Source organism: Euleptes europaea, chromosome 8 (assembly GCF_029931775.1).
Source record: "Euleptes europaea isolate rEulEur1 chromosome 8, rEulEur1.hap1, whole genome shotgun sequence".
Classification (NCBI taxonomy): domain Eukaryota; kingdom Metazoa; phylum Chordata; class Lepidosauria; order Squamata; family Sphaerodactylidae; genus Euleptes; species Euleptes europaea.
In genome coordinates, this window is record NC_079319.1 from 47,155,117 (window position 1) to 47,383,216 (window position 228,100).

Below are 228,100 nucleotides of genomic sequence, written 5' to 3' on the forward strand. Positions count from 1 at the left end.
CAGCTCTTCTCCAATATTTTGGTGACTAATATGTCTTGAATACAAACTATCAGCATAACCCACTACTAGATACAATACTGAGTATTAAAAGATGCAGTATCCCTTTAAAATCTCTTCATCCCTCTAGCAGTCCCACAAATACTTTTAGGGTGACTTATCTGAAAACAAAGAGTTGATTACTGAAGTACTTTAAAATGCATCAAGTTGTAAACATATATAAAAGAATAGTTAACCACATGTGATTTTTTGTTTTGTTTTGTTTGCTGTTTTGGATCTACACTGAGTTTGAATCAAATGACATCATTGCTAAGAACATGCTGTTTACTTAATATGGTCCATATATGTATATATGATGAGTATCACCATTCAGGACAAAATGTATAGGTGAGGTTTGGGAAAGATAAATGGATTAATACATTATAAGAGCTGAAGTTATTATCCTTTCCCCATCCCCGAACTTTTCAAATCATGCAAATTACAATCTGATATAGGTAATCCTGTGTGTATGTGTTAAGTGCCGTCAAGTCGCTTCCGACTCATGGCGACCCTATGAATGAAAGTCCTCCAAAATGTCCATATCTTTGACATTACTAGAGGTAATCCTCTACAGTTGGCTTAACTGAAATCTCCCCCAGTATAAAAGCCTGCTACAACACAGCCAAGCTCCCAATATCAGGTTGTCAAACAGTTTCATTCCTTCTTGCTGCCTGTAAATCAACCATGGATGGCAATTGTTATTACAGCTACTGAATGGCAGTAGCCATAATAGTCCACTAGTGATAGCAGAAGGCCATTCTTTCTGCTCAACCTCTTTATCACTGGCAAGGTTCTCCTGCATTCTTGCACTGTTTCATGCAAAGAAATCTGGAGATAATGAAACTGGTAATTCTTTCAAGGTTATCTTTTATAAATGGGGGAAATAATGTGCTGCCCTCGGTGCTCATAAATAGAAGCAAAAACGCAATTTTACATTTGAACGCAGCAAGGAAGCTTGAAAGTTTTTAACCTTTGGGGCACATTTCTAAAGGGGGTTCTTCATTCCAGGGAGCGTCATGCAAGAAGAAATGATGCAATCTAAACAAAGCTTCCCTAGAAACATCTTGTATCCAGATACAAAACGGCCTGAAATATTCCAGTTGTTCCTCCATTCGTCCGGTTTCACTCTCCCATGTTAAAGAGGGATACTGCATCTCCTGCCTCAGATTCCTACCGAACAACTAAACAAGCGACACACAATTTTGATGGGCCTATGCAGTCATCATGGCAGAAGGCCCCACAGCCTTTGCACACTATCATGGCTTTCAGCCTACAAGAGCATTTCAGTTCCAGCTCATCAGCACTGCTGCTGTCAGCAAATTTCTGAACAGGAATCGGAGTGTTCTGAACAGAGAGGCTGGAGGCTGTGTTTGAACCGCTTCCTAAAATTCCAATTGATTTTTCAATTGCAGAGGCTGCCCTTTTGAAGCTTGTGCTACCAAAGTGTATAGTAGGATAATTTCCACAGAGCTGTTGCTGCTGCTGCTGCTGCTGCTGCTGAGTCTGTATTTTCTGAGCAGTTAATTGGGGGAAAGGCTTCTGGGGCTCAGAAAGTAAATAAGACGGGAAGTCGGCATTTTTCAACGCAAAGGCTTTCAACTGTTCTTTTACTTCATTCTGATCATAAGAAGCTTGTTTAATGCCCAGCTCACAGCTGCTGCTTAGACCCTCCTCAAAAGAAATGGGTTCAGTTTTTATATTGCTACAGACGCCTGCCGGCTGAGGCCAACTAAGTCTTTTAGTGGTTTCCATAGAAACTGTCAGTTGTTTGTGATCAGATGGAGCTTCTGCATTGGGGAGAGGAGGGGGTGGAGGAGGGGGTGGGGGTGGAGGAGGGGGAGGAGGGGGTGGTAGAGGCGGAGGGGGGTGTACTAATGATTTATTCTGCAGAGTCTGTGAGGCACTAGAAATGTCATCACCTTCCTTAATTTGAATGTTAGGGGAAAAAACACTCCCCAGCCTCAGCTGGTGAGCTGTGGAAACACTGACCTCTCCCAACCCCTTCTGGTCTAGGTGCCGGCTAAAAGCAAAGGCCCCGCAGCCAGACGGTGCTTTGAGAGTTGTCTGCATCAAAGCTGCTGTGGGAACTGGCCCTCTTGCAGCCACGGGCAGTTGGTAGAAGTGCTGTCTGTGTGAGGTGCTGGCTTCTGCAGGAAAGCTGCCATTTTTGTCCACATGGAACAAGTTCGGTTGGAAACTGCAGGAGGGCAAGGGCCTCTTCGGCTGCTTTATCTCTGGGCTGTGTGCGATTCTGCTTTGAATGGCGTGCTTGTTTGGCCACTCTTGCTTAAACAGTGGACCGTGCCCAAGTTGGTTCATGCTGGAACTGATCACACAAGGACCCACTTTAACCTCTGTCTCCATCGAGGGCTTCCCAGGCTCACATTTAACTTCCCCCACTGTCCTGGCCATTCTCTTTTTAGGATGGTTTTCACGCTTTCTGATTTGCAGTGGGGCTAAACTGACTGCTGTAAAACTTCTGCCATCTGTGTTTGGAGAACTGGAAGGATTTTCAACCACATTTCTCTCAGACGTTACTGGTTTACATACTGAGGTAGTTTGCAAAGGCAAGGGAAGCCTGTTAATTTCTAGCTTGGCTCCTAACCTGGGCTGTGGCAACACTTTCTCCAGTGGCAGGTTGCCTTGCAGTAACTGTGTCACCAGAGGATTGTTGGCTTCTACTGATGACAAACGACAGCTAGAACTGCCAGCACTTGTAACTCTTTTCAGTGTTTCTGTTGTCAACGACAAAGAGTTCTCCATGGAATCTGCAACTGCTATCTTGGAGCTTTGGGAAGTTTGTGCACTTGTGGCTATTTCTGCTGCTTGAAGAGGCATTTCAGGTCTTGCAAAATCTTCAGTGTCCATCCTAAAGCATTTGTCAGATTCATTCACTTCCGAATTAATAGGCAAGGCCATGCTGGTCACAACGTTCCTCGAATGCATCTCATTTAGATGCACAAAACCTGAAAGCTCGGCTTTGACATTTTTTAAGCAGTTCTGCTCGGGGTATTCCTTATGCTTATTTGGCTTAAGATGGCTAATCAAAGACTGGTCAGTATTCATTGCCTCCTCATCATTCCAGCAGATTCTGCTAGTACTATAAGAGTTGGCACAGACAGGATCTGCTTCACTTTTGAAAGCCAAAGGACCTCGTAATTGTTCAGAAAAACCTTGGCTGGGAGGAACAGCCTCAAGGCGTTTATCTGGAGGAGCTAGAGGCACTTCTCGAAGACTTGTACACGATGCTTGCAAATGTTTGCCTTCTTGCTTTGCGGCAACAGTGCTAAAACCAGAGCTGTGGTCCAGATTTTCATTCGTAAGAAGCTCTGGCCTGCTGATTACTGACACTTGAGGACATGCTATATTTTGTAAGGCAGTTTCTGTCCTAATAGACCGGCTGTGCATATCTGTGTTGATTTCTGAGTTTTCAACAGAAGTACCCAGGGACAAATTTGAGTTCATTGTTGTTGTTGTGTGGTCAACAATGACTTTACAAGGGATAGATCTGTTCATGGGTGCTTGTGCATAATTTACTGAGGATTTACCAGACATATCTATTCGACTTCTCATTCCAGAATTTCTGTCCGCAGCCTCAGTGCTCATCTTAGCAGAGTTCTCGTAAGAACTTACTGCCATCATGTTACCAGCAAATACTGAAATGGAAGTCCTGCCACCAGAATCTGCTGCCGGAAGTGCTTCACTGCAGTGTAAAGTTGCCCTAACAGAGGTGCTGCTTGATAAAGAACTTGGCTCACTGCATCCTGTCATAGCTATCTTATCAGAAGAATATCTATTTGTTGATCCCACTGGAGGAATAAGAACAGAGTTGCCGCCCAGATGATTTGGCACATTATTTGCAATGGATGAAGTTGGCACAGTGGTATACTGGCTGGAAATGACAATGTTTGCATTGCTGCTTGCTATTGGCAATCTTTTTTCATTCATGGAATTTGACAGAACTGTACTATCTCCTGCAGCTGGCACAGCGGGGCTCTCAACACATTTTGGCATGATGGTAATGCATGGAGTGTCAGTTCCTTGGATGGATTTCAGCATGTTTATATTGCAAGCCTTTGTGTCTGTGCTTTCAATGGACATTAAAACAGAGGACTTTTCAGCAGAACCTGCAAAAGGAAGTTCCTTAATTGCTCCCGGCATAGCAGCACCACACATAGGAATGGGGACTGAGGTTTTATTGTACAGCACTGACACACTGTTACTTTCTGCAGAGGTAGATGAAATAATTTTCTCACACAAATGAGACATAGCTATATTTTCATCAGAACTGTGTTCAGAGACGTCAGTACTAGTTTCTGATACAGTACTGGCATTAAGTGACTGCTGCAATAAAGTGGTAGTTTCACGGAGGTGAGCAGACTTGTTGCTAGGAGACTTGCAGTTAGGATTAACTATAATTACGCCAGTGGAACCTTCAATCTTTGTTTCAGGGGAGGCAGAGATCTCTAAGACTGATGGACCTTCCTTTGAGGCATGTTGAGACTTTGCTTCTTTATTACTCTGAAGCAAGTGGGCTCTAGCTTGGTGCTTTGCAAATAACTTGGCCTTGGTCTGTTCCTTGATGTGTGCCAACGTTCTCGTCTTCCCACCTTCGCAGGGGCTCCCTAAACCTCCAGAGACGATGCTTGCAGCAGCTGCAACCGCTGCAGCAGCTGCTGCCTCCCTCTGGGCTCTAGCTTGCTGGGCTCTTGCTTTGATATCTGCAAGTGTTCTCGCCCCAGTGTTCCTCCCGCTAGAAACTGATGTGCTTGGAGAAGCACGAGGTTCTGGTTTGGAAATGGGCTGGCTCTTGATAATAAAAGGCGGACCAATTTTTGAAAGCTGGATCTGAAAAGAGAAAAGTGACTCTCAGTAAAGAATTATACGCAACGAATTTCTCTAATATCTCGTGAAAGATTTCACAGCATGAGTGGAACATTTTACCAACTTTTACGGGGGGGGGGAAGCTGAATATTATGTACCCTTTAATAACTATTGTCCATCATGAGCCCATTGTGTCCTTTATGCAACGTATAAAATACATAAAAGCTCCTGGGAGGTTCACTAACTCACTGCCCTTTGGGAATAATTACACCTTCTATCACTCACTTCTGAACCAAGCAAAAGTCACTGGAGTTTGTTTTATATCTGCAGTCAAATGCTATGATATTGCAGAGTTGTTTATCCATGCATGTGAGCTGCAAACTTTGCTCCTTATTCATGGCCACTGAGTGTGTACTGTTTTGAGGGTGGGTTTGGGTTTCTTTTTCTTTTTTTTTGCCTTTCCAAAAATAATGCAGCTTAGAAATTAGTAACAGGAATGTCATCAAAGGGTGTTAAACTTTTAACATCCTTTAATATGCAGTGGAAACAATTGGCTTGTTTTCACGAACAGATCTCTAAGAATGGCAGGGAGGAAATTCTTGTAAGAGCATTCTTCACAAGTTTTACGTTTCTGTTTCTGAGAAAAATATGCAGCTTCCTTTTAAAATATTGCTGGTATACTAAGATGGCTATAATCTTGTTGGTAATTTACAATTATACAAACATCATTCTCCCTACACTATCAGCTGGTAGTTATTGTTTAACTAGAACTAACAGAAGAAAAGCTTCACTATTTGGAAGTATCTGTTTGAGTTACTTCATAATAAGCTGATTAATATTTGGGTGTCAATATATATATCATTATTTTACCATCATTTTACCTTAAGAGGTGGGACTCTGGGCTCTTCTCTAGGTGGCTGCTCTTTCTCAGATGAATTTGTTGACGCATTACGATGAGATTGCTCATCTTCAATTCTAGCCCGCTTCTCTTTGCAGATTCCAAAACTATGGTGTTCAGCAGTCTTCCTCTTCGGGATCTCCAGGTCTCTACTTTCACTTTTTACTTCAGGTGACTTTGTGAGTTCTGAGGACTTTGAATAGGAACCTTCAAACCGACCCTGTGCTGCCCCTTGAAGTTTATGAGACTTACTTCTGCCCACTTCTGAGAACATCAATTTTTCTGATGAGGTATATAGTTTATCATGTAGTTTAGATGGAAGAGATTCAGTATTTTTGCACCCTGCCACTTCTGTTAGAACAGAAACTTCCAGCTGAGAGATTGTACCCTTCTTTTCAGATTTCTGTTGAGCACCATGGTTTCTAATTTTTATCACCTCTGAAGAAGAATGTTCTGAAACAGAAGAAATAAAGGTTTTTTCTATTTCAGTATGTGGTCTACACTGTTGATTAGTAAAGTCTCTATGAGATTGGGATTCTTCTACTGTTGAAGCTTCAGGTAAGCCAGCTTTCACAGTTTCAGGTTCACCATGGAGCTGTTTTTGCTGTGAAGCAACACTCTCCTCTTGAGAAGCATTAGGAATGGCAGAAGCTTCTTCTTTCAATGGTGACAGAGATTCTTCAGACAAACATGGAGATTTTCTTTGCTGCAGAATAAATCTTTCACTCACTGGGGAACTGGAAAGTGGAGATGTTTCTGAAGGTAGTGGTAAACTGCTGGAATGAGATGTTTCAGAAGCTAACAGAGAAGACACTGAAGAGGTTTCAGATGTTAAAGGCAAATCAGACATTGGTGATGTTTCCGATGGTAAAGGTAAATTAGAAACTGGTGATGCTTCTGAAGTCAAAGGCAAATTTGACATATTAGATGATTCTGATGTTACAGGTGAGGTTGGCATTGGAGATATTTCAGATATTAAAGATGCATGCAGGCTGTCATTCATAGGTTTTTGCTGACTATCATTTTCAGTGTTTTCAGTGCAAGATACATCAGATGAGCAAGCTGTTTCAAGAGATACTGGAGTACAAGTCTCCTCTGAAGTAGACTGGGTATCACCTCCAGGAGATGCAATACTAACACATGGTTCTTCTGGGCTTTCAGAGGAAAATGAAGTTTCAGAAATACAAGCATTCTCAGATGACTGCTCTTCAGGGTCACTCTGCAGCTCCATATGAACAGCAACACTTCCACCAGTGAACAAGGAACCATTGAGGACAGGGGAATATTTTCCATGAAGACTTAGATCTTTTGCAGATTCCATGTCCTTTTCTTCCATATTACTGAGAGAATTTGAAGATGAAGCAGATTGTGAAGGTGATAAACTGTTTTCCAACTGATCAGTCATGACTGCCATTTCTTCTTGGCAATACTGTAATTTCTCCTCTACCTTAACTTCATCATGAGCTAACGCACCTACTTCATCATTCATTACAACACAAGATTCAGAGTTCTCTGTAAGTGATAAAGTTTCTGTTTCTTCATTTGAGCCCACTGGACTAACTGGTAGTTCAGTATTCACATGTCCTGCTTTATGGTTCTCCTCTTGACACTCACAGATACTTGTCTCAACCTCCTCAGCAATCTCCTCTTGAATAACAGACTCTTCAGGAATCAAAATGTCTTCTGCTTCTGTTAGTACATCTTTGGCTGGAATATGTTCCATGTGGCAAAGGGACTGACAGAAACCTGTCTCTGCCAATGGTGGTAGCTGATTGTTTTTCTCTTCATGATCATCAAAAGCTGACTCTTTTGAAGGACCAGGTAGATCTGAAGATCCAAAGAGTGAATTATCTTCATCTTCATTACTGTTCTGTGTAGATGTAAGCTTCATAGATTCTTCTATTGACATTCCAAGCCTAAACAGAAATTACATATGATTAAACTATGAAGTCATCATAAACTCTTCAAATAACCACTTACATTTCAGAAATTTCACTGCATGCGGAAAAAGTATGAGTTTTGGATGAAGCTGAAGAACTAAAGCTGGATAAAGCAGATATAGAATACTATCATCTACAAATAGTGCATTTTTCTTCTTAACTTATACTCCACACTATTTATACCAACTCAAAAGTTTACAATGGTTGTAATCCAAAGGAGATACCTGCAAATACATAAAATTTTACACCAAGCTGATGTTTTCATAGCTGATACTGGGGTGGGGGTGGGGGGTTGATGCAATTGGCTTCAGACAACTGAAGGTAAAAGTGTAGTTACTGTTACTTCTATGATGCCACAGCAAATGTGACATAAATGAGGATGACTCAAAAGCCTGCAGAAATGTATTTATCTGAAGCTTATCATGTTTCAATTTTCTAGCGCTTCCTACAGCAAACTGACAAAAATCTACTGCTGGCATATCATGATCTGCTTACCTCATTCATATCTCCACGACCACAATAGATGCATTAAAATGTCACATAGAGCATGTGTTTAAATTTGCAACTATGAGAGACAGATGACCTGATAGCTTATAAAACATTTTTGGAAAGATTTAAATGTCACATGATATATTAAACCAAGAAAGAGACACAATAAGGCTGCAATCCTGAAGGAGGGGCAAAGATCCTTAGGAGCTGGTGCGACCTTGCGCTGGAATAAAGGTCTCTTTAACCTGAAATAAGGGCCACTTATGCCATTCTGGGGGCAAACATGCCAGTGTCAGGGAGCTGCCCTCCTCCACCAGCGCAGCCATGCTAGCAGGGAATTCCTGGAAGGGAAAGCCCATGCTGGTGTGGGGGGGGGGCACCTTTAGGCAGCTTCCTAACCCCTTTCGCCCCAGGAACGCTCCCTTGCGCTGCGTTGTTGCTACACCACCTTTTTTGGGTGGTGTAGCTTCGCTGTTTTCAATGGGGGCATTTTCCTTCTTTTATATTTTAAATTCCTTTTATTTTATTTTCGGCAGCCAGAAAGCCTCTGGGAAGGCGGCGTGGCTGCACTGCTCCTGGCCGCTGCCTAACTCCCCCCCCCCAACTGCTCCCCCTTTACAATCAACATCAGTCCTTTCCCCTGGAGTGATCATTGCATAGCTACATGGCAGCTGGTGAGGGTTGTACAAGCTAAAAAACAAGCCTTGGCAAACCGGACAGCATCTTTGGCCCTTACAATGCTAATTCTATCTTTAAAACAGTGGGTTTGTTCCAAACAGCTTTTCTGCTGGTGAAAAAGAGAGTAGGGACCACCCATCCACCCCAAAAAGCTTTCGTTGGAAGAATGTGGGATTTGAGTGGACAAATGCCATGTGGGAAAAGGGATGTAGAAAGAAGGAAAATCTGTTGAGACTGAATGAAAAAGCTGGCTGGATCCAACCTAGTACCTCAAAATTATACAATAATGGTCACTGACACTCTTATGTTAAATATGAGAAGCAAGGCAAAGCAGCCATTTTGGAATCCTCCAGATAAGAATATAGGAATGATCAACAACATTACATGATCAACTTGGATCTTCAGATTTCTATACACTGAGATGGGAGACTCTTAAATAATCCAAGCTGAGGACACAAATTATGAGCTTTACCAATACAAAATATTGAATGTATATTCCCTGTTATACAACAGTTAATATTTAAATTCCATACAACTCAGAAATACCTACAACTTTAATTTTAATTTGTGAAATTAATAACAATAATTTCTTTTCCTGGCGAAACGTCAGGAAAGAAAATACCAAGTCCATGGTCACACAGCCCAGATAACCTACAAGAACCAATAGCAATAATGTTTTTGCTTGCAATATTCCCCAATTAAATTGGTTTGTAAAAAGTTTTAATCCACTAAACATGTTTGTCAAAGTAAAAATTTACAGGTCAGTTCTTCAAATAGTGAAATCACTCAATCAACCTAAGAAAGTATCTGAGAAAATGCTACAAAGCTTCTACATTTCACACGTTCCCTTATTTATTCTATTTCCACTCAGAAAGTCTTAGACCAGTCAAGCCTTTCCCGTGTGGAGCTGAAAATAATTTCAGCCATTTTAGATGTGTTCCTACTTGTGCATTCACCATAAAAATAAAACTAGAACATACCTGACTTCTTCACACAAGTGAAGCTCTATGTCTTAGGGCCAAACTACACTGAACTGCAGCAGATTACAATACTTAAACGCAATCTGCAGCAAACGTGGTAAAGTGCAGCAGTAAATTCAAGAATGAGAGCACAAAAGGGTGCCTGGTGAGAAGAACAGAACCCTTTCCCTTCACCACTCACCGCCCCCCCCAAAGCCTGTTCCTCAAGGTCATCTTTGCTCTAACCAGGATCCCATACAAAAATTAGCCCAGCTGAAAGAAAAGAAGCTGGAGGAGAAGAAGCTGCAGATGAGAGAAGGGTTCAATTGCCTCACCCAACTGCCCTTTTTGTGCTTTAAATTGTATCAACCCATCACTCCCTGTACATGTGATCAAGAAAGACCCACATTTAAGGAAAGTGCTGACATGCTTCTATGTTTTATCCACTATCAGTAATACCAGAGCTGCTGCTAGTACTGTAAATTATCTGCAATTACCTCTCTCCCTCCACATTTATCACCAACAGCTTACCTAGAAACATAGAAATGACACTTTCCTGCCCATAAATTTACCGTTTAGATAAGACAGACAGGACAAAGGCTTGATAAACGAGTAGTGAGGATGGAAGCAGGCTATTGCTAGCATTACAGAAAGCACACAAAAATAGGCTATAGTGGTCTAAGGAAGCTTTACCAAGTGTGGAGCATTAAGGCAAAGAACAAGCAGAGGCAGAATGTAAGAGTGGAGCAAACAACCAAGAAGGCCAATGACAGATGGGGGAAAAAACAAAAAACAAAAACTTCTACCATATCTATACAGCCTTTTTAAAATCACAGTATAACTCAATGTGAAAGACAAAATTATATGGCCAATATGGATGATCTGACACCTAAAGATATTTAGAAAACATCACTATAGCACTTTATGATTTCAGATGCTGCTATCGGATCTGAAAAAATAATGTTGTTGTCCGTCATGATAGTAAATGATATTAATTGTTCTTATTAGATTTTGTAGGGATGTGTTATTAGAACCAGGATATTTGCACTTTATGGACTAGATCGATGATATGAGATAAATCTTTCAGAAATAGTACATAAAAGCTCTTTATTGAAATCTGAGAAGATTCTTGTAAATTTATAAATCTATTTTTATCTTTCCTCCAAGTAGCTCAAGGTGCTGTAGATGGGTTTCTTCTCTATTTTATCTTTATGCATGTATTATTAAGCAAATAAGCTGTTGAATAATGTTGACATTGTATTTGAACTATTTGTATAATAAAAGCATTAAAAAGAAAAAGAAAATTATATGTTAATTTACATCTGAGGCTCATTCTTTTATTAAAATACTAAATTTTACTTTGATACTTACTTTTCGCCATAAAATCTTTCAAAGAACTTCTCTTTCCAGGGTTCTGTTTTCTTTTCCTTTTCAACCTCTTGTCTGATGCGCAACTGCATTTCAGGAGTAAATTCTCCTAAAAGATACAAGCAGTAGAATATTGAATACAGATCCCAAAGGATTCATCTACCGATCTAACCCATCAACTGTTTCAGTTGCAATTATGGTGGGAGTATATACAGAAGCACTACTGAAACAAACAGAGGTGGTGCAAAAATAATTACTAGGATGTTTGTGCCCTAAGATACACTCATTGGCCAAGTTCCAAAGATTCTAGCACACCCATCCAAGTATTCCCAAATATTTAAAGCATCTTCTACAATTTACTCTTCAGGTCTTTGTGCTGTACCAACAGCCCATTCTTGAGTTAGGGGGCTGAAAGTGTTGTGGAGGTGGTGTGACCCTGCCACCAGTGTAAGTGGCCTCTTATCGTGGAAGAAGAGGCACTAACGCATGCCGCTCCTCCAACGCTGCAGTCTCTCCAGGACCTAAATGAAGAGAAATGTGGTGCTAGCATGGGGGTGTGTGCTCCCGGGGCGTTCCTGGGGGTAGAGCTTATGGTAGTCAGCTTCCAAAGCCCCTCCAGCCTCGGAACGCCCCTTCCAGCAACACTGCTGCTGCGCCAGATTTTTCCTGGCCCAGCATTGCTGTTTTCAGTGGGGCTTTTCTCCCATTTTTGGGTTTTTTGGAAGGGGTTTTTAAGCCTTGCAGTGGCCGGGAAACCTCTTTGGAGGTGCTGCGGCGGCGCCTTGGCCATGCCATCCCCAGCTGCTGAAAGGCTCAGGAATGAGCTGCAAGTGAGGTTCCAAAAGTAACACAACTTTCAAAAGCAGCTTTCCAGGTCTATGGAGGACTGCAATAGGAAGGCATTCTTCATTCTCAGAATTTCCCCATGCGGCCTGTTAGATGTCATGTTTATATTCATTCACATATTGTATCATTCTTTATCTTACACGTTCAGTGGCTTAAAAGTTATTTTAATGCAAAAATTATCTGAGTAAAAACATAAAAAAGATTTCATTTGTAGCCTTTTCTTTGGAATTTCCTATGTATATATTTGTGGAATGGGTAAGTCACATGCATTTATGCTTCTGCAGTTGACATGGATGAAAATGCTTGTTCATATTTTAAATACAACTGTTCAAACAAACTCTCACTACTGGGTATATGTGTTGAGTATCTGAAGATAAATGTGAGTATGTAATTTGTAGACCCTATCACTTTATTTTCTCTTTTACAAAAAGTACTTGGAAGTGTGTGTATTTTTGGTCGTGACACAAGAAGACATCTCTTCCAGAAAAAAAATCACATCAGCATTTGGTAAATTTAATAACAAGTAGAAAATTACCTTCTGCCAGTCGTTGTTTCCACCCTTGTGCTGCATATGCAAAGAATTCATTATTTAGAGCGGAACTACTGAGGCGCAAAACTCCATCACTTCCCATCTAGAAAATAAGCCGGTGGTAGTAGAAGAAACTGTCAGAAATTGCTTCAGCTAACAGTACATAAGAATAGAGGTCCAATTATGTGAAATGGGTAAGGAAAGGAAGTGGGAATAATAAAGGGTATAATCTCCTAATATTTAGATAGTATTTTTCATTGTAGTCATCATATTAAATGCAAGTAGCCTAATCCAGAATCCATTTACCTACGTTATTTATGATAACCAAATTCGAATTCACTGTATGTGATCTAGCACCTCTTTAACATTAGAAGCCAGTAAAAAAGGAAACTGGAAGTGAGATAAAAATCACAGGCACGTAATGTCAAAAGCATTAGGAATCTTTAAATGGTATCTAATAAAAGTATGTCTCATCCTTTATACAAGATGCAGCAGTTTCCATGAAAGTATTTCAACAACCAGCATTAGAACACTAATTCATAAATGTTATATAAAGTTGAGAAATCTTAAATAAGAAACACTAAAATGAAAGAAATTAACACAAATTGTCACTTGGGATGGAAATTCCAGGCCAGAAAAACAGTTTAACACTAGGAGCATATTATTTTTCTACTACATCCCACGACCAATATTCTGGTGATCTTGAGATGCAAAAAGAAATTAAAGAGACAGCTAAATTGTAACGGGATCACTTTATAAATCTGGATCCTGGCAAAGAAATACAGTATGTGATGATGGCTTACAGCAGTCAATCACTGAGCCAACAAGAAGAAAAGTGACTCCTTATTTACTATTAAGAAGTGCCCAGGATACTGGTATAAGCAATATTAAGTAATGCCTGCTTCTTCCTTTTTTGGTCTACCACCTATTTGGCTGGTTTCAACCTGATTTTTTGTATTACACTGAGCAGGAATGGAGAACAACTCCATCATGAAGGCTAGCGTCCAAAGAATGAGAAGAGCAGTAAGAACTCCAGCTGAGAGAAAGCATGAAATGCTACTGAATACAGTATTCCTTTTATGGGAAAAGCTAAAATATGATTGTGCCAATTTTACAAGAAATGCAAATCAGGTTGATTCCTTCCCATTTTCCAACCATGCTCACAAAAACAGTAAAAAAACCACTCTCCCAAAATTTGTGCTGGGAGGAAAACAATAAATTACAGGGAGGTATCTGAAATGTGCTTAGTCTACAAGATTTCTATATGGGCTCAAAAGCTTCTCAGGTCAAATAAACTAGAATGCTGATAACCTTTGTTTTTAGATAGAGCAGAGAACACCTTTTTTTTTTTTAACCTGAGATGAAAAGTATAAGACCAGAAAAACTTAAAATTTTTGGTATTTACTTTAGTGTTCCATGGCCATGAAGATAGCACAATTAACCACTAAAGCTAAATTAGTATTTGGAAAATCATGCCAATAAAGCACTTTTTAAATACACTATTAATTTTTATGGTCTTCCAAGAACCGCTGTCCAACAGAGACAATACTTTAATGAGCCAGAACAGCAAATGTTTTTTGAAAGGTTAGTTTTTTTATTTTGTTTGGGTATTGAATTCTAGTTTTGTCTGATTAAGCACAATAAAGATGTTAATTCCAAAACATGAGCAATTATTTTATGGAAGTATTAACACCAGAAGCATTAAAGTAATTATTTTTAATTTTATTTAAAGAGAAAAGAAACATTTGTCATAGCCCAGTGGCGATTTTCATAAGTCATGAAAATGTCTTATGAAAAAGTTACTAGAACAGAACAGCATTCAATCAGTTAAGTTCCTACTGATGCCTAATTTAACTCCTTTTGTTTCTAGAGAGCATCAAACATCAGTATGTTAATAAAATGTGGCAACATTCTATATACATTCTACTAAAGTCTGAATGCTCCTCAGGAGAAAAAAAATCACATTATTTTTATAGGTGTTCATGATCTCCAACATGGCTGATATATTAAGAAGCACTCAACCATCCAAATCCATTATTCCTTGGCAGGCACGCGCACGCCCCTTCTTCAATACTACTTTTTTTCTCCTACACTGCTTTTGCTCAGGCTCTCTATATAATTGATATGTAGAAGACATATTCTAAAATAATGATTTTATTAATGTAAGTAGAGATTCTACTATTAACTTAGGCAGTAATAAATTCTACATGGTTTCATTATGCTATTTCACAATAGAAAAGTTTTAGTTTCAACATACCAAAGACATAACTCAGCAACTTGCAATACATCTTATAACATGGATTCTCTAATAAAAAGTACTGAATTTATGTTGCAGATGTACTTAAAAAAAAAACACAGAGTAGGAGGTCAATGGGATTCTAGTCATCTACAGCTAAAGAAATGCTGTGAACTCTCCATGTCATACCAAAGTATGGCTACTACAAAATATGACATTTGATCCAGTATACTTTCATTGTCTGTGAGAAACTTGTAAACCAAAAAATAAAGAAAAGATCTGGGGGAGCTTTGCCACAATTTTTCTACTATTAAGTAAATATATATTCAACAGTCTATGCTACTGCCTGCCTGTCATTTCATTCTGGGGATTTAAAATAATGTAAACATTGTAAAAATGGTAGAATTTTTTTTTTAAAAAGTGTTCCTGGCAGTTGCTTCTCTTTCTTAAATTGACTTTGGATTTAGTCTGTCAGACAACAATCCTATGTTTTGAAAATTCAATGAGGTGTGTTTAACAGGCTTCTTACTTAGTATAACTAATAGTGGTCACAAATATAAATAATGGTATTGAGCCTTCTTAAAGACTAACAACATTTTACTCCAGTATAAGCTTTCATGAACTAAAGCCCACTTCTTTGGATAGAGTGACACCCCTAAATGAATTTGAATTCCTATTGAATCATAACACCAAATCTTAGTAAAACCTAGGACTTTCCACCGTGCCACTTCACTACAAAGTTCAAAAGTGTACAATCAACCCCAGTAGGTTCAAAAAGAGAAGATGAGGTAATTACCAAGGTGGCGATTCCTCCAATGTTTAAATCAAGAGCAGCAGACTTTAAACTTGGAACATTTGGAAATGATTAAAAACAATGCACTTGTGCCTGATAACGTTAAGCTTAAGTCGACTTGTGCCACTAGGCACCTGATCATTTGATTGTTGCACACTGGCTCAGATTGCTGACATTCAGGGCATGAGCTGATTGAAAGATAAATGAGGATAAGCAAACATATATCAAGCTGCCTTAATATTGCATAGAGCTACCGTATATAGCTATTGCACAGAACTATTGCATACAGTCTACTACTGTCTATTCTGACTGGTGGGTCTCAAGCAGAATTTCTTCCCAGCTGTGCTATTTCAGATCCTTTTAACTGGAAATGCTAGTGACTGAATTTGGGACCTTCTGCATGCAACATAATGTGCTGTTAACAAGCTATGCCCTTGGAAAAGCAGTTTGATGATGACAACTTGTAGCAACTAGGGCTGCAATGACACATCGTTGGATATTGTGCTTTTGTTGTTTTATAGAAATAATTTGCCTCCTGAATTGTCTTGTCTGTACAGGAAAATCCAGTTGTGAATGATTGCTGTTATGCAACAGTAGTGCAGCATACAACAGTGTATGGATGCAGCACACATGTAATGGAAGCTCATACACAGAGGCTGACTAAACACACCTCAAGGTGTTGGAGTTTAGAGAGAAAGTAATTAGATAACTTTATGAATAAACTGCAGATAAGTGCAAATACCCTTCCCATGAGAAACAAAAGATATAGACAGTCACAAACTAGAGATCCACCAGTTTTGTAAAAAAGCAGTGTGCTGGGTGAAAGAGGCAGAGGAGGAAGCTGCAGTATCACAAGTACAGAAAATGTCCCCTTGTGTATTTTGGATTGCAGCCAACATCTTAAATAATTTTACATTACACTGTGGCAACTGAATGATTTATAACATTAGACATAAAAATTAACTCTGGATATTAGCTAGGCATAAAAGCACTTAAGAGGTTGCTGCTCCATTTTTTGTTTCTAATGGAAGGTTGACTGCTTCTTGAAAAGAGTTAGGGATAGAAAATGTATCTTAGTTACTCATATTGATTTGCAGTCATGTAGTAGATCAAGCGCTGTCAGAAACCCTGTCACTTGCATATTGCATAAGGGAACATGCTATGGCACAACAGAAAGAAGCAACTTCAGTTAAAAAGTAATTTTTTTAACTTCAGTTAAAAAATAGCTTATCCTACACTCTTTCCTAAAATAAGATTTCAAACGCTCTGCTTTACCACTAGAGGCTCCCAGACAGATTATACCCACTGACATTTCTACTGACATTTCCACTTGGAAAAGTTTTGTACTCTGTGGGTAGGGGAAGTTATAAGATTCTACCTGAAGGAAGATGGCCTACTGGCATGGAATGGACTTCACCAATCAACGTTGTGGAAGAATGTGATGGCAGAAACGTGGTAGATTCGCCAGGATGACTTTAAACTGACACCGCAAAGGGAAGGAGATAGCCAGCACAGGAATTTCAATGAAGGAGAGAAAACAGCAGAGGCCCACCTGGGAAGGTCAGGGCCAACGGAGCCAAAGGTGCGGGGCTTCAGATGCCTATGTACCAATGGCCAAAGCTTGGGCAATAAGAAGGAAGAGCTTGAGCTTCTAATGCAGACAGAGAGATATCATTTAGTAGGCGTTACAGAGACTTGGTGGGATGATTCCCATGACTGGAATATAGTAGTGGATGGATATGAGTTGTTCAAGAAAAACCAAAAGGGTGAAAGAGGAGGCAGAGTGGTGCTGTATTTGAGGAGAGGGTTTGCTTGTCAGGACATACTGGAGGAGGTGGGTGATGGCCCAGTGGAAGGTATCTGGGTGAGGATAAGGGAAGGAAGGACAAACAGTACTGAGGTGGAGTCTGCTACAGACCACCTGACCAGGGTGAGGAGGTGCGTGCTGCCCTCCTTGAACAGCATGACAGTATATTCAAGCAACATGACCTTGTAGTTATGGGTGACTTCAACTTCCCTGATGTGTGCTGGGAGGCAAACTCTGCTAAGCATCCAGAGTCATGCAACCTCCTGACCTGCATGGCCAACAACTTCTTTTTTTAAACGGTGTAGGAAGCCACGAGGGGCTTGCCCATACTCAAATTAATATTAACCAACAGGCAAGAATTGATAGATGGGGTAAAGGTGGTGGGGACCTTAGGGAGAAGTGACCATGTCCTCCTAGAATTCCTTTTGCTGTGGTAGACCAAGGAAGTTCATAGCCAGATGTGCATGTTAGATTTTAGAAGGGCAGACTTTAATGGATTCAGAAGCATGATGAGAGTCATTCCATGGGTGAGAGAATGCTGGAAGGGAAAGGAACAAGTGAAGGGTGGGCTCTCCTAAAACAAGAGCTCTTGCAAGCTCAAGCCATCACTGTTCCAACAAGACAGAAATACATCAGGGGAATCAAGAAGCCAATGTGGATGAACAGAGAACTCCATAATGAGCTAAGGCAGAATAAGGAAATGTTCAAGTAATGGAGGGAAGGACACACCTATAAGAACAGTATCTGAGGGTTGCTAGGCACTGTAGGTCAGCCATCAGAGAGGCCAAAGCTCAGAGTGAGCTGAGGCTGGCCAGGCAGGCTTGCTACAAGAAAAGCTTTTTCAGATATATGAGGAGCAAACACAAGGTAAAAGAGGCAATAGGCCCACTGTTGGGTGAAAATGGAGCTGCTCTGACAGGAGATAGAGAGAAAGCAGAAAGGCTCAATGCCTATTTTGACTCAGATTTTTCCCTGATGAAGAGAACAGGCTCATCTAGAAATGGTAGTAGGCAAGGCACAGCAACTGGGCTGCTGGTTGACATGGACAGAGAAGTTGTTGAGAAACACCTGATTACATTGGATGAGTACAAATCCCCCAGGCCAGATGGTGTGCACCCAAGAATGCTCAAAGAACTTTCTAGAGAGCTTGCAGAGCCTTTGTTTATCATCTTTAAGACCTCCTGGAGGATGGGAGAAGTGCCACAAGTCTGGAAGGGGGTGAATGTTATCCCAATCTTCAAAAAAGGGAGGAGGGATGACCCAGGAAACTACAGCTCAGTCAGTCTGATCTCTGTCCCAGGGAAGATGCTACAGCATATTTTAAAGGGGTCAATCTGCAAGCATCTGAAAGACAAGTTGGTGATCCAGGGAAGTCAACACTGATTTGTGTCCAACAGGTCCTGCCAGACCAACCTTGTTTCCTTCTTTGATTGAGTGATGAGCTTACTGGATCGTGGGAACACCGTTGATGTTTACCTGGATTTCAGTAAAGCTTCTGACAGGTTCCCATGATGCTCTGATGGTTAAACTGGGGGACTGTGGACTGGACTCTAGGATAGCTAGGTGAATAGGGAACTGGTTGGAGAACCACACCCCAAAATAATTGTCAATGGCATTTCATCTGATTGGAGGAAGGGGTCCAGTGGGGTACCACAGGGCTAGGTTCTGGGCCAGGTACTTTTCAATATTTTAATAAATGATCTGGATGTGGGGGTGGAGGGACTACTCATTAAATTTTCAGAGGACCCCAAATTGGGAGGAGTAGCAAACACACCAGAAAATAGAGAGAGAATTCAATGAGATCTGAACACACTGGAAAAGTGGGCAGACATGAACCAGATGCAATCCAGCAAGGATAAGTGTAAAGTTCTACATTTGGGTAACAAAAAAGAGAAGCACACATACTGGATAGTGGATACGCTTCTGGGTAGCAGTGTGTGTGAACAAGATCTTGGGGTATGGCTGGACTGTAAGCTAAATATGAACGGTCAGTGTGATGCAGTGGCAAAAAAGGCTAATGCGGTCTAGGGGTGTATTAACAGAGGCATAATACCCTAATTGCAAGACATCATAGTCCTGCTGTACACCACATTGGTCAGGCTGCACCTGGAGTACTGTGGACAGGATCGAGCGGGTGCAGAGAAGAGCAACAAGGATGATCAGTGGCCTGGAGACCAAGCCTTATGAGGAAAGGCTGAGGGACTTGGGAATGTTTGGTCTGCAGAAAGGAGGACATGATTGCTCTCTTTAAGTATTTAAAAGACTGTCACTTAGAGGAGGGAAGGGAGCTGTTCCTGTTGGCAGCAGAGGATAGGATTCACAATAATGTGTTTAAATTATGGGTGGAGGTGTACCGGCTGGATATTAAGAAAACATTTTTTTACAGTAAGAGTAGCTCAACAGTGGAATTGGCTGTCTAGGTAGGTGGTAAGCTCCCCCTCACTGACAGTCTTCAAGCAGCGGCTAGACAAGCACTTGTCAAGGATGCTTTAGGATGATCCTGCATTGAGCATGGGGTTGGAATAGATGGCCTCTATGGACCCTTCCAACTCTATGATTTTATGATGTGTTTCAATGATTTATCACCTCTCTCACCCTTCCACCTGCAGAAAACAGAACCTAGATAAAAACCCAATCACTTTGCCACTTTTATCTAAATGTTGTAATTTTAAAATAATTTGCAGAATTTTGATTATTGTTTTGATGATTTTTTATAGAATTGTTTTATCCAACTTTGTAATTCCAACATCATCTACTCTGCTTCAAGATCCTGAAGAGAAAGCAAAGGCAGAGTATAACTATTTGAAATAAATCAATTCCTTGAAATACATGTAAAAAGCATAGTACCCTAGATCAGTCAGGATAGGGAACCTCCTTAGATCCTGCTAGTGAGGGTGATGGTTCACCCAAATCAACATGCAGCAAGGCTCTATTGGCATGGGGCAGGACCTAGAGAGGAAATAATGAACGCTCAAGTGGGTTATGGTGGGTACAGAAAATTTCCCATTCAACTAGTCGTGGTATACTGTAACCTTCTCCTATAGAGCTTGTTCAGCAGCTACTTTATCTAGATGAGCCTTTCATTTCAGGGGAACACACCACACTTCCATTCATTGGGTTGAAACTAGCACATTTCCAGAATGGAGAGAGAAGTGTCATCAGGTTGTTACTTGGCATTTCATGATTCTGTAGCTTTCTAGTCATGGTAGTTCCCAAATAATACACAGCAGTAAACTAGGATAGGGTTCAGTTGTATACACCTATCCTTTTAAAAAGCTCACTGACCCCTCGCTTTAAAAAAAATACCCTAGAAAATATGCATTTTAATTATTTCTGTGGGGCATAACTTCCTAAAAGTCTGGAACAGAGCCTGAAAGAGCAGGGAATCTGAACCCAGAGGAATGTTGTGCATTTCATACAAGACAAAGAAGTAAAAAGACCTCAAAGAAGAATCACAAGACAATATCTTTATATCTAATACTGAGCATAGCCCAAGAGAGCAGATTAAAAAAAAAAAGACAATAGGGCTATGTACAGATGGGGGTACTTTTCTAAAAAGCAAGGGCAGCCTCCAGGTTTGCAGAAAACACTAACAAGTAAAAAATAAATAGGGTGATTTAAGACCCAGAGGGGTAAAGAAAAAAGAGACCTTACAACATTAAAGCATCTCAGCTGCCATTCTAAGGGTTGCAGAACAATCCCAATAAACAATGCTGTAGCATGCAGCAGTAGCTGCTGCTGTTGCTGCTGTCACCAAGGAGGAGCGGTCTGGCAGTGGGGTAGGAAAGAGAGAGAAAGGAGGTAGAGGCTGCAGTGGTTGCAGCAAGGGAGAGGAGGAGGAAGTTAGTGGTGAGAAAGGAGTTGACAGTAGGGGTGTGCATTCAGCTGAAGTGGAACCTCAAAAAACCCTGAAAACCGGGAAACCCCAACGAAAAATACCTTGGCAGCAATTGAAGCAGCCTGAAAAAGCAGATCCCAAATAATGCCAAATTTCTTCTGAGTCCTGGCTGGCTGAATCCTTGCCCCCGTCTGCTGACTCGAAGGTCCACGCGGAATTCGGAGGCGGCAGGCAGCGGGGATCTGACGTAGATTACTGCTGCTTAACACCTCCAAAGTCCACGTGGACTTCGGAGATGGCAGGTGGTGCAGAACTCTGCAGCACGTATTTTGTGCGTTCTGGTTTAATAAATCCCCAAAATTCAATTAGTCAAAAAAGCTAAATCCCTTATATTCGGCTTTTGGATATTTTTTGAAAAATTCTGGGTTTCTTAAACCCAAACCTGAAAAAAAGATGCACAGCCCTGGTTGGTAGCAGAAATAGCAACTAGGGGGGAGGGGGGAGAAGAGTTAGAAATAGAGAAAGAGGCAGCAGTTGGAGAAAGAAGAGGCAGAGGTGGTGATTAGGGAGAGAGGAAGTGGGAGCCATCAAGGGAATGGGATTTCCCTACCAACAGGAGGTATTTACAAGTCCTTCACCACTGGACACATGATGGTGCGGTGTCTGGGCCTGATGTGCTTTCCATCATCTGGCTAGTGGTGGCAATAGGTCTGGACTGCAAAATGTGCAGGATATGCTTTCTGCTCCAAGCTTCCCTCCCCCAACCACCATAGGCCACCAGATTAGGAATCTGGGCTTGGACTCTGTTTATACTGCCTCCCAAATCAGTCTTACATCCCACCAAATTGGTTCTGCCAACTTTAATATGACAAGGAGGAAAGGATTTGTGAGCTCTACTTTATTGTTTTCCTGTCCTCTAAGGTAAATGTAGAATTGCTGAAAACTTTAATCGTAACTTTTACTGCATGAAGACTAGATACAAATTGGCTAAGAAATCCCACATTATTACTCTCCAGCAGTTGCTAAATAATTTGTACAAAGCTGCCAGTCCAGCTCTGTGTGAATGTGCAACAACTAATGGCCCCTGAAGGGATATGTAACCATTCTCTAGAACAAAAGATGCATCCCACCAGCTCAGTCAAGCCTGGGTAAGAGTCAAAATACATGAGCAGATGTACCTCTAGATGCATATCTGCTTCTGCACATGGATCTCCCTTCATGGATCTAGGAAGAAATTTGTACCAATTGTAACAAATGATCAAGGGAAAATAGCTCAGTATTCTGTCAAATGAAAATTGATGGAAACAAATGAAAGAGCCATGGCTTAAAAGATTTCCCTCTTATCTTCCTTGTCAATTTCAGGTGTGCTTAAATAAACCAATTAACTAGAATACCTTCATCCATAGACCTAATTGATTTCCTGATAGTAGTCCTAATTTTAGTTTCAGGAGTTACATTGAGAAGACATGGATTTATATAATATGATTCTGTGATTACTCGATACAGTCTGTTAAGCTATTATGACCTCTGTAAGAAAATGAGTGTGGACAAACCATTAATTTACAAGTGTTTACAATTCTGGTGTTACTCAATTAGGATTCTGAAAAAAAAATTCCTCCAGTTTAGGAAACCTGACTGCATTTGAAGAAATATTATTGCTGGACACTTAAAATACAAGAGATTATTAATGTATGTAAGATATTTTAAATAACATGGCTCCACAAGTAGAATGGGATTAGCAAAACTAGGAGTCCGAGATTGAACTTGTGGAATGAGATGCCCTGGGCAATTTGATGCATCTCACTGTGAAGGAATGTGTTGTGTATGTGTCAAGTGCCATCAAGTTGCTTCTGACTTATGGTGACCCTATGAATTAATGTCCTCCAAAACATCCTATTGTTAACAGCCTTGCTCAGATCGTGCAAACTGAGGGCCGTGGCTTCCTTGACTGAGTCAATCCATCTCATGCTGGTTCTTCCTCTTCTCCTGTTGCCTTTATTGTCTTTGACTCTTGTCTTCTCATAATGTGGCCAAAATACGATAGCCTCAGTTCAGTAATTTTACCTTCCAGGGAGAGTTCAGGCTTGATTAGATCTAGAATCCAGTTATTTATAGAATCATAGAGTTGGAAGGGACCACCAGGGTCATCTAGTCCAACCCCCTGCATAATGTAGGAAATTCACAACTACCTCCCCCACACACCCCCAGTGACCCCTACTCCATGCCCAGAAGATGCCGAAGATGCCCTCCCTCTCATGATCTGTCTAAGGTCATAGAATCAGCATTGCTGACAGACTATCATCTAGCCTCTGCTTAAAAACCTCCAGGGAAGGAGCACTTACCACCTCCCAAGGAAGTCTGTCCCACTGAGGAACCGCTCTAACTGTCAGAAAATTCTTCCTACTGGCTAGACGGAAACTCTTTTGATTTAATTTCAGCCTGTTGGTTCTGGTTCGACCTTCTGGGGCAACAGAAAACAACTCAGCACCATCCTCCGTATGACAACCCTTCAAGTACTTGAAGATGGTTATCATATCCCCTCTCAGTCTTCTCTTCTTCAGGTTAAACATACCCAGCTGCTTCAACCTTTCCTCATAGGACAGGAGTGGGGAACCTTTTTCCTGCCAAGGGCCATTTGCACATTTATAACATCATTTGGGGGCCATACCAGGTGCAGATCTCCCGTGGAGGGGGGGAGGCTAGGGTTGCCAGGTCTCCGGCCACCACCTGGAGGTTGGCAACCCCAGGGGAGGCCATGCAGAGAAGGCCTGGAGGGCGCCCTCGCTCCTCCCCCCTCCCAGGCGGGAGGGCAGCCAGCAGTGGGCCTGAGCAAACGAGGCACCGGGGAGGGGGGTGCAGCCCGCAGTCGATCAGCAAGGGAGGGAGGAAGGAAAACAGAAGAGAGGGAGAGAGGGAGAAAGAAATGGAAAGAGGGGGAGAAAGAAAAGGACAGAGGGAGACAGACAAAGAGACAGAGAGGGAGAGAGAAAAGCCTTCTCCCACCCGCACACACACACACACACACACACACACCTGCCGGCCCCACGCGACCTGGCCCCAGGCTCCATGCCATCCCACCCCCAGAGTCCACAAAAGGCCCCCCAAAGCCTGATCGGCTCCTGCGCGCATGCTGTGCCGCCGGGAGCCGCGGGCCTCTTTTCCCCCCCTCCCTCTAGCTGCTCAACAGCTGACAGGCAGCAAGAGGGGCTTACAGTGTGCCCCGGCGTTCCTGCACACTGCAGCTATAGGGGCTGCCTTGGGGGAAGCGTCCCTCCCCCTCCTCTCGCCGACCAACAGCAGTCAGTCTGTGAGAGGAGGTCCAAAGGGCTCCGCAGCGCCCCTGCAAGCCGTGGCCCCAGGAACACCCTCAGGGAGGGCTGCCCTGTGCCACACCTCTGTGGCGAGTCCCCAGAGCTCCCGAGGGCCACAAAAAATGTCCTCGGGGGCTGCATATGGCCCCCGGGCCTGAGGTTCCCCATCCCTGACATAGGACTTGGTCTCAAGACCCCTCACCATCTTTGTTGCCTTCCTCTGGACACGTTCCAGCTTGTCTACATCTTTCTTAAATTGTGGTTTCCAAAACTGAACACAATACTCTAGGTGAGGTCTAACCAGAGCAGAGTAAAGCAATACTATCACTTTGCATGATCTGGACACTATAATGCAGCCCAAGATCGCATTTGCCTTTTTCGCTACCACATCACGCTGCTGACTCATGTTCAGTGTTTGGTCTACTAAGACCCCAAGATCGTTTTCACACTCACTACTGCTAAGACAAGTCTCCCCCATCCTATAATTATGCATTTGATTTTTCCTGCCTAAATGAAGAACTTTACATTTATCTCTGTTGAAATGCATTTTATTGGTTTTAACCCAATTCTCCAGCCTGTCAAGATCATCCTGTATCCTGGCTCTGTCATCTACCATATTTGCTACCCCTCCCAATTTAGTATCATCTGCAAATTTAATAAGCATCCCCTCTATTCCTTCATCCAAATCATTTATAAAAATATTGAACAACACAGGGCCCAGGACAGATCCCTGAGGCACTCCACTAGTCACTCCTCTCCAAGTGGATGAAGAACTATTAAAGAGCACTCTTTGGGTTCTATCTGTCAACCAATTACTGATCCACCTAACAGTTGTTTTTTTGGTGGTTCACGGTATCCACAAAACTCTCCTCCAATACCACATTTCAAAGGAATCCACTTTCTTCCTGTCAGCTTTCTTCATTGTCCAACTTTCACACCCATACATAGCACTGGGGACTACTATGCCATGAATTACCTTGATTTAATTTAAGAATTCATAAGTATTGCCTTTTGGATCAGACCAAAGGTCAGTTTAGTCCAGTACAGTGTCTCCAACAATGGCCAGTCAGATTGCCATGATAAACTTGGTGGAAATATTTGTGCTATATTTATTCCTTGAAACTGGTGGTGGAGTTGTACAAACACCCTTTAAATGTTACAGCAATGACATAAAAGCTGCTTTCCCCTCAGTTCATCCCTTAGAGCTTCTGTAATATTTGAAAGCCCACCACCATACAGTCAGGACTAATTGCATGAGTCCTTAGTGCAACTGAGCAGGGCAAGCTTGTTAGCTGCCACATGTGCTAGGTGAGTACATAAAAGTCGGTGCCTACACTTAATAATTCAGGTGGGTTGTAGAGCTTCCCAAAGCTTGGTCCGATAAATTCAGAGACTGCAGAGCTCCTTTACTCTCAGACCTTGGGAGCTTCCGTGAGTTGTGCTCTGTGTGCCAGCTTAGAGACTGCATAGTTCCTTGAAACTTTCAAAATCAGCCTGTGTAGGTTTTTATGCCACTATGTGTGAATTTTAACTAGTGCCCACAACTTGGATGAATGGCAGAGAAAAGCTTTGGATTTTTGTGTGACTTGTTTCAATAAAGTTCTCTCTAATAAAACAATCCTTCACATCAAAATCCTGATTATATAGTATGGACCTGAGTAACTTTTAAATCATAAATCAGCACAGCACCATATAATTACCCCCCGCCAATAAAAGCATCTCAACAGCTGCTGCTATGAGTTGGATCTAACCACCTCTCCCTTCCTGCAGCAGTCCCCTGCACTTAACAAAAGGCTGCCCCCCCCCAGAGAACCACTGGGAACACCTCTGAGTATGACAGGGGCTCTGCAGAGGAGGAGAAATGGTGAATATTGCCCCAACTGCCCATGGAAGTGCCCTTGTGCTTACAGAAATAGACCATAAAGAGCACCACAGCAAAACAGAGTTGACAATCTGTGCACACATTTTCACTGTAAATGTCTCTAATTCCCCCCTCCCTTTTTTTTAACAGTTTCCTTCTGTACTATTACCCAATTTAACATCTTCTGGCAATGAATTCTGTAAGTTAGCTATGCACAATCTTCTTTTAAAAGCCCTTGTGTCAGTGACTCACAACATTATGAATCAAGTTAGACTGTAGAACAGAATCATAATTAGTAAAGAATTATTATAGAATTATTGTACATTTTAACATACCTGTCTATCCACTTCTGGAAGCAGAAGCAGGAGGTATTGTTGGAAATGCTGAGGTAAGGAAAGAAAGGTGTGTTTGTTTATTAAAGCCCTCAGGTTAGTGTTCACAAGAATAGATCCTGGTGTTTCTATGTCAATATCCTCGGCTTTGGTCCATTTCAAATGTCCTGGATTAAACAAATCAAACAAATTCAACTTCACCACAAACACCAGAGCAACTCTTCTTCCCAACCCGCATAGCATAGTACGCTTCGATACAATGGGAAAGAACAGTCTTTTCCAAAAATGTTCCTCAATATATCTAATTTCTCCTTGCATATTTGACAACCTCAATCTTCCTACCATTGCTATAGAAGTAATATGGTTGGTTTTCATTCAAACAAGAAACAGCTAAGTACAATGAGTATGTCTGTTTCAACTCTTACATTATCATGAGGCTATTATTTTTTAAACATCAGCTGCCAAACAAATTTTAGTGGAAATAAAATAAATTATGGTTACACTGAACTGCATTTTTCTAATTGCATTCAAGCAATTAGTGCATTATATAATGCAAACATGTTTCTAGTTTGGCCTTAAGGAATCAAACCCATAACAAATTCTAATTGTCAACTTATTAATTCCTTTAAAAAAAAAAAACAGCGTTGTCTGCATTCATTGTTGACCAAGCAATATGTATTTTAGACAACTCCCTCATTCATCTTACCTACATTGCCTGTACTGAAAATACCTATGAAATGATATAGCTACATTGATATAGCTACATTGGGCTGATTTGATATGGGCTGAAGCAGTACAAATTTCCATCCTCTCATTTCACGTATTATAGCAAAGATGAAAATATGTCATATATGCGTGTGTGAGTGTAAAGTACCGTCAAGTCGCAGCCGACTTATGGCAACCCCTGTTTGGGGTTTTCATGGCAAGAGACGAACAGAGGTGGTTTGCCAGTGCCTTCCTCTGCACAGCATCCCTGGACTTCCTTGGTGGTCTCCCATCCAAATACTAACCAGGGCTGACCCTGCTTAGCTTCTGAGATCTGACGAGATCAGGCTAGCCTGGCCTCTGCCATTTTTTTCAGTCTTATTTGAATCACTGTTTCTTGCATATTCCTCAGGTTCAAAAACTGATCTTTGCTGACATGATTCCTGTTTATGTAACTCTAATGGTGAGGAGCTTCAAGGAAAAAAAGATCTTTACTAGGGCAATCTCATACAAGCTGATTTCTATCCTCAAAATACATTTTGAGTGCAATCCTGAAGGGCCCCCCCGAATTGGCATAGGAGTCGGTGTGACACCACACTGCCGTAAGTGCCCATTTATCCTGGGATAAGGAGCACTTATGCTGGTACAGGGGGCATTCATGCCAGCGCCAGTAAGCCACACTGCTATGTGGGGCTCCGCCACTGGTGCAGCCACATCAGGAGTGAAACCCTGGAAGTGGGAGCTCACGCTAGCATGGGGGGGGGGCGTTCCAGGGGGCAGAGCTTCCTTTAGGCAGCATCCTAATCCCTTTTGCCCCAGGAATGCCCCCTCGAGTTGCAGCACTGCTACGCCACCTTTTTTGGTGGCGTAGCCTCACTGTTTTCTGTGGGGGCATTATCCCCATTTTACATTTTAAATTGTTTCATTTTTTCCTCTGTGGAGGCACCGCGGCTGTGCCGCTCCTGGTCACCGTACATCCACCCCCTCTCCAGGAATGGGCTGCCCGTAAAGTAAGCAAATTTGCAAACGTTTATCAATGATGGCTTATTTTGCCATAATCTGTTTTGGTTCTGTCACTGAGAGAGGGAATGAGCGTGCATGGCATGAAGACAGACCCTCAGCCACTAAAAATCCAATTTAGAACTCTCTCAGGGCTCTAAGGTTTCACCAAGTCTTAACCACACACTTTCGAGCCTGCCATTATGGCTAATAAATTTGCTTCTTTCTAAAGGAAAGCTAAAATTCTCTATAAGCTGGACCCCGCACTTGTGCTGAAAACATATATCTCTTCCAAAAGTGCACTAATTCTACAACAAGTATCAGAAGAAACCAATTTTTTTTCCTATTTAAAAAGCAGGTTCATTGCTTCCACATATGCACACAACTCTCACAAGGAATTGGCTTTGAACAAAAATTCTTCTGTGCATCCTTAATACTAGCCCTGTTGTTCCAGAATAACTTCTCAAGCATACAAGAGGGTGTTCTTTCACTAAAGGTGCACTAGAAGCCCACTTACAATGAGACACTGGCTTGGGGATTAAGGACCATGCCATAGACTTACTGCATGCACATGGAGGCTTGTGTGGGCATGCATTGTTTACAGTATAATTTCCTTGGAGAACCTTTCAAAGCAGCATTCTATGAGTCACAAGGAATTGGTATCAGAATGGAAAATGGAAGCAAAACCGTGGTGAGTATGGAAGTTTGCCAGGGCACATGGGCCTCTTTGGATTCAAGCTTTAAGCAATGCATACTACCACCATATGAAGCAGAATAGTATTAAGTAACTTGTAGCACACAGACATACATCCCATTATTTCTTGATCTGTCAGGAGAGAGTTATGTTTAATATAGCACAACTATGGAAGATTCTGTCAAACAGCATAGGATGCTGCCAGTAAGAAAAAAAAATTAATCAGACAATTCCTTAGTGACATTAGTTAGAGGAAAGATATTCAGAATACTACAAACAGCATTCATAATGAAGATAGATCTCCGAAGTCAATTATTCTAGATTTTTTTAATGCATCTGAATATTTCTAAAAACCAGCTTAACAAAATATATACAGTTTTTCTGATTAGATTTTACCAAGCTGCTGGAAAGTCAACCAGTTGATTTTGTTAAAAGAATACCATGTGACATTTATAGCCTTCTCAATCTGAAAACGTTCAAAGATTTTGATGAAAGAAAAATTAGTATTTTATAGACAGGGAAATTAGCGAATTCATGCAAGCACACATAAACAATACTTATAGATATTGTAAAGAATATCTAGCCCATAAAAGCTTCTTTTGTATATTTCCCATTTTTCATAAGGAAGAACCTTGTGGTTTCTCAAATATAATTTCTTGTTACCTTTTGAAACAGCTGTTAATATGATAAAAAAACCTCCACCACATCTTCTGAAAAATCTTCATTAGAAGGTTTTTAAGTGATAAATACAAGTTTTGATAAAAATTAAATTCATATTACTATTAGGACTGCAAACAAGTAAACAATCCAAAATGGAAAAATGGAAAGATGTGGTACAATTGAATATCTTTATTTTAAAAGATTGTTTTTATTTAGAGACCTCCCTGAGACATCCAGTTCAAAACAAGATTACTTCAGCTAAACAGTAAATCAGCCATTTCCCAAATATTGATTAAGGGTTATAAAGACCTTTGTTGCAGAATGATGATCCAATGTTATCAGGATGAACATATGGCACTTTAATGAATTATAGTTTAAGAATATTTGACCCCAGGTTTAATTACCTAGCAAAACATCTGTATCTTAGGAAAAAGCAGGATGTCTTTAGTGTATAATTAAGAACTGACTTGCAAAAAAAGAAGATATCAGTGCCAGAAACTGAGTTTTTTTTAAAAAAGAAGATAAATAATATGGAGAGCTTGTTGTTAACTTCCCTAAGATGGAATACTCCGTTAATGGATCACTATTGAAGTAAAAAGGGTACAGTGGACTGTTGAATATAATCATTTACTCTGAGATTAAGAAACTAGCCTGATCTTGCCAGATCTCAGAAGCTGAGCAGGGTTGACCCTGGCAAATATTTGGATGGGAGACATCCGAGGAAAACCAGGATTGTGATGCAGAGGCAGGCAATGGCAAACAACCTCTGGATGTCTCTTGCCTTGAATACCCCACCAGGGGTCGCCATAAGTCAGATGTGACTTGACGGCAAAAAAATATGGTTATCACATTTCAAAAGAGTACATACCGAACTTCTTTTTGCAACAAATTAAAATAAATTAATAGGTCCAGAATGTGGACAGAAATGCATTACTTCTTAAGAGAGCAGAGAAACATTTTCCACCACAGAGCAGAAAATCTTGCTTTTCCAATGGTTTACTGAGACATGTTGTCTTCAAGGAAAAGTATTTGCATCTAAATAAGCAAAAAGAGCAGGGGGGAAATCCAACATGGTGTTTAGAACAACCAGCACAGAATAATGTATTGTTTTAGAAACTAGTGTTAAAAGTGGAGCCGCATGTCTTTATATGGAATAAAAAGGGAAACCAACATAAGGAAACAGATGCAGTACACCAAAAGATATATGTAACAATGTTATTCTGTTTAGGGATAACATAACAGGAGGTAAAAAATATCCCCCTGTTAAAAGAAGATGAAGGAAGAAACAGCTGGCTGCAAAATGGCCAATTTAGGACAGATTGAGTCTATCAGAAAGAAAAGGTCAACTGCAGAAAGGCATGCTGGGGGAAAGGTCCCAATAAGAGGGCACTCCTGCAGAGTTCAGAGGGATGAGGAAACAGCCAAGAAAGGCAAGCCTGCGCTAGAAATATCCAAACATCAGAGAGACAACATCAAACTTTCTACAGTGAGTGTACAGTACATATATTTTCTATAACCTAGAGTAATGAAGTGACAAATAAGACATTTTAGAGACCTACTCACCTAAACCAGATTTTTTTAATCTCTTTAAGTGCTGGCTCATTTGTTTTCCAGTTGGAGATTTTTGCCCATGTTTCATTTCTTTATCAGAACTGTCTGCTTCACCATTTTTAGATTCAGACCCTTTAAAAAACAAACATTATACTGAAGTGCTTCCCCACTTGGGAAAAACAAAACAAAGCTAGTATTTAAGGGGGGGGGGACTGAGAATGACATCTTCATCTGCTACTCTATTTAAAGGTAATGTTTTCTGCTTGACAATTTGATTCCCTGTCACTAGAAGCAATGAAGCAAAAGCTCATAAATCCATTAAGTGGCAAGAACAAGTTTCTTGAATGTAGCAGTCAATAAAGATGTTTGCTAATCCAATATAAATAATCCTCTTCCCTGGTAGCTGAGGGACACCTTTAAAAATAATAATGCTGCCATTAGAAGGGGGACAAAGAAGTAAACGGAAGAAGGAAAAATCCGCCCTTTGTAAAGTTAATTTTCTCCCATGTCGGGGAAAAAATCTACAATAAAAACTGACACATATCTCTGTATGATCCATTCACAATGAAGCATGTAACAGCCAAAACTAAAGGTCAGGGTTGCACTGTGATGATTAGAAGGGTGCCAGAACACAAATTCTTACAAAAAGAAAACTAGCATTGCAAGACCGAACTAAGAGAGAGTAATTCATACTCTCAAAGGTGCAGCGATGATCATTTATTTTGCCCCTTGATGGGACCACATGCCAGTATGGAGATCTTCCATTAAGAATTAGCATCCAAAAATATTTTTTGTTATTTTAAAACATCTATTTATATTTTATTACATTGTTTCCCTTCCTTTTAATATAACATTCCTCCTCCATTGAATTAGTGGAATTGGTACAGAAATATAACAAAAATCTACCAGATGGGTATATAAATCATAATCTTTACCCGTCCTACATTTTGCATTATAGCTCTTGCCCAGAGGGAGGGCTCTGTGACTAGAAATTGGTGTCGCAGACAGACCTTTAGCTATTTACCTGAAGGTGAATCCGACTGCTCATCAGACACCTTTAATGGTGTCAAAACAACACGAGGAACAGTCTTGTTTACCATCATTGAGACTCCATTTCTTCTTTTCTGCTGCTGTCTCAAAGCCTACAAAGAACAACAAAACAGAAAAAATGTAACATAAAATGCTGCTTACAAGTGAATTACATGAAACACTCCCTTCTCATTCAATTGAACCTCTTAAGATAACATTATTTATCTAGCTGCAAGTTTGCCAGGCTTCATACTTCCTCTATTTTATGCTATATTCTTAAACATTATATTTATATGAAAAACAGGCTTTTGGCTTTAAAGATAAGGAAGAAGCACCTTTAAATCATTTTCCAGAACAATTTCGACAACAAAGAAGCATACATAACTGTTTTTCTGTACCTTAGCAGCAGAAACATGAGAACCCATAGAATTTGAGACTAAGACTTCCAAGAAAAACAAAATAAAATGTTTCAAACCCAGACTAAAAATGTGTGTCTGTACATCTCTTGCAGGTGCATCTTCTCCCGTATACAGCTCAGTCAATCAAGTTAACACAGTGTCATCAGTATGTACAGCATGTAAGGGCTACAGTATTGATGCACTCACTCAGCCGTGAGTAGTGCTGCACAAAATCACTGCACATGGCAGGAATCATTTATTTCTGCGAAGGGAATCAGTCCTAATCTTGGGAAACCTCGCAGCACTTGGCTTCTGTCTGCTTGACTTTGGGCATTAACCTTCAGAACACGAACATGATGGTGTTCTGGCAAATCTGGGGGAAAATGATACAAGAATATATAACTGCGAGGGGTGAGTGTGTATGTGTGTGTGTGTGTGTTTTATAACCAGATCAGCTACGGGGATGATAAAGAAATACAAAATGTGAACTGAAACTGTGAATAGTTGCCAGGATATTTTTATACAGTAAGCGAGCCCAGACTGGAAGGTCAGGAAATGTATTAATGCGAAAATATGCCCGTTACAGAATTTACAAGTGTAGATATTCAAGCTGAACAAGTCACAACAAATCAGACCGCTGCTGATCATCTGGTACCTGCTTGTAATCTTCATTTTACACTCTCATCATCTTTGATGAGTGTGGGTTTAAGAAAAAAAATTACATTCCACCAATGGAGCTCATGCCTGGTACGAATTAGTATCCTTTGTCTGCTTACAAGCACTAATGACTAATGATTTGTGAGGTTAATTTTGTAATTGCGATACAGCTGTAGCCTATTTAGTTGACAATGCTTTGCGCATAACACTTCAAAAGCCAAAAGAATTAGGAACAATTACTTCTCATTCCTTTGAATAATACTTTACAACACAAATTCAGCCACAATAAAACAGTTAGATATTTAAATGCAGTCTTATCAGGTGCACAATATTTGAGACTGTCCCTGATTAAATATTTTAACTGATGGCTTTTTAACAGCAATTTACAAGTATCTGAATTTTGTCATTACTTCTATATAGAGGGCTTTTTTGAGTATACTGAAATAACGGAATAGTTTCTCTTAAACACTAAGCAACTTTGTCATTCAATAAATAAATTTACCACCTATCACTGCAAAGTAAGGCTTATTTTATTTTATTTTTCTTCATCAGTTTGGAAGCCTGGAATATATTACATTTCCTTTACAATGACATATCAGAGTTAAAATGGCTTCAGATATCAGTGTTCAAATCCCCACAGTATTGTGGCAGATCCAGATTTAAAAGACATACTGACATTGATTTCAGTTGAGCACTGTCAGCTTCAGTTGCCTGTGGTTATTATTGCTAGGAGGAGAAGCATAGTGGTTTCACCCTGAAATGCAAAATATCTGCTAGCCTGAGATACAAACTGGGAAAAAATCTTTAAGTTTCTTTTTCATTCAGTCTGGCAGAAGGAAAGGGAGAAGACACATCTATTCTGTCCCTCTTCAGTTTCAGCTTCTTCGATTAATCAGGGAGCCAACTTCATCTCCAGTTGAACCTTAAGTGGATTAATTGAGCTAAGCCTTAGATCAAAGCCTTAACAAACACCAATTCACATTATCTGGAACTCAAACATGAGATATATTTCGCATTTGCCCCATAGGGGTTAATAGAAATGTAGCATTTAATCAAACAAACAAACAATCAGTGGTGACAACCTGTTTCACAGGTTTCATACATTAAATTCTTCATAATATTTACTTTAGTACATAAAAATGCATCATGAAGTGATAATTCACCTTATATGTTGACAGGTAGCAAATAAGGAGGTTAACTAAGCTCCCGCTGGGATGCTATATATAGTTGATGCTGTGCGCTAGGCTAGGAAGGTCATAAGTTGCACAGGGTCTGACTAGATTGAATGCCAAAGAAAAAGAGGCAAGGTCCTATTATGGCAACCTAAGTGGATAAACCCCAAATGTATATGGCAGGAATCAATAGACATATTTCACAATGAAGGAAAAAATACAGTGAAGTCCCTCAAGAATGCAAGTGGTGCTATTTACCTTATTCATTACCAGCTCCTTATGCTATTACCGGTAAGGAATTATACACAAAAATAAAACCAGTTTTCCTCCCACCCACCACAGGTCCTTATATTACCAACTCAAATCAGGAAACAAACTATACCAACCCAGACACAAAGGAGTGACAAAGAGAACTTTCCAATCCACCTTCAGCAATACAAAATGCAATCCTGTCATCTGTATTTGAGAAATAGGTACTTCAGCTTAATGTGATTTTTATATAAGACATCACATACATATCAAATAAATATTTATATATACTTTAACTCAACACATAAATGATATAATAAGAACATTTAAATCTCTATCAATGGCACATTTAATTGTAGGGTTGGATCCAGCCGGCTTCTTCACTCAGTTCCAACTTAACGCCCAATCACACATGCGTTTTGCCCATGAAGGTCCCATGATCCCCAGCATAATATTTTTGGTAATCAAAGGGGACCCTTTCCTTCTTTTTAACTAGCAGAAAAGCTGGTTAGATACAACCCATAGTATGCAGCAACTGACTGTGTTTGAAATATATGGACTGGGATGATAAGGTCTATAAATATCAAGTCTATACACTGAATGTCCAGTTATCAAAATTACGTACGGCATAGATCAGAACATCTACACATTTTCCATTGAAAAGTCTGCCTTACAGAAGAATGACATGTTATCCTCATATAATCAAGTTTAAACAAATATCTGTTTCATCTTTGCCATCATCAATTCATTCCACATCCAGGGACTCAGCCAACAGCATTAATTCAAGTCTGAAAATCATTAATTCCCATTCCTCCCTTAAAATTTTGTACAACATGTTTCACACAGCAAAGGATCAAAGTGCTAAGCATAAAAGCTGAATATGTCTGCAAGGCTACAATCATTTTATTTAACACAAGTAATAAAACATGCTGACCTACAAAATTACTAAATCTGTATTCTTAAATACATTTCATAAGCTCCTTTCCCATATAAAAAGCCCATATACCATGTACAGAAGGTGATGTGGTTTTATCTAATTAGACTCAGGGGTCATGTTAGTATTTTATATACAAAACAAAAAGAAAATTTGGGAAATGTAGCACACTCCAAGTAGGGCAACACTGAATGTCAACCCAAGGGAGTGTGCAGCTGCTGTGAAAAAGGCAGATTCCATGCTGGCCATAATTAGACAAGCAATAGAGAATAAAACTGCTGCTATCTTACTGCCTTTGTACAAATCTATGGTGAGACCACACTTGGAATACTGAGTACAGTTCTGGTGACCACACCTAAAAAAGGATATTGCAGAGCTTGAGAAGGTGCAGAAAAGAGCAACCAAAATGATCAAGGGGCTAGAGCAACTGCTCTATGAGGAGAGGTTAAAACGCTTAGCGCTGTTTAGCTTAGAAAGAAGGTGGTTAAGGGGAGACATGATAGAGGTCTATAAAATTATGCATGGTGTGGAGAGAGTGGACAGGGAGCAGCTTTTCTCCCTCTCTCATAATACTAGAAAGCGGGGTCATCTGCTGAAGCTGGAGGGTGAGAGATTCAAAACAGATAAAAGGGAGTATTTCTTCACACGACGCATAGTTAAATTGTGGAACTCTCTGCCCCAGGATGTGGTGATGGCTGCCAACTTTAAGGCTTTAAGAGGGAAGTGGACATGTTCATGGAGGAGAGGGGTATTCATGGTTATTAGTCAAAATGGATACTAGCCATGATGCATATCTATTATCTCCAGGATCAGAGGAGCATGTCCATTATATTAGGTGCTGTGGATCACAGGCAGAATAATGTTGCAGTCGTCTTGTTTGAGGGCTTCTTAGAGGCACCTGCCTGGCCACTGTGTGAACAGACTGCTGGCCTTGATGGACCCTGGTCTGATTCAGCATGGCTTTTCTTATGTTCTTATGTTCCCATTGCTGTTTCATTCATAAATCTGCCAGTCTTTGACAATCAGGGTATCACTACTAATTTATACCCTCACCTTCCTAGCTTTCCTCAGTTGATACAAAAGCTCTCAGCCTGCTCACATTACCTTTGTGGTGAAGGAGCCACTTACTGCACTGCCCTCTCCTGCACCATACCAGAATCCCTGAACCAAATGGGAGAAGGAGCTTCTGTAGTTCTTCCCATACTAGCATCACCTGTCCTGGAGATTGGGGCAACACTGGGTGGGGGGAGCAGCATGATGGGCTAATGTATGGACTGCATTGGAATACTTCTATACTGCCTACTAACAAATGGTCCAAAAGTTTACTGCCCCTACTGACCTGCCCCCCCATTACAATACAAATTATTATTATTATCAACAATTGTCTGTTCTGTTAACATCCACTGAACACAACTATGATGGAATGTACAAACATCCAAAGCTTAAGCTGCACTCCCCTCCCCAGCAAAAAGCGTGATCACAACTACAAGTGCCTTATAAAATCACTTGTTGGTTGAAAGCAAAACACATGCATACCGCTAAGACATGCTTCAAACGCCATGCTTGCTTTTATATCACTGAAACCAGAAAGGTAAAATATATCAACTAGTTCTGTGTGTGTGTGTGTGTGTGTGTGCTTTTAAAGGACAGACATTATCTCTCAAAAACGATTTTAGCATTACGCTGTTAATATGGTCAATTGAAAAGTGTCCTGTGGGGAAATATTATCTCCTTTCCACCACAGCACAAAAGCAAACAAGCTAACTAAGAAGCAGATTATATCCTACTGCTTTTAATGGCACTGCTGTTTGTTATTTCAACAGTAAGACAAGTTTAGAATAAAAGCAGATTTTTTTCTGAAACCTGTGTCAACAAGAAGTGGTTCAAAACACCATGATACCAATATCCAGTTTCTCTTCAAGCAATGTATGTCTTGCATCAGCATTCAGTAAACTTGTCAGATACCATACATTCTGGTAAAGAGGAAAGGGTGAACAGCATTTGCTATAGGCATCTTACTAAGATTTCAGTTCTGTACCTGTCTACATATAATAAATTCATTTGCCTTTTGAGAATGCATAGATTCAAGCAGATATCATACCAAACTATGTCTTCCCCTGGCCAACAAAAACCATGTATTCAACTTCCAAACATACAGACAAAGCCTTGGATTAGAACTGCTTATAGTCTTCTCGCATTTTCCTTGTTCTTGGCAACATCTGGTGATGGAGCAATGGTGTATTAATTCATATGTCACTACAAACCATGTTTAACACAACCATACCTTTCAAATCCACTTCAGACCTAAGTTTCTGATTCTGGTTTCCTGGCTGACAGAAGCCCTTGTTCAGATATTCAGATATTACATCAGTGACTGATCTGAATCAGTCAACAATGCCTAACCTCCTTCACTGGACCAGTACTCACTCTCTCTCTCTCTTTCCAGAGTTTCAATAAATTTGGGTCCAACTTTTTAAGCCTTCTGATATCACAATCATACCCATAAGAACATAAGAAGACCCTTGCTGGACCAATAGTCCACCTTGTCTCCTGCCCACCCTTTCCACTGGAGTCGTCTATGAATGCTGAAATTGTAGCTCCCATAGGTTACTAGAATTCCAGAAACACCATGAGTACCAAAGCAAAGAGCTGCAGTGGAACAGGGAAACTGACAAAAATTGACCTCCCCCCTGTATCACAAGCAGAAGTATCTTGCACAAGCAGAAAGGGTAGTTTAGATATAAACCAGTGTATTTATAATTTTTGTGACAGTCAAGGAAACATTTTTAACTATGAATCTGCATGAGAAACAACAGGGAAGTAAATGCCAGCAGCACACACTATGGTTCTCCTGATGAGAGTCTGCCGCTCTTAATCACTGCACCACAATGGCTCCTTTCTGTCAAAAATCAGTTTTGTTTTCTGTGAAACACAAAAGACCTATGCACAAGAAGCACCATAATGCCACCAATAATAAATAAGATACTTACAAAACACAACTGTGGAATAATAATAGTTAGGAATTTCTGTTTTTGCAACTGTAAAGCTTTTAGGGAAGACACTCAGCTACTGATCCCCAGAAGGTCATTCTTAAATCATTATGATTGCTCTAGAATTTCATTTTGTTCCCTTGATTAAACATTGGATAGAGAGGTTTATTATAGTAAGAGAAAGAATTTGTGGGCTCCCCAGTTAAAAAAAAATTCTATTAGTTTTACTCAAGCGTTTCAGGGCTACAGTAAGACATCAGCAAGTCCTGGAACTGAACCATTATTTGTTTATTGTGGGGGCCCATTCCTCCCCTTTTGGCTCTCCTGTTTGGCCTCAAGGGACTCAGCTCTGGTCTAGCACTTGCCCACAGATGCCAAACACCCTACTGAAGAGTGTTTCTCTCTTCATGGACCATGTCAAGCAAATTGAAATCTAGTTCTCGCCACTTCAAACTTGTCTCCCTTGAGTTGCTTTCTGAGCCCTGAGTGAGGTCATTGAGCCTCTGCCTGGAGAGACTACAGAACCTGGGACCATGATTACTTTAAAGACTAGAGATGCTTCTACCTTCTCTGAAGGCTTGGGGTCCCAGACTCACCTAGGCCCCATCTGCGGGCCTGTGGGGGTGAAGAGATGGTTTTCTGGGGCCGGCGGCATGGCAGATTAATGGCTGGGGAGGCCTCTGTGCCTGCACGGGCGTCCCCCGGCCTCCTTTCCTGGACTGGCCAATTAGGTTCAGCCTGGCATGGCCAGGGGCAGGATCCCGGACGTCACAGAGGAAGTTTTCCTTCTGGTCCACTGGGCAGGGTTATTACAGGTCCCTGATGCACTGCCAGGCTCAGTTGGTCTCATGGCTTTGCCCATCCAGTTACAGAATTCAAGGAGTTGCGTCAGGGTTTTTTTGTGTAATCTGTAGCTTTTTACTTTCTTTCTCTGTCACAACTTTGTTGAGAGGTATCAGCATGGGGCCGGATCCATTTTGGGGGCGGGGGAGGAGAGGTAGCCTGCATGCCCATTCATCCCCATCTCGGGGCTGTCAAGGCGCCCTCACTTTCAAGTGGCAGGGGAGACCACACAGTGTCCTGTGCCCATGTGGAATCTTGCACTGTGCTATCCCATAGAATCCCCCCTCCAGCAGGTGGGCAGGCATGGGGGTACATTGGCTGGCAGGCGGGTCAGCCAATGCCAGGATTCATTGCTCCACTGTGCCAAGGCTGCTGCAATCAATAAAGTTGTGGCCATTTTCAGTCCAGAAGGTTGTCCGTTGTCATTGCATGTACTTGGTAGGTGGTTGCCTCACCATCTCCTTTCCCCTTCAACCAACAGCTTCACTATTGGCAGCACAGTCTTCCTTTGCCTCTACTGTACCTCTGTCATGCTGCTGTTATGCATTGCTGGTATTGCTGTGTTCTCTTCTTGGGAAAAAGTATAAAGAGAGCCACTGCCAGTATAAAGGAAGCTTGCTGTAGCATCTGTCACTCTTTTTCCTCTCATCATCAACCTTCACTCTTTCAGTTTCAGCCCCTTTCTTAGAAGAGTCAAAACACAGGAACTGCCACAGCTCAAAATATTGTCGAAGGCTTTCACGGTCAGAGTTCATTGGTTCTTGTACGTTATCCGGGCTGTGTAACCGTGGTCTTGGAATTTTCTTTCCTGACGTTTCGCCAGCAACTGTGGCAGGCATCTTCAGAGTAGTAACACTGAAGGACAGTGTCTCTCAGTGTCCAGTGTGTAGGAAGATAGTCAGAAAGCGGTTTCTAAACCATCTTAATAATATCCATCCAAACATTCAGTTTACCATGGAAAAGGAAATTGAGGGTAAACCCCCATTTCTTGATACCCTTGTCATCCGTAAAACAAACTCTCAGTTAGGTCACAAGGTCTACCGGAAACCAACTCACACAGATCGCTACTTACACAAAAACTCCAACCACCACCCCCGACAGAAAAGAGGAATAATCAAAAAATTAATGGACCGTGCAAGACGGATCTGTGAACCACAGTTTCTCAAGGAAGAAACTAATCATCTAAATCACGCACTGCTAGCAAACGGCTATTCCAAGAATGAAATCAGAAGGGCCATTAAACCAAACAAAAATCAGAAAACTCAGGAAAAACAGTCTCCCATAGGAAAGGTATTCTTGCCATTTATTAAAGGAGTCACTGATAGGATGGAGAAACTTTTGAAAAAACAGTGTTTAAACCCACCAAGAAAATACAACAAATGCTACGATCAGCAAAAGACAAAAGAGACCCCCTCACCTCTGCAGGAGTATATCGTATACCTTGCAGCTGTGGAGAAGTTTACATCGGGACCACAAAACGCAGCATACAAACAAGGATAAAAGAACATGAAAGATACTGCAGACTTGGCCAACCTGAGAAATCAGAAGTGGCTGAACATGGACTGACACAAACAGGACACAGGGTCTTATTCCAAGACACTGAAAGACTGGACAATTCTACCAACTATTTTGTCAGATTGCACAGAGAAGCCATTGAAATTCATAAACATCAGCACAACTTTAACAGAAAAGAAGAGAGTTTAAGAATGAATAAGGCTTGGCTTCCGGTCCTAAAAACCTCCAGACTAACAAATACTATAGTCAACAATAGCCATGGAGATTAGCTTTGGACTTCACACATTAACAGGTCACTTCAGGATGCAATGGTTCCAGATTAACATACCACACCGTCATTAGCACATTATCTTGATACTTACAGGACAATGATTAGCACATTAGTTTTGCAGGACAATGACTCAGCTCAAACCCAACCCCTTTCTGACTATATCTTCCTACACACTGGACACTGAGAGACACTGTCCTTCAGTGTTACTACTCTGAAGATGCCTGCCACAGTTGCTGGCGAAACGTCAGGAAAGAAAATTCCAAGACCACGGTTACACAGCCCGGATAACCTACAAGAACCAATGCCACAGCTCACTCTGGCACTCCATCAGGCTGACTGGACGGAGCAGGTGCCAAGTGGGCTCAGCACACTAAATAGAATGGATATACGTATTTGCAGTCCACTCTTCTCCTAAGGAAAAGCCCCGTGGCGCAGAGTGGTAAGCTGCAGTACTGCAGTCCAAGCTTTGCTCACGACCTGAGTTCGATCCCGATGGAAGTCGGTTTCAGGTAGCCTGCTCAAGGTTGACTCAGCCTTCCATCCTTCCGAGGTCGGTAAAATGAGTACATAGCTTACTGGGGGTAAAGGGAAGATGACTGGGGAAGGCACTGGCAAACCACTCTGTAAACAAAGTCTGCCAAATAAACGTCGGGATGTGAAGTCATCCCATGGGTCAGGAATGACCCGGTGCTTGCACAGGGGACCTTTAGCTTTACCTATCTTCCTAAGGAGGAAGGGAAGGCAGCATGGTGGAGCCCAGTCTCATCAGATCTTGGAAGCTAAGCGGGGTCAGCACTGGTTAGTATTTGGATGGGAGACCCCTAAGGAAGTCCAGGGTAGCTATTCAGAGGAAGGCACTGGCAGACCACCTCTGTTAGTCTCTTGCCTTGAAAACCCCATAAGGGGTAGCCATAAGTCAGCTGCGACTTGACAGCACTTCACACACATCCTTCTAAAGGAGCTCAGGGTGATCGCTTTGTATGCTATCCTATGCTGTCCTTATAGCAATTTTGTGAATTAGGCTGATCTGAGGGAGACCAACTGTCTGAAGCCAATCAGTGAGCTTCACATATGGGCAGGGAATTAAACCTAGGAAAACTGATCCTGAGAAAATACAACTATTACATAAATAGTTGTTTGTGAAGGGAGCTACAATTAGAGAAGTCTAACAAGTCTTAATCACCTTGGCCCCCATTTCCAATGCTCCTCCCTGTAAAAAGTAAGCTAAATGTGAATAGTGCAAATTACTGACACTATCTGAATTATTTTTTAAATCCTACACAGCAAAAAAATAAAATAAAAGGTAAAGCCAAAATAAAATACAGCCAAGTTCATATTGCCCCAGGCGGTCTACAGTGTATGCAGTTTATTCCCAGAACATGTTAAAGGTTCAGCTTCTGTTATTGCAGAGCAAATCCAGTAAGTTAATATCAGGTGGTGTGTCACATACGATTGCTTAACATCTCTGTGTATTCAGAGGCACTGTAGGCTATTTGTAGTAGAATGGAAGCACATTATATGTCCATAAAAGCAATAGAAAGTCTGAAGAGTGGATATGCAGTAGGAGAACTAACTCCCAACAGCAATTTTCTGAACAAAAATTGCTGCTTAAAGTTCATTCACCTATCAGATAGGATTTACAGTTTCATATTAAATCAAATCCAGCTGCCTACATCTGCTAGTAATGAATACCTGGAGCAAAAGAGAAAAAGAGTGGGGGAAGGGGGAACATCCTTAGGGCAAAGCACAACACATCAACTTAAATGTTCAATGTTGTGTGCATGGAAGAAAAAAAAAACCTCTTTGTTATGATTTGCAATAATAGTATTTTCAGACAACTGTAATCATTTTTAAAATGAAACAACTTTCCATTGATTTCCTTGCCATATGTACTAATCCTAATGCAAGTATTGCAGTTCCTTCCTGGATTTGTATGTTAACAAGGTATCCATAATTGCATTTATGGATTTCTCCCTCAGTTGATTCTGTTCATTTTGTCTTGCTGTTATCAAGCCTAATGCATCCTACCATACCCTTATGCTGTGCCACTTTATCTCTACGATCCCACTATAATACCATTCAACCATTTGCTCTCCTAACATGATAATTCTCAAACAGAGATGCTGGCTCAGATTATTCAAAGGTTCGATTATTATCAGAGGCTGAATCTCCTGAGCTAGCCAGGAGACTAACCGTGCAAGCTTAAGCAGAATTGAGTCTTAATGAGAAAGGCACGCTATAAATGCAGCTAATAAATAAATAATTAAAAAATAAAAAAAGAATTTAAAAAAGAATTATACCCCTCTAAATCAACAGGTTTAGAAAGGTGTAAATTTGCTTAGGACTGCACTGTTATTTATCAAAAAGCATGTCTGACTCACCCCCTCCCCCATCTCCACCAAGCAGCTAGAGCAGCTAATCCCCCTTTCCCTTTTACCCTCTTCCTCAGGCCAGGCAACCCAAAAACGATGCCCGAACTCCTATGAAAGAAATGACTCTTTCAAGAGTTTGAGAATCACTACAGGGCATGTGCAGCTTGCCAAGCTGTTTTTTAAACCAGACTCGCGGGAGTGAGGAGGCAAGGAAAATTAGCCGCTCTGGCTCTCAGGCCGAGGGAGAGTGGCATGGTGGTGGTGGCCAGCTGGCCTCAGCCCTGCAGCTTGTGAAACGCTCTGTGCCCTAGCCTGGCAAAGTGGTCAGGGTTTACACAGTACCATATTACATCAGAGACCTGCATCCTAGCATCCCAAGCCACAGTGAGATGTTCTGCCCCAGCTGGGATTTGGGAGGTGAAAATAAGACAAGTTTCATGGCTTGGTTGTTTTGTATATCGTCACTGCAAAGTTTTCATGCTGCCCATTTCCATTGGTCATGTTAACATATAAATTCAACAAGAAAGAAACAAAAGGAACCCAAAATACTGATTCCCCCCCCCCCAATTTGCATAAGGCAGAATAAAAACTGAAATGGGGATTTTGAAGTCAGGACAGCGAGGCTGCAAAATTTGGCAGCATCCTTTATGCTAGAGAGCAAGTATTTAACAGCTCAGGTAGGGGTAAAATGACATCAAGATAGTTGCACTAGTTCAATTACATGACCTTAAGATCTGTCCACTCATTCCCACGTACAATATGTCAACATAAGAAATCCACATAATTTCCAGACCAATATTAGCTTACTTGTTTAAGTGCCTTTTTGGTGTGCTGCTGAAAGGAAGACACTAGCTTGCTTTGCATTGGTGCATTCGTAAGGCTTGAGTCCCGAATGGAAGACACTTCTTCAGGTGCTTGCTTTGTACAAACTAGGAATACAGAAATAAAGCACTGAGAATACAGAAAATTCATTCTGAAAACATTAACATAATTTCACTTAAAATGTCACAGAATTAGCAGAACAGGGATGATTCTCTGGGCTGACCTGCAATGTAAGAAAGCAGTTACGTTGCAGAGAAGGTGGAATATCTGCAAGATTACTATGGAGAACATGAGCAAGAAAATAAGAAGGAACAATCAACTGTCAAGTAATCACAGCATGCTCTACTGCTTCCTCAGGGGAAACTCCAGAGATCTGCCTAAAATTTGCCTGATCTTTTACTGTTCCTAGTAGAATTACAGGCCTCAATCTACAAAAAGCATCTGCATGGCCACTGGCAATGATATCACACAACACTCAGTTTCATCAAGATGTAAATTTTCAATTGTGTGCTAACACAGGCTAAATTCAGTGAATGCCTTGATACATACAAAGAAACATCTGTGAAATGTCTTTTACTATAATTTGAGAATGCACTCTCCTTTCTACAATCGGGTTAACAACTAGACTGAATGCAATGTAAAAGAAAACTATCAATATAGGAAGCAAAATCTGAAATATTTTAAAATTTAATAGAATCAGAATTCCATAAAATTTAACACCTTTAAGAGATTGCGCAACCTGGCTGGGTAGTGGTAGTGCTCAACTAGAGAGGGAAAAAACACAAACTAAATTCTACCCAACAATGAAGTTCTTTTAAAAAAGACAATCAGTGTAAAACTAAATATTTTTTATAAAGGTAAAGGTCCCCTGTGCAAGCACCGGGTCATTCCTGACCCATGGGGTGACGTAACATCCAGATGTTTTCTAGGCAGACTTTGTTTACAGGGTGGTTTGCCAGTGCCTTCCCCAGTTTTTACATATTGTGAAAAAGAATCAAGTCTCAGAAGCAGGTGTCCCTGTACCTAGCTATCTAATAAGGAACAACATTTACATATTGCTGTAAGATCATGATGGGTAGCCATGTTGGTATGTCAATATCAGTAGAAAAGAGCAAGAGTCCAGTAGCACCTTAAAGACTGACAAAATTTCTGGCAGGGTATGAGCTATCTGAAGAAGGGAGCTGTGGCTCATGAAAGCTCATACCCTGCCAGAAATTTTGTTAGCCTTTAAGGTGCTACTGGACTCTTGCTCCTTTCTACTGATACTGCTTTAAGTATTCAGTGTGCTTCACATACACTATAGGAGAAACACCCAACCTGAAAGGAGGCCAGTATTGTTATCATGATACGACAGCTGCAGAAAGGCAAACAACACTAACAGCGCATTCCTGACTTCTGGGGACGAAAGTCCTCAGGAAGCCAGGAAGGGGCTGTACCGGTGTTGGGGCCCCCCACACCAGCGTCCAGGCAACTTACGCCACCATAAGTGGCCCCAACGATGGCGGGGAGGCCTGGACGCCAGTCTCCTGGTGCTGCCATGGCAGTGCCATCCCAGGACGCGGATGGGGCCTTCCGCCAGTATCCCACCAGCGTAAAGGCCCGCACCAGGGGGGCATTCCAGTGTCCAGAGGGCATTCCCGGGGTGTTCCAGGGGGTGGGGCTGTCTGTAGGCAGCCTCCTGTCCCCTTTTGCCCTGGATACGGCATCGGGGAGAAGAGCGAGGCTCCGCCTGCTTTTTAGCAGGCGCAGCCACGCTATTCTCAATGGGGCGTAAAGGATTTCTTTGAGCTTTCGGCGGCCCTAGAATGGCTTCGGAGACGCCGCAGCCGCGCCTCCTTCCCACCGTCCCTGGCTGGTGAAAGCTCAGGAATGGGCTGTAAGAGAAAGATGCTCACTTAAGGCAGCTCAGGGCCAAACCAAAAGTTATTAAGATCTTCCTTGTGTTTTCAAAAAGCTAATTTGCAGATCCAGGTGACTGCCTTGAAGACAGTGAAGAGCCAAAGGGGTTGTTTTTGCAGAGAACTCTTGCCCTGTGCCCTGCACGCCCCCAGGAAAAAAAAAATCTCTGTGAATTTAATTTTGGCATTGGCATCCACCAACATTCTGGATTTTCCATTGTTCCCTTGAGATTTTTCCCAGATCTGTTTTGATACCAAAGGCAGATTTGGGAAAGTGCTGAAGGGAAGGTATGGATTTCCTCTGCTGCCCGCCATTTCCCCCCACCCTGTCACTGGTAGACCTTTTTTCTTCTTTAAAAAGTTGGTGTGTGTGTGTGTTAAGTGCCATCAAGTCGTTTCCGACTCATGGCGACCCTATGAATCAATGTCCTCCAAAAAAGTTGGTAGTCAATTGCTATAATATTGCTATAGTGATATTCTCACTACTGATAATTTTAAACAAAAGGAGTAACAAGTCCACTGGGCTTTAGGCCACTTCATGATGCATTTGGCTTCTTGGCATTTAGAACATGCCATGACTGCAAGAACCGCAAGACAAGAAGGCTCAGTGCTGTGAGGATAATTGTAGCAACCCAAAACAGCCCTATGACAATTCAAAGCAAATTAAAGTGAATTTTATAAAGTGCAATAGTGAAAAAATATATACACAAAAATATGTACAAAATAGAAGTACAACAAGATACAAAATTTACAAAATGCAATCCAATAAATATATTATTCTTCAAGGGATATCACAAATCCTCAAGCAACAAATAAGTTAAATATATAACCCATAGGGGCATCCAAGTCTATTGATTATTCCAAATATTGGAGCAGAGCCACAGGAAAAGGATGTCAGACGTGTCGTTTAGATCGGGACCACGATTCGCATATGGCTTCTTCAGCGACCTGTATCACAAAGGCTTAATCTTACTATTCCTAGGATTAATTTGGATATCCCTTGAAGAATAATATATTTATTGGATTGCATTTTTTTGTATCTTGTTGTACTTCTATTTTGTACATATTTTTGTGTATATATTTTTTCATTATTGCACTTTATAAAATTCACTTTAATTTGCTTTGAATTGTCATAGTGCTGTTTTGGATGACTGCAAGAACAGCAAGAGTTACATTCCAAACAGCAAGAATAAAAAGAACAAACAAAATGCTATGACTTATTTATTTTGCAAACTACAAGGCATCTGCAATAATGATTTGAACACGATGACCAACAACAGCTCTCATGACCTTACAGAAGCTATTTCCATGATATGGGTACTCAGTATTCTCTGAAATGCATAGAATGACTTCACGTATTTCCTATGCAGTAAAAGCAGCTATCATCAGAAAAACACAACACATGTAACCATTATCTGGGACCAGTTACCGTGGTCCCCCGTTTCTTAGGTCAGCAAGTAATTTCTTAGGAGAAAGGCAGACCGAAGCTGTGAAGTCACCCCAAAACTGTTAAGAATATCTTGACACACCCATTATAGTTCTCCGCATCTTGATGCAGCCCAATGGTGCAACCGAATCATTTTTAAAAATAGTTTTAGAGCAGTAGCCCAGTTACATCTGTACATGGTCACCCATGGATGGGCTTCAATCACATGCTTTAACAGGTGAATTCTTTTTTTGGTGCTTGATAAAGCAAGATAGAATGAATTCTTTGAACATCCTTCACTTTAAAAATATCCAAAATTTGCACTTGTAAGACAAAATTCCCTGAGACACATAAAGCTCTACCTATGGGCTTTTCCATGCTGAGTTTTTGATGCAGCTTGACTTCTTAATTGCACTGGGTTTTCCCCTCCCTTACAGACAGTAATGTTTGCTGGCCATTGCACTCCCTGTTTTTCTTCAAGTTTTCCCCATTTTTTTAAAACCACTTTTAAGGTGGTCAGGAAAAACCAGGGGGGAAACTCGAAAAAGAAATGGGACAGCAACACCTGCCAAATGATCCTGTCTGTAAAGGAGGGGGAAATCTAATGCAGTTAAGAAACTGAGCTGAATCAAAAACTAGCTGTGAAAAACCCTCTGCAAGAGCTGCTCAACAGACTTTTTCACGTGTTCAGTGAATGCAGGGGGGAGAGGCTGGGATCACACCTGTTGTCTGTGCAAGAGGTTGGATCACCCTGCCCATTTGTCCTCTTCTTTGAGAAAGAAAAGTATGTTATATGCAGTAGTATTCACCACTGCACCACCAAGAATTCCATGCTAGTTGATTTGTTGCCTGAACAAAGAGAAATAATAATATACTAAATACCTGGAAGAAAAAAGAATACTTAATAAATATTTTAAATAACTTTCTCGTGTGTGTATACTATTTCATGTGATATTTCTATTAATAATATTTTACAGTGGAAGAAGCCAATGTGTGGCTGAAAGAAAGAGGTTCCCAAACTTTTTCGGGCCACCGTCCCCTTGGGTTCATCCCAAATGCCCCTCCTTCCCTATAAAAATCATAATTCAGAATAGCAGTTTGCACAACCCACTAAGGAAGATAATAACAATAACATTCAAAACGGTAGCAATTAATTGTATTTATTCAAAATCCAATTAAACCTTTTTAATTTGTTCAACAAAATTGATAAACTTGATCCAGTGACACCGGCTTTTCAAAGTCTGATAGTCATTTAGCAAGAATCCTAGATACCTCATTTAGTAACTACTTCACTGTTCGGTAAATCCTTAATGCGACAGGATGGGCTTGATGAAGTGATACCAGTTCCCCAATGACTGTTTTAAAGTCACTAAACAGGAGTCTTAAATCATCCCATTAGTAATCTGGAGTCCATTTATTTGTTTGCAGAGAAGCTGGATGATCACACTAAAACCATGTTCCGCCCACCAAATATGCTGGAAATGTAACAAGGAGCTTCTTAACCGCTGTCCTTAGTGTCAGATAGTGATCAGAAATTTCCTTCTGTAACCAAAACTCTTGGTACGATTTCACACTTTGGCTTCAGCTCAATGTCATTTTGTAGCTCAATTAGTTCTTCCTCTACTACCCCTACTTCCTCAGCATCTGAAAATGGACTAATCACTCAATCTGGAATTTCCATCAAAAGAAGATCCTCAAATCATTCAGACATAACTTCATGCAGCATATCCAAATGGTAATAAAAAACTTGCAGATCATCATCCTGCATCCAACCTTTCTTTTCTAGATCAGGCAGGTTCGGAAATTGGTATAGTTCGCAACAGCCTATATTGCTTTGAATAGAGTTAACTTTGAAATAAACAGAGATGACAGATTTGGCCTTAATAAGATTGACCTCATTTCCTTGCAGCTGCAAACTCGTTTCATTGAACTCTGCAAACAGTTCTGATAAATAAGCAATGTCATGCCTGATCTCTTTGAGTTCATCACTAAGCAAAGCATTAGTGTCTTCAAAAAAACTCCACAACAGTGCCAAAAAGGTTGTAAAAGCATCTCACACAGTTGCCTTTTGATAGCCAACGAACTTCAGTATGAAGTAGCAAATGTTAAAAATCTTCATCATTCTCAATATGGAGCTCCCAGAATAGTTGATCACTGGGAGTATATGTTTTAATTTTATTCACTGTAGTAATGACAGTGTGTAATGACTTGTGCAGGCGATGACAGGTTTTTTGCAACCAGATGTTGGCGATGAATGACACAGTGAATAGTTAAGACATTTGGCACTGCTTTTTTCAAGTAACACACCCATGGTACAGGCCAGTCATTGATGGTGCTCCATTAGTTGCACAAGCAAGCATGTTAGTAAGCAGAATCTCCTTATTTTTGAAGAACTGCTCAACAGTTCTCCCCTTTAGTATCTGTTCTCAGTTGCCTCACAAATAACAACTCTTGAGCTAAACTTTCAGTTTTCATAAAGCACACATAAGCGAGAAGCAAAGATTCATTGCCTGGCTAAGTTGACTCATCCAGCCATAATGCAAATGCTGTTGTCCTTGGTATGCTGCACAATATATCTTCCACATTTTCAGCCATTTCATCTATGCATCTTTGCACTGAATTGTTGCTGAGAGGCATCATCTCTCAGGACTTACCAGCAAAAACTTTAAAAAATGATAAAGGGGCAAAAACACATGTGGTGACAACTGTTTCTCAAAACGCAGTGTGCTGGTCTGAAGAGCTCTGGGGGTGTATTTACTAAAAATTCTGATAGTTTCCACTAAATTTCAGCACTATTCAGAGGTAAAAACTTGGTGTGCCATTTGCCAGCATGGTGCCATAACCTGGTCAACTGAAAATAACTGAACAATACGGTTGATGTGGCCCACCTCCAACGCCCCCCTGACACCCCATTGCCTTTTAGCACCCTCCTAGGTAATCCCACCACCTCCTAGGGGGCAGTCCCCCCACTCTGGGGACCACTGCTGTAAGATTTATAGGTTAAAAAAAAGAAACTACAATTAAAAATACACAGGAATGTACGAAAGCAAAAAATGTTGTAATCTTTCTCTGTTATATAAACTCAACCAAGCTTATTTCACATGCTTAAAAAAGTCTGCGTGTGTGTGTGTGTGTGTGTGTGTATATATATATATATATATATATATATATATATATATATATATATATATATATAAACCATAGGAGTAAAATTGATGCATTAGTATCAAATTAAAATGCAAATATTGTATGACATATAGAACAAGTTTTGACCTCTCCCTTTCCTTTCCTCCTCTAAAAATAAACATACTATAGTATACTTGTTTGTCACATCAAACTAGCAGGACTGGTTTTAAATAAGAAGATTTAAAAAGGCATTTTCCTTTGTTATTGTAGTAATTGTTGTACAGGAGAAAATTGGTTTAAAAATAAAAATTTAACAAATTAACAAATATCAATTTAATATTGCTTTTATACACTAACACCTGTTTCCTTTCTCAAGCAGAAAACATGTACTCAATAATTCCTGAGTTACTGGATTTTATGAAACACACCCTTAGGAACAGAAATGCACATATAAATATCTGATAGATAGATGGCAGAGATCTATACATGTCTTGACATAAGCAGTCATGCGCTGGCAACACACATATATCAAGGAAATACCTCAATCACTCTGATATCTTCGATGTAACTTAGAAAATCAGAACAGATGGTGTTTGTGTGTGTGTGTGTGTGTTTACCAGCCAGTCAGTTTGGCTCTTTCAAAAAAAGGGGGACACACAATAATCAGAGAGTTAAACTGTAACACAGATTTACGCACCTGGGACCAACAAAGAATTTAAATAAATTATGTAGCTATTTTGTGCAGCTACTAAACATTATAATTAACAACATTCAAATGCCCCTTTGGGGAAAATAATATGGATATATCTTTAGGATGACATGCTAACATTTCAAAGAAACCAAAGCTGCAGAAAATACTTAGTAGAAGAAAAAAGAACAGCGGGTTTTACAAATTGGCAAATTACTGCAGAGTTTATTTAAACCATCACTTAGTTTGAGAGGAAAACCCATAAACACACTTTCAACTCAGAAGATGTTTAATGGTTCAATAATTTTGAAGGCAGAGGATGGAGGGCTGCTGGGCACGAAGGCAATGCTAATGTTGTCCCTTGGGCACATACTAACATGAGAAAGTGTATATCAGCAGTTGTTGGTAGAATTATATACCATCATTTATAATACTGGGAATTACTCAGAAGTTTAACAAATAAGACAAGCTCTCATAGGTTAGACCAGTGGTTCCCAAACTGTGCTCCACAAAGCACTTGGTGCTCCATGAAGAGATTGGAAAGAAATATACTACTGTCATTTAGTTTAGTATATAGGCGCTAGGTGAAAATTAGTGCTCCGTGACGAATTTCTCTCCTGAAAAGTTTTCCATTACTCAAAAAGTCTGGGAACTGCTGGGTTAGACCAATAGTCCTGCAGCCCAACATCCTGATTCTACAATGGCTAACCAGATGCCTTCCAAAAGCCTACAAGAACAAACCCGCCCCTTGTTGCCTTCCATAGTAATTAGCATCCAAAGGTACAGTCCCTTTAGGGTTGCCAACCTCCAGGTGGGGCCTGGAGATCTCCTGCTATTACAATTGATCTCCAGATAACCAAGATTAGTTCCCCTGGAGAAAATGCCTGCTTTGAAGGGTAGACTCTACGGCATTATACCCTAATGAGGTCCCTTCCCTCCCCAAACACTGCCTTCCCCAGGCTCTACCCCCCAAATCTCCAGGTATTTCCCAATCCAGAGCTGGCAACTCTAACTGCCTCTGAACATGGAGGTTCCCTTTTATCTGTCACGGATAATAACCGCTGATAGACCTTTCCTATATGAATGTGTCTAATCCTTTTTAAAGCCATCTAATTTAATTAGTTAACCAAATACTGTGTAAAGAAAGAGGCCAGCGATAGATGACAACCTGCAGCTGCCCTCAACCATAGGCCTGGTGGAATAACTCTGTCTTGCAGGCCCAATGGAACTATTTGAGGTCCCGCAGGGCGCTGATGTTATTAGTGAGGGAATTCCATCAAGCAGGAGCCAGGACTGAAAAAGCCCTGGCCCTTGTCAAGGACAACCGCACTCTCCTAGGGCCAGAGACCACCAGTAGATTGGAATTAGCAGAATATGGTGTTCTATGGGGGGGTATACCAGGAGAGCCAGTCCCGAAGGCACAAGAGTCCCAGACCGTGTAAGGCTTTAAAGGTCAAGACCAGAACCTTAAACATGATCCCGTATTCTAGCTGGAGCCAGTGCAGCTGGCGAAGCACTGGTTGAATTTGCTCCCACAGCAAGGTCCCTGTAAGGAGCCTTGCTGCAGCATTTTGCACCAATTGGAGCTTCTGACCCAAGGGCAGCCCTACGTAGAGCAAGTTACAGTAATCCAGCCTAGAGGTGACTATTGCATGGATCACCATGGTTAGGTCAGGGAAGGAGAGATAAGGCACCAGTTGCGGGGCATGGCAGAGATGGACAAAGGCCACCTTGACCACATCTGTGACCTGAGCCTCCATTGATAAGGAGGCATCAAGGATTACACCCAGACTCTTGACAGTGGGCACAGGTGTTAATGGCACGGCATCAAGAGCCTGGAGCCAGCACTCCATCCCCAAGCCGCCCCGACAGAGCCAAAGGATTCATTGGATTCATTGGATTCAGTTTCAGCCGGCTTTTCCTCAAACATTCCTGACACGGCATCCAGGCACCTGGCCAGTGTGTACAGGGCGGAGTCTGGACGGCCGCCCATTAACAGATAGAGCTGGGTGTCACCATGTACTGGTGACAACCCAGCTCGAAATTCCTGACAAGCTGGGCAAGGGGGCGCATAAAGATGTTAAACAACATAGGTGAGAGGACTGCATCCTGTGGCACCCCACACACCAAAGGGTGTCACTCTGATACCTCCTCCCTAAGCACCACCTTCAGTGGCTTCTTACTCTATGGAACATTGCCTAGATTTATAAAAAAATAAAGTCTAGTCTGTTACAGATTTTGTCATAAACCTAGAGCCAATTTTTACTGGACACAATGATATGTAGAGCTAATAACTTCTGAAGAATGGCAGCTACTATAATTTCTGAAGTACTGAATACAAATATGCCCCAGAACCAGATATTTTCTATTTAAAGTATGTGTTAAAATACCTACAAAATACCAACAATTAACGCTGAATGTGAATACAGCAGCCCGATCAGTATTTGCATGACACTGGAAATCACAGACTTCTCCTACAAAGCAGGAACAGTTAATTAAGACCAGGGATCTTCTGAGTTGAGAGTAGAATTAATAGCTTATCAAAAATGTAAGAATATGAGGAAACTGAATGCAAATTGGTTTCATCTGAGGTAATATATAATTAATGATTTTTCTACATCTTCTAATAGTTTTATTTAAGAGTATTTTGATACACGTTCATACCCAGTTAACATTTAATTGTTATTTCCTTTTATATTTTATACTCATAATATGTATATTTGGTACTTATCATTTTGTACGAGTTATAAATACTAGTATACAAATGCAGAAAAACATGAGCATGAGAAACAATAGCAGCCCAGCAATTAAGGGGAAATGGGTGTCAGGCAGAAAAATGAGACCACACCATGTGTGGGTATAACAGGTTACAATTCTTTTTATTGGCTACTGCTGCGATGGTTTGCCTTGGCATAGTGGAATGGATCCAAAGCACTGAACGGCCCACCTGCCACCCGATTTCATAACCCCCACCCCTCAGCCCGTCTGCTGAGGGGAGAACCTGGGATGGCAGTGATATGGGAAGACCTGGGTGCAAGCCATTGCATGATCCCCCTGCCACCTGGGGGCAAGGCGAGACCAGCAGCCCCCGAGCTGGGCATGCCTCCTTAACCCATGCCCCCAAGGGCCCCTTAATGGGGCCTACACTCGGGATGATGGGCACGCAGGCCCAGTCTTCCCCCGAAAAGATCCATCCCAGTGCCAAAACCACCTAATGAGTTCTGCCAATAGTGAATTAAGGAAATCCAGCAGTTGTGACAAGAGCAATAAATAGCAGAGACCCCTCCTCTATATGCTCCCCTCGGTCTCCCTTCCCACTTAGTTTGCACAGGGTCTATTATTCTTGGTAGTCAGCTCTGCTGGGAGCTTAGGGCACCATCTTATTATTTGTATTTTATGGATTTTAATCTATTTTAATTGTTTCTTTTTAAAATGTATATTTGTCTTGTTGTTACCCACCCCGAGTCCTGCTGTAGTGGGAAGAGGCAGAATATAGATCTAAAATATAAATAAATATAAAACTTAACCATACAGAAGATAATCCAGAAAAAAAAAAACATGCAACCTAAATAAAGGTGGGTTGCGTAGGAAAGCTGCTGCCGAGAACATGGCCCGGGCCTGGGGTGGGCTTAACTAGAGCAGGTGGACCTGAGTGAAAATTAGCCACTTCAGGTACGCCTGCTCAGCCCACCCCAGGACCTCCCCGCTGCCCTTGGGCAGCTGGACGAAGCAGCACTTTGACACAAGCCTCGTGAGCACCAGGAAGCACCGGCCAAAGATGTGGGGCGCAAATGGGGGCCACCTGTAAGTCAGAGACCTTTTCTTATCCATCATGCAAACTGAAACAGTACAAACTAGTACAGAAGTCATTTATCCATTTTGCAATCCAAAATGTTGTCATCAATAATATAGCCAGCATGATTTCCCCCAGAATCTGCATGTTGGATACAATAAGCAATAAATGCTGCAAACAAAGAAATTTCCACCAATTTTTGTTATAAAATGAGCCTAGATAGATTGCACTCTATTAGAAAAAAGAATCCCCCCCAAGGAATTATAACCAAGACTTCACAAATGCTATCACCAGCAGTATGTGTGTGTGTACATACATATGGGTGTGTTTGTGTGTGTGTATGCCAAGAAATCTGTAACTTCTAATAGAGGGGGAGGGTTTCCTACGACTCTATGACATGGGGGAGGAGAGAAATTGAGCCAAGCCTTAGAGAAGTACATCAATCTGTAGAGGCTCAGTGTAGCAGGAACTACTTAGAGTTGGGGGGGGGTTGTCCTTACAACTGCATTAGGTCTTAGAAGGTTTACCAACCTCAAAGTGGGGCCTTGAGTTCTCCTGGAATTATAATTGATCTCCAGGCTACAGAGATCAGTTCCTCGGCAGGCAATAGCAACTTTGCAGAGCAAACTCTATTGTATACCATAGAGTCTAGGAAAAACAAAAGTCCAAGAATGTTATCACATCCCTGCTGAGATCCCTTCCTTCCCTAAATTCTGCACTCTCCAGGCATTACCTCAAATCTCCAGGAATTCCCCAAACTGGAGTTGCATACAAGTCTTGGAAGTATGTGCAATGAACAATGGCATCACAGTGAACATAATGTCTATTTTCCATGGTGGTCAGTCATTGGCAAGCAGAAAGTGTGACCTGCTACAAACACCAGCCAAACTCTATTGAGCTTTTATTATAATTAAGTATTTTGATTTATTACAGACATGTGGATTGCTGGCATTTTAACTACTTAAAATTATGTAGCACAATGAACTTTGGCTAGTTTGGGTGGATAAATACTATCTGCATATCAAAATTAAAAGGTTTAGAAATATGATCCATATACCATTGAAGGCAACGTTAAAACTCGCATCGATCTAGACTGGGTTCACTGATTTCCTTCTGTACAAATTTTGCATTTAAGAATGTGTTATTTTGAACTGCCTACCTTTACTACAGCTATCTTATCTAGAATAGTGAACATCATAGCAAAGTCCCTTTCCCTCTAGGTTCCAGACAGAATATTTGACTAATGGAGATGAAGAGAGAAGCCCAAAATCACTGTTTAGTATCTCATTATTTTTAAATCCTTTAATAAAATTAGTCAAGGACTGAATCAATTTTTTTACACATCTTAGACATTATCAACTTACTCACGCATCATTCTATTCAGCTTTCTAATATGACAAGTGCAACAGTCATATGTAATTGTCACGGAATATAACACAGAATGTAACAGATCCAGTAGGACTAAAATTAAAACAGCTACCTCCATTTTCTTCTCCAGTGCTATTGTTTGTTTCAGCCATTTCAGTGCCATCCAACTCGGATTCACAACCTAAATCCAATGTTCCATCCGCTGGGCATGCAGAGTCTTCCTTCTGTGTACAGCAAAAAAGAAGATAAAGAAGAAAGAAATCTTGCTGCTTTTCAAAAACTAATTAGCTAGGGAAAGAATTAAAATGCACTTCCTGACCATCTGAGAAATCAGAAGGTGCTGTTCTGCCAACTCAGAATACATACTCCTCTAGAAAGGCAGCTCATTTCACGTGTCTGCATGCAGAACCAAACTTCTGTAGAAATTTCAGCTACATAGCTGAACGTAATGGCTATAACAAAAAGTGCCCCTATCCTTTCATGTTCTTCTTTTTCTAGTCCTCTTTTCCTAGATTCTAATCCCCACAACACCGAAGTTCACAGCATTGTGGATATTTAGATTCAAGATAGTTTTTTTTTCAAAAACACTAAACATACTAACATCTCATCAATTATTCTTGGCAAATAAATAAAAAAGCTGCCTCTGAAATTTATTAGCTGGTAACGAGAGAGACCATATTTTTAGTTTTCAAGAAAAGCACCATCTATTTCGCGGTGATTGGTTCATCTCTATACACATTACTATGAGTTACAGAATTTACAATTTTAAATTAAAATTGGGAAGCAAATCTGCTCCATAAAACATGTTACCCGTTTTTTGGGTCCTTGTCTCACTTCACTCTTTCACACACCAGTTATCATGTAACGGCATATGATTAAGGGTCTCAAAAAGGAATTCTATTCATCTATCACAGCATGTCAATCTTTGAACAGTGGCTCTATCGTTTCAATTCCTTACAAAACTTTGGATTGTAATATGTATCACAAAAGCCCTTCATATACAACTTTCACAAATATTCTTTGGTTAAATGCTATGCACTAACACAACACATCTCAAAACATCAGCAATCCTCTTGAGGTTGCTGCTTTAAAATCACAGCACTCTATTAGCTCTAAAAAGATACCATTTTCATCTAGTAAAGCACTTTAAAACAACAAACCCTAAGGTCAGGAATAGGTAGAGTTTTGGCGTAACAAAAATTCAATGTTTATGTTCACTGTAAATCTAAACACAGTTAACAAAGATTTTCAGATCATTTCCTCATTCAAGCTTCCTATCTAATTTGTTTATCTTTATGTTTCGTAAAGGTTTACATAAACTCTCTTCAGAACTTTCTATACTTACACTTGTAAAAATCTAACTTACTTTGAGCGCATAGAGTCCTGCCTTGCCAGGGATTTTGAAGAATGTCCCATCACCTACACGAGTGTTAGTGTGAAGCATTGCATTCAGACAAGCCAATGGAGAAGTTCCGCTGAAAAATATAAATGAAAAACAAAATAAAGCAGACTGAAATTGAGGGTTTCTTGTAACACTCTTCCCTCCTTTTTAATTTTTTAAAACTTGTGCTTCTTTAAAAAAAACACAAACATTACAATAACAGGCTGGTTGAAACTTAATCATATGCATCTGTCCCTTCGGCTTCAGGCAAAAAGTCCGCAAATTATAATTATGCAATTTTCACACAGTAAACAACTCTACATTTTAAAAGAACCACAGTCCAAACATTTATGTGAAATTACTTTGCAAATAACACCATGAAGCCTCATTTTTAGAATGTTACAGACAATGTGGCTGTTGCACATGAATGATCAAAACAGTACTAAGTTCAAGGGCAGCTGCATCCCATAGGATGAAAAAGCAACAAAAGAATAATAAAGACCCAGGAAAAACATGCCAAAAATTGTAAGGGTTAGCTACGAATAAATATGAGCATCATTTTGTAGTCATAAAAACATTTTGTAGTCATAAAAATGGCAGAAAGTTAACAGAATTCGAGATTTAAAATGTAGCATTGTACAGTGGATTTGGGTCGGTCTGGACACATACCACCACCCCACCACCCACACACTCAGATAAAGAGATAAATTGTTAGATAATTTAGTGGAAGGAGAGAGATTGTATTGCAGCCCTCCATCTTTGTCCATCATTACTGTAGTCACTCCTGTTTAATTAATGATGGCATTAAACAGTGGCACCATCTTACAACTTTTTGTTTTCCCATAGGCTCTAATTAAGCAATGCTGATATTGACAGATAATGAATATAGCTAAATCAAAATATTTTCATTCAGTAAACAGGAGTTTCTTCCACAGGTCATTTACTTATTCTGAATCATTCTTACAGATTAATAATGTGAATATCTTAGTCAGATGATCATCAGAATTAAAACTGTTTCACCTAGATAAGCAATAACACTGTATAAATTATGCGCAAAAATGAGCGAGTTTATGAAACAACACTGAATGACTTCATATTTTTTGAGTTTCATACTTACTGCTTCTACAAAGTTAAATCTATTTGTTAATAAAATGTAGTTCAGAAAGCACGCAAACTACCTTGCTATTATATGCCATGGAAGCCATTCTAATGGATATTTATTGTGACCCAAAGCTTGTTCACTTACCTATCAAACTATACCATGTCCTTGGCCTTTCTTGAAAAGAACTCAGTGTGGCATACATGGAATATCAATTTTAGTATCACAACAACCCCGTGAGGTAAGTTAGGCTGAACAATTACAACTGTCTCAAACTCTGAGAACATAAGAGCATAAAAAAGGCCATGCTGGATCAGACCAAGGTCCATCAAGTCCAGCAGTCTGTTCACACAGTGGCCAACCAGGTGCCTCTAGGAAGCCCACAAGCAAGACAACTGCAGCAGCATTATCCTGCCTGTGTTCCAAAGCACCTGATATAATTAGGCATGCTCCTCTGATCCTGGAGAGAATAGGTGTGCATCATGACTAGAATCCATTTTTACTAGTAGCCATGAATACCCCTCTCCTCCATGAACTTGTCCACTCCCCTCTTAAAGCCTTCCAAGTTGGCAGCCATCACCACATCCTGGGGCAGGGAGTTCCACAATTTAACTACGCGTTGTGTGAAAAAATACTTCCTTTTATCTGTTTTGAATCTCTCACCCTCCAGCTTCATGGATTAGTGGAGATCTGAGCCAGGAAGTCTCCTCCATGCATATGTTTCTTACACTTATTATTACCATTTCTTTTTATTGCCTTTCATAACGCACATCTCAGCTGTACATTTAGTTTTCTTTATAATCACACTCAGTCTCCATTACAGACCATAGCACTCCTCATATAAAATAATAAATGAGACACCTTAATCCATGCAGAAATTTGCCTTTTAAAAAGCTTAAGAGAATTTCTGACTTCCAATAAACCATTAGCATGGTTATCAAAGTAGATTATAAATGCAGTTTAGTTAATCAAACAATAACTGTTAAAATGCCTTGTCGTTGTTCAGTGGTTATGAAGATGGAGTTAGCACATGCAGCCTTCTCTAGAAATGTTCTTTATAGAATTAATATCCAGCATGCAATTACATGTAACATTAAGCTGACCAACACAGATATTCTCTAGTTATAATTTGTCCAGTGGAGTTAGTAGGAACGAAGTCGGATTCTTGAACATTAACATAACACTTTCAGAATGCAACTGAAATGAAATAAAATGTACAATTTTATCACCACAGTACTCTTAAAGATTTTTGTTTCCACTCAATTATTTTGGCTTCTTCTGAAGATCCATCCAGAAGCTCTATGCACACAATTACCATGATCCACAAGACCACAATGCACCCACTTTCACTCTTCACAGTTCTTTTGCTTCAATAATGCTGTCCCCTTTCCATTCAAATCATCAAGCTGCTTTTCCACACAGAGGCCCTCACCTGACTTTAAAAAGCAGTTTGTCAAAATCAACAGCTGTGGCAAATGGCTGCTGAAGCCAGAATTGGGATATAAAACTGGAATGGTGCCCCCTCCCGTTATTGGATTACAATGAACATTTATAACTGAAGTGATATGTACAGGTCAAGCAAAATAATGAAACATGTGCCTCAATTCACTTTGTTCCTGGGGCAGCAAAAATGGGAAACCAGTATGATAGAACTGTGAATGGAAAGGAAAACTTGTAAAACCTTTAGCAACATACACTCAAGTTTGTCTGGATAAAACTTCAGTGTTTCCTGGGATACATGGGATAAGTTATTAATAGAAGTGGGAAATGGCAGGAAAAATTGATCTGACCGAAACAACTAAAAGTAGCCTTTCAGAAGTTGTGTAAAAGCATACGTAACAAAAATCCAAAGATCCCCAGCAACAGTATGAAAGACAATACCATAAGCATCCTTCAGTGGCTTGTTTTCATAAACAGGGAATCTTGCCAGTTTATTCAGGCTTATAATAAATTTGTAGCCAGGATCTTTCAGCTTCTGTACAAGTCATAGACATTGTAAGACAATGAAGAAAGCTGACAGGAAGACAGCTGATTCCTTTGAACCATGGTGCTGGAGGAGAGTTTTACAGACACCATAAAAAAAAAACACCCACACACCAAGTGGATTCGAGATCAAATTATGACTGAACTCTCCCTAAAAGCTAAAATGACTTAACTGAGGCTATCATACTTTGGTCACATTATGAGAAGACAAGAGTCACTGGAAAAGACAGTAATGCTAGGAAAAGTTGAAGGCAGCAGGAAAAGAGGAAGACCCAACATGGGATGGATTGACTCAAAAAAGGAAGCCATGGCCCTCAGTCTGCAAGACATGAGCAAGGCTGTTAACGACAGGATGTTTCGGAGTTCATTCATTTATAGGGTTGCCATGAGTTGGAAGTAACTTGATGGCACTTAACACTTAGCTCCAATTAATTTTGCCCATCAAATATTATCTATTTCTAGGAACAATTCAAAGAGCTGGTTCTTACTTTTAAGACCTTAACAGCTTGGAACAGGATATCTGAAGGACTGTCTCTTCCATACTGTCCAGCCTGCCAGTTAAAAACTGCCTCCCAAGTCCTGTTCTCTGGGCTCTCATCTTCAGAGGTGAGGTAGGTGGCAATTAGAAAGACAGAAGAGACAGGGCATTTTCAGTGGTGGCACCTCACCTGGTGCCTACCATACTGTCTTTTGGCACTAGACCTAAGCATTTCTTTCTATCCAGACTTTCAGCCAAGGGATTTTATATTTTCAACTGTTTTATGTACTGCTTCTGATCTGAGTTTTGCTTTAAGGAACTTTTTCCTGTTTTTATGCCCCTTATTTTTAACAGCTTATTTTTGCCCTGACCTGGATGGCCCAGGCTAGCCTGATCTCCTCAGATCTCAGAAGCTAAGCAGGGTCAGCCCTGGTTAGTATTTGGGTGGGAGACCACCAAGGAATACCAGATTTGCTGTGCAGAGGAAGGCACTGGCAAACCACCTCTGTTAGTCTCTTGCCATGAAAACCCCAAAAAGGGGTCGCCATAAGTCGGCTGCGACTTGACGGCACTTTACACACACATCTTATTTTTGCCCTTACCTGAATGACCCAGGCTAGCCTGATCTCGTCAGATCTCAGAAGCTAAGCAGGGTCAGCCCTGATTAGTATTTGGATGGGAGACCACCAAGGAAGTGCAGGGTTGTTATACAGAGGAAGGCACTGGCAAACCACCTCTGTTAGTCTCTTGCCCTGAAAACCCCATAAGGGGTTGCCATGAGTTGGCTGCGACTTGACTGCACTTTACACACACACACATCTTATTTTTATACTGATTTTAATGGTAGTGTTTTTACTTGTAAACTGCCTTGAGCAGGATTCTGGAGAGGCAGCATAAACATTCCCTAATATTTCTATCACTGCCTGTAAGGAAAGAAATTCTGAGGTAAGGCAAGCCTTTACATATCTATGATCTACTGTACCTGCCTCAACTTTGGACTGCCCATTTGATTAGCTAAATACATCTATTTGATTATTAAGAACAACTAATAAACTATCTCTGGTTTAGGAATTATGGGATTAAATGGATTTGGGGAACCATCCAGATGAATTTGAGAAGCATAACCTCATTCACGTGCTATGTTTTACTATGCTGAACAGTATACAGCATAGTTAGAGTCAAGTCCAGCAACATCTTAGAGACTAACAAGATTTTCAGGGTGTAAGCTTTCAAGAGTCAAAGCTACCTTCATCAGATACAAGTTGGAATGGAGATCTCTGGGTCCTTATATTTCAGTCAGAAGGCGGGAGGAGTGTGTCCCACTTACGAGGCAGAGGCAGGTCTGAGTCCACCACTTCAACCCACAGCCCTGGCAACAGATAGGCAGAGTGGTCTATCCCAGAGTACAAAGTCCAGAACACAGTCCAAGGTCAGGCTAAAAATTCCCACTCATGAGTAGACAGTACAGTCAGAAGAGAATCTAATAAGCAGAGTTCCAGTCCAAGGTCAGGCAACAGGTTTTCGGATTCAGAGGCAAAGTTCCAAGGCAGAATTGTCCACTAGCATGCAGACACATTGATCCCACACTGACCTTGGTCTAAGCACAAGTAGCCAGTTTCCCTTCCAGTTGCAGCTGGGTCCAGTCATTAGGATCAGTGATCATAGCTGAAACATCCTTCCTCCTCCTGAGGACCAACAAAGCTTGGATGCTGTAAAGACTCATCACTGTAGTCCTGTGCTTCTACAAGGGAAGAGCGGCTTTGAGCTGCCAGAAATGCACTCCTGCACCTGCTCAAGGCTTCTGGCCTGGCTCATCGCCTTCTCTTTTCCTGAGGTCCTGGGTGGGGGGGGGTGCTGTGGTGGGTCTACCCATACTGATGCCTCCAGTCTTGAGGGCTCTTCTGGCTCAGGAGCAGGTGGTTGTACTAGTGAAGGGTCTTTTCTGGGAGGTGTTCTGCTTCACAGGGGGCTACCTTACAAGGAGTGTCTGCCAGTGTGGGTCTCAGGGCAAGTCATCCTCAGATTATGGCGCATCCTCCCATGCTGATTCAGGACTGCTCACAACAGGGTGTTGCAAAGAAGGAACTCAGGATGCAGAGGTACAATGCACACTGTATTCAGCTTGATTAGAGCAGAGGGGAAATGCTTGGGGGCAGAAAATTAGCATCTGTAGTGAGATAAGAATCCTAGGTCCCTATTCAGCCCGGGGGGGGGGTGTCCATTGTTCTGAACTTGTAAATGAACTCAAGTTCATTGTTCTGAACTTGTAAATGAACTAAAGTTCAGCAATCTTGAGTTGTAATCTCCCTTTGAAGGTTCTCTGTTTGAGGATTGACACTCTTAAATCAGCAATGGAATGTCCTGGAAGATTAAAATGTTTTCCCACTGGTTTTTGAGTGCTGTGGATGGGAGCTGAGGAAACACTGTTCCAGGTGAGCCAAGAATATGTTATCATATTGTGGTGCCATGCGGGTGCCCATGGCTATGCCACTGGTCTGAATAAATAAATCCTTACCAAATCTAAAGTAGTTGCAGGTGAGGACAAACTGGCACAGCTTGGCAGCAAGGTTGCCCATGGTGTTGTCAGAGATGCCCCTTTTTGGGAATTCAGATCGGGGACCTGAGGTCATTGGGGATGGAAGCTGCTCTAATGTTGGTTTTGAGCCATTTGAATTGACTGGATTTCCTGTGCTCTCATGATAGAGTACATAGAGTTTGTTCCTCTTATTATTTAGGTTTGTCATATCCAAGAGCATTTCCTGAATATTTAAAATATTTAACAGTTCCACGATATAGAAGACTGTTTATGTTAGCCTGATTAAGAAGAGTTGGTTTTTATACCCGTATTTTCTCTACTTTTAAGGAGTCTCAAACTAGCTTACAATCGCCTTCCCTTCCTCTCCCCACAACAGACACCTTGTGAGGTAGGTGAGGCTGATAAGAGTTCAGAAAGAACTGTGACTAGCCCAAGGTCACCCAGCAGGCTTCATGTGGAGGAGTGGGGAATCAAACCCGGTCCTCCAGATTAGAGTCTGCTGCTTATGTGGAGGAGTGGGGAAACAAACCTGGTTCACCAGATTAGAGTCCGCCGCTCATGTGGAGGAGTGGGGAATCAAACCCGGTTATCCAGATTAGAGACCTCTGCTCTTCAACACTATACCACGCAATACCTTCTCAGGTAAGGACAGCCGCTATAAGAAGCTTCCTTACTTGAATAGATTAAGTGTCAGTTGGGGACAAACTGATACACTGGAGCATTGTCTTTTGCAATGTGTGTTTCAATTCAATATAAGAGAATTATGGATTCTGCCACTCCTTCAAGGGAGGGCAAATATAACTACTGAAGAGAAACTGAGAGTGCTCCTTGAGGGCACTGAACACTAGGGCACTTGGGCTGATGCAAAGTCCCGTCCTCCCACCACAAGTTATAGCAAGATATAATATAATAATATGAATAAATGAGTCTGAGTCTGGAGTCGGGCTATTAGGATTGTTTTTAACTATCAGTGTGATACCGCTCAAGGCCATTGGGTCAAATGAGTAGTTTCATTTAAATAAGTTGTCAGAGATGGTATTCCCAATAGCTTGTAGTCCATCTTTGTGGGGAATGATGTACAGAATCTCAACATCCTTGGTGACCAAAACAGTGTTTCCTGAAAGACTGTTAACAGATTTTATTTTTCTCAGGAAGTCTATGATGTCTTGCACATAACTGGCGGTACTGATGGCACAGAGTCTGAGAATAGAGTCCAAGTATCTTGACACCCCTACAGTGATGGTGCCTATGCCTGATACAACAGGACATCCTGGGTTGCCAGACTCATGTATTTTGGGCAGAAGATAGAAAATGCCTGGTTGAGGTTACTGTGGTGTGTCCATATAGATCTGCTCCTGTACATATGTGTGTAGGTACTGGAGAGTTGTCTTTCAGCTTCCTGGATGTAGTCTGATTTGTTCATGATCACAACTGCTCCTCCTTCGTCAGCTTCTTCTTCTCCATCCCAACTCATATCTCACAAAGGGAGCTTTGACTCTTGAAATCTTATAGCCCCAAAATCTTGTTGGTCTCTAAGGTGCTACTGGACACAAATCTAGCTGTTCTACTACGGAACAACATGGCTACCCTCTGGCACTATGTAAACAGCACAGACTGCATATAGAATATAAATAAAGAGCTCTTATCTTATTTAAGAGAAAGAGTCTGTTCCTTGGCCATGGACTAAGTACACATAATGCCACAGCGTCATTCCTCTTTTACTAGGATTTTGTGGGTTTTTTTAAATCATTTTGAATATTTATTTTAAAAATACCCACCCTGCTTTAAAACCCCAAAAGATTCTCCAAATCAAATTACAAAAATACTTACAATAAAAATTATGCTGTGAATATCTCTCCGGAACAGAAACATGGTTTCCATGTGGTTCCTGGATCACTGCTGGCAGCAGTTTCTATAGAGGATGACTGAGGCAAAGGAGCAGCGCTCAGCAGCTAGAATTCACTCAGCCTTTGACAGAAGTCCATTATTTTGTCATCAAGTCCACACCACATACTTACTGAAAATACTATTGGTTTGATCGAAGCTTGCAAGAACAAAAAGGCTTTGGACAAGCATATCTTCCCACCTTTTGTCTCCCCCAGCAGCTCCACTTGTTCCGAAGAAACCTCTCCTAAGAGTGAACTCATCAGTAGATATTTCTGCTGCTATAGCTAGTACAGAAAACTGTTAAAGGCAAACGACTTATTTACATACCAGATTTCAAACGTGGCAGTATTACAGAAAAAAATATTCTTTATAATATTTCATAAAGCCACAGTCATGACACTCCAAAACATAAAATGGCCCAGTAATATATTTTGGGATTTCCACCAACACAACATCTTAACCTAGAAAATTCACTATCAGTTGTTAGAACAAACAAAAAGCATCCATGAAATTATGAAATTCATTAATACAAACTTACTTTCTACAATGAAGAACAGTTGCCAGAACCCCACCAGATGCAAAACATGGAAGAAAACAAAAACAAGAACCAGTTAGGCAATATTAATAGTTCACAATATCCTCCTGGTTTTAAATACAACTAGTTAATTACATTTTCCCCTTCAATCTCATTTTAATTTTGAATAATCTTCATTTTAAGTGGTCTGTGTATTTCATGTTTCTCCTAACAAATGCATAAGCCTTCATTACTTCCAGTTTCCCTTCACACTCGCTCCATGTGAAAGCCTCCAAAATCGTGTGCCTTTGAGCACCCTCTGCTGGAGTTGATTAATACAATCAAAATGAACAAGGCAGGAATTAGGCTACTAGAACCCAGTTCACTGTAGTAAAGAATTGGAGGCGACTGAAGGAGACATGATCAGGACAAACACAACTTAGGTTAATGAGTTAGAAACAATGAAAATATTGAAATATATCTAACTTTATAGTTGCTCTAGGATTTAATTACAGTATTGTTTTTTACCCTCATAGGCACTTTCCAACATCTAATAGGCACTTTCCAACATCTTAAAACATCTTGTTTTAAAATTATCAGCAAATTAAAGTCCTGTGCTTAACTACACAGCTGATACAGTTTCAGAGAAATCAGAGCTCTTCTACACAGTACAAACCATACTTCAGAAGATTACTTGCAAGATTAAGAGGCCATAAACATACGGCTAAACTGTAGTTTCTGATCCACTGAATGATGGTGCCCTTTTACCACTGTTCATAATAAAGATATCAAATAGCTCAATACTACATAATATCTTTCAACATCCGGCAGGATTTTATTTTAAATTAACCAAACAGATGGTGCCTGCAATAAACAAATATATACACTAACTCTATTTTTCAAATATATATACTGCTCAATTGGCCCTGGACATCCCCTATCAGTTCACAATAAGTACTAAAATATCTTAATGCTTTTATTTTGAAAGACATATATGAATAGATCTGCTTTTTCCCCAGTAGTTACTTATACTGTTTCTTTTAGTCCACAGCAGTCCATGAAAGTTTGGTAATCTCTATGGTCAATGTTCCAAAAATAGAGGGCGGCCTTTAATCTTCACAAAGGTGCTGTAACAAGAACACATCTAACAAGGAATAAATTATTTTTGAGAACACATTAAAACAAGCATGGAAATTGGAGCACACCTGAGAAGATAAACTGTATATTTGGGAAGATTAAAGATCATCCTCCACTGAGGAAAAAAGCAGAACTGTTTGCATATGTCTTTCAATAACTACATTTGTCAGACTGCTTCTCCAACCTGCTAAAATCCTTTCAAGAATCCTTTCTTGCCTCTTTAATACCACCCAAGATGAAAATGACTGTTCCTAGGCAACAATTAGAAATTATTCCCTTTACTGCCGTTTCTAATGCTAAAGCTTTAATTACACAACTGATTGTTTTAGTAGGACCTTACAATACCAAAACTTACGATACTGCACTCTTACCGCAGCAGAGCCATTTGCGCGAACTCCTTTTGTTCATATTACAGGTTAAAAAAGGCACAGTCATCATTATTTATGGTAGGTGGGTAACAGCTTTTGTCTGGCATAAGCAGCTTTCTATAATAAGCGCCAGTAGAGTGCACTGTCAGAGGAGATAATTTTTAACACATAAAATTATGGCGCACGTTAAGCAATGTATCTTCACTTTATTTTAACTCTTTTTTTTCCCTTTTCTCAGAAGGCAGTAATTAACGTGGAGGCAGTCTGCGCTACCACTCATTAGATTGCAATACTCACTTCTGGCAAGAAAGGGAATGAAGCTGGTCACCCAAATCAGAGTCACTGGGTTCTACTCCTCGTCTTTGTACCTGGGACTCAGGCCCAGTTCACATATGCTATGGGAGGTGGTGGCAGTGAGCAGGCTGAGACCTGGGTGGTAGAGTGGAATGTATCACTTCCCTGAATGTGGAGGGTCACACTTTGGAATGTTCCGTTACGTTGAAAAGACCCTGTCAAATAGAAACTTAGCACAGCAAGCAAAGAGAGCAAGTTAAAAAAAAAAAAAAACTTTCCCTATTGAGCTCATTTTCTATTTTCATGGAATTTTTATATGAAGGAACATTTCAATCTGGAATCCTTTACCTGCAATCTCAAGTGGTACCATCCATTACACTACTCATTCTCCTACATGTTTGAACCAGGCCCAACTCATAACCCTTTCTGCCTCACACAGGTCTTTGCCAAAGCCCCCAAAAGATCTTACGTCCCTGCCTTCTGACCACAGCCAGGTTCCCCGATGAATCTGCAGCAGTGTTCCCTGCACCTCTTTTGCTTGTTCTAACTAACTTAACCAGATGATAACATGGCAAAAGCAACTTCCAGAGCTCAGCAGCCTTCTAGTATTTCAACTACAGCCTCTCTGAGAAAACTATGTTCAGAAGAGGGAGATGTATGTTCTGCCCACCTCACTACCCAACAGTGTCCCTACCTGAGCTACTGGAGATGGTCTCAAGCCTGGTGTTGAGATCCCTGAGATTCTTATTTGAGTAGTATGTTTTATGTGAACTTCTTGTTCAAGATGTAATGGTTAGGTAGCAAAGGCCTCAGTACTTCCCCTGTCGTAAACTGACCATTACCTGGTGAAGTTAAGATTTCTGAGAAATTGGGGTACAGGGGTGAGAGATCCTTTAAGAGGATCTGGCTACAGAGGGTGATGGGTCCTAAGGGCCTTCATGATGTTTCTTGCCAATATGGCTAACACTCTAGTTGAAATCCAAATTGTTCTCTGGAGCTTGGAAGATAATTAAAGTGTTTGATGCAATCATCCCTTGTTTATTGATTTATTTAAGTAATTGGTATGCCACTGTAGATTTTAAAAGCCCTAGAAAACAAATACCTCCAGCCTTCCAATAGATGCAGGACTATTACCTTAGTGTTAACAGGCCAGGCAGCTGACAAACTAAGGTTACCTTATCTCTGGCCCAGCTTTCACTATGCTGGGTGTGCAAATGGTGCTCTAGCAGTGCTCTGCTTGCAGTCCTTTCCTTTCCCTTTCTTTCACCCAGTTCCACTGGCCTCATTCCCCGCTGTGAGTGCATCCTGGTGCTTGTGAGCCATCAAGCTTGAAATAAGATCTATCCCTGAATGATTTCCTATCTATGGAAGTACTAGACACTAGGTGTCAAGAGTCTGTTCTCCCACATCTAGATTCGAGTCCAGTAGTACCTTCCAGACCAACAAGATTTTGAGGAGATAAACCTTTGAGAGTCAAAGTTCCTTTCATCACTATCCTCCTGTTGGCTCTCATATAGTCATAGCAGAACCACCAACCCCCTTAGGATTATGCAGTTTGTGTGAGAGTCAGGCCTTCACCAGACCTCCATCTGGGGCACATGTTTTACATTCAGGCACATCATCAGCGCCAAAGGGTGTGGGGAACAAGAACTCTTTCTGATTGGCTTTCCACCAATGCCAATTTATGGCTCCATCCGGAGCTGCCAAGGTGGCAAACAATAATCATAAACAAAAGGTAATATTTAAATATTAAAACTTCAACAAGCTAAAACATCATCAAAAATCATCCACAGGCTACAATATTGGAGGACAAGGCACCCTCCAATAATCAGTCAAGGCCTTCTGGGACAGAAATGTCTTTTTCTCCAAGCAGCGTACAGTGTCAGCGCTGGCCTCACCTCTTCCATGAGCACGGACTGGAGATGACAAATCTATTGTCTGATGCCATTAATGTTTATGTTACTGTTATTGCTGTTTATCATCTTTCACATTGTTCTGTTTGATTTTCTTAGGCGTCTTTTTTCTTGTTGCTATTTTATTATTAATGCTTTTTTATTTTTTGGGTGGTGTTTTTATTATGTGGCCATTTCTCTTCTCTACTGAAACAGCCTAGGATACTGATGAGCTGTGCCAGGGCAAGCGGTGGTGATCTGTAGACATCCAAGACTTGCCCGTTTACTGTTTTCAAAACCAACAGCAAATACTTCCATGCTAAAATATAAGGAATAAGATTGATCTAGTTTTTCTCCTTCTGCTATATTACAGATTCAGTTCAGCAACCCATGAGAAAACAGCTGTTCTTTTCTGCCTTACATTACACATTTCATTGCCAGCCTTTGTTAGGAAATACAAAGCATTTTTTAAATCCAAAGTGTTTACAGTATGAATACATAGAGAATCTCTGCTGCTCCCACAGTTGCGTTTTAGAGTCAGTAAAAACTTGGGGTTTAAAAAAAATTGAGTACAAAAAGCTGAAGTTGTTTCAAAGGATGGTTGAGTCCAAGTTTTATCCCAAGCCCCTGTTTACACAAGTACAAAACTGGGGTGAGGGGACCACCTACTTGCCTCACTATTCACTAAACTCTGAACAACTGATGGAATTTTAATTTAAATAAATGGTTAATATTTTAACATTTTGTGATGATTGTTTTAATATGTTGAAAATTACTCTGAAAGTCAGGAAAAGTGGAATAAAACTATTTTAAATAAATAAACAATTGCCGCTTTCCTGTTATCTCAGACTCACCTGCTTGTTAGCCATGATGAAGGAGGCATTTCCCAGGGAACCAAGGGGGAAGGTTCCCTGGACTCTTCGAAGTTAATAACTCCCACAACTAGAGTGGTGGCAGTGGTTACCAAACCCAACCCATTCTAAGGTTAATGGGGCCAGGCAGAAAGAAGTAAGGGTGAGTGAGGGGCTGCAAGTTTAAGAAGAAGAAAAAGAAGAACAGCTGGTTTTTATATACCAATTTTCTCTACCTTTTAAGAAGAATCAAACCAGCTTACAATTTCCTTCCCTTGCTCTCTTCACAACTAGGGTTGCCAGGTCCCTCTTCGCCACCGGCAGGAGATTTTTGGGGCGGAGCTTGAGGAGGGTGGGGTTTGGGGAGGGACTTCAATGCCATAGAGTTCTATTGCCAAAGCCACCATTTTTCTCCAGGTGATTTCATCTCTATCAGCTGGAGATCAGTTGAATTAGCAGGAGATCTCCTGCTACTACCTGGCAGTTGGCAACCCTATTCACAACAGACACCTTGTGAGGTAGGTGAGGCTGAGAGATCTCAGAGAGAACTGTGACTAGCCCAAGGTCACCCAGCTGGCTTCATGTGGAGGAGTGGGGAAACAAATCCAGTTTTCCAGATTAGAGTCTGCTACTCTAACCTAAGGAATCAAACCCGGTTCTCCAGATTAGAGTCCACTGCTCTTAACCACTACATCACTCTGGCTCCCATGGAGGGACTGGATATACCACTCTGGCTCCCATGACTGCTGACCCATGGAGGGACCCTCAATTAATCCTACTACTCTAACCAGGCCCGTTGACGCACTAGAAACTTACCTCGCAAATCACACGCATCCAATACACAAGAATCCAGACTGCCTTTAAATTCCTGTTCCCACCGCGCCTCCTTTCCCCGCTGCATTTGAAAATCCCCAGACCGGCAAGCTTCCAGGCATGCCCAGTTGGCGCTCCAAGCAAGGACGGCGATTGGTTCAGCTTTAGTAAGGGAGGCGGGGGGAGTGCAGGGGTTGGCTGGCAGCAGGATTGAGGACGCATTGCATGTTCCCACTTTAAGGCACCGAGTGTGGAGGACGTTTTATTTTTTGAACTCGCCTTATCAGCGGATCCTCTTACCGCGGAGAAACTGCGCTCTGGAGACGTCCTGGGAATCCTTCGGGTGAGATGAAGTGGGAACATGCAAGGAAACCCCGCAGAAATCAGAGCTGCAAATGGTAAGTGCGGACACGGCCCAGATTCTGTTACCTTGGTTCAAAAACGTCTTTAATGATCCATTTAGAAAACAGTGTCAGATGCAGTGGGAGAGGGCAAGCAGGAAAGTTCAGTACTTGATGGAAAATGTAGTCTGAAACCAACACATTATAATTTGAGTTATATATGTATATTTAGGATGGAATGGATTATTGTTTTTAAGACACAAGGGACAATTTCAACCCACACTAAAGCAGTTATATGAAGAAGTTATATGAGTGGAATCAAGTACCCAAATAAGAAAGGATAAAACTCCTAGACAGTTTTATTCATAATAATGTATTAGGTGTTTTATTTATAATAATGTATTAGGTTTTGCATTTGAGTATAACTCATTTTCTAAACTTATTATTACTTTAGTCTGAAACCTGAATAAATTTTTAATAAGTATGACAAGCTGAAGTGTTTTAATGTCAATTTTATGTTTAACATGGAGATATCTACACACTACAGTTTGAAATTGCTCTGTACTCTTGTTTTGGATAACATCCTGTATAGAATTAAGAAAAATTGTTCTCAGCAAGTTTCTGCAATGCTTTTGCATTCCAGAATAAGCAAAGAGAGACTAAAGCAATTTGATCTCACAGCAAGAAAGAAAGCCAGCTGTAAAAATCCATGGAATAATATGAATATCCCCACTAGCAAGCATTAAATGAAACAAAAAGTTGCATTTAAAGTGTCTCATTTGCACTCAGAATTGCAGCTACATATGATCTATATTAAAATCTGTTCACTGAGGAAATTTGCCCCCCTGTTATTTCAACAGAGTGGTGTTTCAACAGTGAAACTCATAAGAGATTAACAATAAAACTACATTTTATTCCTTTTACAGAGCAATCCTAAATTGGGGCAGGCCCGGGGATAGCGCAGCCACGCTGCTTCCTGGGCGGTTTGCTGCCTTGGTGCAGCAAGCCGAAAATGTTATTTTGCCCCAAACCCCATGAAACTGCTCCATTGCATTTCATGGGGTTACGCCTCCCTTTTTGCAGATACAAGTTCGCACCAGGAAGGAGGAGGAGAGTTGGTTCTTATACTGCGCTTTTCTCTACCTTTAAGGACTGTCAAAGCAGCTTACAATCACCTTCCCTTCCCCTCCCCACAAAAGACACAAAAGTAGGTGAGGCCGAGAGAGTTCTGAGAGAACTGTGACTGGCCCAAGGTCACCCAGCAGGCTTCATGTGTAGGACTGGGGAAACAAACCTGGTTCACCAGATTAGAGTCAGTTGCTCATGTAAAGGAGATCAGAGTCTGCCACTCTTGATCACTATACCATACTGGCTCTCAAGGGAGGTTCCTTGGGCAAAAGGCCTCAGGGATCTGACTAAAGTCAGTCCTGCCCATGGGAATGCCCCCTTTGGCACTGGTATGAGTCCTTGTGCCGGGGAAACACTGCTGCGGCGGCTGCACCAGTGTCCATGTGTGGCACTGCCGTGCGGCTCCCCAACACCAGATAAGTGACCCTGCACCGATGTTAGTGTCAATTTAGCCAGTGCAAGTAGCACTAATGCCAGCACAGAGGTCATGCCAGCTTCAAACCCCTTTTAGCACCCCCCTTCAGGATTGCTCTGCCCGTGTTGATTTTACTCCCAAATTCCACAAAACACACGTACACACACACACAAAGTATCTTAAATGATAGGCACTGTATATTGGTTTTATAGTTGCCTGATGTATCATTAAAAACCAAACTATACTGAAAGTTCCATTTAACTAATTAAGTTGGTTAAAGTCAACTTGATAAAGTTTTCCCATTTGCCACGAAACAAATACAGGGTTTCTTACTAAAGCTCACAGCAGTCCAAACTGCGTAGCTTCTCTCTAGTACTCCTCCCTGCACATTTTGCCAGCCTGACTCCCACAACAAAGCATGCTCTTGTCCCAGGGGTGATCAAAACTGGCCTGTGAACTTTTTACACATTCTTACACTAACACCTGGGAATGATCATGTGCCAACCCAATGAATGCTACCCACTGTGCAAGAAGAAAAGCAGCACACACACACTCTAATGTAGCTGTATTCATGATATCTCTGGGGCACACATACATAATCCAAGCAAGCCACTAAATTATGAACATGCACCTACACCAGCTTCCTATCTGCCATCCTGAAAGCCACCCACAGCACAGATGCAAAACTACTTGAAATATTATAACTTAAGAAGAAGAAGAAGAGAAGAGGGGAAGGAGGAATTGTTTTTTTAATACCCCGCTCATCTCTACCGAAAGGAGTTTCAAACAAGCTTTCAATCGCTTTCCCTTCCTCTCCCCATAACAGACACCTTGTGAGGTAGATACAGCTGACAGAGTTCTGAGATAACTGTGACTAGCCCAAGGGCACCCAGCAGGCTGCATGTGGGGAATCTAATCTGGTCCATCGCTCACGTGGAGGAGCGGGAAATCAAACCCGGTTCTCCAGAGTTTGCCACTGTTAACCACTATACCACGCTGGTTTATCTTTATCAATGCAATCCTATGAGGCTACTCAGTTAGAGAAATATTGGTAATGTAAGCAAGATAAATTTGATGTTTTGTAAACACTGAATCATCCTTGCAAAGAATATATCAAATTTCAAGTGACTCTGCCTCAGGACATACAGGAGAAACTCAGTACTGGGTCAGGATTGGGGGAGGGGGTGCTTTAGGCAAGACACGCTTGGTGAATCTCCTTAATTTGTAAGTGGCATGCAGGGAGGGTAGGCTAGCACATACCTCCAGTTACAACTACCATAACTAGCAGGTTGGCCCAAGCCTTTACTTCAGGGTTCCCCAGTGTTGTGCTTGGGGGTACCATCTGGCCCACCAACAACTTTTCTGGTGCCTGGCAAGTGTTTTTAGAAAGTGCTCGGGGCCAGGTGGGGCTTTTGCCCAAATCAAGAAACAAGGTGGCATGAAAACAAGTACAGAAGCTTGTTTCAATCTATGGAAATCTTCAGTTCTGTACAATCCACGGAAATAAAAATTAAAGATAAACAGGTGAGGTTCCTGATCTTTCAGAAACAATCCAGAATGGCATGGATAATGGACTGTCCAGAGTGGCACGGATGCCGGTGCAGGGCGATTTACACTGGCGCTGGAGAGCGGTGCAGCAGCGCAAACACCATGCACCAAAGCTGCCTTTCTGGCAATGTTTTTCTGGTGTGAAAATTCACACTGGTGTCTGGGGGGCATTCCCGGGGGTGGAGGTGCCTTTAGGCAGTTTCCACAGCCCTTTTTCTCAGGGAATGTGCCATTTTGCAGGCATAAGTTTACTCCTGCAAAATCCCAGGCGTAGCCCCATGAAATTCTATGGGCAAGTTTCATGGGGCTAGGGGGGGAAACGATTGTATTTCCCCTCTATGCAGCTACAAGACACTCAGGAGGAGGCACAGTTATGCTGTCCCCAGGTGCCTCATACCGTATATACTTGAGTATAAGCCAAGTTTTTTAGCCATGATTTTTGGCTTAAAAAACTCACCTCGGCTTATACTCGGGTCAATACGGTAATTCGCCTGCCGGGCCCTCTCCCAGCACGCTCCCGCCGGCCAGCTGATGGGCGGGCTGTCCCGCCTTCTCCCCCCCACCCCACTCGATCGCACCTTCTGCACGGCAGTGGTGGTGGTTTCTCCCACCCCACCCCACCCAATTGCGCCTTTTGCGAGATCGCGCCTTCTGCGCAGCAGCGGTTTTTTCACCCCCCACCCCACCCTGCCTTCTGCTGGGCGGTGACGATTTCTTCCCCCCTCCCCCACCCCCCCACCTCACCCGGGCCGGTCCTCCCGCTTGCCAGCTGACCCTGCGGGGCCTCCTGCGCGCAGGGACGGGGCCGCCACCGCCATTGATGACACAGTACTAAAGAGATCACAGCTATTTTAAAGTTGAACTTAGTTTCCTGATTTGCTATTAATACTGGGATCTGTCAGGCTAGAGGCAGAAACTATTTTTTTCCGAAAGTGATGGAAGAAGTTTAAGGGAGCTTGGTTGTGTGTACACAAATCCACTGTCATCTGTTGTAAACAAGTGCTGCAAGTTTCGGAATTGTTTCTATATAATGCTGGCTGTATGCAAACAAGGCTGCTTTCCAGTTCAAATAACACTGTTTTTATTACACTGCTAACGTTCAACATTTAACTGTTACTTTCTCCCTGCTTTCTCAACTAGCACCAACTGCTATACATTATCATTACCGTTAGGTTAAAATGAATATATTTATTGTTAAATTAATGAATACACCTAATAATACAAAATATATTCTATGTTTTTTAAAACTGTAAAGTAAGTTTCAACCAGATTTTAAAAAAACATTGCACATATTTCATATTCCCAAAATTTGGTTTTCCCCCTAAAAATGATTTTTGTTCTTCTGTGGCTTCAGAAGTTCCCAACATTTTACATCTCTGGGGTAGTTACCCTTTTATAGGGAAAGGTGCACCACAGATGTTGCTCTCTGACCAACTGACCCTGGAATAATTACAGGTATGTGTCCTGATTTTCATTGCAGTTGCATTGGCATCTCTTATCCTGCTTGTATACAGTAAGGATATTCAAACACCCACCAGTTCCGCTCATGTTTTGTTTGTTGGTCATCAGCAGGGAGCCAATTTTTTCATCAGACCTTTTGAGAGCAGTTTGAGCCTGATCACCTAATTACTTCTTGATAGATGCTACAGCACAGAGAAGTGCGCATTCTCATAGTTAAAATGGAACTCTTAGTTTCCCCCTCCTTTGTAACCTGTCCTCGCAGCTCACTGGGCAACAGTCAATCACATAAACAAACAGTGAGCAAATCAATCAAACAGTGATTATAAACTCAATATATTTTTTAAAAGCCTTAATGTTTGGTGTTCATTTAAGTGCCTGTTATCCTCAATATTATTTCACACGGGCATTTTCACCCCACCTTATGGAGTTGCCAAGTGCCAGGTGGTGGCAAGCAAACCCCCACCAATCCACCTGGCTGCCCGCCAACCAGCTGAGGGTCAGCGGGCAATGCATGCACGCGTGCCTGCCCGCCGTCCCACTTCACTTCCGGTTTACACCCGGAAGTGCCACATCACAGTGAGCCTTTTACCACTCAAACTCCCAGTTTGAGTAGTAAAAGGCTCATTGCAATGAGACACTTCCTGATGTAAACGCATTGCAAAGGGCCTTTAACCATTCGAACTGTTAAGTTTGAGTGGTAAATGGCTCCTTGCGATGCGTTTATACCCAGAAGTGACACATCGCAATGGGCCCATTACCACTCAGGTGGTAAAAGGCCCCTTACGATGTGGCACTTCCGGGTGTAAACTGGAAGTGATGTGATCGCATTGGCGCAGCCACGCGCGTGATCTTTGCCTCACCTCCACCCCAAAAACCTCCCGCCAAAGGAGAGGGGGGACCTGGCAACCCTACAGCCTTTTGGGGGTTGTAGTATCCTTGTGTCGTTTAACTATCTGATCCAACCATTCATGACCCAGAGGTGAAATCGATTTCACCTATGAGACAGGAGGGGGGAAATGTCTGCTTCAATTCAAGCTAGCTATGTGTGTGTTAAGGTAGTAGGGGAAATGGATGAAACTGCTCGGACTCCCGTGGCTCCTACAATGGTTGTGCTTTGGTTACTGAGTGGTGCCGTTGGGCGAGTAATTACAGAATGCTGGGCTCCAGTATCGACCATAAAATCAACGGGTTGGCCCCCCACCATCATTTTGACCATAGGCTCCTGGGGACCTAAGGGAATGGAGCCCGGTCGGCTTCATTCTTGATACAGGGGAACCAGTTCATCAGGTGGGGGGGAAAACTTCGTACTCATGAAGGGCCAGCTGTCCAGCGTATTCGTCTGCCTCTTCCCTCTTGTATCTTCCCTCTCGTACGCGCCCTGCTGGCCCCCCCTTCCCCTGCTCCTCGCTTGGGGAAACCGGCTACATGACAGACGATTGGGACACTCATTTTTCCAATGCCCCTGCTCCCTACAGTAAGCGCACTGATCCATCCCAAGCCGTGCTGGCCCGGCACGGGAAAGCGGCCGGCATCCGCGCCCTCCTCTTCCATGGAGGGGAGCCTTCCATCAGCTCAGTTGCATTTTTCCCCGCAAAGCCCTCTAACTTCTGAAGTTTCCTCTTTATATCGGGGTATGCCTGGGTAACAAAAGCAGTGTTGACCATGCACTGATTGTTAGCTGCCTCTGGGTCAAAAGGGGTGTACAGTCAATAGGCTTTCCACAGACTTTCATAAAAAACAGCCGGACTTTCATTTTTCGTTTGGATAACTTTTCCCACCTTACTAATATTAGTTGCCTTCTGGGCTCCTGCCCACAATCCCACTAAAAGGGCATTCCCCCGTATTGTCTGCGGTCATTTGGATCCCACCTTGGGTCTTCCTCTGGGAACGCTCGCTCTGCCCACTGCCTCGGGTTTGCCTGTAAGGCCAGTGCTTGTCCCTCTAGATGAGTAAGGGCTGCTGTAGTCACCCTCCGGCGCTCCTCTGTATTTAACAATGTCAAGAGGAGCTGCCTACAGTCTGGCCAGGTTGGATCGTGAGTGGCAAAGATGGACTGAAATAAATCAACCATGGCCTGCAGCTTCTCAGTATAGGACGGTGTATGGGCTTTCCAATTTAACAGGTCAGTTGTAGTAAACGGAGTGTAAACAAACACTGGGTTTCCTTGCTGTACCTTCCCCCCCGTAATGTCATAAAACATGGGGCTGGCCAAGGTACGGAGGGGCATAATGGCTGCCCTGGTGTTGGTTGAGGTCGGGAAAACCTGACTTGGAGTCTAGACATCTGGGAGTTCAGGTCCTGAGCCGCATGATATGGGACTAATGGAAGACAGTTCAGGGCTGACGGCAGACTGTTCAGAGCTGACTTTAGACACCTCACTATTCTTACTGACCAGAATCTGTGGGGTGATTGGACTGGGAAGATTACTGCCAGGGGGTGAGGTGAGCTCGAGCACATCCAGAGTCCCCACGCTGGTAAGACTTTTGCTGCCTTGGGGAGTGATGCTTCCATGCTCATCCGGGGTCCATAAAGGGCTGGTGTCACGGGTAGGGCTGGTGCGACGTCGGGGGCTTGGACTGGCGGCACGGGCAGGACTGTTGTGGCGTCGGGGGGCGTGCAATTGCCGCCTGGAGGTAGGGGCAGCAGAGGCAATGGTGGGTAGCGAGGATTGTATGACGGTGGGACTTGCTCTTCCTCTGGTTGGTTTTGGAGGATTGGAGGGGAAGTCGGCTTTTTACTCAGGCGAGACAGTGGTCACAGAACCATAATGCGGCATTGATTCTCATGAGCCCGAAGAGCAGATTTTGGCAATTTTCTTGTAACAAAGCCACTCCACCCATCAATATAAGGGAACTGATCCGGATGGAGGAGCCCTTCTTTGGTAATTTCCTGATAGACCCGCTGGACCAGAGTCCGGTCGAAGCTACCTTCAGGGGGCCAGCCAACCTCGTATTCAACCCAATCCAGTTCACAGAGAATGCGGAGGGTCTTCAGGTTGCATTCGGGATAATTCTGATAGACTTTTGAGAAATTGCGTAACACCCACTCCAGTGGGGTGTCACTGTGGGAAACGTTTCCACCCATGAGTCTCCCAAAATGTATACCAGTGTATGCAAAGTGTTCCACAACAGTCTCACACACAAGCAAGGCTTTGTTCACGACCAAATCGTGGTCTCCCAGTTTGGAAATGCGCAAACGCTGCCCGGGATGTTAAGTCTGAAGACCACCCCTCCAATCAAACACAAAATCACTCACGCAATTTTCAAGCACACTAACACGCTTCCCCCCCTTTTCCTGACAGACCTGAGGTCCCGGGTTTTCGGCCAAACCTGATGGCTTTACTCGGGCAGGACCTGGAAGTGGATCAGACTTCCCTTCCCCTGATTGCAGAGGGTACCCTGCTATCAGAAGTTAGAGGGCTTTGCGGGGGGAAATGCAACTGAGCTGATGGAAGTGGCCACCAAAGTTTATATGAATAGAGATGTGGAAGACCGCCGTGAACAAAATGAAAAAGAATGCAGACCTTTTAGCTGTGGCATTGGGCACCCCCCGGGAGGCTCCCCTCCATGGAAGAGGAGGGCGCGGACGCCAGCCGCTTTCCCGTGCCGGGCCAGCATGGCTCGGGATGGATCAGTGCGCTTACTGTAGGGAGCAGGGACATTGGGGAAATGAGTGCCCCAATCGTCTGTCACGTAGCCGGTTTCCCCAAGTGAGGAGCAGGAAAACTGGGGTTCGTGGGGGGGAGAGAGACCTGAGACCGTTATCAAGAAAAACAGTTTTATTCGCAGCTGCAAGCAAAAATCACTGAGCCCCGATTGTACTGGGGAAAAGACATTTATCCCAAATCCATGCTCTGACGGGGCACGTCAGCATTCAGTGCTTATCTGGTTGTTTTGCATAGTCTGGAGCCTAAGAGCTCAGCGGTTCCATCCAGTTCCCGTTATCATTCACCATGACTTTCCATGACTTTTTCCCTACTACCTTAACACACACATAGCTAGCTTGTATTGAAGCAGACATTTTCCCCCTCCTGTCTCACCTACTGCACTGATGCAAAAGTTGCTTGCAAGGCAGAAGACAATGAAATTCAGCCACCACAGGTACTGCACAGCCATTAAACTCAGCTCTTCAAATCGGTGGACAGGCAAACAGATCCAAGGATTGCCTCACTGGTAATAACAGCTAACAAGCATGGCCTGTTCATCTTGCTAATCTGTTTCCCATGAAATCTGCAGTATCCCTAGTTTACAAAGACTTTACCTGAGTAAAGTGATCAAGTGTACCTGCCTTCTTGTTCATTCACGTTGGTTCAGGCATCTGCAGCTCCTTTGCAGGCAACCTCTGACTCTGACTAGCCTTATGGCCTCTTTTCTGAGTAAATGGGTGACAGAAAGCAAGAGCTCCTGAATGGCAAGTCACTACTCAAGAGCTGCAGGAGTCTTTGATTCGAAGCAGTTGGTGACTACTGCTTTCTATGCCAATAATGTGGCTACCATCATGCCTCTTGACTTTTAGCCCAGCCAGCACCATCGTCTTGGTTAAGCAGAGGGCCCTGACTGTGGGCTCAGTCAGTAGAGCCAGACCTCAAAAAGGTAAATGAAAGATAGATTAATGATGTCTGAAAATTTACGGACTAACTCAGAAAATTACTAGGCCAGAATTATGTATGAATAATGACAGCCATTTATTGTAACACAAAGTAGTTTTCCCAATACAAAAGTGAAAGTATCATTTCCGTCATTCACACAGGGGCATAAAAAGCTCACAGTGCTGGGCTGAGCATACATGCAATTGATTTATTTGATTATTCAAGGGCTCAATCCAAGTAGGCAATTTTTTGGGCTGAAGTGCAAAAAAAAAGGAACAAGGTTTGCTGGCAAGATGTTGGTTTGCTGGCAAAGATAAGTGGGGGAACAGACAAGGGTTGTACCAACATTACCACTATGAATTCAGAGCTTGCCCTGGTCACCCTTGGTCACCTACACAGATACTTCATATTCATCCCAGACACCCATATAGGTGGTTATTTATATGACTGTTATACATCATTGGCTACCACATTGCCCATCACCCTTCCAGCAGTCTATCTGAAGTTGTGATCTAGTTCAAACTGGACTTGGAGAATTTCTACTGCAGCCTCCACTTGACCCTATATGAGAGACTTAACTAATTAACATGGCAAGACTTTCTACAAAGAAAGGCAACGGGAAGAGTTCTGAAGACTTCTTGCTGCTCTGGATATCAAGGAACAGCTGAAACAGATAAAAAGTCTGACACCAGAAATAAATCAAGGATTAAGCCTATTAGGCCCAGCATGTCTGTTCATCCTTAGTGACATAGCAAATTCTCTCCTTCCTTTATTGAACATATGCTTCTTCATAAGTTTTTACATGGATGATGTCATCACACAATGGCTTTAAATTGCTGAATTTTGTCACATATATTCATCCATATGATACAAGGAACCAACATCATAGTTTTTTCATCTGATGACAGACCTTAAGTCCTTGTTCATATGTCCATTAGTGGTGCCCAGAAGCTAAAAAATGGGAATTGCACAGGAGCACAAGACAATGAGGAAACTGTTCGTGTAAAGTGGCTTCCAATAAAATTAAACCACCAGTATGGTTCTTTCACAGCATAGTGTATGTTTTTCCCAGAGGCACTGCACCAGCTGTTTCACCTTAATCTCTTGTAGTGTGTACAACTGGTATACATGATCCTTCTGTATGCCTTCTTTCTTGCATCCATAAGATTTTATAGTATCCAATCCATCTGGAATTATATGGAAGCCCAAATGGGAAGCAGAAAGAATAGCCTAGAAGTCTGAATGGCATCCGAATTTTTCACACTTGGAGCTCTCTTTTTACACCTCCCCAAATAACTATTTGTATATCATATTCAAACAGTAACCACTAACACCTATTATCAAATGATAAATATATAAAATAGGTCTTAAATAAAAAACATATTTTGAGAGCCAATTTTTTTTAACATTTTCACAAGCACAGTTACACAGTTCTCTGCCTTTTGAGGAAGCTCGTTTTGCCAAATGTGGAAGAGCTGGTTTCTTAGCCACAAGATCAAGCCACTATAGTACAGTGGTGCTTCATTACTGTTTTTGCAGCAGCCCCCAAATGATAATGCTTAGGTCCTCCTTGTTTGATGTCCATCAGTCTTTTGGGCTCACTGTTGCATGGGGGTCAGCATAATCCAGCTCTGGCCTGCTCTAGGAGGACAGGAGCTGGGAAAGCTGCCAAGTGCATACGTACAGCCAGGCTCTCACATTGTGGGTATGTGATAAACGGTGATCCAAGACATGGGACTGGATCCAGACTAAATTTTCCAATTACAGAATGGATCTTTCTTGCCTCCCTCCCCACCCCCACTGAAGCCCATGATTTCCACAAAATGCTGCTCTTAGGGAATAGGGGACCCTATGGAACAACGTCAGGGGGCTTTGCAATGGGACGGATGGTGGAAATGGCCATTTAAGTCTGGATTCAGCCCACAGTTTGTAGCATGGCAGCTATATAAATTGCTTTGGACTGGGACCCTACAAAAGGTTTTTGAGAAACCCTGCAACAGACACCATATTTTGCTGATCTGAATGCTTTCAATACAAATTAACAAATGCTGTGCTATTGAAAGACAATTCATACATGCAATCTGTGATTGCAGTCATTTCATACAGTGTTAAATGAAAGAGCTTTCCATGCCATTGAGATTATTTCATCTAAGCCATTATAAAAATTGTGATGGTTCTGCAAGCATGTGGCTTAAAAAAAGACAAAAACTCCTGCAACAGTATGGAAAGCCACTTCACATTAATGGTTTGCCCCGTGGAGTTTCTTTTATGCAGTTGCATTTTCAGGCAACTACCATGCTGCAAAGTGCGTGGGTGAATTGGGCCTCACTGGCATGGTACTCGGCCACTTGAAGTAAGGAATTAAGACCACAGTAGCATACCACACAGAGGGGATGGGCTCAAAGTATAGCTTACTAACTAGACCCAAAAATTCTGTGTAACTGTCAAAGAACAAAGAATTACTTCTGCATGTTTGTCCCTTGTGTGTGTGTGTGTGTGTTAAGTGTCATCAAGTCGCTTCCGACTCATGGCGACCCTATGAATGTTTGTCCCTTATGTACAGCCAAAAATAGCATTCTACACACCTAACAATCTGCTAGGTACACCGACCCATCTTTCTTTCATCTCTGATCTCACCATTAACTTTGGAGGCACCCAAAACATTCACTGTAAAGCACAGTAAAAAAAAAACTTGTGTCAGGCAAGTCCCTGGAGAGGTGGCATAGAAATTTTCCAAATAAATAAATAAATGATACAGGTTTAAAAATCAACCAAACCTCTCCTCTGAACCTGGAATGGAATCTCATCTCTGAATTTGCCATGCATATCAAATGCCTCCGTAATGCAGTGTGAAGTCAAAGATGAGACCTTCTCTTCCTGTTTATCTTCTGTACAGGCAAGAGAATTCAGGACAGAAGACAGGATTGTTGGTAGGCAAAAAAATAATTCCTGGCAGTTGAAGCCAGATAAAATGTATAGATCCATTTATGACCCCCCCCCAAAAAAAAGCTAAGGAAATATTACATAGCCTCTGTGAAAGGAAATGTTTTCATGCATATTAAAAACACAATGGAAGTAAACTATAGTCCGTGGTGGGGTTTCACCTGCTATCAGTCACCAAGGGATACCGACATGTCCACGGAGATGTGGTTAATAAAAGATACCATTTTCCTGCATGTTAATCCTATACTGAAAATTAACAGAATACTCCAAAATGGCTAACGTTAGTGGTAAGTAGGTCCCATTGAAAGGAATGGTGTTTGTAAAGCTCCTTCCACACTGGCCCCACCCTCCCACCTTCTGCTGTGTCGGCCTTTGCAAGGAGAAGCTCCTCCAGGCCTCAGAATAGGACAGAGAGGAAGTGGCAGCGCCTTTAAGCTCTTCCCTTCTTGGACAGTTTTCTCCCTTCCAGCAGAAAGCCTCGTTCACAATTTTCCTCTGCAGCTTGTCCCTGGAGCTTCCCTTATGAAGGGTGCCTGCCCCACTCCCCCTTTTCCCAGGGTCTAAACCCAGCCCTGCTTGTCAGGCTCTGGCACCTGTTCTGGCCAGTCTGAGACTATGGGTGGAACCCACGGGTGGGCTTCCTGGCTGCTGCTGGCTCCTTAATCCACCCTACCCTGGCTTCTTCCTTCCCTCTTATGGTTGAGGGCTTGTCTCCACTCTAGCTTGTCCTAGCCCAGCCCTGTCTACCTTAGAAGTTGTTTTTCTTCACAAGTATAGAAAAGGGAATTCTCCAGGTGACATTTTTGCAACTGTTAGCTGCAACAGGAAATATGTTTATTTTAAATAATGTATCCTGAATAATATAGATCTAATATGTCTTCATTTTCCAATCACGATTATGTTCACTTTACATATAGATTTTATTTCCAAAAAGTGCCTAGTCTTATGGTCTTTTTATTTTTTAATTTTCTCCCTGCTGCACTTCGTATTTGGGTTAGGGAAAAGAATCAGTCATTTGAGACAAAGCAGAAACAATTTGTGGACCATAAAATCTACATGTTCTTCCCACCGTTTTATTTTCAGTGGCAACAATGTTGCTTCTAACATCTAAACCACTGAGACAATCTCCTCCTCCTAAAAATAACTATAGTGAATAATGCTCATCCTCAATGCAAACTGGAAAGTTCTATTAAAGAAGGATGATTGACAGAAATGCACGAATGCATGAATGAAGGTTTGAGTGTGCACACCACACACACAACCCATGTTAAAATCAGTTCTTCAAAGATGAAGGCCTTCAAACTAGTACAATATTCTTCAATCTATTACTTGATGATAATCATTTTTTTTAATCATTTCAGCCAGTAACAACATCTGCCAGCATGTCAGCCAGGCATTAGTTAAGGCATTTTTCCTTACATAGAGCTTATACAGAGAGCTATGGCTGGCATGTAGATAACATGCAACCGTGAAGCTCTGGATAATCTTATCTAAATGTCCAATATAAACAACCCTGAAAACCAAAAGCAGACACCAGGTATGCTATATAATAAAGGCCAAGCAATTGATTCCACTCCTCCAACAGAGACTTCCTGGACCCCATCCAATAAAAAGGAGAGGAACCAATGGAGTGCCATACCCATCACCCCATTACGAGTCACAATATTTAAGGCTAAAAAAAATCTACCGTTATCAAAAGATGATACACTTTTATCCGCTTGAAATCAAAGATCATCTACCAAAGCGATTAAAGCCAACTCCATCCTAGGGCTGAAACCAGCGTGAAATGGGTTAAGGGGAAAAGATTCATTCAGGTATTCCTGGAGATCGCTCTGCCACATCTCAATCAAGCACTTTATCCAGAAATGGCAGAATTCACACTGATCTATAATTGGTCAGGTTATTCCTAAACAAGGAAGGCTTCCCCCCACAATAATGATCTCACTATCACCCCTTTTGCAGGTTTAGAAAAGCATGCCCTCTAAAAAAGATGGTCTTTATAATCCTAGCAAGAGGTGTTCTAATCATGTCCTGGCAAGGTTCCAATAGCCAGGAAGGGCAAGTGTCTATCCTACAGGTGGTAACCTTCAGAGCTCCAAGAATCCTGTCTACTTCAGTCAGGGAGATCAATCTGAAACTACCCATACAATACAATGTTGATAATATTTACTGATGCTCTGTAGCATATTTATTCTGTTTTGAGACATCTTGATTAACTCCTGGGCTGCTCTTCACTATTTTTTTGTTAAATGTGGTCTCTATTGTGTGGCTAACAGTGCACTCCTAACGAGAGTTATACACTTCTAAGTAAACTGAAGGCAACTGACTCATGGATATTCCTTCCTGATGGGAGGAATTTAGACTTAATGACTGAGGCATAAATTATTGCCTTGTGTATCTTTTTGACTGCATATGATTATGCTGTGTGTTGTTTTCTTTTTTCCCCTTTTATATTGTTGATATAAATTAAAATAAAGTTGTTGTTTTTTAAAAAGAGTTGTGCTCCTGTGTCCATTTCCAAATGAAACTACAGTTGCTTATAAACTAATTTATCTGTGTCTTCATAGAGAACTTATCTCCTCTTCTAAAATGTACAGTGTTACGTTCATTTGTTCAGTGCCGTACAGGATATTCTTATCTTCCTACTGTTCACTGTGACTGTGCTAGTCCTGCTTTCACCAAGAAGACCTTATCCAATAAATGTACTTCTTTGAGCTATTTTGTCTCTCGTTGCTTCTTCAGTTAAAACATAAATTTTCTTTCTATTGCCTTCAGAATTATATTGTAACACTATCTATTTTTGCCATTTGGTAGTAAAGAAGGTACTGAACTTTACAAATACACCTGTGTACAACACATACTACGCTGTTATACAATTCATGCAGGAGTAAACAGTTTTTCATTTCTAACTTGTCAGTGGGAGTTCATGCTTTTCCAACACATTGATTTTTATCTTTTATATTGTTACAGTGCAAAACGGACCCTTTATGGTAGCTGCAGTGCTTCATTTTGTTTTTTTTCAACAAAGTTAAAAAAGGTTTCCACTCCCTCCCACCCATTCCAGTTATTTTAATTTGCCTCTCTACCCAGCCTCGCCTCCACAATATAATTTCAATAACCCAATCATCTATTGAAACAAACATGGTGGCCTGATCAAGAGAAGCTGTTTTTATAACATGAATAATTAGAGTAATAATAAATGAAGCCAGATGACCATTCTAGTTTCTAATTGCAAATGAAAAAAAGAAACAGCAACATATTTCTTATTTGGGAAAAGAGTAGGAAACAATTGAAATGACTGCTGCATGATACCTCAAATTCTTGTCTGCGTATTTATGCCACTCAGAACCCACTGTAACATTTATTTGCTGAAGTTTCCTTTCCCCAACTTTGGGACTCACACCAAGGACTGCATTTTTAAGGCTCCAGGAGCAAAATTTGATCTCCCCTTTCTCATAAAGCTATTGGGATTGCTTGCATGCCCAGTACCCTTTAAGGACTCATTTAGTACAATTTATTACACATGCCTATCTAGTGTACATAGTTACATGCTGTTGATGACTCTGAACTCCATTTACAGCTTTCTTTAAAAATGCTATTATATGACAAGTAAATGCAATACATTCTCGTTCACTGCAAGTTTCTTATGTGTGTGTGTGTACGGAGGGTCATTGAAGATTACTGCCCAGGCAGTTACTGTCCTCCTCTAACTTTCCTTTTGTCTTTAGGAAGGATGTTAAACAGGTGGTCATTGTAGCTTCCAATGGCCCACACATTGTCCATTTTATGATTCTCAAACAGAATCAACTGAAGTGTCAAAGATACATCTTTGCCCTTAGTTGGCAGGACTAGATGTATATAAGTCAACTAATGTCAGGCAGATATAGTGTAATAATTAAGAGGAGGCACTCACTGTCACCCACAGGGTCACCCATAGTGGATGCAATTCAAGTTTTCCCAAGGCCATACAGCTCCTTGGGAACTTTTTGAACCAACTTCTGCTTCCAGAAATCCAGGTACCAGCAGATTGACAGGAGTGCCTCTACAAATGTCATCTGATGGAAAGGTGTTGATCTTCTGACTTGGACCTGGCCATAATTATTTTTTATGTTGTCATAAAATTATACTGCTGAGAGATGTTCTGTACTAGGCTTTCAGAGCTTTTACTGTTGTCCAAGAGCCTTTCTTCCAACTTGCAACAGTAATTGTTATCAGAAATATATTTCAGAAATATATTGATCTCCACTAACATGAGGAAACAAACTAACTTCAGTAAAATTAGAGTTACTTATTGTCCTTTTGGAAGTCACCTATCTTCTACCAAATAAAATTAAGTTTCTATCTAAACAGTTGCTCTTTGTAGGGTTGCCAGCCAGTGGGAGTTTGGGTGTATGTGGAGCAGGGACATGGTGTTATGTTGGTACAATGGTGTTACGACAGTTCTGGGGAAACTCCAAACTGCTCTAGTAATCGCTGGAAACTCCATGGTGAAACCACATCGTTTCCAGTGATTCCCAGAACAGTTACATTATTTCTAGGTCTTCCCTGGAAATTATATAATACCATCACACCAATGGCTATTTTGTAATTTATTTTTCTTCTACTGGCCAACAGAACATGGCGGGCAGTGGTGGTTACCAGTGGAAGGTCTCCTGCCATAGTGGGACACCTGGTAACCATAGCTCTTTGTAATGTTAGCCAGGTGGGATCCCAGGCCTACAACCTGTGATCTCTAATAGCGTATCCATAGTGAACAGCAAACCAATCACAAATTATATTTTCCCTCAATAAAGTTTAATTTAAAGGTAAATATCATATAACTACTGACCTTGTTTCTTTCAGCCCTTCTTTCTGAATCACTTCCAATATTTGCTTTGCAGTCATTGGCGAGTTGGGGTGTTTTTCCAGTGCCTAAAAAGATGGTAAAAAGTAATTATTTCATACATTTATCTGTTGTATTGTCTCACAATTTTCACAATACTTTGAAAATGGTGGGAAGCTGTAATGTCAAGGCTGGGGTCTTCTATCAACCTCAAAAACAAGCAACGATAGCTGGTATCAGAATTAAATTGATAATCACGGGAATCAACCTACTGAAATACACAGGAAGATTCTTAGGTAGCAGAGAACTACAAGTATGAAACCTGTCAAGATTATCCATGCAAGAAGCCATTTCTTTAGGGATGAGGGACAATGATGTGGCAACCTATTTGAACATTTCTGAGGTCACCAACACTGCATTTGCAGGAAAATCTTCCATCTGCAGCAGAGGGGCTACTCTCAGACACAGTGTGATAAGAATCTTTAAAATTTGGAAACCTAACATGAAAAATCAAAGGCACTGTAATATATTTCAGAAATATACTTTCCAGTTCAGCTCAGTTTTCTATTCCTTTGCCTTTCATGAAGAAGTCAGAAAATTAATATTACATAATTCAGTTTAACTAATGTAGTGGCTTCTACTTGCTTTGTTTCCCTTCGCAGTCAGCAACTCCTCCATCTTAAACACATTACCAGTCCTGGGAATTTAATCAACCAAACAGAGGCAGCAGCAGCAGTGTTCATTGCCTCTAAGCATATACAACTTGAGTAAACAATCCTAAGCAAGTCTAATCAGAATCCTACTCAGGTCTATTCAACGGGGCTTACTCCCAGGAAAACATTCTTAGGATTGCTCTCTTAACACTATTATAGCATGCACATCCATACAGGAAATAGGAAATCAGCTCTATATTCCTACTCAATCACTCATAACTTGCTCTCCTACTGTCATGACAACACCTATGGTGAACCTGAACAGTTTTCCATCAGGAGCTAGAGATGCTCCACCAAAATTACTCAATAAAAGTAAGTGGGGGGAAAAGATATCTTTAATTAGTTTCACTGTTGCTTGCCAACTGTTTTAGTGGGTTCCTGAAATACTGCTGATTCACTGCCATTATGTTCCACAAATTCTCTATGACCCCCTAGTACAACAAATGCTTTAAAGGAAGCATGCCTAATGTGTCCAGCTCCTGAAAGCATATCTTGTTGCACCATGTTGCCTGGCAAGGCTACAAATATAATTCCCTGGTGGTAGCAGTGTCTGAAGATCAGGGTATACATGAACTCCAGATATGAAAGCTTACTTCTGCTGAAGTCATTGGTTTAAAAAAAAAAACCAACTTCATATTGACTGCAGCAACATGACAATTTGGCACAAACCCTCCTCTCTCCATAACATTCAATTTAGCAATTTAAGGCTGTTATTATTTATGGCTCAACTTCTACCCATCCCCTTTCCAACTCATAACATACCAGTCCACAGCCCAGGATAGCATTCCATTACAGAGCAGACCTTTATTCATTGTTAATCGAATGAGAGGGGGAAATCCACATATTAAGGATGAACATAAAGCTCTCTGAGCCAAACTGAACTCGAAAGAAACACTTTTTCAAGTGAAATTCAATCCCTGAATGATTAATTGCATGCACATGGAAAATGGGTCAGGACCTTAATAAAATTTAAAAATGGTAGAGCTTTATCAAAATGGTAAGAGAAAGATGAAATGAGCGATAAGGCAAGAAGGAAGAAACTCAACTGAACTGGAAATATTCCAGAAGCTAAACTGAGTAAAAAATGTAAACAGGGCAGTAAAGGAAACTATACTGTACTGCACAAGACTATGAGGGATATTGGGGACACTCGAAGTTGGGGTTACTCACTGTGGAGGACTCCCTGTTTCTCTTCCCGAGTACGGGCCCTCAGCACACCTGGGCAGCTCCTCCCTGAAATTGAGAGAATTTGGGTAGCCCTGTCCCCTTCTCTATGACATCATGGCCTATTCTAGAGAGGAAGTGGAAGTGTCAGGTGTTACAGCACAAGCTGGATGGAAAGGGAGAGACAATTTCACATCAATCTTCACCTTGGAAAAGAGAGAAGGATAGAAGCTGAGCTGAACTGGTGGGAAAACAAGGGGCAGACATATGGATGGGCACAGAATATCATCGTTACAAATACACAGAACAGACAAAATGAAGCTGACAAAGCAATGTGTGGAACACGGTGATTTTAAATCAAGCCCACAAGTCAGCACTGGGACTAGGAAACAAACAGAACAGGACACAATGGTATTTCAGGAGGGTGATTATGAGAGGAAGGCGGAAAATGAAGGTGCAAATAGTATTTATTTATTTATTTATTTATTTGACTTATATCCTGCTCTCTATTCCAGCCAAAGCTGGGCTCGGAGCGGCTAACATCAAGTCAAACACAATACAAATCATACAGTATATAAATTAAATTCCAGTATAAAATACTAACAATAAAATTCCGATGGTAAAATCCAGTTGGTGCCTATTATTTGGCCCACAGCAAAGCCTGGGGAGAATCAATCAGGGTCCCCAATTAAAACTCAGCGTGATGGAAGCAAGAAGAAGGAAAAGGGGAAGGGAGGCAGCTCTACTAGATACCGTTGATGCCCTCAATTGTAGCCCTGGCAGAACATCTCAGTCTTACAGGCCTTGCAGAACTGAGCCAGATCCCGCAGGGCCCTGGTTTCACTAGAAAGAGAGAGTTCCACCAGGACGGGGCCAGAGCCTAAAAAGCCCTGGCATGAGTCTAGGACAGTTGGGTACGCCAGTAGTTTATTTGCCGAGTGTGGTGCTCTCTTGGAGGCATACCAGGAGAGATGGTCCTGCAGATATGATGGTCCCAGATGGTCAAAAACAGCACCTTGAACCTGACCTGGTACTCCATCTGGAGCCAGTGCAGTTCTCAGAGCACTGGCTAAATATGCGCTCTTAGCGGGGTACCTGTAAGGACCCAGGCTGCTGCTGCATTTTATACCAGTTAGAGTTCTGGATCAGCCTCGAGGGCAGCCCTATGCAGAACGAATTACAGTAATCTAGCCTGGATGTGACTGTCACATGGATCACTGTGGCTAGGTCAGGGCAGGAAAGGTAGGGCACCCACTGCCAAACCCAGTGGAGATGGTAAAAAGTCACCTTGGCCGTGGCCGTGACCTGAGCCTCCATTGATAAGGGGGCATCAAGGATCACACCCAGACCCCTGATGGCGGGCACGTGTGCCCATTGTGTCAATGGCTTTGGTTGATGAATATACTAGTGACGAGCTTCAAATACCTTGCTGAATTCAAAATTTCATTCATCAGCTCTCCAGAATAATTTATCACCAAAACGGAATTGCTTTTCCACAGCAAGAAGTAAATATTTCTTCATTCCAAACACTTTTTATATCAGGAGCCCAGCATATACTTTGAAAAGAACAAAGGCTTATTTTGACAGAGTACATTAAATGAGGGATTTTCCCCCCCATGGGCAAGGAAGTCTCTACAGCTTAATTTGTTGCTTACAAGAGAAAAGTAAAACACATGATAAATGCTTCCGTAAAATTTAAAAGGGGGCTAAAGCAGTAATCATAATACAGTACAATCTTGGCAGGGGCTTGGTATATGACCTACTAAAAGGCAAAAATATTCTATCTTCCTATCTCCTACCTTCCTCCTAAGAATGGAAGATAAGCTAACATATGGCTCATTAACATAGGGAACAATCAGTCAAATAACAAAGTAAACGTTAAATTACTAAAACTGATGAAAGCAAAAAAAAAAAAACTGAATCAATAGCACTGTATTCTCTAGAGGCTCCATCTTGAGACTGGAGATGCAAAGGAAATTATGGCAATGGTTCCAAACAACAAGGCATATACGTATCATAGCAAATATAAATCTTCTTGTCATCCTTAAAGGGCACAGGAAAAAACAAAGATATATATTTCCCTTAAGGGAGTGGAAATGGCAGCTTTGAGTGAATTCATGGTTGTGCCCTATGCATCCTACATTACAATATTATATTAAGAGGCCCTGAAACTGCAGGCATCCCTGCCAAAAGACTAACTAGGCTTCAGAGCATTTTATGAAGCCACTTAGCAGGCAAAGGGGACAGTGATGACCAGATATAAAGGATTTTTATATTTGTATTTCAGCCACATGCAGACATGGAACTGCTGCCTTGCACTAAAACTTTGTATTTACATTGTAATTTGCTTCATCATTTGAATTTTTCGCTCATTTTCTCCTGACAGCATTAGTGCAGGAAACAATTAGAAGAATATCACAAATATCCAAATATTTAAACACCTCTTACAAAAGGCAGAAATATCAAGATACTAAAGAAACACCCGCTAACACTAGGCACAAATCATTAACAGATCTTACATTGCTTCTATAAGATACTAAGGCAAAAGGTATTGCCTCTTTGGCAGAAGTTACTACCACAAGGCCATTCTAGACTTCTGGGAAATGGAGTAGTGGTCTCAAAAGTATATTGGGCCCAACCTGCTCAGGACTTTAGAGGTTTAAATGTGGCACTCTGATTTGCACTCAAAATGCTATAGAAAGTACCCAAGCTTTCTAAAGCAACATACTCCTCACTATACAACTGTGTTCTGCTTTATCTGAAACTTTTTCTGATACCTGCTAAGCTCCCCATGCACACAGACAGAGACCTCCCTTTTACCCTCCCTCAACTCAGAGGTCAGAGGTCTGGAGTAAAATATTCTGCTTGATATCAAACTGGGGTTCCTGGAAGTGGCAGAGACACCCCTGAGCGCACCAGGCAAGGAGTAACCCACCTGCCTGAATACTCTACAGAGCTATTAATCATGACCCTATTCAGACTCCAGAGTTGGTCCTCAACCCTTTTCGACAACAATTAATGAGTAAGGGAGTAGAACAAAAAGAAAGTCTCTCGATCTTCAGGAAATTCCCCACCCCTCACATATTGCACTCTTCCACCTCACCCTACCCATTATGCACTTGGACACATGAACACATGAAACTGCATTATACTGAATCAGAACACTGGTCTATCACAGTCAGTATTGTCTACTCAGACTGGCAGTGGCTCTCCGGGGTCTCAGGCAAAGGCCTTTCACATCACCTACTGCCTGGTCTTTTCAACTGGTGATGCCAGGGATTGAACCTGGGACCGTCTGCATCCCAAGCAGACGCTCTACCACTGAGCCACATATTTTACATTTTAGTCTCAGAAACCATTATTCGGAAATCCCCAAATTTCCACACCTTCACTCAACCTTGCCCAAGAACCACCACCACCTTTCCCAGCTAATGAGTATAAAATCCCCTTCCAGACCCCACCCCATGCTTTTGTTGCCAGTCTTGAATCCAAACTGCTGTCCCAACTACACATTGGACTTTGCTTTGAACATTCACCCCCACGCCTGTTTTTCATCAACCTCTCCTAAACCGGACCCTTGCCCATCTTTTCTCTTCAGAATCAGGCTGAGATGCTTTCTTTTCCCCCTAAAGCACCACTGGTTTGCCTAACTGCTAGCCAGCCCACTTTTTTCAGGATTTCCCTCCAAAAACAACAGCTCATAGGCAGATAGGATTATGAAAAGGTTTTGCATTTGTTTATTGCACTGCCTTATTTTAGTGTTCTTTCCTTTCTACTTTTCCAGTCTCTATCTCGTTAGGTGAATAAACGTGCTTATTTAAGAGCTATTTTCTCCCTCTTTATTTTGGTGCACTGCCCCGATTTGGGACCCCAGAACCCCAAGTTAATTGTCCTGGTGATGTGTGCAAGGTCTTACACATATAAAGGACACTTTGCACATTATAGCCCCTGCACAGGTACGTATTGGGGTAACACTTTAAATGCAGACATGCAAGTGCACAGTTGTCATCAAATCATGGAGCATCAAATGCATGAACGATGGGGGCTCAATGCGCAACTGAAAGAAAGTGTCGCTTGCTACTTATCAAATTGTGTCTATGAGAATTATGTCCAGATGCTACCACTGTATGAAGGTTTTGTAGCATTAGGGGATCCAGGAGTACTCTGATGCTAACATGAATGAGCAGGGAAGGCTGAGCCCTGGCACTATCTGACGAACACATCCTATGTAGTTCACAGAATAAAACATCATTATCTCTGAACTGCCAAATAAAAGGCAAATTTGTATTCAAGAACAGCTTTCTTGCAATAGTTCTAAAGGGCACACATATATACACAGTAGCTTTTTCTCTGTGTATACAAGAGAAGAGGATTCAATCCTTTTACCAGTTACATTTTATCCTACCCTTCCCCCAAGGAGCTCAGATTGGAGTACATGGTCTTTTCCTCCCCGTTTTATCAATTCAATAATTCTTAAAACAGGTTACACTGAGAATTACTGTCTCAAGGTTAGCTAGAGAGAGCAGAATGGGGATTTTGGCCATTCTTCCTCTGTAATTTGAATGAGAACATGCTATTTACACTTGTGTTCTACCAGTTTACCAAACAAAAGGTAAACGGACAAATCTGTTATTTCCTCAATCACTGTTCAAACAACCCTAGAAATATCTAGGAGGAGATCTGGATTTCTAATCTGTTTCTTTAAAAATTTATAATTTATTGGAATCTCTTATTTTTTTAATATATCAGTGCAATGGTGTTTCCAGCGCAACATGCTCTGTCCTTGTTATACATTTTAAACCAAGCGATAATTGTACCCCATTAATTTCCAGAATCTTCCAATTACACTTGCATTGTTAGCGTATATGCACCACTATGAACAATTTCTCCTCAGTATTCTCTAATATCTGAATTCCTAATGATAATTCTAACCTTCACATCAGATAGTCCAGGCACTATGTAATCCAAACATCACAACCCCATCTGTGTTACACTGATATACAGTGCAATCCTAAGGGGGGAGGCTGAATGCACTCAGGAAGCAGACTGACCTTTATGCTGGCATCTCTCTAAGTTACGCTGGTGTAAGAGCCAGTTACACCAGTGCAGGCCCCAGCACTATTCCGCCACTCTCGGGTACCACACAGCCCCACAACGGCCACCTGTTGGCGCAACTAAGGTGCAGTCTCCTGAGCAAGTGTGGTTGTGGGACGTTCTGGGGGTGTGGCTGAAGTTAGTCAGCTCCCAAACCCTTTCAGCCTGGGAACACCCCGACAGAGGTGCAAAGTTGCACCAACAAAAAACATGGCGCAACCCATAGGCACCAATTGGAAGCAAAAATCAAATGCCTCCCACTGCTGCAGCCATGCCCATAAGATCTGAAGCAGCTCACAATGCCAACTATAAGTGTGACTAATCAACTCTCTCCTCTGTGCCGGCCAAGCCCCCTCCTAAGATTTCAATCGCGGCCCCTAATCCCTATAAAAACCCCAGCCAGGACACTCCACAACTCATGAGGTAGAGCACATGGCACAGGACTCTGACAGGTCCCTGCCACGCAGACTTAGAGAATGCCGAGGCACTTTGGTGGCAGGAAAAGCACAGAAAGGGCACTTAGCATAACTGGGCAAGCGCCCCATGCTAAAACTCAAAGGGGAGAGTAAAGTCCACACTCTATAGCTGACTTCTCCCACTTCAGAACCCTAACAGGTACCCAATGTCCACAGGCAAGACGCATAGGGGTGGCCCGCACTGACAGATAAGCAGGGGTCTGTTTCCCAAGCCTGCTTCCCCATCCCCCTTTTTCGTGGCTAGGATCCATTCCAGCAGCACTGTAGTCAAGTGAGGGCAACAGGAGCTGCGCCCTCTCAGCACTATGGCCCCTCACACACACAAATGGGATTGGTGCATGGGGAGTGTCCCAGGAGAGCTGTTGGGGCAGGAGCCCAAGTGCTGGGCTCCATGCTGGACTTAAAGTTCATTCATTTGCCAGTCTCCCCCTTGGAGAGGGTGTTCTTTTTAAGGGGAGCCCTTCCATTCTAAGTGGAGCGAGTTGCCACACAACCCTTGAACTCATTCTCGAGCAGAGTCCCGAGCAACAGCTGCCATAGGGGATGGATCATTAGGATTCGCTGACCACTTCAACACAGGACAGGTGAGTGTGGTTTGGGTGGCACCAGCCTCTGCTGGGAGTGTTGCAGTGAAGTTCCGCCCCAAGGGCCACAAAGTGAAGTCTCTGCTGGGCTGTGATGGACATGGCTCCACCCACCAAGGCACTCTTGGCCCCTCTTTGTCACTGCACGTGTCTCTGTTTTGTTGTTCTGCAGGTGAAGATCCAACAGGGTGAAAACTGGCCTAGGCCCATACTTCCCACCCACCCCATTCTGCTCAGGTAACTGGCCCAGCCTGCCTTCAGAAGTGTTGTTCTCAGCCTGCTGCTCCATCACACTCGCCACCCCAGGAGAGGTCAGCTTTCCTTAGGCTTCCCCGGAGATGGTCTCTGGAGTCACCAATCCCTTCCCCCACTAGTCATGCAAATAAAGTGTTGTTGCCCACCACAACTGTGTCTCTGCCTGTGTGAAGGTTGTGTGTGGTTGGAGGGGTTGTTTACCGAAGTACAGGTACCAAAATTCCAGCCAAGCAGCTAGAATCCCCCAAATTTCAGGTTGATTGGACCAATGGGTCCAAATCTGACAGCCCCTGAACAGGTTGCCCCAACCTGTTCTAAACCATTATGGAGGGCACAATGGGTCTGGAGAGTGGCAACCTATCAATGTGTGGGGTTATGGGCATCAGGGCTGGAGCGGGCAGAAACAGTTTGGCTCAGGACTCAGTTGTGGCAATGCATCTTCTCCGACAGGAGGGGCTTTGGGAACTGGAAAAAAAAATCTGCAATGTGGCTTCACCCTTATTACAGTGTCTCTGTAGTAAGCCAGTGTGGTATAGCAGTTAAAAGGGGTGGTTTGGAGCGGTGGACTCTCATCTGGAGAACCGGGTTTCATCACTCCTGCACATGAATGGCAGATGCTAATCAGGTGAACCAGGTTGGTTTCCCCACTTCGGCACATGAAGCCAGCTGAGTGACCTTGGGCTCGTCATAGCTCTCTTAGAACTCTCTCAGCCCCACCTACCTCACAGGGTGTTTGCTGTGGGGAGGGGAAGGGAAGGTGAATGTAATCCAGTTTGATTCTTCCTTAAGTGGTAGAGAAAGTCGGCATATAAAAAAACCATCTCTTCTTCTCTTCCCTTTTGCACGGGGGTCAAACGGGTGGACCATGTGTTGTTATTTTTAAGTAGGGCTTTCTTTTAAGTAGGGGGCTCCTCTGTCGGCCTCCAGGAGTGCCTACTGCCAAACGTTTGGCGGGGGGGGGTCTCAGCCTATGGTGGCCTGGAAGGGCCGAATGGTTCCCAGTAACCTCAGGGCCATTTTGGTATGCTAATCAAGGGGAAGAACAATAATAAGCCACCGAGTTTGGGCTAAATAGGGAAAAGGGGGGGGGAGAACAGCGCCGTGGCTATTCCGTGAGTAAGGCTCCCTGCTATCTACATCTGGGAAAATGACAACCATAACAAAAACCGTGGTTGCTGCCAGGTGGACTACCTGGTTCCAGGCAGCTGCTGTTTAACCCAGGGCCCTCAGAGCTAGGAGTGCCCACCCTTCAAGAGGTGGGAGCCCGGGATTGCACCATAGAGATGTGCGGTTCCTTCCACGACACCAGTCCTTCATTAGAGTGGCTGGACGCTCTGAAAAAAATCTGGTTCTTTTGCCAGCAGAAACAAATCCACATAAGGATGCAGCAGAATATTTGCTGTTTTTGGAATGTGAAAATTTTTAGCTCTCAGGTCACTGTCACCCCCTTCCCCTTTTCAGGGGAACAAAACAAAGTTTAAAAGTAGACAACCCCCCCCTACTCTCTAGGGAGTCTTAGGGGGCTCCTCTGTCGGCCTCCAGGAGTGCCTACTGCCAAACGGCAATCCCCTATCTCCAACTATTTTGTGGCTCAGGGTGACCGATGCTTCCACAGTTGTACGTGGCTGCATTGGTCAGTGCCACAACTTGTGGCTGTTTCCCACCCCCATGGCCTTGGTCAGGTACCCACAGCCAGGCTGTATGGGTGCCAAGAGTCATCAATGGCAGAGGAGCTCAGAAAGCTGCCCTCCCTGCATCTGGGGACTCTCACCCATTCTCATGAATGTTCAGGTGTGCTAGTGGGCGATGGGAATGGTGCTTTGAGTTGGTGAAGTACCTCAAGGAGAAGTGTGAGCAGAAGGGGTCCCGGCTAATCTCGTGGCTCACTAATCATTCCTCTCCAAGGGCGCCAGAGGGGCGAGCCCCCCAAAAGATGGACTGGGTAGCATGGCAGTTCCTGCATCAGTTGTGTTCCGGTACCTCTTCGCACTCAATGTGCCCTCTAACATCTTGCCTCACCATTGCCTCCTCTCTGACTGTATTGTCCTGCCCCCTAACTCAGAGACCCTCTGACACCCCCTCACGAGGGAAGGCAACAGCCATTGGCAGATGGCAATGAAGTGGAGCACAGCACAGATGGTGAAGAGCTTGATGACTGGCAGAGGCTGCAAGGCCTTCTGCCCCCCCCCCCCGTATGATGGAGGCAACAGAACTGCATGTTCAGCTGGCCAAATGCCCGCTTGATGACTATGCATGTCTAGTGGTGGGCTTGGTCGTAAGCTACGTGGTCTTATGGGTTGTCTTTGGAATACCATGTCAGCAAATAAGGAAGAGGTATCCACAGTCACCTGGCATGGCATCAGGACTGCGGGGCCCTGCCCACCCCCTGTCCCAGACTACTGACCTAGCAGCCATCCTTTTCCCTCTGGCCATGTGGCCAACAGATAGTTGAGGCCTGATGATGCAACGATCCGTGCATCATGGATGCTGCTTGGAAACTTGACTATAAGGTCTGTGAAAATGCTTTAGTGATTGCAGGTTGCCTGGATGTTGCAGCTGTAGAAGCAATGGTGGTTGTAGTACACCTGCAGCTCCTCCTGGGAGGGCAATAAGGGCAATGTGGGTGCAGTCCACTGCTAGCCCCCGTTGGAGCCAGAGAGACGGAAGAGCTCAAAGGCGAAAGTAATTAGCACCTCCTCCGAAGCAGAAGAAGCCGATTCCAGCCAACCGCGGTTGAAGCAACCTCTATGCGTCTTAATGTAACCTTGCCCTTATGCTAAGCCCTTCCTACAACAACGGACTGAAGGGGGGGCGATGTTTTTAGATTGTTCTTTTTCTTTTTCCAAGACACCTTCAGCGATCTACCAGTGGTCTATCTCACTGTTTTCTTTTTGCTATGACTTTTAAGGTGCAAAGTTTTTTTCCTTTTACCATCTGGCAGTTTCTGCCCAAGGTTTTTTTTTCTCTTTGTACCCGTTTGCCTTATAAATCAATATATATATTATTTATCTGATTACAGTTTCATAGTTTAGTAATGTATTTCGAGTTTAGAAAAAGTGGTGTTTTATTTATGTATTGAAGATTGAACCTGATGCATTGACCCATTCAATGTAACTGCCTTGAAAAGATGCTTGCAAATTCAACAATGCATATCTCTCGCTAGAGTGTACCAAATTCCATAGATGGTCACCCTTTTTAATCTAAGATTTTAGTTTAGTTCCTATGGTTTCCAAGAAAACCCTTTGGCTTGTGCATCCCCGGCTTTGGCATCTTCAATCAAGACTTCAAGCAACACGTGTAGTGTGTGTTGCCATTTCAGACAGTGTCTTCAAGGCGACAAGGGGGGGGAATTGTAACCATACGGACTGCCAATCTCCCGGACTGATCATGGCATCCGCAAGCAATCTACGTGTGCGCACTGTTCTAGCCGTGCGCCTACCCTAAATGTTACAGGGAAGGCTAGTGCGCACACCAGTGAAACTGACACGACTGCTCCTGTGTGCTCTGAGCAGCCGGCAGCTAGGAAGCAGAGGCAAGGGCAACCTCCAGTGAACCTGAGAGACTACATGTTCCTGTTTGTCCCTGTTCCAGCTGCCGCCATTACGTAGAAAGCAGACAGCCACGTAGTCAGTGCCAATACCTCCGCTCCCATTGCAACATCAGCAGCGTAATGGGCAATCAGCAGCGATCCTGATATCAGCGATGAGTCGTTCCTCCAGCTATGCAGCAGCGATCCCCAGACATTAGCAGAGATCGCGCCTATTGTTCAAGAACGTTAAGCACTTCAGCAAGGATCTCCCGATTCCTCCCGGGTTGTGCAAGCCATTGGAATTAGAATAGATTTCTAAATTCTCACTACCCCACCCCAGCAGCCGAAGATTAATCCTTTTGTCACCTGGGAACCTAGGAGGGGTAATCCCATTACCCAGCCCCCGGAAAAACAGTATATCTGGGGTGCCCACTGCCCATAATGTTACCTTAGGTCTTTCCTGGCATACTTGCCGTTACTCTGTTGGTCTGGTTTTGCGCAGCTTGACCACGCTCCCTTCCGCCTCGCTGACCAAGTCTATGGGAACCCCTTGCCCCCGCCTTTGCTCTTATTTTTTGCTATCTTAGTCTACGGGAACTTGGACAACTCATCTGGAAAAGGAAGTATTTCCCAATCAACGATCTCCTGCCATGTTGGCATCAGTCCTTATTCTACCTTTTATTTCTTAGAATCTCTGTATGTTTGTGTTGCACCATTGAATGAAAGAAACTACAAACTCTCTTAATTCGGAATCCCTTGTCTGTCTTTATTCTTAAGGTCACAGTTAATGGGCTCTGGTATAGTTGGCTGAAATCTTGCTATATAAATATTAAAGTTACCGATCTGCTTAGCTAATTCCCCATTCAAAGAGCATTTCGGGTAACACCACAGCACCCACTATGTTTTTGATGCCTGCGACTGCCACAAACCCTGAACACATGGTACCAGCTCCATCTCTTCTGTGGGGAAGGGCACGTGTTCCGGCAGGTGGCCCGGCATACCATCCAGGACGCTGTGCAGGCAGTGTCTCACCAAGGACTGAGACACCTCCAGGACCACTGCCACAACCTCTTGGAAAGATCTGGTGGCCAGGTAACTGAGGGAGAGCAGGACTGTCTGTAGGAAAGGGATGGCACAGGGGGTGGGAGCTTGACCCTGGAGAACTGGCCTGAGCTCCTCACACAGGGCTTGGATGGCCACCCTGTTCAGGTAGAAGCAATCCAGGCAGGTGCTGTCTGACAGCTGCAGTGTACTGGTATATGCCCGGTATCGCCAAGTGCACCTCCTTCTCCACCATCACAGTGCCTCCCAGTTCAATGTCCCCAAAGGAGTTTGGGCCTCTATGGCCCAGCCTCCTACCATGGGCTCACCCTTTTACCTACCTCCACAGATGACTCCCCTGTCTGTGTGGCCTCCTCCTGATGCCTAGTGGCCATTGTGGGAGCAGAGAGAGGTGGGGTGGGACCAGGGGTTCTTTGGCTTCCCACGGTGCCTCACCCAGCCTCCATATTCCCGTGTGTGGGTGGAATGGCCATGCCAACATCCGACAGTGGTGATGGCCACTGGTAGCCTAACTGCACCAAGACTGAGAAGGCACTGCTGAATAGGTTGTGGGTGGATCATGCAAATGTAGCCATAGTGACCCCTGGGACCAGCTTGGCCACTGCTTGTCGCTATGCCTTCTGGTACATAGCAGTGGAGAAGGTCTCTGCCCTGGCACTCGGCACCTGGATGGACCTGTTGACTCTGAAGCACTGGAACAATTTGTTCGGCCTGGCTCGGAAATGCATGTGTGCCCTCATGGCCCTGGATGTCCCTTACCAGGAGGCAGGTGGAAAAGAGCCTTCCTGGACCTCAGGCGCTCATGCAGGCAGTCAGACCACCCATGGTAGTGGGCAGCCACAGCATTGAGGTGTTTTGCAGTAAGTGTTGTGCGGTTGAGTCCTGCCACTCCCTTGCCCCTGTAGCAGAGCAACTCTCCCTGCCACCCCAACCTCCCCCACCCCCTACCATTTGCTATGACCCACCCCCCTGCAGGTGACTCACAAAATGGGGGGCGCTATTACGGGGCCATCAAGGGAGGTACCCAAGGGGGCTGGCAGAACAGCCAGAGCCCTGGGCAATCAGATTCAGATTAATTAATACGGCTAATGCCATTAAAGCATACATATCAGTTGCAGGATAAAATTGAAAAAAGAGAAGAAATTGAAAAAAAGAGAGAAGGTCCTGGACAATCAGGAAGTGCCCCCAAGGATCAGGGATGAGAAGGCCTCTGCCAACATGACCACCCCATCTCTCCCAGTGGGGCGCTCATCCAAGACCTGGGACCTGATGACCCAGGCCTCCATCCCCTTATGCCAAGCCAGGAGGAGATGGAGTTCAGTGACAGGGAGGAGGGCCAAAGTGCCCAGACTGGGAGGTGACAGAGGTGAGGTGACTGTGAGCCCTGGGGTCGCCCCAGAGCAGAATGCTACAGATGTCCTCATAGGCTGAGCCTGCACTCCCTGACCCCCCACCTGAGGGCGCGTTTCCCTGATGTTTGTAGCTGATGTCATGGACCATATCCGTGCCCTGATCCCGAGACGAGTGTAGTAGCTGGGTCAGTCTTCCTGCAGACACTGGACATCACGGAGTCTCCGGGGCCAGCAGCTGAGGGTGAGTCCATGCAGTGGGTGGACTCGATGGTTTTGGATGGCAGCAGAGTGGAAATGGCAGGCAGTGGGGAGGGTAGAAGTGGGAGAGGCAGCCAGCAGCCACCAGAGTTGGGTGGTGCAGTCGCTGGTGCCCCTGGCGATGCAGGGGACTCTGGCCCCTTGCCTTGCCCCCGGGCCCGCAGCCAGTTCAGCCCATCCTCCCACCCTCTCTTCCATGTGTGCAGTGATCAAGTGAGAGAGGCTGGAGACCCGCCGTGAGTGACAGGAAGCCTTCTCCAGGATCACCAGTGCATGGAAGGGCTGGCAGTGTCTCTGATGGTGGCTGCCGGACACCTGAAAGGGCTGCTTGCTGTTACAAGGAACGTCAGGGAGGGGCATGTGCACATCGAGAGGCTGCTGGGGGACCTGTTGGTGGTGCTATGTGCCCCCACATGATACCTCTCCCCGGCAGCCCCACTCCTGTTCCACTGACAGAAGGGGTGGCCTGGGAGTGCTCTCAGCAGCAAGGGTGGCTCGTTGGGAGGTGAAGCCATTGGTGACTGCAGGACACCCAGGACCGCACAGACTGTCCTCAACCTCTCCTTGTGACCCTTCCAAGGTGAGGGCACCCTTTGCATGTTGTGGGCTGAGAGTCTGCTTGGGGTCTCTTTGGGAGGGGGACTACTGAGGCCCCTTCCCAGGCCACACTCCTTCCTGGCTCTGGGCTGTAATGAACGCTATGCTCAGGACCCCATGCCTGCTGGTTCTGCCTGCCCTGTCCATCACGGCCCATCTGCCACAACACAACACCTGGATCGGATGCTATGGCACAGTTGCTGGGGATGCTGACGTGGTACTGCTCAGTTTTACCCAGTTACAGTCTCTTTTTCCTGCCGGCTGCTGTATAACCAAACCCTTTTATGGCACAGACTAGCGTTGCCACAGTTACACAATGGCCTGCTGGCAGCGCTCAGGATTGCTCTGTCTGTTATGTAACTGTGTTATGGTGATACAGTCTCTTGCTACAAGAGCTAAGCCTCGGAACAATTAATAAATTCTAATTACCACAAGCAGACTGGGGGACTATACTCCACACTCTAAGCCTCAAGTAATAATTCCACACAATTTGGAATGGGACTGTAAATATATTTGTGATATAGGTATACATGTAAGAGTATACAATGGACTGCACAATTCTAAATAGGGTTCTGGTGGTGGAAAATGCCGTCAAGTCACAGCTGATTTACGGCAACTCCACAGGGTTTTCAAGGTACGAGATGTTCAGAGGTGGTTTGCCATCACCTGCCTCTGCATAGCAACCCTAGTACTCCTTGGAAGTTTCTCATCCAAGTACTATCCAGGGCCGACCCTGCTTAAACAGCGCTACACCTTCCTAAACTTACTGACAGAATTTGGAAGGGTGTAATTCTGTTTAGGGTTGCACTGTTAATTACTGCCTTCACCATCTCATTCTAAATTCTGCTGTTACTGTACTAAATTAGCATCCATTGCAATATTCCCATCTGTGCACAATAATTTCCCACCTACAAGCATTTAGCATTTCAAGCTGAAAACACTACTTTAAACAGTGCTAACATCATCCCAGCACTTTATAATTCTAGCTGCTTTTGTACAATGGACTACTGTACTGAAAAGCAATGCCTCTACAAACAATGGCTGAAAAACATTTCCAAACTTAGGATTTGCACTGACTTCATATGCTAAGTTTGGAAATGTTTCGCAGCCACTCTCAGCTTTTACAAAACAAGTGCCCTAAACTAGAACATTCTCCCCTTTAAGAAGAATTAAACCATTATTGGAAAGTAAGATTTGTGCCTGCGTGCTTGTGTAGAAATACGAAACACACACAGGGGAAGAGTCTTATTTATAAGAAACAATCCTGTTTTTCAACAATGGTGAGAAAGACAGGCAGAAAACATCAGTGAGGGGGAGCAATCAAAATATGCTTTTTTGCTGAAACTAATTTCTCTTTCTATTGAAATGAACAGGTTTGTGTGCACATCTAACCATATAAAGGAGGAGGAAGAGGAAGAAGAAGAGTTGGTTTTTGTATGCCAACTTTCTCTACCACTTAAGGGAGACTCAAACCAGCTTACAATCACCTTCTCTTCCCCACAACTGACACACTGTGAGGTAGGCAGGGCTGAGAGTGTGTGACTACGTTCATCCAGCTGGCTTCATGTGGAAGAGTGAGGAACCAAATCCAGTTCACCAGATTAGCCTCAACCGCTCATGTGGATGAGTGGGGAATCAAACCCGGTTCTCCAGATCAGAGTCCACCGCTCCAAACCACCGCTCTTAACCACTACACCATACTGGTCTTTCCATTCCATTGCCCCTTGATCCCTAACTAATTCATAGTCCACAAAAGGGGCCCCCAGTATCTTGGAGAACGGCCTCCCCAATCCATACCTCACCCACAGAATTGCCACTAAGGCACAGTGGACATGGGCCATGGAGGTGATGGTGACTGCCAAATTGGCTAAGGTTAGTACAGCTAGGAGAACAGTCGCCCTTTTGATACCCCCTCCCAATTCTGAAGGTATCTTCAGTTCAGCCAGTTCCCTCAAAATCCCCAGGTGACTCCATGCTGATTTTGCTCTGTCCTATACCAAGGGCTCCTTAGCGAATGATCCATTCAGCCACTACATCCGCCTAATCCAATACACATCATGTGTTCATGTGTGTGTAGCCAGTATCACTGTCCATTGTGGATTTGTCACAACATTATTCATTGGGTGACATGCCATGCAAAAGAGCCCAAAACAGTCTCCCATGCCCTCCCCCCATTGCTGTGTTCCCTATTGTGGGTGCCAAAGTAAAACAATTTATTTAAATGCCTATGTATGCATGTGCCATCAAGTCACAACCGATTTACGGAAGCCTCAGCAAGGGATTTTCAAAGCAAGTAAGAAGCAGAGGTGGTTTGCCATTGCCTTCCTTTGCAGAGTCTTACTTGGTGGTTTTCCATCTGAGTACCAACCCTGCTTAGCTTCTGAGATCCAACTATGTCATGCCACCTTCCCTCCTATTTTAATGATTACCTTCAAAATATTACATTGTGATCCCATGCATGTTTACTCCATAGTCATTTCTACCAAGTTTCATTTGGGTTACTTCCAAATAAGCATGTGTAGCATTGGCAGCCTAAATTACTCATAGTTAACTTAAATGCATATAGAAAAAATATAACATTCTACTTGGCAGGCTGAAAACCTTGGGCATAGCTAAAAGTAGACTGTTTGGATCCCAGACATTTATTTGAAACTGTCCCACTGTTTCAATGCAACTTGCCTGCTAATAAGTGTGCCTAGTACCACAGCTTTAATATTTCAAATGGGAAAACCAACAGGTGCAAGAATTTAAAACATTCCCTCCTATAAAATGACATCAAATGAAGTCTTACAGCAGGTTCTCTTCTTGAAATCTCTTTTCTGGATTTTTCATTTAATTCATAAACAAGACATGTTCTGTGCTGATAGGTCTTGATAGCAGACAGTGAAGCAAGAAGTACTTTGAACACCTCAGATGACACTCCTATCTGTATCACCATTTTCTGGCTATACAAAAGCATAATTTACATTAGAAAAGAGTGAAGAGAAGGGAAACTGAATCACAGAAAAAGATTTTAGCTTCTTGCCTTCCAGTACCAACCCAAAATGTGTTTCATTTGCCATTCCCATCTTCATTAGTTAGTATATTTGGGACCATGATCAGAAAACAGGAGCATCTGCTTATAAAGAAATTAAAATGCCCGCTTGTAGTTTTAGAAAGGACACTGCTCCATTTTGTAATGCCAACTCCCTCCAATATTTTATTACTTCAGATTTTTCTCTTTAAAATATACCGTGATTCTTAAAGCAGGTGTAGAAGCATTCCTAATGTAAACCTGATGTTCCAAAGTTCCTGGGCTCTCAGGGCACATGATAGCCCCCATTCCCCCCTCTTCCCTTTTTCTTCTTCCATGCATTCTCTCAGTACTCAAGGCTTGATGGGGATGGGTTTCTTCCTTGGTCAGCCCCCACCATAATCGCTACTGCCTCTGTCTTCTAGCAACTTCCTACATGAACGAATCCTTCCGTGTGTACGTGGACCTGGTTATGAAAAGCTGTGCAAATTGTGTTACACAAGACTACAGTCCTACTTGTGTTGCCCTATAAGACACAGCAGGAAAAGTTGAGGGCAGCAGGGAAAGAGGAAGACCCAACAAGAGATGGACTGACTCAATAAAGGAAGCCACAGCCTTCAATTTGCAAGATCTGAGCAAGGCTGTCAAAGACAGGACATTTTGGAGGACTTTCATTCATAGGTTCGCCATGAGTCGGAAGCGACTTGACGGCACTTAACACACACACACACACACACACACACACACACACAAGACACATGGGTTTTGTTTCCAGCCAGACATGCTGAGCACAGTTGTTTATGCTTTCACTCGTCTTAGAAACCCTGCCTTCTGAGATTTTGGTATTGAAGATCCACTGTTTTCTCCACATGTTCACCTACAGGATCCCACTGGATCCCCTGCCCTCAAGGCACAACAAGCGTTGAGCTGCTGATCATTAAGTAACAGAACTATGACATTATACCATCAGGCAATTATTTTTGTTTGCCGACGCAGAGCAAATCCACTACTTAAAATGCTCAGAAACTAAATATGACAGGTGAGGGTTTTGAACTAGAGGCATGAACTGCAAGAATGCTCCACACACATGGATGCTTTTCAAGCTGTCAGTGGTATTTTGCTACATTTGTTAAATGTGTAATGGTTAGTGTCATAACAAAGATCAGCCATCATGTTATGACATTTATCTTTATAAATGAGGAGAGGCAGGGCATCTGCAAGTTATTCCATTGCTTGCTATAAGATGATTAATGTCATAGGAGATAAATCAGTATCTACTGTACATGAAATAGGATATAGTGTTTAAAAGCAGGGACATTGTATTTAAATGGCATATGTTAGAGCCAATGTATGGTAATAATCTAGGTACAGCTGTGAGCTACTCATAAAATTTCTCAAGCAGGATTAAAAATATTATATTCTAATACAAAAATGAAGGCATACTCATTTTGTTTCATCAGCGAAGTTCAGCTTTTTCTACCTATCCATTTCTCCTAACCTTTTTAAAATAGTTAAATGAAGATCATCAGGATACATCATCATTATCGTTGAACTCATATAGTGATTTGCAACACTGTCTTCTCTGGTAAGTTCTTTCTACCAGGACAAGCTCTTGATGTGGCGCATAAAACACAGGCAAAAACCCCTGGGGAAGTCCCACATGGCCAGATCCCAAGATATATTGTGGGTGAAAACAAATGCTTAACGAGTCAGCAATTAGTCGATTAATGTGCAATGCAACCTCACTGCTGGATATTATTCCAGGGTTGCAAGCAAATATGTATGATGGATGGAGATGTGATATATTCCTTATTCTCTGGTGGTGGAAAGTGCCGTTAAGTCACAGCTGACTTATGGCAACCCTGTAGGGTTTTCAAAGCAAGAAACCTTCAGAAGTGGTTTGCCATTGCCTCCCTCCACGTGACCTGAGAGAGTTCTGAGAGAACTGTGACTGGCCCAAGGTCACCCAGCAGGCTTCATGTGGAGGAGTGGAGAATTGAACCTGGATCTCGAGTTTAGAGTCCTCCACTCTCAACCACTACACACGCTGGCTCTCCCTTATTCTTTATACAGAAGGAAACCCTGTCTGACTGAGAAGTCTTTTTGGTCAAACACACCTTTCCTTGGGATATTAGACTAAATGGATACCCCACTGAAAAATATTTCTCAAGAAGTAGTCCTTTCCATGAGCACATTGTTATTGCTCTCTGGCTTTCAAAAACCTTTATGATGGCATTCGTAAAGGTAAAGGCCCTCTTCCTTTGATAACATTAGTATATATCCCACACCATCAGATTATTCACACAGTCTGGAACTGCAAAGTGCCCAAAGAGTGATGATGCCCACAGTATATCCTATAACAATGTATTGTACTGCACATCCAAGTATTCCCATACAGAAACTTGTACTTGTACCTCACTAATAAGACACAGTTTCCCCATGACTGGTCTGGAAAGAATTCTCATTCTGCTCCCTTGACTATCAGAGCTTTTATGGTTGAAAGCCCTATGCACAATGTCCATTAGGGGTGCCCATGAACTCCCAGCCAGCCCCGCCTCCAGTCCTTCAGCATGGCAGAGCTCTGCTGTCCAGTCAAAGCTAAATGCAGGTAAGTAAGGGAAGGGGGAGAGGGGGGAGCCCTGCGGGGGGGGGGGAATCCATGCTGCACTGCTTCTCCAGAGTTCAGAGAATCAGCACAGCATGGATTGCTTTCAGATTCTCCCCTGGCCTTCTCTGGATCCTGGAGAAGGCTGGTAGGCCAGATCTGAAAGATTCAAGGATTTTTTGCCAGCATTTTTCGGGTTCATATTTATTAAGTTGAAAATTTTAGAACAATCTGGGTTTTCCGTTTTTTGCAAAAATTCCCGGGTTTGATAAACCCAAAACGAAAAATACTGGGAAAAAAATTTGGGCACACCCCTAGCGTCCATAGTGTTGACAGGCATCCTGTCCTGGTCCCTTCCATTCTCAGAACTACTCTTGGACTGGAAGAAACAAGGCAGCAGTATGAAAGCTACATAAATAAGTTGTTTCATTTAAACTAGTAGCTGTTAGGGACCACTCTCCATAGTTGTTCCTGCAGTCCTAGTACCACCTGCAAGGAAGACTTAAAATGTTTTAGGTACTCTCTGTGTGGCCTAGTCAGAACCACATTCGTAACCAGAACAGCCTTCAACCAGAACAGCCAGATAACTACTAAATACTACCTCACCAAACAATCCAATAATATTAAATATAACCATTTAAAAAAATATATAACTATAAATAACCAAATACATTTTCAGTTCAACAAAACTAAATTCCACTGATTTATTTGTTGTGCGCATTTATTTCTTAGCATGTCTTAGAGGTAAGCCCCAGAAACCAAAACTAGAAGAAGAGCCACAAGTAGCTCTTGAGCCACAGAGGGAGTACCACTGTTCTAGCACATCTCACGGTAGCTTTGTTAGTGTGCTGAAGTCAAAAATAAGAAATAGTCTTGTGGTACTATAAAGACTAAAGAATCTTTAACATTTCATGAACTACCCGATACAACTGACAAGGTAGGCCACAAGACTCATTTGTTATTTTAGCTCTAACAACTACCTCTTTTTTTTAAAAAAAGTTTATTTTTCAACATATTAAAAAACATACAACAACGAACAACAAAAGGCATACATACCACACAACATAACAATTCTGCCTGTCAATACATCTCTAGGACAAGTTACTGTTTATGAATAACTGGAATAGGTTTATAGTCTTTCTAACCTAAACAAAGATAGGACATTTTGGAGGACTTTCATTCATAGGGTCGCCATGAGTCGGAAGCGACTTGACGGCACTTAACACACACACACACACACAACCTAAACAGTTATAAAACTATTAGATGCTTACACAACATAATACTGATTGGTTAAAACTGCATTGACTTGCTATATATTTACCTATATATTTGCTGATATCAAAAGTTAGCTTATATGGAATTTGAAAAGCAGATTTAAAGATGAGATGCTTGCATATATCATAACCTTATATAGTTGTCATCTAACAACTACCTCTTGAGGGAGCTCAGTCGGACCTGCAAGTTTTCTTCAGAAAAGAGCTTATTTTCCAGTCACAGAGCTACCTAATCTGTACTAAAATGGCTCTTAGTGGACAATGGGCATAAAAACTTCCAGTTTAGACTCTTGTGTTAAAAAAAAAAAAAAAAAACAGCATTAGGCCTTGTACTCAAGTCACCATCTTGTGGTGAGCACCGTCTCTACTCTTGCATTATGCCTTGCTCTTCTTCCTCCTTACTACTTACCATGGTTCCACTCCACTTTAAGTCTCCCTCATACTTCACACCTAATCCTGACTCTCACTAATGATGCCTTTACTTGCTCCTTGCTGTTCCACATTTCATCGCAAACCTAGTACTTGAATGCCATGAGCTTCACTGCAAACATGTGCCCTTACTGATCAGACATCATGCAAAGATAGGGCAGCTCATGCCCAACCTCGGCACAATAATCTGAGTTAAATGACATTGGCCAGGGGGGAGAAAAGAAAAGTAGGATAGGAAAATAGAACAAGGAGGGTGCAGAAATCAACTCTTGAGATGTGGTTTACATGACTGGCTTACTACTACCCTGAACAGACCTAGACATATTTATGTCAGAAAATGATGGCAACAAGAACATATACTCATTTAAGTAATGAATGCCAGGTTTCATTCACTAACACCTGAGGCAAACAGCCTCTGAGAAATGAGGATTCTCTCTGCAACAAAGTTCTCCTTGAGGGAGGTACAGAAACAAATTACCACTGTCTCAGACATTAAAGCACTATTTTAATAATAAAATTATATTCCACATTAGTACAATAATATATTTCCCTTATAAATAGTTGAGATATATATTCACTTAATTTGTCATTGAAACATGAGAGGTACATAAACCTTCTGGTGTATCAAATATCAACAGTGTAACTGGCCTCAGTGGGCCTATGTTTTTTTTACCCACTAAGAGCCAAACTAAATGTGACGGAAAACTCATCACCGCCACAAGTTCACAGTCACCATTTTGAAGTGATTTTAAAGTACTGTGAGTGCCCAATATAGATCTGGTCTGCAATGTAGAGAACTCATGTAGCATTTGGGTGTTGTTGTTTTTAAAGCAGATGGTTTTTAAATTGAAATCCACTTCATTCTTGTTACATAGATATAACATAAATATGACAAAGAAACATAAATATGACAAAGAAACAATCTTGAACAGCAAAACAAATGCAATACTTCATATGCTTACTAGAGGTGGGACCCTCTAGTGGCCATACCACATGCTCCCCTTACAGGCCAATCTGTCAAGAGTCATCATGAGCTCCCAGACAAACCCTCTGCAGCTCCTCCAACTACCAAACCCCAATTATATGCAAGCAAACTACATTACATTTCTGGCTCCATCAGCCCCCAAGAAGACCAGGGCCCTTGGAATTTTATCCCCATACCCCCCCTCCAAGGCGTGCATATAGGTAACATCTGTGCAATCCATATGAATACCCAATCATGCTGAGGTAAAGTTTGCATGTTTCCTCCATCATCATTTTCTTAAGGGGAGGAAGTATAACATGAGCAGAGTCTGGGCATGATCCATCCCTTTTGTGAAGCATCCAGCTTACATTAGATGCTAGCTTTATAGTAAAGTGAATACAAGAACTGGGATGTTAAGGAAGGGCATCTTCCAATTCACTCCCCACCAGAAATACAAGGCGGAAAATGTTTCCAGCGCTTCATTTTTCAATGCCCACTCCTGCCCTTGGACAAACGCTGGCCCCCTGGATTGCCATGGACCTGGGTGACCAATAGGGGGCTGAGAGATGTCTAGAATGATGCTGGCAGGGAACTCATACCAAATCTGATAGATTATGCTTTAGAGTCCATTGGAGGACCAAGAAGGGCAATGACGGCAGCAAAGAAATGTTACTACTCTGCTACCATAGCATCAGCTAGTTCACAACCATCCCAGTTGTTTAAGGTCACTCAGCACCATCTGATGCCAAAATACGAGCCTTTATTTTCCCAGGAAGAGACAATTAGCTGTGTTAGTCAAGTCTTTTGCTGATAAAATATCAAGAATGCTTTGATCTGAATATCAGTTGTAACACAGGCACTCCAGAAGATAAACCTAATAAACCATCTGGTCTATTTATGGACCATTTTGACCTAGTTACACCGTGAGGAATGTTAACAAGACCCTGGGATTGGTGAAGGCCACTACTTCTACTCTGGATCCCTGCCCATCCTGGTTGCTAAATTTATGTAAAGACTGCATCAACAAACCCCATAGTATTCATTATAAATCACTAACTTTGCGCACCTTCCATCAACCACTCAAAGAGGTAGTCAAAAAGGGCAAGAGTCCAGTAGCACCTTAAAGACTAACAAAAATATTTTCTGGTAGGGTATGAGCTTTCGTGAGCCACAGCTCAAAGAGGTAGTTATCTTTCCACTACTTAAAAAAACATCCCTAAAGAAAAATTATGTGGCCAATTGTCGCCCACTCTCTAATCTGTCCTTTGTGGGGAATGTAACTGAGAATGCAGTAGCCAACCAACTCCAGGTCTTCTTGGATAACTCATCTGCTCTAGATCCTTTTCAGTCTGGCTTCAGGCCAGGCTAAGGGACAGAGATGGCTTTGCTAGCTTTAATTGAGTGTAGACATCTGAGTGTAGACATAGGTCACACCTCTTTGTTGCTCTTATTGGACCTACCTGCAGCCTTTAATACAGTAGATCATACTATCTTGTTGAGGTGCTTGGAGGTAGAAGTAGGCATCAAGGGATGTGTGTTGCACTGGTTCAAATCGTTCCTCACATTTGGGACACAAAGGGTTGCTATTGCAAACCAGTTATCATCAGTGTGCGACCTAACCTGTGGAGTTTCACCAAGTGCAATTCTATCCCCCATGCTTTTCAATCTCTATGTAAAGCCCTTAGAACAAATCATTCATAGCTTTGGGGTTTGGGGCTCAACTTTATATATCCTTATCCAAATCTCCTGGTGCTGTGGTAGAGGTCCTAAATTGCTGCTTGGCTGCTGCGGCAAATTGGCTAAGAGTGAAAAAATTGAAACTAAACCCTGAAGACAGAGGTAATGCTGGCTGTGAAGGCAGAGATCATGAAGGACACTGTTCTCCCTACTTTTGATGGAATTCAGCTGACCCTTGCTCACTCAGTTAAGAGCCTTTGGGTTATGCTGGACCCAACATTATTGCTGGAGAAACAAGTTAATGCAGCCTAGCCTGTAAAATGGCCCCCTACCTTGATACGGCTTATTTGGCCACCTGCATCCATGACAGTAACATCGAGACTACACTATTGTTACATACTATACATTGGTCTCCTCTCAAAATCAACCGGGAAACTCCAGTTGGTGCAGAATGTCATGGCCCAGCTATTATCAGGAGCTAGATGGAACATGCGTACTACTCCCATTCTGCAGTCATTCCACTGGATGCCCATCAGTTACCAGGCTCAATTTATAGCATTGACTATCACACACAAAACCCTTAATGGCCTTGGTCCCTTATACCTGTGAGATTGCCTCTTCCCCTATGCTTTGCTCATCTGAGCAGGGGTTTCTGCGGGTGCCAATCTGCAAATGGGCAAAATCCACAGCTGCCTATATGCGTGCTTTCTTCATTGTGATCCACACATAATGGAAAACCCTGCCTGACGCTGTCAGGAGGGCTTCTACTTTCCACTTATTTATTTGTTAGATTTATATCCCACTTTCTCACAATAAGATCCTCTTATTTCTTGTGATTTATCATTTATATTTCTTTTGGGATAAGAACAGTATACAGGTCGAGGCTTTCAGTATGGCTCACTCCAAACATGCTGTAATTGGCCTTATATTGCCAGGATGCAAACCCCTCCCCCTTTAATGTAGAAGTCCAGAGCTTCTCTCACAACTGAGATTTGAGAACCTCTGTTGTGAAATAGGTAAACCTATAGCACTTCAGCTAATTCATACAGAAAGAATAGCCAAAGATACCATTATTTTCTGGAATTCATATGCTCTTAGTTAGTACACATATAAATTACAAAATTAAATTCACCTTTTATTTATTTGTCAGGTTTAAGATAAAACTCTGAAAGACACCACCAGAAAATGTTCATAATTATAAAATAGGAATGGCTGTGTCTCTTTAACTGCACTTTGCAAAATAAAATAATAATAGAATATGTGCCACCATGACAGACAAAAAACAAATCCAAAACCCTAAGGCAAAAAATAAAAAAATAGATTTTCAAAGCAGCCTTGATTACAGATCAAAGGGGAAAGCCATCAAACTCTCCTAAAGAAGCAGTACTTCTGCATGTCTAAAAGAATTAACTCAGAATAAATATGGAAGTAATAGAAGGTCTATGTTAAACCAACAACAAAGAAGTCCTTAGTGTAGTAAAACAAAGTCAAATCAAATCCCCGTTTTATAACAGCATGAAACTTCTTTCACAATAAAATGCTATTTATAGTAGCAAGAGTCAATACTTGAGATAAAAGTCAAAGGAATTAAAGTCAAAGCTCTAGATGTACATAAATTACGATCCTCATTTTTCCTTTCGTTTGTGGCCTTCAAATAAGAAGGCACAGCATGAAATATTCCCTTTATGCTATATGTTTTAGTTCAACTATATTATCTCAGCAAAACAGAAAAGAGATGAAATTGCATTTGAACAGTTGGAACAGTTATGTTATTTAATCTGCACATGTATCAGGTAATATAAGACAGAGAAAGAATACACAACAATTAACAGCATTTTTAACTGGTTAGAAACCATGGTGCAGACTTTCAAATTATAAGTTATTTTGATTAGGTAGAGGCAGCAACAAATTCTATTTTACATTGAAGAGAATAGAGTTTATGAGCCACTAATGGAAATACTAGTGCTAATGTGTACATGAAGATTTGGCTACAGCAGCAAACTGGATAGTAGTAAACAAATTGGATCTCAAGGTGTTCGGCAGAGGGCAGACTCACACCAGCACACACCCTTTCACTATTTACACACTTCTAGTACTGAAGTAGCAATGACTTCCCTGAGCATTGTAGAAATAAACATGTTGTTCTTGCCTGTCCTCCCCTCTCTTCATTCCCTCCTCCCCCTTTTCCCTTCTCTTCCTGATCACTGCCCGAATTAGAGAAAGGTTATGAAAGTTCCTATAATTTATATTTAGTTGATCAATATATTTTATATTATTTTTGGCATTATCTTAATTATTTCTAAGCAATCTCATTTCAATTCCAGCAGTTTTATAAAATAGCAATAAAGTATATTTTAAAAGAAATGTTTCTAAAAGATTTCCATGGACCAGCAGTCGCTTGCAAGCAGAGACGACAAATCCATGCCCAGTCAGTCTCTTTACCTTTAAATTGTCTCAGGTACCATGACAGGATATATTTGCTATATCTTCCATCCTGCTGATCCACTGCCTTGCTCACTGATCTCCCCTGCCTGATGGGGCCAGCAGGACTCCAGAGGAGCCCACAGCAGACAAGGAGGTGAGTAGGCAGTGGAAACGGTTAGGGAAAGGAACAGTAGATTCAGCATCTTCCATCCTGTCTTGCTGTCTTGGAGCATTAAAAATATCTGCACTATCTCCAGGCAAGAACTGGACAACTGTTCACAAGCTAGGAGTTCAATGCCACATGACACATGTAGGTCTGTGTATTGAAGATACCCAATAGCTATCAACATCTGTATTTTTCAAGCTTAAATGTACCTACTACTACAGACTGGACTAAAAGGCATCTATTAAGGAGGCCATTGAGCTTATTAGGAATAGGAGCTTAGTACAAGAATATTTTATTTTCAGCTACCAGATACATATTGTAAGTGGAAATTGTATGGCTGTGGAAGTCTGAAAATTACCTCATATAGTTCAAATGAATTAGGCAAGTTCTGTGGAGCTCAACAGAACAAGAAAATTTGCAGAGGACTGCATCTTTATGATGAATTTGGAATATCTTGGAATATCAAATTTGGCATATCAAATTCAGAATATCTTTCAAGCATATTTTTAATGGATGGGCCACGCAATTCCTATCAATGATGGCATTATTTTCATAGACATCCCCTTGAAATAGAAGCCTGCCCTTCCAGCCAATTTTATGTTTACAAAGGCCAGGGTCAATGCAAGATTTTGTTCTTTCAGACAATTGGAATGATGTCTCAAACTCTTGGAGACGACCATGAACATATTGGAGAAGGTTTGATAACCTGAAGGGAGGAGCTGTGCTGTGGCACATGTACAGGACAATGAGAAGTGGACCACATGCGGTTTAATAAGAACTGTTCTGTTAAGAGTGTCCTAACTCTGCCCTTGGTTACCACACAGAATTTTATTACAGCTGCCACCGTTCAAGTGGTTACTTTTGTTACTGCAGATTAAGGAAATCCACAGGGTAACATGTCCAACTGCCTTGTATGCAACAAGAAAAAGAAACGGAATAGAAAAGGGAAAGAATTCCCTCCAAAATATCCCTCATTATTTCACAAGGTACAAAAAAGATATATTTAAGATTAATTACAGCCAAAAAATCCTGTTCATTGTCTGTAGGAAATATAGTACTGACATAAAGCAAATCATTACCGTATATACTCGGGTATAAGCCAACCCGAGTATAAGCCGACCCCCCAAATTAGAGGCCAGAAAAGGGAATTTCTTATTGACCCGCGTATAAGCCAAGGGGCAATAAGAAATTTCCTTTACCCGCAATGCGGCCGCCATTTTAGAGCGCAGGGCCCCTGCCCCAGGTCGCCCTCCCGCCGCCTCCCAGGCCCTCCCAACCCACCCTGACCCCAGTCCCATCCAAGGGGGGAGGGGGAAAAGACCCTGAACCCACTCCTTACCTGGAGAGGCGGCGAAGCGGCGGCGGCGCGTCCTTCCTGGGCTGGCAGGAGGCCCCTCCAGGCCGCTGCCGGCCGGAGGAAGGCGCCCAGGCGCGTGGGCGGTAGCGGCGCGACGGGCAGGGGCCTCCCATGGCCCCTCCCGGCGGGAGAAAATGGGGGCGGGGGCCGGGGGGGCAGGGCAGCTTCCCTGCGGCTGCAGAGAGGCTGCCCAGGGCCCCTCCCGGCCGGGGGAAATGGCGGCGGGGGCCGGAGGGGGGGGCCAAGGCAGCCTCTCTGCGGCTGCAGAGAGGCTGCCCAGGGCCCCTCCCAGCGGGAGAAAATGGCGGCGGGGGCCGGGGGGGGGCAGGGCAGCTTCCCTGCGGCTGCAGAGAGGCTGCCCAGGGCCCCTCCCGGCGGGAGAAAATGGCGGTGGCTCGGCAGCAGAGGTAAGTTCCCCCCTCCCTCCTCCCTCCTCCCCCCTTCTACCGTATTGACCCGTGTATAAGCCGAGGCCGGCTTTTTCAGCCCTTTTTTTGGGCTGAAAAACTCGGCTTATACACGAGTATATACGGTAGATTAAAATTTGGCCTAAGAGCAATATTTAATATAGAAAGGCTCATATTACACAGGGAGACAAGGAGTTCATTTTTCTTTACTTACATCCTTTTCAGCACATCAGGCAAGAAATGCCCTGGTATACCATTGGTTGACAGATTTTCAAACATCTAACTAGTGAACATTTGCTTACTGCAAATGCGTAATCAGAAACATTTGCCAGTGGCATCTCCTTTGTATACAATTGCAGCTCTCAATTGATGCCCCGGACTTGTACCTGTTTACAATCTCTCCCACTGAACTCATGCAAAGTGTTGGGCAGTCCTGTTTCCAAGTAAGCCTCACACATTAGTATCCTTACCAGTAGGGTTGCCAACCTCCAGGTGGTAGGTGGAGGTCTCCCACTATTACAACTGATCTCCAGGCGACAGAGATCAGTTCAGCTGGAGAAAATGGCCACTCTGGAAGGTAGACTCCGCATATATATCCATAATTTCTCTCTCCATTCTTTAATTGAAGGTTTATTTGTTTGCTTCCATTTTTTAGCAATTGTAGTCCTTGCAGCTGCAAAACTGACATATGACTCTGTCAGCTTTATCCAATTCTTTTTTTGGAATGCCCAATAAGCAAAAGGCGGGATCTCTCTTAATTTTTATTTTAATCAAATTGTTAGTCTCATTCAAAACTAATTGCCAAAATCTCCTAATTTTTTTACAATACCACCAGCTATGCATAAATGTGCCTATATCAGTACCACATTTCCAGCAAAAAGCTTTATCGTCTTTTTTCATTTTACTTAATAATGCTGGAGTTATGTACCATCTATAAAACATTTTATATAAGTTTTCTCTTATTTCATTCGAGATTGTAAACCTAAATTCATTTTTCCATAATTTTTCCCAAATCTCCAACTCTATATTATATCCTAAGTCTCTCATCCATTTCAACATAACTGGTTTGACCCTTTCCTGTTCTAGTTTCAGTTCTATAAGTACTTTATAAATCCTTCCTATCAAACCTTTATTACCCTTTAATAAAATTATCTCAAATTTAGTTTTAGATCGGTTAAATCCCAATCTATTATCCTTAACAAAAATATCTTTTAATTTATAATACATAAACCAATCTTTTATCTGTAGTTCTTCATGTGTTTTCAATACCCATATCCCATCTCTGTAATCTATCATTTCTCTATAAATATTACAGTCCAAATTTAAATGTGCACCTCTTCTAATAAATGCTTCTATAGGATTTAACCACCCAGGCGTTTTACTTTCTAAAGCATCTTTATATTTATTCCATATCTGTAATAAATTTTTCCTTATAATATGAAAATTGAATTCTTTATTCACCTTCTGTTTTTCATACCATAAATAAGCATGCCACCCGAATCTTAGCTTATGTCCTTCTAATTCTAATAACTTTGGATTCTCTAAGAGGATCCAATTTTTGATCCAGGTAAAGCAGGCCGAATGATAGTACATTTTTAAATCTGGTAAACCCAAACCTCCCGTTTCCTTCAGTTCTATTAAATTATTATATGCTATCCTGTGTTTTTCTTTACCCCAAAGAAATCTCATAACATCTTTTTTCCAATCTTCAAATATGTGTGCACCGATCACTATTGGTAAATTTTGGAACAAAAAAAAGCATTTTGGGTAATAACATCATTTTAATTACTGATATTCTACCCCATAATGATAGGGGTACTTTTTCCCAATTTATCAAATCTTTTTTTATTTGTTGCCATTGGTTTACATAATTATCCTGAAATAGATTGAGATTATTATTCGATATCCATATACCCAAATATTTGACTTTATTTTCAATGTTGAGTCCCGTCTTTTTAATTAATATTTGTTGCTGTACAAGAGTCATATTTTTCACTAAGATTTTTGTTTTAGCTTTATTAATTTTAAAACCTGAAAGCTTTCCATAAACCTCCAAAATTTTATTCCATCTATCAAACTGTTCAATCGGATCAGTCAGAAAACATAATAAATCATCAGCATATGCTTTAAGTTTATAATGATTTCTCCCTATTCGTACCCCTATTACATCATTAGACTTTCTTAAATTATTCAATAATATCTCTAAAACTAAAATAAAGAGTAAAGGGGAAAGAGGACAGCCCTGTCTCGTTCCCCTTTGAATTTCAATCTTTGGTGATAATAGTCCATTTACAATCAAATTAGCTGTTTGTTGTGTATATATACCTTTTATAGCAGTTTTAAAACTCTCACCAAAATCCATAAACTCCAATACCTTAATCATAAACTGCCAATTAACATTATCAAAAGCTTTTTCAGCATCCAAAAACATCAAGGCTATTGGTGTTGTATCTTGTTCCGGATATTCTAAAAGATCTATTACCACCCTTACATTCTGACTAATCAACCTCCCGGGTAAAAATCCAGCCTGATCATCATATATTAATTGATTCAGTACTTTTTTTAACCTATTAGCTAAAATTGCTACATATAATTTATAGTCAATGTTTAATAATGAAATCGGTCTATAATTTTTAACTTCCAAAATATCAGAGTTAACCTTTGGTATTAATGCTATGTTTGCTTGTTTCCATGTTTGAGGGATAATACCTTTTGTCATGCCTGTATTCATCACTTTCAAAAGATAAGGAATTAATTGCTCTTTAAATGTTTTATAATAATATGCTGTAAAACCATCTGGTCCAGGGGACTTATTGAGTTTACTTTTGTTTATTACTTGTTCCAGTTCCTCCTTAGATATTGGGGAATCTAAGAATTCTTTATTTTCCTTTGTTATTTTCCCCCAAACCGATTTAGTAAGATAGGCTTCCATCTCTATCTCAGAGACTAAATTTTTTTTATATAAATCTGTATAAAATTTCACAAACGTATCAACTATCTCCTCTTTAATTCTTGTTATCTTACCATTCCTTCTAATCTGGGTTATTGGTATTTTTTTTCCTTTTTGTTTAAGTTGCCAAGCTAGCATTTTACTCGGTTTATTCGCATGTTCAAAAAATCTTTGTTTGTTATATATAACTTTTCTTTCAATCTCTTCAGCAATTAAAAATTCATATTGTTGTTGCCAATTTCTAATCTTATTTTGTTGTTCCTGTTTAGCCCCTTTATCCTGCAATCTAGATAAATATCGTTCCGCCTGTTTTATTTCATCTAATATACTTTTTTTCCTTTTCTCCCTTTTCCTATAGTATCTTGTATTTTATTGAATCAGATATCCCCTAATTACTGCCTTACTGGCATCCCAAACTATATCTTCACTGGTACCTTTATTTATATTTTCTTTAAAATAATTGGATATTTCCACTTTCAATTTATTAACTATTTTATTATTTTTTTAAAAAAATCATTAATTCTCCAGGGCTTGTAACCTCTATTTTCCATTTTAATTTTAACTAAAACCGCATTGTGGTCTGATAACACCCTAGGCAAAATCTCTGAATTCTCTGATTTCTCTACCAGACCCTTTGACATCCATATCATATCTATCCTGGAATACGTAAGATGTCTCTGTGAAAAAAAAGTATATCCCTTCTTGTTACCATGTGTCAACCTCCAGACATCAAACATATCCCACTGATCTATAAGGGCATCAAAATTCCCTGGTAATTTTCCTTCATTAGCTGCTTTTTTCTTTTTCCCTGATCTATCAATCTTAGGTACCTTAACTCCATTAAAATCCCCCATCCAAATCATTTTTTCAGTAGCATGTTCAGCTAATAGTAATGCTAATTTTTCATTAAAAAAACCTTTGATTTATGTTAGGTGCATATATTCCCACAAGCAATATTCTTTGAAAACCAAACATTACTTCCAGCATCAAAACTCTTCCCTCTATGTCTTGATAAATAACTTTTGGTTGCAATGAAACAGGTATATACATAGCTATTCCATTGGTTTTCTTAGTATCATTACATGCTGTAAATAGGGTATTCAACCTTGTTTGTTCCAACCTAAATGCATCCTTTGGGAGTATATGTGTTTCCTGTAAACAAATAATGTTAGCATTAGTTTTTTGTAGATGATGAAATATTTTCCTCCTTTTGTTGGGAGAATTCAATCCATTCACATTCCAAGATAAAACCTGTAACATATCAAATTTCAATTAGATCCCATATATTTCCACAATCAATTTCAACATGCTTGCCACCTACTAATGCCACCCCCCTACCCCCCCTGTTTCTATTCAGCCTTCTGTATCTTCAGTTGAAGAGTCCTCTGGTGTTGCTGGGATGTCTCCACCTCCAGAAGCCTCAGATGCCTTTTCTTCCTCTGTGGATTCTCTGGTTGGAACTTGTTTAGCTGATTTGGAAGGTTTAACCAGATCAGTGTCATATCTTCTCAAAAACTGGTCTGCCTTATCGACTTCTGTAAGCTTGAACCTTTTAGCCTTGAAAATAAAAGACAGACCCTGCGGATATTCCCATCTAAATTGTATTCCACTGAGTCTTAAGCGTTGAGCAATCTCCATAAAATCCTTCCTTTTCCTCAGCAATCTTGCAGGTATTTCTTTCATCAGTCTCAAAGGCTCATCCCCAATCTTCAATGGTGTCTTGTAGTGAGTATTAAGTATTAAGTCTCTGTGACTTCTAGAAAACAATTGGAGCAGGCAATCCCTCGGTACTTTATTCCTTGTTGCATATGCTGAGTTTATTCTATACGCTGTCACTATCATCCCTGCGATAACTTCTTCAGATTCTTGTAAGAAATCCATCAAAAGAACTGTCAGGTATCCACGTAGGTCCCGATCCTCAATTTTCTCTCTCAGACCATGTATACGTAGGGAAGATTCCTTTATCTTAAGCTCAACCATCGCCAATTGATCATTTTGCCCCTCCTCTCTGTCAACTGCGGATGCTAATGACATCTCCAAGGTATCCACCTTCTTCTTGATTTCTTTAGTCTCCTGTGTATTTTTTTTGAGCTTGGTTTCAACCCTATCTTGTCTGACAGCCAGAGATGAAATTGTATCCTGCAAGGCAGCTATTGCAGCTGAATTCTGAGATGTGGTAACTGTATTCTGGGATAGTTCCTGCTTCATTTCTGTAACATCCTGATGAGTCTTGGTTAACAATTCAAACACAGAGTTCAAAGTCACTTCAGGTTTAGCATCAGGTTTGGTTTTTAAAGGCATCTTGGTACTAATAGATGTTGTTGCTATTGGAGAAGTTGTCTGTTTAGGTATTTGGGCTATTTGAGTTACAGAGGACTGTCTAAGAGGAGGATGTACCACCAACTTTGTATCCTTAAGTATATCTTTGGTATGCTTCTCAGCCATTGATAGGCTAGAAAAAAAAACAGCTGGCACTTGTAATCCAAAGGAGAGTGGGGGGGGGCAGAGATTTCTTTTTAAATCATTGTAAAACTCATTCAGATGGAAAGAATCAGTTAGGAGAAACAATCACTATGACCACTGAGATATTTTATGCCATGTCACTTAATTATTCTCTAACTTCTTCCCTTTGAGTCAAAGATCTTGGTTTGCAAAAAACTTTTTCTTTTGAGTGCGTCACTCAACTGGCAAAAAGCCAAAAGACAGAAAAACAGAGCGTAACTGAATTATAGATAGTTCAGAGTTGTCTCTTAACAAAAAAAAAATACTGCCACACACCCCAAATTAGTGCTCCTGAAATCAATAGCCTTTATTTATAATCCAGCTTAAAAGAAAAAAAAATCGGGTCCCACCTCGCTCTCTCCTGCCGTCTCTTGAAGATGGTGCCGGCTCTTCAGTGAAGTCTGCCAGAGCAACCGCCGCCGATTTCTCGGCGGCTATTGCTCCCATGGCAGTTCCACCACCGGCACCCGAGTCTGCATCCCCTCTTCCACCGAGGGGTGCCACTTGCCGGTTCTTAACGGGGCTGTTTGTATGCCTCGAGGCAGCAAACGGCAGGAGCGCGGCTTCGCGCTTGCAACTGGGGGGGTCGCCCGACCCGGAAGCCCAATCGCCAGTTGTGATGAGGCAACGGATTTATCAACAGGCTGTTGGTTGTTCTCAACCCATTTATGCTTGTTTCTTATGACAAGACTAGGTACAGCAAAGGATCAAAAGCAGGCTTTCCAATAAACCTCTATCAGACAGTAGTCGGCTTTTGATCTCCTGCCAGGGGAATGTTGATGGGACACAGTGATGTTTCAGGGGGGGGGAATCAGTAGCCAATTCCCAGTTTATCACAAGAATTAGAAGGGACTCCAGTTCTAATCTCCCACAGCAGGATACTTAATTGTGTCCATGTTGGGCAACATCCTGCTCCCAGGCTTCATCCCGCTCAATGGAGCAGCGGGGGGAAAGGGGGGATGAAAATACTGATGTCAAGACATCACTTCCAGGCAAATACCCAGAAGTGATGTTGTAATGCCCACACCGCTCCCTGTCCCCAAGTTTCACCTTTCCCAAATGTTCCTATAGGTTTTCAGCACAGGACTGCCACCCTTAGTCCAAGCCCTGTTGGGGCATAGCAAAGTTTGTGTGGGGTAAAAGCATCTGACGCCCACCTGTTGGTAAATTTAGATATATGCAATACCTAATTTCCAATCAAATTTTAATTTATATTACTGACTTAACAAAATAAAATGCATCATTTATAACTTAGCGTTAAAAGCTGTACTATGTTTCATATTTAAGGGACTGTAAAGTACGAAGTTTTCTATAAGAAAAATTGCAAATATACCCAAGTATTTAAAGAGAGTTGCAAATTGCTGTACCCTATGCTACCTTCCTTCAGGTTTCTTTGTCTCAGTCTTACCATGTTCTATTCCTTTTATCTCTATTGCATCTGAGACCCCTGTATCATAATTTTCCCTATCTTCCTGAGATCTCTTATTAGCCACTTATGCTGCGCAGTTTAAAGTCCAGCCAAACTAACAACCTTACATTCCCTCGTGGAAGTTGGATTGCAAGATGTTCAGCTACCTCATGAACAGGACATTCTTAAACATTATACCCACTTAGCTAGCATCAGACAATTCACCATTCCGCAAGGTAGGGAAACCGAGAAGCTAGAAGGCTAAACGGAAAGTACAGAGTAGGCAATGGACTAAGAAAAGCCTGAAAAAAATACAGATGTACACAACAACTTCCAATTCAAGGCATGGATGCTTATGCTGGAGTTTTTGGAGCTGCACTGCTACGGTTTGCCCTGAACTGGAAGGTTCAGGCTAATCCAATCTTGTCAGATTTGGGAAACTAAGCAGGGTTGGCCCTGGTTAGTACTTGGATGGGAGTCCAAGGTTGCTACGCAAAGGCAGGCAACGGCAAGGCAGCTCTGCACGTCTTTCTGTCGGGGGTTTCTATTGGTTTTTTCTTTTGCCTTGAAAACTTTATGGGGTCGCCATAAGTCAGCTGCCACTTGACGGCACTTTCTACCACCACCACCGCTACATTATGCATATTAATGCCAGAAGGTAAAATTGACTTTGATAAGAAATTGCCATCCTGATCCTAAATTGCTTTACCAGCATATTTACCTATAACACAGTTTGAATTATTGCTATAGTGCTGATATAATAGCATGTTTTAGTTATTTCTTAATAAAAATCTTTCAGCCTCTGCTAATGAGTTGACCGCACATCTGATCTGTTTGTAGATGAAAGTAAGTCCTTGTGGTGTTAACCAAGCGTATTTTATTCCATTTTTCCTCAATATCATTTTGAAATCTTTATAAGCATTTCTCTTTGCGACCAAGTGGCTAGGTATATCTTTTAGCAGTATTAATGATAATCCATCTACCGAAAGAGGACTATCATATTGGATTTGCATGATTGTATTCTTCATTCTGAGATCATAAAAGGCAATCACAATTTCTCTAGGTGTTGATTTCTGCATTTTTGGTGACAAGGGAGCTCTGTATATTTTGTCTATTGCATAGTTTAATTTTTGTTCATTTAAATCAGCGGTTCTCAACCTGTGGGTCGTGACCCCTTTGGGGGTCGAATGACCCTTTCACAGGAATCGCCTAAGACCATCGGAAAACTCCCTCAGACCCCGCGCAGGGCTCTTCCCCCTCCCACCCCCCCTTCTCAGGCTCCCCAGACGAGGAAAGGGAGGAAGCCGCCTCAGTCAGCAACTCGCTCTCTCACTCTTTCCCCCTCCTGCCCCACCAGGCCCGAAACCCACCTCGCCATTGGCCACGCTGTGTCACGTGAGGCCAACGTTCCTTCCCCCCTTCCCTCCCTCTCGTCCCCTCCCGTGCAGTTGGCGGGAGCCGCGGTGGCTTCTTCCTCCCGCAGCGTGGGGGACGGGAGGCTGCTCTGCGCCGGGGACGCCAGGGATGAGTTTCACCCCCTGAGGCAGCTCAGAAGGGCAAATTGGAGCCCTCAGGTGTTTCCTCCCCCTCCCCAGGGCCTCTTGTCTGAGGGGGAGCCGTTGCGAGTTCCGTAAGAGAGGCTTAGGTCGGGCTCAGCTTTTGTGCTTGGTTTCTGCCTTCTCTTCCCTGCCGCAGTTTCTGCATTGAAAACTGCCTTTGGGGGGGTGGGGGGCGATGGCAGCATTCACAAAAGGGGATGTTGCAACCCCTCAGGACATTCTGTTCAAAGTCTCGGTACTTCAGGAAGGAAGAGCAAAACATGGCTCAGTGGTAGAGCATCTGCTTGGCATGCAGAAGGTCCCAGGTTCAATCCACGGCATCTTCAGTTAAAGCAGTGGTTTCCAAACCTTTTGCATCATGGAGCACTTTTCACGAGAGAAATTAGTCATTAATTTTCACCTAGCAATGACAGCAGCATTTTCTTTCCAGTCTCTTCACGGAGCACTAGGAGATGTTTCGCGGAGCACCAAGTGCTCCATGGAGCACAGTTAGGAAACAGCTGAGTTAAAGGATCAGAATTTCGGTGATGTGAAAGGCCTTGACCTAAGACCCTGGACAGCCACTTCCAGTCTGAGTGGACAATACTGAGGATCTGATTCAGTAGAAGGCAGCTTTGTGCGTTTGCAAAACTTCCAAGGAGATAGATCGGGATGGGTCTTAGTCTGTCTGCAGCAGTAGAAAAGAGCAAGAAAGCACCTTAAAGACTAACATATATTTCTGGCAGGGTATATGGGCTTTCATGAGTCACAGCTCACCTTCTTCACGGCTCACTCCTTCCAAGGGCAGGGAGATTTTGATTGTGAACGAATTGGAGTTGGGTGTTTCTTTCCTACTGGTGTATTTTGTTTTTATTTACTGTATTGGCTTCTCCAATGATCCCAGGCGGAGCATATGGTTCCCCTGAATTGCTGAATGTTCATGAGCACAATTAGCTGCCTTACACAAACCTAACGTAACATCTAAAATGTCTCCCTATGTGATGAAAATACATCCTGCATATCAGATATTTACATTACGATTCATAACAGTAGCAAAATTACAGGTATGAAGTAGCAACGAAAATAATTTTATGGTTGGGGGTCACCACAACATGAGGAACTGTATTAAAGGGTCGCGGCATTAGGAAGGTTGAGAACCACTGATTTAAATGGAAAATATCAGCAAGTGATTTATCATAGTCTCTCTAGTATCTCCATATTTTTCCGCGAGATTGCGTATTCGTAGATTGGATTCTCTCGATTTCATATCCAAAAGTGCAATCTGGTCCTTCAGAATCTCTCCTTGTGTTTGTAATTCTCCAATTTGTTTCTCATTATCCTTAGTTTCCATGCAAATTTCCTTTTGTTCCTCCTCCACTTTTATTATGGTAATTTCCATCTTTTTCATGTCTATTTTTAATACCTTCACTTGGTCTTTAATTGTCTTAATCTCGTTCAAAAGGTTGTCAAGTTTCTGGTCAATTAGTTGGGTCATTTGCTTTGTTTGTTGTTGAATTTGTTTATTGAGTGTTTCAGTGTGCTGCATCAACATTTCCTCCAGTCTTTTGTAATCCATGGTTCCCTGTGGAGCTTGTTGTATAGGCAGGCAGTATTGGTGTAACACAAACCATCAAGTTTCAGGAGTCCTCTAGTTAGGCCTTTAAAGACATCCAGTTCTTCCCACAAAGTCTACTCGTTCTCACAGTAAAACGTGGCTGGAAGACTCTAAAACGAAAGTGTTTCAAATCGGAAATAGAACTTCGTCCCTCCCCCTTCCAACTCGGAATCTTCAGTTGCTGCGTACAATGTCACTCAAATCGACTGTTGTTATGTCTACCCACGAAAAAGATTTATAATTCCTCAGTCTGGCTGGTGATTTTTCTTATTTTTATCAAATTATCTCATGGTCTTGGGTGGGAGGGGTGCGGGTTTGTAGCTAGTTGAAAAAGCTCCTCAGTCTTTTTTATTATTATTGATAAGCAAGCAAAAGGAGTTCTGGGCACTTACAGGTCTTGGATGTCGGGGTCTCTGTTGTTAAAATGGTTCAATAGCTGGTGTTTGGTAGAGGAGATCTGATCCTAGACCCATCAGAGGCGCTCACGGCGGTGGTTTCTTCTTCAGCCGGGCGGGACAACCGTCCAAACCCCCCCCCCCCGGGTTTCGTTCCCGGGGGAAGGTTTGGGAGTCAAAACCGCACTCTTCGGCAGCAGGAATTTCCTGCTCCACGTTCCACCTTTTAGGAACGTGGTCGGGGCACTGAAAGTGTCCCGTTTTCAGAGCGTCTCCAGGTTCTCTCAAGAGCTCTTGAGAGAAGTTGTGATCAGATCAGCCATCTTGCCGGAAGTTCTCATAATAGCATGTTTTAGTTGGGCTGTACATCTAGCGCTATGCTAGCACATCACAAACACTCAGCTAGAGCCTTGGGACAGAATGGCCAGAGTTATAAAATTAACATATTTAAGTATGTTATGTATAAACTGAAAGAAAACATCCAAAGTGATGCAAACCAAGGGTCCTTAAAGGATCCCTGAACATTCCCAGCCCCCTCAGCGGAATCTTTTTTTTAAAAAAAAACATATCTAGGTTTTCAAAAATATACACATTATGCAAGATGAAGAAGAACTGATTTAAAGACAGATCTTGTCTGCTGTATTCAGAGTTTGCAAGATCTGGTTTTGTATATATATAAAAAAGAAAACAGTGATTTGTTTAAATGTGCTTGTTTCTGGACACACAGAGAGGCCTTTGAAATTGAGAGCTGGGACCTGAAAACTCTTGGGATCTTTTTCATAAATACTGGTATATAACATTTTGGATTTTTTTGGATTTTTCAACTCCATACTGAGCTCAGACTCCAGTTAGATATAAAAACGTGCCAGCACTTGATGTCATAGCTATATAGGAAAACATCAGAGCAAATGAGGCTAGAACTTCCTTTCTTTAAAAAATGACCTTGTGGGGACTGATGTGCAATCTTGCATGGGTCAGAATTGCACTTTCCCCCAGCATATGTTCTTGTACAAGTCCTATAGTTAGCATCACAGCTTTGGTACACATGAAGTCTGACTTGATTTTACAAAAAGATGTAAGACTAAATCTATTTTTATCTGCAAAACACTAACCTGTCATATCAGTGAGTATAGAAAGAATAAAAGGAAAATATCTATTAGTCAATGGGAGCAAGAAAGATTAGCAGGCCACACACAGAAGAATTAGATTACTGTTCAATAGTTGCCCAATTTGAGCTACAGATCTTGTAGGAAAATGCTGTATGGTGTTTAAACATTTAACAGTGTATACGTGACAATATTAACCACTTTTTTTTTTCATTTTGCAGTACCTCAACACCTTTTAGCATATAAAGTGCCCTTGTTGGAAGAACTAGAAAAAAATGAACAGAGCTGCTACATTCAAAAATCCTTTAAATCTGTATATTAATCTGCCCTATCTGCGGCAGATTAAGTGTGCAGTAATTCAGTGTTCATGCAATTTTGTAGCACAAGCATTGATCAAGCTATCACAGGAGTCGTTGCTTGAGAACATATCAATCTCTACTGTTTGCTTGTCACTGGAACAGCAATTGATTCAATAAGGCCTCAAATAAATTATTGATGAACCCCAAGAGAGCAGATAACAAACCACCAGATGCCTACATTTTATGGACTTATAATATCCTAGATCAAATCCCAAAACTACAAAATCAGAGACAATGAAAGTACGGTACATGGGGGGGGGGGTAAGAGAGGGGTTTCATTTATTCCACTTACTTCATTTGTACCCTGCCTTTCTCCCCAGGGTGGGCTCAAAGCCACTTACATTATCCCCCTCTCCTCCATTTTATCTTCACAACAATCCAGTGAGGTAGGTCATCTAGCAAGCTTCCATGGCAGAGCAGGGACTGGAACCTGGGTTTCCCAGACCCTAGTCCGACAGAAGCCACTACACAACGCTGGCTCTCAAGCGATTTAACCTTTCCCTCTCAGCCATTCCTCTGTGCAAAAATGCACTTTCTACAAAGGAGAGGCTATACAGGGCCCTCATTACATCTGGCTTTTGTACATGGCTGACTGTCGGGATTTGGCTCGGTGGATGTAAAATACTGTAACATTCAGTACTATCCCTGATTCTTTAAAAATATGAGTTATTTAGTTAGGCGATTGGGTCTAGGTTGGCTACATTTTGTGTATAACTCTTTTATTTTGAGGGCCAGACCACCCTCTTGTCTTGTAAACAAAAATTAAATGAGAATAAAAGATTGGTGAATGTTTTGTTGTATGCCTTAAAAAGGCCAATAATCCACTCATGCCACTGTTTTAATCCTGGCTAGCAGCAACAGATCTTGATCTTCTGTCACAGGTACATCCCAGCTCTGCTCCCGAAGGTCCTTTCAATTGAGATCATAGGGAGCAAGTTTTATACATGCCAAACATGTGCTCTGTCACTAGTTTAGTGACACTTCGCCTGTCCTTACCATGCAATTCCCTTTCAGACAATGTAGTGTTGGGCTCTTTGTAATCCAGTTGTGTAGCATGGTTCTTGTATGCATTTTACTCTGTTGGGGAGTAATGCATTATATTGTATTTAATATACTGCTCTCTAATTCTGTAATCCAGTTTTATTGCATTGATGGTTGTACATATTATACTGTTCTTGCTGCATTTAATTGTGTAATCTGTCTTGAGTCTCAGTGTGAAAAGTTCCCTTTAAAATAACTTTAGAAGGCCATGGATTAGATGTCTCCCAGTTTATCATACTAAAGGGTCCTCTGGAGGGCATAGGGCACCCAAAACAGAAGAGTTGGTTTTTACACCCCACTTTTCTCTACAGAAAGGAGTCTCAAAGCAGTTTACAATCACCTTCCCTTCTTCTCCTCCCATAAAAGGCACCTTATAAGAACATAAGAAAGGCCCTGCTGGATCAGACCAAGGTCCATCAAGTCCAGCAGTCTGTTCACACAGTGGCCAACCAGGGGCCTCTAGGAAGCCCGCAAACAAGACGGCTGCAGCAGCATTGTCCTGCCTGTATTCCACAGCACCTAATATAATAGGCATGCTCCTCTGATCCTGGAGAGAATATGTATGTATTATGACTAGTATCCATTTTTACTAGTAGCCACCATGAACACGGCCACCATCTTGTGAGGTAGGTGGGGATGAGAGAGTTCTGAGAGAACTCTGACTAGCCCAAGGTCACCCAGCAGGCTGCAGGTGGGGAATCTAATCTGGTTCTCCAGATTAGAGTCCACTTCTCTTAACCACACAAACAATTTTGCATGACAAGTTAGTAACAAGCCTATGAAAAGGCCAAGATCAAGACATTTCCCAAAGTGTGGGTTGTAACCCCACTGACTTCCCTAAATAAAGTGATGGCCTCTTCAAGTCCCTGACTGCTATAGGCCCAATTACAACAGGCAGAAGTTCACAAAGAAAGGGAACATGACAGCTGGGAGAAGTGCCAAAGACACATACAGCACAAAATCATGCACGTAGGCACCAAATAGGAGTCAAATCCAATGAAGTTTCTAGGTTAGAAGCACGGAATTTCTTAAATGATTCAGTCAAGAGAGGGTATGTATGTGCTGTATGCCTTAAAGCTCCAGAGCAGCAATGTTTTAGAAACCTTATTATACAGAAAGAATAAAATCAGCCACATCCACCATGTTTTATACAAGCAAACATCATCACCTATATCCCAAGGTTTTGGCAGCACAAAAGAATGTTGTGTGCAGCACAAGGAAATCAGTCTCTCCAGCACTGTTTGTCAAGAATTATGAACAGCACATCTGATTACACATTCTTTCATTTACATAATCTTTCTTTCCATCCTTCATTTATTTACGTCATTTATAACCCGCCAAAGTGGCTTACATCATTCTCTTAGCCTCCATTTTATCCCTACAACAACCCTGTCTGGTGGGTCAGGCTGAGATTGGCCCAAAGTTACCCAGAAAATTTCCATGACAGTATCTGAACCTAGATCTCCCAGATCCTAGTCCAACACTGTAACCATGCTGGACAATGCCACAGAAATGCTGCTGCTGACAAAGTTGTCATCCTGCGATTGCTATGTCAGTTGTTTGGTGTTACAGTGCCCCTTGTTACTCCTTGGTACAAAAGGTCACTCACTCCACTTTGCGAGAGAGATAAGGGTGGGGTCAAGCCTAGTAATGACTCCCAAGATGCATTAAAAAAAGAAAGAATCTACTGAGCTAACTGTAGGTGGTCTGCACAAGAGGCATCTGGGTAGGCAGGACAACCAAGGGACAATGGGCCTTGGATTCTTGATGACTTATTTCCCAACTGCAGTTATTACAGGAAATCAAGTTATACAAGCAACTGCAGAGTTTTAGCATATGAAATTAATGTTAGGTCAATATTTAAATATATTTCAGAAATTCTTTCTAAGCTCATTAATACAACCAATGGCTGCCATGTAAGGCCATAGGTAACATTCAGTAAAATTCTCTATGGCTCACTAAGCAGAATACTTTGTTTCATATTCCCCCCCCCCTTTAGCAGCATCCAGTAAAGCAGCATAATTCTATTCTGCATGCCTATGATGTATGTACAACTGTTCAAGTTTATGCTATGGTATTTAATTTGGGCTAGAACCAATGGCTAATGAAGACTGTATAGCATTTTTCTACATTTGACATATGGAAGACCTTGCCTGCAGCCCCACAGGGCACAGAAAAAAATATATTTTCCAAAAAGAATGTGCTCCATAAAGAACATGACACAGCAACAAAAATGAATGTCATCACAGATACATTTACCAACTGAGTGTAACAGGAAGGATAAAACAAACATTTTTAAAAAGTCAAGCTATACAGTCAATTGCTGACCTTTGAAACTGCTTTACTTCTTTGCCTCGCTGCACGGAACGGAGCATGAAACTCCACACAGTACTGTAGAGTAACACCCACTAGATTCCATGCAGCAATAGCACACAGCAAGTTTCACTTGCAAGATTCCGAGACCGACTCCCGAGAATGAAAATTGTGTTGTTGTTTTTTAATGAAAGAAGATTCCTGTGGCACCAAAACGGCTAACAAACATTTGTTACACAAGCTTTGGCCGACTTGAGCCCACTTAGTAAGATTCTGCTACAATAAATGTGTTAGTCTTTACTGTACCACAGAACTCTGCTTTTGGTTCTGCTGCAATGAAGTAACACAGATATACCCACACTGGAGTTTTGAAAACAGTACAACAATCAGATAAACACAGACATAGAAGGAAAGAGGAGAGAGACACATTTCCTTAGCTGGGGAATATTAGTGTCCTTAGAAACATAATACGCTTTTGAGAATTGGGGTAACTGGATATTCCGAGGAGAGGTGAAACCTTAAGTACATTCTGAGATGTACAAGAAAACCCTTCAGTGTTTCACAAAATGTGAGGGCACTGTGGAGAAAGGGAGATTCCTGGAAATTTTAGCAACAGACATGCAATTTATTTTTGTAGGTGAAGAGGGGTGCAGAGGATACAGCTATCACACTCACATATGCTACAAAAAGAGTGTCCTGAGTGCAATACATCACATGCTTGTTAAAAGGTGTAAATGCTTATTGCCCGTGTACATGCCACTGGAGTTCATCTGAGTAATTCATTCATACACACACAAACATACATATATAAACACATACAAGCTCGGTAACATTTCCCACACTATTACCCAGGAAAATTGCTCTGTTCTACATATTTCATTACAAAAGGGAGGTGCCCCGTGAAGAATATTCTCTCTGCATGCACACATATACAAACGAAATGAGCACACTGAGCCTCTGAATTCAGGAGGAAACCGGTACCCCTACTCCAGCCTGCCCTCTTAACACATACCCCGATTCTGATGATGAATGAAATCATTATGGAGGGGTTACAACCAGGGCGGGGAGTGCCTTTCCTTATGGCTCCAGGAGAAGTACACACAACCCCTCACAGAAGACCCTGCTCCGGTGAGGGGGTACTCATGCCCTCTAGCCTTCAGCTCATTGCAAGATTACCCCCAAGTGGCGATAGGTAGGTCAGGTGAGGGAGGGGCGCTTCATTGTGACTTATGCATCACCGGGGTGGGGGGTGGGGATCCCAGTATTGTGTTGAGTCGGTCCACTCCCCCGGGCTCCCGGCGTCATCGGGTGCTCTTTTTTTTTTTTTTTTACACGGGCACTACCTCGCTGCAGGACGTGGCATGCAGACCGTCCCCGGACAAAGTAGTTCTCGCCGAACCCCCGATGCAAAGACTTCCCGCACGGAACCCTGTTCCGCGAGGACGCCGCCGCCAGCCCCGTCCCGCGCATCCATCCAACGCTGCGGCGGAGCTGGAGAGGGGCTGGCTCTGCCCCGCGCGCGAGCCCTGCACCGTCACTCCAGCATCCCCTACCGACCGCAACGGTGCAAAACGGGGCTCGAGTCCGGAGCGGGCTGCGCTGGGCACCTCCCCCGACTGGCCCCGGGAACGGCAGCCGGGCCGGCCGGCCCCCGCGCGCACAAAGCTCCGGTCGCACCTACCAGGCGGGCAGCCTCGGCCCAGGTGCGGTCCTTCTTCTTCCTCTTGTCTTTCATGTTTGCATCTCATTGAGATGGTTCTGGGGGGGGCGGGGGCGGGGACGGGGGGGAGGGAGGGGGAGCCCGAGGGTCCCGCACAGACAATGCTACGGTGACGTGGAGTTCTGGAGCCCCCGAAGGAGGGAGGGAGGGGCGGGAGGAAGGCTAGGGGGCGGAGGGCTGGGCCGGCTGGGGCTCGCGCTCCCGCGGCGGCGACACAGCTGACAGCTTGAGGGATGCTCCGCTACGCGAGTCACAACAATGCACTATGACGTCACGCCGGGGGGGGGAATGGCGACCGCACGAAACAGCCCAGCAAACCGCACGAGACGCGGAGGGGAGAAAGGGCTCCGAAAGATCTCGCGAGAGCTCCTGGAGGACCCTCTCCCCGACCCACTCCCGTCCCCCTCTGTTCCTTTCTCTTTTTCTCCCCCCCCCATCCCCCTTTCGTTTTACACATCAAGGGAAACAATTAAGGATAGACTACAGGCCCCAAGGTGCAACGCGCCGGTGCCTGTTTTCTCGTAAGAGGAATGTAGCGCGTTGCCTCTCGGGCTTTGTAGTCTGCGAGTACAACGAGGAAAAAAAAAAGTAAAAGCCTCTTCCAAATACAATTGCTCGGAATGCCTGTATGGGGTTAGTTGCTCGGCATCGTCACAGGCAAGCTGCAAATAGTTTTCGAGGTTAGCAGCGTAAGGCTGCGCTCGTCCTAAACAGACTCATTATTTTGAAGTAAATCGTGCTGGAATCAATGCCGCTTTCCCCAAACGGAGTATGTGCACTGGATGTTTTTAAAGTGGTGGTCTTGAATCCTTTTAGTTTACATCATAAGAACATAAGAAAGGCCATGCTGGATCAGACCAAGGCCCATCAAGTCCAGCAGTCCGTTCACACAGTGGCCAACCAGGTGCCTCTAGGAAGCCACTAACAAGCAGCACCATCCTGCCTGTGTTCCACCGCACCCAAAACAATAGGCATGCTCCTCTGATCCTAGAGAGAATAGGTATGCAGCATGACCAGTATCCATTCTAACTAATAGCCATTAATACCCCTCTCCTCCATGAATATGTCCACTCCCCCCTTAAAGGGATTGTTTTGATCATGGATTGTTTTGATTTCTCTATAGTTTTAATTATTTGGTTTTATACAGTTTTATTGTATTTTATCATACAGTTCTCTACCTTGGGTCCTGGCTTGATCAGCAATAGGGAAGGCATGTACATATTTTAAATAAAACAAATATTTAAAACAAATAATGTCTGAGCAAGATAAGGACATTAAAAATAAAAGGGGAGATGCAGGAATGCCCACTAGATATAACTGGAACCAACAATGCCAATGGACTTGCATTGGCTCCATTGAAAGACATTACAGCACACAAAAGCTGCAATGAAAATGCAGAATGTCCTGTCTCTAGGACAGGAATGACAGCTCCCAGAGTGTAATGACAATCCCTGAGAGCACCTTAAGCCTCCTGGGACCGGAAGGCAAACCTCAGAGTGGAATGACGGTACCTGAGATTAACAAAAGTTTTCTGCAATTGGAATGACAGCCCCCAGAGTGGAATGACGGTCCCTACAAATATAATCAATGTTCTGGGCCTGGAAGGAGAGGCCCTAGAGTGGAATGATGGCCCCTGGGAGTAGCAGAAGTGTTCTGTGGCTGAAATGAGAGACTAGAATGACAGTCTCTGGAACCAGATAAACTGCTCTGGGACCAGAATGACACCCTCCCCCCCCCACCAGTGGAATGATGGATTCCAGGAATTAGGGTTGCCAGGTCCCTCTTCGCCACCGGGAGGTTTTTGGGGCGGAGCCTGAGGAGGGCGAGGTTTGGGGAGAGGAGGGACTTCAATGCCATACAGTTCAATGGCCAAAATGGCCATTTTCTCCAGGTGAACTGATCCCTATCGGCTGGAGATCAGTTGAAATAGCAGGAGATCTCCAGCTAGTACCTGGAAGTTGGCAAACCTACAAGGACTACAACCAGTGGTCTGGGACTGGAACAAAAACAGATTCCAGGTTGCTACCAGAAATTACACCATGGCTACCAAAGTACACATACAAGAACAACCCCTGCTACAGTACCTTTTGTTGTTAGCTGATAAAGATACCAGCAGATGGTCCACATGCCCAGAAGAGTCAATGCAGGGCAACTTCACATTAGAAGACCGCATAGTGTACTGTTGTAGCTGCAGACAATGGTGTGCAGCTTGCCTACCATCAGCCACCATCAAACTACCAATGTATTTTGTTTGCAAACAGCGTGTACATTAGAGACAATATTAAACCAGTTTCGTCCAGCAGTTCATATTGTATCAGTAAATTTTCTTCCATTAATCCTTCTGTAATTGCCATAGTGAACAGTGGGTAAGAGTGTGTGTCGAGAGGTAGAAGTCAGGGGTGTCAAAGAGAAGGCAGGAAGCAGAGAACTGTTCACCTGTTCCTGAGATACTAGACAGCCAGAGGCAGTCAGAGTTAGGGTTGCCAACCTCCAGGTACTAGCTGGAGATCTCCTGCTGTAACAACTGATCTCCAGCCGACAGAGATCAGTTCCCCTGGAGAAAATGGCCATTTTGGCAATTGGACTCTATGGCATTGAAGTCCCTCCCCAAACCCCACCCTCCTCAGGCTCCGCCCCCAAAACCTCCCACAGGTGGCGAAGAGGGACCTGGCAACCCTAGACAGAGTACTTGTCAACATGGGCAAATGGCCTGACATGCTATAAAGAGATTTAGATATTAAAATCTTCATATATGAAAGAACACATCACCTAGAGCATAGGATGGAATTTTTCTCAAGGAGACTGTGGGATGGGTGCTGTTAGTCAGAGGTCAACATAGTGGGCAAAAGTGCCCAAGGAGCTCGGGCAGGGTGTGACACATAACAGGAACATGGAGGACAGGAAGAAAGGAGACTTAGACACTGCGAGGTTCTAAGGAAGAAAAGGAAGGGGGAAGAGGGCAAGATTTATACTTATCAACAGAGCAGAATGAGGTGGCTGACACCAACACCATGACTGTGGCAAGGAACAGAACACCTGACAATCAAGATAATTATTGAGATGGAACTGATTTGGAGATAACAATGCAAACTCCAGAAATATTAAATAAAATGTATGGTATTTCATTCCACTCTAAGGTTTGTGATTACAGTTGCAGAGCATTGATTTCAATCATAGGAACTGTCATTCCATACTGGAAGCTGTCATTCTAGTCCCAGATAATTGAACCTATTCCTAGGGACTGCCATTCCATGTGGTGGGGGGGGCTGTCATTCTGGTCCCAGAGCGGTTTATCTGTTCCAGGGACTGTCATTCCACTCTGGTGGATGTCATTCCAGTCACAAAAGACTTTTGCTACTCCCAGGGATCATCATTCCACTCTGGGGGCTGTCATTCTGGTCTCAGAACAGTCTATCTGAGCCCAGAGACCATCATTCAAAATCTATTCTGCATTTTCATTGCAATCTTTTGTGTACTGTGGTGGATTTCAATGGAACCAATGCAAGTCAATTGGGGTTCTTGGCTCCTATCATATCCAATGGACATTCCAGCCTCTCCCATTGTCCCCAATGGTCCATTCTGACATTTGTTTTAGTACATACTCAGTCATCTTGCACTTTCCTGAAAGAAAGCCCCTTTTAATATTGTTGGACTCATATTTCTGTATTCACAGTACACATCTATAGTATGTACATCGTCCAATGCTGTAATTCTGAGCTTTGCCATACATCTTCAGGCTTTTCAAAATCTATTTTTCACTTGTATGTCTTGCTGGTATGTGTGGTATTGTATGCACTGGAACAACTATGTATATGTAATTAATGACAGAGATACATCTGACCAGCAGCCAGGTTTTTAAAGTTGTTCTATATTCATCCTGTGGTTTCCCACCCTTGTTGATAGGCGTGCTGTTTTCCTTACACCACATCATAAATTTGCATGAAGCAACACTGCTCCCAATCATCCTCACATTTCACAGAGGAAACGTGGACACAGAAGGAAAGAGAGCACAGCACTCAATCCATGCGGAGGGAACTGACCCTCAAATCAGTAGGGCGGGCAGGAAGTTTTTGGGGTGGAGCCTGAGGAGGGCGGGGTTTGGGGATGGGTGGGACTTCAATGCCATAGAGTCCCATTGCAAAAGCATCCATTTTCTCCAGGTGAACTGATCTCTATCGGCTGGAGATCAGTTGTAATATCAGGAGATCTCCAGCTAATGCCTGGAGGTTAACACTTAACAAAAAGGATTAGCCTGCTGCACATAGACATTTAATCAAATAACAGCAGTGGTGGCTCACAATGTGCACACCATTGACAAGTCCACAAGAGATACAAGGACTGTATATATGGGATAAAATGTATGGACATTGTTCTTTGGATCCCACTTGGATATTTGTGTTATGAACTGTGTTTACTTACCTTTAACACAATATTTGAGCATATGATTGTATTCTAAGTGTTCAGCATAGTTATCAAGTACGTTATTACAAATTGAAGATTCTAATTTATTGCACGCATTGTGAGCCACCACTGCTGTTATTTGGTTGAATGCCTGGAGGTTGGCAACCCTAATTAGAACCAACAACAAAATAAACACAATAAAATACTGTTTTGTGCCAATTTGGTTGGTCCTAATAAAAGGTATTACATAGGTTTTGTTCTTGGTTTTGTATTTTTGCATGGACCAAAATGGTTGTACAGCTAATTCTAAGATTGCCAGAGATCTTCCACAGTTGAAAAAATTAATCGGGCATTGTTGATCAGGCTCCTTCCTGTTATGAAATTCAAGAACATCTTAGAGCGGTTGTATTTTGGGTAACAAATAGCTGTTTGCAAGCAAATATCCTTTCTGAATAGTCATAGGAATGCACTGATTCCTCTGAATGGCCACATAAAAGCCCTGTCCACTGAAAGGGTTATATGAAGCCAGCAGTTCTGAGGAAGTATCGCCAGATGTGCGAGCAAATGTCTTAATGTCAAGTCCAATCAATGCTAATTTTCCTTCTGAGTGACCACAAAAATATACTGAATCTTCCAAATGGTCATAGAAATGCCCTGATTATAGGGAAAGGAGGGTTACTTGCTGCTTATATTTAAGTGCTAAGGGAGTTCCTCAAAATTTCAAAATAGATGTTTTGGTATGAAACCACACAAATGCCTTTCCCACTTTATGGCCATAGAAATACATGCAGGGGCTGGGGGGAAGGAGGGTTTCAACATTATTTTTAGAGGACTAGTTTTAGGGGAAAATGGGAGCTCTGTTAAGATCTTGGTGGTAAAGACTTCACACTTTTACAGTATCCCAATTTTTCTCAGTCAATCTAAACTCCAATGGTATTAGGGTTGCCAACTGCCAGGTAGTAGCAGGAGATCTCCTACTAATTCAACTGATCTCCAGCCGATAGAGATCAGATCACCTGGAGAAAAATGGCCGCTTTGGCAATTGAACTTTATGGCACTGAAGTCCCTCCCCTCCCCAAACCCTGCCCTCCTCAGGCTCCGCCCCAAAAAATCTCCCGCCGGTGGCGAAGAGGGACTTGGCAACCCTAAATGTCCTCTATGTTGAAATAACAAAGAGGTGAAGACCAGAAGAAAGCTTTTAAACCTCTAATTGGTTGTACATGCCTTCTTCTTTGAATGGGGCCATCTCGTCTTTCAGTTCCTTCCTTACTCTGTTTAACTCTAACCCTCCCATTGCAATGGAGCCCCAATACCATTCCCATCTGTACTTGGAGGGTGCCATTCCCAGTGCCTCTCTAGGATGAGGAGGCAGGATATAAATCTTTTCAATAAGTGTAACATGATGGTCCTTGGTGAGGGGAGGACTCACAGTATCTAAGGTAACATTAGAATAGGTTTGGATTTTTTTCATGATAAGGAATTTATAAAGGAAGCAGTTTTTAATGAAAATTGTTTCACAATATTTTGTTTCTGCACAGTGTTCCAAAAGGTTAGATAGGTAATAATCAAGCATACATGTTAGTAGAACTCTCTGGCATTAGGTGAATGTTAAGTAAATCTACAATTTAAAAAGGTGCAGAGGAAATATACTGTAATTATGTATAAGTGCTTTCAGGATCAAAGCCAAACACTGTGGAGACACAGTCTCCATTAGTTTCATTGGAGTACAATGTTGTGAGAATTGTTTGCTTTAAAAAAAATAGATTGTGCATAGGACTGAAGGCACTGGTAGATGTGATTAGTGCCATAACTGGAACTGAAAATAGAATTCTAATTAACAAGACATGACCATTTAGTCCTGATCAGTTCCATTATTTCTTTTGCAGCTTCTTCCATCCCTTGACATGCCAAGAGAAGAAATTAACGTGGAAGAATTATTTTCTGCCTGTTATGGCTCTCTTGCATGGAAGAAAGAAAACTGAGGATGTGGCATTACTAGAAGAATAACCTGAAGGTGTGAAGTAGTTTATGATGGCAATTCTTCAAAACTGGAGAAGCTCATAGGAGCAAGGTCCCTAGGATCTCTGAATTTGTGCAAGGGATTACAATGAGATTCTGAAGCGCTCAATTTTTAATCAGTCATCTAAATAATTAATCAGTTAAAGCAACCCAGTAAATGAATGAAAAATCTTTATTAAGTCAGTAACATAATGTATTTTTATTGTTTTATTATTAGGCTAGTTGGGTAAAAGGGTACAGTGATTCAATCAGGTACTGTGCATGCACAGGTTACTGCGGGCATCAACAGACAGACAAAAAGTCTGAAATCTGAAGCAGCATCCCTGTTGTTATAAGGAAAAATGGTATTATGCAGTAAACCTGAACCTAGAACCTACCCAATAACAGAGAGATCCGTGCAGGGCTGATGAGAAATGCATAGCCCCCATCAGGATTTTACTTACTGACCAGAGTTCCAAAGGAAAAAAATGCAGTAAACCTGAACCTATGAGAAAAATGTGGATACCATTTCTGCAATATTTCCTTTGTATGTCTTACTCTAAACTTTTGCAATGTGCATTTGCCTTTAATCTTCCTGTCACGATAATCCACCTGGATTTCCCCCCTCTATTTCCTGATAAAACAAAACTGTGACAGTTGTGAGAATTCAGTTCAGGCAACAAATTTTTTTAATGCTGACTGCATATTTGTCATGGAGTGAAACATCTCTAGGAAAACAATATGGTCCCTTTTAAACAATTAAGTAATTGGTTAAGTATGTGCATAATCACAATACGTGTTGGTTATATTTTTTATACCTGCTTTACATCAAGAAATATAACAATGTATCCATGTAATGTTAGCTCTTCGCTTTCAGAAATAGGGCAGTAAAATGTAAAGTGTTTGGCATTAACAATTTATATCAGCCAACAATCATTTTTTTAAAGATAGAGGGTTAATCTAAAATTCTGGGATTTCATGATACATTTCTTTCCTTTAGGTCCTGAGGTTATCACAAGGACACAAAGAGAGGCCATAAGGCAGACTGCAAGACACTATATAACAAGTAATAAAGGTTTGTGGGCTGTAGGCTTTATAGGACAGTCATTTAGACAACTGGTCATTAGGTTACAATCGCCAATTAGAATACAAATCTATAAGAAAGACTGTATGGGGAAATGAAAGAATTTTAATGCATATTTAAAAGATACTATCATTTTATGGCCTCCTGGTTTGGCCCACTCATTTGGCATTTAAAAATTATTTTAAAATATTTCATTATATTCAGCGATTAAGCCATCATTATTTATGCTAAGAAAATATATCTGTCATAATTACTAAATACAGCCAGTAAAGAATAATCTACTTTATGGTTCATGTCTGCTCTGAATTCATTAGGACCAAATAGAACAGATAGAAAGCATGCAAAATTGAGTACTTTACAGAGACAATAATACTATAAAAATCTCTCTTCTAAATGTTTTTTTTTTGTCTGAAGAGAGTACACTATAACTTATTATAGCTAAGACCAAACTGCTAGCAAACCAAAATGAGCACAAGGACATAATGGAATTCTTTAAAATCTAAATCCTTAAAAATGTTATATGGAAATCAGAACCAGATTAAATGACCAAACTCTTGTGAATGATGGATGAACATAGAATGATGCAAATCATGTGATTGCTTCACAATGTGCTCAACTTACTACTCAATCTATATTCAGCCATTCCTCTGTTTGCTAAAGGCAATGCAGCAAAATGAAGATTGAGTTGCAAGTTGGGTGCATGCCAAAGCAATGCAATTAGCAAACCAATGTTCTTTTCCTTCCTTATTTTGTATTTTTTTACTAAACGTAATGAAAGAAACAGGATCTACAATAAAAAAAATACTGTGCTTTGTCAGTTCAGAATCACTGTGTATCTTTGACATTGCAAATAATATCCAATTTGTTACATTGGAGATTCCTCATGTTGGGAGTAATACTTCATGTAGAAAACAGATACTTTGACCTTTTTACCAAAGGCCAGATTTTAATAGCTTTCAAGAATCTTATCCTCACACTGTATTCTTTCCATCTTTAATTGCTTCAATATGTTTCAGAATGTGTTAACTGAAACTGTGAAAAGCTGTGATTCAGAGAATCATGTATTTCATGCATCCACACTATTTACATTTCAAAGCTAGTTTCCTGATTTGGGGATGTGGGGGAGCAATTTACATGTTATTCTTCTGAAGAAATGATATATGCAGTATGTTATATTCTTGCCAGTTGGAAAGAAAAGGTGACACTTTCACAAATGTATATATATATGTACATGATTGAAGTATGTATGTATACACACACACACTTCAGAGAGATATATATATATATATATATATATATATATATATATATATATACACACACACACACACACACACACACTTCTTATGTGTATATATGTATTATACACACACATACAAGTATAAAACAGACATCTGATATTTCAAAAAATTCCAAGCCTCACATTTCTTTCCATCTTTCTTATAATCCAATGCCACTTTGATGTCCTAGAATGTTTCTCCCTATTTATTTTTCAGCAGCTTGCCATAATTAACCCCCATATCAATTTTTTTTAATTGGCCTATTTTTACACTTCCAATCATTAGACGGTCTGTTCATAAGGTGGCTAGTGTCAATAGCCTTAATAATCATATTAAACCCATAGTTTAAATGTTCATTGGCTCTCAGTTTTTTTCTTGACATACCTCAGAGTGTAGGGTATGACCATAAAAGCCCTAAAAAGTAAGAGATCTGTAGATATTTTTGAAGCCACATTATTAATTGGCGGCTGGGCACACCCTCGACATGTTAATATTGGTTCCACAGAACCCTGATTCTTGCCATATTGAAATATTGGTCATAACAAATTCTGGGTCTATGGGATGCTCCTGGCCAAAGTTCACTGACTGTATATTGACCTCCTTATCTCAGTAACCTTAAAGGGATTAGCTTCGGGTAATCCAATCATTCTATGTAACAGACAGCCAGTGTTTGCTCAAAGGATGCTGGCTTCAAGATAGAAAGTATCATTGTCTTTCTTTCCTTTTGATCTCATTAATCATTAATTGTGGTATGCCTTGCCTAAGTTCCATTGTGTGATCACTGACTGACCTTTGCTATCCATTGTAATATTCCTTAATAAAAGTGAGAGATCACTGGGGCAATTCAGATTGATCTCTGGAACTCAAGACACTGTATGCGTCTTCCCTCAAAGCACCGTGCGTGCTTTCCTCAAGGCACTTTCGGGGTGCCTTCCCTTCAGAGACCAGGGCACCATATGAGACAAGGATTCACAGGAACATACCCAGAAGTTGAGATACCATCTTTTGTGGGTATTCCTGTCTCAAATTTAAGTGGGTGACAATTGGAGAAAGAGCTTTCTTTGTAGTCATGCCCAATAAATTTCTTTCTGAATGCAGTCGAATTGATACAACTTTACTTTCTTTTTGGCACCAGACAAATATAGTCCCCTTTTCTCATGTCCATGGTATCTAATTATTTGTGTTGTGGGTTTTTGCTGGACATTTTAATTTCGCTATTAAATTGTGTAATGTAAGATAACCATGTATCATCTTTAAATTGACATTGATGTGATTATATATTTTTTCTGTTTGATAATTATTTTTCTTTAATAAATTATTGTTTCTATTTTAAAAATGAAGGATGTCAAGTACAAGAGACTCCCTTTCCATTCAGGCTGGATGGAGTGCTACAATGGCAAGTCAGACAAGTTTGGGTGAAGCTGAGTTCAAAACAATCATTATTCATTTTTATTCCCTCGTCAACCTAACCCACCCAAGCCCCATCTCCAGCAGTATACAGCATGGCAGAAATTTTTGTTGTGTAAAAAGAGGGTCAGGACAATCCAGCCACCATCTGGAAAAACAAGGCTGCCTATCAAACTATCTCATCTTCCTCTGAATTGTCCTACTCTATCTCCTCATGTACCATTTGTTTGGTAAGAAAGCGAAGAAATTGATTTACAGGTAAAATGGAAAGTGAACAGGGGTGAGAGGAAATTTGTGCAAGCTGAACGTGATCTGGACAGAGGTTTTGTTCCTCCTCGGTTGCAGACATTTAGCCTGGGCATGGCCAGAGGCATTCCTGCCATCAGCCCCCTTTCCCCTGCTGAACCACTGCAGAGCTTTTTGAGAGTTTTTTGCCTCTAAAAATTGCTGTTATGTTATTATGCAGTAGCAATTAACCTTTTTAAAGTCTTCATAAAGCCTTCCAGTGACATGGTGGAGAAATAATGCAACGGAAATTGTGGTCTTAAGGGGCTGAAAGAGAAACGTGCGTAGAAAACCCCAACATGGAAGCTTCGTGGACAATGTGCATGCCTCTGCATTCACAGCAGCAGTGAAAGAACACAGAATCTTCATCATATGGAAGCATGCTCAAAGACTGGAAACTGTTAATAAGTTTCCATAATCTTATCCTTAGAGTGTACTTCAAGTTTTATGCATTTTTTCATAGGAAATACTTAAGAAAAAACATTGCTATGTGTCGGGAGACTCTCTTAAATGGTAAGGAATGCATTCATATTCCTTTGATTCACTCCTTTATCTAATTGTGAGTTTTTGGAATAGGCAACTACATATTCTCATACTTTACCCATTCCAGCTCTTAATAAAGTTTTGGAGTGAGTGAAATGTAGATATAAATATCTATCATATACGTACACAAACATGGGTCTAGAACCTGGCAAAGCAGGTAGAAGAGAAAAATAACACATAGGGGAAGATGTAAGAGCATTTTTAAAGGAGCAGCAGCATTTGGGCTTTGAAGACACAAGGTAAAGGCAGAATGAGTTGTTCTACCCTTATGCAATAAATTGAATCACTAGAATGTGGGCAGGACTAAGGTGTGAAGTACAAGTTCTTAATTTGACAAATCCACCTTTAGTGGCTGAATCTTTACAATAAGAATATTTACTCCAGCAGTTTATGTGAACATCACAAAATCAGATATCACAATGCACATTTGATTGATGAAATGTATATATTATTGTAACAAAGTCTACTTTTCAGAATTGCCTTTTAAATATTGCTCTTTTGCTCATTAACAGTTTGAATTGATATGGGCGCTAACGTTTCAGAAAATGTAATTTTGCACGTATAGGTTTGGGATATGTGTCAGTAATCTGTAATAAGGAAAAATAATTGATAATGGTTAAGCAGAAACAATTAGGAAATGTGTGATCATTTACTCTATAGCATTACGAATGATTTCCTTATAATTTTGCTAGTTATATTTTTAACTTTTTTTTTTGCTAATCATTATGGATTTTCAGGATGATATACCCGGAATACTGATGCATGACCTGAACCTATCTCAAATATAAGTACATAATGTTGTCTATCTGTTTTGATCTAAAAGCTCCAAGACCACTGAGCCAATCAGCATCAACAAGCTGTAATTCAAAAACTCAAGGAGCACTGACATAGATGAGGGGGTTCAATTTCACATTGGATGCTCACAGTCTTGAGTATTCAGATTCTAAGATCTCAAAATCACTCTGAAGAACCAAGATGCCCTAGGCCAGGAAGACTGGCAAAGTTCTTTATGGAAGGAGAGCAGATAAACCAATAGAAGTCAGAGAGGCCATGACAAATCTGAACGAACAAAACCACTGTGGCATCAGAGGAGATCAGCCATCACGACTGACAGAGAGGAACCCAAGTGAGAGGTATTGCAAGAGCGCAAGGGAAGTTCAATAACACAGTTTGTCATGCTGATCTAGTTATCCATCACAGACATGTTTCTCAGCCAGAACGAAGAGAATATTCTTTAATCGGAATATTTATAAACTCAAGCCTATGTTGAGTACAGCTACTGATCAACACTATCGAGACTGACCTCCATGTGGGAATGGTCATCAAAGTGCACTCTTTGAGCCTCTTAACACATTTTGTACAAAACATGTCTATTGTTATGTGAACACAATGCATATGTGCATTTTGCTGTGGTTACAAGTGTTTAAAAGCAGAAGTGTACAGTGACTTCCAGGTACTGTATACAAAATTGTACCAAAGTAGAAGTACAATATTCAAAAATCAGGGTGTATAGTTTTTCCTATACCTGTGTACAAAACTATGTAATATGTAAAATGGCCCATAGGGCAAAGTTACACATTGCCGCAGCCAATTGGTTTTCCAAGCCCACACAAATGTTAAAGGTGGGTATTTGTAGGGGAATACCATTCACTCCCAGCATTATGTCTCATTTGGCCCTTAGTAATATAAGTGTGTAACTGGACCTGCTTTAGAAAAAAGTTGCTCTGCACAACATTTTAGAGCAGAGAATTTTTGTGCAGTGTGCACTGAACACTTCCCTCATCTGCTTCTTTTCCAGATTATCTTCAGCCAGGTTTCAAACACAGTGGTAAGGGCTTTTTTTTTATTCTTTTTTTTAATCACTATGTTTTGATCTTTGCAATACCTATGTCCAGTTGAAGATAGATATATATTACAGAATGCAATATAATTTACTGCAGGGGTCCCCAGCCTGGGGCCCATGGATGCCATAGTGTCCACCAACACCTTTCCTGCTGCCCATCAAGTGTTTGTAGAAAGTGGGCAGGACAAGGTGGGGTTTTTGTCTAGCAGGGCATCTGATTGGCCATTATTATCTGATTGTATGGGCAGATTTTTAACAGCAGCTGCTACAACACAAGGATCTTCATTGCATGATTTCAGGAAAACTATGTGTTTGCAAGAAAATATTTTTAAACAGTATTCTCATTTTAAAAGGCACCCTGTTAAACACAACTTCTGCCTGAAAGGTTGAAGAGTTACTGCTAGAGGTGTGCAAGACCTCACTCGCTGACACTCTGTGGTTGGCTCCACCCTCTGTGGCAGCATTTTGTACCTGGACCCACCATCCTGTGTCAGAATTCCAAAGGTGCCTGCAGGCTCAAAAGGGCTGGGGACCCTTGATTCAATGTAGGCTTATAAAGAACATCATTAACTTTAATCTCGATTGCATATGTCCTGTCTTGTACCTCAAAAAAAGGAAAAGTAACAGCATTTGTAGATATATTTACTGGTATTAGCAATGACAGACAACAATTGTCCTGGCAACTTAGGGTAACTTTGGTTTATAAGGCCCTTCTTCATGGAAAATTTATTCTCCTAGATAAATAATATTTAAGAGGAATTGACTAGAAATACTGAGAAGCGGTATCACCTAGGCATTTGTACATCAACTGGGACATCAATATTCCTCCTGTTGGGAGGTAGAAGTGTCTTTGAAAGCCGATGGTCAACATGGTTGATTGAGCTAACAAACCCTTATTCCACAATAATTGTGTTACCCTTCAAGATGTCAGAGACTCTTTGTTGTTTTGTTTACAGTTGCTGAAGAGTGCTGCATGTTATGTGATGGCAATTGCATGTTTGCCACTGCACATGCATGCAGCAGGGAGCTGTGACCAATCCAGCGTTCCCAGAACAAATGCCAATATGCATTTACTATTGTGGAAAACTCAACATTTGCCTAAAGCTCATGTTATGGTTTTATGCGTTCAGGTTCAGAGCCTAATGTTTAAGTGATCATATGCACAACAGTGTGTGGGACTAACAGTTGACTATTGGCCAGAAACATCATAGCTGCTTTCTTATTGGAGTAGTTCCTTATCTTTACTGTACAGTGGCACCAGTGTTCTTTTCAGAAACCATAAAGCTTATACAAGGTATTTTTATTGCACTTACTCATTTGTTACATTCCTTTTAAGACTCTACAAATTTGCCATTATGAGGCTGCCAAACTTATTCAGCTGATTGTTGAATTTTACTGCTTATGTCTCAAGGCAGAAAATCATACTGTCTGCCATCTGTGAGCTTTTATTAAAAAATTAGTTATGTGGGAATATCCTTGACATTTTAAATTGTGCTTCAATGATCCACTTACTCTAGCTCAGCCCTATTGGCTTCAGTGCAATGGGAACTACACAAAAGTAAATGGACATTACATCAAACCTTTTCGCTCACACCTTACTTTACATAGTCAGTTAATCCTGGAAATTATTCAGGATTGCCACCTTTTTTCCTGCCAGAGTCTCTAGCTGCATGACAGAAATTCAACTGGCATAGTTCCCTCAGCTTTGAGATGTAGTGATATGGAAGATGTGCCTGTTGAATTTAATGCCCATCACAATGCACAAAAGCTTTTTGAGGAAATAATACAAGAATATTGGTTCTTGTGGGTTATCCGGGCTGTGTAACCGTGGTCTTGGTATTTTCTTTCCTGATGTTTCGCCAGCAGCTGTGGCAGGCATCTTCAGAGGAGTAACAATGAAGGCAGTGTCTCTCAGTGTCAAGTGTGTAGGAAGAGTAATATATAGTCAGAAAGGGGTTGGGTTGAGCTGAATCATTGTCCTGCAAAAAGTATCAAAGGTAATGTGCTAATCATTGTCCTGTAAGTATCAAGATAATGTGCTAATGAGGGTGTGGTATGTTAATATGGAACCATTGTATCCTGAAGTGATCTGTTAATGTGTGAAATCCAAAGCTAAACTGCATGGCTATTGTGGACTGTAGTCTTTGTTAGTCTGGAGGTTTTCAGGACAGGAAGCCAAGCCTTAACTCTCTACTTTTCTGTTAAAGTTGTGCTGATGTTTATGAATTTCAATGGCTTCTCTGTGCAATCTGACAAAATAGTTGAAATCCATAAACATTGAAATTCATAAACATCAGCACAACTTTAACAGAAAAGTAGAGAGTTTAAGAATGAATAAGGCTTGGCTTCCTGTCCTGAAAACCTCCAGACTAACAAAGACTACAGTCCACAATAGCCATGCAGATTAGCTTTGGATTTTGCACATTAACAGATCACTTCAGGATACAATGATTCCATATTAACATACCACACCCTCATTAGCACATTATCTTGATACTTACAGGACAATGATTAGCACATTACCTTTGATACTTTTTGCAGGACAATGATTCAGCTCAACCCAACCCCTTTCTGACTATATATTATTCTTCCTACACACTTGACACTGAGAGACACTGTCCTTCAGTGTTACTCCTCTGAAGATGCCTGCCACAGCTGCTGGCGAAACATCAGGAAAGAAAATATCAAGACCACGGTTACACAGCCCGGATAACCCACAAGAACCAATGAACTCTGACCATGAAAGCCTTCGACAATACAAGAATAGCCATAGTCCATCTAATCTAGCATCCTGTTTCCTTCAGTGGCCAAGCAGATTCCCCAGAAAGGCCTATAAGACAGGTATGATAACCAGTGCTTCTCCCCATCACTAGTATTCATGGAAGTCAAATGTATTGTAACAGTTGGATATCAAGAAACCATAGATCTCTGAAAGAATACCCACCAGACTCCTCTGTTAAGGAGGTATGTTCAGACATTATACAACAATTAACCCCAAATTTCCCATTTGTAAATATAATATTGCCCAGGCTGGAAACAAAATCAAGAAGTTAATATTTGGTATTGTTCAGATCTGAACATTCTTCTGACTTTCTAATTTAGACTTCATGGAAGTCAGAGGGAGAGATCTCTCAACATTTTCAATTCTCTTTAAAAACTGCTTTTGGGTGATGTGCATGTTTGGGGCAGCAGTACTGTTAAAGAAAGAGCGCTACCATTGGCCGTGGTTGGGGAAACTTTTTAATTAAACTAAGGGTCAAAGAAGAAATTATAGGAGGATTCTCACGTATTTATACAAGTTCACCCATTCACATCTATACTGGGATGGGTGGGTGTCTATTTTTAAACAAAACTGGAGTGTGCAGGCAAGAGGCGCTAAACCATGTCTGCTTTTGTATCTTGCTTCATTGCACTCAATTTCTTTCAGCATTTTTCTATCAGATGGGCTCCTATACGAAAAGTGACCCAAAATGGAAGAAAATTCTGAAAGAAAAGGCACCCAAGGAGAGATGATGATAATGATGTGTGTGTGTGTGTGGGGGGGGAATTTAGCTCCCCTCAGCCACACAGTTCATTATAATTTTAAAGTAGGCCCATCCTCATCCCACTTTAAATGTGCAGAGATGTGGATGGAGAGATTCTCACAACCTCCATTTCAACCTTAATGTTAGGCAATAAAAGGTCAGTGAAGAGACTAAAAAAATTACCATCTTCTTTTAGATCAGGTGGGTATTTCTTATTTTACTGACACTCAGGGCAAATATTCTGATGTTTTGTGGCCCCAACTGGATATACAAATATGTGACTACTCTGGCATGAGTCTCTATCCTTCAGCAGAGTCCCAGTGCAGACAGAAGCCAGTTTTGATTATATTACCTTGTGTTGCGTTCCAGAGACAGGCTGGAAGTTCTACAGGCTTGCCATCCTCCTAGCTTACAAGTAGATGCCTTGGCTGAGCTAGCGGAGGTGGTAATGGATTTGGTGTTGAGAACCCTGAGGATGATTGTCCCGGGGGACTTCAAAATCCTTGCTGAGCCATGGCACAGAAAAAGTCTTGATCTTGATCTACATGGTCTTGATCTTCTGGTGATATGATGGAAGGACTGGAGACTTGGCTCTTGTCATCTTCCGATTATTATCTGCTGATGGCATGAGTGAATTTCACTGAAAGAATGGTGGACCAATTAGGATAGCCCACTAGCAGAGACTAAAGGATCCAATTGCTCAGGCTGTGCTGGATTCTGAGAGTCTTAATGGTGGGTCTGCTGAAGCCCTCGTGACCACCTGGAATCACAGTTTATTGGAGCCAACAAGCAAGGTCAGCTCTGGTGTCCTCTTGAAAGGTTCCTGCTCTGTGCTTAACAAAGGATATCGGTGACATGAAGAGTACTGGAAGCTACTGGAAGTGGTATTGGTAGAAAACTCAGGCTAAATATGAAAGTTCATGACAAAGAGGCCATTTGCAAACCTGTGGGTAATCGATTAAAAAAAATGAGAGAACCAAACATTATGTATTGTCATTACTTCTGTTTAGGTATATTGTAGGGTAAAACTTGTATGATGCAAGCTTAAATATTTTGTCACCTTCTTCTTTGTCTCACAATAGTTGCCAAAACAAGGAAATAAAGATATATGCAAATACCTACAATACTTAGCAACATTGTAACGTGTCTCAGTGTTAACAAAGAGTTCTCCTCAGTTCCTGAACTCATGACCTTAGCTCTTCAAAGGGTTCTGTGCTGTCAGTAAAATAGCGACTGTATGAAGAAAAGATGAAAATGTAAGGCCTAAAAACAGAGAGAAAAGTATTATTTTAAAATGCCAAATACCTCTTGGGTTACCAGAACATGGCACACACATTTTGGGATATCTAGCTATGAATCAAAGGTTTATTCCTAATTCCTAGGAGGAATACAAGTATCTTAAAGTAACTGTGTAATGATTGTGAATGGGGGCCATCTTTAACCTTTGGATGAACAAACAATGATAATTTAACAAAAATAGCTTTTAAGCACAAGAAAATTCCTCTTCAGAAATCCCACTGAAATTAGTGGAAACTACACAAAAGCCTGATGGGTTGTGCTCATTATCTGTCCCCTATGTGATACTTTAAAGGTTAAATTACTTATCAGAAGATAGATACAAATGGCAGAGTGTGGCATAGCTCTCTTTTTAAATGTCACTCTTTGACTTCGCAAAGACAGAACTTTGACTTCAAAAATTGTCTGACTATAGACTGCAAGGATTAGAGACTTTGCATGTGAGTATGATGGGGCAAAAAAACAGAATGAATAGACAGGGCACCCAAATATTTCCTTTCCCATTCCTCCCATTTCCTGCACCTCAGTGGATGGACACTGACACATAATTTCATACAGGACAAGAAGTAGCATCGCTACTCTCTGTCCTCCCAACCAGCTTGCTGGAAGTTCCTCACCTTTACTTCTCTTTTTGAGGCAGTAGAACAATGCAGGCCACACCATAGTTTCTCCTGCCCATGGCATGCACTGTGTTCATGGGGCGTGGGGTGATGGATGGGAAGAATGAAAGACCTTGTGTTGCTATGTAATGGCTTGGCATATTGCTTCACACTCAGTGTGGCTGCAGCTTCTCCAGCCATCCTCAGATCAACAGTGTATCCTAATTATTGTCTACAGATTAAACTTATAACTTTAGTTTTAAATGAATGCATAACATGGATTCCACAACTGATTTGCATCAAAAGGCTTCTGCTATACAATAAAAGCAGTAACTGAATTGATAAAAATATCTATATTTTGAAAATATTTAACCTGTTCAATAATATTGTATCTAGACTTGACCAAAAATACATTTTCAGTAAAATAAAGCATGCAATAAAGTTTCTTGTTTGAAATATGAGGTTTTAGCTTAAAATAGAAAAAGGCCTTTGATTCTGTCCACAGTCAACACAGAGAACTAAGCATACTTTATTTCAATGGAATTTAAATGTGCCTAACTCTGTTGTGGAATGTGGTCTTTATCGTTAATTAAGTACTGTACCTTCTAATCAGCATTAATATTTAGAAAGGGTTTTTACTGTGTTTTGTCTTGTTATTTTTCAGTGCTTCACATCCCCCCCAAGGGGTGTGAAGTTCCAAGGTCTACACTACAAAGCTTAGTTTCCTTTGGATGAGACAGCCCTTGAGCACACAGTATCTTCAGAATATTTGCTTGATTTACAGATACACATGCAGAACATGGTGGAAGTACATAGGCAGCCAGCAGGTGGCAGATCTCCAGAGAGAAATAGGGAGGAGGTTGAGGACAAAAAAAGGTTTTACTTTACCAAGACATCTGCAGCATTATGTGATTTAAGACATTTTCATGTAGCCACATCTCATTGGTTATATAGGGTTGGCATGAAGACACAAAGATATTTGCTTTCTGCCTTGACTTTGGCATCCTGTGGGTAAAGTTTTTAAAAAATGGCACTCAGCAAAGCAGGCAGCACAATTGTCACAGCTGATAAGTAGGGCAAATACTTAGTTCCTGTCCCTGACAAATAAAATGCTGGCATTCTTCCCCGCCCCACCAAAAATCCACAGCCCGCGGACACAATTGGAGAGAGGAGTTTAGCTCAGCTGCCTTTCTAAGTCAAATTTACTACACTTAGAAACTGTTTCATTTCATAATTGCCAGCTGCTGTTTCTCTCTCATACCTACCCAGCCAGCATCAGAGCCAGTATGGTGTAGTGATGAGACTATTGGACTAGGATCTGGGAGACCCAGGTTTGAATCCCCATGCTCCTATGGAAGCTTGTTGGCTGGTCTTGGGCCAGTCACACACTCTCAGCTAACCTACCTCACAGGATTGTTGTGAGGATAAAATGGAGAAGGGAAGAATCTAGTAAGCCACTTTGGATCCCCATGGGGAAGAAAAATGGGATAGAAATCAGATAAATAAATACCCACTCACCCTGAAGATCACTAGTCAGAGAACCTACCCTTGGGAACTGATATTTCTTTCTTTCCCCCTGTTCTTAGACCGAGGTCTTGAACAATAAAACTTAAATAAGACCCATCTCTAAAAACACCTCCCTTCGTCTCTTCTCTGCAGTCTCCAAAAAAATGAGCAACAAAAGAAGTACGCTGAGGGTCAGAGTCCCCTAAGAGGAACTGAACCTTTTGCTCCAAGGTTGCTCGAGAAGATGTGGACCATTTGTTAAAACATGGTATAATCCATTTTAGCCTAAGTTGGTATACATAAGGACAGTGCAAAAGGATATGTACCAAGGAGTCCACTGACTGAAGAGGGCAGGGACATAGCCAGTCTGAAAAAGGATCTTTAGCATATGGCCCAACAAAATCATTGAAAAGGGGCAATTAAATCTTGAATGCATAAAGATTCTACATAATTTTGGACTAACCAGAGAATCCATATAGGAAGGAAAATTACCCTTAGATAACAGGCCATGGGCAAGTGGAGAACATGTTCTCCAATAATCAAAATGAGTGTAACTCTTATCTCTAGCATAGATAAATTTGGCCACTTTTTTTAAAATGTTGATCTACAGAAGAAGAGTAAAGGTCTTCCACCTTCAAATTTACAAGTGATAGCTTATGTTCAAAATGCTGGAGCCAGGGAGCCTTATAAGAGTCCTTGAGGGTTAAGCTTACCAAGCTATCCTCTGGGGCCTAAAAAAAATAGATGAAACAGATGCTTCATTCAGAAAGCATCCATGGCCATTAAAAGAATTTGGACAGGTTCTTCTGTCCAATCCCCATCTTTTATCAGGTGACACTTTAAGCAAAACCAAGGTGAAAATAATGGTCAACTTACAACAGTAATTTGGTCTGACACAGAGCTTATGATTGAGTTTATTTTTTAAAACACCTCTCTGCCCTGCTTCTATTTCTTGTAGTGACTCTTTGGACGAGTACTTCGTACTGCATCTACAAATATAACAAAAAGTAAAAGTTACTACAAGAATGAAACATAGGTTTTAAGTCAAGCCGTCAAATTTCATATTTCCTGTTATAGCTACTTTGTGGCATTCATATCTAGCAACTGAATTCACAATCATATACCGCAACCATTTCATGTATTGAGATGGCCAAGAAATGAGAAGTGGAAACCAGAGAACTTGAAAACAAAGCAAAGCCAAGACTGCCCCTCCTCATCTTCAAAGAAGTGGGAGGAGGGGCATGCCCCCCCCCCGTGGCGCAAAAAGAGAACCACTCTACACTCATACCTGGGGCCTGATGCAGAAAGGGAGGCTGGCCTGGGGAGGGGGCATATATGGGCCACAGGAGGCAGACCCTCCCTCTCTGGAAAAGCAAATTATCCCTGCTTTGGTGTCAGCTCTCTTTATTTCGCACCTGTGGACTATCTGTGTTGGACGATGAAAGAGAATCACAGTGCTGTCCTAAGCAGAGTAACACACTTTTAAGCCCACTGACTTCAGTGTGTAACTCTGCATAAGATTTCTCAGCAAGCCACTTAGACAGGCATATTTTCCTTAAAATTGGTGTAGTTAAACTCCTGGAATTAAGCTAAAGGTAAGCATGGCCATCAAAGTGGCATGTGGAGGATTGAAGCTGTAGTTTTTCACTAACTTCTGTCACCACTGAGGAATTCCTAATGGGGAAAGAAATCTCCCCAGATTTATTCTATTATGTAGCTGACACTTGCATTAATATTTTGGCAAGGTTTAATTATAATACCTTTCTTCATACAAGCCATTGTTCACTCATAATTCTAATAATAACATTTTTGAACAACCATTGTTAGGAAAGGTATAGAAGCCATGCATCTGATGAAGTGGGCTCTAATCCATGGAATGATGCCAAAACAAGCCTTAGTCTGTAGGGTGCTCTTTGCTGTTTCAGCTTCATAAAGACCATTTAGTGCCACCTCAAGAGTTTCTTGTCCCCTTTGTCACCAGACACTTTCCCTTCAGTGTGGATGCTATTGAGACAAACGGTCAGGCGTGACCACGTTTTTAAAAAAAGTTGCTATATCTTTCTAAATTGAAAGGCTGGTGCGCTAACCCACAGTGCCCTTTAGCCTTCAAGGCACTGTTTCTGTCAATGTGCATTTTGGTCTTAGATCCTGCGGTACGTTTCAAACACAGCGGGTGGGGGGGGGGGAGAGAACGAAAATATGTTCCCCTTTCAGTAATAACTAGGGTTGCCAACCTCCAGGTATTCGCTGGAGATCTCCTGCTACTACAACAGATCTCCAGCCGATAGAGATCAGTTCACCTGGAGAAAATGGCTGTTTTGGCAATTGGACCGGAATGACCCAGTGCTTGCACAGGGGACCTTTACCTTTACCTATGTGTGTTTTTACATTCCAGCATAAAGTTTATTGCCAATCTTAAAGCCTGGTGGTGGCAGTGGTGGTGCCTGGGAGCCAATCCAGGCCTGGGGTGGCTCCTGGATAGGGTTGCCAACCTCTAGGTACTAACCAAAGAACAACTCAGTTAACACTGTTAAATAGTACTGGCAAGAAGAAAACAGTGCAGGCAATTATATCACAAAACATATATTGATGAAAAAGTGCAAAACATCAAATAACAACAACAGTGCTTATACAAAAAGATGATCACGGAAATACAACTATATACAAGGCCATTCACAATGTGAAAAGCAATATTTCAATAAAGCCCAATGGCTATCTTCCAACATGACAACGTTCCAGCATGAAGTTTATTGCCAATCTTAAAGCCTGGTGGTGGCAGTGGTGGTGCCTGGGAGCCAATCCAGGCCTGGGGTGGCTCCTGAATAGGGTTGCCAACCTCCAGGTACTAGCTGGAGATCTCCCGCTGTTACAACTGATCTCCAGCCAATAAGAGATCAGTTCACCTGGAGAAAATGGCCACTTTGGCAATTGGACTCTATGGCATTGAAGTCCCTCCCCTCCCCAAACCCCGCCCTCCTCAGGCTCCGCCCCAAAAGGTGGAGAAGATGGGCCTGGCAACCCTAGTAATAACACACGTAACGTGAGATGTCCAGAGAGAACTAACAGCCTCAATAACATCAAGGGAAGACACGTGACGTGCCATACTTATTTCCGGCCACTATATGGTCGCATTGGCGTTCTGTAACATGATGGCTGTATATTTTAAAACACAACAACCCTGGAGAGTGGCGTTATGTGCGTGGCGAGAGAAACATTTACAGTGTGGTTGTTTACACTCTTGAAAGGGCTTGAGAACAGCCAAACGTACGGCGTTACTTTAAGGCATGGGGGGGGGAGGGAGGACGCAGGAGCGCCCCACGCGCCTCGCCCGAAGCCGCCGCCGTTGCCTGGAGACGGGAATAACGAACTGCGGCCGAGAGAACGCGACGCTCGCTGGGGAAAGGGCGCTTCCCCCAGGCGTGGAACCGGATGGGGGGTGGTGGTGGTGAGTGTTAACGCGGAGGAGGGAGGGAGCGAGCTCGTGGAGGGCCCGAAGCGGCCGCCGGTGGGAACCGTTGCCCAGCCTGTGAACTCCAGAGGCGGAGCCTCCTCGAGCTCCGCCTCTTTCCTCGCCTCCCACAACGGACGGGGTCACGCCCGGCCTCGGCTCGGTTCCCTTTGGGGCAACTTATGCCCCCCCCCTCCTCGCCCTTCCTTGGTTGGAGGGATGGCGGTGAGAGTTCTTCTTTTTTAGTGTACATTTTTATTATTTTTATAATATAAAACAAAACAAACAAACAATAATAACACAAGACATAGAAAGAAAATACAAAAGAGTATCCATTATCGTTGTACGGAGTTAGAAAGTTCAACAAAGCAAAAATACCCTTTTGACCCTCCGCCCACCTTAGGGACCCATCACCTGACTTCCGCAGAAGTGTCTAAACAGTTTTGAAAATTATTAATAGTAATAATAGAAAAGTAAATGAACTTGTTTCTATAATTGGTTCTTGTAGGTTATCCGGCCTGTGTAACAGTGGTCTTGGTATTTTCTTTCCTGATGTTTCGCCAGCAGCTGTGGCAGGCATCTTCAGAGGAGTAACACTGAAGGACAGTTGTATAGTTGTTTCTATAACTCACTAACTAAAATAGTAAAATCCGTTTTTGCCAGTTTATCCCAATATGTGATAGCCTTTGCCCAAGTTTTTTTAAATTCTTCCATATCGTTTCCATGTAGGAATTCAGTTAATTTGGCCATCCTCATATACATCCATAATTCCCCTCTCCAGTCACAAATTGAAGGTTTATTGCAGTGCGAGTTCTTGATAAGCTTAGGCGCTTTCTGCTCTTCCCTCCCCGCCCCCCGTCCCGCTGCCTTCTTTTGTGACAACTTTCTAAGGGCAGTGTTAGCCAGACGCCGGCACTTCTAAGGAACCCTCAAAACTCATAGAATCATAGAGTTGGAAGGGGCCATACAGGCCATCTAGTCGAACCCCCTGCTCATTGCAGGATCAGCCTAGAGCATCCAGCCTCTGCTTGAAACCAATTGTAGCTTTTCTTATCTACACAGTCAAATGCTTTGCTCAAATCTATTAAATACAAGGTTATTTTCTTCTGAAACACTCAACTGTTCCAGTAACTTTACAGTACACTGTGAACTTGCAAAATGATCTGTAGAGCCTCTTCTCTTTCTGAATCCAGCTTGATGGTGGAGTTAGGGTTGCCAGCCTCCAGGTAGTAGCTGGAGATCTCCTATTACAACTGATCTCCAGCTGACAGAGATCAGTTCACCTGGAGGAAATGGCCGCTTTGGCAATTGGACTCTATGGCAGTGAAGTCCCTCCCCAAACCCCGCCCTCCTCAGGTGCCACCCCAAAACCTCCTGCCAGTGGCGAAGAGGGACCTGGCAACCCTAGGTGGAATATTAGGGAGGTTTATTGGTAACAGTTGATATTATTAGACATCTGCAGCCTTTGTTACAGTAGATCATACCATCTGGTTGAGGTGCTTGGAGGCAGAAGTAGATATCAGAGGATGTGTGCTTAACTGGTTCAAGTAATTCCTCACAGATTGGACTCAAAGGGTTGCCGTTAGACACCAGTTGCCATCAGTATGGAACCTATCCTGTGGAGTTCCACAGGGCTCAATTCTATCCTCCATGCATTTCAATCTCTATGTAAAGCCACCATCAACATTTCTAGTGTCTACAGAGAAGCTGTACAACATTCCAAGGCATAACAGCCTTGGTTATAAGATTTTGAGCATCATTTTACTTGTGTGAGAAATTAATGTGATGGTCCAGTAGTTGCTGCAGTCTTTGATGCTGCTGTTGAGTTGCCTGAAACTTGTGTTTGTAATGAACAACTTTCTTCACAGAATTCAAACAGTCACTCTCTTCCTTTGTTTCATGCTCCTAGCCCAAATTTCCTGACAATATTTGATTCTACTTTGTTTTCAACTTTTGCGTTCCAGTCATCTATGATTATCAGCATGTCTTGTTTAGGTATGTGATCAGTTTCTTCCTGGGCATTTGCATAAAAGCTTTCAATGTCTTCCTCTTCAGCATCTGTAGTTTGGGATGTAAACTTGAATGATGGTTTGTGGATAGTCTCTCCATGAAGCCTGATTGACATTATTCTTTGCATTATAGTCCTGTTTTGCTTGTGCTATATCTCGCCTCACCATTAGAGCATTTTATTTCTTCTGTGTTATTTCTCGAGTAAAATACTTTGGAATTTTCTGACTGAAAATGTCCTAATCCAGTCCACTTTATTTCACTCCCAGGATTGCAATGTTCAAAAGTTTCGATTCTCGTTGTACTATTTTGAGCTTACCTTGATTCAAACTTCTCACATTCCATGTTCCTATAATATGTTCAAACAGTTTTGGACTCTCCTTTTGCCTCCATTCACATCAACAACTGAACATCCTTTTGGCTTTAATCTAGTTGCATCATTAAGAATAGCACTTAATTGTCCTTAGCTCTTCCTCAGTAGCTGGTTGAGTGCTATCCAACTTTGGGATCTTGTCTTCCAGCACTATATATTTTTTTCATTTTGGATTGTCTCATCATAGGATTTTCAAGGTATGAGATGATCAGAAATGGTTTGCCATTGCCTTCTTTTGCACAGTACCAACCAGAGTTAGCCGAAGTTTCACTGTCATTGTCTATGATAGATCCTCTGCCAGTGTCTGCCCCTTCCACAACTGCTGCTGCCTGGTAGCTATCCTTCAAGGATTCGTCTGCCCCCATCACCATTGGAACTGTCCATTCTCTTCTGCTAATGTGGCCATAGATTCCTAAAGGGGGTGGATGCATCTTAGTCTGATGTCTCAGCTGTGACCATTCCACCTTGAATGACTCTGCTAGGAGGTCAGGAGCCTTTGAACAAAATGCCCTGAAACTTTGAGGGGATATAGTAAGGAGGAATTGCCTATGCTTCCCTTTCCCACCAATGGAGTCTCTTTGCTCTAACAAAAACTTGGCTCGTCAAAGAGCAGAGGTATGTTATGTGATTTTTACTGACACCATCTCTTCACTGCAGCCAGCCCCTTGTGCCATGTGGTATTTTATCCATGAAGCTCTTGTGACTTTACCACCAGCTATTTTAAGGTCTGGACTTGCTGGAGAAAAGCAAGTGAAGAAAGATCAGTGTCAGTGAGCACTGCTGATTTTGTGGTTCAATCTAATTTATTGATTTCAGTGGTCTGGAACGTGCCTAAATTCATAGGGTTGGCCTGTGATAGACCTTCCATCTACGTTTGAGTGATTAGGTACTTCCATGGCAGGGAGGGTGGGAGAGGTTATATAATGGCATGGCTGTATCATGTAGTTATATGAATGTAAATCTGGTTGAGCTTGATGTGTGAGACATGGAACATAGATTGGTGGTCCAACACTGGTTGCGAATAGATTATGTTTTATGAAATGCTTCATTAAAAGCATATATGTTTACTTCTTAGTCTGCAGGGCAAAGAACACCAGCTAACTGGGAAACTGCAATGGTCCCTGAACTTTAGCATATAGTATGAAAGACATTTTGTGTAGAGTATATTGATAATGACATTTTGAGTTAAATATGGCACAACATGGGTCAGGACAGGATTTAGAATTGTGACATCTCTCCTTCTATTAATCTCTTAAAACAGTGTTCTGTGTATCTAAGTAGGAAAACAATTTAATATTATGACTCATAAATAAGAGAAGAGGGGGACCCACAAAAATTTTCAGGTTTTTTTTCTCATTTCCCCTCTCCCACTATTTCTGTTTCACACTATAGCTTCTCCCCTTTTCCTGCTTCCTTCTCTCCTTCTTACCCATCATCCAGCCTCCCTTTATCTGCTCCCTGCCTTTAGCTTTCCCTCCTTCTCCTCCCCCTGGCAGCCTCTCACCAGGAAAACTCTGGCTGTGCCAGTCATTGGGCCGGGCCAAGTAGCCAGGCTGGGCCAAGTTGCAGGGTGGGGAACCTGCAAGGACTTGTCAGGGTAGCACCTCACTTTTGCCCAAATCTCCCTCCCCATGCTTTTTCTTCCTGGCAGCCCCCATATTCTCAACTCTCCTTGCTTTTTTATCTCCTTCCCACCCACTGACCAACCTGATTTTGTATACCCCCCGTCTTCAGCTATATTTTTATTATATTATTTTAACTTCATTTATACTCCACCTTTCTCCACAGTAGAGACCCAAAGCATCTTACATAATTCTCTTCTCCCTTCTTTTCTCCTTCCAACAACCCTGTGAGAGAGGTTAGGCTGAGAGTGTGTGACTGGTTCAGTGTCACTCAGTGAGCTTCCATGGCAAAATAAAAATTTGAACATGGGTCTCTCAGATCCCAATCAGTAATTCTAACTACTACACCACACTGGCTGTTGTGGGGTGGCTGCTGTTGAACAGTAGCAAGTGGCCAGGCCTGGGTGAGTCATAGAAGTTGCATGGTAGTAAGACACCCAGTGGTGGCTGCCATTCTTGGCCCCAATGAATCCTCCATCAAAGGGCAAAACAGCCCCGGAAAGAGCCCTGCCCTCTCCCCTTACCTTTTACTGACAGAAACTAAAGCTTGGTGGGTGGCAATACTATTATGGTTGCCTAGCAACAACCACTGAGAGCAGTCACTCCTGTCATTTTGATGAATTTTCCTTTTCGAATATTGTTTTCAATAATGTAATGTTGCTCCTGTATCTGTTTGCCTGATGATTCTCTTGGTAGCTATCCTCCATCTATCTATATGTGAATCTAGCAGCCTGCTATCAGATTTTGGACTTTACATATATAAAGCTGTAGGGTTGTGAGCAAACATGGGTATCTTGTTTCTTTGTTAGCATTGCAGTTGCTTACTGAATTCCATGGGCTTTAAGCCTTGATATTGGGTGTGACTCTTGGTTTTTTTCCTTATGTCAGCTTAAAGTGTGTATGTACAGCTGTCTCTTGAAGCTGAGGTTCCTGGGCTGAACTTTTTACACTAATTTGCTAAGGGGACTGAATAGTGTTCTGTCTACCACCACTACCATTATTATTATTATTATTAATCATCTACTTTGATGAACAGAGGTCTTGTATATCACCCATGGATAGGGGAAGAGAGATGATTAGCGTGGCTAAGGCTACCAGCACTGTGAAAGCACTGTGGGAGGCAGGATACAAACACACACACGCAGGGGGAGAGAGAGTTCATTTTCCTGGAGCAATTAGTAATATTGGTGAAATGTGTCATGGTATTTGCTATTGTTGACAGTTTTTGAGATATTGAGCTGATGTGGTTACAGTTGTAATTTGAACAGCAATAGATTAAGATAGTACAGCAGAACTGCATGATACTAGGCAGGGCTTTTTTGTGACAGTACTCACAAATACTGAGCACCAGCACCTTTTTTTCCCCAGGACTCTTCCAAGTCCTCCAGAGAAATGGATGGAAATCAGCACAACCTTATATACGAGTACTGGAACCTTTCAGTTTACTAAAAAAACCCATGTTAATACTAGGTATACCCACGGTTCCAAATCCTTTGTAGACATGTATAGGGGTAATTGTAGGGGAGAGTCTTTCTGTCAACCCCCCCATTTGTGTTACCACACTGTAGAACCAGTGTGGTATAGTGGTTAGAATGTTGGACTAGGACTTCCGGTGGTGCTGCTGGGGAGAGCACTCCATTTCCCCAGGTCGTCCTGGGAGAAATCCAAGTTTGCGTTACTTCTGGGGTACATAGATACCCCAATCCGACCCTTGCAAGTGGGTTGGAAAGCAGGAACTCCCTGCAGCCCGCAAACGCGGTTTGACCTCCTAGGTACTCTGAGGGGGCTTTTTTAAGCCCCTCGGAGTCCTGGACGCCGGTCCTGCGAGGGCACTAGGGAAGGACATCGCCAAAATGCAACTTAGGCATCAAGCTCCACCCTCCACCACCTTAATACCAACATAAGGAATACATAAAGAAAAGAACCTCACCTCTTGACACCCAAGTGAGTACAAAAGAACTCTTCGTCTACCTACTGGAAACTTGAACAGACGGGGGGCTGATAAGAATATTTCTGGGACCCCCACTCCTCCTTAATCCGAACTGAAAAAGTTTGATCTGAGTTAGCCATCGGGATTAGCGACAGGAGTCTTATCAATCCGATCAGCCTAAACCATAATAAAGAGTCGGAAGGATACCTTTTGATTGACAAGAATTATCACCAATGGGTCCAAGGGAAGGGGAGGGTGATTTTTCTTCCTGATTTTCCGGCGAAAAGAATATCCTGCCACGTTTGCAGTAAGGGAGTGCCTGGAACGGAAGACCCTCTATAACACCCTCTCTATCATCAGAACTAAAACAACAGGAAGTAGTCGTAGGACTGATTACGCGTCGCACTCGAGTTACTCTGAAATCATTCCTGAAGGAACAACCATCGAGAAGAGGCGGTAGAAGGTCCACGGCACTAGCAACTTCCTGTATACTTCCTGATCAGCCCGACCTAGAGCGACCGAAAAAACTCACTGGTATTTCAAAACTTTAAAACGCAATTTTAGAGCTAATTTCGACTCTTTTCAACCCGAAAAAATTATAAGGCTGATGTTTGAATCATTATCTTTTAATTAGTACTTTAAAGGCCCTGTCTGTGGACATGTATTTTACCAGCTTCTTTTGAATGTAAATGTCGGGAACTCGACCCCGCTCTGGCTCACTACACAGCCCTGCCTATACTAAACTAAGGGAATCACTACAAACCTCAACCATGGAAAAAAAATTACAGGACATACTAACTAAACAAACAGAGGCAACAAATAAACAGTTTGAACAGATGTCTACACAGATGGCACAGTTGACTTCTATGATGACAAATCTTGGTCAAGCATCCCAAGCTATTAATCAGAAGTTGGATGTGGTTACAGGAGACTTGAAAGAAGTAAAAACTCAAATGACTGTCATGAAGACAGATATGCAAGCGATGGATGCATCAATTAAGAAAGTGATGGATGAGCATAAGGATACAAAGAAAAAATTAACAAGTCAAGAAAAACAGATTGAAACAATACAAACTGATCAGATGGCGGCAAAAAATCAAATGGCAATGATGGAGATGAGAGTGAGAGAGACTAACCTTCGTATACGCAACTTTCCAGACATGATGGGAGACAATAAAGAAACTGCACTACCAAATTTGGCCTACTTATTTCAGATAGATGAACAAGAATTAAAACAAGCCATTAACAGAGTATACAGGATACCATTACCTGCTAGAATGAGGAGATCTAAGCCAAGAGATTTGATGATAGTGTTTTATGACACTAGAGTTAAAGATAAGATTATGAAGATTCACTATGAAAATCCAGTGTCAGCAGGAGATTTCCCTCTCATATTACTGAAGGATATTCCAAGGCATCTACTTTCACAGAGGAACAACTACAAAGATTTTGTGTCTACATTGAAAGCTAATGGTATCAAATACCGTTGGATCATGCCACAAGGTTTGGCTTTTACCTACAAGGAAGTGAAAACGACAATTCTATCTCAAGCAGATGTGGGGAAATTTCTGAGAAAGTATAAAATGGACCTTAAAGAACTATCTGGGGAGAAGGAGGAAGAAGAAGAGGAAGAAGAAGAGGCACAAGGTGCAGAAGGAGGTACCAAATTATAGACTTTTTACTCTGTTAAAAATACTACATTATGGCAAAAGCAATTTCTTGGAATGTAAATGGACTGAATGAGAAAACTAAAAGGGCTAGAATTTTCAAATATCTACAGAAATATAAATACTCCCTAATTTGTCTACAAGAGACACACATAGCTTCAAAGCATAAAAAATATTTGGAGAAACAGATGCTTGGACAAGCATTTATTGCCTCAGCTAAAACTAAAACAAAGGGAGTGGTAATTTATGCCCACCCCAGTCTTTGTCCAGAACTATTATACAAAGATAATGAAGGAAGAATTGTAATTATTAGAACTAAAATATTGGGACAAAGGACAATAGTGGTTGGAATTTATGCACCTAATGAAGGGAAAAAATCCTTCTATGAAAATCTACATGATTTGATAGCCCAACATGCAAAAGATCAAATCTTATTGATGGGCGATTTCAATGGAGTTATTCTCCCATCATTGGACAAAAAATCAAAAGCAAAAGACATCAATGACGGATGCTTACCTAAAACTTTCTTTACTATGGCTTCAGAATTAGAACTACAAGACATTTGGAGAACAATGAATACAACTGCTAAAGAATACACTTTTTATTCAGCGAGACACGATTCACACTCCAGAATCGATATGATATGGGCCAGTAAATCAATTTTCACTCAGTTACGTAAAATCCATATTTTACCCAGAACTTTTTCTGATCATAATCCTGTTACTTTTGATTGGAACAATAAACAAGCATTTAGATGGCGAATGAATGATAAACTTCTAAAAGACAACAAGATACATAAGGAATTACAGGTTTTAATGAAAGACTTTTTTGAAATTAATCTTAATGGGGAAACTTCTTTAAATACAGTTTGGGATGCATTCAAAGCTGTTCTGAGAGGCTTTATGATACAGAAACATTCGGCTTGGAAGAAGACTCAATTACAATTTACAAACAATTTACTTTGGAATTTACAAAATTTGGAACAGAAATTGGTAACGGTAACACAGGAAGAGGAGAAAAGAGAAATTCAAATAAAGATTTCTGCATTTAAACATCAATTAAATTTGGTAATAATGGAGGAAATGAATAAAAACTTGAAACTTGCTAAACAAAAGTATTTTGAATATGCAAATAAACCAGGAAAACTTTTAGCAACACAATTGAAGGACGCATTCCAAAAAAAGGTTATAACAAAAATCCAAACTGTTAAAGGACCAGTTTATTCAACTTCAGAAATTCAGAAAGAATTTGTTTCATTTTATTCTAAGTTATATCAGAAAGAAAATATTCCAAAACAGAAAATAGATAAATTTCTAAACTCAATACAGATGAAAGCTTTGTCAATGACCCAGAGAGAATGTATTGAAGCTCCAGTAACAAGGGAAGAAATACAAGAAGCAATACTGAGACAAAAAACGGATAAAACACCTGGACCAGATGGAATTACTGCACTATTTTACAGAACATTTAGTGACAATTTATTTGGATTTTTTGGCTTACTTTACAATGCAATTTTGGATGAGGGAACATCCCCGGAGACTTGGTCACATGCATTTATATCATTGATACCTAAAGAAGGAAGAGATCCAGAAAAAACATTCAATTATAGACCTATATCGCTGTTAAATGTGGATTACAAAATTTTTGCTTCGGTTTTGGCATGTAGGATAAAACAATTCATTAAGGATCTTATACACGAAGACCAAGCAGGTTTCATACCAGGAAGGCAAATAAAAGATAATGTAAGAATTTTACTAGACTCACTGGAATATTATGACCAGAATATCCAACAAACTGCGGCTTTTGTATTTTTGGATGCAGAAAAAGCCTTTGATATGGTCTCCTGGAACTTTTTGAAACGGATTTTGGATAAATTGAATTTTGGAGATCGTTTTCAGAAAGGTATATCGGCTATTTATACCTCCCAACAGGCTAAAATTTTGGTTAATGAATCAATGTCAGATAATTGCCAAATCATGAAAGGGACCAGACAGGGATGTCCCTTGTCTCCACTTTTATTTTTGTTGGTGTTGGAACCGCTATGTGTGAAACTAAGAAGTATGGAGGACATCCGCGGGTTAAGAATTAAAAAACATGAATTTAAGTTGAGAGCATTCGCGGATGACCTACTGTTAATTTTGGAGAACCCAACACAGTCAATGAATATACTTCGGGAGACTTTGGACGATTTTGGGAAAATATCAGGCTTTAAAGTGAATCAAGAAAAAACAAAGATAATATTTAAAAATCTACCGGAAACACAGCAACAGGAATTTATATCATATACTGGTTGGGAGAAAGCCAACAAAGTTAAATACCTGGGAATTTGGATTACTGCAAAGAATAAAGATTTGATAACCAACAATTACCTCAAGTTATGGGGTAAGATTAAAACTGATATGATTATATGGTCAAATAAAAAATTGTCACTAATGGGACGAATTTCAACGATTCAAATGAATGTCTTACCAAGGATGCTCTTCTTATTCCAAAATTTGCCAATAATATCACACACTAAATATTTTGATACTTGGAGGAAAGACATTTCAAACTTCATCTGGCAAGGGAAAAAACCAAGGACTGCTTATAAATATTTGGTGGATCTAAAAACTAGAGGAGGTTTAGCACTGCCTAATTTTCAACTCTACGCTGAAGCGGTAGCTTTAGTATGGCTAAAAGACTGGATGAATTTGTCAAATATACGTTTGCTAGACTTGGAAGGTTATAATAACTTAAGTGGATGGCATGGCTATTTGTGGTATGATAAAATTAAGTTACAAGCAACATTTCGTAATCATATAATCAGGTCCTCTTTATTTCGTATCTGGATGAGATATAAACACATCTTGGAACCAGAAACACCGATGTGGATATCGCCTCAAGAAATGCTAACATTGCGCCCACTTAGACCAGACAAATTTATTACTTATCAAGATCTAATTAATTGGGACGGAAAGAAATGCTCACTAAAAGACTTTAAACTTCTTAAGGATGATTTACAATGGCTCCAATACTACCAAATTAAATCAGTTTTTGTACAAGATGCTAAAAAAGGTTTTTCTAAAGAAAAATCTTCTTTTCAAAGGATTTTACTAGATAATAATACAAAACTGATTTCTAAAATGTATAATCTCCTTTTAACAATATATTGTGAGCAGGATACGATTAAACCAACTATGATCGATTGGGCTCAAAATGTGGGACATGATATTGCTTTAAATAAATGGGAACGACTATGGTCCAAAGATCTAAAAGGAATAAAAGCACAGTCAGTGCGAGAAAACATTTATAAAATGATGTATAGATGGTATTTAACACCTAAGAAAATTGCAAAGATTTATAAAACAATGTCCCCTATCTGTTGGAAATGTAACAAAGAAATTGGTTCCTTTTATCACATGTGGTGGACCTGTGACAAAGCTAAAGACTTTTGGGACATGATCTATAATGAATTGAGACTAATACTACAAAAGAATATACCCAAAACACCAGAAATGATGTTATTGAGTATGATTCCAGACGACTTATCAACACAAAGAACCTTTTTGATTTATGCCACAACAGCTGCGAGACTGCTTTATGCAGCGAAATGGAAAGGGTTAGATATTACTGAGAAAAAGGACTGGATTGTTAAAATGTTTGAAGTGGCAGAAATGGCAAAACTCACAGCTATTCTAAATGAAGAAAATGACGTTCGGTTTCTGGGGGAATGGGGGGCGTGGATGCATTATTGTGAATATGAGTTAAAATTGGGAAGAATGGAAGAATATTTTCTAATCTGATCCAGAGGATTATTTTTGGTCTTTTTTATAATGAATAAGCATAATTATATTTACTAACAGATTATGGTTTTTTTTTATATATGGTATTGATAGTTTATTAAGATTAGATTAACTACGACGGGATGAACTTTTTATTAAGAGGAAGATAGAGGTGAAGGGGAAGTCAAAAATTTTCCATTTCTTTTTTTTTCTTCTTTATTATATGTTATGGAATTATAACAACTTTAGGTTAGAATTGAAACTTTATATTGTCATAGATGTTGTTTAATGTAATGGAAAATTTCTAGTATAAAACCCAATAAAATTTATATATATATAAAAAAAAAGAATGTTGGACTAGGATCTGGAAGACCCTAGTTTGAGCCTCTAGTCTGCCACATAAGCTTTCTGTGTGACCTTGGGAAAATCACAACTCTCAACCTATCACTCAGTGTTATTGTGAGGATAAAATGGAGGCAAGGAGAATGGTATAAGCTACTTTTTGTACCATTGAGGAGAAAAGTGGGGTATAAATGAAGTAAATAAACAATACATAATACCTCACGTATATCAGTTTGGGAACACATGTTTGTGAGGTAATGTGTAGTTCTACCTTGAGAGAATTAAGTAAATCCCATTGAAGGATGGGATGTTGCTTGTTTCCACTGTGTCTTATTTATAGTGTCCACACATTGAGTCCTCTTGTTACAGCTATTTCTGTGGGAAAACATGCTTTCCTTTCAGTGACAGATGTAAGGGTCAGATAATCAGTTTATAAACAAGAAAACGTTAATCCAGTAATACCATTTAAAAGAGAAAACAGAGTAAAATATATGTATTAATAGAAGATGGTATAATGGAAACTGGGCTGGAAGTGTATACCAAAAAACATACAGTGAATTGTGAGAGCTGTTAATCATTATCACCAGTGTACAAGAGAGTAGATTATTTTTTTCCCTTTATTCACATAAATATTAGAAGCTCACTTTCAAAGGTAAATGGTTTCCTTAAATAGTAGGGTCTGGTGGAAGCATGAGAACATTGAATGCTCCATACTCTGTAGATCAGATTGAATTATTTAAATACTCCTTCATTAAAAAGCCCTGACATTGAATTGTGTGTATTTTGTACTTAATCAAGTACCAAACTGGAGCCACTAAGGAAGGCTAAAGCAGAGAATGACTTTGCCTCATAGGGCAAAGGTTTTGTATAATAACAGAAAAGTTAGTTTCATTCTTACTCTTTGAGTCTGGGAAGTAGATTGTGCAATAACTGGCTTAAACTAGAAGAACTCAGTGGAAACCTGCCATCAGTTTTTCACCTCTACAGGAGCTTCTCCACATTTGCTGTAGAGGTTTGGAGAGGAAAATATGTGCCAGTTTCTCATAGATTAAGATGCTGAACGTTATGTATTTCCTAGTACAGAGCAGTGTTAAATCTGACAAGCCTGAGTTAGGAAAAGCCCCTTCAGTGTAAAGGTGAAATTGACTAGGAATTTTGAACCCTTTGTCAGTTTTATCTCTCAAGCAAAGATGTTTCTTGAGACTCACTAGAGATGGGAGGAAGTGGTCGGTTTCACCTTAATGATAATCCTTCGTGCACCTAGCTATAAATAATTTGTTTTCTACCTATAGTTTAGGCATTAGCAGCAGGACTCCACATTGCCCTTATTGCAGTATCCAAGTTGGAAACAGATTTTCATGATATCCATACATTCCAGCTACTCATTATAAATTGTTGAATAAATTGATTTTATGACATTTTTACATATATACATCCATGGGAATAATTTTAAAAGCTACCCAATTGATACAAAATGTTATGTTGGAATTGGTAAAAAGTTATCCTTTTTATCACCTATGGACAGGATAACTCCTTGTGATGCTTTATAAATCCTCACATTTTTGTGAAACCAACTATTATTGACAGCGTGGTGTAATGGTTAAGAGCGGTGGAGTCTGATCTGGAGAACCTAGTTTGATTCCCCACTACTCCACATGAGTGGCAGATGCTAATCTGGTTAACTGGGTTGGTTTCCCCACTCCTACATGTGAAGCCAGCTGAGTGACCTCAGGCTAGTCACTCTCAGCCTCACCTACCTCACAGGGTGTCTGTTGTGGGGAGGGGAAGGGAAGGTGATTATAAGCCAGTTTGATTCTCCCTTAAGTGACAGAGAAAGTAGGCATATAAAAACCAAAAGTTCTTATTATTATTTTTAACAAAAAGCATACAAAGCAGAGACTGACTTTCCTTCCATTCTTCTTTCTGGATGTGGTGGTTGCCTTAGTAACTACAAATTGAAAGTTTTAATACAATTGCTCCATATGTTTATACAAATCACACATCACTTATAGTCTCTTGAAACAGTGAAAATTGTTGATAGAAATGTAAGAAAATTAATGATCAAATGCTTTGTACAAATATGTACAAAATATGTAAATAATATAGTTATTAAGGATACTGTTATTTGTGTTTTAATTTGTGCACCTCAATTAAAAATATTGAAAAGAGAATTCCTAAAACATGTAAGCACAGCATCACCTGTAAATTATTCAATGCCAAAGCCAAACAAAGCACCTGGCAAAGCTGAAGACATTTCAATGCAAAGTAAAGCTGACTTTAAAATAGTTTTGACACTGACAGATTTATTCTATATGCAGGGATTCATTTGGTTTAGGCCTTGAGAATGATATGCACATATACTATCCTACTATGCATATTCATGTTTTCTGGAAACGGCTGAACATTTTCCTCTATAGTAGTTCAAGCTGAAAGGTTAAAATCTGTGTTCTGATCCAGTGATTGTGTTATATGCAGGATAGTTTTCACAAGTGCACATATATATGCACAAGGCATAAGGGGCAGATCTAGAGACCTGGCTTCTGAGTTCATAGGTAATTATTACTGACCAACTCACAGAAATGGGCAGCACATTCCTGAAGGGGGGAATAGATAGGTGGCAGCTGGGAGTGGTGCCACTGCACCACCTCCACAGAGGTTTCCAGGCCAGATAATAAATGTTTTAAATGCATTTTAAAAAACAAACCTATGAAACGCTTCCATGGAATTACATGGGGCTATGTCAGCTATTTTGCTGGCATAACAACACTGCAGCATAGAGGGGTGTTCCCAGGCTGAAAAGGGGTTTGAAAGCTGACTAATGTCAGCTCTGCCCCAGGAACTCTATGGAATATCCCCCAACTTCTGAGTTTTTGCTGCCCGCACTGCTGAGTCTCTGCAGCGCCAGCATAAGTGTCCCTGCGCCAGCATCCGTGCCACTTTGTCACGGCACAGAGTGGCACAGACTCTGGTGCACAGTTATACCGGCTCCTACAGCGCTTTGGCCTCTCCCTTCTGGATTGCATGGTAAGTTTTCCTGTTCTTTTTTTAAATCAGGGATTTAAATTAATAGATTAGAAGTGTAATAATTTTTTATTCCTTTAAGAACTTTGATGAATAGTGGAATTTATTATGGAAAGTGCCTCTTGTCTCTTGTATTATTTGGACAAGTGATCTCTTAGTTTTCACACTGTAATTTGTTTTTTTTTTCTTACAAGCAATTATGTAACATTATGCCTTGCAGTGAATGAAGATTTTGTTTGTGCCAAACTCTCACTTTCCTATTTGAAATGTTAGTTTTAGATGTAATGTCTTTAAAAGCTATATTGACAAGTTATTCTTGCTACAGTAGTTTGAAGTACTAAGCAATTTACAATGTTGTATTGCTAACTATTTAATTTTATTTAATGAAGTGTGAAATAGAATGTAGAAGCATTTACATATAGTTTACCTGATGAAACTGAGACCTGTAGTAATATTCAGAATTTTCTTCTCACCTATTTTCTGTTTTATTAATGTAATACACCACACTCACAATGTATTGTGTGGTCGAAGCAATATCACTTGGTTATTTTCACTTCATTCCTAAACATATTTATTTAGAAGTACGTCTTGTTGATTGTAAAACTGCTTTCCCCTAATGTCTAGCTGAAGGAAAAAGCAATGCAGAGTTCCCTGAAGTGGTCATAGCAGTAAGGTTTTTTTGGAGTTGGATTTTACCCCTACCAAAACAGTCCAATAATTTTTTTATCAGAATCATTTTGGGTCCTATCTGTCTGTCTTCAGGATCAAACATACCAGCCAAGAACATGAGAGTGAACAGTACACCGCTGGAGGTTTGCTACCATGTTCTGCAGCTGCTCACTCTTTTCAAAGGGAAGGTGCTTTGTGCTCGGAATGGTGGCAGAGAAAAATGAAAGTTAAACTCTGGCTGTTTGTATACGTGCCTCCTGGGTACACACATAATTATTATTGTTATTTGCTAAATGTATACTGTAATAACAATGCTGTATACTCAAGTTTTGATTAAGAATCTTAAAAAAATAAAACAGGCGGCACAGAACTGGGATAGCAATGAAGGAAATGTAGTTATGTTGGTCATCTTCCACCAGCAACTGTCAGCCGCCAGAAGGTTTTTTCCCCTTGAAACTGTGTATAATTTAAATTTTGTAAAAAACTGCAAATAGACCTTGCTTTTGTATGTAGTATTTGGTTTTGTATGTTGTAATTGCATTGATCTGGTACTTTATTTACTTCATTTACAGTCTGCCTTTTTTGTTGAGACTTGTGGTGGAATTACAGAATTAGAAAACAATAAAGGTAGGTATCATACATACAACAAACAATACAATAAAACTGGATTACAAAATAATAACAGTAGAATACATCCAGTAAGCAATTCAAAGGGTGAAAACTAATTGTTTTCAGACACTAAAGTTTCAACCCTATCCACTTTATAGAGCTATATATGCCTTTGTTTTTATGATGCTGTCATTAAATGCCTTTTATTCAAGGTCATGTATTTATTTCTAATCATTTTACCTGTATATTAGAGTTTGTACTTCCTTTAAAACACATGGATGCTACACCCCTTTCTAATTTAGCGACTGTGGCTGTACCCGTGAAGCTCTATTCAATAAGTGTAGCTCTGTCAGATAGTTATTAATGACAATATTGCAGTCAGGTGTTTGGGAGGAAGAGCAAGATACTACCAAACGGTTGATCAGCACAGGTGTCATCTGACGGAGTTCCGTATACAGAGTTGAATCACAGCATGGAACTGAAGTGCTCACACACAAACAGTGATTGCAACTTCCTTGCTGGGGAAAGGGCGGGGTATAATTTTTTAAAAAAAGAAAATCAAATCAAATGAATAAAATGCTTGCTTCCCCCCCATCAGAACCCTGAATTATTTTAGGTACAAAGGAAAAATGTCATTGGAAATCCCCTCCAAGCAACGTAGTTGTACTGCTGTAACTACACCATCTGCATGTGTTAACAAAGCAATTCATCACATTCAAGATCTAGAAGTAAAATTGGAAGCATCCTTTCAACAGGTACCACATGTTTGTAGGAGTTTAATGTCAGTAGATAATTATTTAATTCTACTATGGAGTAATGCTCCCTAGGAGAGACAGACAATTGTTGCTATATTTGTCTTCTGTGAAAATGTCAAAGTAGTTAGAATGTTCCACTTGTTTGGGAGGGACATCAATTTACCTTAGCATAATCCATCTAACCATCCTGTTTCTTACATAATTATAATTGATTTTGATCAAGGAAGAATAGTATTTTAAAATCCTAAACTGACAATTCTGTGCACAGTTTCTTGGAACAATGTCTCATTGATCCATTTCTTCCAAGTAAGCAAGTATCAAGTACCTAGTAAGTATGTTTGGGAGTATAGACTGAAAATGTGAACCAGACTTCAGTTCCAAACATACTTATTAGAAGTAAATCTCATTGGACTCTTGATTCTTGAGACATCCTTGTAATTTGATAAAATAAATTTGCTTTAGTGGATATGATGCAAATAGTTGTGGTAGATGAGATGGCATCCAGAAACAGTGCTGTCCTAGTCTGTACCACTTGTTCATAAAAAGGCATTTCTGTTAACAAAAAATGTTACAGCTGCATGGATAATTTTGTTTTGGTTGCTGAAACAACCTCTAAGAAATCATGGATTGAACCAAAGCTGTTCATTTATCCTTGAGCAGCTTATGGAAGAGAGGCCATGTAGCGATACTTAAGACTGCTACCTGCACAGTGCCTCAAATGATTGGCCCTGAGGAAAACCAGCCCTTGGCAAGATTGTAGCCATAGTGGAGGTGTTGTGAGTTCCTGCCCTGCTCAGAGATGCTTTTGGCTGCTTCTCTGAATTTTCAGCTTTTAATTTAGAGAAAAAGTAGGCTTCTGGCCCTTTTACTTATAGAAACAAAGAAATAAAAATATGTAGTCAGTATTCTGGGCATGGACTAAAGGTCACTGAGGGTGTGTGTGGGTGGGGAGGTAGTTGTTAATTTCCTGCATTGTGCAGGGGGTTGGACTAGATGACCCTGGTGGTCCCTTCTATTATTCTACATAGCTATTTAGTTCAATGTGAACCTATTTTTGACTTATGGAAGTCTGTCCAATGAGTGTAAAAGTACTGAGAAGAGTGCCAAACATTTGCCATTTTTCCATTCTATTAAACGTTTAACATGCTAATATTTTGGTAAGTTATATACTGTTTTTGTATTTAAGTTTTTGCTGTTTATGTCAGACCTTCTTAGGGCCTACCCACTGCAAAATTTGTTTTTGCAGGCTTGTTACTTGATCAAGGATGACGCTTTTCTTTTCAATGTAGAACAAAAACAATTTGAAGTAGGGATTCAGCAGGATTCAAGGCATTATTGACACCAGCAAAACAGGACTAATGTTAGGGCTCAATATCTATTGAGTTTTCCCTTATACATTAGACCACAAATAGCACAAAAGTTGATCCTTTGCTTCAGTTTTGCTTAGTCACACAATTTTGCTTAGTTACACACCACTTAGTAATATGGACACTCATGGCAGATGGTTGTTTCTTAATTAGCAGGGTTATAAATTGTAGTTTGTTGTAGTAAAAATTACCATTATTTGGCTTGCAGTGTTCAGGAAGTCAACATTCAGATATGCAGCACCTTATATGTGTCCCACAAGTTATAGCAGAACTCTAAATAGAGATGGAGGTGTGTGTGTGAAATGAAATTGTGGCTCACAAAACAATTTTTAAAACAATTCTGCTTATTTATATATGTATATGTAGTTCTCTTATAGTGTAGAGTAACATTCTTATACCTTCAATGCTAACTCTAACACTTAATGTAATCCTAATGTAATCCTAAATGATGTACTTAAGTATCTCATTTGTATTTGCAGTATGATCGTTTATATAAGCTGGAGAACATTCCATGGTAAGGATCTTATGAGTGTGCTTCAATAATTTTGTGAGGTATCATTTTAACATGAAAAATCACATAATGTGAATTCACCAAATTTCTCCTCTATTTTACATGGAAGTGTAATACGGCTTTTAGAAAACTGGTATATTACAAGGCTAGATCAGGTGTTCTTAAGTTACACACACATGAAGCTGCCTTTCACTGAACCAGACCATCGGTTCATCAAGGTCAATATTGTCTACTCAGACTGGCAGCAGCTCTCCATTGTCTCTGGTGGAGGTCTTTCCTATAACCTGCTATATACTTTTAACTGGAGATGCCAGGGTTGAACCTTCTGCATGCTAAGTAGATGCTCTGCCAGTGAGCCACAGCTCTTCCGCGTGTCTCTATAAGACAAGTATGAGACAAGATGAACAGTTTTAGCTGGTGGTTCACATTATTAGTTTGGGATTAATATTAGAGAGGAGGTGAGAAGAGCCAAAAAGTAGGGAAAATAGTGATTCCAAAATCTACATCCCAATGGCATTCCAATAGTATCAAGGGTCCCCAGTCCTTTTGAGCCTGTGGGTGCCTTTGGAATTTTGACACAGTGTGGTGGGTGCAGCTACAAAATGGCTCCTATAAAATAACTGCTGCAGGAGGTGGAGCCGGCTACAAAATGGTTGCCTCAGCTCACCTTCAGTCACAGAGTGAAGGTCCTTGTGCTGTGTTGGCAGCTGTTGCCGAAACAACATTTCAAAAAATCTGCACAGCCAATCAGAAGCCTTGTTGATCAAAAGCCCCATTTGGCCCCACCCACTTTAAAACATTTGGTGGGCACCAAAAAAGGTGTTGGCGGGTGCCATGGCGCCCATGGGCACCTTGTTGGGGACCCCTCCACTATACGTTACAAATTGTAATGTGTAGTTTTACCTTTTGTTATATTGAAATGCATCTAAAGGTTGTTTCCTACCAGTAGAGGGCGGCGACAGGTTTTACCAATTCCTCCAGTGTTGCCCATCCCCCAGGAATTGCATTTGTTTGAGCTTAATGGGTAACAATAGAAGAAAACTGATGAAAACCACCCCCTTTCTGATGATAGAAGTGATTTATGCTAACAGAAAATAACATTTGGATTCAGTCCATTTTTTAAAATTGCTTTGTAGTGTAACACAAGCAAAATAAGAGATTTCTGCCCAAAGAAAATCTAAACATCAACAGAAGGGGGTGATAACAGAGGTGGTAGGAATGAGAGGTAAGGGTAAGAAAAGTTGAATGTGCATAAATACAGTGTATACGTTTTGTTTGGGGATGACAACTGGAGGAGTAAGGAGATAAGTCAGATAGCCTCACAGAAGATCTGAAGAAAAAGAAGTGCTGTATAGATAAGGGGAAGCAGTTTTAGACTTAAAATGTTGTCTTGTGTTTCAAGGTATTCAGATATGAAAATTTCCAAAGAAACGAAAGATATCTGGTTATCAGCCCCTTCTGAATTGAAGGCTGAAGAATCAATGTATTGGAAAGGTAAACATGATTACTTACTTCCTTTGTCAGAATATTTTGGCATCAGATTTGTTAGTTGGCTTAAATCTACTACTAGATTTAAATCTATAAATCTATACTAGAAAAATGTTCACCAAATGGTAGGAATGTGAATGGAAATGTGGCCCTAAGAAAGAATGGGGCACTGTGGCCAATTCCTTAGGGTCAGGTAGTGAGTATGGGTGAGGAATTTCAATAGCTGTACAGCATTAACTTGGTCCCTCACACAAGTCAAAGATTTCAAGTTCCAAAAACACAGTGTATTATTTTCTTCCTCTCAGACTTCTAACGTTACATCTCTTGCTTCACCAGTAAAGGTGGTGGACAGCTGCACATTTTCATATATCTGGAATATCATTAAACAAACAAGAGGTATCTGTGAGGAATATACATTGAGAAAGATAAGGGTGATAAAAGAGGATGGATGTATTATTTTCCTCTTAGGACACTATGAATTCCTTTTCTGGTGAATAAGAAACATGGGGATGTCTGCTTATTTGTTTACTACATTTTTGCCCTGTCTTTCTTCCCCATGGAGACTCAAAGCAGCTTGCATTATTCTTCTCTCCTCCCTTTTATTCCTCACAACAACTCTGTGAGACTGACTGGCTCAAGGGCACCCAGCAAACTTCCATGACAGAGGGAATTCAAACATGGGTCTCCCAGATTCTATTCCAGCGCTCTAACCACTATACCACATTCACCACATCATGAAAACGACAGTGACACTATGCTAGGCCTCTTCAGGATCCCTTCATCCATTGGGTCCATGGAACTTGTTTGGTGGGAGGGGGGCTGGGAAAGCCAATGTTGTGTCTTGAGAAGTCTGGGTATATGGTACTAGACAATTTCTGGTATCCTGGTATCTTTCTGATCCATGACAAACAAGGGGATCCTAGGGAGGCAGAGGTCCTGGACCTTTTTAGAATTCTTCCTGCAGCCTTTACTATAGGTTCAGGGCTGAAGGTTAGGGCAGTAATCTTTCTCCTCCCTTTAATTTCAAGAATTTATTTAGTATTATTTAGGGTATTTAAAACAAAATCAGACTGTGAAGAGCTCCAAAAGGATCTCTACAAACTGGAAGAATGGGCAAATGAGATTCAGTGTGAACAACTGTAAAGATATGCATATTGGGGCAAAAAATCCCAACTTCACATATACACTGATGGGATCTGTGCTGGCAGCGACAAACCAAGAAAGAGATCTTGGGGTGGAAGTGGATTGCTTGATAAAGATGTCAACCCAGTGTGCGGCTGCTGTAAAAAAGGCAAATCCATGCTGGCCATAATTAGATGAGGAATAGAGAATAAAACTGCTGCTATCATACTGCCCTTGTACAAATCTATGGTGAGACCACACTTGGAATATTGGGTACAGTTCTGGTCACCACACCTAAAAAAGGATATTGCAGAAAAGAACAACCAAAATTATCAGGGACTACAGCAATTGCCCTGTGAGGAGTGGTTAAAACACTTAGGGCTGTTTAGCTTGGAAAGAAGGCAGTTAAGGGGAGACATGATAGAGGTCTATAAAATTATGCATGGTATAGTGGACAGGGAAAAGCTTTCCTCCCTCTCATAATACTAGAATGTGGGGTCATCTGCTGAAGCTGGAGTGTGAGAGATTCAAAACAGATAAAAGGAAGTATTTCTTCACACAATGCATATTTAAATTGTGGAGCTCCCTGCCCCAGGATGTGGTGATGGCTGCCAACTTGGAAGGCTTTAAGAGGGGAGTGGACATGTTCATGGAGGAGAGGGGTATTCATGGCTTGTAGTCAAAATGGATACTAGTCATGATGCATACCTATTACCTCCAGGATCAGAGGAGCATGCCTAATATATTGGGTGCTGTGGAACACAGGCAAGATAATGCTGCTGCAGTCATCTTGTTTGTGGACTTCCTAGAAGCACCTGGTGGGCCACTGTGTGAACAGACTGCTGGACTTGATGGGCCTTGGTCTGATCCAGCATGGCTTTTTTATGTTCTTAAGTATCACATGAGTGGCAAATCACTTGGTTCCCTTCAGTCACCCAAACTTTGAGCTCTGGCTGTCCTGGGGCTGTTCCTGTGTGCTGCTTTTTGAATCCAGGGATTTTCTCAGCAATATGAGAGTACATAACATGGCCATCTCTTAGACAATTTTTTAGAACTGTGGGTGGGTGGGTGGGGGTAGTACTTCTGACCCCTTACTGTTTTGAAGGGTCTTTATCAGGCCTTCTATTACCTTCTACACCTGCATAGTCCCTTTAATGGCTACAAATAACTAGTCGGCTGCCTACCAAATGTGAGAATGAGAAAGGATGAAATTGGCACTCACATTTCAATTTGTCATTTAGAGCTCAGAGTTTTTGAGTATTTTCAATAAAGGCAACGATTGGTGTTCTCCTAGCTGATGTCTCACTGGTCATGAACCCTGCAGTGGGTGAACCGTTTTCTTACTACTATTCTAGGAGGTTGCTGTGTGCACCATTGCATCATTCTGGCAATGTCAGCCTTAGTTTATCTAGCTGCTTCAGTTGTAGGCAGAGTAGAGGACAATACTTTCACAAGTGTGGGGATCAACAAGGAATGGGTCCTTTGCTGTAGTGACAAGTCTCCATGCTGATGCTCTGGAAAATTTGTTCAAAGTGGTGCCACTTTTGAAAAGGGAGAAAGTTCTGGAAATTATCTACTAAAGACCCACAACACTCAGAACACATGAAGAGGAGGAGGAGGAGGCCTGGCAAAAGTGATTTGTCCCTTGCTTCTGTGAATTTGGGTTCTGCTTGTTAATTTTCTTCTCCACTTCAGGGACAAGGCGCTTATATCCTTGTGCTGGAAGGTCCATCTCAAAGCAGTTTCAGCTGAACAGTTTCAACTATAGGGATTTGTTTTCTTTATTTCTTATCAAAGAGAGAGTGTATAAAGGGACTCATTAACCATTATCCACAACTAAAACTCCCAGAGTTTCAGTGACATCTATGTGTGACTGGTAGATCATTCAAGCGAAGGGTAATCTGTTAGCCTGTCTGTTTTTCCTCAAGATGGTATTTGTGGAAGAAATTGATTTCGCTCAAAAAGGTAGTTAAATTCTAATTCTGAGGTACAATCTCACCTCCATAACTTGAAACAAGGATAGCTAGGGAACAAACCTAAGCAGGCCTACTTAGAAGCAAGTTCCATTTTATTCATTGGGACTTACTCCCAGGGAAGTGCTCTTCTGATGTCCACATCTCAAATTTTGTTCCAGATTTTTTGTGGGTATTTTAGCAAATTGGGTGGATTAAGTAAAATAAATATTTAACCCAAGTGATTGTGGCAGAAATAAACCATGTTCAAATGTGAGCTCTTGCCATATACTCCTGCACAGCAAAAAATTCTCAAATTGAGTCAAATTAGACTATGGGGAGGCAATAACTCCGTGATAGAACATCGGTTTTGCATGCAGAAGGTCTTAGGTTCAATCTCCAGTTAAAAGAATCATGTAAGAGGTATTATAAAAGGCCCTGGAGCATTGTTTCCAGTCAAAGTAGACAGTACTGATCTTTGTAGACCAGTGGTCTGTATGTATGAACAGCTGAAATGATCTAAGTAATTAGCAAAGGTGAGGGGTTTTGGGAAACCACTTAATTAAAGGTGTTTTTATTTTGTTATTCTTTTTTTGGGGGGGGGGTAATAAGCCAATGAGTGCAGAATCTCTATTGCAATAAAATGTTGATTTGTGTATAGATTCTGTACTTTAGTGTACAAAGTTCTAGGACAGTATGTGTTAACGTGTTGAAAATGAAGCTGAAATGGTACATTTTAGAGATGTTTATTTATTTGATTTAAAATATTTATGCCCCGTCTTTCCTTCCAAGAAGGGGCTCAAGGCATTTTACTAATATCAAAGATGACTACAGACAATAAAGCAACAAGATGTACCTGAAAAGTACATTTTAAAACTTTTTTTTAATTTTTAAAGATTTACAGCCTTTAAAGCAGAAAACAACAGCTGTTCTGGCAGAGGCCACAGAATTAGTCACAAGACTAGAACATGAACGTAAAGCTGCTGAAGAAGCTTTAGAGATTGAAAAACGCCGTAGGAAAAAACTACATCTAAATTCTGATTACCTGTCCCTTTGGAGGCTCGAACAGCTTCCTATAGCTGTTCAAAAAGGTATGAAAATACCTATAAAAGTGGGGAGGGGGCATAATTATCTGATGTACCAGTAAACTGTTAGATCTTTTCAAGAATATATATACATACAATTCAAAAATACTGTTCTTTGTGGAATTGTCTTTCACATTAGAAGTTGTAAATTATAATTTCTAAAAGGAATTTTTTTTTACCTGGCTGTTTAAAATAGCTATGGCAGGAGAATTATTTCCCCTTTCTCATTATCAAATCATGTATCAAAACCCATTCCAAGTTACCATATCCAAAAGACCAAGATTCAGGCTGTGCCGTTTACTTTAGGGCCAAACTAGACAATACTGAATCCCTGAGTCCGTTAGGGTTATGTGGTGCCATTTTAGAGTTTGAATTTTAACTCTTCAGCTTTTGAAAATGATGGTGGTGAGGAAACAGGAGCCCTTCATTCCCTGTGGTGTGGTCCCCAGCAGAGGCCCCCTGACATTTGAAAAGTTAAAAGCTAAAATGTTGCCATAGGAAATAATCATTAGGGTAGTGTCCTTATTATATGCTTTACAATGGAACAGTTTGTTTCCCCTCTGATATTTGAGTGAGTTGGTCCCATTGGATGGAGCCCCTGCTTATTAGTGCTGTTAGTTAGAACTGTAGACCACATGAGCTGCCTTGTACCAAAACCAGTTGCTCCCATCCCAGTACTTTTTTGCTAATTAATGGATATTGTTTTGAACAGACCCATTTCTGCTGTGTGAACTTAAGAGCAGGAATCTGCATAATTACCCTATTCCTGATTTGCAAGCAACAGGGAACATCACACAGAGGTCAAAAGTGGTCCTGTTACTTCTTTGGATGTCTAGCACTGTATAAGAAGATTCCAGATCATACCCTTTATTCAAGTCTCCATCAGATCTATCCTTTATGGGGAATTTAGGGAAGAACTGGAGACAATAGGAACAGAAATTAAAACTAGAAATTAGAGGTCACTGAGGCTGAAGAGGAGTATGAGGATTATAAAATTGTAGTCTTGCTTCACTGAATAGGAGAAAAAAGCCCTTGAGATTTACAATAATATGCAATGGGTGTTTGGAAAGCCTGACAATAAAACTGTAGCAGAGGTTTTAACAGCCTTCAAATCTTACTGTGAACCCAGGAAAAGTCCTGTATTTGAGAAATACCAATTCTGGCAGTTACAATACAATGAGGCTGCTGAAATAGATTATTTTGTCACCGAGCAAAGAAAAAAAGAAGTGTCACAGCTCGTGTCATTAAGGGGTCTACACTTAGAATGTATCACTTACTGAGAAGTGAAGTTATCTTATTCAGCGACACCTCACAGACAGGAGTCAATGATAATCCCTACTACTGTAGGCTTTCTATTGAAGTGTGCCAGAAAATATATAAACAATGAACTTCCTTTAAATAACATTTATTTCACATAATATATATATATATATATATATATATATATATATGCATGTGAATATTTACACACACTCAAAACATGTCATAAAGTATAAACATTTATGATTCTTTTACATGTTCATTTATGTTAATATATGCAAGCAGTTTCAAACAATCTTTATAAGCAATTTCTCTATGTAAGGTTTTAAACCTTAAACCTGTAATACACTTCATTCAGGAATAAATCAGTTTACAGAAATCCTGTCAAAATATGATTAGTATAAGGAGAGAAAGTCATAGTTAAAAGCATCTTAATTCAGAGTACAACCTTATATTATTTCTCAACCTCTTTATCCTATATTCAGGATATTGCAAACCTTTTCTGTAAAGACATAGTCTTATCCCATGTTTCTATGTCTTTACTATATCTTTGATTCTCTGGTTCTTAGTTTATAGGAGCTATCGTCCAAAAGCTCATTAAGTATTTCATGCCAGTTTAGGTTCATTGAAATACTGTTCTGTATCAGAGACAGCTGATTCATGTAAAGCTGAAGTCAGTAATTTACAAGACTATGTGTAGCTTTAAGTTCAAGAGTTTTCCATAACTCTGAAGTCTCTCTATATGCCAATTGTAGAAAGAACCTATATGAACCTTAGTTCCAGGTAAGAGCCCAATAGCTCTATATACATAATGTAATCTGTATATGCATACTGTGTATGCCTCTCATTGTCACTGAGTGTAGCTGCTTCCCCTGTTATGTTAGGGAAACCTCTGACTCTTTACCCTGAGAGATATCTCTGATTGCTTAGAGGAATCTCTGAGAGTATCTATGAATCATGTTTCTGGTCTCTCCAGTTCTGTGACTTGGGTTTCACAACTTCTATGTTTCTCAAGGAAAGCCAAGTCAGACCATTTAGAGCATTCAGTGAGAACTCACCAATCCTTGCTAGAATTAATGAGATGTCAGTATTTCCAAATTATGGAATAGATCCAATACTCTTAAGACCTCACAGTAAGGTTAGTAAGAATACTAAGAGCCTCCATTATATGGAATAGTCTGCAAGCATTCATTTCAGACATCCAGCCTTAGCAGGTCATCTGGAAATGAACCTCTCTCAAGAAGAGTCTTTCCCATTCTCACAAAGAGCTTGTGAAATGGTGGAGTTCCATATCACGCAAGATATGAAATAATAGAATGAGCAAATGGCCAAACAACCAGTGTTGTTCTCCATTCGCATCTCTGGGTTTTACATCTTTTAAGATGGAGAGAGCAAGGCCAGACAGCTTCAGCTGTCCTCCAGTTACTCCCTCTTAGTCTCACGCAAGAGACAGAGAAAGCTGATAGCCAGACAATCAACATTGTCCTTTACCAACATTTCTTTCCACGTTTTACATCTTTGGAGATGTGGAGAGAGTGAGGTCAGACAGCTTAAGCCATCTTCCGTCAACTCCCTTTCCCAAGTTTTACATCTTTGGAGATGTGGGGAGAGCAAGGCCAGACAGCTGAAGCTGTCCTCCAGTTACCCTGCCCTACTGGCAGTTTGGTTCTGGCTTTTATTCTCTCAGACCAGTGGTCATCTGAGCTGAGAGGCTAGAAGCTTCTGCCCGGGGTGGCTACACTAATACCTGTATCCTTGCACCTGGCATGGTCGCACATGGTGGTGGTGTGCCATTGTCACCTGGGTTGTGAAGAAAAGTATTACCATGTTCCTGGCATTAAGTTACAAAGTTCACCAGTGCAAGGTCACCATCTGTTATACTGTTTGAAGACTAGGTCTGAATCATTAGATGGTAGCATTATTCCCTCCTCACACGGCAGCTTACCAGAGGGGCTAAACTTCCAGGCAGAAATGACCTCCTTGTTAATGTCAAGAAGAGGTGAAAGCACCTCGGATAAATGATGCTGATATTACTCCAGACACAACCATCAAGCGGGCAACATTGCATATCTTAACCTTGTAGTCCTGCAGTTTTATTTATCTCAGAAGAGTTTTAGCCAGCACGATCTTTACTCTACTTCATTTACAACATCAATTCTTGTTCAGAGAAATAAGCCTCTATAAACCTTTTACTTCTATGCTTTACTCAAGATTCATAGGAATACCACAGGTACAGGTTCCCTATCACTCAGGCCTGCGACAGAAGCTCAGCATTGCTAATTCGGCCTATCTCAGGACAAAGTTCTGTTTGGCATTTCCTGGCTCTCACTATATTTATTTGAATACGGCAATACCCTCAGTTGTGTATGGGTGTAGGAAGATACCCTACTCTGTACAGGAAAAATTAAAGGCCACAATTCAACAATTGGAAGCTCAGGATGTCATCAAAAAGGGGACTAAGCCCACTGCTTGGGTCAGCAGCCTAGTGATCACAGAAAAGAAAAGTGGATGACTATAAATTTGCCTTGATCCTCATGATTTTAATAAAGCAATAATGAGGCAACATTTCTCTATCCCCACTGTGGAGAATATCAGGAATAGTTTGGCAGGGAAGAAGTTGTTTACAAACAACCTCTCCAACTCTATGGAAATATTCCCCATAGGGAATAATGAAGCCAAATTATATTAGAATCGCGAAGAAAATCCAGATCTGAATACAAAACCGGTATTTGGAACCCAGGAATACCAGTATTTATTTATTTTTTTGCTCCCTGATATCCAGATCCAAAAAATAGCATTTGTTTTTTCCAAATTGCACATCCCTAGTAGAAAGGTTTTTCTTGTAATTGGTGGAAGCAAGCAGCACAGAATGGTGGCGGGGATAGCAACTATGACTAATCCTTCCTCTTATAGGTCTTTTATGCAGGGACATTTCCCCTCGGTCACCCCCACTGACTGCTTCGGGGCTTCCTTTTGATTATGCATGCCTTATCCGCCCATCAGAGGTCGCTTCACTCTCCCAGCGCGTTTTGTCCGCATCTTCCAGATTCTGGCTAAAACATCTGGAAAACATGAGCAAAACATGCAGGGAGCGCAAGGCAACCTCTGACGGGCGGAAAAGGCATGCATAATCAAAAGGAACCCCTGAAGCAGTCGGCAGGGGTGACTGCAGGGAAATGTCCCTGCATAAAAGGCCAGAGACTACTTTGCAAGCTGGGAAGGATAGAGACAGAAGCTACAGCCCCCTCCACAGTGCCAGGCTGCCTGCCCTCCATGCAGGGGAAATTACACAAAGACATACAGGCAGGGCAGATTGAGGGGGCAGATGCACAGTGCTATAGCTTGCTGCCTCCTGTGATTAGTAGGCAACTCCAGCCTGCCTACATGCCCTAAAAGGGCAGAGGAAAACTCATTGCTGCACAAATAGGGGAAGGGATAAAGGCAAAGGGTCAAGGATTGCCCCTCTCCAGTAGTAGGTAATCTGCCTAGCTAGCAGATGACCTAGGAGAAGATTTGAAATAGAGAGTAAGGTTACTCACTCTCCAGTAGTACACACATTCAGAAACATACTGAACTAGATGAGATTCAAGAGATAGGTGATGAGGAAGGTTCATGTAACCTTTATTGAGAGGGGGGAAACCTGTTGATTCAGGATCAGAGATCTTGCAACACCTGAATTTTTTATAAAATCTCTTAAACAGTAATACCTCTTGAAACAAATCCACTCCCATCCCATCTGCCCAGGGAGGTGAAAAAGGCAGACAACTACTTCCAGTCATAGGTAGATAAGGTGAGAGTCTGTTTTTAAACAAAACCAGTGTGTGTCAGGGCAGGTAAAGTTTCCTCCCTGTCACACCTTTCCTGTCTGCTTTACTCTTTTCTCATTTTCCCCCAGCTTGGCTTGCTTCTGGTATTGAAGCTGGACTGGGAGAAAAATGCCAAAAGTACCAGAAGGCAGCAAGTTTCAGAAGGTCTGCTTTCCAACAGCCAGATTCAAGTCCAGTAGCGCCTTAGAGACCAACAAGATTTTTGGGGTATACGCTTTTGAGAGCAACAACTTTGTATCTGATGAAGGGAAGGTTGAGTCTCAAAAGCTTATACCATGAAAATCTTGTTGGTCTCTAAGGTGATACTGGACTCAAATCTAGAAGGCAGCAAGTTAAAGGGCAAGAGGAATGTGTAGCTAGGTCCCTTTGCTATTCTTGTAATTCTTGTATTCTGTAAAAATACTTGATATTTGGAAGGGGGGGATCCCTTAAAGAAAGAATACATCGTCTGATACATTAATCTAATTTGAGGGTGGGACAGTTGCATCCAGGAATGTTACCTATCAAAACCAATGAAAACAACTTTAAGGTTGAATTCTCAGTCATCTTAATGAGAAATGATCTGAATCCATTTTTTGTATACTCATGTACATTTCATAATATTTACCATTTTATACATTTAATCTGTATATATCATAGACACAATGTGTTACATGCCTAGCTTATTTTTCTTCTACAGAATGGGAGAATTTCTCTCAAGATATTATAGAATTACAGTTGCATTTTGAGGATAAAAATCAACAGTTGCAGAATGCAGTAAGCCAATTGACAAAAATAGAGATTGCCAATGAAAAAATTCAGGAGAACATAGACTTCATGAAGAAATACAGCCCTCTGCTGGGAGAAAAGCTGAGTTATGAAGATCATTGTATGGAAGAAATTAAGAAGGCATTTACAGAGGTAAATCAAATAGATATTAATTTTGTAAGTTGACTTCATATATGTCCATTTAAAATTCCTGTTTGTAGTTTTGTCAAAGTAATGAGAAATACATGTAAACCACATGCAAACTTAAAAATACAACAGAATTCAGAAGATCAGAAACAAAAAAAAATGTGATCAATTATTGAAAGCAAAGGCAGATGTAAAAAATAGTGTGTAGGTTTGGCCAAAACTACACAGCTTTATAAACAATAAATGTTAAACTATACAACCCATAGGCAAAGTGGCTTTAAATAATTAAATCACAATTTTTGGCTTTTTTCAGCTTTTTCAACCGATTATTTTTATAACTCAGTTGTAAGATAATTAATTGTAAGTTGTATAGCTTGGCTATACAGTGGTATACAAGTCTTTTAAAAATAAATTTAGTTGGGAGCCTTACCTACTTGTGAGCATGTCCAGTGGAAAGCAGAGGTTTAAGTTTAAGGTCTTTACTCTTTTAATACTGTATAGAAAAATGCAGAAGAATTAAAATAGGTAAAAGATATGTGAGGGGGAAAAGTATTTGATCCCCTGCTAAATTTGCCTGTTTGCCCTCTGACGAAGAAATGACCAGTCCATAATTTTAATGGTAGGTTTATTGTAGCTGTGAGAGACAGAATAACAACAGGAAAACCCCCAGAAACCCAGAAGACAAAAGTCAGAGATTGATGTGCATTATAATGAGTGAAATAAGTATTTGATCCCCTATCAACCAGCCAGATTAGGGTTAGGGTTAGGGTTCTGCTCTCGACAGAAGCAATCAATCCATTAGATTCCAAACTAGCCACCATGACCAAGACCAAAGAGCTGTCCAAGGATGTCAGGGACAGGATTGTAGACCTGCACAAGGCTGGACTGGGCTACAAAACTATTGCCAAGCAGCTTGGTGAGAAGGTGACAACCCTAACCCTAACCGTCAACCTCCCTCGGTCTGGGGCTCCATGCAAGATCTCATCTCGTGGAGTTGCAATGATCATGAGAACGGTGATGAAGCAGCCCAGAACTACACGGGGGGAACTTGTCAATGATCTCAGGGCAGCTGGGACCATAGTCACCATGAAAACAGTTGGTAACACACTATGCCGTGAAGGACTGAGATCTTGCAGAGCCTGCAAGGTCCCCTTGCTCAAGACAGCACATGTACAGGCCCGTCTGCAGTTTGCCAATGCACATCTGAATGACCCAGAGGAGAACTGGGTGAAAGTGTTGTGGTCAGATGAGACCAAAATCGAGCTCTTTGGCATCAACTCAACTCACCGTGTTTGGAGGAGGAGGAATGCTGCCTATGACCCCAAGAACAACATCCCCACGTCAAACATGGAGGGGGACATATTATGCTTTGGGGGTGTTTTTCTGCAAAGGGGACAGGACACCTTCACCACATCAAAGGGACGATGGACGGGACCATGTATCGTCAAATCTTGGGTGAGCACCTCCTTCCCTCAGCCAGGGCATTGAAAATGGGTCGAGTATGGGTATTGCAGCATGACAATGACCCAAAACACACAGCCAAGGCAACAAAGGAGTGGCTCAAGAAGAAGCACATTAAGGTCCTAGAGTGGCCTAGCCAGTCTCCAGACCTTAATCCCATCGAAAATCTGTGGAGGGAGCTGAAGGTTTGAGTAGCTACACATCAGCCTCGAAATCTTACTGACTTGGAGAGGATCTGCAAAGAGGAGTGGGACAAAATACCTCCTGAGATGTGTGCAAACCTGGTGGCCACCTACAAGAAACATCTGACCTCTGTAATTGCCAACAAGGGTTTTGCCACCAAGTACTAAGTCATCTTTTGCAAAGGGATCAAATACTTATTTCACTCATTATAATGCACATCAATCTCTGACTTTTGTCTTCTGGGTTTCTTGGGGTTTTCCTGTTGTTATTCTGTCTCTCACAGCTACAATAAACCTACCATTAAAATTATGGACTGGTCATTTCTTCGTCAGAGGGCAAATGGGCAAATTCAGCAGGGGATCAAATACTTTTTTCCCTCACCGTAACACCACAACTTCTCTCTACAAGAGAAAGTGAGAATAATTGTGTTATCCATCTTTTCATTGTCAACATAATTTATATATTTCTTTTAAAGACAAAAAATAGATTTGATAATGTTCACAAGAAACTTCTGGATGTTAGAGACTTACATAAAAAAATCATAGAAGAGTATGAACAAGAAAGAATATCCATGCATCAGAAAAGAAGGACGACTAATATGTTGTTGCAACGTATTGAGTAAGTGCGTTTTAAACTTCTAAAGTGCTGTTCTCCAAGTAGCCTTTTGTAATGAGCAAATTCCCCACTGTTTAATCTGGAATTGGGTCAGTAATTGCAAGCATAGTTGGAAAACAGCAAAAAACAAACAAACAAAAACCAAACTCAAACACTTATATTTTTAAAAAGTTTTACATTGATTTCAAATGTTTAAAAAGTGTACATGCCCAAAATGCACTTTCCATTTTTCTAATTTTTGCCCAAGATGCACTTGCTGATGTGTTTGAGTACATGAAGCTGCCTTATACTGAACCAGACCCTTGGTCCATCAAAGTCAGTATTGTCTACTCAGACCGGCAGCGGCTCTCCAGGGTCTCAAGCAGAGGTCTTTCACCTCACCTACTTGCCTAGTCGCTTTAACTGGAGATGCCAGGGATTGAACCTGGGACCTTCTGCATGCCAAGCAAATGCTCTACCACTGAGCCACAGCCCTTCCTTATTAAACTTTGGCCTATATTTCCAGCATTCAATGTCTGCAAATGTTTTTAGCATTTAAAATACATTAATTTTTGTGTGTTTTTAAAAACATTGTGTTTCAATGAATGCTTCCAGATCGTAACGCTGAACAGCAAATGCAACAGGAAGTACAGTACCTCAGAGAAGAGATACTTCCTTGTGAGAATCTGGTCTATTTTGTTAGTCCATTTGGATTAGGAGTAACTGGTACAGGAATTTGTATTTTGCCATGTACATTTTGAGTGATTAGTGCTCTGATTTGGAATTCTGATCATTCACTGTTTTCTCAGGGGAGAGTCATTTTTGTTTCACTTACCTTATAGTAACAATATATTAAGATATTGCGTAGACAATTTTACAATCTGTTCCTCAGGTTAGCAGTTTGATTGCTAATACAGACAGTTATATTGTGTAAGATAAAATTAATTTAAATGTTTAATATTTATTGGCTGGGGCTGCACATTTTCAGCGGCGGTGAATATAAACACTTTCACAGGGCAGTAACTAGGATTCCGTGGCTCTGATGCTATTCCAGTTGCCAAGGCATGTTACCTTTACTCTGAGCAGGAGCCTCTTCAGAGGATACCTGTCTTCCTCTTAGTAAAGATTTATTTCATAAAGGAGCTAAACCTCTGTGAGTTTTGCTCTTTGATGAGATGATTGCTCAGTCAAAGGTTAACATAAGTGAAACAATGAACTGAACCAGTAAAACGTCTTGATGCCAGAAACAGATACCTGGATAGTTTGAGCAAGAATTAAGGTGCAGCTGACAGATTCCTTTCTATAGCTGTTGGAATAGATCAGATTGCCAGAAAAAACAGAGAACTTTGGTCAATATGTGTAATTTCCAGGTGATACTGAAGAAATAAAGATGCATTGTTAATTATAGCAGTGCTTACCATTTAGAGTATTCTTGCAGTTTCTGTCTGTTCAATTAGCCTTTACATTATACAAATATGATAGCATTATATAGAAATACAGATACTGCCTTCATGAACAAGATGATCTGCAGTGCCGCATAGTACACCTTTTGGGATATCATTACTGGGAATGATCCTGGTCTAGAGAAAGTTAATTCAGGTGTATTTTATAAAACCATTGATATCATTGACACTCGAGTTTGTCTGGATTAAACCATCTCATTGATTTCAGTGGCACTTAGTGGCAAATAACTGTCTCTGGATCAGGGCCATAAATTTTTTTGATATGGGATGGTACAATTTGTTGCTGCCATGTCTTGTATGAGAAGAGCTGGCACTTATAAATATTCTAGTGTTTCAGGGGATGGGCACAGAATAGTAAAAGAACATCAGGAGCTAATCCGATACTGAAGCTAAGTAAGAGTGAACATGATCAGCCGTCTAGATAGGAGGCTGCTTGCAGTCCTGTGCCAAAGCAGAGTATATGTATAATACATATTAAACAAATCTTATTAATGAGTATCTCACACCTGTTATTTAACCTTTATTAAAGAACTGGCAGATATTTTGTAGTCTTGGAAAAGCTTTGGTAGTTTCTGTCAAGTGATTTCTGTTATAAACATGCAAAGCAAATTGTTTATATTCATAGGAAGCCAGCCCAATATGCATCTTGTAGTACACTTTTATTTTGTCTCATAAGTTCGTCCTACCCATCAGCACTCACCGTGGTATGGGGAACTTTGTTAAAACAGATCAGTAAAAAACAGATTAACGGTAAATATACTTACTAGACATAGTAAAGCATACTGGACTCAGTGGACTCATTTCTGAATAAACATGCTTAAGGGCACACTACAGGTTAGCAGTTTAAACAATGAAGTTTCAGTATTCTTATATTAGGATATGAGTTAGGTTTGATGCCTGACAAGAATCAAGTGACTCTGGCAGGCTTGATAGTTGGTATTCTGTTAATGAATATATTTTCAATTAATTCTGAATACCTTCAGAGAGATTGATGGTTTGACGTTCGTTCCTTTTTAGGAGTGAGTTAAAAGAAGCTGAAGGTGTTTGCAGTGATTTCTGTTTCAAGATCAAAAATACAGAGGATGCAATAATGCAAAATAAAAAGCGCCTTGCAGAATTAGTCAAGCAAGAAGCAGACACAAAGGCTGACTTAACATCTTGGCAAGCTAAAGTAAATTTTGAATATCTATATGGAAGCAAATAAATTCTGTAAATGGAATAGCATATAAGACCCTTAACATTTTGACTTTTGAAAATTGGGCCTCCTGCAATAGGACAAATAATGCAAGGGTATCTAATGAAGTGCAACTATCTGATGGAATTTTTATGCTGTTCATGATGCTTTGATTCTAATCATCCAAAATATGGTGATCATCATGATGGTAAATATTAAACATTAATTTGTAAATTTGTTTATTACATAATAGTCTGTCAGGAGCCACTCTATTAGGGGACCTCTGGGAACTCTGTGGAACAGCTGGTTCACTTAATGTAAATATGGTCAAGCTGTAAGTGATGCTGGACAGTAGGTTCAGTTCTCTAGCTAATCCACCCAAGTAATTTCATGTGGCATCATGACAAGAAAAGTACCAGTGTGCACCAGAAGGGTGCCATTCATTCCTGGCTACCACACCACAAGAAGTAGGGGTGTGCACTTCAAAAAAATGTATTAGTTTCTGATTCAGATTTTGGGTAGGGCACTGTTTTTGCTTTCCTTATTTTTTTAGATGTTTGTAGTTGTAAAGGTTCCGTACACGACAGACAAGCTGGGGGTCAGAGAGTACTTCCTCTCTCTTCCTTCTTCCTTCCCTGCTACTACTACCTCTGTGGTGGTGGTGGGGGCGCAAAATTTTGTTTTAATTTCAGGTAGTTTTTTTTTAAATGACATGATTTTCAGGGGCAGAAACATCCCAAGTGGATAAGGTATATGAATGTATGTTCCTGGAGATGTGGCCAATTGTCCTGACTATAATAGAAATGGTATGACATATGCCTATTCTCCCACTTACTGAACTAAGGTTTCCCTACTGGAGATATCTGGTGGCCCAAGCAGCACTGGTGGAGGAAAACCCAGGGTTGGAGCCTTGATAGACATGACATTTGGCTATCTCTCAGGAAAACTTTTTTGTATCATATCAATTGCTATATTTCCTGAAAAGCTGAGGTTCCAGCTGCCACCTAAATTGAAAACGCTGGTTTCATAACTGTTAGGTCCAATGTGCATAGTGTTGGGCTGTTAATCATTGTACATTGTAAGTACACAGTTTTGGACAATGAAGATATGTTATTTTTACTTCAAGGATATGTTTTGTTATATTTGTTGGATGACTGTAGTCATGCAGAGCCCATATTTGCATGTTTGTAAAGTGCTGTCAAATCACTGCCAACTTATGGTGACTCCGCAAGGGGCTTTCAAGCAGAGGCAGTTTGCCATTCCCTGCAGAATCTTCCAGGCAGCACAATCCAAGGGGAGGGGGGATTTAGTTGCACCGCAGCTGGGGATGGCACAGCCATACCGCCTCCTGATTGGTTTGCTGCGCTGTGGTGAGAGAGCAATTGGGAAATTCCCCCATTTTTGCCACCATTTTAGCTGGTGTAACTCCACGCTGGCAAAAGGGCTTAGGGAGGTGACTAGGGTCAGCCCCCAGGAACTCTCCCTTTGGCACCAGTGCAAGACCCTGCAGTGGAGGAGCGCTGCTGCCAAGGCTGACCCAGCATCCATACGTGGTGCTGTTGTGCCACTTCCCAGAGCCAGAATAAGTGGGCCGGTGTTAATGCCTATTTGCATGGCCCTAGCGGCACTAACACCTATGCAAGGTAGCGCCTAAGGCCATTTGCCCCCCCCCCTTTAGGATTGTACTGTTAGTGGTGTCCCTTCCAAATACCTACCCTGCTTAGCTTCTGACATCTGCCGAGATCAGGCTATACCATGCCACCTTCCCTTTGCTCATACTTGGCCCAAATAAAATGTGTGTGGTTCTCCCAGCATTTTTTTCTTTTAAATAACGTTCTCATGAAATCTCAGTTTGGATCAGGACCATAAAGAAGAGGGGTTAAACCTTGTCCCTCACTGTTTCTAATTTTGAACAACCTTACCCCTGTTTCTTGTCCCATTGTCCAAGAGGACAATTGCATCCCCCATAGGGTCGCTTTGGGATGGGGAAAATGGTGGTGGAGGTTAAATCTTAACCCACCCTTTATAGCACAAACCAAATAGCCATTTTTAAAAGAAAAAAAAAATACCCTGGGAGCTCCATACTGAAACTCCCAGCATGTTTTCTACTATGGCCTTCTGTCTCCTTGGACAATCCTTCTCTTCTTCTCAGCTTTATTCATAATCTTCAAAATACTTTACTCTCAGCATAACCCCATATTGCTCTCTAAAGAAACTTCAGTCCCCACTTCTGTGGCTTAAAAAATTCTGATGTAAATTTTTGAACTTCATATTTGTTGATGTGACTAAATTTTTTTAAATGTTTTAGATTGATCGTTTGACTTTAAAAATCGCTGCTCAAGAAAAGGAGAACAAAGAATTACTAGAAGAATATAATAATGAGCATAAAGAGATGCAAGATTCAGTAAGTTTAAAATACGTACAATCTTTTTTATACCACATTCAACGTGTTTTCATATTGTTATACTATATGCCTTAATGTTTACTAGAAATCCAGTCAGCAGTCTGATCTGCAGAAACTGAGAGCAGCACTTAACGGTCATCTTCAGAAAGTATCTGATTTGCAGAAAGAAACCTTATTTCTTCATGAGGAAAATAAGGAATTTATTCAAAAATTCAAAGAAATGTAAGTGCAGTTTCCTTAGCTACATTTTATTCTGTTAATAACTGATAGGCATAACATCTCATTCACAAGGCAATAAGTTAATCATCATCAACATCATCATCCTCTTTTATTTATATCCCACCCTCCCCGATTATGCTGGGCTCAGGGTGACTAACATCAGAATTAAAATCCAGTATAATAAATACATTTATCAAAGACAATAAAAATTATACAATGCTGAGCATTCAGTCTATTTAATCTAATTATGACAACTCAATAATCCCCAGAAGGGAGAGATGTTCCTACAGCAATGGATAACAATGTCATATCACAGGGGAGAGGGTGGACCACAAATTAGTAGTTTATCAAGGAACGGGAAGGGGATAGGGTTCAACTGGGGGGCAGGAAAAGGAAATGGGAAGGGAAATGGAGAAGAAGAAAAGGACGGGGGAAGGGAGGGGAGGCCAGCATCTAGATAAATGCTGTCGCTGCCCTCAATCATAGGCCTGGTGAAACATCTCCATTTTACAGGCCTTGCGAAACCTGGCTAGGACCCTCAGGGCCGAATCTCACTAGACAGAGAACAGCTGGACAATCTTGGGGCCAGGGATCTGTAATAGATTAGTATTTGCTGATCATAAGGCTCTCAGTGGGTTATATAGGGAGAGGCGGTCCTGAAGATCACATGGTCCCAGACCATTAAAACCAGAACCTTGAACTTGATCTGGAGTTCAACCTGGAGCCAGTGCAGTTGCCGGAGCACTGGTTGATCGCCCTTTGCAGGAACTCCACACACCATGCAGAAAGCCTCTTCCCAATTGCCACCCTCTGTCCCCGGCCTTGAAGAAACTAAGGCAGCCATTAAAGGGCTGTCCCACGCACTCCAATGCCCACGAGGTGGTTGGTCAACAACTCATGGTTGACCATGACAAACGCTGCTGTGAGATCAAATAACACAAGCAACGCTGACCCACCCCGATCCATTTGTCTCCGGAGATCATCCATGAGGGCGACCAGCACGGTCTCCATCCCATGGCTAGTATCCAAATTACTTAGATATTTCATTCAGCCAGAAGGATGTGCAATCCAACCCATGTATGTTTGCTTAGCAGTGTCTGACTGGCTGTCAAGGCAATTACTCCCAAATAAGTGTGCACAGGATATCAGACTAAATTAGCTTAACCCCCCAAAAATGACAGCTAAACTGATGTGATGATCATAGCATAAAGTCTCATGTTTTTTTATCAGTTTCAAATACTAATACAAACAAAAATTATCCCCCTAAAAGCTATACTAGCCTGCCCATACCAATGGGATCAGATAGTTTATAAAATCCTGTCAGTAATAGCAGCTATAAACCATTTACCATACTTCCCAACCCTAAAGAGGCAATAAGAGCTAGACTTGGATCCTAAGCCTTGAGACTGCTTGCCAAGCTCTTCATCTGTTGTGATATTAAACTGCAGAGCATGTTTTTCTAGTGTGACGTAATGTTTGGCTCATTGAAAGGCACTGGCTTGCCTGAGCAGAAATGCCTAGCACTGGAGGGAAGCACTCCACAGTGGAGGGCTGCCCCGGCAATGGAAAAGGCTCTATGCAAGCAGAAGCAATGTTTAGTGTCCATACCCTAGTGTACTCTAGTGGTTAGTGCTGCTCTCTCAAGGCATTCTATTAATGTACCATAAACATATGAGCTCCTAGGATTTGGGATCAAGTCCCTGTTCAGCCCCCAAGCTTACTGGGGTTATTTCCACATGGTGGTTTTGCTTTGGTTTGGCATCCAAGCTGGAGCAGGAATTTTTGAACATCCAAAAGAGGTCATCTCCTAATCATCCCAATTCTGGGTTTTCTTTTGCTTTGCTCTGATATTTTCCAAATCTGGTTTGATATAACCTTTTATAAAAGATTGCAGTAAAAAACCCTGAATGCCATGTGGATGGGAAGGGGCACGTTTTGAAGTTCCTGCCCCTGTTGTTGCCATTTTCCTTGTCCTAGCTCCACTGTAGCTGCCAATCCCCCCCCCTCACTAGAGTGCTTTTTCGGGGGGGGGTTTAATTACTAATTGCTAGATTGGTATAGCATTATAAAATTATAAGGGGCAACCTGCAAGGAACTTTAGGAATGGCCATCTCATTTCCCTCCCCCTTTGCTTCATGCCCCCTCTCTCCACCCCTTCTCTTAGTCTCTCTCTGTCTTTCTCCATCCCCCATCTCCTCTCTCATTCTTTCTCATTCTTTTTCTCTCCTTTTCCATCCCCCACACCAACTGTCACTCTTTCTCCCTCCTCAGTGTCTACTGTCACTCTTCCTCCCCCTTCTTTCTCTTCCCTCACCCCATCACTCTCTTCCCCCCCCCCCATTCCACCTACCAGCAGTGCCACTGCTCCCCTCCTCACATGATTGTGGCTGGGGGGATACAGCAGATACCTTTACTGGAGGTGGAGGCAGGTCTCGCGGCAGGAGTGGCTCCTCTTCTGCTGTCATGGCAGGTGGTGATTCCTCCTCCCCTGCATGCTGGCTTACCACCTCAGAGGATACTGAGGGGAGGCAGTGATGTCAGGGCCATTGGTGGCAGTGATATCTCCTCATCCCCTCCTGCAGCACTGTGTCTGCCAGCGGCACTGCGTCACAACCTCAGGCTGCTAAGGAGAGGCTGTGATAGTGGGACTGGCAGCATTGGTGGCAGTTCAGCACAAGAGCATAGAGTTTCCTTTGGGGGGTTACCTCCATCCATTTTGGATAAGTTTTTAGATTTTTCTGCAAACCTGGGGGTCCTCCAGGTTTGTGGGAGAAATCTCCCATCTCTCCATCTGGCCTTGATCCATGAGTTTAAGTATCTGCAGAAAAAAACAGGTTGGCTATTGGACATATAAATAATAATATATTACCACCATCTACCAGTTTTTTATGCATTCCCAGCTTCCTTTAAAAAAAAAAAAGTAAGGCTAGCTGTTTTCATTGCAAAGGTGCTCCTAAGGGCCAGAAACTTTTTTAAAATGATAGCTGGGAATTTAGAAAAACTAGATAATCATGGTAATAGATTATTATAACTTCATAAAGCTATGGCAATCTAGCAATTGTTGGTTTAAAAATAAAAAGCCTGAGGAAGACCTTCTGGTTGCATGGCAAAGAAAATGCAGGGGAAATGGGGACTGGTGGAGGAAAATGTGTACAAAACTCCTTTGTGGACTCTCTACATTTGCAACGGCAGCTACCCAGAAAAACCCTTGCTATGAGCCTAGCTTGCATGAACTTGAGCTAGTCAGTGTAACCTATTTTAGAGGGGCTATTTTGTAGTATGTATAGAAAGGAGAGGCAAAACTATGTTGATGATCTAAGTTTTTCTTTTAGAGTGTACGTTGTCAATGAAGGGAGAGTGAGATTGCAGAATTACTGGAAACCCAAAAAGGAACTTGATAGAAAACATAAGTTCCTAAACAATGACTCAAAACTTACATCAAATAAATATAATATTAGCACTACAATAAATGCACAGACATACTGTAACTGACGTGCAGAACACTAGCTTCTATTTTTCACAGCATTCTGTGTAGAAGTGAAGCATAAATAAATGATGTGCTGCTCACCAGGAGGTGAGCATAAATAATATTCAGTTCACGTAAATAATATTTGGTGTACGTGGTTCAATCCAGAAAGCGTGGATGCCCAGTTGCGGTCACAGAACTTTTTCACTAGCACATTCACTTACAAAGTGGAGGATTGAAAAATATAGATGTACACCTTGAATGCTATTTGATGTAGTTTGTGAGGAAGTACAGTAACTTCTGCCCTGAACTGGATAGCCCAGGCTAGCCTGATCTCATCAGATCTTGGAAGCTAAGCAGGGTCAGTTCTGTTTAGTACTTGAATGGGAAACCACCCAGGAAGTTCAGGGTTGCTAAGCAGAGACAGGCAATGGCAAACCACCTCTGTTTAGTCTCTTGCATTTAAAATGCCACGAGGGGTTGCCATAAGTCGACTGCGACTTGATGCCACTTTCCACCACCACCACGACTCCAATATGCACAAGGGTACAATTGACAGGGATTTATGACAAAATTAGCAAAGATCTATTATTCTGTTTTTTACTTTTTCCTGAATGTGTTTTTTAGTCATTTAAAGTTGAAAATTGCAGTCATTTTGATACCTTGTGTACAGACGTGTTTTCTAGTGCTACCTAGAAAATACAAAAAGCCAAAATATGCTCATTCTGATCTTAAGTATTGCACAGGTAGAAAACTCTGATTCAAATTGTGCTTATGCTGTTACAAATGCAGAGCGCTGAAATATCTGTGTAATATAGACACATAGGACTTTAGAAGTCCGCACACAATCTTTCAATGTGGAAAGTCTTTCAATGTAGAAAGTCAACCAAAATTAAAAGTTTGGGTTTATTTTGTTTTGTTTGTTTGCAACAATATCAAAGGCATTAACTTGGTAAACTCATGAACTGTTGTAAGATTTTTTTAAAATTGTTTTAACAGCTCAAGAAAGAAAATAGATCTTCAGTCCGAAATTCAGCTTTTGCTGAAAAATATTACTAGACTGGAAGAGCATTTAAAAAAAATTGCTAAGGAACTTTTTGCTTCTGAAGTGACTTATAATGAAACCAAAATGAAATTGGAGGAATTGGAGGAAAACATCAATAAAGGAAAAATGCGGTTTAAGGTTGTTTATGTCATTCCAGTATTATGATATTTTAATTATATTTTAAGAGTTGAGAGACTGGACAGAATAGAATGTTGCTGGTATAACATGATGGTTCGTGCGTCTATGAACCCATTTAACATGATTCTGGCATATTTGAAACTTAAAGCCACCTAGGCCTAGATGGTTTACATACACTGCTGTGTACTGAAAGAGTTACTATGAGCCACAGTTGCTAACTATGCCAATCACCGTAGATATGTCTCTAACAACCTACTGATGTCCAGATTTTAGCAGGTAATGATATTTATCTTCATGTTGTAAAAAGCTTTACCTATTGATTTCTGCAGATCATTATATTGTTAAAAGCACAAGAACAGGCCAAGCCAGGTAATTTTTTTCATGATCTTTGGAAACTCTGTTATGAGCTGTTTCCAACTATCACAGTTTCCTAACCTGCTTAACAACCATCAAAGCCCATATGGTCCAGTCCAGCAAGACACTGATGGCCAGATCTATGCACATGTGCAGGTCTAAATATAATCTGTGAATATAATGTGAATTTTGATGCAAACAAGAATGCATTCTCAGCTGTTAACGAGTGACTAGTTAGCTGAGCCTGCAGTCATAGGGCCAAAGTTTTCATGTAACTGATGATCTGCACGTATCGTCATGTAACATCAATGTTTTATCATAAAGAGAGATACAAGTTCCTGCTTTTTGCTAAGAGAAAGACATGTTTAAGTTTTATGAAGAAGGTGCTAGCTAGCGAGTTGCAGTTGACTCATGGTGACCCCTTCCATGGGTTGTTCAGGCAAGAGACAAGCAGAGGTGGTTTGCCATTACCTTCCTCCACATAGCAATCCCAGTCTTCCTTTCTGGTCTTCAACCACTGACTATGGCTGACCCTGCTTAGCTCCCAATCTCTGACAAACCCAGGCTAAGCTGGGCTATTCAGTCGACTTTTATGAAGTAGGATGGATGAATTTACAGCACAAATTGCTGGAACAACTTCTTAGGGTAATTATAAGCTGTTTCTAAAATGTATTACTTGCAGTTCTGCCCCCTCTCTGCTGAACTCTTACAGCCTGTGATTAAAAATCTGGTTCGACTTCACCTTCCACATAGAGCAGAAGTTCAAAATAGAAGAAACTAAAAAAAATAGTTTGTTTTCAGTCACTTGATATGGAGACAGGAACAGATTTTTTTTCCTTGAACAAGGGATTACCTTAATCTTTCTGGAAGATCACAGAGAGAGATTGTGTCATAGCACAAGAATTCAGATCAGGGTCTACATTTACTTTATTTTCCAATCTCTACTGCTTTGTTTTTCTCTTATGTATAAAAATATAAAGAGATTTCTCTTTCTTAACACTGCTGTTTAGTTCTTTGTGGACTCTGTACATCACATTGATGGGCTTTATTATGATTCAGAAACTGCTAAACTAGCATTTAAGCATGAATATCTCTCCCTTAGAAAGCAACTGTGTACTGCACAAATCCAAAGGGTCTTCTTGCCTTTCTGCTCAGTTCTCGTTCATGCAGCTCAGTGTCTGCATTGATCAGGAACCTCTCCATAAAACTTCTCTCAGAAAGTCCCGGCCCCAACAAGAAATCAGGGAATGTGACAAGAAAAGGGATGAGGGACTTTCCTGGGCTGTTTTGGCCTTTCAGTCCACCCCTGCCTCCCCACCTTTGATTTACGGAAACAAAGGCTTGGAGGGCTCAGTAATACTTTTGTGATTGCCTAGCAACCCACAAAATGGCCACTAAGATCTCAAAACAGTTTTGTGAGAGCTCAGCGGGCATTCAGTTCTTTCCATTATTTGGGGGAGTTTTAGTTCCCCAATATAATTTTTTTTAATATTCCAGATTTTTTTGCAAATTTGAAAACCTCAGTTTTCTAGAGAAATCCCCCTGGCCTGTTCCTGGCTCCACTGTGTGGACTTTTATTATCCACATACTATGGCCCAGTTCAGAATTAGATATATACACATAAATATTGATATTGAAATAATTGTGTCATGTATTGTTCTTCCAAGAAGCCACAGTCGCCAGGTGTAAGAGCCCAGTTAAAAAGAGGTCACATGAACACATGAAGCTGCCTTATACTGAATCAGACCCTTGGTCCATCAAAGTCAGTATTGCCTACTCAGACCAGCAGCAGTTCTCCAGGGTCTCAGGCAGAGGTCTTTTACATCACCTCCTTGCCTAGTCCCTTTAACTGGAGATGCTGGGGATTGAACCTGGGACCTCACCTTCTGCATGCCAAGCAGATGCTCTACCACTGAGCCATGCCCCCTCCCAAGGTCCAAGTATCTTGGCTGTTTTTCCTTCAAGCTCACTGGCAGAAGGACAAATGTTCCTTGAAGAACTGTTGTTCTGACATTACAAGTTTGGGTCCAAGATATATGCATGTTTTATTTATATACAAAAATGTGAGCATAGTGTACACCTTTTAGCTTCTCTTGATACAGCATTTAGCATTCCTTCTCTTGTCCATTCTTTCTCTCTCTTTGTTCAAAGCATCATCTATACAATCTTGACTTAGGAAGCTTATCTCGGTTTTTTCAGTGGCATCCCATAACAACCAGATACTTCTAGCCTTGACTCTCAGCAAGATAATTCACAATCTCCATGGTGACATCAAGTATTAAAATGTATAACTCAAAAGTTATTGTGTTCTTCACAAGAAGGTGAGAACAATCGGAGCCAAAGATTAAGACCAAGGTCTTCAGATTAGCATGTATCCATCACAACAGAATAACAAATTTTTAAAAACCGTTGTACTTTATCAAGAACAAATCTACTACTGCATTGTCATAATTTTGACCAAGAGATTAGATGCTAAATATATATTGAGTTAACATAAATTATTATACTTGTGGTGCTATTATATTTGTTATATTTTTCATTTGTTCTTACAAACTATATCATTATTTTATTTCTTTTTACTTATAGAACTTAGAAGATAATGTAAAAAAACAAATTCGAGATGAAATAACTTCTTGGCAACTCACTCAGGTGAGAACAACAAATTTTAATTCATATTTTATTTTTCATTTCTGATATATTTAAGCTTTTTTCCATTCTCATGGGCAAAAATTGGTTTGAGATTGCATTTGCAAAGTTTGTTTGCTATAACCTGTGGCATCATTCCTGGAATGAAGAAAAGAGCATTAAAAGAATAAGGTTACAATTTTTATTTATTTAGAAAGCTAACATGCTGCCTATCCAGAGATCTGCTCAGTGTGGCTTACGATTAAAACAATAAAAACTGTTGCAATACAGCCATTAAAAACAAGCTGAATCTACAGTATTAACATAAATTATTAAGAAATAAGCCACAAAATAAAAACAACATAAACACAACAATATAACGTACATCTTTGTAAATGTTACAATACTTTGTTCTTACAGCATGCAAAGAGTGAGAATTGGTTCTGGATATGGGAAACTGCTGTAGCTAGTTTCCTGTAATTCCCTTTAATGTTCTTTCATACAGCTTGTACCTGTGCCTGTGCAACAAGGACACTGTGGCAGGAGCTGACCCTCCCCCACCACTGTCTTGCAGCCGGCTGTTCCCGGCTGGCTTTCTCCCTCTCTCCTTCCTTGGGGGAGACTGCCTACCACTGATCTTTGCCTCAGCCTCAGGTGATGGAGCCGCTCTGGGTTGCCTTGAGGCCAACCTGCTGCACAGCAGGGGGCATGGCCGTCCTTCCACAGGAATTCTGGTGCCCCATCCTTGAGTTTTGCCCAGGAGCCTAGAATCACTAATACAGCCCCTACCCTATGGCTAACTTTCTGTAAACAAGTGTTGTGTCTGAATGAGAAGAAGAATTATATCCGCTGTGTGTGTGTGTGTTAAGTGCCGTCAAGTCGCTTCCAACTCATGGCGACCCTATGAATCAGTGTCCTCCAAAACGTCCTATCTGTAACAGCCTTGCTCAGATCTTGCAAACTGGGGGCTGTGGCTTCCTTTATTGAGTCAATCCATCCCTTTTGGGGCCTTCCTCTTTTCCTGCTGCCCTCAATTTTTCCTAGCATGATTGTAGTTTCCAGTGACTCTTCTCATAATGTGACCAAAATACGCTAGCCTCAGTTTAGTCATTTTAGTTTCTAGGGTCTATAACCCACTGATTTGTTTTTGGCAGTCCACAGTATCCATAACACTCTCCTCCAATACCACATACTTTCTCCCTGTAAGCTTTCTTCATTGTCCAGCTTTCTCACCCATACAAAGTAATAGAGAATATGATGGCATGAATTAACTTGATCTTGGTGGCCAGTGACACATCCTTACACTTACTGTATATACTCACGTATAAGCCGAGTTTTTCAGCCCAAAAAAAGGGCTGAAAAAGCCGAACTCGGCTTATACGCAGGTCAGTACGGTAGGGGAGGGGAGGGAGGAGGGAGGGGGGAACTTACCGCCACCGCCTTTCCCCGGCCGGGAGCGGCCTCCATAGGCCCCCTGCGGCCTCAGGGAGGCCGCTCAGCCGCCCCCGCCGCCTTCTCCCGGCCAGGAGCGGCCTCCAGAGGCCCCCTGCGGCCGCAGGGAGGCCACTCAGCCGCCCCCGCCGCCTTTTCCAGGCCGGGAGCGGCCTCCAGAGGCCCCCTGCGGCTGTAGGGAGGCCGCTCCGCTGCCCCCGCCGCCTTTCCTCGGCCAGGAGCGGCCTCCAGAGGCCCCCTGCGGCCGCAGGGAGGCCGCGCTGCCGCCCCCGCGCCACTTCCCGCCGCCAGGAGCGGCCTGGGGGGGCCTCCTGCAGCTGCAGGAAGGCCGCCCCCGCCGGATCCGCCTCTTCCCGCCGCCAGGAGCCCGGTCAGGTAAGCCTGCGGGGGGGAGGGGCTATAAGCCGACCTTCGACTTATACGCGGGTGACTAATTTTTCCCCATTTTGGGGGAAAAATTAGGTACCTCGGCTTATACGCGGGTCGGCTTATACACGGGTATATACGGTAAGAATCTTTTCTAGTTCCTTCATGGCTGCCCTTCGCAGTCTCAGTCTCCTTCTGATTTCTTGGCTGCAGTCTCCCTTTTGGTTGATGATGGAGCCAAAAAATAGAAAGTCTTGAACAATTTCAATTTCCTCATTGTCAACCTTAAAGTTGAGAACTTGAGTAATTCTCCTGTAGTGATTACTTTTGTCTTTTTGATGTTCAGCTGTAGTCCTGCTTTAGCACTTTTTCTTTTAACTTTCAGCAGTAGTCGTTTCAAGTCTTCGCTATTTTCTCGTGGGTGCCTAATTTTTCCCCATTTTTGGGGTGAAATTAGGCACCTCGGCTTATACGCGGGTCGGCTTATACACGAGTATATACGGTAGATTGAAGAGATAGGGAGATAAAATACATCCTTAACACCTTTGCCAATTGTAAACCATTCTGTTTCTCCATATTCTGTCCTATCCATGACCTCTTGTCCAGAATACAGGTTATGCATCAAAACAATCAGATGTTGTGGCATGCCCATTTAACCTTAAAACCAGCCATAGCTTTTCTTGATCCTCACAGTCAAAAGCTTTGCTGTAATCTATGAAATGCTATTATATCCTAAATGGTCATAAAATATAGGAAAATTTTGACATTCTTTTTTTTTCATTGTCATCATTCTAGTTTTGAAAATAAGTTTGCCACACCCCTAATACTTGCCTACGGATATGTATTTGAATTTTAATGAACGCTTCTTTGAAAATCATCAATATATATATATCAATATATATAATTCTCAACATGCAGGCTGGCTGCTGCATAGGGTAGCAGGAGTTGGTGAGTGAGCAGCCTGGTGGAGGATGGGAATCTCCCCTCCCGCAAGTCTCATGGGGCCATACTTATTATATCTAATTCTGAACAATCGTCTCAGATTGTGGATTTTAAAAATCCATGGTGTTATATACAGATAGGGATATTATTCTACAACACTGGGAAAATACCCCAGGTTTGTAACAACAACAAAAGTATTAAATATACGAAAATACACTGTAGGTTTAACCCCACCCCCAAAAATAATAGAATCAATGTCTGCTTCTTTAGCAAAAGAATACAACTGAGGTCTCATAAGACTACATTGAGAGATTTTGGGGCTGTCCAAACCAACATTTCTGAGGATTCCAAGCCTCTGTTAGTTTTAACGCGAAGGAGGCAAGAGACAGAGTAAAAAGATGAGCGGAATGGAAGGTAAAGCTGAAGGGAGGAGGGAGGAGAAAGGGAAAGCTGAAGATGGGGGAAGGAAACAGAAGAAGGTAGTGAGTGAGGGGGGCAGAGACTGCCATGGGAGAAACAGGAAAAGGTAGGTGGGAGAGAAGGAAAGTGGAGTAGCTGCCAGTAGGAGGGAAAGATGGACATAGGAATGGGAGACAGAAAGAGGTACTTTGAAGGGTGGAAGAGAAGGAAAAGGGAGAGGCTCCAATCTCTGACATTAGGAAACAGGAGTTAGAATACCCAGATGTTTTGTGACTACAAAATTAAAACAAAATGAAAGAAAAAAATAAAGATGCTGGGAATTTATTTTATCTTAATGTTTAAAAAAATTAAGCTTCCTTATATGGAGACTATTGAAGTAGACTATATATATTGTTGGATGTGGTTCTGTGTTTGAGACATTTGATAACTGATTTAAAATGTGTATTTTGTCTATATTATGAGCAGAAACGAATTAAATCCCTGTATTCAGAAATTAAAAAAAGGAAAAAGGAGCTAAAGAAAACAGAAAATGAACTTCAAAAGGTATTAGACGAAATTGAGAGATCTTTGGCTGAACAAACAGAATTACTAACAAATAATAAAGACCAACAGATTGCAAATATTAAGGTAAGTTTTGCTGGTTTTTAATAACTGTATATGTTTTACAAGTATCCTTGTAGTTTTTTAATTATTCAATATTATTTACTGTGGGAACAGTGCTAAAATGTTCGTCATTAGTATTTTCTGGGTTCATTTTCCACCTAAACTTCATGTGTCATACTGTGATTGTAAAGATAGTTTTCATCAGCAAAACCTTACAAACTTAGCCCAACACTCCTTAACACAGTACTGTTTCTGTGGACTGTAGATAGTTACCCCTGAAGATTTATTGCTTGTTGTGTCTACTGTCCTCCTGAAGCTTCAAGAAGAAGAAAAATCCCTTCCCAGAATATACTGTTTGGGGGAGGGAGAGGACAAAAAAGTATTAAAGTCCCATTTACCTAACTCAAAGCCTGGAAAGCAAATAAAAAACACAACTATTTTTTAAAAAGACCCTCTTATTTAAAACTCCCATTATATGCAGGTATGATCATTATGTCTGTTCCTAAAGAGCATGTATTGGGTGCTTGCAAAAAAATCAAAGTTATAATTCCTAGATACAGAACAAAATACTATTTCCACCATTTTTTCTGTTTGCAAGATTGGTTTCTGAAAGTGGCACGACTAAAGATGTAAAAACTGCAGAAATTTTGAAGTAATAAACACCCACCCCAATTTTTTTCCAATTGAGGTGGTAGAAAAATTGGGGGAAATTGAAATGTATCCCATACTTTAACAAACCTGAAATATTTTCAGCAAAGGGAAAGGTTGCAGCAAAGCCTAGATGGCAGCCATGTGTGTAGAAAAGTTTGGATTTTCCCAGTTTTGCCTACACAGCAGCCATTTTCCATGCCCCTCTGCCTCCATGGTGTCCATCCTCCCCATCCACTGGGGGACTTTTTGTTTTTTTAAAAAAATGACTATGGTTATAGTATTGTAGCAATCTGTGTATCAGGTTCTCAGAATTCCCAGTTTTCATTTTTAAAATGTGAGCCTCTGACCCCTTTTGTTGTAGAGAATTCCTTTCTTTTGTCCCTCCACAGCAACAGGGATAGAGATGTACTTAAAAAAAATTAAACAGGGAATTCAGTGAACCTAATACACAGATTGTTATAATAATAGTCAGTTGCCAATTTTTAAAAAATATTGAGAAAGCCCCAGTGATTCAGGTGTGTGTGTGGGGGGGGGGGGCGGGGTAGCTGCTGCCTGGGGATTGGGAAACAATAGGGAAACCTGCCATGTGGAAGCCCCACTGTAACTGTACTGTATCAGCAGCCATAGCAGCTTTGTAGCTTTCACAGCAGTTAGGACTTTTCTCTCCCTCCTGACTGGTCATTTTCCTCTTCTCATGTAGAAACCTTTAGCTATTGCATTGCCCCTTCTTAGTGAAGAGCCTGTTTTATAGTATTAAGTCCCAATGACCATAACATAGGAAGAGGTTGATATTTCAAGGCAGGTTGTTTATTAAGCTTAATAATACATACCAGGTGAGGGCTGCCCTAAGGCGCAGGACAGCTCACACACCTAAACAAAGGATTGCCACCCCAATTATAACTTCTGGTTAGGGATGTTCCAATTACGTATACTAACTACACATTGGTTGCTTACTTTACTTTCATTAACATAGTGTATAGAGATTGGTCGAAGCTGTCTCTAAGCAGATGCTAGGTCTTGTGATCTTGGAAGTACAAAACACATTCCTTAAGCAGAAGGTAACTTTGAGCTGTGTATTAGTGGAAGGCTGTACCAAGCACAGACAGTCTGATTTACTGGCCCATGGCTCCCGGGTGCCACCTTCCCAAAGCCTCCATGTATGTGCATATGAATACATAGTGTTCTAAACCAGCCCTTATATTCTGGGCTTAGCATTCTATAAGTGCAAATATGCAGACTGAACATAAAAGCATACATTCAAATTATAATAATGATTACAGGCACTACATTAGCTGCTGCAGGGCCGGATCTTGGGGGTGTTGAGGGAGGGGGGGCAAGCGCTTCTGGTGCAAGGAGGTGAGGGGTGCCAGCGCAGGCATGAAGAAGAGGAGTGCTGCCACCGCAGCACAGGCACAGCTGCCTGCCGGTGGTGCAGCTTGTGTGTGCTCCACCACCAAGCGTGTAGCCTCCTGCCCTTCTTTGTTGTAGATGCTGTGCCTACAACAGCTGCCCGTGAGGCCAGGGGTCGGGCGAGCATGTGGCGGCAGCACAGCGGCTGCCCCTCTGGCCACCAGTGCCTGGCTCCAGTGTGTGCATGGCACACCCCCTCCCTCCCCCCTGGCCTGGGCGCTCCTTCCCCAGCACTATGCCTGAGCTGCTGTGTATAATTATCTGTGGAGATGGACAAAGTGTGCATAGAAGAAGAGGAGGAGGAGGAGGAGAAGTTGTTGGTTTTTATATGCCAACTTTCTCTACCACTTAAGGAAGAATCAAATTGGCTTACAATCACCTTCCCTTCCCCTCCCCACAACCCTGTGAGGTAGGTGTGACAACATATGTAATGTGTAACTAGTCAGCAGTTTGGACATAGATTAGACTGATCTAAAGTGACAGCTAGTGTCATGTGACTAAGCCAGCCAGAACCGGTTTAGGTGGCGTGAGCAGCCTGAGTAGGGAATTTCCAGAATGACTCACCATGACACAGCAATTGTATATAATTGGTCAATTGTATGAATGTAAATGTATATAAGTCCATGATATATGTACAGAAGTGTGGTGGAGAGAAAATAATGTTTGGCGGAGCAGTTTGTTGGAGAGGACTGTATCCTGACTGTGTAAATATTGTAAATAAATTGTATAAAGCTGTCCTGGCGTGGACTCAATTGCTGCCAGGTATACTCCTGCATTCCAGCTCAGCTGCGCGCGTCAAGGTGGGCCTGAGAGAGTGTGACCAGCCCAAGGTCACCCAGCTGGCTTCATGTGTGTAGGAGTGGGGAAACAAATCCAGTTCACTAGATTGGCCTCCACCACTCACGTGGAGGAGTGGGGAATCAAACCCGGTTCTCCAGATCAGAGTCCACAGCTCCAAACCACGTCACTTAACCACTACACCATGCTGGCTCTCACACTACTCCCTTTTTAATTGCCATGACACTCTGAGGGGGGAGACGGGGGGAGTGAATAGAGATTAGTGGTAGAGCCAGTGTTTGCTTTCCCAGCTCTACCCCTTCATTAATTTTGCATCACCTCTACTTTAACTTCTGATTACAGTCTTGAACACATGAATCTGTTACAGTTATGAATGGCACAATCAAAGAAAGGGCACAGAGCTTCCAGTCAAGTCTGCTCCCTTCACCCATTTGTGCTTTCTTACCCAACTGGCCTCTTATAGGAGGGAGGCGCTCACCCTCCAACTTCTCCAGGTGGGAGACCTTTGGCTGTTGCTACTTGTGAAATTGAAAGAACATCTCTGCACAGATTGGGAACTCAGTCTTACTGTCTTATCCTATACACGTTTGCTCAAAAGTAAATCTCGCTGAGCTCAATGGCGCTTACTTCCAATGAACCATGCATATGATTTCCACCCTACAGCTTGATTTTATGCATGTTTAGGATTTCCACATGGCTCACTCAAAAGCATGTGTTAATATAATTCCATCCTCACTGCTCATACCTTTGCATATTTATGTAGAAATAGCTGTGCATAGGATTGCTGCCAGCGCTGTGCATGTTTGCCCAGAATTTAGTATGCCCCACTGTATTCACTGGCACTTACTCTCAAGTAAGTGTGCATAGGATTGCACTGTTAAGAACACAAAGTTGCCTGCATAGGAGGAAAAGTGGCAGATGCCATGGAGAACCTGAGGGGAGCCGGAGGGATGGAACATAGTAGGGGAAGGAGTAATAGCTTAGCACACAAGAATATTTAGTTCAGTTTTCCCTTCTGTTTGCAGGAAGTTTGGAAATGTTAGAGTGGTGTTAGGTTCCCAGACCGGATGGTATAAAATCTTCAGTCTCATTGGCTGAAAAGCTAGGTGTGTCATTCCTGTATAAATAAACTTTTAAAGCCAAGGGAGAGGCCACCCCCCCAAAAAATGTTTTTTTCTAGTAGGGATAACCTGATTGTGGAATACATTTCCTTCTTCTTTGTTCAGGGACATCATGTTGCTCTCTATTGAAATGGTTTGAACAAAGTACTCTGAGGAAACCATGCAGACATTTAGAAGCCTGCAAGTTATAAGATCTTTAGCCCAGAAGAATGGGAAGGGGTTTTTTTTGCCTAAGGAAACTTGTATTTTGCTTCCTTTTTAAGCTTGCTGTGTAAGGGTTTTGAAAGAGTTCTCCAATAGCCTATTGAAACACTTTGAGGCAGTCGCAGTGTTGTGGTCAGAGAAACAGACTAGAGGTGCAGAGTGAGAGGTTATAGAAACCATGCATGCCCCCCATTCCATCCCAACATGAATACTTTTGTTCATCTGAATTACTGTTTGAACACAGGATGGGGATGAACCAAAGCCGGAGTAGTGATGTACACTAGTGTCAACAAGGTCTCATTAGCAAATTTACATTTGAAATAGTTTGCAGTAATATATGCTAAAATCAATGTAATTGTTTGTTGACTGTTGACTGTTGTCATGGCTTCTGTAAAGTACAAAAACTACACAGCTAATAGTATTTTCAAAATAGCACTATAATGACAGTGATTAATATAGTTAGCCCTTCCCCCTTAAAAATTTAGTAGAAACTGTGTGCCAAAGATCACATCATTAGTCTTCCAGAGACTTGTGAGGGGTATGGCAAGAATTAAATATCTTTGTCCTTAGCCGAATATAAACGTTCGGTCAAAAACTTGGATACAAAGTTCATATAAATATCCTTATAGAATAGATCAATTTTTGTTCTTTATTTTTCTTGTTCATAAAAACTATCCAGTGCACACGTTTTAATTATATATGATATTCACTTGTGAAAACAGTGGCAATGGTGAGTTCTCCAAAAGGATGTTTTTAATGGCAAACCAGTGAAACAATTATGTGGCAAAAACTTTGTTACCAAAAGTGAGCTATGGGATATTGTAGTGGAATACCCTTTTGTCAATCATTGGCTCCCCCCTCCTTGGGGTTTCACCTGCCGCCGCTCCTGAGGACTTGGCGAGAGGGGCCTCCTCGGCCTCAGACCACTCTGAGGGAGAGTCTGAGCTGTCCTCTCCCTTGGTGGATGCCAAGGTGCTGGGGTCTTGCATGGAAAAAAGCAGCCTGTGGCTCTCCTCTTTGGCCTCCGCTCCCTCTCTGCCTTGTATAGGGAGCTGACCAGGAGATCCTGCCTCAGCCCCACCCCCAGACTCCTCCCCCGAGCCTACAAAGGGCCCTGCAGTCTGTCCCATCTGCCTTTCCTGCCTGGCACCTGTTAAGCCACACTGAAGATGAGGGATCTGTAGGTTACAGCATATGAACTGTTGCTCAGCCCCTTAGCTTCTGTGCTGTGGGATCCTGCAGGGACCCATCTTAGTTCCCCATGCTGTTTAAAGAGCTTCTTCAGTGATGACCCCTCATCTGTGGAATGCCCTTCCCCTTGAGGCTTATCTTGCACCCTACTCTCCTTTAGGTACTCAGCCAAAACCTTTCTTTTTATCCAGGCTAATTACAGTAGATCTTTAAACACCACTTTATAGTCTTTTTTTAACCCTGAAAGTAGTAAATCTCGCATAAAGCTGCTTGATGTTATATGTTTTTTAATGCTGGGTTTTTAATGCTGGGTTTTAATTAAGAACCTTTATAGTGTTTTATGTTTTTAATGTGTTTTATTTTGTAAGCCACCTTGGACAGGTTTCCTGGAGAGGTGACATAGATATTTCCAAATAAATAAATAATCTAAAATTTTTGATCATTCAAGTGATGGTTGTACAAGTAATTCTGAGAGTATAGTCTGTATTGCATATGATTATGGATCACCGTGTTTCTTCCACTTAAAATAATATATCCCATAATGAGAAATAAATTTGGCTATACTAATAAAATAAACATATGTTATATGGCAATCATGAACAAAAGTAAGTATTAGTTTGTAATTAGTAAAAATTAAAAGCACTTTTCATTTTAATACATTTTGCACAGAAGCTGGATTTTATTACCAGCTCTTTTGTTCTTTTATATTTTTCAGAAAATTGCTGAATTGAAAAAAATGCTTCAAGAACTTGAGCAAAAGGAGAATGATAGAAGAAAAGAATATGAATTCAAGAAGAATTTTTTTCAAAGGCAATTAACTGATATGCAGGTGAATGTGCTAATATCAGCAGGACATATTTCTATTCAATTGCCTGTACAGTGCCATATGTAGTGTTTTCTGTTTCTTCCTTGAACTAACCTATCAGGTCCATAGCCGTGGGACAGGGTAAAGTACAAAGTAGATTTGATATTGGGGTCATTGAGATGCCCTGTGCCTCTTCATTTGCCACAGTTATTCATATTGCTCTGGGGTTTTTAGAAAATAATGGGTGAAAATCAATAAAAGAAGGAAAAAGCTCGTAAGAAAAATGGCCTGCTGATTGCAGCTTTGTACAGCAGATGGCATCTTTTTGTAAATTATCCTGTATGCTTCCTATAGTAGTTAACCAAGTGGCCTATGCTAGCAGTGGATTTCTGTTAGCTTTTATTACTGGTCGTCTCATTTATAAAAAAACATACATACATGCCTTTGTATGAAAGTGTGTATTTTTCAGTATTATTACCTCTCATTGGAATTTGTAGGTGATGCTAGTGAATAACTATAAAGAATGGTTCATATAGATGTACAGATAAGCAGAGTGAGCTTTTCATTTAACCAAAGTGGGTTTTTAAAAAATGGTATGTCCACAATTCTGACATCATTTTTTTTTAATAATCCCATTAAAAGTTATGTTAGGGACAGGCAACATCATTCTTATTCCAGATTTCTTCCGGATAATCTCAATTACAGTGCATCATCCCCATATCCAATATGTGCAGGAAGAGGTTCAGTAAACTTGTACATGAATTATTCCACAAGACTTTAAAAGCAGGTAAAGTTGTTTGGATAGGATAGAATGAACATCAAATTCCTGTACAATTTCTGATATAATATTTGGAGAGACCACTCAAAGACAAATATTGGGTATCAGGAGGACCATGTTAACAGTGTGATTTCCACACCCTTTGTACCCAGGTCAGCTGTTCTAGAACCATTTAGCTTAATTTATATTATCCTAACGGCCTGTGAACTGTACTTGATAGAATGTTCAATTTGGACTGGAGTGACCTGCGCTCAAATTGTTTCTCAGCTATACAGCTCACTGGGCCAGGCACTATCTTGCAGCCTGACCTATCCCAAATGATTGTTGTGGGTATGGGGAAACTCCAAGTCCACTACATTGGACTCCATGGGAGAAGGGCAGGGTACACTAGAATAACTTGGTATCAGGTAGGAATGAAACAGCAAAATCACTGTCCACATCCAACTCTCAGCACAATCTAAAAGACAATTGGCTAAGCAGTTCTGAATTTTTAGTCTTCCTTGGCTATGTTATCAGGGTCATATGTTTCACACTGCATGAATCAGGCACTAGATTTCTTGTATAAACAGATCCTTTAAGAGTCCCAGGTCCCAGAGACTGAGATTTGTCATTGGGGTCACCGATAATTCAGAGGCCCAAGTTTTAATCTGTGGTTTATTTATTTCATTGTGCTCTTTATTAAATATTTAGACCCCACTTTTTCTGAGGATTCAGAGTAGGTTACAAAAGCAACAATAGGTTTCAAGAAGGAATAAAATCATCATACTCCAACAGTATACACAGTATTGTATGTTGCCTGCAGCACTCGCCAATCTTCTACAATCAAATGCCATGAGAATTTCCTCTTCCTTAACCTTTAGAGAAGGCTTCCTGGAACAGGATACCTTACATGTCCTGTGAAAAAGACAAGACGAAGTTTGCCTGTAAGTCTTCAGGCAGACCATTCCAGAGCAATGGCCCTTTCACTGAAAATACCAGAGGAATGCAATTAGCCATGTGAGAGTCTTTGGAAATGTAGTCCATTTGGTGTGAGGCACTCAGCCCATAAAGTGATTTAAATGTAAAAAAAACAGCACCTTGAATTGAGCCCACAAGCAAATAGGTAACCAGGGCTGATGAAGAACAGGTGTTATATGATTTAAGTCATCCTCAGACAGAAGTCTGGCTGCTGCATTTTGAACCAGTTGAACCTGTTATCCTTTTGCATACGCAGTATATTACAGTCATTACAATTAATTGAGAGCCAGAGTGGTGTAGTCGTTAGTGTCAGACTAGTATCTGGGACTCCCTAGTTTGAATCTCTGACATCAAAGCCTGCTGGATGACCTTGGGCCAGTCATGCGCTCTCAGTCTAACCTACCTCACAGAGTTGTTCTGAAAAGGAAGAGAGGAGAATGATGTAAGCTGCTTTGAGTCCCCACTGAGGTGAAAGATGGGATATAAATGAGGTAAATAAATAAATTATGGTGAAACATGTACAAGGCACTTTGCAACATAAAATATTTTACAAAGTTAAAACCAGTAGACTTGCAAGATAAAACCACATCAGCAGACACTCTGTAAAAAGAAGTAAAAGAGAAAATTGGCAGTAAAATCAGCAACAATAAAATGACAGTTAAAACAAGCAAATAAATTAATAAAATGGAATCAAAATCATACTGAATGAGGACATATGCAGGCTCCCAGGATTGTTTTTTTTCTCTCTCTTTTGCTAGAGTTCATTTGTGTTGGGTCCATGGGTTCTCACATTTAACACTGAGATCTTGCATTCCTCCAGAAGCCATAGTGGGGCTATAAAGGCCTGCACAAAGGCAAGCCAGAGCAGAAGCTGGAAAGACTTGCACAAGGGCAAGTAAGCTTGGGGGAGCCAGGGAAATGCAGGGGCTGGTACTGAAGGCTGGCAGCCTACCCCAGCCAAACCCCTGGCTTAGCCAATACAGCAGGAGGGAGGACAACTGGAGGAGCCATCCAGCAGCCCAGTAGGAGGGACAGGGGACAAGTGAATAACCACCTTCCTTTAGGGGGAGGCCTGCTATGCCAGGGAAGGGGTGGGGCTCTTTGGACATTTAAAGGCAAGTTCCTGGGAAGCCCCAAGGAGGAGAGGATGGTGCAGCTCTGGTGCAGTGAGAGCTGTGGTCCTGGAGAAAAGAGAAGGAATAAGGTGGCACGACCCCCTTTCCTTTCCCATTCAGAGACCTTGGGAGACTTGCCAGAGACACCCAGTAAAACAGCTTAGGACAAGCCCTCAGAGCTGGCGTGGGAGGAGCTTCACAGTTCATCACATGTTGCACAAAGGAACTGCACCCTGCCAAATACTTCAGAGTAGTAATCTAATGGGCTTTTAGTTTGCCTTTGTTTGATTGATACCCCTAGCATGGGTAATTTTCTCTGGGAATCATCCAAGTAGAAATTCCTTCCTCATTTGGAGTGTGGCGCTGATCGAGCCCTCTGCTCTCTTGGGCCAGCATTCTCTCTGGCATGGCATCATCTTATTTATTTAGAGTATTACTAGAGTATTTCTATGCCCACACCCTGCTTCCTTTGAAACACTTCAGTCTTACAACCTCACCAGAAGGGCAAGGCATTTCCGTACCTTCTTGGGAAGGCAGTTCCAAAGGATAATAGCAGCAGCAACTGAGAAGGCCTGGTTCTGGGTAGTGACTGGCATTGTTATTACCCTGCAAAGTAGGTCAGTACTATGGCTTGTCTGGCATTTAGTGAATGCATAGAAAATTGTAGGCTTGAACCAGTGATTTCCTGGTTTATACTTAACACTTCAAACTATGACACTATATCAACTATTTTCCCCATTGGTTTCAGTGGTGTTTTGTCTGCAGGTGAACATTGATTGAAAGGTGCATGCTTGTTAATGAGGAAGGGGTGTTGACTAAAGCATGATTTTCTGACTCTTTTAAAGAGTTCTTGTAGCCTATTCATGAAACAATTTAGGAACAGTAACTGTGATGTACAAGTTCATGCCTTTACCAAATTCGATTATACCAGTTGCACTAAATGCTTCAACTGCACTTCTGAAAGAAGTTTTGTTTCCTGGGTATGCAATTTCGTGCATCATTGCATGTAATTGTGCAGTTAAAACACAGTATCTGGATATCGTGCCTTGCCTTGCCAACTCCATAAGTATATATATTTTTTTAAATTTCAGATGAAATATCTAGCTGCCTCCAGCCAGCTTGATGAAATCAGTAAAAATATCGAAAATTTTCAGATCCAAATTTCTAAATTGAGTGCATTGACCAAGGTACAGCAAAACCAGATGGGTAGCACAGAGATCTCTGTAGAAGAGCTGAGGTAAGAGCCTCCATTCCTGTAGAAAGTGAACTCTAGATTTACGTATTGACACAGTTGTCTGGAGAAAACTATTCAATATTGATCAATAAAGGGGTAGTATTTTTCAGTTTTCATAGAAAATGAAATGATGTAGAAAAATCTAATGATGAATAATTTCTCCTGTAAATAGTATTTTAGGCATTCATAATGTTTACAGCAACCTGATAAAATTCATGGTCAGCTGCATATTAATTATTGGAGGATTCTTCATTGGGATTAAGGATGGAAGCTTTGATTTCCTAGAACTGATGTTTTGAAATAAAACGTGAAAATATCATCCAGGCTCTGGACATTCTGAATGACCATATATTCTAAAAGGCTTGAATTTTTCGGAACAAGATGTGCTGCTGACTCAAGGCCGGGGCAGGGGGGCGGGGAGAGAAACCTTTGTGCTGATGAATGATTACAGTCTACAGAGCAGTGGAAAGAGCTCTTTTAACCATGATCCGGATTCTTGTATAACCAGGAGCTTTGACTCTCGAAAGGTTATACCCTGAAACACTTATTCGTCTCCAAGGTTCTACTGGACTCAAATGTAATTGTAGAACCTGCTGGTTCATGGCAAACAAACTTTGTATTTTGTGTCCACTGGGCTCCACTTCATCCATCTGATAAAGTAGCCTCTTGCCTCCAAAAATTAAAGCCATGGTAATGTTACTAGTCTATAAAGTACTGTAGGACAATTTCTTGTTTTGCTAACCCTTTTTGGAAATGTTATGGGTCATCTTAAAGACAAGGTTCTGGACAAATGTACTTTGAGCCCTCATAACAGTTAGTGCATCAATGATGTGTCTGGCACATGGTAAGAGCATATGCTTCTCTTCCCCCCCCCTTTTCTTTTTTTTTTACAATTGCAGAACTTTTTGCATTCCTCCTTCTCTCCCTTCTAATGCAAATGGTACCAGGTTTAATCCTGGCATCTCCAGTTAAAAGATGTCATGTAGCAGTACTGGGAACAACCAATTCCTGAGACCCTGGAGAACTACTTGCAGTCGGAGTAGACAGCATTGGGCTAGATGGATCAATGATCAGACTCAGTTTAAGGCAGCCTCATATGTTTCATTTGTTTCTGTGACTTCTCTGTTTCTTCTGCGTAAGATTTATTGAGCCACTTGCCCTTCAGCAGCAGCCCCTGCCATACCCCAAATTGCTTTTTAAACTCCTTTGAGTTTAAAAATCAGTCTGTGGTTCAGCAGGGGGAGCTGCTGAAGAAGAAATGGCCCGATAAACCCTATATGTGTGCATTGTCCCTTGTGCACATGTAAAACATCTCACTAGATCACAGTCACTCTGTTTCTGCTAGATCAGTTTGCTTCGCAGTTCCATATAATGTTTTGTGCCAGTAACAATATTTTTTTCTCTTAAAGGCAAAAGTTTGCTAGAATAAAATCAAAGGAACAGAATGCTCAAACATTAGTTGATTTTCTCCATGATCGGCTGAAATACATTGGGAAAAAAGTAAAGACGGATAGCAAAATATTCGAAGACTTGCTGTGGACTAGACAGAAAAATCTGACACAAAAGAAGGTCTGTGCTATTTGAACTTCTTTCTTTCTTTCTTTCTTTCTTTCTTTCTTTCTTTCTTTCTTTCTTTCTTTCTTTCTTTCTTTCTTTCTTTCTTTCTTTCTTTCTTTCTTTCTTTCTTTCTTTCTTTCTTTCTGCTTTCTTTTTCATTTGTCTTGAGAAACCAAGTGCTTATTAGTTAAACCTTAGTCTTGTGCCAAACATTTCAACAAAAAGAGGCAAAGCCCAACCTTAACTTTTGGGCTACTCCCTCTTTCTACCTGGGAAGATGGCAGTATTCTACAAGGTGTTGTATCCCCACCCCTACCATGCAGGGTAGGCATTGCACATCTGACCATCTCTGTAGAGCAAACTATTGCTCAGATTGTATTCTCAAGAAACACATGAGAGTCTGAAAAACTTTTATTATTAGTGAAGCTTTTCTTGCAGCCTGTTACATTTAAGTTTGGATATTTTACATTTTATTATATTGGTAATTCACATGACAGTCATGCTAGGAAGAGTTGAGGACAGCAGGAAAAGAGGAAGACCCAACAGGAGATGGATTGACTCAATAAAGGAAGCCACAGCCTTCAATTTGCAAGATCTGAGCAAGGCTGTCAAAGATAGGACATTTTGGAGGACTTTCATTCATAGGGTCGCCATGAGTTGGAAGAGACTTGACGGCACTTAACACACACACACACATTTTACTAAGAAATAGGAAGCTTCTTTTTTGAAAGACTCCACTGAGGCTTTTTTGGGTCATGGCTCTGACTCTGCTATGCCAAAATAAATTTATGTTGCAACCTGCACCCTGTAATACTGTACTAGTCTGCCTGTGGTCTGCTGTCTGCCTGTGGTCTGTGTCTTTCAGTTGAAAGGCTCTAGAGCAGGGGTGTCGAACTCAATTGTTACAAGGGCCAGATATGACATAAATGTCACTTGGTCGGGCTGGGCCATGCCTTGCCAGCCCAGATCGAGAGGGTTTTGTTTTTTTCCCCAACCTCCAGGTACTAGTTGGAGTTCTTCTGCTAGTACAACTGATCTCCAGCCGACAAAGATCAGTTCTCCTGGAGAAAACGGCCACTTTGGCAGTTGGACTCTATGGCATCAAAGTCCCCCCCCCTCCCCAAACCTCGTCCTCCTCAGGCTCTGCCCCAAAACCCTCTCGCCAATGGTGAAGAGGAACCTGGCAACCCTAGCTGTCAAGGGGCTGAATCCGGCCTTATGTTTGACACCCCCTTGGCACAATTATCTGATATAAAATAATGTGCACAATAGTGTATTAAATAATGCCTTAGATAATGCCTACTCCCTGATCACATTGATTAATAGCAAGAAAGAGGGCGTTTGTAGAATAACTTTCTGCATGAGTTCTATGGGGCTAATTCAGGAACAGAACTTGCAGGACAAATTGATTGAAATTAAAATCACTTTGTGGTGAGTTATGTCCTACTCAAGTACACTAGGGTACAAGGTACAGGATTCTTCTTGTTAAACTAAATGCCCCCTTTACTAATTACTTTTCACATAAAAAGTTTTCCAGTTACCTTATACAAGGTATAAGAGCCCAGAAAATCTTATCAAGCTTCTCAGCAACCAGCCTCTTCTGCTACTACTAAGCCTTCATACAATGGTGCCAGCCCTACTGGGCTTAACCAACTAGTTCCTAGGGTTTACACAGACACAGTGGTTACTTCTCCTTTCAGGTGTGCCATAATGGTAGTGAGGCATAGCTCAGGAGCAGAGCACTTGCCTTGCATGTAGGAATTCCCTGGTTCAATCCCAACCACCTCCACCAAAAAGTGTACCCCCCCTAAAAAGGACGGGTTAAGGGCTTCCATCTAAGACCCCAGGGAGGTAATGCAAGTCAGAATAAATTGTACTGAAATAGAAGGACCAGTGTTTTGAAGTATAAGGCAGTGCAGTTTAGATGTATCTAATACAGGGGTGGGGAACCTTTTTTCCGCCAAGGGCCATTTGGATATTTATAACATCATTCGCGGGCCATACAAAATTATCAACTTAAAATTAGCTGACGAAGCCCCAAGCAGGCAGCTGCCCCAGATGACACCCCCCTCCCCGGCGCAGGCATCAAACTAGTGGCGCACTCGCCCACCTGGTGGCACAAGATGGTCTGTTGCACCAGCTGGGCTTAGCTTTCCAGCCACACGCCAGAGTTGTTCCTGCTCTGCATGGTCGGGGCCGGATTCTACAGCTGGCTCCTGCTACCTCCGCCTGCAGGGATGAAATGAGGACACACTGGCTAAGAACTTGCCCCCCTCCCGCGCATTCTGGCTCTGCCTCCTTTAACCCCTCCATTATCGCCACTTCCGCCCCCTGCCCTCTTGTAATACAGAGGGAATACGTTTCTCCACGGCCCAGGTGGGAAAGGGTTAACACAGTTTCTTGGGTGGTCCTAGCAGCTCCATAGCTAACGACTCTTCTGCAAGGGGGAAAAAAGGTTCCTTTTCTCAGCAAAACAAACTCACATCTGCCTTGAATAGAGGCTATTCCTGTCCACGGAAGGGGGCAGATCACCAGTCTTAGATCCTTCTGAGCTAGAGATCTGCCAGGACCCACGAAGGGCCAGACCAAATGATTTTGCGGGCCTTATACGTCCTCCGGGCCTGACGTTCCCCACCCCTGATCTAATATCTGTGTGCTTGTGCTTATTTAGATTTTTAAAAAAATATGCAAGAAAAGAACAGGCAGGCATTTTGGATGAGGGCACCATAATTTGTTAAATGTTCTTATCTCACAGATTAAAATTGCCTTGTATTCTGGTGTCAATGTGGTCAGTGAATGCATAATTCTCAAATTAAGTTACAAATCCCCATCAGCATACCGCACTCCTAGGGGCACTCTGTGGTGTTTCTTTTCCCAGAATGCAAATGCAGTAATTTTATAGACAATCAAAAGATAAGGACAACGTAAGGAGAACAACACACTGATTTATGGAGCTAGTGTGATATCTATCCCAGATTTTAGCAGCGGGTGTGTCCTTGACCTCAGTATCACAGAAATTTCATGAATTTCATGAATATGGGCTCCATAAAATTTGAAAGATTGCTTTCTCCCGTATGAGCCACCCAGTTTCCTAAGACCAGGGGAGGTCCTGGTCTGGGTGCCTAGTCCTGAATTTGTAAAAATGATGGTGACAAAAAAGTGAGGCCTTTGTGATGAAAGCACCTTTGCTATGGAATTCCTTCCCTGAAGATTCCCTGGTGACTTTCAGAAGCTGGTAAAGAACTTGATTTATAGGTTGGTTGGCAGATGATCCATGATCTTTAATATATGGTCATTTGTATTGTTTTAAATTATAATTTATATATTGGCACTGTTTTGTTTCTATTGTTATGAGCTGCTCAGAGGGCCTGGAGTGTGATCATAATTGAATAAATTAATAAAATGAAATGAGATTCACATGACAGTGTACTTCAAGAAGAATCCCTCTCTATAAGCATCTTCAGTCCCTACAGCCTGAGAGTAGAAGGTCACACTAATCAGTAGGTTTAGAGATCACATAAAAAAACGATATAAGGTTATCAGCAGTTCTTGATTGCTTGTTTCGGAACAGGCTAAGAGGAGCAAAGGGAAGCTCAGGGAGATTTAAAATTCTTCAGTTCTTCCTAGCTTTTAAGAGTTCTGTTTATTCTTTCATTACAATTGTCCACTTAGTAGCTTCTGCAGTACCAGTGCTTGGCTGAAGGGTCTTTGAAAGAGTCCTTAGGCAACAACCTGTCTCAGTTAGAAAATTATTATATTTTATTGTTTGCCAGACATATTTAGGTTGTTTTCTTTCTTTTATGGAGCAAAAAGACAGAGGCTCCTAAAAATCTACAGAGAGCCACTGCTCCCTCTAGGCTATTCAGTATGTGCAGGATAAAGGTAACAAATCGTCTGGCTATAAAATTGTCTTTAATTAGTTGACTCAGTGACTTCCAACAGTGTGCTACACTGGTATGTGGGGAGTCCCATGCTACAAGAATTGTGCTCCTTGCTCCTGGGTAGACTTAGTGTTATAGCAAATGTGACTTACATGATGTCCTGTGGGGAGTGCTGGCAGCATTACCCAAATAGCCACCCCACAGTCTGATTTTATTGGCATACAGGAAAGTTATATACCTACACTCCTAAGCTATATGGGTGCCATGGTAGTAATAACATCTAGAATGAGAATAAAAGGGATATAATGAGAGGGATAGTGGGAATGATAAAATATTCATGTTTGCCTTATTTTCACTGAAGAGAAAGCCACACTGAAGGGGAAACCATTGCTGTAAATACAGATTGGAGTGGGGAATAATTATGCTATAGTCACACAGAGGATTAAAAAGAAATCAACTACCAGCAAAAACATTGTTCATCAAGACTGAAAGAAAATGCATTTGCATACCTTCTTAACTTGTAGTTTTGCAATGACTTTGCCCTATGAACATTTTATTGGTTTGGAAAAAAATTGTTAGATGGGTGGGATAAATATATTCATTGTGTAATGAATACTGTGGTGGCACCTGCAGAAGGCTCTAATCAGATGGGTGAAGCTGTCATGGTGGAGCATAAGAGGAGAAGCAGTCCTAGATATTTGTGGGTCCAAGGACATGAAGGGCTTTGAATTGAGCTTGATAACTGATGGACAGGCAAAGGAGTGACTGCAAAATGAGAGTAACATGCATTCTCTGCCTGTGTGTGTGTGTGATCAAGTCACAGCTGACTTAAACCTGTAGGGTTTTCAAGGCAAGAGATGTTCAGAGGTGGTTTTCCATTGCTTGCCTCTGCATGGGCTGAGAGAATTCTAAGAGAACTGTGACTGGCCCAAGGTCACCCAGCAGGTTTCATGTGGAAGAGTGGAGAAGTGAACCCAGTTCTCCAGATTAGAGATTAAATAGTCCCCTCCCAGTGTATCATATGCTGAAAACAGCCAAAGTGAAACAGGAGTAGGGGGAGGTGGGAACGGATCCCTGTCTACCAAACCCAGTTAAAACAGATACACATCAGTGAGACAATTCACAGATCCATTGATCAGCATCATGTATCTGAACAGCAAGTCAGGTGAACAAGGGCTTTCAACCGGGGTGTGTACCCCAAAAAAATTCAGTGTTGTTTGGATTCAGGTTTAATAGACCAAACGTTTTCAGAAAATCTGAAGAAAAACCAAGCCCCGTTACCTATATGGTTTTTTCTGCTTTTAAAAAATATATTTTTTAAATTGGGTCTATTAAATCCAATGGGAAATTGTTGCGGGGTTCTGGGGGGTGTTTTTTAAGGTAGAGCCACCAAATTTGCAATGTAGATTCAGGTGACTTTCCTTAAAAGAATGCCCAAGTTTGGTAAAGATTGGATCAGGAGGTCCAATTTTATGGGCCCCCAAAGAGGGTGCCCCCATCCATCCTCCATTGTTTCCAAAGGAGAAAAAATGGAACTCTATAAAATTGGACCTCCTGACCCAATCTTCACCAAATTTGGGGGTTCTTGTAAGGAGAGTCACCAACAGCTATGATGCAAATTTGGCGCCTCTACCTCAACCAGCCCCCGAGCCCTGCAAAGATTTCCCAACAGTTTCCTTATCTTGGGAAAATGTTCTCCCAGTGATTCTCAGCTCTGACGTAGCTCAATGTTATATCAATGGGGGATCTTTGTGGGGCTCGGGGAGGGGGACTGTTTTTCAAGATAAAGAAACCAAATTTGTAGCATAGCTGATGGTGACTCTCCTTACACAAACCCCCAAATTTGGTAAAGATTGGGTCAGGGGGTCCAATTTTATGGGGGCCCATTTTCTTCCATGCTGTGCTCTGGATCATTTGAAGTACAAGTAGTCTGGCTTTGGTTTATATAGTGGCCAAATTAAAAAGGTAATCTCTGCCCAAGCTATAAACTGTATTAGTTGTACTCATAGATGGCATCTTTGAGAGGCAATACTTCAATATAGAATTACTCAGAATGCCCAGCCCTGTGCACCTGCAGATTGAATATCTATTACGGTAGTACATAGATCAAGGAGTCATTCACAGATCTGAGAGCCCAAAGAGGATATATGAAGAATATATGAACTTCAGTTTCTAGAGTTCTATTAATCCAGAAAAGTTTAGTGACATGCTTTCCTTGTTGACCTTTAAAGGCCCTGCTAAAACCAAATGCGAGAGCAATGAGAAATGGAGAATATTCCACTACAATTTCATCCCCAGGGACAAGCTTTAGAGATGCTGGGAAAGCAAGCAGCAAGTACAGTGGCACTGCAGGAAGGGGAAATTCTCTTCTATTGCTTCCTGGGAAACAGTTGTGTAGTAGAGCATCTGCTTTGCATGAAAAAGGCCCAGGTTCAATCTCTGGCATGTCTAGTTTAAAAGGATCCATTAGTAGGTGATGTGAACAACCTCTGACTGAGACCCTGGAGAACCTCTGCCAGCCATAGTAAATAATACAGACCTTGATAGACCAATGTCTAACTCAGTACAAGGCAGCTTCATATGTTTATGTGTCTATCATCTTTCAGTCATCTGTCTATGCAAAAACAAATCTTTGTGTTTCATTCCAATTTTCAAACAGCTGCTGTCACTGGGGCAGAGACCAGTGTAAAAAGAGCATTCTTCCACTACTTATTGTTTCAGTTATGCTTGAACAGCCATTTGTTGAGCTCACATCCTGCTCACCATCTACAAGCAAAGAGCTGATTGTTCAGCAAACTATCTGCATCAAAATGAATTTAGATATCTCTGATTTGCACATTCACACTGTTCCCTTGCATGAATAGATTAATTTCTTGAAAACACCCCTAACCATTGCCACTGCCTCTAATTTTAAAAGGCACATAATAAATAGGGGGGAAATGTTTGAGATTTTTGAATTGAGACTTACTGTTTAGTTGTTTCAACAAAATGGCTTACATTGTTGTCCTCGCCTCCATTTTAACCTCACATCAACACTGTGAGGTAGCTTTGGCTGAGAATGTGAGACTGACCCAAGATCACCTAGCAAACTTCCATGGAAAAGTGGCAATTTAAACCTCCAACACACTACCCAACTCTGGATCTGTTGAGATTAGTTGAGATCATCACTTTTGGAACAGATGTCACTGATTGCCTGAGTGTAAAAAAAGCAGGCAATGCACTCTCACCAGTGCTGTTCACTTAAGGGGCACATTTGACTGCAGGGCACAAAGAAGGTATCAAAAGGTAATTCTGTGCTTTACACAAGTCAGTTAATTAAATTATTCAACCACATACCTCTGTCTTCTCTGGTAACTGACAGCCAATTCCTGAGGTTTCTTGGCGAAACCTCTTAAGAGGCGGTGTGACCCCACTGCTAGCGTAAGTGCATGTAAAACCGTGATTACACACACGCTGGTGGTGAGGCCAGTCCCGCCGGCGGACGAGCACTGTGGGACCAACCTTCGCCCCTCCACTGGCGCGGCCTTTCCGTGGCGCAGGCAACCATGTAGAGAGGCCATGCTGGCGCAGGGGGCTTTCCGGGGGTGGGCTGGGGGGAGGAGCCTCCAGTTAGGTGGCTCCCTATCCCGGTTATGCCGGTTACACCGGCGCCGGGAATGGCTGTGCTGAGCCTTCTTTTGAGCAGGTGCAGCCTCGCTGTTTCCTATGGGGCGAAAGGCCCCGGTAAAACACAAAAAAGCTGCAAAACGGCTTTTTTGCTTTGTTTTACGACGTACGGGAATCAGCTTAGGAAGAAGTGCTGCTGCGCCTCTTCTCCGCCATCCATGTACGCTGCCAGCTCAGGAATAGGCTGTGAGATTATTAAATTGTTGGACAACTACAGCTACAAATAGCAATGACCTGGCCATGTGCAAAGCAGCTCAGCACAGTGCTTGAGATAAACTTCACCAGGGAACATTGAGGTAATCAGGAGCTTGTCTCATGTGTAAGTGAGAGATTATGAACAAGGTAAATTTGTCTGAACGTTGTGCATGTGTCAGAGTTCACAATATGCTGTTTTGCCAGTGGGCTATGCTAAAACTGATAAGATTAAAAAAGAAATAAGGACATCAACATAGTCAGTAGCTCTGACCAAGTTCGAATCTAGGGTAGACTTGCCCCACGTTTTGGTAAGCCACTTGCTGGTGGCAACTTGTACCAGAGTTAGTTTTTTAAAAACATACTGATCTATGCTCCTGCCTAATTAGAGCACAAATCTTTGACTTGTTTACATATTCTT

The 228,100-nt window shown here is 41.5% G+C and overlaps 2 protein-coding genes and 1 non-coding gene across 6 annotated transcripts in view; 1 reads left to right on the forward strand and 2 right to left on the reverse strand.

Annotated features, from left to right (window-relative positions):
• Positions 1–1,206: 1,206 nt before the first annotated feature.
• On the reverse strand, positions 1,207–135,781 carry ASXL3 (ASXL transcriptional regulator 3). 4 transcript variants are annotated; one of them, XM_056854672.1, is made up of 13 exons: positions 135,696–135,781; positions 91,268–91,330; positions 89,391–89,473; positions 58,272–58,380; positions 57,018–57,129; positions 44,592–44,713; positions 32,379–32,496; positions 31,367–31,486; positions 26,749–26,912; positions 12,574–12,670; positions 11,196–11,301; positions 5,742–7,674; positions 1,207–4,884 (listed from the first exon to the last, which is right to left on the reverse strand). In XM_056854672.1, exons 3-13 carry the CDS (start codon positions 89,444–89,446, stop codon positions 1,207–1,209), a joined length of 6,615 nt encoding a protein of 2,204 aa, XP_056710650.1. In that variant the 5' UTR covers positions 89,447–89,473; positions 91,268–91,330; positions 135,696–135,781. The 4 variants fall into 4 exon arrangements, with proteins under 4 accessions (XP_056710650.1, XP_056710649.1, XP_056710651.1 ...); XM_056854671.1 differs by lacking the exon at positions 91,268–91,330; XM_056854673.1 differs by lacking the exon at positions 91,268–91,330 and having other exon boundaries at positions 135,692–135,774.
• TRNAP-GGG (transfer RNA proline (anticodon GGG)) lies at positions 94,526–94,600 on the reverse strand. The gene has a single exon. It is a non-coding gene; the product is annotated as a tRNA-Pro (tRNA).
• Positions 135,782–175,578: 39,797 nt separating the features above from the next.
• The window catches only part of CCDC178 (coiled-coil domain containing 178), a 158,328-nt gene continuing 105,806 nt past the window's right edge, over positions 175,579–228,100 (forward strand). The window contains exons 1-15 of the mRNA XM_056854741.1: positions 175,579–175,704; positions 177,551–177,585; positions 178,985–179,076; positions 183,041–183,235; positions 188,996–189,216; positions 191,330–191,472; positions 193,929–194,082; positions 196,394–196,489; positions 196,575–196,711; positions 201,174–201,357; positions 204,298–204,360; positions 207,982–208,127; positions 214,194–214,323; positions 218,241–218,386; positions 219,793–219,952. Coding sequence (XP_056710719.1) covers positions 175,579–175,704; positions 177,551–177,585; positions 178,985–179,076; positions 183,041–183,235; positions 188,996–189,216; positions 191,330–191,472; positions 193,929–194,082; positions 196,394–196,489; positions 196,575–196,711; positions 201,174–201,357; positions 204,298–204,360; positions 207,982–208,127; positions 214,194–214,323; positions 218,241–218,386; positions 219,793–219,952 — 2,028 coding nt within the window. The remainder of the gene's footprint in view (positions 175,705–177,550; positions 177,586–178,984; positions 179,077–183,040; positions 183,236–188,995; positions 189,217–191,329; positions 191,473–193,928; positions 194,083–196,393; positions 196,490–196,574; positions 196,712–201,173; positions 201,358–204,297; positions 204,361–207,981; positions 208,128–214,193; positions 214,324–218,240; positions 218,387–219,792; positions 219,953–228,100) is intronic.

Excerpts from the sequence above, each read along its gene's own strand:
- ASXL3 (XM_056854671.1), bottom strand. The coding sequence starts at position 135,749 with ATGAAAGACAAGAGGAAGAAGAAGGACCGCACCTGGGCCGAGGCTGCC. Across the intron at positions 26,913-31,366 it reads ATTAAAAAAATCTGGTTTAG|GACATTTGAAATGGACCAAA; the intron begins GTGAGTAGGTCT and ends TGTTTAATCCAG. Across the intron at positions 11,302-12,573 it reads GAAACAACGACTGGCAGAAG|GAGAATTTACTCCTGAAATG; the intron begins GTAATTTTCTAC and ends TGTATCTTTTAG.